Source organism: Ammospiza caudacuta, chromosome 3 (genome assembly GCF_027887145.1).
Source record: "Ammospiza caudacuta isolate bAmmCau1 chromosome 3, bAmmCau1.pri, whole genome shotgun sequence".
NCBI classification, from domain to species: Eukaryota; Metazoa; Chordata; class Aves; order Passeriformes; family Passerellidae; genus Ammospiza; species Ammospiza caudacuta.
The window spans coordinates 35,744,192-35,950,553 of NC_080595.1; the positions used below are offsets into that span (position 1 = coordinate 35,744,192).

At 36.9% G+C, this 206,362-nt stretch overlaps 2 protein-coding genes across 2 annotated transcripts; one reads left to right on the forward strand and one right to left on the reverse strand.

Moving 5' to 3' along the window:
- Window positions 1-2,028: 2,028 nt before the first annotated feature.
- CEP170 (centrosomal protein 170) lies at window positions 2,029-96,619 on the reverse strand. The gene is made up of 20 exons (XM_058801261.1): window positions 96,460-96,619; window positions 72,465-72,610; window positions 67,614-67,703; window positions 63,725-63,806; window positions 63,119-63,174; window positions 62,832-62,994; window positions 60,057-60,191; window positions 51,538-52,014; window positions 48,338-48,981; window positions 35,707-35,856; window positions 29,604-29,730; window positions 24,639-26,447; window positions 20,615-20,665; window positions 18,760-18,994; window positions 14,047-14,194; window positions 12,422-12,589; window positions 12,048-12,136; window positions 8,180-8,273; window positions 5,351-5,402; window positions 2,029-4,385 (listed from the first exon to the last, which is right to left on the reverse strand). Exons 2-20 carry the CDS (start codon window positions 72,567-72,569, stop codon window positions 4,099-4,101), a joined length of 4,962 nt encoding a protein of 1,653 aa, XP_058657244.1. The 5' UTR covers window positions 72,570-72,610; window positions 96,460-96,619; the 3' UTR covers window positions 2,029-4,098.
- A 442-nt stretch (window positions 96,620-97,061) lies between these two features.
- On the forward strand, window positions 97,062-201,812 carry SDCCAG8 (SHH signaling and ciliogenesis regulator SDCCAG8). The gene is made up of 19 exons (XM_058800741.1): window positions 97,062-97,289; window positions 103,461-103,622; window positions 103,731-103,813; window positions 107,243-107,356; window positions 107,760-107,885; window positions 108,266-108,406; window positions 109,767-109,831; window positions 111,657-111,845; window positions 114,318-114,456; window positions 117,038-117,190; window positions 119,508-119,642; window positions 122,657-122,773; window positions 134,732-134,874; window positions 154,094-154,221; window positions 156,312-156,420; window positions 163,163-163,294; window positions 195,281-195,407; window positions 197,469-197,551; window positions 201,478-201,812. The coding sequence occupies exons 1-18, from the start codon at window positions 97,223-97,225 to the stop codon at window positions 197,517-197,519; spliced, it is 2,181 nt and encodes a 726-aa protein (XP_058656724.1). The 5' UTR covers window positions 97,062-97,222; the 3' UTR covers window positions 197,520-197,551; window positions 201,478-201,812.
- Window positions 201,813-206,362: the final 4,550 nt, after the last annotated feature.

Below are 206,362 nucleotides of genomic sequence, written 5' to 3' on the forward strand. Positions count from 1 at the left end.
TCTTATCCTGCTTTAAAGTATTTCCAGGGATGCATTATCCCACTTGTTTGCTAAATGCATTTTTCCTCAACAAATATGTGACTAGTGAGAAAAGAATCTGAAAAGGAAATGCCTTGTTCCCCAGCCAGTGCTCTGTTGGCTGTTACTGGCAGGAACAGCACTGGCAAAGACTTGCCAAGTTGAAAACAAAAATTGTTTTTACAAGATTACTGAGCTAGTGCAGCTGGAAATGCTCTTCAGCACTAGGCAGCTGTCCTTCGACAGTATTGCCAAGAGACATTGTCAGATGTATTTAATATTTGGCAATCATGGCTGAACTACCAGGATTGCAACCCTGTCAGCATTTACAGATCTAGCTCTATTTGAAGTCAGAGGTGACATTCTTACACTTGAAAAATTCTGATTATTCACCAAGACAAAGCTAAGGAACTTGTATGGTGAGTGGCCAAGTTTCTTCCTTGTAATTCTCTTCAGATACAAAAGACTTGGTGATATAAAATCTCCTTGGCAGGTAGCGAGTGGCCTCCTTTTACCATGTCATCGATGCTTCACACATTCCTGCATGAAGGAACACTGTTGCTTTTCATGGCTGCATGCCAAAGCAGTAATTGTAGATCTTTCCTATGCTTAAAATCTTCCCAGGTCAAATTACAAAGGGCTTCCAACAGGCATTGCCTGAAGTCCGTTTTTGGTAAGAGGCAGAGTTCTCTCCTGAGATTGCAGTACCAAGTGCTTTGGTACAATGTATATGCTGCAGTGAAACACCACCTTGCTGTTATCAGGTCAGGCACAAGAAATATGCCCTTAGGTTTATTTCTGTATGCTACAGCTGGATGTGAGTGTCATTACAAGAAGTTGTTGGGTATAGAATTAGAGCAGTACACGTAGCCAAGGGAGGAGCCACCAGTGCTGATCAGAAAAGGCTTGAGTTCTGCTTTTCCTGTGTCCTGGTGTGTCAGCACCACTTGGTGGTGTCTGAAGGGAGCACATGACTGAGGTCATCTGGCTGGATTTCCTAAATACTTCTGAATAACAGCCCTGTATAACCTTGGCTCCAAGTAGACTAGTCCTATAAAAATCTGTATGGGAAGAGTTACACTTCTGCTTAAAAATCAGAGGGTCTGCACATGAGAATACAGCCCAGAAGTGCATTCCTCTATCCTCTGCAAAGACAGAGGGATGCTGGCAACAAGTGAGGAAACTATAGCAGATAATGAAGCTGGGAGATATGAAGTAGTCCTGTGCAAGTAAAAAAGCCCTTGTAACTTTCTCATGATTTTTACTGTACCAAACTGGCATCTCTGAAGAGCAGCAGAAATCTCCTGCCCCTACAGAGCTGAGGGCTAGTCCGTATTACTGTGTGCCACTAGTGGTGTATTAATGCCAGCAGGCTGGGATATAAAGGAAAAATACATAGACAGAAGCAAGATCAGAGTGGCTGATGCTGAGTCACAGCAAAGCTCAGCAGCACCAAAATGCTTAACCTGGGAAGAAATGCTTGGAGCTTTTACTAAATTCAAGGTTTTGTTCCTGCATGAAGCCAGCTAAAAAAAGGCAATTTAGTGTCTTGCAGGAAAAGCAGGCATAGTCAAACCTGGGACAGAAGAAAAAAAGGCACCAGCATGGAGCCAAATCAGCATATTCATCAAAGTTTTCCAATATGTGAAGCAGAGGGAAAAAAACAGTCTGATAACCATCTACTGCTGCAGCTGGCAGGCGCATTAAAACTCACTTTCATTCTACAAAGGGAAACAGAGCCACTGTTTGGTGACTAGCATACTGGATTATTTTCACCTCTAGCTTTGCACACAAAATCAGTTGAAGTGTGGAAAAGAACCTGAGTACAGGAAAGCAAGCCAATACTGTCAACACAGAACAAATGATGCAGTGGTGGCAATAACAGAACTTTTTCTGGAGAGAGGATATTTATGAAAAAAATGTGATTTCCTATTTCAGTAAAGGTGAGTTAGTCTGCAGAAAGATTGTGTGAACTTCCCAGCTCTCAATTACATATTCACACATTTGTAAAGTTCCAGAAACACTTTATTTAAAAATGGAGTTGTAAATGCATATAACAAAATAACATACATAATAAATGTAACAAAAATAAATAAGGAGAACATGTCCATACAAAATAATAACATAGTAATGCAAAATGCTTATTACACAACATAAAGGTAAAAACGCCTGAAATAACACAAACAGAATCTCGTATGAAGAGCCTGCACCTTTAATCCTTCCTAGCCATTTCCTACTTTCCACTTGAATCTGCAGAAAAATTATGTTCCCAAGCATTAAACAAAAGAAGGAATTATGGTGATGTTTTGGTACACTCAATTTTCAATACTTAGCTCTAGTTTCCATCTATTTTTGCCCTTCTGCACCTTCAAAAAGTTTTCCTGTAGCCTCTGTAAACTAGTCATTCAGGCTCCCAAGGTTAGCTGGAGTAGAGCATATTGAGTCATACATGAAGACTGTTTGCTTTTAATTTTTTTTAAAGAAAATATGAAATCCATTATACAACAGATTAGTGGTTTTGTTTTTACATCTCTACAAAAAAAGTTTTTGCATCTTTATTAACTGGTCCAACTTTTACTGATTTCTGAAAGCCTGTACAATTCAAAAGCGTACAGAAAGTAGGTTTTTAAAAACAAATCTCATATAGGATTATTGCTGAAATATTAAAGACCATTTCATAAAAGCTGCAAAACTGTATCTTTAACCTTAATATATAGAGACTGATGCAAACATAAGAAAATTCCAGTCTATTAGTTACATTTAACAGAAAAAACATTCCTCCAAATTACAGTGTTCTGGAAATACAAAGTAATTTACTTTAATTTTTTTCATTATTTCCAAATGTTAAGTTACTGGGACAACTGATAAGGAAAATAGGCTTATATAGGAAACTTTAAATAGACTTGCTTTTCAGTGGTATAAGCAAAATGTCCATGTTAGCAGTCGTCATCCAGAATCCTTTTAAATATGTAAGACAGGGACAGCTTTACTAGCAAGACTACAGGAAAATATACAGAAGCAAATAAAATCATTTGCTTGGGAGTGCATCTATCGATCAAACAAATCATGACAACTCTACTTCCAAGTTCCCTAAAGAAAATTTTACATCTCATGATCATTCCAAATAAAGAGTAATTTCTTCTGTAAGCTTAATTTGCATTTGGATTGTGAGAGCCCATTTGCCTCAATATGCTTTAATATGTTCCACACTACTATATGTTCAAATTTATTTCCTAGTTAGTTTCAACAAAGATTTGGACAGAAATGAGATATGAAATACTTCTACTTTCATTAACATCAAAAAGACTTTTGAGGAAGATCAAAAAGTGCCAAATAGTTTATTCAGAAAGTGGATTAAAACACTGTAATGATAATACAAGGACAGTATTATCAGTTTGCTATTTACACCAAAACACTGCTTGCTGTTCAACGATATCGATATGTTCACCTACCACTCCCAGCAAATCTTAGTGCAAACATAATATGTGATCTTATTTGTAAACCCCAAGACAATTTACGCAGCAACAAGGTTACATAAACCACAGAACTGTTTGAGATTTTCCAGTACATGAGAATGAATGCTATCTGAAATCTGTCTTACTTTTGCAGTAATGTGTCATTGTAGTCCAAGATAATGTTTCCTATATAAATCATCTAATTCAGAATCAAACATAACTGTTCAACAGTTCTGTACAAGCTTTAGAGGAGGAAGTCTGTTCATCAGAGCAGCTTGGCAAAGAGATTGGGGTTTTCAGTAAATGTTAGACTGCTTGCATGGCTTTTAAAAAGAAATAAATCTATTAAGGGAAAACTGCTGATATAATAATTCTTTTGCAAAGCACACAACCACAAAGGGCAAACCTGCCACAATCTGCTTTCCTACACTGGTATCTATGCATATCTTTATGATTTGAAAAGTATTTGTGTGACAATCAAAGCATCACAATTAAAGAAAACTGGTTTAATAAAACAACTGCTGTTTGACCAAGCCTTTTTTTTAATTATAAAAACAAACATTATAAGTTTTCCTTGATTTCTAAACATTCCACATGAAAGGCTTTTGTATCAAACACTGAGATGTCACTCACGCAGGGTGGCATCTTCTTCTTCCCCATCTGGGTTAAACCTATTGAAATGTATGCTGAAATCTGCCTCGGATTCAGCATTTTCCAATTCGGCTGCCGCAGGGCCGGTGGCGGGACGAGCAGCCCGGGCCTCGGGCTGGCAGTTGGGCTGCGCTGCCGGCCGGGGGCCTTGGCAAACAGGGCTGGACTTGGGCTTCGGCTGAGCTGCCAGGATGGGGCTGGCGAATCCCAAGTTGCTCAGAGCATCCAGGGTACCATCAGGGTCAATCATGGCATTAATTGCTAAGCAGTCATGAAGAGATGAGAAGGATAGGGAAAAAGCCATAAAAAATACAATTTTCTGTTACTATAAAAATATGGAAATCCTTATCTCACACTTTTATTTTTATGATGACAGATGTGAGTTTTTATGTGTGCTGCCCATGATAAAGAAATGGTGTATCCAACACAGATGTCAACTGATACATGTATTCAAAATCAGTTACATGTATTAAAACTTTAGATGAAATAAAACTGCACAAACTAAACATGAACTGATCTGTGGACAAGAAACAGAGATGATAAACCATCTATGATTAGGTTATAGAGACAGAAGGATGGTTTTAATTTAAGTGGCTTTTTCCCCTGATGTTATCATTATATTATGCTTTGTTCCACCCCACTCCCAGAAAAAAAACATTGTTGCTGATTCCATGATTGAATGAAATTTGTATAAAAGAGCAGTCATTTATCCACACAGTGAGGGCAAACTGAAGTACCCAGAACCATTTCATTTTATTATACTATTAACATATGTGTAACATTTAACAGAACTTCTCTTTTTTATTTCCAGATATGTACTAACATTTATCACTGATTTGTCTCTAAAGGTGGTTAATGACTACTCTTGAAAAATTCTTTTTAAAAACATGATTTTATCTCAGATTAAATCTGAATACTAAAAATAAAAAATATAGGAAATTTACAGCTAACAAAATGATGATAAGCATGGACCACTAATCCTATATAAAAAGATATGATCACTCTTCTGCTTTAAAAAAAAAAGCCATGTTTGTTTATCAAATGTATCAGCAATTATAGTGTAACTGATAGCAGTTATAGTATAACTGTACATAACTGATATTGTATTAAATATATTTTAATAAATCACAGTAACTTTGTTTCATGTTATATATATACAGATATGGATGTCTATTAAAAATTGAAGCAAGCAACCACAGAAGAGAAAAGTGAAAAAAGATTTGTACCTTGCAGCTGCTTCTCAACTCGTTTCAGCTCCTGTAAGATTGACGATATTTCCTAGAAAAGAAACAACCATGTTTCATTATCATAGAAGAGACTGGAAGAGACCCTTAAGCTTTTAAGTCCAGCTGTTAACCCAGAACTGCCACTGTAGCACTTATTCCACTAAGCCATCACCCAGTGCCAGATCCAGGTGCCTCCTAAACACCTCCAGGGATGGTGACTCCACCACCCCCTGGGCAATCTGTTCCTGACCTGACCTCTTTAACAGTGAAAAATATTTTTCTAATATCCTATCCTATCTATCCTATCTTCTCTCTCCCAGCTTGAGGCCATGATGGAAAAATAAAGGAAATTTTCAGAATGGAAAAATAGATTTAAACTACCTCTCAGGAGTGAACAGTCCCACTCCCAAACATGTCCAATTGCATTATGCTACTTGGATTGTCCCTCCTGGCATCAGGAACATCTGTGCTGGTGGGTGGCAGTGCTGGAGGCTGGAGAGCCAGATCCCAGTGGGAAAGCCAGAGCCCTCTGCACTGACTGCCTGCTCCCATCCCCAGGGCCTCATTCTGACCCTTGCCCATCTGCCTGTGCCCTCTGCTCAAGCACAGACACCACAGCTCTGCAGCGATCAGGCAAAGTAACAGCAGACCTTGAAAGGGAAGTTCCAGGATAAACTCAGTACTAAATGGAACAGAGTCATTTATGAGGGTGTAGAGAAGTGAGTCAGACAGTGAGATGACTGCATCAGGGTTCTGTCCCCATGAGACCTTGTACAGCACCCCAGTGCTGGGGCCACAGCTCTCTGCCTTACAGATTTTTCTCCACTGTGCTGCACTGCTTGCTAACACAGTCACAGCCACAGCAATGCACTTCGAAACGCAGCAACCATTAAATGTTACCACATCTAATGCTGTAGGATCACAGAGTAACCTGAGCTGGAAAGGACCCACAAGGATCATTGAGTCCAGCTCCTGGCCCTGCACAGGACAGCCCAAGAATCACTCCAAGAATCAAGCCAAGAGCCTGAGAGCATTTTCCAAGGGTTCTTGAACTCTGGCACTCTTGGTGCTATGACCATTTCCTGAGTAATCTCCCTGGCTATAGAATTAGCATATTTATATTAGTATAAATATGTAAATCCTACAATTGAAGAATCCTACATGGAAGAATAGTTAACCAAGTTGCTGAGAAGAGCTGTCAGTGGTATTCTAAAGCTGTGAATTTTCAAAAGCACTGATTTCAGAAAACCATTAATCCATTTCAGAAAGCTGTTCTGTACTAAGTAGTGTGATTTTCACGGAAGGCAAAGAGATTGATTATCTTTACAAAGTCATTATCTTTAAGCAGATTGCACATCTGAGCTGGACATAAATGCTCCAAGGACAAAACAAACATCACTTGCAACTGTCCTTTCTTAACTTTTAATGTTCTATGGTAAAAGAAGGCACTGCATTTGAACAACAAATTGCTCTGAAAACTAAGCAGAAACTTGAAAATCAGTGCCTATACAAAAAACCCCTGAATAACCCTTAAACTTTCAAGTAGTGTGAGATGCTTTAATAGATTGAAAAAAAATCAGTAAAATGGTGAACTTAGGAATAAATGTACAACTAACCTTTTTCTTTTTTTAAGAATACCTTGACCCTCCACAGGGCATTTCGAATATAAAACACTAAATTTGGATCTTATTTGGAGTTACATTATTATTATAATATAACTCCTTATATTATAATATTTCAAAAATTAGAAAATTCCATGAGGAACCTGATTAAAGTTTTGAAAAACCTAACAAAAACTATCAGCAAATCTACTAAATTATATTACTGAGTTACTAATTGTTGCTCTTGATAAATACACCATTCTTCAGAAATTACAGGCCAAGTCCTTTCCAGGAAAAATCAGTGTGGAGGAGTTTACTAACTGATGATGAGCTAACAGAGAAGTTCTAGCCTGTTCAATGTCAGAGGAAATGTATTCACATTTGTGCAGTTTTCTCTCCCACAGAAAACCCTGCCTCTGTAAACAGGTATTTTTAACAGCAGACTCTGCAGATGGATAATGAAGCTGGGCTCTGCCTGCTGTCTCATGCAAGGATGTTTCTCAAACCCTATGCTCGTGTTTAGAAGCAGAAGAGAAGGGTACTGAGACACAACGTGTGGTCTGTCCCCTCACAGTCTGGTCTTGAAATGGCCTGAATTAGCCTATAAACCATAGCTGATTGCTGTAATTAGGCTATTACATAAAACAGCTGGAGTGCTAGTGGGCAACCTATGGTTACCACTTCCAGACAAAGCCAACAGGATTGTTTTTCACTGAAAAATCCTTTTATTGCAATGTGTCTATGGATTATTTTCATCACATGCATTAAAACACAACAATTTCTCTAAATATTAATAACCAGTATTACTACTGTTAAGTATTACATATTAAGCATTAATGATTAGTAGGTAAACTAGGTTTAAGACTGTAAACCAAGTTCATTCAAAAGCAATCTAACATTAAAACTAATGGTTGTTACCTTTTGTTAAGCAAACATACTGATGGTCTATGGATAGTTTGAATCCCTTTAACTGCATTCTTAATCTGAAAATTTCCCTTGAACAATTACTTGTTTCTTAATGAGACAGTAAGAAAGTAATTACTTACTAAGACAGTAAGTCTTAGTAATTACTGAAGATTAGGTTTATTCTTGAAACATACTTAGTGTCTAAATAAGGTTTTTTAAAGATTTTTGCCCTTATGTCACTGAAAACACCAAATTCCTCTACTGATTACTTAGCCATGAGATAAGCAACATAATCAGTCCCAGAAAAGGTAACTATTCATACCATGCTTGATGTTTTCACAATAGGAACTTCACTTTCAGCTCGTAACTTGTTTTCAATTTCTTCCCAATTTCTGTCCTTGTCCTTAAATAATATTCTAGAAGAAAGAAATCCAATAGTATGTTTAAAATAGAAAAGAAAACCCACAAAATAATCTGAAAGATTAAATAACATGATAAGGAGTACTAAATGAAAAGAAAATATCAAAACCTGAAACCTGACAGAATCTAACCATACAGTTTAAATTTTCAGGGAAGCATACTAATTTCATGATTTTCAGCAAAATCATTATTATTGAAACTAAAATGGCAGTTCTGTAGCTAAATATTTGCTTATGGTACATATACAGATACAGCTAGTTCTTTCCTCTAGCACTGACATTTTTTTTGAAAGCCAACTATTTTACTGTAGTGAGAAAATCCCCCATTAATACTGCATTTTACAATAACAGCAAAATATAAGATAAAGGAATTCAATTTTTACCTTTGTATTTTATATGAATAAAAATTAAAATGCTTTAGGAAATTTAAAAAATGCATTTTCTCAAAAATATTTTCATTAAAAAGTCTCAATATGTATGTACATTTTATATATATATGTGTGTGTGTGCGTGCGTGCGTGTGTTTGTTCTAATAGTATGAGTATCACTTGTATGAATATCACTACATGTTTAAAGTCCCTTGTTATTGTAAAAACCCAAAGCCCAGTGGGAGATGCTCATCTTTTATGTTTTGCTTCCCTGCTTGATAAAATTTTTGTTTTTATTGTCATATAATAAACAGAAATTAAACTTTCTCCATTGGTGCAATTGGAAAAGAAAAGGAAAAAAAAGCAATGTGCAGATATTTAAGGTCTGTGAAGTAACACCATGATGACACAGAATCCACTTCTTCTCTAATAGGTATTTAAAAGTTAAAAAGTTCAAAAATAGCTGCAGTAAAACTGCTAAACAAACCAAGCACACAATTCCAAATAATGGTCAAAGAGCAGTATATTTAAAAGAAGCTATTATTGTAGCTAGGTCTCTGAGGAAATAATTTTTAAGTTGGAAGTTCACGGTACAGTGCATGTCTTTATGCATGTCATAAAGACTAAGAATTTGTAAGAAAGCTGTGAGCCTTAGTACTGCATTTCTGATCACCTTCCTTCAGTTCTGCATACCCTATGGGGAATTTCATTCTCCATTATTATCCTGTCAGGATTATCTAATTTTGCAAAATATGTACCCTGCCTTATTTTATCAGTATACAGATGTTGGTGACAGACAACTCATCCAGAAGTAGCTTAAACCCTTCTATCTTTGAGGTCTTCACTCACTGCTGCTTTGGAATGTATTTATGTCAGAGGTTTCACTGTGAGGAAGTGCTACTTCGATGACAAAAAGTCATGGGATGGAGGCAAGTGTCACCTTCTGCCAGACTTGGGTTTATTCACGTACAAAGCATACAAGGAGTAAACATTAATACACACTTTTTCTTGGAGAAGGAATAAATAAATAAACTAAAAGGAATCAGAAGTGCAGTGAAGAAAGCAGGAAACATGTTAAGGGCATAACCAGGGTCATCATCTTTTGAAAAAGTTCATCATCAGAGGTCTGGCAAATTTTTCATGTTTTGGCAGGGAGTGAAAAAACTTGCAAAGCCATACAGCCTGGATACCAAAGATTTCAGATACAATGGAAAATTTAGTACATGCTTTTCATTGAGGAGTTCAAATACACATTTTAAAAAAAGAAGAAAATAAAGCAGAGACAATGAAGTCCTTTACAGGATCATAATTTTTAAAAAAGCAACTTCTGGAAATATTTATTCAGTATACAGACAATCTTATGCAGCTATACTTTCTCTAATATAATAGCATTTATATCACCTGGAAATCAGCAAGAACATAGAAAATAAGGCTTTATTTAGCAGTAAAGAGCACTAGCAAAAAAAAAACAACAACTATTGTGATATTGTGTGATATTTTTATTTACCTTCTTGCCATGTTCTGTTAAAATAATTCTATCCTGATGTATGTGATTAGTGCCTTTGCTTCTCTATGTGGTGTTTTTAGAGCTAATGTTCTTCTCTTCTAAAATTTGAAAGGTTCTCATTTCATTATTGGTCACTTTATTAAAAAAGAATGGAACAAAATGAAAGTGTTAATTAGAAATTTTGAAACTTTTATTATGTAAACTATAAAGTGGACAGCCAATTTGTTTTTAATATAAACTCAGGACGCTGATTTCCTTTTTTACTTTATCTTTTTGAACACTTCATTTAGCTATTTTAAACTTCCTGGGGGATCATCATCTCTGTCTTCTTTGCCATTCCCCTTTCTAACCATATTTTTCAAGTTAAAATAATATATTTATAAATGCCAATTGCCGCCTTCTCTTGCTTTTCCCTGCTTTCTGAGGCAAACCTTACTTGATTGTGCTCAATCCCCATTTTTCTTTCAGCACACTTTGCAAGATGCCCAGCAAAAAGGCTTATTAATGGAAGTTTACTGCATTTTTATAGAAAAAAAAAATCCCCTTTCTTTAAGTATGCATAAAATATTTGTAGGTATGCTTGTATTTATATCATACATGAGCACATTATTATTGCATTTATTAGTAGCTGACTTGCTTTTTAAGATCAGAAAATTAATCAGAAATGTGTAAGATCTCAATTTAACATTAACTGTTAATCACCAGTAAAAACAACACACAAAATTCCTTAGAATAGGATAATTAAAATGAGTTACAGGCTTTTAAATAATTGATTCTTCACTTGGTGATACTTTTCCTACTAGAAATAGCAGGACTAGAAATGGCAGTTAACCTACAGTTTTAACTAATTTATATAGATTATTATTTTTCTTTTTGATTTCTATGGCCAAATCTTTTCTGGTAATCCCATGAGAATAGAATCTTCAGATATATTAGTATTTTGCTACTTTCACTGGTTACATCACCCTATTCTGACATACATTTTTGTTGTTTCATCTGTCACTCATCTAATATTCCAATATCTGACACTTCCTAAAGAAACCAATCAATTACAGACCTAATACTTTCTCACATTCAGAAAATTATGCATTAAGCCAAAGACTTCTTATTTTTAAGTTATTAATGGCACAACGACATAAAGAAGATAAGAAATATACAACCCTGAACTTTGTATTAAGAATTTACTTTTATTCTTGTCAACCAAAGTGGTCACAACTGGTTTTACACTCACATATTCAAGTTAAATGGAACAAGTAGAGCAATATATTACTATTATTGACAAGTCTACACTTCTTCTAAACTACTATGACATCTTATGAAGGAATCTATTGAAGCAGGAATTTTCAATTGAAAATGAGAGGTGGCTACATCTGTTGTTTTACAAATCAACAGGGATCACGTTGTCTCCAGAGCAAGCTGTTTTTCAGAAGGATTTACTGAAACAGCTCTCCTCTGTCCAATTAGATTTCTCTTCCTAAAATGCAAAATCCCTACAACAACGTGGCAAATCTATAGGGCCCAATGTTAAAGTTCAGCAACATTTTAACCTTATCTTTTAAGGAAGGGAGTTTTACAAGACTTGCACAGAGGCTGGGTAGATTTTATACAGTATTGCATACGTTGGAAGAGCTCCTCTGCTGGATGCTGTTCTGTCCATGTAAACTTTCCTGATATTTCTCTTCACATAAAGTGAAATAAACAGAAGGAATAATGGAAAAAGTATTCATTCCAAATCCTTCTGAATGCTAAAAATGCCATAGGTAACAGTGCTTTTTTAAAACATAAGCTTCTACTATGTACATTTCCTCTGTGATTATTATATATATTTTTTTTACCACTGGGAATGTTGATGGGAACAGACATTTTCAGCAATAACAGCATTTTTTAACAACCCACCTGATTTTGCCAGCTGTTTTGTCTATGGATTGTCTTATCTTGCGAGAAAACTGGAAGACTGAGGACAACAGCAAACTGTCCCCCATAACCTGCAATAAGTTTTTAATAAAAAAGGATATTATTAGTTCAATAGTAACAACTCCACATATTTTGGTATCTTTAATTATAAAAAAATCTTGCTTATGTTTTAGATAGCATCATATACAATGATATTTGAACATTTTGCCGATAAAATAATACGTATTTTTTTCAAATATTAATGCCACCTGCTAGAGGTAGGAAAGGCAGGATAATGTCTAGAATATTAAGTGGGGACATAATTGCAAAAGCTTAAAATTGACACATTCTTAGAGAGAATCCTGTGGTGTGCTCACTTCATCTCTGCTCCAAGTCCTTCTGCGGGTAATTGTTGGGGGATCGAGGGCCTCTGTCAGCTGAGGTCTGGCATCACTAGGCCGACCATTCCCTTCCGGGGGTTTCGCATGCACTATTGGAGGGATTTTTCTAAAATTGAGACTTTCATCAAATACTCGGTCCACCAACTGCGGGATAAAAGAAAAACGAAGTTCATGAAATCTACTGGACACATCCAAAAATCAGATTACTGGGGTTTTTTCTCCCGAAACAGTTTCTAAGATGTCTATCAAATAATAATCATTCTGCTGTCTTCTATAGTATAAAATGATGCATCTCTTATGTAAAAACATCTTGTAGAAATGAACAAGATTTGGGGTTTTTTTTTAAATGCTAGACATACATGGCAAATTTAGGCTACCCCACTGAAATTTTGCTTATGGGCAGGTAACATAATAGCTACCTATAAACTGGTACTGAATAATTTATTTCTTTGATTAATGGAACATATCTGTGGAATTGAGAAGAGTACTCCAAGATTTAGGGTTTTTTGCCAAATAAGTCATAGTGTTACAGAAAGACTTACACTACCTAAAGGAGATACTGCCACCTGCAGTATGTACACAATGCATTGTATATTCTGAAGAAGAAAATAATTATTTCATGATAAAAAAATTTGGAGTGATCTAATTGGATCTGAGAAAAAGAGCATTTTACTTCTTTAAAGTTTAACCACAATCTATGAGACTTAAACCCAAAATCTATGTGAGTGCATTTATAATTTTTCTGAGTACCCAGCTCACAGATTTCTTATTGCTGTTTATATCTTTTTTTCCACAGAAAGAGACAGAATTAAACTAACCACAGTAAACTAGTGTATTAACCAAAATTTATGCACACAAAAATGAATAAAACACATTTTGAAAGGAATACTATGAAAAAAAAATGCATTAAACATTTACAACACATTATTATGGTGAACTGTAACATGGTAGAAAGTGATGACTTAAATTCAGATTAACACGTTTACCAGCATTAGACCTGTGATGATTACTAGAAAACGTTAGTCAATATATTCATAGAACAGCACACCAGAGGTAGGCAAAGAAAATAAGAATTATTAGAAGCATAAAGCAAACTTATTTAAAGGCAGTTTTTGACAATGTTATCAAGAAAGAAAGTCTAAAGTTAACTGATGGTACCTAAGTATTTCAATGTTCAGAAGATGAAAGTTTTATGTCACCTGTGAAAAGAGGGACTTTTTAATTTTTAATAGCTAAACAAAGAATTAAATGTATACATTTATATATAGTTGTGCATACACACTAGTGTCTTTAAATGCACTTAGATACCGTCCAACAGTATCTAAGGCTACAGACAAGCAAAAAACAAATAACTACCTTGTCCTATGTTTCGTGGAAAAAAAGAGACAGACAGATAGTATGCATCCTTTTGACAGGCTATGTTCACAAAATAACTCCTGGGTTGTTTGTTGAAATGTAAAGGAACTTCAAATGAAAAAAAAAAAGTTGAGATCATGCATACGGGTTGAGTGGAGGAACTAAAAAGGCTATGCAAAATGCTAAAAGCAAAAGAAATAAAGAAAAGGAAGAACCTTATGCATTTCTCCATGAAGATCTCCTACCTCTTCTCTAGTGTCTATGGCAGAGCCAGGGGTGGTGGCAGCAGTGCTTACTGTGGTACTGGGGGCAGTGCCTGATGAAGTCACTGAATCTATCTCTCCTGCTACATCGTTGATTTCCCGTGCGATGAGAGCCAGATCTTGACTGATCCTAGTAATAAAGAGAGTGTTACATTCACCCCTACAAACACTTTTGGGCCAGTAGAGCCCCATCTGCAGCCTTTGAGGTTGTAAGTTCAAGTTCCTGATGACAATGCTATGAAAAGCTGCATGCCTTTTAAACAGAAAGCTTACTTGTAGAGCCATAAAAGCAAATTTTGACTGAAGCTTTTAACAGCGTGCCTTTCTAGAGGAAGAAGGTGAAAGGTGATCTCAAAAGACAGAGTATCCTTGTTTTCTTCCTAGGATTCAGACAGATACATGCAATGTGCAGTATATCCAACACAGAGGATGCACAAGAAATATGCTGAAAATACTGCACAGATGAGCTGTATAACATGGCAGTAAATCTGAAATGCTCAGAAATCATTTAATTTGTACCTTAGTTTGCCTACTTGAAAAAAAAAGTTTTCAGGACTTCTGAACTTCTAGCAGTTCCTCACCTCACTCAGATCAAGCTGCTTATGGGTCTGAAATTCCAGACCAATACCCTAAATCCCCAAATGTAATCAAGAAATATTTTCAGTGGCAAAAATACAACATACCTTTAAAACCTGGGTATGATAGCATTACAAAAATACAGCTGAATTCTCAGCCAAAGAGTTCTTTTCTTTGCTTCTGATTCAGCACTTCAAAAAACCAGCTTTGCTCTGGCTTGCTCTGCTTGCGCTACACCTCCCCAGAACACCCCAAAAGGAGGGAACAAGACAAAAAACCCCACAAAGCAAAAGCTAAAAGCCATTATGGCATCCTGAATCTCCAGCTTGGATCACGGATTTGAGAAGAGCAGACTGCTAAGTGATCCCCTTTCACACTTCTGCCTGACAGCACCGAAGGCACAGAGGGTGACAGTGCCACTTCTCCGCCACCGAGGACTCGGTGACACTAACAGCGCCCGCTGCTCAAGTGGAAGGAGGTGCACAGCCACGTGACAGTGACACACCCTGGGCTCCACACAGGTTGACTGCTCAAGGTGAGCTTCCTTCTGCTCTTAATTTTCACTTTGTCTTCAAGTCAAAAACAATGGATACCACTGCCCTACAGATAGCTTAAGATAAAGTGAACAGAATTTCAACTAGAAAGGCAAACATAACTAGAGAAATTTCCAGCCAAATTCCAACACTGGATTTTGTGGCTAATCATCAGCAATCCACAATAAAGTATATTATATAATAAAATATATTATACACGTATAATTGGAAGAAGGCTGTAGACAAATACATGGCAATTTACACATGCCATTCAAAGTCAAAAATTCTTAGTAGTACACACCCTAAAAGAGCTACTTCTTTAGTGTCATACAATCATCTAACTTTTTCCTTAAATAGAAAAGTTGCTACTATTCACATTTGATTTTCTGGGACAAATTCTGGTATTTAATGTGTAGTTGTGAAGAAAATAAAACCAGGATACTTCAATTATCAGCAAATTTTTCAGAAGAGAAACGTCATTAAACACCATAATCAAAAGTAGCATCTATTACTGAAGACTTAACTCTTCAAAGAAATCAGCAATGTTTCAGCATGACACAACCACTTCATTTGAGTTCTTAGCAAGAAATCAAAATTGCATGAAGTGTCAGATCCCTATATAAAAATTAACTCAAATGAATCCCAGAAGTATCAGGACAAACAACTCTAACATTGATGGCAAAAACCAGATAATTATCACAGTCAAATATCAGTCATGTGAACAAAATCTGTAATAATTTTCCATGTGAAAGTAAGCTATAGTCCAGTACTCAATTACATTCCTGTATAGAAACAATATAGAGCAGTAAACGAGAAGCACTGTGAAAAAGAAGATTAGAAACCAGCTGTGAGCTGAGCCTGACTTATGAAGTTTTCAAGTAATTCTATGTTAACTTTCAGAAGCATACATTTTTGCTTAAGTACAAGTATATTTTGTGTAATCAGGGACAAGAGACTGAGGCTCTAGGTGCACACTATTTACTCTACTACAACTGTAGGCTGCCTTGCAGATCTCTACTGCTTCCTGCATCAGACCTAGCAGACATACAAGGCAAATCAATTCACAGAGGCAGAACTAATAAACCTCAAATTCCCTAAATCCCTCAACCCACTCCAGGAAATACTGCTTTAGATTCACTTGGTGAGCAGACTCAGGCAGCTACACAGCTACAAAGGGAACAGACTCAGCTTCCAGCACATAGGATAAGGTGAGAACACATGGCTTGGGATGGAGAGAGCATGACCACCTTTCCAAGCCTGGAACTCTAGTTCTTATTTACCTGCAGTGAAAGAATACCCAGTGTTAGAAAAAAATACGGAGAAGGAAATAGGAATACTTCTAAGATATCTGTAATAGTGATAAACTGCTGGATTACTAAAAACATTTTTATGCTTAGTCTGCTATGTTACACTTCCTATACTGAGTCAGTGGATTTTGTAACAATACTTTAACATCCTTCAATAAAATTTTTGTGAAGCTCCCATTATTCCGAGGGTGTAAATTCCCTCCATGTCAAAGTGCTTTAAATCAAGTTTAGTTATTCCAGGAAGTTTCTCTAAATACCTCTTTCAGATTTTCAGTTTTATTAACATCTGTAAATCCTGAAGTCTGTGAAAAGTGCATACTGTGGCAGTCATGGAGTCATTAAAACACAGTATGATGGTAACACAGATGCAATTAAATGTTTGCTATACGGTTTCTACACTATTTTCTGCTACACATGTATTTTATGAAAGGCTTATCCTTACAATCTAATCAGTTATTCAACAACAACAAAAATAAATCAACTAATTTTAATGAGAGCATATAGCCATCTTAATTATTTTAAAACTCTGAGTAGAGTTGAAGGGACCTTGAACATAGGGGCTGGACTGATGGCTGGGAGGGAAAAAAAAAACAGGGTAGGCAATAATAGAGCCTATGGTTAGCAAGGGAATAGGAGCAGAGACAAAAAGTTTTTTATAGAGGACAGAAGCTAAAATTAAAGCCAAGGGAGCAAAAATGTGAATCACTACAAAGATATGGAGACACAGAAAGGATGAACTAGTGACCTACAGCAAATGCACTCAGCAGAGGCTAAAACTGGTATTGGAAGCAGTGACAACAGATGAGAGTAACCTGGAATTTCTCAGATGCTAAATGCTACTTTTCTTCACCTTAAATAAGCTCATTTAATGCAGGTTGTGTAAAATCTCAACATAAACCTAAAAATTTAGAAGTACTGATTTGAGCCTCTCAGGAATTCAACTGAAAATAAAGCTGAAGACATAGGATAAGTACACAGCCTTTAAAACAAATTTTAAAGCCAATACATAAATGTAGGAAAGAGTAAGAATCCCAAGGTAAGAGAAAAACCTGCAAACCTAACCATCAAATGAATTTAGACTGAATCATCGATTATGTCCAGGTTCAATCTCTCTTAGATGGGCAAAACATATCAAAAAGTTTCACTGAAGTAGAGCTTCAGCAGTACTGGTTATCAGGAGGAACTAATATGCTATGGCTATCAATTATTTTTCCCATATACACACAGTACACAGTCCTCCCTATAGCCATCTCTAACTTTACACTTCTGAAAAGAAAGAGATTTTCTAGGAAGATTATTTTGAAAATGTTTATTTCATTATTTGTCCAGATACTATGAGACTCCCTTAGGCATATTCTGTGTGTCTCTCAGGTCACTACATCTTCCCTTTGTACAGATCACAACAGAAAAACAAATGTTGAAAAATATTACCAAAATCAGGAAACAAAAAATAATTAATCACACTAAGCAAAACACTTCCACAGTATTAAGAAAATACTCTACACTATTAAAACTAATCTTAAAAGGAAAACATATTTCTTGTTTAGGCTTCCAAATTAAGTTCTGTGAAAATCTTTGGAACCTGAACACTGACATCTAAGTGTCAAATAAAATTTACATGCTTGTGCAAGCTCTCTGAAGTTTTCACTGCTGGGTGTTGCATGATATGGCAAAAATTGGTTACCAGAATGTGCAACTAACTTTGCCTTGGTTCACCTGAAGCAGAGTAGTGCCAGCAATGACAGAGGTATTGAGATACTAATCTCATGGACTTGCAACAAAAGAAAAATTCCTTTTTGGTGAATACGCATGACTTAAATCAGAAAGTACCTAACATGAAATAATGTCCTGATAAATCAAAATGAAAATGAGAACATGGTCTCTCACATTCCAAAGCTTACTTTTTTCTCTCTCTGTCACCTGTGATTGATCTGAAATTTTATCTCAATATGTAAAGGTAGTACAAAATCACATACACTTCAGCCTTGGGAAACCAAGTACCTCTGCAAGTCCCAATACTGCAACTGAAAGTTCATCTTCTGGGATTTGGCTATCATAAATCAGAAGTTACTATCAATTTCCGCTAAAAAGAGATGCGCTGGTGATGTGAGTGTTCTGCCTGCCAGACACTTCTCTCGTAAGAAGAATTTTAAGTAACCCATTCAGTGAGTGAAGGAAAGCAGTAAGGAGTGACAGAGCGAATCCATCAGCTCCCTTTGTCCTCTATGTGCACCTGGGTACAAACTCTGCTATTCTGGGAGCACTCCTTTCAAACCAACCTTGCAATCTCTTCCCGGTGGGCAGTCCAGTCACGAATGTAGTCTTCCTGCTCCTTTATCCTGTGCTTGAAGGTGTTGCTGCTTTGAGCTGCTGTCCCAGCGCTCTGCAGGCGCGCGGTTTTCAGGGCTGGAGAGGTACGCAGACGGGCATGTTTAGGGGAATTACGGTTTGATCCGAACTCATCTTCTGAGGTGGAAGCATAATCTGTAGGAAAGCGCCTCCATCTTGCACTTACTAAATTAGTTTAATTATTAAAAAAGAATTATTATGGCGTCTTTAATAAGAGAAAACAGCATTATTTCAGTAACATCACAAAAAATACACAGCTATTTATTATCCATCCCCAGGTACCTCACAAAAGGTTTATTTACTACATCTTTAAAAGAAAGCTATTTGTGTTAAATAAAAATATTGATTAATAAAAACATAAAACTAATGCTCTTTGTATAGTGATGAGTAAAGTAAGATGTAAAAGCCAGTGACTGTGTATGAGCTCAAACTGTATTACAAAACAAGGGCCCAATTCATTAACATTTAAGTATATAGTCAGATTGCACTTTTTCTGCAGATTTTTTCCCAAATTTCATTCAAGGTTTATGAATACACAATAAAGAAAATGAAGAGATATGAAGGAGGGATGGAGCTGGCACCAAGCCTGGAATGCATGCTTACATAAGGAAAGCATAAAATTCCTAGATGATGGGTAGGTCTTTTCCAACCTTAATGATTCTATGCTTATGTGTTTAGTACAGAAAAAGAATATATAAAATTATTATATGCAAATCTGCAGAACATCCATAAGAAAAGCAGCCTCAGAGAAAGAAGTAAATATTCTGACATGCAGCACACAAAGCATTATACAGCCATGTTGGTGAGGACAGCCTGAAGTACAGGAGAACTGGAACTAAGTAGGAGACTCTTGTCCCCTTATGAATTACTGAAATCTAGAAAATGGATCTCAGGTGTGCTGTCCTCAGACCTTTCCAGCAGGAAGAGACACCACCAAGTGTAAAGAAATCCTCATCACCACAGCCTGCTAAATTGTTGCAGGGGATTTAATACCCCAAATTTATTGACATTCATGAGGCTCTGTAAGTACTGCAGAAAATGAAGTAAGTGTGTGACCACCTATTGCTGATTGAAAAATATAGAACCAAATGATGTAAATTGGTTTTTAGTATTAAAAAATTCAAGAACTAATAATGATTTCTCCTGATACATTAAAAAATGAACATTACAAATGAAGTATACACTAATATGAATTTAAGTAACAAATAATGGAAGTAATTTTTGCATAATGCAAAGATTATGGTATGTAGAATATGACATTGGTGAATAAGCTTACATCCCTTCCCTCATACAAATAATGAAGTTTCAACTGCTGAAAACAAACATGTGCTGGTGCAATTTTTTCAGGTTTAAATATGGGTTTCAAATGATTTCTAGTTCTACTTTTTTAAAATTTTCTAACTTTATTGTAGAAAGTAACAATGCCTCTCCAATCACTTTCTGATCTCTTTTTTGGAGGCTTCAAAGTTATTTGATCTTAGGGAAATAGAACATGAGCAGAAAAAGTACATTTTCCCACCAACAGCATGCAAGCAATGTGTGACCAAAGTCCAAAGAGATTTATGAGTTGGGCCCACATTTTTTTCATCCATTTTTGTTTAAATTCTTTTTCCCAGTTCAAATTATAGTCTTTAAAATAATTATAAAATTTATGTTAAAATCTCTCAAGTGAGATACTTCAGCAACTCAGCACTGTACAATGAGCATATGTAATAATATATTTAAAAACTAAAAATTGAATGAGAAGTGAAATATCAGAAACAGATTTGATTTCTAGTACTCTACCACTGTAAGTTTCAACATCGGGGTCTGGGTCTGGGAGAAGCTTGGATTTCTCTGTGTACAAAATAGTGTTTTATCACGTTAATTCAATTTAAAACATTCAGATTAGAAGCATTTGCTTAAATAAAATATATTTATGAAATTAGTCTTAGGTCCTCTTTTCCACCCACACTTTTTTAGGAAAAGATTATACTTTCGATCAAAAATACTCAATTTTGTAAAGGTTTAAACATTTCAGGGATAGCAACTGAAATGAAATAATTAACAATCATTTGTAACAATACATAGTATCATAAAACCCCTATGTTTAAGACCATTAAATTTTAAGGCCTTGAAATGTTGGGGTGTTACACATGATCAATGTGTTTCTCTTTAATATGAGGACAAAGTTACTGTAGGCCTAGTGGTAAAAATCTCAAAGCTGTGAAATTCATGACAAGCATATCCAAGCATGTTTCCCAGTGAGGTAGCTATACATTTGCATATATATGCTTTTAATACTATCTTTAAATTAAGCAGGCCCAAAATATCACTGTAGTTTATGTACATTTCTGAAAGCTGTTGTGCAGTTGCTTATCTCAGACACCAAAGACTGTGAATATCAGTACCATTAACTAGAAAACCCCCCAAAACCCTGGCTAAAATAATCAGCACTAAAACCTAATTTAATGACTACCCTGTGAGAAGTATAATGTCCTGACAATCATTAAGCTGGCAAGTTTGGTGATTTGGACAACATAGTCTCACTTCAAAGATCTGAGAATAAATTTTATTGAATATATTCCTTATACTACTTAGAAGGTATTCTACTCTTATTGAGGCATTGACTTCTCAAAGTGCATCCATTTCCAAGCTCCTACTACTAAAATCTACTTAGTAAGGGCTGTTTTTTCTCAATTATCAATTTCTTGTCCCCCACAGTTACCTCAACAGCTTTGATCAACCTATCTGGCAGCTATGTGCTATGACAGCTAGGTCAGCAAGGCAGCAGAGCTGCCAAACACAGCTGGCTGCTCAAGGTCTCTCTGTTCTGACTCAATGCCCAATTTTTCAGCAGCTTCGCATGGCTGATCCTGCCGTTTGTATTCCTGATACACAGCTCCTTCTGTAACATCATCTTCAATTTCCCTCTGTTGTTGTGAAAATAGGTCTTTGGGCTCCTCTGTTTTTATTGATCACACTACTGTTGGATGAGGCAGTGCCTTCACCAGACCTTTCACTGCTTGTGCTATAAAGTTACTAATTCTGCTTCATGTGTCTTCACAGTGTTCTCAGTTATCAAGCCTCCTACCCCAGAAAAGCTCTGGTAATGACTTCAATGCTAACAGTTCTCACCCTAGATGTTGCATTTATCTGCTTGCCTTTTCAGATAAAAGTAACCAATACTTCACTGCATTAAGGATTAGAAATGATTCTACAAATTACAGACTTTCTGCTAGCTCTGACAATTTTAACCCTGTCATGTTGCAATTCATCCACGTGAAGTACAAGACAATAAAAAAAATCCAGAAACTACACCTTATTCTTGCTTTCATTTTACAGGTATATGTGTCTGGAACACTGATTTGGGAAGTGCAGAAATAACTTGCTCTTTTTGGGCTGGATTTAAGAGTCTGCCAGTGTTTACTGATCTACAATGTGGTAGTGTTAACTGACCTCTGATGAGACAACCCATGGAACATATTTAACATTTTGAGAGAGGCTAGTCCTCTGGTAACCCAATACTGGTAATAATCATTCATTTTCCAGTCTCTCTATGTCCAGGGAGAGAAGAAAATTCCTTCCTGTTACACCTTGATTAAATGTGCCTGAAGTAAACCATATCCAAACAGCTGAGGTGCTTTAGTCAAGCACTTCATTAGTACTTTCCAAAAGTGCTAACATTAATTGTTGACTTTTCTAGAAACAAAATTAAATTGAGGAATTAAAAGTGGCCTATATGTAGTTGGAGATGCATTTTTACATATACTCCTATATACACTAGAAGGTTACACCACTTTCAAAGCAATTCAAATTTTCCTAAAGAATAACCAAAATAAATCAGTAAAAAAATTATACAATAATGTTACTGATACAGACAAAATTCAGAACTCTAAATCCAAAATAGTAGTAATAATATTTTTACTTATATATTAACAAGACTTAATCGCTTTATTTGGCAATTATTTTGTTTTGAAAGTATCTGACTGCTTCATTAATTACTTTCAGATTCTGCCCTTATATTGATGGACTTCTGCACTGATATATATTAACTGATACAGTTGTATAAGACAGAAGCTATTACTACTGTAGATTTTTCTAACAACCGTCTTTTAAAATTACCTAGATTATTATGCTGGGGTACCCTTGAGAAGATGGCATCTTTTCTCTCTTGAAAACAGTATTTTATGTAAGCTACAGTAAACTTTTACTGTGGGACACGGAAAAATGAACATTTAACAAAGACAATAAAATGATAGATTAATAGAGTGAGAAGAGAAAGATACACTCACTTCCCTTAACAGAAGCAGCAAGCCACTTCAATGCAGCAACCTGGGAAATCTAGGAAGCCTGCAATACTTCACATGGACACAAAACTCAAAGTTCATACAGAGTTTTGTGAAAAACAAAAGTAGTCAATTGAAAAAAAACATCTGGGCTTTACCTTTTCAGAAATCAGCATTATTATAATGTAAACTAGAGTTCATTATTTAAATAAATATATGGAAGCCTTAACTGACACTTCCCTACTCTAGCATTGCCACCTTTCAGGCTGCATTGACAATTTAAAATTTTGATTAAAATTGAAAACATGCTGCTTTTCCAATTATATCTGACAAGGAAAGACTGAATTTTTATTTGAAGGGTCATCTCTTTTGGGTACCTTTGTAGACACCTGTCAGAGAATCACACCGAGTCAACTCTACAATTCAGCAGTGTATCTCAGCAGAAATTTCTATTAAGCCAATAAATGACACAGCAAAACTAAATACCTGGGGAATATACAATGCTAAGAATCCTGACATGGTCCACTTATGATATGCAAGCAACAGAAGGACAGCAGGAGTGTGGGAAATTAAGTATCACAGTGGCTTATATCAAGTCTGAATGGGATGTAGCAAAATTTCAGAGCACTACATCACTGGAAGCTACACAATTTTATTCTGAGACTGTGGATTAACTGCAAGTATGGTAAAGCTGCTAGCATGACAATTCTAAAAGCAAGCAGACATTTATTTTAAATACTCATTTCACAAGAAAGTTCACTTTTTTATAATTACCACATTTTATTTTTATAGCATTAATATTGCTGTTGAAAAAACCTACCAGCTTTAACACTGCCTGCACTAAGAATGCTATGTTACTTCTAACAGAATAGTAGGTTAAAATTCTGTGAGACTGTGCAGATTTTTCCTTCCAAATGTAAGACAAGGTAGAATAGTCACCACACAAAAGAAGATCAACATGATCTGGAAATCATGATGAACTCATAAATCGCCGTGATTTGGAACACAAAATGGGAAATAATCCAAGATAAGGCAAACCCTTTAAAAGACATTCCTTTATGATATTTAGTTAGGTAGTACATAGCTTTTCAATTAATTACTTGAACGTTATTATTCTTATCAAAAAATATCTGATTGCCTATTTACAAGCCTACCTTATAAATAAATATTATATCTCCTATGTACTAAATAGTGTTGCTGACCTTCTGAACTTCTACTACCATGATTTGAGCAAAGAGATCTTTTGTCTGTTTTTGCACTAAAATGAATTATTGTTGATGCATTTGACTGTCCCAATTCAGTTCTTAGCGGTTTCAAGATGAAAACATAGCCAAAGAGTTGAAGGATTACAGTTTCTTGGCTTTATGATTTTAAATGAGAAACCTCTACAATGCCATGGAAGCCTCTTACTCCAAAGAAAAAGACTGCATCAACTAAAACTCAACAGTTTCATAAGAGCGGTTTCTTAAACAATTTCTTTAAAAAATCCACATTAAAAGCATCCAGTATTGTACAAAATTATTTCAAATAATCTCACATACCTGAGGGAGAATTATGAGCTGAAGCCAAGGATTTGGATTTTGAATCCGAAAGTCGAGAAATGCTATTGGCTCGAGTTCTAGCAGAAACTTTAGCGCTGTCTCCTCCTGAGATCAGCCTTGACCCACTCCTGATGATTGCTTCTGGGGTACGCGGGGAGCCAGTGCTCCTGGTTATTGTTGCTTCAGAGTCGCTGCGTGCTGATAAAGAGCCGAGTCGATTCCTGCGAGGCTGGGCCAGTAAGTCTATCCTGGAAATGTTTCTCCTCCCTGATGGAGGTTTTGACGTAGAACTTGTAGTGGACACTTCAGAAGCGACCGAAGCCTTATCGGCGTCGGCAAGCTCGCTATCTGAGACTTCACCAAGGCGGGCTCTGCGCAACAGAGAAGTCCTTGTGGGACGAGGTCTTGGAAGAGTGGTAGATTTACTGGACTGCCCAAGTCCAACAGGAGAGGTTTTTGATTTAACTGACTTTCCTTCCATCTTGGAATGTACAAGTTCATCTGCTGAGGTGAAAGGAACTCTTCCATGTGATTTGCCAGAGTAGTTTTCCTGGTCAGATGATAGGATATCAGAAATGGCAGAATGAGGTACACTGGATGTTTGGTCATCATCTGTTAAATCTACTGATGGTTGCCTCATTCTTCCACTGGATTGCACAGTTTTGCGAGCGTCAGCTCTAGACCCACCATCTGAAGATCGACTCTTAGTTTTCTTTTCAATCTTTTCTCTAGCACTTGTAGAAGATTTTAAAACATCCTTTGAAGGAGAACCAGTGGAACACCTATCTTTATATAAGTTTGTAAAGCTCTTCCGCTTCTGTGTGGATTTTCTTTCAGTGTCACCAGTAACTAGACTGATTGTGCTGGCTGTATCGACATCTGACTCTGGTGATATGGAGTTATCTCTGTTATAACTAGGAGTGTCAGGACCTTCATCAGTTTTATTTTCTTCACGCAATTTAGCTTCAAGGAAAGCCATTACAGCTTCTGTGTCTTTTAAGATTAGTGTTGTATCTATACTGGAATCAGTGTCCATCGAATCGCTTCTGTCACGTAACCTGTTTGCAGATACTAAAGGGGCAGCAGAACCACTCTGCTTATTAATGTGAGGAATAAGTTCTATAGGTATATTTGTGCTAGGCTTATCTATAGTAAAGCTACCTTGCCTCACTAAGGGTTTTGAAGATTCCTTTTTATCTCCTGCAAGAACTTTAGGACTTTGTCCTCTAATGATTTCTTCATTTTTTCTTCTTTTTCCCTCAATCTGTGCCAATTTAATTTCTGCTTTATCTGTAACATGTCCAGGAGCATTTTCTTGATTATCCAAAGTTTTTGGTGACATATCAATCTCCTCCCTACCTTTCTCAATCTGGTTTGCAGCAGATTTCGTAGAGGATAATTTTGAAGGTGTCCAGTGTCCTTGCTCCTTTCTTTCTTGTTGTTGAATTTTTGCTAAAGCTTGTTTCACCACAGAAGTTTCTCTGCCAGTTTCAACTCTCTCTTTACTAGAAGAGCTGGGAAAAGAAAACACTTTGTCTCCAGTAGCTTTGGGTGAAAGACCATTCATTGTTCTGCTTGACTTAGCATCTGAGGCACGAGCTGGAGTTTCTTTCTCTTGAAGTTCAGTGTCTTGCTTTTCACCTATTTCTGACCTCTGATGAGATACAGTTTTTGGTTTTAAATTTTCATTTACTTTCTCTTCTATGGGAAGCTGTGGAAGTGTCCTCCTCTTTCGCTCACCTTGGCTGGTCAGAGAAGCCGCTGAACCAGCACTTCTTACAGAAATACCAGACTCACTGATGTCTGTGTCTAAAAATGAAAGAGAAAAAAATATTTGAGAAGACATTCAACTGCAAGGCAAATAGAAAGACTAAATGTTTAAGACTGCGTAAGGCTAATACAACATAAAACAGAACTGAAAAAGTCGTCAGTCCATCCTGCTGTTCTGTGACAAGATCAATTATATTTGGACATGTAGAAAAACATTTAATGAACTCTTTTAGCCAACTGAATCATACAAAGTTTTTATGATCTCACAGTAGGGTAAAATTGGTCAGAAATCACTGTTATATCAATCAGCACACAGTTACAACAGGAAGTGGAAAGCAAGTCTTACATTCCTAAACACCTTTAGGACCAGATTTCAAAACTACCAAAACCAGTAAGATTCTCCTTCCTCCCTACCTGCCTGTTCCACAGCTTGAGGTCTGTCTCATGGACAGACTACAGCCTCTCCCTGTGAGGCCTTGCCTCATTCAGGCAAGAATCTGCAGTGCTGGGAGACACTACTAAGCAATATTGAAAAGCCCCACTCATGAACAAACAAATTACTATGGCTGAGAAGGCAAAAATAATGTTTTTATCCCAAACAAGACACTGTAGTGTAAAAATGTATGGAAATGCATCAACAATGCTTTGTATACAAAGCATCAAAAGAATGCAGTATTAGTGGTAAAGCACTCACACTGAATTCTCAGTGTACACAGAATGAATGCTCCACCATCAGAAAAGCATGGGCATCCCATGGAGACTATTGCAAGGAATAACTGTTTTAGAAACCAAGATTTATTTTTCCACAGTGATGACAACTGTGCCCTCTTTGCCCATTTAACAAACACAGCAGTTGTGCTGTCAGAAACAACCTTTAATACTCAAAGGTGATATAAATTGCTCTATAAATTGCCCTGACTTTGAATATTTGAATAGAAAAAATTCTTTTTGCAGTTCATTTGTCTGCTGTTGCAATATAATGTGACACATTTAGTAACACACATCTGTCAAATCCCTTTCTTGCCAGAAGAGATCTATAAGCAACTGCTCTGCACACCCTGTTGAGACTTTCCTATCACAGCCTGCCACCAACATTGGTTGCTCCAGGAGTAAGAACTGGAGTATAGGGTTTCTCTCTCTGCAAGAATCCTCTAAGCAATTCAACCATCATGCTGTATGTATACCTGCTTTCTATCCATGCTCTTCAATCTATCTTTCCTCTTTGCAGTGTCACACCTTTGATGAAGAATGCAAAATGACTCACAGCTGTTTTTTTTTCTATAATCTATGTTAAGATACTAATTTGAGAAACGGTAAGTACCTCTGAAATCTAAGCAAGATTTTCTAATTGCAGGACTGTTTTTTTTCTTGAAAATTATGAAACAAATTGAAAGTTTAATGAAAATCTTTATGATTGCCATTTGTGAAGACTGACTTCTGTCGCCTTCTGATGCAAGGCGAGGTGACCTGGTTCTGAGGAAACGGCACGGCGACCTAAACTTTCTAGGGTCACTCGGGCTAAGAACACACGCAGACACCAGTATGGTGGACGGTTCAAGACTTTTATTGTCCCGTCTCGTCGGGTTTTATACCGGGAAAGTTTTTTCCTTACGTCAGGGGGTCTTACTTTATTGTAATTGGTTAGTAAGGAGTAGAAAGTTACTAATGTTAGGGGGGACTACATTCTTGGGTGATTTCTTATTATTAGGAGTTAGGGGGAGAGGAACTCTACTGCTTTCTGTAACATCGCGAGATTTTCTGAGCGCCTGACCCTATCTACTACAGACTTCTCTCAGACATGACTACTAGATCAAATATTTTATACATATATAAGCATGTGACTTGCTTCCTGGTGAATTTCAAACTGCCTTTAGAAAAAAAAAAGGCATGGAGTTGTTTAGCAACTACATGTTGTAAGTATATGTTATGTGAAGTTTAAATACAAAGATTTTTAAAGAAGATACAGGCATCTAAGTCAACAAGACATCCTTTCTGAATTGCCTTTTAGATGTACATACTAAATTTTATTCTTATTACACCTTTGGTGCTTTGAATGCTTTATTTCCCCTTTAGTATTTTAGAGTTCTTGCAGAACAGGTATGTTACTTCCCTTTAACTCTTATCTTAGTTCTCATAATGGTAAAAAAAGCCTTTACCTCTCCAAAGAAGAAAGATCCTAGGTAGTGCCTCATCTGAAAGCGACCATTTAAAACTACAGAAAACAAAAGACCACCAAAGCTCCCGTTAACCACCCAAAGAATCAGTCTCAATAGCAATGATTTTAAGTGTCGCTGTATGTACACACCCAATCCTTTCAAATAGTGCAAAATTTGCTCTTGATTTCCATTATTCTGTGTGTATCAGATAATTTAATTTTACCCCTTTCCATCTCCTCTGACTTTCAGTATCCTAGGCCAAGTTCAATGCTTATGAGTGGAGGAAAAACTACAACAGAGCAGCAGTCACTGATAAGAATTTTTTCACACATTGGTACAGAAATATGCATTATGCAACATCAAAAGCAAAACTTCTTTGTAAAACTTCTCTCAAAGATCATCACAACCGCTAAAGTGAAATTTGCAGGAAGAAAAAAGCAGAAGAGAAATTTATAGTCAAGATTGTAGATATTAAAGAATAAACCATTTCAAAATCACAAATGTGAATAATTAAACTATGGAGAGACATGCCCTGAACATCTGGCACTCACAAGAAAGGGAGATAAGGTTGCTCATTGCTAAAGAGAAAGTTTCTGGGTTTTTCAAGAAATATCAAAGGTCTTCTGTATTTCCAAGATAAGGAAAGGATGCTATGCTTCAGCTGAAGTGTCTCAGGTTGGATTGTTTAATAATCATTACCATGAAGTCCAATTTAGACTAAGAGAGATGCAAGGAAAGAAACATACTATGCAGACCAACCCAAACTGTATTTAAATGAATATTTAATCTAATATTGAACAGTTTATAAACTCTCCTGTTTTAGTACCATTCAGTGTAATACTGGCACTCAGCTGCCATGCAGACACCACTACTGCTGAGCTTGTTTTTACGCTGCTTCTACTCAATGAAACAGAAGAATCTCATATGAAATTGAGACATTAGGACTAAAAAAGTGATTAAGTACAGTACTCAATCATTCTTTTCTCCCTTTCACAGGTTTTTCAGCATAAATTATGACAATAAGAACAGTTTTTAATACCATTTTCTAATGGAGCAGGCACAGAGGACTCCAATCTCAAGTCATCTTGGTCATGACGTGTGTGATTAGCAGCCAAACTGGCCCACTGTGACACCCAACGTTTACTTCCAGGGTTAGCAGAGCCTTCCTAGGAAAGAAAAAAACAGCAGAAAAAAATTATAACTGTTTGATAAAAAAGCATGTCATCTTTCCAGGCTTTTCCTGAATAGACAGGCCACACACTATTTTCCTGTAGGAAGTTGAAAAAAATAGTTTACCTCAATAAATTTTAGAATGGCAAACAAAAACAAAATCTACATAGCTGCTGAATCAGTACCATATAAACAACAGTTCCTAGTGCAGTGAACTTTTAAACACCAGAACCTATATAAAATGTATCAGAACATGTGCCAGTTCTAAGATCAGGTTATTTCAATCCTCAGCTCAGAAGTGTAGAAAAAGTACATAGGATGTGGGAGCGTGTTAAAAAATTAAAAATGTGCTTCAGGAAGACAAGAAAGTGACATTTTACCGGTTTAGAAGACCCTCTTGTCCAGATGGAATATTGTATTTACTTCATTACAGAAAGACTACCTTAAGGACTGAAAGAGTAATAACTTATGATGGAAAGGAAAGGAAGCTCAGATTATTTGTTTGGCCTAAACAAAAAAAGAAGCAAAGATTAGTTCTAAACCATCCTACTGCATAACAATGAAGTCAATGTCATCAGTATTTTACAATTTCTTTGCACCTAAACCAGAAAGGAAATTAATTTGGTTTCTTGATGTTATGCCTTTTGAAATCTTGAAAATTTTTAAAATGTACGAAAAGCAAGAATTTAATCATCTACTTGTGTTACTAAAGCATCCTTTTTTCAAAATCTGATTTTTAATTATAGTACAATGTTACTGTCCTATCAAATATCTTAGCAGTCTCTCTTGCTTACATCTCCAAAAAACATCACCAGCCCTTGAAATCTTTGCATTTCTACTCAAAACACTGATTTCTGCCTAATGCCTTGACAACTCTTGGATTCTAGTCTTTGACCAGGAAACAACACTATACATTCTATAAAATTTATTTAGCAGAACTAGAATGGTGAACAATGTCACCTACTATATGACAACTTCTTTCAAATTAAAAGTTACTCAGACATTTGAAAAGCTTGAATTTACAATCCTGAAATTCTCCTGCTAATGCAAGTGAGTGCAACATCATGAATCTCTTCCAGAATATCGTGGATGTGGTAAATCAGAGATGCAGCAGGTAGTTTTTTGAACGATTATACAAATTTCCATATTTTGAATTAATTTTATAAAATCAAAATGCTATAAAATTCAATTATAACAATAGCAAAGGAAGAAAATTCAGTGTTTTTGTTATTTATGGGCATTTCTGAAGACAATGTGAGGTGCCAGTAAGAATATTACAACAAACACACTGCATTAATGCAACTACCAAAACCTCATTTTTCTTTCCTATCACTAATCTCTCTTTTCCTATCTGTACTAGTGAACTTCTATCTAATGAAACAACTAATTATAGCCAAATCCAAAGATGATAGATGTCCCAATCATCTTTGCAACAGAAAATTTCAACTAGTTCCTTCTGTACCATCTGACCAATTTCTGAGATACAGATATGTGTCAGAAATCTGAATTCTGCTTCAAAATGGAGAAACATACTAAGATTTTGCAGATTAACTGCCGCAAAACAACATGATAAATTATTTTCTCTTGTAATTACACTGCCAAAAACTGGTTTCTACATAGCAGTGAATGTAAATGTGTGCTTTGCCAGTTCTCTGTGTATAGAAGCATAAACAATAACAAAAAGACGCCCTTTCTTTTCATAGTAGTTTATGCACATCCAGAAGGTGTAAGGTTTATAAAACATATCTAAAAAGTCATGTTCAGATATCCTAATGTTCTTCCTACAACCCATATCAACTGGCATCTTATAGGCTCTCAAGTATACAATCCTCCAAATCTTCTCTTGAATACCAAAAGCAATTTCCTAGTATTTCAGAAAAACTGGGTTTATCCACGAGATACCAGCCTTTTACCTTTGTGTTAAATCTGCTTTCTCTTATGGTTATCTCACATACAAAGTGAGTAAAAACTTTCAATAGGAGTAAGAAATCTTTCAAAAATGTAACAATGGATTTCTGTGGGCTTATTGTTCAGCCTGAAGATTTAGGGCTTCAGGCTCCACATACGAAAAAAATCCACAGCACACTCACATTACACCTAAAAGCATGTCCAGCTCTGGGCATTTCAGAGCAGATTAACTTTTTTTTAAATAAATTTCAATAATGTGAATAAAATTAATTAAAAATTAGATGTCTTTTCAGACACATAACTCGAGACAGTTCAAGTTGTAAGAATCATATTATTTATTCTTTTCATAAATTGCCGCCTTGACAGCAGTTCTTCTCACTGTACCTGCTTCAGAACCATATGCCTCTGGGGTGATGATCTTTTTTACACATTTCCATACCTGACTTATTTACAGCCAATGTCTTCAAGTTATTCCTGGAACAACACTGACACCTATCTTTAACAGTTCTTTTTCTCTTCTATTACAGTTACTGTATTTATACATGAAAACCCAGCCATTGCTGGGTTTTAACATCTCAGCTGTTACTTTGCCAGACTAATTGAACAGCACCGATCTGTTCTTGTAAGGTGAATCTCCATTCCTGTTACAATCTGAGTAACTCTGTACCTTCTCTAGACTCGTATCCACCCTTCTCAACCAAGAATGTTAACAGTTCTAGTGCTATTATTACAGGGGAAGCTTCACCATGGTGATAACACTGCCCTTTTCTGCTGGTAAAGCATTTCCTGGGTATTCAAGGGTTCTGTTTGCCTTTTCACAGCCCTGTGATATTGGTGATACATCAGCCTACATTTCAGTATAGCATTTAAGTTCAAAAAAAACTAAGTATCAAACTCCAAACTAAATGGATTGCTCTACAAGACAGAAAGTTGGAGTAATTTGAGAGGACAAACAAAAAGAAATGCAGCCTCTAAATTCTCCACTTCTAAGAAGCAATATAGCAAATATTTACATGAATGAAATTCAATATTCAGAATGTCAGTAGTATTATTTTTCTGATCTTCAGTGGGAAAGACATAAGTAGGCACTCAAAACAGCAACAGAACATTGTAGTCAATGGCACTGATGACTCTACAGATGAAGAACCAGGTTTCTAAGCTTTTGTCTTACAAAAAAAACTCAAAAAACCAAATCCCCGAACAAACCCCAAACCAACCAAAAAACTGAAGCACATCAAACACAATGCTGATAAACCATTATTCAAAAACCATGTTTAGCACAGACAACTGACCACTGAAAGTTAAATGGAAGTTGGAGGGAGAGGTCATAGCCCAAATGCCTGCAGTATTTTTATTAACCAAACTCACAGGTAAGAACGGATAATAAGAACAACAACAACAATAATAATATTCTCTTTGTTCTCCATTTACTTAATTTTTTTTCTTTAATCACACTTACCTTGGTTGGCAAGTGGCAGCTTATAATGTAGAAAATAAAAACATTTAAATATTTTAAATAGATGGATTTAATATTTTCATTGCCTATATGTAATCACTGAAAAGGCAAGAACCAGTGTATTCAGGTTCACTTCAACTGTGTCAAGACACTCACTCTGCATTTTACTTTATTTATGAAATACACTACTCCAAAATATTTAAAGACTGTTGTATCAAAGAAAAAGTTGAAAACTTCTTGAACAAGTACAGCATTTCCAAGCATTTTATTAATGATGCTTCAAAACCCTTGTAAAGCTAAGATATTTAAGTCCAGAATAAGCTTTCAACCCCTGAAGTGACTCTGGATGATGCTGTCCTGCCTTGGTAGCAGTGCTGGACTGTATGGTCTCCAGAGGTGTCCTCCAACCCTAACTATTCTGTGAGTCTGTAAACTATTTCTATAAAATCCTCACAATTTCCCAGGCCACCTTTTCCATTTTATTTGAATAGAAATATCTTAGATTTTTATTCTTTGCTTTTTCTATGTCAATCATGTTCTGAATTCACCTCATTCTTCTAATCATATACAGGAATAACTGTGATGGGCAGCTGGAGTAAGTTCCACCCACAATGTGAGTGGATGCAGAACTGGAACACTGAGCTACCCTGATGTTACCTGACTATTTAGCCAAGATCTTCAATAAGGTTTATAAACTTATGATCTGCAGCTCAGTAATGCAGTAAGTCTTCCAAAACCTACAAGCAGAAAAGTTTGTATATGAGAACATAACCCTCAAACTTTACAAATCAAACACATTTGCCTCTCCCCTTCCTACTGAGTAAACAGAGTGCAAGTTTTGCTAATAACACTTTAAATGTAACAATCTTCTCTCAGTAGTTATCCTCATTATTGTTTTCCCATTATTTCCCTATAAGACACTTCTAATTTTCTGAACTAGCTCCTCTTGTACTTCTACATATCTATCAACCAACACCTACTTTTAACTTTCCCTAGTAAGCTTTCTTCCATCTTCATCTGTCCTCAACTCTTCTTACTAATCCTTGCTCTATCCACATTTCTTTTGTCAGTTTCCTCCTTGACTTACCGAATAATTTTAATTTCTGTACCCTATCACCATGCCTTGTAATATTTAAAATTATGCTAATAACCTATTCTCTCCAACTATATAAAGACCTTTTAATCCAGCAAAGCAGTCACAGTAATAAAGCAGCATAATTCTTGTAATTTCCACCTAAATCAAAGTGAGTTTTAGTATTTCACTGCCAGAAGGTTTCTTAGATCTGCTGTATGATTGCAGAAGTAGTCTCAGTCTTCTAAAAACAAAACCTTTTATTCGGAAAGTTGACACCTGAAAAGACCAATTATGTTAATAAACAAATCATACATTCTTCTTCTGCTTATTTAATTATAAAAGTGAAAAAATATCAATACTCTTTAAAACTGACAAGGCACAAAAGATCTGAGTGCTGCAAAAGGCATGAATATAGGAGAGAGAAAGAATATGGTTATAGATTTGTGCAAAGAAGCAAGGTGAAAAACCTTCCACAGGATATGCCTCAGGATATGCCTATGCTGTGTAGCAATACTTCACTTGAAGTGCCTTAGAGAAACCAGGTAAAGGTACTAGTCTAGGCACAGTGACTGTGGCTTCACAGTAGCTAAAATACAACCATGAGAAAACACCTCTAAAAGAAACAGATACTAAAATCAATATATTTGCATGGCAGGCACACTTAAAGCTCTTAATATCTTCCAAAAAATTGCTTATCTATAAAGTGTGCTAAATTACAGGACCATACATCAGAAACAGTTTGCCAAGGAATTAGACATAAGTGTTATGTGCTTCTTTACAGTTGCCAGTTGATTCCACTTCACCGTGATCCTTTTCTGTTCCAGACACATTTCAAGCTAGTTATCTATCACAATGATAGCAGAATGCCTCCCAAGTTTTCAATACGAAATATGACCAATATATTGTGTGCATATTTTAAGTCACATATAAATACAGGCATTTTCCTCTGTTTATTCTTTCACCAACTGATTAAGTTATATTGTGTCTGAATCATGTAAATGACTTGTCATGAGTGGCACCTCATTGGAGAACTTAAATCACGAATGTAAAAACCTAAAGTCCTCTGGCTTCAGAGAAAAAAATCTGAAAACTATTATCCACCATTTTTTTCCTAGATCACTTTGTATCATGCATTAAGTGCACACATCTTATTTCTGAATTTTAATATCGTTACTTGCTTTGGGCTATAAAACATAACCAGCTTTTGCTCAGTTCTGCTGAAGAACTTACATGAAGAATATACTGTGCAAAATTATGTTGAGGCAAAGAAACTTCTGCTACATTTCCAATACACTTGTGTCAGTGCATGTAGAAAGGCAGCCAAGTTTTAAAACACCTCCACACTGAATTATGCCTGCCTCTGACAGAGAAGCTTTGATGATGCAATAAAGGCATAGGAGAAACAGATTACTTATAGATCTGAGTTCATCTTTTCCAGGCAAGATTTTGTTTCCTGTTTAACACTTACTGGTCGGTTCTTAGTGCTCTCTTTTAGTGGAAGAAAAAAGAAGACCGTCAAAAATTAAATTCTACCTCTGTGTCAAGAAATCCAGTTGTACTCAGTGGTCTTTTTTCTTCCAGCACTACTGTAGCAGAATTTATAGCCCAATCTTTTACTAAATCTTTCTGGTTCTCGTTGATAACAGGCCTATTATAATCCTGGCTGCCATCCACTCCAAATACCTGAAAATGAAACAAACCATTACATTCATTAACCCAATACCATCCTGATACAATGTTCAATGTTAATGGATGGATGGTGGCATGCTGGATAGTGAGTATAAATAGGTTTTATTGTATTATGCTTATCTGTCACCTTAGTGCAATTTACGAATTAAACAGAAGAAGAATCTACAACAATTATTAAAAAAATGCAGAAGTCTATGTCAACATTGTGAAAATTCAAAGAACTGCTAGCTAGTTGGAATGGTCAGATATGAAAAAATGACACTTTGATGAAAGGAACAAAAGATAAAAGTGAAATCATTGCAGAACCCATTTTACCAATTAAGGAAAAAATCCAATAACTAGAACCACCAAATTTTCAGATTTTTGCTATTATCTAATGAGAATAAGAAATAGAAATTCTTGCATTTGCTATTAATATGCATATTGAATTATTTCTCTAATACAAACAAAATTTCAGTTTTTCAGCTGTTGGAGATTTGGCAGATATTAAAACTCCACCAGGTCTCATGAATCATGTAGACTCATCTCATCCAAGACGTGACTTGGCATAGTTCTTTTACTGCTCTATTTCCCAATGATGCTTTTATTAATCTCTCTGCTCAAGCCAGGATATTTTTGCCATGACATTTTAAAAACAATGCTCAAAAAAAAAATACTAGAAAAACATTATTACTAAGGCAGTTAATAATAAGAACTTTAGCAGGAGAACCACCATACTGTTTGGCAAATTTTTCATGAGACACAGAAACAGGGAATGTGAATTGCTTTCAGAATTGATGTATAATCAAATACATTTTAGAAAATATCTTAATCTTGGAAACATGTAATTAATAAAATTTTCAAATTTCTGTGTAAGAAATAAAATCACTACTACTAGGGACTTAGATATTAACAAATTACAGAATAAAATGAACCTCCCACACACATTCAAGCTGGTTGCCAAAAATTAACAGTTAACATCAAAAATTGTTCTGTCATCTTCAAGCTGTTATCCTCCTGCAACAAACACTACTAGTGCAGAATAGGAAAAGGTGTAGAGAATTCTTTTTTCTCCAAAAGTGTACTGTAATTCAGTTTTGCAAAGCAAAGCCAGAGGACTGGTTTATTACAATTCTGAACAAGGTTAGTGTTTTCAAAATGGATTCACCACTAGATGGCCACAAACCATAATGTTGTCAGCTTCTGAGAAGCAGACAAAGGAAAAAATAACAGTTAGCACCCTGACATTCAACTCCTTATGCTAACTACAGGAAGACCTTGCTACAGCATTATTACATTAAGACCTGAGGAAATTTTCTTAAATGCTCTGGATATGTTTTTTGCTCTCATGAGAAAAGCCTTAAAATTCAGGCAGTGCTCCCCAAATTTTCAATTTAAATCTAGAGTCTCTGGATTAGAAGTTGCTTAACAGCATTTACAAAACAATTGCTTTATTTTTATAAAAACAGAATGGTAAAACCTAAATTTTTGCTTTCATGATATACTTTTGATTTGTACAGTTGTGGCAATTTTTGAAGATAGAAACCAGTTACCGTCCACTGACACCTTTCTTTGAATATATCACTATTTTGCAGAGACTTTTTTCTTTGAGTATCATCCTTTCATTGATTACAGAATTTTATATGTTCTTTTAAATGAAATTAAATTCTGGTATTATCACATAAGCACCAGAAGGAAAATATGAATTCCACACATCCATATCTAATTTAGACTTCAGTAGCAAACTGCTGATATAAATTGCTTCCTTTTATCTGACAGCACATTCATTTACCATGTCAAATTTCTTTACTGTATCAGAAATAACACTTTCAGTCTTACCTTTTCTAGTACTGAACTCATGTTTAAGCAAATTTTGTTATTCTTCTATTACTGAAATTACTGCAAAACCATATTTGAATATTGCCTATTTTTTTCTGTGAAAGGTGATATGAATATCACTAAGACCCAAGTATTAGCACTCCTAATGTTCTTTCTCTCTATACAGTGGGGATATCAGAAGAGATAAGCAAAATATTTGGGGACTGTATTAATAGAAAGAAAAGCAAAACATCTTCTTCAATAAAAGTATATTTTCATACTACAATGTCATTCTACATTTGCTTTGTGGATGCACCTGGCCTAAGTTCCACTGCTATACAACTGCAAAGCCCCTCTTCTCACAAGAAAGAGGAGATGCATGTAAGTGTGATGTAGCCCAAAGACTAAATTTCAGACCTGTGATATATAAAAAACCCTTAAAAAATTGCTACTAACACATAATTAAGAATTTAAATACTAAAATTATTCACAAGATAAAATAACTCAAGTATTTGACAAAATGTAGATTATTACTTACAGACCTGTCACACACCTGCAGAAAAGCAATACTGTCAGAATTTCAGGTTTGACGAATCCAAATATTCCATTTATCAAATAATGAGAATATAGCCTCAACAGAAACAGCCATGGAACAACCTGAATGCTTCTGCTGGAAATCATCTCTCCACCATCTAGAAAATGCAATTTTGTACTTTCTGGGCTGATACAATATGGTATGTGTGCAAACCATACCAAAAGTGAGCTGTTGTGACTGAAGCATGAATGGATAGAGACTTTATCTTTCTGCAAAAACTAAATTACTATTTTCAAGGCTTCCAATTCTTTAGATATTTCTTCTCTTTAAATACTTTCATGATTACAAAATCATTTAAGGAAGGTCTAGGAGATAACTTAATCAAACCAAGAAAATTCTGAGGAAATGCTGATGACACATATTGCTGCATTTCTCATCTATTTAGACAGAAAGACTGAAGTTTCTTTCTGTAAAGCTTGTATTTGTCAGAAGCAACTATGAAATATATTTTGATTAACTGTGCTATGGAGAAGAAAAAGATGAAGCCAGGTTCTGCAATCAATATACAAACAATACAGATTTGGACATATCAGGCTGCTTGAAAAATGAAAAGCAAGCCTTTATTTTTGATAAAGGAAGTAAAATAATTCTGTATATTCCATGTATGTGACTAACCATCACAAATCACACATATCCACCACACAGGTGTAAATGCAAAATAAGTTACCTCAATAATTTATCCTTTTTCAATAGTACTGTAAACAACAGGGACTTTCACAGAAATCATTCTGGAAAGCTAAAAGTTTTTTGCCCTGCTCTGTCCTATTATTTATTTTTCTGAAATTATATTTTCGCAGGAAGATTACATTGTTCCATCCTGGTTGCTTCAAGTTTCATGAAGTTACAGAACAAAACCCAGGATGAAAATTTTCACAAAAATCCTGGAAGTTGACTGACAGAGAAAAATCTCGACACCCCAGCAATCTGCACCATTTCATGGTGTTCTTGCAGGGTCTATGCCACATGGCTACAATGTAGAACAGACACAAACATGGTGTATAAACTGTGGTGATGGTGTTTGAAAATAACTACTTTATTGTTATGAAGCATGAAACAATTTCTATTGAATCAGGACATGCTAAATGTCCTGGGAACGACGATGTGCTGAAGAGTGTCCAAACCCACCTATGAAATAATTCCTGATGTAATTCTGTTTAACCTGCATTTCAGCTGGCTCCTTAAGCAAATGGATTAACAGGTGATACAGGAAAGACATTGTCTAACTAGGTAGCTCAGCAGGGGCCACCAATATGTCAAAGACTCGAGCATTTCACCTGTGGGGACAGTCTGGGGAAGCTGGATTTGATCACTTTGGAGAGGGGAAGGCTTTGGGGTTGCCTAACAGCACAGTGGGGAATGCACCAAGATGACAGCCCGGCTCTCCACAGTGCTACACTGCAGGGGGACAAGGCACAACTCATGTCAGATGAGACAGGGTATGAAGAAACATTTTTCCACTCTGAGGACAGTCAAGCAAGCTTGCCTAGTCTCTGCCCATGTAGGGCATGAAGACCCAAATGGATAAAGTCCTGGGCACCCTGGCTTAGCATCTCAGGTCTCTTAGAGGAAAGTTTTGAGAAAGCCCCAAGTATTTCAGAGCAGGAGGGATAAGGTGAACTCCTGGTACATACTTTTCCATTTCAAAGCAGTGAAGTAACTGCTTCAAAGATCCCCTATGATAATCCATTTACATTCTGCAGTTCACCCAGTAACAAAGGGTTGAAACAGCAGGCTAAAACTATAACAAGTCTCAAAGTGCTATCTTGTTACTTGTTAGAATGCAAACTTGCCCTGAAAAAATACAGAAGGAAAATATGCACTAACTAATGGCAAAAAAAATTGTAAGTTAATGAGGGTATTCACAAATTTAATCACTTTATAGGAGCAACAGTTTTTCCAATATTCTGAGACTATAACCTCATCTGTATTAACCAGTAATTGTTAAAATTCTTTATCCAACCAAATCCAATAATTAACAAAATCTATCTAACACAATAAAAGCAAGATGCAAATCTTGCACAAGGTACTGGCACATTTTTGGAGACAGCGTGAGTTACAGGACCAAGTCTGAGACCGTGCCTTGGTCTCTTTGGCAAGGGCTAATTTTGCAGAAAGCAGAGTACTCTCTTTTGGCAGGTCATATACACTTCCCTGTGACAAAAGCTCATGACTCAGAGTTCACCTGCTCATCACCATAGCTGCAACACAGCTCTAACATAAGCTAGCTTTAGTGATCAGGAATTGGTCTTGTTAACTTTCCCTGCTCCTGTCCCAAAGCAGGGAATTAATATTTTTTTACAGCACAGATACTAGAGGTGAACGCAATGACTTTAGAATTAACTATAAGATGATTCTTTAAAACCATAGAAGTCAATATTCTTCCTCAATATATGCAATACTTTCAACAAATTAAAATAAAAACTGGTCACAAATAGCAGCAGGAACCATTTTTTCTGAATAAGAAGGAAGACAATGGTTTGCTAACCCCCTCCCCCACACCCACAAAACTCACCTGATGTTCTTCCTATGTGCTGAAAGCTCTTGACTAAGAAAAAAACTTTTTCCAGTTGTATCTCATTTAGATGTTTTGCTAGGCTCATAATATCTGGACTTCTTACTTGCTTTACCTTTAAACTGTTTCATGTTGTAAGAAAATCACACTGCAGTTCTACAATACTATAATTATTCAGTATGTAATGAGCACAGAGCTTGTTGCTCATCCAAATCATTACTGAAGATACTGATATAGACAGAAAAAAGTGTAATTTGAGACTTCTAATAGATATGTTCACTCAGTTTGACAGCAAATCATGTATATTAGAACGTGAAAATCTGAAGAATCCTATCTAGTTTTAAAATTTTTAGTTTACAAAATTTCCCCAGTAGTCTTACTGCTGAGGTCTTAATGAAAAGGATATATAGTAATTATCAATACCATCAATTAACAGAAAACCAACAAAGAAATATTAAGAATTCTAGCTGCAATTCCTATTCATTAATGATGATATTAGAAAAGTAAAATAATTTCAATAACTCCTTTGCTATTCTTTTAGATCCTAACAACAGTAAGGGACATAATTTAGAAACATATTTTAAAAATATCATAATTTGAATGCTATTAATTTCAGTGTAGGCAATCTGTATTAAAGGAACAGAATGAAACCCAATGACAAGAAAGACACAAGGGAATTCAAAGATGAACAGTTAAAAAAAATAAAAACAAAGCAGAGCAATGGTAAGGAATAAGGGTCTACACTGTACAGGGCATTAAAGAAGAATCATGCCAAAATTAACAAGGAACAAATGATTTAATCTGAAATAAGGTATTTGTCATTGTAAAGTGATGGGAATGTAAGATATGATAGCAATTGTGTTTCATAGCTTTCTAGGAGAAAGGAAGATGAGCATATTTATTTGTGACAGAGGACAAAAGTAGGTTTCAGAAACTGAGCTGTAAACTGATAAAGTCAGACCAGCAAAAACCAAATATATTAAAAAAAAGGAATAAGTATGATTTTGAAAATACAAGCAGGATTTCAGATTTGAGCACAGTTTGGGTGCACTAAGAAAGAAGAAATTGTAAATAAACCACACTCAGAGTATGACTGATTGATGGCAAAAGAGGACTCCAGAGAGAAGGAAATGGAAGAGGATTCAGATCATCTCGGTAACGCTGCATTTGGTGCTCAGTCTGAGCTCCTGACAATTCTTCCACAGAAGGTGGTTCAGGCATTCATAACACACAGCAAATTGGTCCTTAAAAGTCAGGTATTGATCATAGAGAAAAGACAAAAGGCAAACATTTTTTCTCATCTTTCACAAAGTGAGATAAGAGTACAATGCCTCAGCTCTTTTTGTGTTTAGCTACTACATGAACTGTGTTTAACCAAGCTGCTTCTGAGGAGTTTCATTTTAATAGTTTTTGCTTGTTCTTGGCAGTTATCCTGGCCTTTCCAGGTAAACAGACTGTGTTCTGTGCAGGGAATGTCTCATGAGTAGCATGGATTTTCACAGAAGCTCTTTACGTCATTTTAACTCTATATGCAAGTTATAGAATCAGATGCAAGATGCTCTGGTATAAAAAAAGCCACATAAGCAAATGAAAAGGATCAACATGCCAAGTCTAAGAGCTTCCTCTTAGCAGACACCAGTTACATATTTACATGCATACATATTTTGTCCCTGTTTGCTGTTGTGAAGAATTCATTTTCTTTAGGATTCCAAATCAAAAATGAAACAAGTTTAGTGCGTTTTCTTTCCTTATAAAAAGAAAAGGTCACAAACATCCTCTGAACTCTTGACAAAATTTATAAGCTCAGATGATTGGACAGGCTTCAAGTGGTCTGCTGCTTTTTCAGCACTGTACTCATAAAATAGTCATTCTGCAAACAAGCCACTCTGTAGGGTTCAAAGCATTTCTCTCAAAGAAACCACTGAAGCAATGGTAAAAGCAATTAAACCCAGAGAGTGTGAAAAGACAGGAGACCTGAAAGTGATTTTCTGAAAATAGAGACATCTACCTCAGTTCCTTAAAGAGTCATTGAAACATACTGAGATTTTTTTTTTCTCTTAACTTCCTCTCTACCCACCGATTCTTTCCAGGTAGTTTTTCCACTTACAATACTGAAAAAATTGCTGAGAGCAGTTCTATAACATGTATGTTAATTCCTTAACCAGAGGAATTACAACATTAACAGTCTGCAAGCTGACTGAAAAATTGTTAACATTTGCAAGAGAGAAGACAAGATCTGGTATACAACATTTATGAACACTTAAAGACACAACAATAAATCATTCAAAAGTAAATACTACTTTAAATTCATGTTAGCCAATATTACAATGTAGTATGACAGATATGCCCTGGGTGTAAAAAGAATAAGGAAATTCCATTATATAACAATCATCTTTCAGAACAGATTCCCATTCATATCCATACTCAAAAAAAAAAAAAAAAAAAAGGAAAAAAAAAAGAAATCAAACCAAACAAATAACTATCACCATGAGCAGAAAGATCCAGAAAATAAAATTGGAAAATGTGCTGTCTACAGTGAACAACTATACAGTTTTCCCTCCATAATTACTATTCCAAAATTTTAAAGAGAAAACAAGAATCTCTCTCAAGATTGTGTCAATAGAGATAGATTTTATGTACACTCATTGCACAGTATTTAATCAAATAAAATTCAAGGTGATAGACTGCATATTAAAAACAAGATCATTACTGCTAGGGCCCGTCCACACACATAAATAAAGACTTTAAAACATCTAGAATATGGATCTTGCACTGAAAACAAAATCATTACATGGTCACAGTAAGTCTTTCTGAAGGTGGCAGGATGGATTGAGGTTTGATCTTGATACATTTTTTCAAGTCATCTGTTTGGAAATCAGTATGAATCAGTTGAATTTGTGATCTAAATTTATATGCTGATGAAAAAATCAATTATCTTTAGGGAAAAGTAAATTAAAATAACATAAATCAAGTAAAAAAATTGAAGACCAAAATTTTGAGGACCAAAGCCAAAAAATTTGGGGATCAAAGCCAAATGTTTCCATATGCATATGAACTGCTGTAACATCCCAGATTTCCTGGTTATCTGACAGGACTTGAAACCGTCATATAGCCTCAATTCTATTCCATCCCTTCCCACACATGTATAGAAGAGCTTACATCTGCTATAGTAAGTTTTATAAAATATTTCAATTTTTAAATACCCTTAAATGAAACTGCTGAAGAAGAAAGACAACAAAACACCCTACACAAAACAAACAGAAAAAGAGCCTTGAAGAAAACCCCCAAAGAACTCGCAAAACCCCCCATTGAGTTGCTTTTTATTTACTGCAATAGCTTCAAAGTATTTAATATTCCAAACACATGCAGAATTATTTGCACATTCATTTATTAATATTTATTACTGGCAGTACTTTGCTTTATTGAAAAAAGAAAGTCATTAGCATGATAATCTCTTTATATCTACAAAAAAGGAAGATGAACTGCAGAAGCATCATTTTAAATTCTTTCATCCACTGGCAGACTTACGTTTCCTGTGGCCTATGAAGATTTTTTAATGTGATATGACTTCTGAGAACAACTTTCGTCTAATAGATTGATTTATTTAAAAAAAAAACATAAAATGGACAGAAAATTTACAACTCAGAGATAAAAAGAAAGCAATTGCTAAGTGTTAACAGAAGAAAGCGCTGAATCCATCTAAAGAGCATAAAGGCTGGATGTAGAGGAAAAACAAATCCTACAACTGTGCCCCATTTACTCATGTATTTTATATGGAAAACTTAACACTGAAAACATGTTCTAAATTAAATCAAGATCCTGAATTTCTTTCATTTTGTACTTAGCTGTTAGCTGCAACAATAAGACCATTATTCTGCTAGAAAAAAGTCGTGTCCTTCTGATGCTATTTGAGTGGAGGATATTTTATGACACATATGTCCAAGGTGGGCTTTGTGGCATACAAGAGCAGCTTGCTTTCTTACCACATTGATGAAATTGCTCTCAGTGGCAATTCAAAAAAGAGCTCTACAAGTATAAAAAGAGATCTATCATCTATTTTCTCCTGTTATTAATATATTTTCTATACCTTAGCCTACTAACCAATTCATACTGCTCTGTGAATTTAAGTGACATTTGAACGCCTGCATGCAGAAATATCGTTGACTAATGAAAGGACTTTCAGGAAGCAAAGTTTAGTGTTATTTTTCAAGTACTCTCTATTCATAAAGAATATTAAGACACAACTAAATTTCGACTTGCATCTTCTTTTAACATTTACAATTGAAAGCTATGTGCATATGTACTGTACTTTTTAACCTTAAATATTTTTAAAAAATCTTCGAAAGTTGTATAAGACACAAGCAATAATATATTTGAAAACTTGCATTTTAGGTAAGTAGAAGACATTCAACCCTAGACAGTCATGACTGCAGATATGTGATTACCCCTCTCTGTTAGGGAAAAGAATTGAAATTAAAAAGCTTTTGTCTGTTACTTATGACATATTTTCCTCTTTCTTTCTGATAATGCATTTTTCTCACGTTCTATTCTCAAAAGTCAGGCTTTAAAATGGTTGAGAAACAAAGGTTCTGTCATTTGCTATTCTGCTCCTTTTCTGCTATAGTGACAATACTTTTTTCTTAGAGGCTGAAAAGCACCAGAGGAAGAACTGGATCCTTAGCAATCTAAATGAAATAAAGATGCTGAATAAGGCTTTTAAATATAATTTCACACAAGCATCTATTCTCCTTGAGACTATTTCCTTCAATCTTTAGCAACAGGCTACACTAAGCAAAAATAGTACTTTTGAAGGAAGTAATACAGCTCAACATTAAGATTTGTACTCCCCTTTTCTTAGAATTACACAGAGAGATGGGTGTTTTCAATTTTTTTTTTCTGAGAATTTTAACTTTGCCTTCCTGTACGTTTCTCTTGGATTCTTAATGTAAAGAAGCATTAATAATCTCACCTTGATTTTTTACATGTTAATACTATTCTTGCAATTGTGGTTTGCTCTTATGTTTCTTTCCAGAGAAAAATAAGGCTAAGGCCAAGAATGAGTCACACTTGGGAGTAATCTTTGGATAATTTGGTCATTCTCATCCTTTTCTCCAATAAAAGGGAGAAAATATCCAAATACAGAATTACTTTATTCCATTGAAAATTTTTTAGGTAAACCACACACAGATTTTAGCACCATTCTAATGTAAATTGCTACTCAGAAGAATGCATTATTTGTGCAAATGTTTTACAAAGTGATCCTATTTATAGTGCATTTTCATCCCAATCCCAGCAAAGTAAACTCCTGAATTTCAATTAAAGTTTGGACCCAAGAGACACCCTTAAATGACTCAGTTGAGCAGGCATAGTAACTACTCAGAAAAAGGACTGACTTGCCAACAATGAAAGAGTGGTTATACTGAAATAATTGATAAGATGTATACCAATAATTCTCTTAAATCCTCAATAAAGAAGCACAGGAGTCAACAGGCTTACAAAGTCCTTGTCTTATACCTCACTTATCCCCCTTTGGCCAAGTAAGATTATCCAAAGCATTAGCAATTTAAAATAGGAAGGAAGCAAAGCTGAGCTCAGCTGGAGGAGAAAATTTTTGGCTTCCATTTGGTTTAGATTTTCTTCATTGGCTGTTTTTCTGCACTTCATAAAAATAGTATCATACTACTTCATATTACCAAATCAAATAATAATTGCATAGCAGGGCTCTTTGAACTGGGTGTAAAATATAGTGTTCATAAGATTTCAACACAGATACTAAGTGAAATGATACAGAAGACCTTGAAGAGAAAATATCTCTGCTTTACTTCATAGTAAATCTTTAATACGTAGTGGTGACACCTTTAAAGTTAGCAGTAAAGGAAATTTATGATACCCAAAAGCTTTTATATAACACTAAGATTATTAAGCAATACTTTACTATCATTCTTAAGGCTTCCATTCACTTCCTCTTCCTGAATCTGTCCTGTAACAGGAGAGATTTGATTCAAACAAAAAACTGACTTCAGATAATCTGAACGGCTACTGAAGGCCACAAAAAAGTTGAAATTTTATTAACTCTCTCAGAATCACAGGGTGTGATTCTTGGAATGTCCTGTGTAGGGCTGAGAGTTTGACTCAATGATCCTAATGGGTCCCTTCCAACTCAGCATGGTCTCTGATTATAAATATTAGACAGTATTAACATTTTTATCAAGTACATAAATTGTCTCTTTTCAAATGTTATTACTTGGCATGCTTTCCAAAACAGCCCTGTTGAACTACTAGATTTAGCTAAAACTTGACTTACAGATTTTCTGATATCATTTAGTTGAAGATTTATAATTTAAGAATAAATGTAGGAATTTGTAGTTCTTTAATATTTACTTGCTTCATTTGGAATGCTTTTAGTTCCCAGTTGTCTTTTGAACATTGATTCAAAGAAGTAAAAAATTTCCTTTCCAGAATCCAAAGAGGTGAAACTATTATCTTTATTATTTTATTGAAGGTGACACCCTTTACTTTAATCTCTGTCTCCAAATGCTCCATAAACACCTTTTTTAAAAGAAAATAATCTATAATGCAATGTTTCATTTCCCCACTACTTTAGATTTTTTTTACAAAATCAAACAAGTGAAGCTAGCTTGTCTTGCAAAACACAGTTTTCAACACTAACCAAGATGAATTCTAAATGTATGAATGTAATTGTTTAGCTCTGAAAAGTTTTAGACATGCAAATGAATCCATAGATAATTCTAAACAATGAATTTACTGTAATTAGCAAAACCCTAGCCTAGAATTGGGTGCAGGCATTCTACAATGATATATATTATCTAGGAAAACACAACAAAAGCAGAAAAAGTCCATTTCAAGTCCTGTTAAGCAAAATTATTAAACATAGCCTTTTGCTACCCATATTTTCCTGTTGAATCCAAAGAATAGTTATTTAATACAGTTTTTAAACTGCAAATACAATTTGTATTGTTATTGATATTTCTATGGTTACCAACAAGCAAACTAGGAAATTTACACTGCTATCATATAAACGCTTTTGGGAAATCAAAGCATTTCCATACTTACTCTTTACAGGTGACACTGAAATTAAGTTACTGTTACTGAATATACTTTTTTAATAAGTATAGAAAACATTTGCAATCTATATCTATATGATAATTTGGATGGAACCAATTCATGTTATGAAAACTAGAAACAAGAGGTTTTCAAGAACAAATGAGTATTTCCACAAGAACACAAACCATCCTGATAAAAGTACCAGCTACATGATTTTTTGGTGCCTGGTATTTTTTATGGTTAAATGAATTTTGGTGCCTGGTACTGAAATCTTTTGGAAACACATTAAAACTACCAAGCTTGAAGACAACAGCAGTATGCAAGAAGGAATAATGTTTAGCCAAATGCCTGCTGCTGCTCTTACAACATTTTATATTTCAACATTATAAACAGGTTTAAAAACTTGTGTTATTGCAGCAGTTTTAATAAGCAGAACTGAAGGGATAGAGAGCTGCCCACACATCCAATAACACTTTTAAGATCAGAATGCTTTTCAGGTTTCTCACCTTGTCAATCATTTTGCGGGCTTCCACTTCTTCAGGATTGGGATTTTCCAACTCAATAGTGTAAGTACCTTTGTCACTCTGGTCATCCTCATTGTCCTTTTCAGTAGCAGCAGAAATATGTTGGCTCTTCAACTTTTTGTCCATCTCCTGGTTCTGAGTAGGCCTATGGCCAAGGCTTCCTGAACTCCTTAACAATGCAGCTTGTAAGGCAGGCAACGCAGCAGAGGGTTCTTCTGATTTCTGGTTTAGAAGTTTGGCATGAACACCATGTACTGCTCTGTGGTGTGATGTGCTGGCTTGCACAGGTGAAGGGACTTTCTCTCCTGATGCAGGTTTCACTCTTTCAGCTCGTGCGTGAGATGTCGGAGATGGAGATTCTGGGCACAGAGCTCCTACATTCTGAGAAAAAGAGTAAGAACGTCTCTTGCGAGGATGGTCTTCATCAAAAAACTCAATCATAAAGGCAGTCTGACTCAAACCAGCTTGCTCTTGCTGCTTTTCTGTGGAATGGACTTTCTGGTGTGACTTTTTCAGCTCTGTATGATGATGCCTTAAGTGTTCTTCAAGTGCTGCTCGTTTACTGTAGTGCCGGTGTGCACCAATATTTTCTGAATCACTTTGTGTGCCATCATCATGCTTATTCCCTACAAGCAAAGCAAAACAATATATAGCACAGTGAAACAAAGAAAGACCACAACATTACATCTACAAAAAAAGTCAAGCAGCAAACTAGGAAGGAAATTATTTCAAAGTGGATTTCTGTTTAAACTCCAATAGCTTATAGACCTGGCTCTGCAAATTTGGTACAGTTCCTGGAAATGCAATCAACTTGCTACAAGTCAAACAAGGAAACATTTTCAAAGCTGATCAGTAACAGCAGTGCATTTGAAGTATCCTTTCTCCAATATTCTCATCTGTGAATACTTACCAGTGACATACAAAAGCCAGTATTTTACCAGCTGTACTATAGCATGTTTTTGAATTGTATCAGTATTGTTAGAGAGCCAGTTGATTACAAATGACTACTGACACATTCCAGGCAGGGTTAAGAGGAAAAAGAAAACTTTAATAAAGTCCTCCCGACAGTGGAAAGAGAGCCACTGTTCATATTGCTGGATTCCTCTCACATTTACAACAGTTTATCACGAGAAATGTCTACTTAAACTTGGATTGAATTCTTTATTACTTTTTCCAAGAAGAGCAATGAGTTTTTCCATAATTCACTCCTCTCAGCATCTGATGTGTGCAAGTAAAATGGTTGTTATTACTCATTCATTCCATGAACTACTCTGAGATCTATGAATAAGGATTACATATTTCATAAATCATACATACACCTAAAGATGTACTTTGCTATGATACCTTAATATGTATGAAGGCTGGATACTTACACATAGTAAGTGTATTTAACACAAGGCAACCTCATGTACAATGAAAGTGTCAATGCTCCTAAGTTTTAGCGCAGTAGCTGGGAAGGAACGCTTTCATCCTCTCTGAACTCTTTTAGATCCAATTCTGCTTTTACATATATATATAATGTCCAATTTCTGTATTTTGATTCTCAAGAGGTCAGCTTCTTTAAGGTTTTCTCATTTAAATAGTTAGGATATGCAGCTACTATTCAGTTAAACAGTAATTACATATTGGCTGATCTTACTTATCAGACTAACACCACTGAATACACAGCTGAAATCCCAACTTACATTCCTGTTTTCTACTTGTTAGAATAATGCCTACAAAAATTCTGTGATTATTCATACGTTTCCAAATAATAATAAAGCAGTACCAACATCACAGTGAAAGTCATATAGTCTAATTTAGCAGTGGGACTTCAGTACAGAATACTATAAGAAAAAGCTGAGGAGAAAAAAAAAGCTTTGAGTTTTCTAAAAAAACATCAAACTTTCAAAGCACCTAGGTATATTTACTATCTAAAAATAAAACTGATGACTGAGAATACAAACAGGCCATAGAAGACTACAAAATTCAGATATTTATTATGGCCATATGCATCCCATAACTTACACCTCTTTCAGATGAAAATTAATCAGACTTTGTGGCGTTTCTGTCAGGAAAAGGCTTATAAACAAAGCCCCTTCTATTTATCAAAGTGTCACAGCTAGTATTTATAAGAATATTCATGAATATAATACATTTACATGAAGGCCAAAGAATGTGATTTACACTGGAAGAAATAATATACTATTATTTTTATGTCAGCACGTTAATCTAATTCTGCTTTCAGAATTTTATTTTTAGCTTAATTTGAAAGGGACAACCTTAAAAAGCAGACTTTTGATCAATAAGGCAAAGAATGCTGTACCCAGTCCCAGCTGGTTTACAAACTAGACATGATAATGTTGCAGAGCCAAGGAAAATGAGAATTGTAGTGTTATACAGCTGAAATTAAAAATGGAAAAAAAGAGAGACTTGAAAAAGTTCACCAGAAGTTTTCCTTATGCAAGTTTGAATGGTACTGGACTCTTCATCTGAACATCAAGACTATCTGCTTCTCTATTCCATTAAGTGACACTCAAGAGAAGGTGCACTTGTCATGTGTAACATTTTATTTAATTTCATTTGAAATGTCACTGTCTGCAATAAATTAACATGTATGATCACCTGGAACTCCATTCAACAGCAGCACTCATATGAATACAACAGTCCACAAGGTGAGTATAAAAACTGAAGCGCTTGCTTTATGTCTGATTCCTGACTCCAACTGGACTCTACCAAACATGATCCATATAAGCAGAATGAGTATATGATGTATTCTTTGCTATAAATGATTTTCTTAGAACATTCAAATAATCACAGAAGATATGCTATTGAAAGAGTTGCTAAAAGCATAAATTGAACTTCAGAGCTTTGATTCTAAAAAGCAATCCAGGTTTTTAAAGTACTTCATGAGAAAAAGTGAGATATATAAAGCTTAACTAAATGTTGGATTTTTTCCTTTTCTTTTTCAAGATCAGTGTTTAAGTACCTGATGTTTTCAGCCACACTAGAACACCTCCAATTAGCATAGATTGTAAAATGATTCACCATTTGGTTTCTTATGCCCTTTGCAAGACTTAATTCAGCAATACAGCTTCCCAGCCCAGATCTGAACTCCGCATAGGCTCAGGGATCCTCTGACTGCATACTGGCGAGGAATTGCTGCTTTCAGAGCTAAGCACAGCTGCAACTATTCACTTTACCTTTCAGCCTCTTCAGGTACACTGGAACATCACTCTTGATACTTTTGGAGTCCTCCTCCGTGGGCTCCCATATCATTCTCGGAGGATTGTTCTGCGCGAGCCAATCGGCCACTTTGCTCTCGGCTGCCATCATCACCGTCTGCAGCCCCGGCAGGTCCTGCCCGCTGCAGGAGGAAGGCTTCTTCGACTTGTGACGCTGCTCCGACGTGAACTTTGTCACATGATCCTTGATCTTTACTTTTCCTGGAGTGTTGTCATCAAATTCAATGGTAAAGGAAGCGTGCCCTGAAGCTGCTGCGTGGGAGCTTTGGGTATCTTTTGTGGGAATTTCGTGAATAGTGCTCTCTGCTACCTGTGAAGCTTGCTGGCATTCTTTAGTAGGGATTTCAAAATAACTGGGCTCCCTGCAGAAAGGATAAAGTTCTTCATTTGCAGATGCAGATTGCTCCTCAGATTGCTTGGCATCTGTGCTGCATCCTATTAGGAAAAATAAAAAAAAAAACAGATTTCACAATACTTGGGAACTTCAGGCTCTTCAAAAAGTTTCTGAAATCCTGTAGAGGCCACTTGAGTAATTTCTGGAATAAACAGTAAGATTGTGGAGTAGATAGAGCACCATAGTTCTGGAAAAATATTTCTAGAATTACATATAGGAAGTATTAATGAAAAGGTGGTTTGAACTTCAGCTGTGAGAAATATAAAGTGGGAAAAAGCTCACTTAAAATTTGTCAAAGTGCATGCAAAATATTTTTAGAAGATGTAAAGGTCAGATGAGTTATTTGAACATAGAAAACAGGTAAATCACAATGGCAAATTTGTTGAGATGATCATTATCACAATTCCCATCTACCAGAAAAAACATCAAATCAGGGTGCTCCCAAAACAAATTTTAATGATCTGCCATCTCCTGCAGTAGACAGAAAGCCTAATTTTGTTTGGCCAAATTCTTCAGAAAAACAATTCACACATTAATGCAAGATAAACATTAATTCTGGCTTGAAAAGTTAAACACTGCAAAGCACTGGAAAGTGTTTTGGAATTCAAAGACTTTATGTTTCTACAAAAGATAAAACCAAAGAATCAAGCTAAATCCTATTGTCATGTCCTCTTATTTTACTTGTTGCCATAGCATATAGATGAACAGAAAAAGGAACAATAGCTGGAAGCATGCAGAATGTTAGGAAGCCATGCTCTCACTGGTTAAAAAAAGCAGAAAGTATAAAAAGCACAAGATAGTAATTCCAAGTTGCACTGTATAACCTAAATGAAGGCTAAAGCTTCCTGTGGTTGCAGCAGATACCAATGTGCCTTTAAGAAAACAAACCTGATTGCATTTTATCAACCAAAACACCTGGTGCAGAATGCGCTAAAAGAAACAGAAGCTTAAGACCATAGTAGCAACGGCAACTTAGATTCTAGCAAAAGAATTCTGAGTAGTTCTGGAGCAATTTATCATAGACCACATTAAGATGTTTAAGATATCATTTTAGTTGCCAAGTAAAGAATTAAGACTGCAACTAATTGATTTGAGGTACTGAGAAAAGCAACCCTACATCAGATGAGGAAGTTAGTACTTGTGTATGAAACTATTATACGATAAAATAGCAATAGAATCATTTATACTGAAGTCAGTATTTACTTCATATACTGAAGTCAGGAATTTAAGGGGCAAAGGATGCAGGATGGAACAATGCACCTGTGCTGTGTCTCACAAGCGCATTTCTTGTGAGAATTTATGAAAGGCCAAAAATGAAAAAAAGAAAAAAAAGGTAATGTGATACACCATTGGACAATATTACTCCAATACAGGTAACAAAGCAGTTTAAAATTTTTTTTTCCACCAGTAGCTGTTACGAACACAAAACACGTTCACAATTCAGACAGGTTTTTCTATTGTGCAGTTGGATTCCAAGAATCCCCTAGCTAATGCTTTTCATTGCACTATCAGCTACCTCATGTCTGTGAGGGAGTTTTCAGGTACTATAACAGCACCTCACTACTCCTCTCCCAGGGAAAAGAATGCTTTTAATACCATTCCTGAAAACACTTATCCCAGCAGACATACAATACAGAATGAATCCCTTTTACTGATGCAAAGGTTATTAAAAATCATCTCTACTTATACAGAAAATCTACAGAAATAAACAAAAATCATATTTTGCATGTCCTAAACTTTAGGTAAACTACCATCACTCTCCATTTGTTTCATTGTAGCTAACAAGCTAGAATGGATCAAGCTCTGGCAGGATCAAATCTAGAGCTTGGATCCTTACAATATGAAACACGGTGACCAAAAAAGAGAGTAATCCACCACACAGACTATTCATAGACAACCTTTTTTCCCCCACGTGGTTCTGCTCAGAACTTCAAGTCAACAACATCATGCAATTCCTGTAGCCAATAATTTAGCCAGATATAGTGTTCAACACTCTTTCGTAGAAGATAACTGGCTAATACTCTGTTTTGAGAGCTATTTCTAATTTTGGGCAAGGCAGGAGCATTCTGCTGGTCACACAAGACGCAGTATTTTTCAGTAATTATGAAATACGTGGTTTATTACCATCTTTTGAAAATAATAAGACTGTAGGCAAATTGCATGAGATGTACAGCAATGAGAAGATCTCTCACACTGGTTTGCCAGCATTGATGAAGGACTTAATAAAAAAATTCATGTCTAACTTGTCTGCACAAAATTTAACATTTCAAATAAACTGTTTATATTATCATGATATGCACAGTATTTGATTCCAATATTTTTGATTAAACAGAATGCTAGTAAATAGTTTGAATCTAAATTAAGACAGAGCTTAATCAAAAGAAGCGAGAAACCAAACTACAACTAAATAGTAAATTTTACTAAACTAGAAAAATTTTTAACAATTATATAAATAAAAATATCTGAAGTATAAGTTAATTTTAGTTACATAAAAATACTATTTTCAGTTAGAAGTATTTTTTAGAAACAGAAGTGTTCTAAAAACAGTTTAAAACTACAGAAGTACTTTTTTAGTACACAGAAGTGCATTTTTAGGAAAGTTAAATGCATCAGAATTTATTACAATAGGAAACAGAAAATCATGAAGCAAAAAAAATTAATAGAGATCTTGATCTGAACCACCCTTCATTATTTTTCTCACAGACTTGAAATGCAAGTTCTTACACCTTTCTAAATATTACAAAGAGTGATCTATAAAACAGCCTTACCTTTAAAATCCTACTATAAAAAGTCATCTACCAAGATGAAGGACATTATATATCAGACTAAATACAGACATCTTTAAGAAAAAATCTCCTAGCAAATACTGAAGATAGTGGTTGTCACTGCTCTTTTAAAACCAGAGCAAGTAAAATATATGTATAGGAAGAAAGGCAATTGCAAGTGAGTTTTGGGAAGCTGAAGAGATGGGTAGGTTGTGAACATCAACCTCTTTAGGGACTGAAATCCTGAAGGGATTTCATAACTGGCAAGACTAAAATGAAAGGGGCAGAAAAAGTAGCAGGATTATCTGTAGAAAGGGAACTCTCACTCTTCAAAGACCCTCAGTGACAAAAGACAGCTGAGCAACTGTTTTTACAAGGCAAGCAAGGAAGCAATAATTGGTAGCTGGCACCCAGGTGTAGTGATACTATGATTGAAACAAAACTAGGAGAGGCTAGGAAGGAAACTATGGAATATTTGGGAAAACAGAGGCTTAACCAAAGAGAGATTCAGAGATCCTTTACTAGGGTACATGTCTTGTGAGGAATGACTGGGGGAGTTGGTTTGCTCAGTCTGGATGAGAAGAAGCTCAGGTGGGATCTCATCACTCTCCACAACCACCTGGAAGGAGCCTGTAGTGAGGTGGGGCTGGTTTCTTAACAGTGCCTGCAGTGAGAGGATCAGAGGAAATGGCCCAAAACTGAGACAAGGCAGATTCAGATTAGACACTAGATTTTTCTTTTTATTCACTGTCAGGGTGGTCAGGCATTGGAATAGTTTGCCCAGGGATATGGTGGAGTCACCATCCCTGGAGGCATGCAAGAGGCATCTGGATGTGGCACTGGGTGATGGCTTAGTGGTTTAGGGGTGACAGTGCTGGGTGGATGGTTCAACTGGATTATCTTGAAGGTATCTTCCAACCTCAGTGATTTCTATTCAATTCAATTCAATTCAATTCAATTCAATTCAATTCAATTCAATTCAATTCCTATTCTGATATGACCATCAGAAATGCAATATTCACTTTGAGAATTAGCAGAATCAACTACATTTTCTAGGACTTTCTGGGTTTTTTTAAGTCTTATTTCCCAAGTTACACACACAAGTACTCAGAATTTTAACATTTTGCTACCTGGACAAGAAAAATCATAGGTGTCGGTGCTATTCAGATGTGCAAAAAACTACCTCTGTATATTATCTGCAATGACAGGATTTCTCAGAAAATATTTTGCACAATCTTCAGATTTTTAGTCATTCTCTTTACTTTCTGCCTTAAAAATACAATTTTAGAATTAAATTTGCAAAAGAAAATTATCTGGAATTTACAAAGCACTTCCCATAAAAAAATTCTGTATACCCGAACCAGTATATTTATTTGCAGTAGGTATAAGAAACAGCCAAAATATGATATTTACACAATACCCCAAAATATTTTTAACGTTAGATTTATATTTGGCACTGTGCAATGGTATGTGTAATAAAAGGAGCTGATTTTAATGTTTTCAAATACTTTATAGAAATTTTTTTTCCTTCCTGTTTCTCTTCATATTCCTACTTTTTATTTCCCACTTACATTTTTGTTTTTTGGGGTTTTTGCTTTGCAGCTGAAGTAAACTTTTCTTTTTTTCATTTAGAGACAAGATTTCAATAAGTACATAAGATTCACCTAGTATTGAATATGAAGATTTTTGTCTTTTAATGCTTTCATAACCAGTCATATGAAAAAATATCAGAACTGCTCTTTCAAAATAGAAATACAAGCCAGCACTGTATATAAATCCCCATCTCTCATAATAAATTATTTTACTACCTGCTTTAAAGGAGCTTAAGTGAAAAAAAGGACAAAACTAATCCTACTTAAATATATTGCTGTGATGGGTCTTTAGAGTTCTGTAAGCTCTCCATGACATACTGTGCACATTTGCTGCTAGAGCTTTGCAAAGCAAGCCTTACATGCAGCACTAGCACATATTTAATGACAAAACTCATCAAAATTCTAGAACAAACTTCTAGGAACTTAACTGCTAATATTGCTGGTTAAGCATAACACATTACAATGTGTGTAAACCCCTACACACAGTGACTACACTGGAATTTCTCAAATAATTGTCAGTCTCCTTTACCTAAAAAAGATATTGTTTCTTAATTGCAAGGAATGTTTAATCTGACATATTCTTATGCAATGCTGGAATTAAAATTCATGCCAAGTGGAAAGAATTACTTCAGATTCCTGAAGTCTTCTTAAAAACTTATTTCTGTCTTTTCTTAGATTTCTGGTAAAGGCATTACTGACATTAATTCTACAACTACAAGTAAGATCAGCAGAGAAGGCAGTTTTCATTACCCCAGGAAGTGAGAGTGTAACATATGGCAGTAATAATAATTACACACCCAATAAACCTGCCAATAACATGGACATTTAACAGCTGCAGCATAAAGTCATGCCAGAGGTGTACACACAAGTGCTCATTTTAATACAGACCAGCAGATCTATGGATCATTGCATCAGAGCATTACATATGTCGGAAAAACGTAGAAAGGATTTTTTTTTCCAAAAGTTTTCCAGGCTATTCTGCTCTGTTTGTAAATAACTTTCATTAGTGAATTTCCATTGTGATAGAAATACATTAACATTGAAATAATCTTATTAACTTGAGACTGTAAAGAGTAATTGTCTATAGCTGGCTTAACAGAAATAAATCTCCCACTTCAATCTCCTCATTAAACCTTACCCCATCTCTTAGAATTCAAGTCCTCTATTCAATAAATAATCATGCAATAAATCATTAAAACATGACAGATTTTTAATAGGATTACTTTGTTAAAATGTTATCTGACTTATCAATTTGGTTTAAGAATTCACCTGTAAATGACTTTTAGGCAGTTTATATTAAAAAGCATATCCCAGATCAGTGTTTTAAACATTTAATACAATTTAAGCCATGAAAGAATAATTAGCTGCACCAATCATTAATATTTTTAATAGTTTGATTATATTTTAAAAATATCCAAGCATGACAATTTTCTGAAGTTTCCAATTTTCCTTCATACAAGTGTGTCTTTATATTGATTTCCTAAAATTATATTAATCTATATTATAAAACCTAAATGTTTGAAGAAAATACATAATAAGTTGTTGAAAAGAAATTCAACTTTTCATAGAACATAAATGTAGGCCAAAGCAGCCCAAAAATCTTATGATTTTATAATTGCGTGAAAACATCCAGAATGTCTTTTGCACACCTCTACACAGACACAGTGTTCTGAGACTGCAGAAGTGACCATAGAAACAAATGTCAACTCTTACATGGTTTGTCTTCTCAGACTCTCTGCCAACACTACTAAAAATCATCTACAACAGTCAAAAACCAGACCAGCAGAACAATTAATACAATTAATACAATTAACGTCTGCTCAGAGATCAGGTGATCACAATGAATAAATCATTTGTGTATACACAGGATTTTAATTCTACATCCTCACAAATGAAATGGTTCTGCAAAAATGTCAGGTTTTGGATTTTTATCTGCAGTGCCTTCCTTTCACATAGGCTTTTGTTTAGTATGTGCTTTTTCAAACTGAATTCCATTCTTGCAGACTTACGAATCTTTAATTTTGAGGAAATAAAAGGTATTCGTACACTCTTGTTAGATCAATACTATTCATAGGAGATACATTCATGGCTAAACAAAAGCAACAATACAAATTAAAGGGATTTCTAATATTTTTTGTTAAAAAAGGACAAAATGTTGTATTTGCCAAGAAGGCTTTGGGTCCAAATTTAGGTTTTGTATAGTATATATATGGAAAAAAAACAACCAAATTTAAATAGTTTAGAAAATATTAATTTATTTTCTCTACTCATAATTTACTTTATGATGACTTCACTAAGCAAATCAAGTCAAAAATATTCCCATTACTGAAGTTCAGTCTAGAACAAACTTATTTTTGTCTACTACTGAAACAGATGGCATCTCCATGATTAGTTTGAGTGAAAGTTGGAATCTCATTTTTCTTGGAGCTCGGGAACAAAGATAGAAGCACTGATCACTCGCTGAAAAATCTCTTGATAAAACGAATACAAGAGCATGTAAACCATTTGATGTAATTTGATGCTTCTGAAAAAGCAATCTAAAATTATAAAAAATAAGAACAGACACATTACACTAAATAGAAGCTGGCATCTTTTGTCACCTTGTTAATGGCATGGCATTGCATCAAAAACACAGACTTCAGCATATCGCTTTTCAGTAATCCTATATTTAATGAGGAAAAAGTAATTTAAATGTTTTTATCTGGTTTCTTTATAATAGTCCAAATCTTAACAGACTCTAGTGTCTGAATGATGACAACTTTAGAATAATATGAAAGAGGTCATTAAAAAGGCCATGGCAAAAAGTTAATTTCAAAGATCTTGTCTTCACTACACTGAAGTGTTCATTTAGTTTGATTTACACATTTTTAGACTTCACTCCAGCTCCTACAAAATACGATTCATGTTAACCAAGGGAAGTACTATGACAGGAAAAGAGAAATTCTGACCTCAATTTAAGTACTGTAAAAAACTGCCAACTTAAAACTGTTGGACCCTAAACGGGTGTCTAAAGTGCTAAATAAACATGGTTGAATTTTGTGCTAACTTGAATAAGTTTTAAGTTACTGTTTTTATTAGAATAGCAGTCACTTTATTTATATGCCTGACGATAGATATAAAAGCCTAATTATAGGTACAGAGATTGAAGTTCTGGCAATACATACTGTGTCTAGACAAGCTAACTAATAAAAAGGTCTGTATTACAGGGGAATAAACATTACCATTTAGACTACATAAATCTTTACTTCAAGAACTATAACATGTAATTCTTACTAATACAGCATTATTGAATTACAGAAGAGACTGCTTCTCTAGTACAGATAACCTTATATAGCTAAAAGCCAGACACAAATGTAAAAATCACAATTTATTTCCAGAAATTATTTCAATAAAATACTTCTTCGTATATAAAATGACAGATACAGATTAAACTGAAACAAAGGACACACTGGTTCAAGTAACATTATTTGCTATACTTACTGATAAAAAATTGTGTTATATACTAGAAAATTGACACATTATATGTGAAACTGATTTCTTTATAATAGTACCAATCTGTAAACGCACAGTTTCTCACAAAAATATGTTCTTCAACTACCTTACCTTTTAATAGGCTTTTATCTACACAAACTGTGAAACTTCCAAACATCTGTTTAGTTCCCTATTTAAGAATATATGCAGTTCAGTAAAGAGGAGAAAAGCCAAGAAATAAGACAACACACTTACCTGAAGCTCCTGTCTCAGGCATTTTTTCTTCATGCTTGCTATCTGGCTTACAACCACCTTTTTCATCAGCTTCATCTTCACCCCACCAGGCTGGCTGCCCATACAAAGGTGTCCCACGAGGCATGGCAGAAATATCTATAAAGCCAGCCCAAAACAGAGGAAATAACTTTTCTGTTTAGCTATGATATTTAGGCTAAGAATCACATGAAGAGAAAGTCATTTGCTTGGATCATTTCTCCTGGAAGCTGAAGTGAAATGGATGCATGCATTTGCCTAAATACAAAACAAACTTGGAGGCCAGACAACTGATCTGGGTTCTAAATATAAAAGCTTACTAATGACCTGATAAAACTTCTGGCACAAATGTTTATGCAAAGGCAGGCACCGTCTCTAATTGTTACCCTGATATATCCGCAAATATTATTTCTTCTTTCAGTTTGAAGTCATCAAGACAGCAGAACATTCCTAAAAGCTGTTTGCTGCTATTTCTGTGGGAAGATTCTCATTCTTACCCACACTGACCTTTCAATGAAATCTGAACTCACTGCATGAAAAACTGATCAAATTTTGCAATGCTGCCAAGGTTCCAAATTGCTGACAGCTACTACAGAGTGCTGAAAGTTACCTTGTGTGTAAAACATTACTGAGCACAATCAATTTTACAGGTTGGGGTGGTTTTTTTTAAAAGCATCAGTTAAATTATAGCACAACTAAAAGTGCTATAGCACATGGTTAAATAGATTTAATTACAAAAATTAAGTAAGAAAAAAACCACTGATATATAATTGAGATTTCTAACCTGATGATAAATTGCTGGGTTAGGTTTGATCTGATCTTTTGGACGAATACTTCACCCTACAGAGATTTAGCTATTCTAGTGTCATACAGATGTTCTGAATATATTTTAAAGAGTCTTTATATAATAAAACATCATATGTTAAAATCTACCTTAGGTGCTTGTCTGTGACTTTTCTGATTAGGAATGTCAACATTTTTCAGTATTTTATACACTTGCAATCCAAAGATGATTTCATAGCCATGCCAAAGGTTTCAACATGATTTTAAGACATTAAGTACTTCCTTTTTACACAGCATTATGCCTTAGTCGATATAAATTACAAAAAAAAAACCTTGATGGTTACATAAAGAATTTGTGGATGCCCCATCCCTGAAGTGTTCCAGAACAACATGCTGGATGAGGCTTTGAGCAACCTGGTCTGGTGAAAGGTGTCCCTGGCCATGGCAAGGGGGTGCAACCTAAGTGATGTTTAAGCTCCGTTCCAACCCAAACCATCGCACAATTCTATTCCTGTGCACTGAATTAGCAATAATGAGCAGATGTGCATTTATAAAGCAACAGTGAAAGAATCAATCCCCAAAAAGCTTAGGAGAGTTACACTCAAATATAAATCCCTATCCCTGTTATTTTTGGAAGAGTGAAAAGAAAAAGAGAAGGTGAGGATAAACCGCCCCCACTGTGCTACTTTATGTACCCTTAACAAGATGCTGGATTAGCCAACAAAACAAACAGGTTAATTAAGTATACCACAGAATTCTGTATGTGGGGAAGAGAAGTCTTTGAAGTGAGTCTTCTGGAAGAAGAGATGAAACCTAAACAAAACTGTTGAGCATTGATCAGGTTGGAAATCAGACCTAGACAGTTCCATATTAAGGAAACAACAATACTTGATCCCTTTCTCATTCTTTTGGTTATATCCACTACACTTCAGAAAGCCTCATGCTGAAGCTCATCAGAGAATGGTTTGGGTTGGAAGGGACCTGCCATGGGCAGGAACATCTTTTGCCAGACCAGTTTGCTCAAAGCCTTGAATACCTCCAGGGATGGGACATCCACAAACTCTCTGGACAACCTGTTCAAGTGGCTCACTACTCTCACAGTAAAAAATTTCTCCCTAACATCCAATCAAAACCTGTCCTCTCTCAGTTTAAAACCATCAGACCTAGTCTTTCTATCACTAGCTGCCTGTGTTAAATACACTCTCCCTCTTTTTTTCCCAACTCCCTTTAGGTACTGAAAGGCTGCTATGAGGTCTCCCTGGAGCCTTTCCTTCTCTAGGCTGAACAACTCCATCCCACAGCCTGTCTGCTCCAACTCCCTGCTCATCTTTTTGACCCTCCTCTGGCCTCACTCCAACAGATCCAAAACCTTCCCATACTGGGGGCAGCACAACCCACACAAAGTTAAGACAACCGCAGCAGAGCCACCATGACACATTAAATAAATAGGAATGATGGTGTAGAAACAAGGCTGAAACTACAGTATCTACAAATCTTTAAACCACAATAGAACACTGAGGCTATATCCTGACACATCAAACAAAGAATGCTAGGAACTGCAAAACAAACAGAACTCCCGCCCATTTAAAAAGGGAAAAAACCCCAAACCAACCAAAAGAAAATTAGTGCACTTGGTAATGGTAAAAAGTACAAACTGAACAAATACTTTCACTTAAACTGCAAAAAAATAGAAATTTTCTACCACAAATGCCACAAGTTTGTGATTTGGGCAAAGAGATATGCAAAAATATTAAAAAAGCCAATCAAATCTCTCTTTAAAAATGTTCTTAACATGTGGATGTTACCATAAAAAAAGTAGAAATTAACCGCCAAAAACATTATTTACATCTAAACTATGGTTAAATGTCCATATTTGTGAAATTCTTACTGTCCACAGAATTTCACAATCATTCTACTGAAGCAAATTAACATCCTTCCCAAGTTCTTGTGCTTCTGCAACAAAAAAATGAACCTTACCCACTGATTTTTCTTCAGATTTCAGTGCTTCTGTAGTTTTGTGGTGGACTTCAGCTGTGGAGTCTGCTGCCTTGGACTCTGAACTTTTGGAGCTGCTTTGTTTCGATCCTTCTGCCTCTGAAGATTTTTGGGATAACTGGAGTTGGCTCGAGAATTTTTCATGCTACATGATATTAAATAGAGAACAAAACACAAACCCTCAAAGAGTGGGAAAAAAAACACCTCTCTATGTCATTGTACATAACTGTACAATGACAAAAAAACATCCAGGAACTGCACATTGTTACCTTAAGTGCTTCTTCGGGGACTCTCATCTCTCCCCTGACCACAGTAAAAAGATTAGTATGTAGGAAATTATAAGGAAAATGCTGAAAAAACTCTGAATTCACAAGAGGATGTTACAGAAAAGTAACAATTGTGCAGTCTATTATGCCACTGGCATGGTGACAGCTTTCAATACATGTCACTGTATTCATCAAAGCAAATGAAGTTATTGACTATATATAAACAGAACATTGAGTGGATACCTTAGTGTTTTAATTATAAAAGCAATTTTTTTTCATTCAGCAGTTTGCTGAATATTTAATTGTAATCTTATCTGCTGGTATACAACTGCATATGATACAAATATTTATATATCTGCCTCAAAGAAAAGTAGTACTCTTTAGCAACGCAGAAGACACACATTATGTTCCAAATCATAATTGAAAGTTGAGGTTTCTTGCAGTGAGAGACAATGAAATGTACTTTATCAGTAGTTCAGACCAAGGTAGAATATCCTAAACTCTGAGATTTTCGCTAATACAGGCATTTTTGTAGCAACGACAACACTTAACACAACCATACTTCTAACAAGACAAGTCCATCCTGACACTGCATTTTTATGGCAAGGATATCATATCCAAATCTCAATTTATCTTCTAACTTCAGAGTGATGTATGTCTGTTCTGGAATCCTCACATCATTCACAAATGTCTGCAGAACAAATGAGGACAGAAAGAAATACCATTAAATTCCAAAACAACAAAATTAAATAATTCTATAAGAAAGTCTTCAGCACCACAAATTTTCTACTGGGGATTCACAAGGAAACCATAAGCTCAAATTGCCAACTGTTTAACAAAGCATGTCAAAAGGAAGGTAAAACACCAGTTGATTACCAAGATGCACACTGGTCTTGAAAAATTCCTTGCAGTTCCATCTTGTTAGCAATATTCATGGAAGAGTTGATTAATGTTCCCTTGAATTAGCACCTCCACTTACTATTTTTCTTGTAGTTTGCTTTTTTCAACCCAAATTAAATGCCAGAATTGACTTATCATCGTATTTGTACAGCATTTAGCATTGAATATGAGAGTTCTGAGGCAGCTTATTTCTAATAATTGTCAAAGGACTTAAGAAAACATGGACCAAGTTTGTGCATCTGAGTAACACCAAAAATCAGTGGGAAGAATTCAGTATATTGCAACCCTACAGGATCATCCTACGTCTAACTTAAAACTTCTACCACATGCACATGTTTCTAAAGAAACAGTTGGAATATGCCATTTTATAAGCACTCGGAAGTTGGAAAAACCTGAATCATTAAATAAGTCAAAAATCTGAATATTTGAATGGCTGTGTTTCTCATGAGTCTAGTATTAAATGAACTGTGATTAGAGAGAAACAATCTCCTTCCCCAAAATAGTAAGAGGATCTTTCATTTAATTTTCTTTTCTTGAAGGAAAAGAATGTTTATTTCATTATTTTAAAAGCTGTTTACCTACTTCATAAAAAATATCTTCCATGGGAAATAAGAACAAAAGGTACAACTAGTCACTGTTGAAAGCATGAAACTTTCAGGAAGGTTTCAGGCAAATTTATTTCACTTTAACATTTTGAGAGTCCAGGGCATAAACCTCTGTGAAGACTATCATCAAGGCACTCTGAATTTCAGTGAACCTACAGAATTTAGGCCACCTTGCAGAGATCTATGTCTATATCTATGCATTTTTCCTCCCAGGTCAGAGTTCTGAAACTCGTGTGCAGACACAGCATAGCCAATGCAGGGAACTCCAAAGGCTGTGTGTGACTGTGTGTGCAGTTTACTGACAGCCTCATGCTCAGGACTGATGTGACAGCATAGAACAACCAAGTCTTGGTTACTCTGCCACTGGAGCTTTAAAATCTCATCACATGCATTGGGATGCCAGACAAAGCTAGCTTGAAAAAGCTAGTTACTCTGTAAATAAAGAATCCTTTGCCCCTTTAAATCACTCCATTCATGTGATTTCTAAAGTTCATTCTTCAAATAGTGAGAGCCAACTGTCTTTAAGCCTTCATAAAGTTTGCTAAGTTTTTCAGAATCCAGTCCTGAAACATCAGTTTGCTATCCTGTAAATATTCCTGAGAAGAATGTTACTCAACAGGGCCATGGATTGTTAATACTTCTTCTGGTATGTTTTTGAGTTCACAAGTTCACACTTGAATTCTACTGATACCAGGGAAATAATAATTATATACTAGCAACTGCACGCATTTGCCTCAGAAAAGAGAAATTCCTTCATCTTTCTTGTATGGAAAATAAAAAGAAAAACAGGAGTGTCCAGAATGAGTCACAACAAACTATCAGAAATACAATTTAACTTAATGTAAAACTGGTTAAAATTTACTTTTGCCTTTTTTTTTTTCAAATCTTAGATGTCCAGGATAAAGACTTCTAGATTTCGAAGTCCACGAGAAAGACTACTGTAACCTTTTCACTGAACTGAGTGTGAATCAACCACACATGTAAGAATATTCAGGCATTAGGGCATCAGGTGCAATCATAGTCAGCTTGTGAAATTATAACACTCAGAACACTCAAAACCAAAACATAGGCACTAGCCACCTCCCCTTAAACTCTGAATTATCATGCGTGGTTAAAGTGCATTCTACCAGGAATGGAGAAATACTTTATACTAAGAAAGGTATGTATCTATTCTCAAAAGAGATGGGACCAGCTGGAGAGATGCAAAATAAATCTTTCCATGAAGTAGGCAAAATAAGACAGGGTAGCAGCTGCTGAAGCACTAGAAGAGGCACTTGGCTGCTAGGGAGGTGGTGCTCTCAGAGCAAACAGCAGCTAGACTAGAAGAATTATTACCTAGTTCACCATATGGTACTGAGCCATTGTTCTGCCACACAATTAAGTATGGTGTTACAAAAATAATGTTTTTTCTCCATTAACCTGAAACCAGGCAAGCAGAGATATGAAAGAAAAGCACAGTGGGAAAGTGACAGTAAGGAAAACACTGTGAAGACAAAGAAAAAGGACTGAACTCTGAGATTTAATATTCCTTGTCCCAAAACAGTGGGAAGAAAGAGTTCCTTTGATGTCTCTGAGTAAACAGCTCTGAAGCAACTGAAGCTTCACCTCAAACTTGAGAATGAATTAGATCAAGTGAAGCAAATCACTGAAAGCTCTTTATTAGAGGCAAAAAAGGAGTTGAATGAAGACCTTATAACATATATTTCTATTCAATTCCAGTTTTGTGACAAGGCAACAAAAATCTGAAGGTATGCCTACTGACTACAAGAATTACACAACTAGGGAATAAAATCAAATGTGTCAGCAAAAAAATTCTATGTGCTCAACTTATTTTTGATCACTGCCTTGAAACAGCACACCAACTTTGAAAATACAGGGGCATATTAAATATTTAAGGACCAAAGTCCTTGTATGTCTACAACTGTTAAAAGGATATAGCCCTTCAGTGGTTTCACATGGAGTTGAGACTGACTATTTGGAAGGCTGAGTTAGTTACCTAAAAATACAGAAAAACTAATAGAGACAGTGACAGAGTTTTATTTCAAAATGCACTTCAAGATCAAAAGGTAGTAACTTGAAAGTTCATCTTCTATTTATTTAAGTATTTGACAAAACTATTCACTATCAGCAGCTTTCTAAGTATTTTTCAAATAGGCAGTCACAGATGAACTCATGATTTTATTCTGTACATATTCACAACAGAGCCAAACATTTAAAGTTATAAAATAACAAACACAACTAGTGCAAATACAGAGGTCATAAAGGAGTATCTAAAGGGCTACAAAATGATAACAAAGTTACTATGTTTTTAATAATTTGCTGTAATATCAAAAACTTTTATCAAAAGTGATGCTTAGCTAGACTTCTGAATATTCACTTCCTAGAAAAGCCTTAGAACATAAAATGTCATTCAAAATTTGTATTTCCTGTAACTTTGGATTTCTCCTGTATTAGTTTGCAATGAATTGACACAAATTATTCATAGAGATTTTTAATAAAAACTATTCTGAAAAACTAAATGCAAATACAATATTAGTTAAATTGATTTTCATATATGGTTATTGCATAATTATTTTTTTCCACATATGTACAGTAGAAATACAGTTTAACATTCTTTTCTCTATTGTAACAGAAGAATAAGGAACAGCATGTGAAATAAAATCCATATCATAATAGCACATTTTTGATATTGAAATATGTCAGGGCTTTTAGACATTATAGTCAAGATTCTTTTTTTTTTTGAATTCTGAAATACATAAGTATAACACACTCCTTTCTATTGTTTTGAGCTTTTCCTATTGCCAAAGCCCTCTTATTACTGGAATTAACAGCAGCCCTTTATAAAATGTGCAGTGGAAAACCCCTGCAAAGACTAAACTTTCCTTTTGAATGTTCCCCCATTTCCACACTCGCATTAAAAAAGTATTAATGTACAATTAATAATGGCTCCCCATAACACTATGGGGAGCTATCTATTTCTGATGTTAACTTACCCCATTCAAGCTGCCCAAATCCTTCACCAAGTGTTCATCTGTAGAGGCATCATAGTTGAGTACAGCATGTTGCTTGTCCACACTCCGTGACTAAAATATATTAAAGAAAACAAGGTGTTTGAAAACCACATGAGGTGGTTATGGCTATATCTTAGAGCAGTGTGATTTTCTCTTTTTACATAGCACATTTATTCAAATTATATTAAAAAGACAGTCCCACATACTAAAATGATAATATCTAACCCAACTCCAGGTACCCATAGCAAAATCCTAAATTTAATTCAAAATAATTATTTTCCTAATGTTTCCCTAAATATGATCAGTCAGATCCAGATATACCTCATCCAAAGCTTTTATATTTTTTTTTTCAGTCTAGGATCACTGATGTTTAACCTAATATTATTATCATCTGCACTTTATTTCTAACACTCTCACCCCTTAATTACATGCATCTTTCAAGACATGACTGTGATTCCGGGGTGTTGCTGTTGTCTCTCAAACTCCATTTCCTGTCACACATCTGGGATAATTACTGCAGTATACAAGCATTCCAAGTGTTTCTCCTTGATCTCAATTTCCTGAACCAATTAGCTAAATGTCTGAGCAGTTCCTGAATTACTATTCCCATCAGTTCTGACTTTCTCAGTCCTCCCTTAAGCACTTCAGTATCCATCTATTTTTCTCATTAATTCTTTATTTCACATACAAACATCATGACACAGATGAGGAACAAGCCTGGCTGCTATTTCATCCAAGAACAGCAGCTCCCCAACAGCCAAGTCCCTCTTTCAGCACTCACTCCTTGCCAAGTGTTTGCAGCCTGAGGTGCTGATGGCAAACAAGGGATGTGGGGCTGGATGTGTCTCCTTCATGCATGCATATGGTCAGCAGCTGCACACCTTCAAGAGCTCCCAAGAGAATGGAGACCACAGCTCATCCTCTCCATCAGCCCAACTTGATCTTATGTTTGCTCTTCATTCTGCTAGTGCACTGTCACAAAATGACTGCACAGCAGCAAATTCCTTCCACCAGCACAGCTTCTAATTTCAGGTTTGCATCTTCTATCCTTGCTACTCAACTCATTTTTCAGGACTGTATTGCACAGTATGATACATTTCTGTCTGAGACTTCCATGACTTCTGTGTACCAGCATTTGTGGTCTGTCAGTTGTAGGACAGACCTGCCTTACCAAGTGCCCTGGCCAGTACAGGGCATCAGAACACACAACCATTATTCCTAAGGAAATGTTTTCTCTTATTGTAATCCCATAGTTATCACCTCACTCCTTTTCCATTTCCTGAGACTTGCTACTATTATTTTCCTTACTTTCAATTTACTTTCTCATTCTTCCTGTCCATTTAATCTTATGACCACTTTGCTTTCTCCCCAAAGAAGTGAGATCACTGTTCTCCTGCTCATACTTACAATTTTATATTTAGACTTTTTATTTTGCTCTACATTTTTGAGGGATATAATGAGAGGGGGCAGGGTATCAAAGTGCAGAATAAGGAAGAGACAGACAAATGAACAAGCTGCCTGCCAATATAAGCTGCACTAATATACTACATCAGTTAAATGCTTTTAATGGCAGATGAAGACACGGCAACATGGTTCATTTTCTACTAACTTAGTAACCTTTCAAGTGAAAACAATCTCAATACAATGAAATACACTGATGTGCATGTTCTGCACCAAGAATTACCCTATTTTTACCTAAGCTATTGAAAAAAAATTGAACTTCTCTCAGTGTTGTTATTCAAATATATACTGTATCAATAAAAATTTAATTATATTTATGTGCTACATCCTATTAAAAATAAGTTAAAACAGAAAGGACAAGAAAAAATCCTCATGCTACTGTGTCACATCATCTGAAATGCTAAGAATGATTACTCAAGTCTGTGGTTTTTACAGAAACACTTGAAATTCCGCAGAACTTCACAGTTCTCCTCAGGTTCAAATTACTTACATATAATTGGACTTTTTATTCATTTCAGCTGATCTTTGCAGGTGCAAAGACAGTGCAAGTCTTTTGAATGCCTTTTTTCCTTTGGCTTTGTTATTGCAGCCTTCCATTCAAATTTAAGGGCTTTTAAAATTCCTTTTTGTAAGACTGTGGTGCCCTGGCTGGCAGTAAATGCCACCCAGCTGCTCACTCACTCTCTGCTGCCCCAGCGGGATGTGGGACAGAACAGGAAGAGCAAAAGGAAAGAACCCATGGGTCAAGTTTCAGCAGCAAAGGGGAAGAAGGAAGAAGTAAAACAAATCAAGTGATGAGAAGGCAATCACTTCCAACCTAACACAAGCAGCACAGTGCCCAGACAGTCTTTGAGTAGTGGGTATCTTCCCCAAAGCCCCTTCCTCAGATTTCACTGCCAAACACAACACAATATTTGTCACAGAATATCCCTTTGGTCAGTTTGGGTCAGCTGTCCTCGTTTGTGCTCCTTCTCCGCATTCTGTGCACTCCCCCAGTCAAGGGTGTGTAGGAGGAGCAGAGTGAGAGAGAATGCCTTGAAACTGCACACACACAGCTCAGCAACAGCCAAAAGAGTGGTGTGCTATCAACAGTGTTCTGGTCACAAATCCAAAACAGTACCATAATGGCTTCTATAAAAAAAAACCCTACCAACCAGCCAGATCCAGTACACAGATTTATATATGTCTGCAGAAATAAGAATCACAGAATAACTGCAGTAAAAGCCATACGAATACGAAAAGTCCATCCTCAGTTAAAAGAAATTTCTGACTGGTGTTATTTTACATAGATACTCTTCAATTCAATCCAGACTACTAAGAAAATATTCAGAATACAGAATATTTTCTGTATATTGAGAAAATAAATGCACTCTTCTTTGCAAACCATTGTGATATTGAGAATAATGTATATTTTTTTCCTGGAGATGATTTCTCCAATAACATTCAAAAAGATTTCTAACCATAAGGTGAAAGAAGGGGTAATGTAGTGTTTATCCACAAGCAGGCTGATGCAATGGAACAGTTAGGAACAGTTAGCTAAACAGGAAGACTTTTTGAACATATTTACAAAAAAAAGGCAGATCTGTATTCCCAGATGTGAACTAAACCTTTTAGAACAACAGTGTTTACAGGTAGAGATCTGAGGTCTATCAAGCATGAAACAGTCAAAATTATTTTCATTAAGGCCTTTATAATATGTCAAGCAATTATGAATAAAAGCATTAAATTCTGCTTTCTTTATCATGCATTGTCCACATGCTTTGCAGTAAGAGAACAACCAAGTTGTCAAGAGTGGAGAGGAAGGTCTTGCACAAAGAGCTACACACACAGAACAAGAACACATTATTAGCTTCTCTCTTGGTGGGTTCCTCCCCCTGCAGCACTATGTGGTGTTACAGTCATGCTGGCATGTAGACCTAACATAGCAGCAGGCTAAAAAGAATATTCTTGAAATCCCCATGCCCCTTGATTTTTTTTCACTAACTCTGAAGTAAATGCACAACAAATAATGTTTGTAAATAAATCAAATCTATTCACAGTATTAATCAAAGAGGCAGCTACCTTTGAAGGTGGAGTTCTGTAACACAAAAGAATAAATGTTTCACTCCAAGGACTGATCTACTATGGATGGCATAGCAGAGAAGAAAAAATATGCTCTCTTATTTACAGAAAACAGCCCTCTCAAACAAGTCACTGGTAAAATAAAAGCATTTTTAGATTATAAGCTACTGGGCAGGAACCAGTGGAGTGGGGCTTTTTGGTTGCTTTTCTTTCATTGTTGTTTTGGATGTTGGTGGATTTATCTGTGCACTTGTTTGTTTGGGTTTTTTAAATACGTCCCACATAAATTACCAAGACATCATACTATCTGTTTTTAAAGACAAATTAAGAGTACTGCCAAGTGCTTTCTAATATCATCAATAAAATATCTCAATGCCTTCTGAGGCTGAGAGCCAAATGCAATTTACTAGAGATACTACATTCTGAGTAATAAATGTAGAATTACATCTCTAAGCACTTCATTTGCAAGTAAGACTCTAATTTGGGCAATAATGGCTGCATACACAACTTTTGGGAACAAAAACTCTAAAACAAAGTATTTTATTGAATGGTAGGAAGTGTTGAGAATATCAGTTTTAAGTTCAATCTTCCTAAGAGCTCTACACGAAACAGTAAGAAGAAATTCCCAAAATACTACCATCAGTCATTAAAAAAAAATTAGAAAAAGGCAGGTCAGAGGACTACAGCTTTGACAGGGCAAAGTGCAAGCAATATGGCTACATAACAACACAGCTACACACATCTAAGAGCTCCACAGAGTCATCCTCAAAGTTGAGGAAGTTACTGAAGGATCAAGCTATTTTGACTTGTGTATTTTCAATTCTATTTAAACTGAGTCATTCAACTTCCTCAGAGACAGAAATACTCTTCTCTAGAAATTTCATTTTCCTTTGTACAACACAATCAGGCCATGGGGATAGAATTACATCAAATCACGTGACTAAATTAGATTACAAGCTGCTGAAAAAAGAAGGCTCCTTTCAAAAGCATCCAGCTCTCTTAACATCATCACATTTTATGGAACACAGTCTACTTACTTTACTGGTCATACTGCAAAATGTATTTCATCTTCTATCCTTGCATTCTGCATTTGATTTATATGAAGAAAATGTGATTCTCTGTACTTAAGCAGTAACTGCACGATTGATGGCAAAAAATTTAAACTAATTTTTTTTCCCTAAGGACACAAAAGATTCTTCAAAACAATTGCTCCCCAACATCTGGGAAATTTCTTTTTCAAAAGGAATGCATGAAGCTGGTGCACTAAGTTCATGATTTGAGCAGCTGCACATGGAAGGCTGAAGCAATTACCTGTAACATCAGCTCACAGTCATCTCTTCCAACAAAAATCATTTCTCGTGGCAGCCTATGTCGGGTGCCGCCACTGCTCACCAAAAACCAGGATGTTAAGCTCATTTTCTGCTTAGCTGATAAATCCTTGGCAAAGCTACGTCATCCTGCAGTGAGAAAGAAAGAGAGAGAAATTCATTTTAGTTATTTTTAGCTACAGTTTCTGCTCAGCAAACACTGTGAGCAGAATACAAAAAACCTCTGAAAATACAGCGTTCTCAATAGCATGTACTGAATCCAGCAATCACAGGAAGCAAGAGGCTTCAGATTTGCATACTCTCAGGCTCTGCTCCTTGTAATTGGGCAGAATTAACTGGTAACCTTCTGCAAAAGGAGCAAGCAGCTAGCTAATGCCAAAGTTGTATGTCAAGTTGTCAGAAAGCTTTTAGCATTTGACCACTGATTATCAAGATAATTGCTACAATAATGTTTCACTATCACAACCAACAAACAGTTCTGTAGCAAACATTCACAAAATACAGCAAGTAACTTGCATGTCATTACATTTTCCTGTGAAAAAGAACCACCTCATCTGATTTTAAGCTCAAGTCCTTTGTACAGCACCAGTTCCATTAAATTAATGGAACTTTTGCTTCTTATTTAATCTCAGTTTTTCAGGATAGAACATCTATTGGAAATTTAACAGTGTGCATTTAGTATTGCAAACGAAGCAGAACAAAATGAACAAATTAGAATAGATTATCTGTAAGTATGAAATCCAAAAGAAGCATTCCTACAAAACTTTACCATTATTTATCAGTAAAAGATCCAACATATTCCATAAAACAGAAGAGAAAACCCATAGCTATTTAAAATGTCATAAAAATGGATAAAAACTTGTACAGAAAACTTCTTCACACAATATGATTTACTTGAACCTGGACAAAAATATGGTTAAATTTCTCTTTAAGGCAATTCAATGGCTAACAGTTGAAAACAGCCTTAAGAGTATTCCAAATCTCTCCTAAAGAAAATGCAAGCCAAAGCAATTATTTCATTCATTCATAACCACACTGTATTCATTGAAAGGGAAGCTAAAGAAAATCAAAAGCAAGCAGCCAGCTTTTCTCTCGGTACCAAATAGCTGGCATTTCTCTTCTATTTATATGCCAATTAGTGAATTTCTGCAAGGTTAGCAAATGTACTCTAAGTAGACATAAGTCTGTAGTGGACTTGGGCATACTGTTAAAAAATACTAAGAATTCAGTGAGGTCCTCAAAATGAGGGCTAAAATGGAAACACTGAATAAAATGACAATACAAGCAGTATGCCATCAGACAAACTACAATCAAGGAGATACCACAAATCAGTAAAATATGTAAAGATAATGAAGTTTAAGTCAAAACAGCATGTGACATGACTAAGCAGATATTTACAAAACAGTCAAAAGGTGGTAAAATGTACCAGCAGAGCTGCCAAACCAGTTTAAAAAAAAGTAATGCAATTCACATGGAAGAATTTAGAATGACTTAATGTGCTAACGAGCTACTGAATAATAAAGTAAATATGCATTGCAACAGTATTCTATAGTAATACTTAGAATAGAATTATCTTTCCACAGCTGTATCACAACACATTCAAGTGAAACCTATGTCCACTTAATGTTATCTGACTCAACAGAAGTAATACAGCATCTCTAACATATTTTATTCCTAGAAACTAAAAAGACTAAAATTAAATTTACAATAAGTACTTGCTGAAACAAAATTTAAAGTGATATAGCTACTAAATACATGTTTCAACAATTAAAGTGGATTATTCAGCACCTTTGAAGGAAATTAATATTTGTATTTTCAATTTAATCTAGTTTAAAATTACAAGACAAACTGGGTCAATCAAATTACACTTTTCAGTTCCCTTTAAGAGAGGAAAAGGAAGTATCACAAACAGCCAACCTACATTCCAGCTTTTAACAAGTAAATTAACTGGATGTTTGACAGCAAGCATGCTGTTCAGTATCAGAGCTCCTCATTCTGTTTATATTTTACTACCTTCTAAAATATCCCATCTGTTTATCCTAATTACATTTGCACCATTTGGCCTTCCTGCTCTAATTTGCAATTCATACAAAAGTCTCAAGATTATATAAAAAAAATCTGAAAACTGGAAAAATTTCTAAGGAAAAACTATGTTGTAGTTTACACAGGTAGACTGACTGTAAAAGAGGAAAACTATTTTTATTTATAAAACAGACAAGTAGGTCAGCAACTAGAGCTAGGGAAAAATAAACCAACACTCCAAACTTCCTACAAATAATAAAGCCTGACAACAAACAGATTAAATTAAGCTATGTGAAATAATTTTTAAAAATGCATTATACAAAGCAATCACTGCCACACAGCTTGGCAGCACATTTGTAGTTAAAAGTCCATCAGCAGTTCTATCGAACTTAATAATGTTGTTCTTTTGAAACAGTTGCTGTCTCAACTGCAAGAAACCATCAACCTAGATACATATTTTATTTTAAAGTATTCTTTAGAATAAACCAATGCCTTTGATCAGAGCTATGCTGCAATCTGCAAAGCACAACTGGCTGAAAAGAGGATCCAGTAGCAACAGTTGCTTAATATCAGAACAAAAAAAGTACATCAAAAATTTGATATGGAACTGCACACTTATTAGTCATGTGGACAGTTACATTGCACCCCAAAAAGTTCATGAAAGCCTGCAATGTTTTGAATAAACTGCTGTCCCAAGTACTCTGGCTACAGTGTTCTGAACAATACAACGATGAAAGACAATTCACTGCCTTTTCTATAGAAAACTAAATTACAGTATGACAGATGCAAAATCATCACAAGAAGTGTCTCTTAACAGAGTGTAAATTTAGGTCATGATAACTCCTGCAATGAAATGTTATGGTTACACAGGGTTCAAAAAGCAATTCTTTTCTTTCATGAATGCTTATCAGCAATCCTGTTACATGCACTGACACCACTTACAGCTCAGGAAGTGCATGCACTGTGCATTTTTAGGGGCTGTGAAGATGCTCTAGTCAGGTTTCACTGTCCTACTCCAAAACCTCTTTTCCTTACCTAGCCTTTCTTTCTGCATGACAGGACATTGTCCCAGATGGACCTGTCCTACTACAGTACAGACTACACTTTCCAGATGCAGTGTTTACAAAAAATACTCCTAGAAAAAAATAATTTTAAATGTTTTATTGAAGCATTTGGTTTTACTAGTATTTCCTAAAATGACAGCATTGTGTTTAACCAAACTAGCAAACATTTCCTTAAGACTTGATCATTCAAAGCCTCATTCCTCATGCCTGCAAGTCAGTGGCTGAGACATCTATGTCAGCTGCAAAATATTTCCTTGTCTGCAGAAGAAACAGTATTTTATGGTGCAGGACTACAACTTTCAAAAGGCAGTAACCAGCATGTAGGAATGAACATGTGAGTAACAAGCCATTTGAAACAGATGATGCAGCAACAGAGAAATTGGCTGCATCATCCCTGTAAATATACTTCACTCCTATGAACTAAGATACTGCAGCCAAAAGATGGGTGTAACCAATTTCAAATGTCTAAACAGACATTGCCAAGATTAGTTTTGATACACCCACATTATTGCAAATAAAACTCCTTAATAATCTCAAATTTGAGCATTTTACAGCCCATGTTTTTGTACTTGCCTGTAACCGAAAACAGCTCAAACTAAAGTTAGTGAACACTGAGACAACAATCCTACAGAGAAAAAAAAAGCTACGTTTAAAATTTAAATTAAACCTAATATATGTCTGAAATTCCAACTTTTAAGCACTGTAGTCCTCTACATAAAGACTGAAAATAGTGTAATTTTAATGGCATACAATTATCCTATTACTGTACAACAAATTCCACTTATGAATATTTTAAAACAACATTTAAAAAAGCCCTGCACCAAGCTGAGACACAGTACTGACAGAGTCATAAGCCCATTGCTGCCCATTATTTGCCCTTATAAGTTCCTGTTTCCAGCTGCTAAAGTATTTGTTAAAATTAAGTTTACCTTCTCAGCTGTCTTAATTAAGTATTTGCTAAAATTGAGTTTACCTTTACAACTGCCTAGGAAATTCAGGCAAATTTCTGAAGAAATGACTGAAATATTTCTAAAACAATGTTAGAGTAGAATATTCTATGTCAATTTAAGAAAATATTAGCTGTAATTCATCTATGTAAATTGGCATTGAAATGTGGCAGAAGGCCTGAGTATCAGTTTGTACCTTGTATTATTGCTCTTGTACAGATCCATCCAAATGGACAAAGACAAGCAAGAGGCTTTTGAAAACCTTCCTCGTGCATATTCATTCAACAAGGACAGAGATAAATTCTCTCAACACATCTGTCTATACAGAGGTAGTTAAATAAATTTGTGGAGCATGCTGTTTTAGTATTACAGTGCCAGTTACAACAAAAATAAGGCACCTTTTTCACAGTATTTTCAACTCATCCTGTGTTGAAACAAACAGGAAGGAGAGAACCACAGGTGAGAACCACACAAGGACAAGACACTTGAACCAGACCTTTTTGGTTCTAGACAGATTTTGGAATCAGGACTCAAGAAAGGTAAATGTCAGAAATAAGCCATGACAAGGGACAAATCAGAAATGAGAGCAGTGATGGAGCCAGTAATGGCTGGAGAAGACCTGAAGTTGAAGCTGGTAACCAAATCACAAAGAAATGTGGTCAGCAAACAACACTCACTGGAAAAGTACCTCCCATGTCTCCTTTATTGACTATTCAATGTAATAAAACAGACCAGTGCCAACAGTTCTAATTTTGACTGAAATGGACAAGTGTATGCCAAAGAAATAAAACACCTAACTGAAGGTAACTTCAACCCTGAGAAGATTATTTTATCCATATAATCAATATTCAAAAGTAATCTATGAAGATAATTGATTTAAACCTAGGAACTCTAAGTGGTAAACAGCACAGTAATATTGTCTACTGTGCCAAACCCTCTGAAGTGGGGTAGTGTGACACACCAAGTGCTCCATGGGCGATCATAATTAACCTACTTACATACATGCATTAGAAAACAACCTTTAACTACAGCACAGCACATTTTAATCAGGACTCTGCCCTACTCAGGTTAAAACAAAGAGCTTAACAGTCAGTTAATCAGTGTTCTTTTTCCTCTCCTCATCATTTGATTAGCCTTATTTACTGCACATCACTAAAAACCCTTCCTGAATTATTAACTTCCTCCTGACTTCATCTGCCATGCTCAACACCACCACATGAGAAATTCATTAACACTTACGGTAAAACCTGCACAAGTAGTTGTAGAGAGGGTTTCATGTAAATGGGGAACTGTAGAGAGCTTTTTTTAACACTGAAATATCTTAGTCTTGGATATTTAAGTTCCAAACCCATCAGCAATTCATTTTAAAGTACCTAGTTTCACACAATATACTGGTATTCAAATGGTTTAATTTATTTCTGTTAGATCTCTGAATGCCTAATTCTTTAGCAAAGTAAGTCTAAAGCCACACATAGAATGGCTAGAAAATTAAGACCACTTTTCCAAAGGAAAAGGAAGGGCTCATCTGCCATCAAAGAACTATAAAAACAAGAAAATAAGTCATGCTCTAGGATGGCTTCTAAGCATTTAGTCATGAAACTCATGAAACTATCCTTGGTGCTTTCGTAATTCTCTGCTGCCTTCACTGCTCACGTTGCTGGCATCCCAGAAAGGGAGAGAGGGCTGCACAAACAACAGCCTCCTGACTGAAACTATTCTCACCAGTTCCTACGGCCAGTACACCAAGGGGTTTTGTTAGCAAAGAGGGTATCTTGTGCAGGAAAAAACTCAACATAAAAGCAAACCCAAACAAAAAAATAATAAAAAAGGAAAGTTGCAGGAGTGAAGAACCTTCCGTTAAGAGCTGGAATTCAATCTACAGAAGCCTATGTCATGCCACAGTAGTGTGTAATGTTGCTCCTCAAAACCTTTAAATAAATAAATACCCATCTAAATTTAAATGGCTTAGGCTAATGAACTATAAAAATATTTTTTCAAGTATTTATGACCTTTTGTGCACTCAAGCATAATTCACAAATGCTAACCATAAAGGCTAATCAAAATATTCCTTTAAAAGGCTGTTAAAATAAAAGGCAAAGAAAGCACAAATTAGGTAATTTATGATTTAAACCACTGAAATTCTTCATCAAAATGAGAAGATGAGCTCACATACTTAGGAAAAATGACCTAAAATTCCTAGGTTTTCAGAAATTGAACAAACTAGTATTATTATTTTCAAATTTTCCACTGACTGGAAAATTCACCTGAACACATCCCTTTAGAAACATTCAAATGCTACGTACAGCTCTGAACATAAAGGTGATGCCATTCTCACTGATATAAAGAAATATTGATATTAGTTATAAAGTTCATTAAAATTCTGTTAAATTACTGGACAAGAGTGGAACTGGATTGAAAGCATACAAATAGGTAAGTAAAGTGAAAGAAAAGGGACTTATCCATTCTATTTAACTTCCCTGCTCAAATGGGGAACAGGACTGTGCTTAGGATAACTGCCCTTATCACTAAAACAAACATCTCATAAAAAGATGTTGTCTTCTCTCCTAAAATTACTAAGATGTAACTGACAGGGCTTGGAATGATACCCTTGAGTATTCTGCTTCTGGAGTGTTTGACCTGTTCCACCTTGGATCAAATATCCACAATTTGTCCACAATTTCTTGAAAACAGATGAAAAAATCATACTGAAACCTTACACTATGTCAAAAACATGTCATTTCCAGTATGGACTGAAAGATATAGCTACGACAAAATTTTACAGCACAAAAGAAATACCAAGAGCAAAGAAACCTTCTTAACCACTACTCTGCAATACATTCTTTTTTACCTTCTTTGCCCTCCATGCTTTCAGTCTTGTGGTTGATGTTCTTCTACAGAGAGATGGAGGAGGAAAGAAGGCAAAAGAAAAATATGTAAATCTCCTTGAATCTTATGTCTGAAAAATCCCGAGAACTTTTGTTTATAGACAGAGAACATCTGCTACATCCACTACTATAAAAAAAAGGTTATTCTAAAAGCTATTTTAAACTTAAGAAGGAAAAAAAATAGACATAACCAACGTATGAAAAAAAAAGGCAAGAATCAGGACATCAAGTTCAGTCATGCCCTTTACTTCTTTAACTAGTACAATCCTACATAGGTAGATATGAACATTACCTATACTGCCTACCATAAAAGACTAAAACAAGAGCAACAGGAGGAGACAAGCTGAACCTAGCACAGATAGGCCACAGACTCTTCAGCAGCATTTGAGGGAAGAAACTTCCTAATATTTTAATTCCAAAAAAAGGCCTTCCAGCTGTGAATATCACTAAGCATAAAGAGAAATTTTCCTGCTTCATTCAAGGAGTTTGAGATCTCTACAGAAAGGACTCACATACTCTTCTTGCCCTACACGTCACCCCATGCATCTGATGGAAAACGGACAAGAAAGCAGCTCAGGAGGCTGTTGCCCTTTGGCAGGCAGCAAATCTGTGCTGTAACATTGCTGCAGCTCTGGAACTGCACAAGCATCCTCTCCTCTGGTCCGGGTCAGAATTAGATACATGTCTATTTTACCACTGTGACACACAGGAATGGTTGTCAGAAGAGCAACTGAAATAGATTTCTTTTTCTGCCAACAGTGCAGCTGCAGCCAAAGTTGCTTTAGGGTTTTGATTTTGAGGGACAATGACTTAAAGATCTTATCCTACTCTCTTTCTTCATATAATAATGACAAAAAAAAAAGAATCCTAAGATCATACCCTTTGCTATTACACAAGATGGCTATCAGCCATTTGAGTTTCACAGAATGCAAAAAGACCTGTCCAGTAACAATTACCTGCTGCTAATATTTCATGTGGGTACCAGTGATACAGCCAGGAGCAACCAGAGGAGTACCAAGGATTACAGAGCAATGATAAAGCACTCTGGAACACAGGCAGTTTTCACATCAACCTTCCCAGTTAAAGGGAACAGCTGGAAAGGACCAACTGAATCTGGAGAATCAATAAATGGTTACAGGACTGTGCCACATACAGAGGTTTGGCTTCTTAGACCTTGGGGCTGACTTTGAAAAACCTGGTCTGCTGGAGCACTGCTGGGGTTTATCTATCAGAGAAAGGGAAGAGTAGCTTTGGACACAGGTTTGCCAAGCTTGTGAAGAGGCCCTTGAACTACAGTGGCCAGGAAGGCATCAGAGAAATGTGGTAGGATGGCTTCTGTGACTGGAGTGCTGGAATGGAAAGACAGAGAGTCTCTAGGAATGATAGGCAAGGCAAAAAGGAAGGGATATCACCCTCCATATCAGTAACCAGCATGGAGCTCCACCACCTGGGAATGCATGAGGAGCTGACTGAGAGCTTATGGATCAGGTGTCCATTATAGTGGGTGTAACCTGTAAGACTGAGCAGATAAGGTGCCCTTGATGGACAGACAGGAGTGTCCTCACATTCACAAATCCAGGTCCTCATGGAGGACTTCAACCATCCCAGTATCTGTTGGAGGCATAACACGGCAGTTACCTTTACTTACCTGGAACGCACTGATCACAACTTCATTCTGGCAAGTGCTAGAGGAGCCAACAAAGAGGGGCTGGTGCACCTTGCTCTCACCAACAAGGAGAGGCTGGTGGGGAATATGAAGCTCAAGGACAGCCTTGGCTCCATAGAAGAGTTTAAGATTCTTAGGGCAGCAAGGAGGGTGGACAGAAAGCTCGCTGCCCTAAGGACTTCAGGAAAGCAGACTTTGGCCTCTTCAGGGATCTTCAGTCTCTTTCCTTGAGTAGGATATAGCCCTGAAAAGAAGAGGGGTTCAAGAAAGCTCTTCAATATCCAAGGATCACATCTTGCAAATTCAGAAGAGATGCATCCCAACAGAGAGGAAGTTGGGCAGATTTTCCAGGAGACCCACACAGATGAAAAGTAGCTTCCAGACAAAACCAAACTCACTCAAAAAAGCAGGCTACAGAGGACTGAAGCAAGGATAAGGAGCTTGGCAGAAAAACCATATGAACAGCCATGGATCAGGCAAGGAAAGCTAGTGCCCTAATAGAATAATCTGGCCAGTTATGCCGAGCACAACAAGAAAAGTTTCTTGGATATGTCAAAAAAAAAAAAGAAATATCGGAGAGAATGTGGGCCCTCTCCAGAAGGAAAAGAGTGACCTAGTTACCTGGGATATGGAGAAGGCTGAGGCACTCAACCACTTTTTTGCCCTGCTCTTCACCAGTAAAAGCTCCAGTCACATCACCCATGTCACAAAAGACAAAGGCAGGGACTGGGAGAATGAGAAACCATCCACTGTAAGAGATGAGGGTCAAGACCACCTAAAGAACCTGAAAGTGCACAAGTCAATTGAATCTGATGAGAGACATGCAAGTCCAGAGGGAACTGGCAGGTGAAGTGGCTAAGTCACTACCCCCAAAAGAAAAATAAATTATGAAGCTGTTAAGGGGGAAAAGAAGCAATATATCACAATCCCTAGTAGAAGCTAAGAGATCAAATGGCATTAGGAACAGCAGACTGAAATGAAGTCCTACACCAATTCGACAAAAAAATAAAATAGTGGGTTATCTTTATAGAGAATACTGATAAACAAGCAAATCCTTAGCCTGATTAGAAAACTTTACTTAGGACTGGTATTGTACATGAATACAGTCTTACACAACAATCACAAGCCTTTATATACATATATTGTTCTTATAGTAATGAGAAGTACCTGAAAATTGAATTTTTCCTTTTAATTATCCTATCTAAACACTAAAACTTACTCTCTTATTGGCCACTATGATTAAGATGTTAAAAATTATCCTGTTTTATTCTTTGATACCAGACAATAATGACATTTTGCATTTATTACAGAAACAGCTAATTTTGCATTCCTAATCTTTACAATCATTAACAAAAAATCATTTCTTGTGAATGTACTTCTCTGCAGCCTCCCCACATTGAACAGCAATACTTTCCAAATGCTGCTCTCAATAAACAGCTAAAATAAATGCTAATAACTGCTTATAAGAGTAGTTTAATTTATGTTCAAACAATCGAGTGTTCATTTTTGTCCATCACTCTCCTTCAGATTAAGGAATTTCATGAAAGAAATTATTTTTTAAATTCCCTATTTCACATGGTCAAAACAGGTTATCTCTGGAGAGATTAGCATACCAATTATGCTAATTAAACAGTACATTTCATAAGTAGCCTTTAGAAACTATTGTGCCAAGCCAGCCAAAGAAATCATAACCAAATCATCTTTAAAAAAAAGCTCCCTGTGATGAAAGCTACAGAAATCCTTCCTTTCCCTCTATTCCATATCACACTACGCTATTGCTAAGATTACCAAATAGGAAAATAAATAAATAAACACAAATCAGGCATGGCACTCAGGCAGAATGCAATCTCAAAAGAAGCAGTCAAGTCCTCCTCTTCCTATTCAGAGTGCCTTCATCGTGGCAGATTTCAAGTGATTTTGTAGGCTGTGTGTGATGAGGTGGTTTTATTTGCATTGGCCAAGTACTGACCACAGCCCTGAGCACTACTGATAAAAACAAACAGCATCTTGCAAATAAAACTGGACCTCTTAACCTCCCAAGGGTGGTGATTTCACTTTCCCCAAAATTGTGAAATATATGGGGTTTAGCTTGTGACTCAAGATACTTATAAGATTAAATTGCATTCAAGGCAATGCAACATTTTTTTCTTCCTTCATACTAGGAATTATTTATTTTGAGCATAAAGATAAGTTTAATTTCCAAAGAAAAGCATGTATTGAAGTAGTTTTAATATCTACCTTTCCCCTTTCAATTCCCATTTACATCTTGACACAACGCATGAGTACAAAGAACTTGAAAGTGGAAGTGATGGAGGACAGTTCTTGATATCAAAGTTACCAATCTCCACATCCATTCATAGAGATACATCCATCCATACAGACACATAACTTCAAAAAGGCATTCAATTATTATTCTTTGCTACACCTCCACTGTAACATGAAAAACATTCATCATGTTCCACACAAATTAGTTGATACATTCTATCCTCTCCCTTTTGGAATGCTTTGGAGCCTTTTACAATTACCCTCGACAGCCAAGTCCACAGATGGATTTTTCTTGGAAATACACTGTGTTGTTTGTTCCAAGATCAGAAACACAAGCCCTACATTAAAAAAAAAAAGAAAAAAATAGTTGGATGAACTTATTTTACAAAGCAAGTAAAAGCTCAGACTTTAGCCTTAAAGTTGCAAGAGATGTTTGCTCTAGGCAATCTTCACTGTCTGAAGAGAGGCACTGTGTGTGCATGCACAAAGCATAAAAATAATTCTGTGCCATAATTATGTTGAGCTACATGGGTACTCTGTAAAGTAATTAACATCAGGACAAGATTAAAATCAAAATTATTTAAAACTTAGCATGGTAACTGATGCAAAGAGATCGGATTATTTTTCAGCATTTTACAGTATCAGACAAAAACATTAGACTTCATTTTTTGAATTAATCTTTTTCTGATGGGAAGTCCTCTTCCTGGAGATTCATATAAAAACTGAGTACAACAAGGCTTAAAATGCCTTATATTTAATTTATTTGTTTGGTTCTTCAACCAGAAGCCAAATAGTCCAACAGAAATCTAATCTTGCAGTCCGGAATATGGCATTTCTTTTATGTATGTCCTGCCATCTCTCTTGTTCCCATTAAATGAAACTGAAAGGTACCAAATGTAACAAACACTTTCTCAATGTACGATCACATACAAACAGCTGTCAAAATGACAGTATTAGAACTTCAGCAAGACAGAAAGCAGGGTAAGACATTTGCACAAATGCTAAGAATACCTGTGGTTTTAATGATCCATTCTACCTATTGCAAAGATTTTAAAATGTAAATGGCTTCCCCACAGAGAAGCTATTCTACATCTGCTTGTGGTGCCTACTCACTCCTTTCCTGTGTGCAGCCAACAAACAAGAATGTAGCTACTAGCACGGTAAGTCTTAATTCTATTTCTTCCACTATTTCTTATTTACTAAATATCATTAAACAGTTAAAAGTGAATTATCAAAATAAACTTTCAGAATTAACAGATAAAATGCATATAGAGCTCAACATTTTCATGCAAGAACTTGTTTGAGCAGGTAGATTACAACCCACCAACTAAATCACAATCAGGAGTCCTCACTGCTAGGTAAGCAGACTACTTTCATGTGGACTTTATAAGCCTGTCTAACAACTGGGCATTTAAACTTGATTCAGTACACTAGCATATATTTTGGAAAATGCTACAATTAAAATCTGATTAATTTCAGAATACTTGGAGACCACTGGAAAATGCTTTTATTAGTATCATACTACAAATATTTTTAAAAGCTATTAAATGAATGTGTGTCTTTCAATGGAGAGAAATCTGGAGGAATCTATGGGAGAAAATCTATATAGATTTATTTTCCATTGTAAGTAAGTTCAGTAACTTTCCACCTTAAGAAAAAAAAAAAAAAAAAAAAGAGAGAGATGTGAAAGGGAAGGCTAAATGGGAAGAACTCCAAACTGCACATACTTCTCCAAGCATCAAACCAAACAAGAGGAAGTGGTTCTGCAACCCCATCCACAAAAAGAGATCAAGTCATGCTTCTTGTCTTTTTATTTGCACTTTAGTGAACAAGTTTGAAGGCTTGGACTTTTCTTAGTTTAAGAACTACCCACACTTATATGGAAGTTACTAATTTTAAGTCTCCAACAAAAAGATTATACTTCAAACTCTGTTAAGCTCAGCTGCTTTGTTAAGCAAGACTGACCATGCTGCTGCAGTAGAGAAATAATCTTCCGGTTAACCAAACATATTTTACAACATTTTAAGATGGAACTAAATATAGACAAGAGCATAAGAAGTTGATTAAGACAGACCATTATGAGTTCCATTGTTAAAGGCTGGAACAATTCACATCCTGTATTCTTTAAATTATTCTATGTTTCACAGCATCTTGGAAGGCGTAAGGTTGGAAGGACTTAGAGTGGGTCACCTGGTCAAACCTCCCTGCTCAAGCAGATTCATCCCAGAGCACAGGACTGTGTCAGACAGTTCTTGAGCACCTCCAGTGATGGAGACTCAATAACCTCTCCACAGTGACGAAGTTCTTCTTCATGTTCAGATTGAAGTTCCTGTGCATCAGGGTTTTTTAAAAATGTATTCTTTTTCTACGACACAGTTAGCAATTAGAACTCTTACTGAAACCATTTTTAGTTAGCTGAGGAAGTAAGGCTTAAACAAACATTTTGTTTCCACCAATTGCTCCTCCCAAAAGCAAGCTTTAGAGAGCTGGAGATTTCAGAGTTACAAAGCTCCAGTCTCAGGAAAATGGAGAGCTGAGCAGAACAAGTTCAAAAGAACAAGTCTGTTGTCCCACTAGAAACACTGTGCTACAAGTTCAACAATTCCCAGCTCCTTACAGCCTGCTGGCTGACCTGTGCTCACATGGCTCCTTTGTGCTCTCACTGCCTTTGAAGGGCATTTGCCACTCAAGTTATTTTCCCCACAGAACACTGTGGGGAATAGAACAAGTTGTTTTCCCCAAGAGTGAGCAAGAGTGAGCCCATGTGCATGTTGAGATTCAGTACAGTTTGGGATGCAGGACACATCCCTAAGAAACCAGACATTACTCGTTCTCCTGCATATATTTTTCTATGTTATCATAATAGGATTGCTTTGCTTCAAATCAAAGGCAAAGAGCTTTCCAATGATGCCAGAATTTCAGAAGTGGGGTTTCTTTTCCCTTTAGCCTTGACTGCACAAGCCATGTACTATTGCATGCTAGAGGGAGGGAGAGAAAAAATTCAAACATTCCCTGTACTTGGCTCCTAAGATGAGCAAGTTAAGGGCCATCCCATCCAGGCACACAAGCATTTTTAACAAAATGAGTGCATTCTCATGGCATTGCAAGATAAACACACAGACAACCATAATGGATTAAAGAGAGGCTTCATTAATAATGGTCCAACTGTGTCCATCAATACATCCACAGAAGTTGAACTATACAGTTAGAAAACAGCTGGTCTAGAATACACCAGTAACTAACAACTTGCAATCTTTTGCAGACAGAAAGGCAGCTGAAAAAATAAAAGAATACTGAATAATCATGACAAAACAATTAGTCTTTATTATCTCATTTTCATTCTAAGTAGTTAAAAAACCCTCTATGAACAACAGAGCTCCAAAGACTGATTTTTATTCAAAATTTATCCTCAACTTCAAAGTGCTTTTCAGTTATTTTTGCAGATTTGGTTAGAGAGAAAGAAAACACATTTTCAGATTCTGCACAACTTTTAATATTTGGTAAAATTCCAGTGTATGCAGAATTTATAAGAGGGAAGCAGCCTGTGCCTAAGTTTTACTAGCTGAAACAGGGAAGGTAGCTTAATTAAATTTAAAGATATAAATACAGGAACAGTATGGGATGTGAAATTTATAGTGTGGCACTTCTTCCTTATTAGCAGCTCCTCTATACACACTTGTATTGCAGCAAATCTCAAGGAGCCTACTTTGTGTGAAGTACCTTGTGTTCCCTTCATCTGCCATGGAATAGCAGTTACTATGCAAAATTAATATATACTATCTAATTAATATATACTGAGAACACTAATACTCAGATTAAGATACCCTGTCATGAGTTGCTTGCATGTCCAGAACTTCACAGTATTGACTTATTTTCAAATCCTAGTATTGAAGATTCAGTGGACAGACAAAGGGGCACTTTTAAGCCTCACCAAACTAATGCTGAAGTGAAGAAGCTGTAGTTCCACATTAGCTCATGCCATTTCTCTGCTGCCAGGATCCCAGCCCTCTCACCCCACCCCAACCACAAAGTCAGGACTTCTCCCTTCACCACAGCTGCAGGCCACACGTGCCTGTGCAGCTGAGCCGGGCTGTTTCAATGTTCAGCTCGCCACACACTAACTCTTGTGCTCTTCTCCCCTCCCATAAACAAATGAATGGTGCCCAGAAGCTACACACCAGGGCAGGACCAAAGCAAAAGGGATGAGGCTGTGCAGGTGAGAGTGGCAGAAAAGGGGAGAACAGGGCAGGACCAGGACAGCCAGTAGCAAGCTCTGCTTAGGCTGCTATGAGAACACAAGGCAATTCCACCAAATCCCCCTAAGCCTCACAGGACTTATTCTATTTAGACAAATCTATAGGAATTGTAAGGACTATTAATACAGAATCACAGAATGGCTTGGGTGGGAAGGGATCTCAAAGATCATCAAGCTCCAAACCCCCTGCCATGGGCAGGGCACATTCCACAAGACTCGGCTGCTCAGGGCCCCACCTCGCCTTGAACACCTCCAGGGATGGGACATCCACCACTTCCCTGGGCAACCTGGTCCAGTGCTTTCTATTCAAATATAAAGTAGCTTTTAATATTTATCCATTAGATATTAAAACTATATACTTTGTTAAATGTTTCAGTGTGTAATTTTATTCTTTTTTCACTTGCTCAACCATATTTTATACGACACCCAATGATCAAATCCTTAGTCTCTCATCTCATGTTGGTCTTCTAAATCTGTTTTAGATCAGTCATCCCTAATGTGAATAAGTATCATGAATAGAAAGGAAGAATTCCTATGGAAATAACTATATATGTAAAACAATACATGGACATTATTGAATAATTTTTTTTAAGATCAATGGCATTGTCCCTCAAAAACCACAAAGGATAAAAATAGCAAGGCTTAATGCTTTTCTTGGTTTTGCAATAAAACTGTACAAAGGGAAAGAATCCAAGAATGCAAGGATCTTAATCTCTTTAAACTAGTATTGTCCCACAATGCTGTTTGAATTAATTTCATTAACCATGCAAAAAATAGCAGTATGTTTGATAATATTCATACTTTTAAATTAAATTAAAGGTTTCCATTTGCCTAAACTGGACAACAAATAACTCATGACTTCCTGATTCAGTTGTCTTGATGGTTCAGCCTTTATTTTTACTGCCACATTTCAAAGGACTTTATTATATGCTATAGTCTGTCCAGACTTCTAAAGGAATTCATCTTGTTGGATATTCAAGTAAATACACAGCTATATTAGCCAAACCAATTGAAAATGGTTATTGTGTGGGTATATAAACGAGGTAAGTAAAATTTAAGACCAAAAGCAACATCAAAAACTCTGGCAGAAAGAAATTTCTCACTTCAGAATACACTAGAACTCAAGCCCTGATGAATAAAAAAAGCCCCTTTAAAACACTTCAACTACATGCAGGTACTGAAAGGTGATTGAAAGGCTGCATAACTTAGTTCCTTGTTCTGTCACAAACAGTGACCTCCTCAAAGCCAGTAACCAGGCAGCATTTTGAAACAAGCCCCGTGCAACGACAATCCTCCAAGAGTTCAATACAAACCAGACTCTGGAGTATCAATCTGCCCTAAGGGAGAAGGTGACTGTTGCTATTTGCAGCTTCAACAACACAACACTTAACACATTTAACTTTGACAGCTGAAGTTGCCAATAAAGTGTGCTAAAGAAAATGCACTCAGGCCACAAAAATGGAGAAAAGCAAAATGTGTTTGCATCCAGTATGCAAGACAATTATGTGTTATTTATATGTTTCAAATACTAGAGAAAGTAGTATTTAGTTCAGGAAAATGGAAAAAGAAAACATTGGTTAATGACAAGCAATAAAGTTCTTACAGCAAGCTAAAGAATATAATGCAACAGAATTGTATGGGGCTCTGTGTTGCTGTGTAAAAACAGATCCTGCCATCCACAGATGTAACCTGCAGCACCTGAAGAGCCACTGACTGCACTAAGACCGGGGCAGACAGAAACTTACCCATGCTCTAGGAAGCCAAAAATAAAATTCAGAATGAGAAAAAGAGCCAAAAAAACCCACAGGGTATAAAGATTTGGCATCAAGTGGCAAACTATGATTACAGAAACAATGATACATTTTCTGCAATGGCTACCTTATTTCAAGTATTGTTATTGTCAAACTTTAAAAAGAATTTTAAAGAAGTTTGTGACCATATCTGGGCCTTCAAGTGATTGACTCAATTTATATCCAAGCTTAAGTTCAACCTGACTTTTTTGTGCAAACGTATTCTTCCATTGCTTATTATTAGTGTTCTTTTCTGCTAGTTTTGTTTTGGTTTTGGGTAATGTTCTTCTTTGAAATACTTATTCTTTTCCATAATACTCCTACTGACTATATCCTACTGACTAATTTCAGTTCTATGCCAGCAACATTATCTTTCTTACTGTTCTCCAACTATGACAAAAACTGAAGAGAACAAAGCCACACGGTACTATCTACAGAAGAAAAAAACAACAACAACAACAAAAAACCCCAAAAAAATAAAGCATGTTCATCAGAAGCCTCATTGCAGCTCTCCACAGAACAACTGGAGACATTTTTCTCCATCAGGAATCTGTTTTCACATGAAAAACACTCATATGCTTCCAATCTTCATTTCAGACCTTGAGCAATTCATGCCTCTCGGATATGCCACGTAATGTGGCATCTGTGGGACTGACAGTGGGCATGCAATTGCACCTCTCAGAGCACTCAGCAACAGTTAGGCACGGGATTCCTTGTAATATATTAGGACTGGAGCTTGTCTAAAAAGAGATCACAAGGTGAATTTAAAAGCTGATTAATTAAGACTTGATTCATTAAAAACATGCCACAGAATTTGTGATCAAAATGCCAGAAGTTGAAACTAAAAACACTTACCTAAACAAAGAGGCAGGAATTATGGCATACTTAGAACTAATTAATTTCACTAAGGCTGTTCAAGATTCAAGTCTACAATGACTTCATCAAAATAAAGGCTCTACTCAATTATCACCAATCTGGCCCAATAAAATAATCAGCATGATGTTTAAATGACTATGAGAGCATGATGACTGCACAACACTTAGAATAAAAACAGTTTTTGAAAAAGACCTTTTATTATGTTTATCAATAAGAACTGCAAAAGTAAAACAAACACACAATGATCACCAAAGCCAGTATATCTGTAACGTGAAAAAAATATACAGGTTCCATAATTCTTACGTCAATAAGTTAATATTGTTCTTCAAAACTCTTTGCTAATGCAAAAGCTAACAAGTTCTGGGTTCCCAGTGGCTCCTTAAAGGCTTCCTGATTAATTTCTGCTTAAAATTAAAAAAAATATTTGTAATAGCCAGTGTCACAGTCAACTTAAAATTAAAATTCAAGCTGAGCTTTTGACTTGTGAATCACCTCAAAGAGTCATTCCTACAAGAAGGGTTTCACCCTTATTTCACCTGACTATACCCCCTGAAAACCAAGTACAACAAAAAGAAAACATGACCACTTAAAGAAAGAGGACATGAATGACCAGAAGAGTAATCATCATTATTCTCAAAAAACTGGGACAGCTTTTTTGCAGTAAAACAAATTGTAGAAAACCAAGACTTTAATTATTTAATTAAGCTGATATATTGCTGAACATGAATAAAAAATTAGGTCATTTTTACTGAATTGCCTATTCAAGACTCAATTGAAGAAATGAAGGCCAAGTGGAAGGAACAATCCTTAACAGAAACTACACCTTATCCAAAAGTTTGAAGGAGAAAATAGATGGGAGGCGAGCAATGCCTCAGCAGAAAGCAAGAAATATTGCTTGCATTCTTTTCAACTCTCCCTTGGCACCAGGTTATACCTATTCTTGGAGAAAAGATAATGGGTACAAATCAGAACAAAGGTCTGTCTATGTGGCCATTTTAAGGAAGATTCCAAAGGGGAAAAAAAGAGAAGTAAAGCTACAATATTACCCTTTAAGTGTTTTTGGGTTATTAAATGACATTGTGAAGTTAAGTAGAATTATTCCTGACATCAAGACTCCTGTGATGATCTGGTTCCACAGGGCTAAATAATCAGCTAGGTTACAGGGTAGGGAGGAGAGAAGGTAGGACTAATGAAAGCAGGAAGTATGTTCATGAGAAAACTGAAAAGGTATCGTGACACTCTTAACTTCCTTAACTTTCTTCCTAATTCTGAAGAGCAATCCACTTTGAGAAGACAAATAAGACAATATTGAAAAGGCTTTGGTTTTGAACACAGAATAGAATGCATATTTAGATGGGCAAATATTTGCAAATGAATAGAAAGATCATCAACAAAATTATTTGGGCATGTAATTTTGAGGGAAAAGTTGCAAGTACATCTGATTAAATGCACTGGGTGTATTACTACTTTCAGACCATAATGACTTGCTAATGGATTGATTACAAGTTTTTCGTATGCCACAGCTGAAGACTAACTAAATACCCTGTGCACAAAGAAACATCTTGGAAATGCCAGAGAGTGGCACCACTTCTGTTATTATGTCTCTGAAAAGCTCAATAATTGCAGTTCTTCCTGGAAAGAAACAAAATGAGCAGAACCAGAATTTTGTTTGGAATGAAGTACAAAATGAGATCTGGAAGATGCACCACACAGACTTCAGAAGACTCAGGTCAAGGACAATACCCTCTTAAGTTTCCCTGACTAGATCAGAATATAAAACATTTCAGTTCAAGAGAATGGAAACAAGTAAACACAGGAGTCTATTACAAGAACACCAAACCTTGCAATAAAAGAAGCAAAACCAACCAAAGGAGCAAGACAGGAAGGGAGCTGCAGTTGTTGGATCTGAGTCAGCCCACTAGACCCACCAGTGGGTGATGCCGAAGCTCTGAAAAGCACCTAGCTAAGGAAAAGTCTATTTTTTCACTAACAGTTTATCAGAGAAGAAAAAGAGAAGGAGAAACAAAGCTGGGCTTTGCAGGGCTCACATGTGAAAAATTTATCACATTCTATTCAAGGAATAAAAATAAAAACTATGTTTTCATCTCTGTTTTGAATTTAAAAACTTACTCTTTCTCAAAACCACTTCCTACTAGAACCATCCTACAATTCACAAAACCCACATACTTCAAAACTAGTAAATAGAAGAGACAAAACTATGAAAATACTTGAAAATTTACATCCCTAAATTCCATAAAGAAGAAGATACCAACATTAGCCTGGACCAAAAATCCTGCTTATCCTAGTACAAAGGCCACAGAACTACTCATCCTTCCTTTTTTTACATTTACTTTCCAGAGAATTTTTTTTTTCTTCCAGAGATAGGTTCTGAATGTTTAGTCTGTGGCTGTGGACATTTTACATATCAAGGACCCCAAATAAAGACTATCAGAACAAACCCAGTATCTTAATTTTTTGTTTTCTTGGGTTAATACATAACCCACCTCCTGTCTGACCACAGCAGCCTTTAATGGTGCAGGGGACAGCCATACAGGACAGTAAAGCAGACTAAATCTATCTTTGCTACTGGAAAAATGAGTATTCCCCTCTCCCTGGCTTGACACTGCTGACCCCGTTCTGTGTACTTGCTCTGGCACTCAGCTGACCACACAATAAGATAATTCAATTTGCTAATCCAAGGGAGGAAGGAGAAAAAAAAAGAGCAAAACAAAAAGAAAAGAAATAGTGTTCTCCTGCATTAGTGGAGTGAATTAACTTCTCATGTACTTTGTAAACTACCAGAGTCACTGCAACAAAGCAGTGCAGCCATGCTGTACCAAACCCAAAGAGAAGGGAGTGACTAGGAATACTCCACACAGAGCCATTAAGATAGGAGAACAACTAGTCAGTCTCTTTAATATCCACCCCACTCCCTCACTTCTCCCCCACAATCTAAGAGCCAGCAGAACACACCTTAATTTCAGCGATGCAGCACTGAATACATTCCCAAACACAGGTCTCCCCACCTGAAATCTAATTACATCAGCAATCTACTAAAATATGATTGTGGCTTTTATTTGAAACCTCCAGGACAAGCTGGTTTTGACATATGAAAAAAAAATTATATACATACCAATTTAAAATATAAGGGTTTTTTGAAGGTCAAACACAATTTTAACTAAAAAGATCACTCTACCCACAAATGCACCTGTAGAACAAAAACAGCCTCCCAGCTTTTTGGTGGTAGGGTCAGAGAAACTGAACCACAGAACAGAACTAGGCATTTGCAATTTATTTTTGTATTTTTTTGAATGTATAACTGTACAACAGACATACATTAAGTTGTTTAAGCAATTCTCTTCCCACCCTTATTTGCATGCATTCTGTTACAGTTTAAGTCACCTCATCACACACTACTTTTCCCCATGACACCTGCCCCATTCAGTGCCCTAGCTGGACTGTGATCCAGGGAAACATCAGCACTGAGCACTGAAGGAAGCTGCTCTCACTAGAGCAGTCCCTCGAAAACACATGGATACACACACGGATCAATACTAGAACGGAAGACACGCAGGCCTTTGGTGAGAGCATTACAAACCTACAGACAATGGAAGGCTCCCACAGGCTCAATCAGCACAGGGAAAATGTGCATTTTAGAAGAGATACACACATCCAACCCCAGCTCCCAGGCAGCAGACTTGAAGCTCCATCCCTCAGTCACAAACAACTTCCTTTTCTCAAATTGCAGTCTCTTGGTCACAACAGAATCCATTTTTACTACATTATGCATATTCTTCAAACAGGGGGAAGTGCCATTGTGTTCCTTTACAACCTCACAAGTGCTAGAAGTAGAGAGAATTTACTTCTGTATGCCATATCTCCTATATTCCATATCTGATGCCTTGGTTCAGAATTTTCTAAAGGAAAACCAGAATTTCACAGCTTTTCTTTGCTTTCTAGCTAAAGTAAAAACAATCTGTTGTGTCTCAGTTCCATTCTGCCTGCAAAGCTAAGAAAAGCAGTGCTAACATGGAAACTGTCCTGAATCAAGGAAATACTATGGTATCAATATACATTAAATACCTTCTCCCTGCAATGCCAAGAACTGGAAATGGTACTGCAAAATCCATTTCTGCAACTTCTCATGCCTTGGGTTTCATTCCAGGTATTTAACGAAGTTTCCAAGCTCTCACTTACAATCAACATAAGACTTTTCCAGTCCATTTTCATAAGCTGGAGCTTTTCTGGCTTGTATGTTATCATCAGACTTTTTAAGAAATTTTGCTTGTCAAGTCCATCACAGCAGATGAAACTCAATACAGAAATAAACCATTGTTTTTTTCAAAATTCAGATTAGATATGGGAAATAGTCATATGTCAAAACCACTCCCCAAACAATGCACTGTCATGCCAAAGTTTGGTAACAACTTAGAAGGTTTCTCTTCAAAAGAATTAAAGAAAGCATTTTAATCTGATCCATTCCAAATAACTTCAAGATTCTTGAGATTTTGACAAAATTCCTTGTATCCCCAGCTGCACTACTCTCTCTATTCAGCCAGCCTTCCTAACCTCCATCAGACAAAGGGAAAGAAAAAAAAAGCCAATGAGAACAGAACATTTACATGAAGGTAAAAAAGTGTTTGAAAAAGTGTTTTAAATAGTGTTAATCAAAGAATGAAGTGAGATTCTTTGCAGTGTTTATGTTTAACTTTTTCCTCGTTAAATAAAGTTGAAAGTTGAGGAGCTTCCATATCAGCAGAGTTTAGCAAGACAGACTTCTCAGCATCTGGACATAAAGTAATTCCTAGAGGAAATTAATCATAGGAAATCACAGCATATGTAATCATGTCTCCTCCGTTCAGTTTACAAAAACTGTCCCATCCCACATATCATTTTGCAGACGCAAGCCTAGGGCCAAGAGCGCTGTCACAAAGCATTGAATGGCATTCCAAAGGAGAAAAGATGATCATCGCAGTGCTAGAACAGGCTTTATTCTTTCAAAGTACTTAAATATTTTATGAGTACCTTTGCTTTCACAGGGAAGAAAATAATTTCCTCCAAGTGCAGATCAGTGGATGCTATCTAATCTCCTGTCACAATAACGCAATCCTTATGTACACACAACTCATCAGCATACCATCTACATCTCTTTTTTTTTTTTTTTTTTTTTTTTCCCATCAAGCCGCGAGCACTGATGGGCTAATTGCTGGCTTGTGCTGGAAAGGCGCTCAGCACAGGGCGGCCGGCGGGGCTGGAAGGCAGCGCTGGCCGTGCCCGCCCGGCTCCCGGCTCCCTTCCCCGCTGCCCCGGGGCGCGCCCGCGCCCCGCTCCGCCCCTCCCGCCCGCTTCCTCCGCCCGACACCGCTTTCTGCTCGAAAATCGCCATCGGGTTTTTGTTAGCGCAGTAACCCGTTCGTCCCCACGGCGGGCGCACAAAGTGGGCCCGGCTGCTCCTCGCCGCCGGGGACAAAAACCCTGATTTCATGTTTTTCCCGGGAAGCGCCTGGAAAAAGGAAAAGCTCACGCCTTCGGTAGGATATTTTGGGAAGAAGCGGACCTGACTCGTCGGCTGGAAATACGCAATACGAGAAAAGGCGAAACCCGCAGATTTTCTCCATCACCCTTTCACAGAAGACATTATTTTAAGAAGATGGGGGGAAACGCCGCATCCCAGTCGAAGGGCGTCACTGATTTTTAAATCCGGAGAAACATGCTGCCTCCAGCCCCGGGGCAGGCAGTGAAAGAAGGTCACCCAAAAAAAAAATTAAACCTCTGGAAACGTCTCCGGAGGAACCGCGGAAATCCGCCCGCGGGAGGGGAGGCTGCGCAGCCCCGGGGGTGGGTGTGCCGGGGGCGCCCCGCGGGTGCGAAGGGGCAGGGAGACGCGGGCAGCGGGATCCGGCAGGGCAGCACCGAATGCCAGATGCGGGATGCCCCCCGGCACCGGCGATCGCCCGGCGCTGGCGAGGGGAAAGGGAGGCGGGGGCGCGGAGTCAGCTCCGGGCCCGGCGGGGACGGGGGAGGGGGAGCGGGCTGTGCCCACACCGTGCTGCCTCCCCCTCCGCCGGCCGCAGCCCGCCCGGGTCCCGGCGGGCGGGCACCTCCGGACACAATAGGCACCGGGCGGACCGCGGCCCCTCTCCCCGCCACGGCTCCCGCCCGACCCGCAGCCCAGCGCGGCGGCGACAGCAGCATCATCCTCACTCACCCCTCCGAGGAGGCTCGCGCGCCGGGGAGGGGCCGTCGCTAGCGGGTGCTCAGCGGGCCGGCATCCCGCGGGATGCGGGAGCGAGGGCGGAGCGCTCGGTGTCCCTCTGGCAACGGCCCCGGCGTTATTCCCTGCACATAGCGGCGGCTAACGGCACCGCGGCACCGCGCCGCACTGCGCACGCGCTGGGGCCCGGCGGCGGCGGCAGGGCCGCGTGCGCCTGCGCCGCCCGCAGACAATAGCGCTCCCCGGGCTGCGGGCGCTCCCCGCGCGGGCGATGGCGGGAGGTAAACGGTGCTTCCCGCTCCGATCCGCCCCGGCCGTGGCGGGACCGGCGCTGAGCCCGCCGCAGGCCCGAGGGCGTAGGCGGACAGGCTGTGCTGTGCGCAGGCGCGACTGCGGCCGCGATCCACAACAAAGGGGAGACGGGTTGTGGCGACCACCCTTTCCCGGTTGCCGGGGGTGGGCGGCGGGCGGGGACTCTGTCTCCGGCGGCGCGGTGCATGCCGGGACTTGTAGTCCCGGAGGCGGCATTCCCGCCATCGGGAAGCACGACGGATTCCTGGCGTGGCTAGTCTCAGCTGCGGCGGCCGACGGCAACGGTCGGCCACCAGGAGCCGGAGAGATCTCCGCAGGTGGCTCCTGCGAGAGCCCAACGCGGGAAGGTAGAACGAGCGGAACTACCATCCCCCAGCCTCGCCGCGGGGAGCCCCCGGTGCCGGGGCGCAGCGCCGGCTGCTCCCCGGTGGCCAGCGGCGTCCCGATGCGGGAGCCCCGCGGGGAGCGCGCCCTGGAGGAGTCCCTGGAGCGGTACCAGAGGCGCCTCCGAGGTGAGCTGCACGGGCGCGGGGTGAGGGCGCCCGGGTGTGTGGCTGCCCCCGCCCCGCGGAGCGCCCCGGCCGGGCTGGGACGGGCGCGCAGCAGGGAAGTTGTGCCGGGCTGTCCCCACAGCCGATGGCGGGCGCCGTTCTCGCCGTGACACGCTCCCGTCTGACCGTAACGCGGCTCGGGCAGGACCGCTCCGGGGGCGGTTCTGGTTCGTGTGAGGATTTTGGCCATCCTTGAAGCGTCGGATTCTAGTTGTGGTAAAGATGAGGGTACAAATGGATTCTGATGCGCGTGGTTGTTTCCCGTGTCAGCGAGTGGTTTCATACGTGCCGCTTTGTCCAAGAAGCGCGGTGTATAGCCCGACAGGGAGCTCCTGAACCTGTCACCGTGACACCTGGGCTTGCCTGCCTTCAGACTGTCACTGGCTGGGCAAGGTAAATGTCCGAATTCGGAAGAAAGCCAGCGGATAGTTTGTGGGTATGCGATTCTGAAGAAAGCCGGCGGATAGTCTGTGGGTATGCGAACCTGCCGGTGCGAAAAGTTGTGTTCCCAGCACAGCACCCCCACATGGCCTGTTGGGATGTTTTCTGTGCCATGGGAAACAACGTTGCCAAAAAAAGAAAGAAACAAGGATAAAACTATGGAAACATTTTCAAATAGCTACTTGATACTCGATTCTCAGCAAATATTTTTTTACTTCCTTTTCGAAGCAGCGTCAGTTCGTTACATTAGCGATAGATTTCTTTTGTTCCAAGACAGAACTTTGAGGAATGATTTCTGTTTACTTTTCCTGTAGATGAAATGGGCATGGTAATGCTACCTGACACTTGCAGGTAACAGTCATTGCAGAACAGTTAGGCTCTCAAATATCAGGGCTGTTTAACTGTGTGTGAGACTGTTAGAGCTGACCATATCTAATGGATACATTGGATGCATGTATTCCCTTCATACAACTTATTTTCATTTTATCTTTTTCTGACTGGATCCTCTTACACTGCATCTGTTATATTTGTTAAATAATTTCACAACCTGAATTTCTGGTGAGCCTTTCCTCTTTACAATTTTGGAAACAAGAATTTTCTTTTCATACAATGCCAAGGTAGTTTTGATTTCATATATCTGGGGGCGCCTCTCATGAAGAAATAAATATGATGATGCACAAACAACCCCAATACAGGGGCAATATAACCTAAATTTCATTGTGTTTCTCAAAGAACCTCTTTTTTTTTTTTTTTTTTTTCTCAGTGATGTACAATTTTTAACTCCTTTGAGCTGTAAAGCATTTCCCACATCATTACTACCAGTGTTAGGAATTTACTGTAGGACAAATAGGTCATCAAAGTTGTCAAACCTAATGCTTTACCTATTTCTCTTATATTGTTATACAGCTTGAGATTTTTCTCCCTGTTGGGATGACCCTGTCATCCAGGTTCTGCAATTTTATGTGGCATGCTTTGGGCATTATTTAATGTTTTTGAAATACAGCATTCTTAACCTGCCTGTAATGCTTAACATTATCTGGAGGCAGGCTGAGCTCATGGCAACAGGTTTTCTCCACCCATGCTGGACACCAGAAGAATCACTTTACAGCCTTACTCAGTTTGATGGAAAGGTGCTTAAGTTCTCAAAGACCAACTGATTACTTCAGTGCAGTGTCCTTTGTTGCAAAATGAAATGCTTCAGCAGACAGGGAGCCTTAGTGTTCAGTCAACTGAGTCTAGTGGCCAGAGGGCAGAAATCTGGACCAAAAAAACCTGATTAAGACCTAACTGGTCTTAGAGCTCAACAGAGAGGCTTTGATAAATAACAGAGGTTCTATAATGCAGCTTTTCCTGACCTTGTATAATGAAAGTCTTTAATGCTATGTGTAGTACTAAGTTAAGAGTATGGTATTTGTACAGTTGGGATTATTAGGTTACTGTGTAAACATTCATATAATTGAGACGATTTCAAATGTACCTTAAAAACTTCGGGAGATAATATTTCTAATAAGAAGTTCTCAACGGAGTAGAAGTATTTTGTAAATGAGAATAAGTGGTGAGCTGCTGTATTCATATTAATAACTGAAAATTGACAGGCATAATGTGGATGTCCAATGGGCTTTCTGCTGCACCACTGCCAAGAGCAGAGCATGATGCCTTCCTGTGACTTTCCCTTGTTATCCTAACAGCAGTAAGTTGAGAAGACTATTTAGAGTCCAGTTCTTTGTTTTGAGCATATTTCTGGTTTCTTGAACAGAGAACTATCAGCTCATATTTTTATGCTGAGTTTTCTGCCTCTTCAGTAAAGAGCACTGGCTCACTGTTGGACCTGAGACAGTGAAAAAGCAGGAGCAAAGGAGGGGCAAACAATCCTTTTTAGGATTGTTACTGAGCCTGATACACTTGTCTACCTCAAGTCTGTCTTAGGATATTGTGGAAAATACATTCTGTATTCCACTGCATTGCTGAGTGGAGTGTCTTACATAATTTCGGAGAATGGAGATGAAACCCTAAGAGAAACAGATGACAAGATAAGATTTTTCTGAATAAAATTTTATGGCTGTTTTATGTGGTTCCAAAAATAAAACAGGAGAGATGGGAAGTCAAAGCCATCTTAGGAAAAGTGAGTATGTGGCCCAGTTTCCATCACTACAAGTTAGCTGTCACACTGAAGCAGCTTAGAATTACATTCTTAATTTTTTTTTTTTGCTTAGGCCTTTTATTTTTATTTGGCAGGTGTTTCTAGGTATTCTTCTGAATACAAAATGTTTTTTTAAAGGTGGGGAATCTGCCACAAGGAACTTGGCAATGAGGTTTTCACATGTGGGGTTTCTAGAACTTAGGCAAATACTTAATGCTCTGCAGAAAGGGCTGGTATAGGAACTTGTGAAAATGACTGCTGCAGCTGTGCTTTTAAAGATGATAACCTGGTAAAAGTTATGCTGAAAATTACCTATTTCTCATAAAAAAAGAGACCAAGAAACCAAATCAGAAGGATTTATTATTTTGGAACAGCTGAGCATTTCACACATCTTGGGATCTTTTGAGGCCTGACTAATGAACAGCCTGGTATTGCTCATTACTGCATGTAAAATCCTAGCAGCACAGGTAGGGATAGACAGGACACTTTTAGTCTCAAAACTGCCATATACTATGTTACTTTCCACAGGAGCATGCCTGTGTTTGGCAGCCAAGAAAGAAGAGCTGGATGTCAGAATGGGAAGTAAAGTTCCAAGATGTGCTAAATACAAAAAACCCTATAACCAAATTCTCAGTTTCCATATTTTTCAGCACTTACTTGACTGAAAAGATATATGGTATAATATTTTAGGTTTTTAGCTGTCAATTGAAGCAAATGTTGATCTTATTTTGGACAGGAAAGTTTTCTTTAAATGTCTATAATCTTTCTGCTTTCACTAGGGTGTCTAAATTGTCTGTTTTGTCAGTTTCTGTTTCACAAAAATTCTACAGGGTTTTTTTAAGACCTAAAGAATTGGTGTAATTCCTTCTCTATTTTTCTAAGGCTGTTTGCTGATTGGGAACCATGAGATATCCGCAAGTCATGCTGTTTGTTGAATTTATAGCCAGTAACTTCATGTTCTTGTAGGCATTATTAGAACCAGACTGTTAGGTTTGGGTGACAACTTCTTCATACTGTTGCTATTTGTTTTCTTCAATTTATGCTGCTTAATGGTTCTACCAGCTGGAGTTATTTTCCATGTCTTTCAGGCAATTCTGTTGTTTTGGATGATTGATTCTTTTGCTCCTAGAGTATTTTCTATGGCATTTCCGAGTCCATGAATGAGGTAACTTTGGTGCTTTCATTTAAAGGAGTACTCTTTAAAAAAAGAGCTCTGTACAGTTAGTGCTTGAGAAAACATCTCTTGTGTAGGCAATGCTAAACTGACTCAATGCCTTCTGGATTTTTTTCCTGTTTTGACTTCAGCGTCAAATTATTGTTACACTGATTTTTTTTTTTATGTGTTGAGTTTGATCCATCAGATTTGGGTGCTAGCTTGTCATTTTTCATAATCATCTCAGATCCTTTGAACACTGAAAACCAAAGGGCTTAATAGTAAGTTTTTGGTTTTTTTTGAAGTTTCAATCCACATGAGTCCAAATTCAATTATATCATCAGCTGTTCCAATAGGAAATAGCACTTCAATGATGTTTTAGCATAGAACAGGAATACATGTTTGGATTTTATTTGTAGAGTCTTGTTCAGACATTGAAAAGACAGGTGCTGATTGATTTTGATATGCAAATCATAGTGCTGCATGTGAGCAGGTTTTGAAGTATGTTTTCACTTGAGGCTATGTTTCTATAAAATATACTATTACAGGAGTAGCTTAACTGAAACAGATGGAATTGGGAAGACTTAAAAATTAATTGCTTCTTGATTCATTAAAAAATTAATCTTGTTCTTTGTTGTCCTGTAGTTTGCATCCACAGTGGTTTTTTTAAAATTCTTTCATATTTAAAAATAATATTTTTACATTGTAAGAAACAACAAACATAGTCTTTCCACTTCTTGGTATACTGTCTTATATCCTAATGCCCAAAATTATGTTCCTTACTTTGGAAATAAAAAATATTGTCATGTATTTATTCTCTTTTAGGCATCCAGTTCAACTCTTACTGAACTAAGTGTTGGATTTCTTGTATCTGTAAAGCCACACCACTGGGACCTCCTAATTCCCAGTTTCCCAGTGGAGAGTGTTTTGCCTATGACAGCAACATCAGTAGTTTGGAAATAGGCAAGATTTTAAGAAATTTAAGGAAATACTTGATGATGATGCTTTCTAGAATATGGTGACATTATTTCAGAGGCGGGAAAGTGTTGTCAAAAAAAAAATTGGCATCAGTGTGCCATTGATAATGGTTTTATTGTGTTCACTACAACTGGCCTGTATGTTTATGGGGAAAGAGGACAGAGTGTAAGAAGATCTCTGTTATCTTTGTGGATGAAGTAATAGCTTGGAGTTCAGAAGCTGTAATACTACAAAGAGAGAGAAGTTCTGGGAAAACCAGTATATATGGGCTTGGTTGGTTCTGGTTTGGTTTGTTCTGTTGTTTGTTCCTTGGCTAGAGAGCAAATACTGGTACTTTGGGGTTCTCTGGCAGACATCTGCAGGGAATGGGGAAATGAAGGAACTTTAATGCTCTCAGATGACACACCACATGACAACTTAAATGACATTGAACACTTCTTGACAAAAAATAATTGCAACATAGCTTGCTAAATATCTAAGCCATTGCATCAGTGAGCTACTTCTGCCATTTCTCAATTAGCTCTTCTGCCCTCATAGCATCATGGAATGCTCAAGAAAGGAAGAAGAGCTTAAGTATGCCAAAAGTGAAATATTTGACCTAAACCCTTCTTTTCTGAGTCATTGCCTTGTAAATGGTATTTGGGTTTGTTTTACTACATTTTGACTGTTTAAAATATGCTTATGATTTTTGTGAAGTCAGCTGAATCCAAGAAAAAATTTAGAAAAGAATACAAAGAAAAAATATATTGAACATTAGATAAGACCTTTACTGTATCATCTGTCAGTGAGTCAGTTCTTGAAAATATTTATATTTATGTGGATAGAGGTTTTCTGTTGTGTGTGTTGGGTGTTTTTTCTAGAATAGTGTGTGTTGTTATTTATTTTTCATGCTGTTCAGAAGTGATTGGTCTTTATTTAATAACTATTTTATGATGGCTTGGTTTTCTGAGTTATTACTTTATTTACTCAGGTATTTGTTTCATTGTGTGACATGCTGCTTTGTAATAATGTGTAGTGGTATCACTAAAATGCAAAAATATTTTTCTTGGTTTCCAATCTTGCATATTGTAGAAAATGTAGCATGAGCTTTAGGTTCATTGAAAAGTATGGAAGGTGCATATGCTAGGAAATATTTTAGGGTCAAGTATATTATTACTTGTGCTCCTGCAGAGTCCTAATGTATTGAGGCGCTAAGATGCTATGTTTAGCTCTTCTCTGGAAAATTAGTATTTACATAGGTTTTTTGGCTATTTGTATTAGATAATTGCTTCCAGCGGCTGAGTTTAGGTCAAGTAGTCAAACCAGACACATGCTAAATGCTTGTAGTTCTCTTATGTTTTTTCCCTTTAAAATAATAGCCAGTAAATCCTTTCTTTTTTGTTGTTTCTTGTGGCTAATGATGTGGTTGGTTTTTTTTTAGAGCGTGCCAGTGAAAGCATCTCTCAACTGAAACATGCCTTGGCAAAAGGTGATGGCACTGGATTTGACCAGTCCTCAGTGGATGAGGACAGTGACAATGCAGACAGGGCCAGTGACGACTGTGGGACTGCAGCCAGTCAGGAACTCCAGCACAGTCATGCTGGTAAGACTGCTCTGAAAGCAAATGGCTAAAACATTGTTAGAAGTTATACTAATTTCAATGAAAAAAATTAATTATTTATTGGTTATAATGGTTTTTATCTCTTCCTAGTTAACCAACTTAAAATTTTGTTGCAACACCAAGAAAGAATGGAAAGCGAAGAGTCTCCCTCAAGAAGGAAAAATTCATTCCATGTATGTTTTTCTGGTTTCATTTGTGTTTGAATAAATGGCATGCATGTTGACTTTATAGCATAAAGAGAAAAAAGGAATCATTGAATAATTTTAACAGTCTTAAATATGGGAGCTTCCTGAGACTATGACCGTAATGGAAGAAAAAGGAATCTATAATAGAGGGTTTATACTTTTCTCCTCTTTTTGTAGTATGGTCATCCATCCTTTTTGTTTTGAAAACACTTGGGATAGACAACAAAGAAAATTTTCTGAAAAAGCAGGCTCTTTTTTCCTTTGACTGAACCTTAAGGATTGTCAGTATCCTCCTTATGCTTTAACTATGCTTTTTCTTTAAAGAGTTAGAGATGTTCATGCGAAAACAGGTTTTGTAGTTCTCTGCCAAAATGAAGTTGTCTCTGTCAAAGTTTGTTTACTCCCTTACAAGGAGTAAACCTTACAAGGAGCCCCTTACAAGGGCTTCTCAGATGCTGCTTCATTGAAGCAGAATTGCACCACAGTACGTGTGATGCACTGTTCAGTTACAGAGCAGCTGAGAGTTGCTAGAATCTTCACAGAAAAAGAATTCAAAGGCACTGCTGCAGTTTTATCTTTTGATGGCCTACACTAAATATTTTTGGCTTATACTAAGCAAGACAAGCAGCTCTTTGCTGTCAGAGTTAACAGCAGAATAATCTAAAAGCTGTATTCCTGCTGTGCTGCTTTCAGCCTGTGTAATGAGCGTAGCTCTGCTGTGCTGATGTTAAGGAATTTTATTTAAAGTTAACTTTGAGTGTTCTAACATCCATGAGTTTAGTATGGTTGTCCTTCCAAGTATTTTGCCTCATAATGGCATAGGAAAGAGTTAGTGTTTTGTAGCTCAAGGGATTGATGGATCATTGGATGGCTTTGGCATGACCTGAATTGGTATCGGTTTGTATTTAGCCTCGGAAGGGAGGGAAAGAATTTGTTATTCCACCTTTGGTGAAGTTTTCTATTCATATTGGGAAGTTTTACTAGAGAGGAGAATTTTAAAAATGGAGTACTTTTATCTAAGAAACTTTGGATAGTGCTTTCAGGGAGAGGATCAAAGAATGAAGGAATAAACAGAGAAAAAAATAGGAATTTACTGTATTGGTACAGTACTGCCCCATTTTTTCCTCTTGAAGTTTCCAGTGAGATACATTCTGTGAAGTGGTGCCTTTACTCTCCTTTGCAGCTGTCCTCCATCTGCTTGAGGACATGGAAGTGTTCTGAAGGCAGACCATGTGTAAAGCTCAAAAAAATGTTAAACTGCAAAAGTGCACACACACCAAAAATAAGGCCAAGCCCTCATGAAATATGAGCTTGTCCGGTGATTTCCTGGACACTGCAGAAATGCTTCTTGTATAAGAAGAATCCAATTTTCTAAAGGTCGAGAAAAGCCAACTTAGATTATGAGTAACCTTAACCTTTTGCTTTGAGTGATGCTGAAATACCCAATGACTGCTGAATAAGAAATGACAGCAGGATCTATACCAAATACAACATTTCACAAAAACTATACACTTTACTAACTTTTACCACACTTCATATATATAAATAATATTGTTGCAACTAAATTCCCTTTTCTTTCCTATAGATTAAAGCTGCAATAGACATCAAATGATTAAATCCTTTCTTTGATTACACCCAGATGGTTGTGCAGAAATTTTCCTTTTGCCCTACACTTTATCACCTGAGGTCAAGGCCCAGCAAGATTGCTTCATGTAACAACTGCAGCTCTGCAAGCTGGGTTTTGGCTAACCTAGCTGCACCCAACCTCTGTTCCTGACTCTGTTCTTATAGCTGGAGATGTGATGGATTCCTCTTGTCTCCTGCCAGTTTATAGGATGGCAGAGTTTCTGTAATTCTGTGGTTTAGATGCTTGAGATTTGAGACATTCTGGAAAAGTACAAGGTGGGCTAAATTATTTGTGATGTTGGCAAAACTCTTTGTCACCATGCTGAATGCTGGCTTCTAGAGCTGCTAAGCATTTATATTTTAAAAATCCTTTTTGGTATTAAGTATTTGAGTGTGAGCAGCATTTCCAAGACTCAGGCATAATTGTTTGGTAATTCATACTGATCAGATGTGTCTTTCAGTTCTGATTTTAATATTTGGCCAGATTTAAAATCATGCCTCTTCTGACCTCTGTTCTTTCACCATCTTACATGTTATTGTGAGAACATTAATTAAAAAATCGCAAATCTATTTACAATCAGTTTATAACAATTATGTTGTTAAAAAGGTAAAAAAAAAAAGTCACAGAGGTCTTTTTGTGTTGAGAAAATATACTACCTGTTATTTTCTTTTTAGTGAAAAATTCCTTAGCACTATTGTTTACATTACAGTGATGTTTGTCAGTTTAAACATTAGAACTGTTTTTCAGTGAAAAATACTTTCAATAGAAATGGAGTTTTTCCACATTTTTCTAACATTGCTGTGGTGTAATTTTGTCAGGGAGGCAGCTGGAGGTCTCAGCTGCAAGGTGTTCATTTCAGAGGAGAGGGATGGATGAATAGGAGCCAGAGAAACAGATGACTTACAAATATTATCAAGGCTATATTATATATACTTTAACAAGCATGGCTCCTTTTTTGTGTTAATTTTAAAGTAGCTAGGATTAAGAATTTAAATCAGGATGAATTCTAAATCAATAGAACATGGAACTGATGTCTGCTGAGCTAGGCAGAATATGTGGCAAATTTAGAATTCCTTCTCTAAAAGGATGTTTTTTCAGATAGTTCTAGGTATCCTCCATTTGTCTCTGCAATCCTGGTTCCAGATATCTCAAGAGTGTCCCCCTCTTTATAAGCCAGTACTTATATTTGTATAATTGGATTGCAAGGTTTTTGTTGTTAGAAACTTTCATCTCTTCCTAATTTAAGGATTATACCTTTATAAGGATTGGACAAGGAATTTTAATGCATTGCTGGCAGAACCTGTTGATAAGATAACTAGTACATGTAATAGCCATTAGTAACTTGGTTTGCTTTTTTTTTTCATTTTGCTTTGTGGAGGTTTTGTTCAGGTTTGGTTTGGGTTTTTTGGTTTGTTTTTTTTTCAATGGTGAATACTTCAAAAGTAATATTTAAAAACAAGGATGTAAGTGTCTAAATCTTTGATCTCTTTTAGATTTCAATTATATTTAGGAAATATATCATGGAATATTTTTGCACGAAAAGGCATGTTAGTGACCCAAAATCATAGGTGTTAGAATTGTGTGTGTTTCAAAAATAGGGATATGCATAAAGATACTTGTTTTCCTTCAGAAGTGTGAACTAGTGTCAATGGAGAAGACTCCATTAACAATTCTGGGTGCATTTTGAAGCCTTACCAGAAAACTGTAGGTTGTATTCTGTGTGCAAGCAAGATCTTACTGCAATAATGGAAAATCAGAACATAACACGTGTTGTTCTTTACCTCCTTCAGAAGCCCCCAGAAGCTGTGCCTGCAGACCTACCAGCCCTTTTCGATCTTGTTCCTATAATCTCTGATCAGTCACAGTACATTAAACATTTGGAAGCAGAAGTGAAGTTTTACAAGGTATCAGATAACTTATTTGGCCTACTAAAACCCTGGTCCCCCAAATGTGAAGAACTGCATTAAAAGCAACTTACATTTAAATTTGAGATTGATTGCTGTAATGACCAAAACTGAGCCAAATGCAGTTCAGTAGATTCCTTACCCTGTGTCTTGGTATCTGGTATTTAAGGGTCTTTAAGGACATTTTAACATCCTGTCACAAATACACATAAGCATTTTTTTAAAGAAGATTTACAACAGTATAAGCTGCAAAAATACAAAATCTCTCTTTTGCAAATTCTTAGTCTCTCTAAAAGGGTTGAAACTTTTGAAAATGTTAATCTAGACCCTTGGTCTCAAGATGCATTTCAATATTGATTGGCATCTTAAGGAACCTTTTAAATGCAATTCCTTCATCCTATAGGAGGAGTTGTGTGGTGTAAAAGATCAAGAACAGGCAGTTTTACTTGAAAATGAGGAACTCCATCAGAAGCTGAAATTCTTAACTGCAGAATACATGTTGAGAGAACAAACTCATCTTGATGCCTCAGTAAGTTTTTATTTTTTGTTGCTTTAATCAGTGCTCAAGGATTTGGCCAGATTATTTTTATGGAAGGGTATACAAATGGTTATCTGCAAATGGAATTTTAGTCAAAATTTAATAAGAGTTTGTAAATATGGATTTCCTTGGGTAACATAATTTTCATAGGTTGCTAATCTAATTAAATTGTATATTGCTTCTTATATTCTACTGAGGATTGTTCAGTAGAATATAATGAATATTGTTTATTGGTTCTTATATTCTATGAATATTGTTTATTGTTTCTTATATTCTACTGAAGATTATAAGGTTCAATACTTAAGTAAGTAAATTTGTTTAAAAAACCAGCCTGCATAATCATAACTGAAGCATTAAAACTTTCATTTTAGGCAAATACTCAGAAATCCTGGCCTGTAGGTGGTAAAGGCTGTAGCACCCACCAGCCTGTCACCTCCTCACTGGCACAAAACAAAGATCAGGCTTTTGTGGCACCAGCTTCTGGAGACAAAGCCAGATGGCCTGTAGAACTGGTTGGTATCACCTTCCTTCACAGACTCCTACCTTTGCAAAACTCTTCAGGGTTGTTGTTGTTGTTGTTGTTCCAGTTCTGATGATCGGCTTTTAACAGACACAGAGGTTTTAGTTGACTGAAACATAATCTAAGCCCAAATTTTATTCTCTTAAACCTCATCTTCTCATTATACCCTAATTATTATTATTGTGCAGTTAGACACAGATGGCAGGTTCTGTCTGCAGATGATGACTTCCCAGAGATAATTCTTGTTTAAAGATGATGACTTCACTGTACTTGGGAGAATCTTAGGTGTAACACAGCACCCAAGCAGGTGGGAATTAGCTGGTGTAATTTATGTAGCCCTCCACACAAGCTCTTTTCATAATGAGTTGTTCTGCTCCTGGAGCAGTACAGGCTGAGTAAGGTACAAAAGTAGTTTTGTGCAATCTGCTTTCCCTAAGATGAATTACACACTTTGTGATTTTAGAGATATAGAGGAGTCCTAGTAATTTAGAGATGATGTTGTTTCTTCGTGTATTTTTAGTTTCAGAGGATATTAATTTTCATTTTGCTCTGAAGTAGTGGGGTAGTTTTGCTATCTTTTGGGAAAAAACTTGGCTAATTGAAAAATTTTTATATATTTTATTCATGTGCATTTGTGTACTGTGGAATTTATACGGTACTTCAATTATATGGGATTTGAGGGTTTTTTCATATAAATATATTGTTTTGGGGTTTTTTATACTATTATAGCTGAAGATCTCAGTGATCACTGATGCCTGCAGTTGTTTGGAAGCAGTGTTTTACAGTAATTGCTTTTTTCTTCATCTGCCACATTTAAATCAGGAGAATCATTTTGATTGTAACTTTGTACTAAGTGTCATAGTGAGCTAAATTTGTAGTGTTTATCTGGTTTTGTTATCATCATTGTATTTAACATGGGTGTGGTTGATTCATATACCTAGTTCTTCACCAGGTATATGAAGAGTAACTCACTGCATTATAAATAAATAGCCTGTGTAATTGAAGTTCTTAATAATTATGTATTAATATCTGCTGACTTGTGGGAAAGCAAGAGCAAACTCGAGACATGATTATCAGTTTCTGGGAATCATTGTAGAGAACTGAGGAATGCAGTTGGAATTGAAACAATTTACCATATGAGGATCTGGCAAAAAACCTTATTTAGAAACAAAAAAATGGGAGGGTTGTTCACTTTTTAGACTTCCAGAAAAGTGAAATATTTAGGTTTCTCTGCCACTAGTATTTCAACAGGTTTATGTCCTCGGGGGAAAAGAATGTGGGTAAAGTCTAGGTTTATTTGTAAAGACTGTTATGAAGAAAGCAAGACATATCTTCTCCCATCTTTTCTAAAGGAGAATCTAAAACTTCTTTATCAAGAAAAAGTCAATATCCTCGATGATCAAATACAGTCTCTAAGGTAAAGTTAATTTTTTTTTTCTTAAAATAATCCTTAAAAAATTGTCACTGCATAACAGCATGAATCACTCTTAATCTGAATTTAAGTAAGAGAATGCCTGAATGTCTGAATGTTGTGTCTTCTGATAGTATCCCTAAAAACTGGTTTTCTTTTAAGTTCTCTCAAATATCGATGTAGCAAAATTGAATGTACTGCTTCTTTATAGAAACAGTAGCATATATATATACATATACATACACATATATAGACATATATATGAAACATCTTATCTTTTTTATATACATATATATATTTTTACGTACATATATATACATATTTATATATAAAAAATCTTATCTTTTTTATCCTCTTTCCCCTAAGAAAGGTCATGTAAGATAGACCACTCAAAGAAAAAAGAGAGGTTACAATTTTAACTTGTGTGACAACTTCCATAATTAGCTACTTTCCACTACTGTTTAATCATGTTTTTCCCTCAATAAATTGTGGTTTCATATTTTTGAAAATGCTAGACTGTTCTCTGTGTAAAAAGAGTTATTGGTAGGGAGACAAGTTAAAAGAATGCTTTGGTGAAACCAGCAACGTACAAAGCCAGTTGTCTTAGTGACGGTAAAGGAGGATCTTTAATTTCAGCTGTCATGATCCAATTTTTTCCCCCTTGGTCTCAAGTGTTACATTTACTCAAAATTAATTGTTGGGGATTGTCTCAGAAGTTCCTTAAGTACATTATTCAGCCTCTGATTTCTCCTAAGAGGCATGATCTGGCAAACAGGAAGTTCTGCAAAACTAAATTTTATTGAAGTGAGAAATTATATCATTTTCAGTGATATATTTCTTTCTTCCCTTTTAACTTCAAGGATGAATGTACACAGGACTTGCTGATTTCTGTCCAAAACTTTGCAACAATAGGTTTGTTGCACCATGACTGTCTAAGGATATTTGCAGAGCAAATTCTGTTCAGGTTATAGTGGGTTATATGCAATAGACCAAGTACTAAAATTGGAAAAAGTGCACAGAAGATTTTCCAGATGGAAATAAGAATGCACGCAGTGTATATATCATGTGCACAGTAAATCCAATGCAAGCAGAATGTGTCAGACTTCCTGAGTGTGTGCTGCCCAGATGGCCTGCATAACAAACCCAAAGCTTTGGATTCATTGCACAATTTGTCAAATTGATCTATATGTGCACAGTGTGCGTTTGTCTGGAACTTCCTGATGTTAACATTCCTATTGCTTGCGATCTCCCCAGCCTGACACATGCTTGGAAATTCTGGAGAAAATTCTTCTGAGCACCTGGTAAAAATTTTGGAGACAAGTAAAAAAGTTAGCCTGTTTTTCTGCACATGTGTTTGACCTCAGGTTGTGTTTATTGCTGGATCTGAGTGAATGTGCTGATTTCTTGTCTAGGGAGTAGAGAATAAATATGAAGTTAGTGGTACTATTAATAAAAGCAACAGGAAATTGTTAGAGTATTGAAATATTTATACAGCTGATTTTTTTTCCTAATAATTAATATTATATTCTGTTCAGACAAAACGTAAGCCTACAGGTTTTTTCCTCTAATAAATTTCTGTTTAAGTTCAATATTTTCTGATAATATGGGGGAAGAAACAAATTAACACAGTATTGTTTTGTCTATTAATAATTTTGATTGGGCAGTTTAACTGTTACTTCTCTGTTAAAGTCTTCCTTAGCCTCTTGAAAATGTGTAAAATACTGTTCATTACAGGAATTCTTACAGTTATTTTTAGGTTGCATTTGTAGTTATATATTGTATATGAATATGACTTGTAGAAATATCTAATTTCACAATTTCTTCTTTCTAGAAAAGACCTTTCAGAATCTCAGAAGACATGCAAAGATTTGGAAGGAAGGCTGAAACACCAGAAGTCCCTGTTTGCAGCCAGGAATTCTGGCCAGGTTGGTGGTCTGTGCCTGAACTGTGCCCAGCACGAGGCCATTCTCGCACAGACTCACTGCAATGTCCACGTGCAGACCATCGAGAGGCTGACGAGGTGGGTACTGGGGGTGTGGATTTGTGTTGGAAGCTGTTGCAGGGCTTGCAAGGGTTGCAGGGTGAAGAGAGAGATGAGAATGTTGACTTCATGTTCAGAAGGCTTGATTTATTATTTTATTATATATATTACATTATAACTATGCTAAAAAGAAATAGAGAGAAAGTTTTCAGAATGCTAGCTAACCTAAGAATAGAAAAGGAATGAATAATAAAGGAACTCTCTCTGATTCTGTCCCAGAGAGATCTTGTCTTTGATTGGCCCTTAATTGTAAACATGCAACATTGGCCAATCACAGGTGCACCTGTTACATTCCACAGCAGCAGATAACCATTGTTTACATTCTTTTTCTGGGGCCTCAGCTTTCCAGAAGGAAAAATCCTAAAGAAAGGATTTTTATGAAAAGATGTCAGTGACAGGAAGCATGGCCATGGCTGCTTGCATTAAACCTTTGAAGTCTCAATGTGTTGGGTTACATTTGTAGAGAAAGATGCATTTCTGGAACAGTACACTCCAAGCTGGAGTCATAATGCTGAAATCAGTAAATGTAGGTCCCAACTACTTCAAAATCCACAATAGCTTTGCTGTTTATTTCAAGTGAGAAAGAATTTTAGTTGTTATAATGTAATTATGTACCTTGGGCTGACCAGATAATGAGACAATTTACAGTCTGTTTCCTGTACTTTTTGTACAAACAAATCCTTCACTCTGTCAGCACAAATATTGTGCAAGTCCGTGCATTTTGACTGATTATTTTTTGCAACAGTTCATTATTATTATGTAGTTGGAAGATCTTCTGGCTCCACTTTATTCTCTTTCCCTCTGAGGAAATTTTTAGATATATCAACAATAGGTTGTGTGCTTAGGGTAGGATGCATTTCCTACCCCAACACCTGTAGCAGTTCCTCCCTGACTACAATAAGACAGGGAAAAGAAGTTCCATTGGACAAAAATAAATGAAATTATTTGTTGCACCATTTTTTTTAAAGAGTATACATTTATTTAAATTTTTTTTTAAAATCACAGCTAGGGAAGGGAGAAACAAAGAAAAAACTATATAGGCTGGATATATGTAATTCAGGGATCCCAACATTAAATTCTTTTCCTTAAGGAATTCTGCCAGTCAATTTATCTTCAAAAAAAACTCTACCTTTCTACTTGCTAGTAATAATGATATGATACTGCAACTTTCTCCAAGTTTGTTAAACAGCCATCTATTTATTGTCAGATATCTGAAGCTTCTTGGAATTTCTGAAGTATTAAATGAGCCTGAGATGGAATAGTGGGTCAGTTAGAAGCAGGGAGACTGAAGGGGCATAGAACATAAATGTACTCAGTCAAGTGGGCATTATCCCTCTGCACTAGATGGTTATTGCCAGGATTTATGTATTTTTTTCTATTAGCAAGTCCAGAAATTTTCTGGGAAAGCTCTATTGCTGAGAAGTCATGTTTCAAAATCTACTTTTGTAACAAAAGTAATTATTTGTCACAGATGTTGGAAAATAGGAACAAACTGTAAATCAGTACATTCTTGTTCTCTTATATTATGGTGAGCTTGAAATAAAAGATTTGAATTGACCTCTTTATTTATCTTAAACCATTATTTCATTTAGAGGTTTAAAAACATCTAAAAGCTACCTCTATGTGTTGTGCAGTTTATTAAAAACAAGGGTATTTCAGTAGGAATTTTCAAAGGAACTTTATCCAATTCAAAAATGAAATGAAATTTCAAAGTATGACTGCTAGGTCTCTGACAAATACAAAAAAATGTGTTGCCATTTTACACAACATTAAGAGCACAACAGTTTTCAGACAGAATCTTGAGCCACACCTAAACCACAGACAACAGATAAAACTTAATTTAAAAGCTTTTAACATATCAAAATAGTGAAAAGATGAGGTTAACTATTACAGTTCTACCAACTCTGCTTTACCATTTAGTACAGATTTCAGTGTTTTAGTGAAGAGTTGTAGAATCCAGGTGTCCTATTGTTTGGCTTAGTTCCAGATTGCAGCAAATGGATTTAGATTGTCATTTGATATACTTCGAGATTACTTGTTGAACCTAACCCTTCCTTTTTATTATTTTTTCCCTCTTTCACATTTAATGAAAGTGTAATTCCATATTGCTTTTTTTTATTATTTGCATGGATCCCCATTTTGTTACATAAACAGAATGTGCTCAGCTTCCATACATTAATGATTTGAGATCTGCTGTCTTTACTGGCAGTTTCTCTAATGATCTATGCTTTTAAAATGAAGGACTGGTTGTCAAGCAAATGATATTTTCAGTATCTGCCAAGCTTGCAATACGCTGTCTTTCACTCATGAGTTTTATTCTTGCTTTGCTTACCACTTTGCTGAAGTCTATTATTTGTATGTATTTTATATTTGGTATACCTGTTGTTTGGGGTTTTTTCTCATACAAAAAGAAATAGAAACATCTGGCTTGGTTTTTGTTTTAATATGCAGAGAAAGAGATGACTTGATGGATGCACTTGTTTCAGTGAGACAAAGCATAAAAGAGATGCAGCAAAGAGAATCTAATGCTTGTAAGCAAGTTGAACACGCTGTGCAAATGGCAGAAGAGGCCAATTTTGAAAAAACAAAGGTAAATCCATCACGAAATTAGAGCTTTTTAGTGTTCCAATCTAATGCAAATGTTAATTAGTTTTCATGCTAATGAGAGAATGCCTGCATAAGACCTTAATCATATTTTAATATAATGCAGATTTAAAACAACTGCACCACGTGACTGTTTCTGAGCAGTAATGTGAATTCTGTATTCAAGTTCCTAAATTCTCATCAATACTATGAGGAGTGCTGCATTTTTTAATTGATGTACTTTCACAGCTAGGTGATATAAATTCATTGTAGAATTTTCAAAGATATTCATGATATGTAAGAGGATAATTTTGACATCACCCTTCTGACCTACTCTGGAAAAAATAGTTAAAATGCTTGCAAACAGTTATTTTTTGCCTCAGATGAGAGCAGTGCAAGAACTGATTGACTATCAGAGCTCTTTGAAGATGAGAAGCCTTGTCTAATGCTAAGCTTGTCTAAGCTACTGGTGTTATGTAAATAATAGTGATAAAACCAGTTTTGATCTAATGCTTGTGTTAGCCCTGTACTCAATCAACCTATATTCACCTAAATTATTTCCTTGATAGTTACTGACATCTACTGTACTATTAGTGAATTACTGTGGAATAGAGAGAGTTGCTTTGGTTTGGTTTTTGTAATTGAATGCAAACAAGGTTGATGTAATTGTTCTATTGATAAAATTGGTGTTATTTATCCAGCGCTGTAAGAGAAGACTGGGTGCTTGTAGGATTGTGTGAAGTCCTGCTAGTTTGTCTTCAAGGCTGAATAGTAGTCTGGTATTTTTTTCATGTCCCAAAACTGTTTTAATATGAAAGAACAGGAAAAAAAAATTACTTATACTGCATTAATTTTGCCTTTTTACAAGTACTGGTGTATACCTCTTGGTAAGTACAAATCATCTTTTTTTTTTGCCCTGTCCTATTCTACTCTCAAGTGCTGTTTTTCTTGATAACTAGCATGGAATCCCATAGAAGACTCCACATAACAGAAGTGAGAATTAACACATCAAGCTTTTAAATCCTATAATTGCAATTTCATCAGCCTGCTGTCCCAAAGTCTAACCTTGGGTGCTTATCATTTAAAACCACCATTTCTTCTTGACTTTTGGTTGTCTCTATAGTTTTTGGCCTCTTGCTTATTGCATAGAGCAGGAAGGAAATATGTTATGTTTAAGTTGAAGCAAAATCAGGAATATATTTTTGACACAAATAGAATAAAAGAATAATTGTTTGAACTGCTCATTGTGCAGTCAGAACAGTGGAGCTAACAAAATACACGTTTCTTCTTGAAATGCAACTAATGCAACTGCTTTCTTCTAGAGTGCATTGGTTTAGATGTCTACCAAGCTGCAGCAGTTTTATGCAGGCAATTGTTTGCTGATGATTCTTTCTTACAGAAAAGGATTTAATGCTATAACAGAGGAATTCTCTCACCTGAAGAGGGTCCCACAGAATTGCCATAAAACTGAAGGATGCTGTTAGAGCATTCTCTAAAAAACATAGTTTAACTTGCTCCCCCCATGAATAGTCCAAAGCCAAAAAAACTAAACACAGGGAATTGGCTTTGAGTGAAAGAAAAATAAGCAGTTTAAAAACATAATTTGAAAATAAAGTGTAATAAGTTAGAAGTCCTAAAGGGAGAATACACTAGCTTCTTTGAAACAGAATAGGCTGGATATCAATGGAATGTTGAAATTAAATCTAGTTCATCCGTAGGCTAGCAAAGCTCCCTTCAGGGTGCTTTGAATACTTCGATTTACTTGCAATGGACTAGTGTATTTCTGATTTAAGCTGACATAACACTCAAATTCTACACTTTGGCAGAGATACAGCAGCATAAATAGATAAACATCTTCTTTTTTCTCCCAGCATTTTTAGAAGATAGTGAAGACAGTGTTTTGAGAGTTCTTCAACTTACATTTCTTCTTTTTTCATAGAAAACCCATCTATAATCCTGTGGTTTAGCATCTGAAATTAAGCAGTACTTTATGAGGTATTTAGTAGACTAAATTTTTGACAAACCTGAAACTTATTTGTCTTTTTTTGTATCTTTACTGAGTGCTTTCAGGTTTCTCAGCATTCTGCACTCAGTAATTCACTTCAGGAGAAGACTTAAGTGGAAGAGCATACATTCATACATTTTATTAATTTTTCCTTCAGTTCTTTAGTTAGACAGTAAGCACTGTATTTGCAAAGAGTCAAATACTGGAGGCTGATTTTAATGATGTGCATTCAGGAATTTCAAATTTTAATGTAAGATGAGTAATCATAATTTTAGAAGAACAGCTACTTATTTGGAAAATACACCCAGAAAAATGCTTCCATTATTGCTAAAAGCAATTAAATTTCTCAGTTACAGTAAGGCATCTTAAACATACATACAAACCTACAAACATATACATCTGTTTTCATTTTGTTAGTCCTATTCTAGATGTTAACACAGTAGGATATGTATAAACATCATTAAAAATGCATTAAAAAAAGACATTTCTAATAGCAAATTGGTTTCTTTGAGGTTATTAAATGAATACCATGTTTGTTTAACAATTTTAGGTTTCTTTCATTTAAGTAAATTGGGTTTTTTAGGCTCTCATCCACTGTGAACAACTGAAAAGTGAGATGGAACGCCAGAAGAATTATCTTGAAAAGGAGTTGGCTGCCCAGCTAAATAAGAGGACTGATGAAAAAGAAGCACTGCAGCGGGAAATGAAGAAGGAAAGGGAGGACTTGGCAGCAATGGTATGGGTTGGTTCTTTCCCTGTTTGTGGATTACAATGAGTGTACCATCTTCTTTAAACTTCATTTACTTGTCTTTTCTTTTTGGTTTTGGGTGTGAGAGCTCAGTCACTTCTACCATTTTTTTTAAAGCAATGGTAGATAAGTGATGTTTTGAGTTTGAATAACTGGGTTTTGTGCTATGTCACTAGATACATACTAGGTTGTTGGTGTTATGCACTTTGTTTTAGTTTGCATAATAATTTTAATGCACTGTGTCAGAGTAAGGAAGAGTTAGGTAATATGTGATGAAAGGTTTGTACCTAGTTTTTTTATAAAAATTATTATTTAGTTTGCCATGGCAAGCATTCAGAAGTTAGCAAATATCAAATTTAGGATTCTTTGCTACTTTGATCTTATATATACATTAATGTTACAATACCATTATTTCAAAGTGATCTTATCATATGTTTAGTTTTCCCACCTGCAGAAATGTGTTGGAATCTCTTTTCTCACTCTTACTAATGTTTATAAACTCTCTGAGACAGAATCTGTCTCATCATTTATGCCATGACCATAGTCTTGATAACCTTGTTTTAGGCTTCTAGATGCTGCTCTAATTTGAGTATAAAACATGAGGGTTTTCTGCCCAATGGAGTGTACAGAGGAAAGCTCAAGCTAACACCAGTAAGCTTGTGGTAGAGGAGACTTCTAAGATGATTAAAATGGGAAGTAATGTAGAGAGTCATATACTTCATGAATTAGTGGTATTCATGCTTGTTTGATCTGCAACATCTTCAGCTATTTATGGGGGAGGTTTGAAAACAAGAGAGTCAATTTCTCTCCTGCTTGAACACTTTTTCTTATATTTTGGAACTCTTTTATAAGTTGTATGTATTATTTCTAAAAATTTGGAGAGCACAAACTGAGCAAAATAAACCATTTAAGTGTGTATAAAAAAACCTTCTTTGCCTCCAATTCCAGATACCAAAACAGATATTAAGCACAGTGATAGAGACTAACTGATCTTTAAGTATGTGAACTGATCATCAGTCATCTGTTGCCAGGGAAACTGAAATTAAAAAAATAATCTTCCACTGGAGACATTATTAAGCAACTCCTTGTTTGACTTCTTGCTATCTATTAGAAGTTAATTGCTTTATTACAGAGTTGATTTAAAGCAGTGTATTCACTCCAAAGTACAGCCTATTAGACAAGCATTTCATACTTTTTTTGGTAGAATATTTCACCCCATGTCATCACATTAGTTTGTATTTCATCACCCACTGAAATTGTTTTACTGGAACCAATTCCCACCTTAAGTAGTTGTGCACTTTTTTTTTTTTAAATAAATCCTGCACATACATTAAACAACATATAGTGACCCTATGATGGTGTCATGCTTGGTAATTAAAGAGATGGGATGACTGTAGAAAATTATGATCTATGTTAAGGATTTACACATACATATGATTAACTACTTTTATGTTTTAAGATTATGAGGTGGTAGAAATGGTATACTGTGGATCAAGTCAAAATTCATCTCAATATTTTCTTGCTTACTTTATGAAATGGTTTGTTTGAAGAGGACAATTGCCATGATAGTTAAATCAGGTGGATGTATAAGGAGTGAAAAATAGTTATGAATATATAATCCATTAGGTTTGACTTTGAATTTCTGAAAGTTAACCTAGAACTGTCAGACACCATTATTTCCACTTATTAGTAAGCTTCAGGGCTAAACAGCTGAAGGTTCACTGTCTCTGTTTTATTGTTACAGTTTTTAATCATCCAGCAAAATTTCATCTGAATTACATTAGAATTTTTAATATACTAATTCTATATGAGTTTTTCACAACAGTATGCTTTGACCTATAGTGTTGAAATATTTTCTGGATTTGAAAATTAATTTACGATCAGTTCTCGCAGCAACAGTTTTCTTTAGCTAGGGGAGTATGATTTGGTTTGAATCAATCTACATATGGATGGATAAGAAGGTGTTAAATAGTACTCTTACATTGCAAAACTAATGTAGCCAGCTGCTTCTGACACCTCGTCCATATTAACAAGTTCTGGAGACTAGTGCAGTTGATGAAAAGTTTCAAATAAACTACTGCATGATAAATAAATTAAAAATAGTGAACCCATTAAAAATGTAGTCATATTCTTTTATATTATTAATAATAATTGATTTTTTTATTGTACATGCTTCATTTTTTATTACATTTTTTAATGTCATGTATTTTGTCTATGTACAGTTGCTTTTGAGGAGAAAGTTCCACAAGAGTTTGCTCTGTGGTTGGTCAAATTGCATCATTACAGGGTTCTTGGACTTTTTCAGGTGACAGCTTTGTCTAAGGATGTGGCTGTTCTGGAGGCCCAAATAGAGAGAATTACAAGGGAAAAGAATTCTCTAGCTAGCCAGTTAGAAGAATCACAGTGCCAGCTTGCATCTCATGAGATGGAGATGAATAAGGTAAGCACATTTATAAAGGAGCATTGAACTTGTTTTTCCTTATCATTGTGACCTCAGAGAAGAGAATTTTTACCTTGTCCATTTTCCTGTTTTGGTAAGGAATGTGTGGTAACTGAAGACTTCATCTCAATATACCAGAGGCAACTACAGCTATTCTAATTGCAGGAGTACAAAAATAACTTTTTTCATTTCCAAGCCACCTTGTCATGCAGAAGCTAACTTTTCTATTTTGCAGCTTATGAGGGTCACTATTTAAAACACTATCCTAGTGTTTCAGTAAAGAACTGAGTTTGGTCTGAGAGAGACAGCATAGACTTCAACAGTGTCCTTAACTGCCACCTGTGGGACTTGCAGTGCTACAATAAAAGGAGCTACATCAAAACACTGATTTTTAAGTTCTTTCCTTTGGATTTTTATGTAGTATGTTGCTTAATTTAGTGTTATTGATAGTAAGGCTCTTACAAAGACATCTAGTTAAGAATTACAGCTTAACATGCGTCTTGTGTAGATCATCACACCTGGGTCCTTTTTTTGCATGTTTCTCAATCAGTTAGAGCCTTAATGGGGGTCATAACATGAGAAAAAAAAAAACCCAACTTATTACATCCTCTTGAAATGTCTGTATTCCTTACCAATCATCCCAGGACTCATCCTACCTCCCCAGTTGTTAACTGCAAGGATTTGAGGAGCAATTTATTTTTCAGGCCTTTAGAGATTTCAGGAAAGGTTTTCAACAGTTCCTATCTTCCCCTCCTGCCCTGGCTGATAGAAGGAGGTAAAAGTATTGCAGAAAATTCACAGCAAAAAGTCATCCCAACTTACTAGAAAATTTATTTAATTTTAACTGTAAGACAAATGAGTATATTAAAAATGTCAGAATGGTTTGATCTACCAATTCTGGAACACACTTCTGGTCTCTCAAGCTGGGTCCACAAATCACTAGCACCACTTACAGGGGTGGTGAAATAGGCAGTAGGTTCAAATATTCATTGGTCTGAAAAGAACAATTTTGTGCCCTACCAATTTGAAGTTACCTCTCTGGAGATGATACTGTGGTTCCAGTCCCTGCTTCAGTTCATGTTAATAGAAAGTTGAACAGGTGGTCACCTTTCAATAGTCTATTAATTTCACTGTCCTGAGAGATTGGAAAACTTTATTTCTGTCCCTGTACTAAACTGAGAAGTCTTGAAAATCCTGGAGAAACCTCCCAACCACTGAGCTGACAGGACTGTGTGCATCACCCTGACACTTTCATTGGCCATGTGACATCTTTGCTTGTGAATCTGACTCCTTGTTTCCTGACTCAATTTGCCATTATTAAAACCAGCAAATAACAACACTTTTGTTTTGAGTTTTATCCAAAATATTGGTTTTCTTCATGCACCAGAAGTCAGGGAAAGAAAATATGGAGTGAGGTTCTATTTCTTTCATTCTTGAGGAGACTGAAAAATCCATTATTAGGACAGCACCATCTGCTGATTCTTCTATGTTATTCCCTTTGTGCAGTGTGTGGAGGAGCTGAAAGCGAGGCTTGCTGTATTTTTTTAATTTCATTTGGAGGAAGTGACATGTTACATTTTGTTACATCCTTCAGATAAATGAAGGGGGAGGTAGAAATCCAGCAAGCTCTGCAGCTGCATCTCAAGATATTTTTTTTTACTTGCACATAATATTTTAGTGTTTAAAAAATGCTTTAGAACTTTGCCGTTCTTCAGAGCGTTTGCTGCTTTGGGTTATTTGAAATGGCTAAATTCACAAGTTGTCCTTTGAATTTATAAGTGATGCTACTTCTTGAAAGTTATGACAGTTGGTTTAGTTTTTTCCTAGAGTGATTTCATTGCAGTATCCATATTTACATTTTCCCTACCTTTTTTTTAAGGAGAAAAAAAAAAAGTGAAAATGAGAAGAGGTATAAGACTGAAAAACATAAATTAATTTGGATTGTAGAATATGTGAGAATGTTGTTGAGAAGCACAGAGGATTGTAGCAGCAAATTAAAAGGGTGTACATTTTAGGAGCAGGTGCTGAGAGAATATAAGCAAGGCAGGAAAGTAGAGTGAGTTGGAAAGAAAGTTGACTAAGAGGAGCTGTGAGTAAACACATTTGCATTCTCACTAAGGAATGTGCATGGTTGGTTAATTAAGGTGAAATGAACAGGCACAAATTGGAGGTGATGGCACAGGGTAAGAACAAAAAGGGGACAGCTTAGATTGAAAATTGGAAGAATAACCCTGCACAGCAGTAAAGTTATGTGAAAGGGATTAGTGATCTTCTGGTTTTGTTTTTTTATTTTTTTTTTGCTTTCTCTTAACCCCTTCACATTTCCTCTGAAGTTGATCCCAGATGGAAAGGGTTTAGGAGGTAATATAACAAATATTCCAACAGCAGAGAATAATTGTCCTGTGTAGAAGTGATTTCGTGAAATGTTGCTTTGATCCATTTCTTCTGGACATGTATCCATTTCAATTAGACTGTTTTTTTTAAAGAATTGATCTTCGGTTTGCAGTAAATTTGTAATGCTCTGATCAAACTTTGAAAGTTATTGTGTTAACATTTAAACAATTTCTTTCTCAACAGTGTAAAATTGGCAAGTTAAAATATACACCTTTAATTAGGAGTGTGAAAGATGCTTTACTTCTAGGTTTTGAAAGTGTTGACATAGACTTTCTTGGGATTTTACAGAGAATGAGAGAAGAGTATAAAACCAGCAACTGTCATTTAACTGTAGAGATAGATGGATATTTATAACATAAGCATTTATACTTAGCAAAATCTTGATCCAAATATATTTGAATCTAGAAGGTAGTGCACATGTCAAAGTTAATGACTATATATAGAATTCAGATCCACCTTTCTATGTAAAAAACATTTACCATTTGTAGACCTAAAATATCTGTAAATTAAAAATATGTTGCATTTCAATGACCTGTAGAGGGCACCAAAAGATCTAATTGCAAACCCTGGGCTATGGATTCTTCAAGCTAACAGATCATGTTGTCTGTGTAATCTAACAGGTGTGTGGAGAAATGCGCTATCAGTTGAATCAAACCAAAATGAAGAAGGATGAGGCAGAAAAGGAGCTCAGAGAGTACAGAACAAAAACTATAAGGGAGCTTGAAATTAAGGACCAGGTAAGAGATAATACTGCTATAACTTTGCAGTTATTAGTTGCCTAAGTAGGGTTTTTTCAGAAGCTGGAATGATTCATTTTTCTAATAGTGGTCATTTATTACTGTTAAATGGTTTAAATTGATGGCAAAAAGCCAGCTTTTACTGCTAAATAAATACCTCTTGGTTATCTTAATCTTGTTTTCAGCCCTGGTATGTTCAGTTTTGCGCATCACTCATTCCATGATTTCATATAGAATTACTCTATCATATTATTCATACCAGCTACTTAAATTCTATGTAATGTATACATGTGTTTATACACTTTTTCTCAAAAATAAATCCACACATAATTACCTATACATGCAGCCTAACAGAACATTAAAGGCTCTAAGTATAACCTAATGATGCCAAAAATGAAAATCATTTATCTTCCAATTTCTTTAAAGAGTCAATGTTACTGAATGCTTGGATTCATAGGAAAGTTTAAAAAAACAAATCCAAAACAAAAGTAGCCTTCTAGAAAAAATAACAATAGAAAAAAATCCACTTGGCATTAACTGTTGCTTATCTAAAACTGGGATTTATATTAATACAAAAACCAGTATATGCCTTACAGGTTGTCTGTAAGAAAACATCCCATGCAGTAGGAAAGATTATTAGAGTAACCTGCAACATACTTGGCAAACAGCTTGAACAGGTGTAATCTGCATTTTTTGAAGTGCCCTTTTTCTTGAGGTTCTATCCATTTTTCTCTAGGACTTCAAAATTTGAGTATTCCTTCTTAAGTTCTGATTTACACATAAGAGTCTTCTGAATACACAAATATATAAGACGCACATGAGGATGATTTTTTTAATATGCCTTTTTTTATTTGAGCAGCCTATCCAACACATTTTGAACCTTTCTTTTTCTTTTAAATAACTGAACAGATCATTCCCTGTATAAGAATATATGTAGGGGTAAAATGAAGTATTTAAAAAATTAAATTTTTCATTACCAATTCCTCAAAAGCTGCATGTAGGACAGTAAGTTTATTAACTTAATAGTACAAGCTTAGTCTGGAAGAAATATTAATTCAAGTTATAATGAAAATATATGTAAAATCCAAAGGAGGAGCTTATTAGGTGAAATAACCCTTCAACCATGTATAGAAAATGACACAGCGCAGAAGAAGAGAGGTCTTGAAGTGTTCTTTTTTTCAAGGTTTGCTTTTTTTTTCACTCCTGCATCCTTTAGGCCTAGGGACACTGAAAAACAAAAAACAGGCTTGTCGTCTGTGTCTTGACAGATATCACAGATAAAAGAGTTGGCATAATCTTGGCATACAAATAAAACAGGATGTGTTTAATAAGATACTTGAAGAAGTATCTTGGATTTTAAATCCTGTTCTCCAATTTGCTTGAGGATTGCCTTTTGAACAAATTACAAAATTTAACAAAATAGTTTAACCTCATGTGATGACATGCTGGTATTTTAATCAGTGTGGAGCTGAATACACTGAAATGTGGTGATTTATAATTTGATACAAACTGAAATTATGTGAGAGAGAGTTCCTATCAGCAAGAATTATTAGACAATTAGATAAAGATTAGATATTCAGTAATTATGTTATTGTGTTGTTCAAATATGATTGTTGGTTCCTCAAAAAAAGAAAAACAAGCAATTTTGTAATTCTCAGACTCAGTATTTAGCAGCTGTTTTATAGCTGTGGCTCCAGTAACCCAAAAAGTTCTGTATAGGTCCTAGGATTATTTAATGTGTTAAAGGCAGCCCAAGAACAGTGGTTAGAGTGCCTTGTTCTGTTGTTGCCTGTTGGCTGGGGATTTTTAAATCAAATTTTAACAAATGTTAATAAGTTATTGCAAATTATTTTGTTTAAAAAAAATGAAAACAGTTCAATTGCATATATCTTTGTATTTAAAGAAAACCTGAAATGCTTTATCTTATGTGGCACTGAATAGCAAATATTAATTGTTCTTTGGTCTCTCAGCCATGACCTGACCTTCTGGCTAAGAGACAGAGCTGATACCTTCCTTGGCCACCATCTGTTCATAATAAATACATATTTATTTTTTTAAAGTAGAGGGACAATAATGTGGGAATATTTTTATACTATTCTGTATTAAATGATGGAATTTTTTTCTCTTTTAAAAACAAGAGATCATGTTGTAGATTGCCTTTTAATATATTCAGAGCAAGTTTACTGTTTCTTGAGATATAATTGTATTATTAATTGTGCTGTGGAAAAATTTCAGTTTTGAAGATATTTTTTAGTTTACGTGGAGTGATTTTTAAAAAATGATTATAATTATTCAGGTGTGTCAGAATAGACAGAAAGCCCCACATGTACAATTTAGGATCACCAGATACGTATATCTGCATGTCAAGTAAATACAGATTGGTATTTATCATATGATGGTATTTATAAATCTTATTCAAAATTGAGCTTATATCATTTAGGAAACCTAAAGAGAGTATATATCTTTGGTCTTCCTCCCTTTTACCCTAATATCTTTTTCCCTGTGTTTATTGTTTGGTTAGGACTAACACCCATGTGTCAATATCTGTAATAACTCTCTTATTAGCATTTTACATGAATATTTCTTAATAATTAAGAAGCAAAGAGCAATGTTACTATTTAAATTGAATAACTGTTTTGTAATATCATCCATCATGATCCTGATTAACATCAGGATTATGGAGGGAGGTGGGGGAAAGACTTGTACCACACAGTTTCTCTACACAAAACCCACATCTGTTCATCTGGCCCGAAATGTTGTAAAGTAGCATAACCTACTGCCCTCTCTTTTTCTCTCTCAGCCAGCCCTCCCATTGTGGATGTAGCTGTGCTGAAATAACAGTGCATTACTTAATACTTTTACTGCTTAGGAACAAGCTTTATAGATTATATGAATATAATGCCTTCATGGCAGTAAACTGTGTCCACACTAGGGGTTGTACTAGCACAGCTATATCAGAGAAGAGTCACGCCCTAACCTAAATTGCTGTTATTAGAACAAAAATTGTGTGGCATATTTGACACAGCAGGGCTCCACTTTTATACTACTTTTTTGTTAATTTGTAAGCACTGCATGGCATAATTTATGCATTTCTAACAGAAATCATACTTCTGACACACTATGAAATTGTTCCTCAGATTAACATCACTTGCTCTTTTCTGCTCTGCCTTATGAAAATAAAAATGAAGTTCATTTTTAATAATTTGCTTTCTGTTTGTCTCAAACAATTTATATTTGGCTTAAAATCTTGCAAGCTTCAGCATGTAGAAGTGAAAACAGTTTTTAATATTGGATTTTGCAGTCCAAGCCAATTTGGGCATCCTCCTTATTAGATAGTTCCTACCATTAGCATGGCACCATTGGGAGTTGTGGTGTCCTTGCAGTAAAGTAATAGGACATATTAAATTCAACTCCAGAAAATAACTGCAGCTCTTCAATTTTGTTTTATCAAATTTTGTGAAATCAGATAAATACTTTGTGTAGAAACAAATCCAAGCTAGTAATCTAAGCCTGTAAATAGTCTTTATATTTGGGCAGATATGGTTTGAAGGAGGGTTACAGAATTCTGTTGTCTATCTTCTAGGCGACAAAATTAAAATCTCCAGAAACACAGTACTAAAGCCCACAGATTTTTAAGAGTTGCCTGCATTGCAGTTCATAAGTCCAGATAAAAAGAAGTCAAGATTCACTGACATGCATAACCTATACAAATAGGAAGAGCTACACACCAAAGTATTTTTGTGCAGTATGACAGAACCTAAATGATGTCTCTGTACATTATAGACTGACAATTTTGCAGACAAATAAAAATCTGGCAAAATTGCAGTCCAAAAGCACTTTGCCAAAGGGTATTTTGGGAATGTTTATCTCATTTGTCATAAATCCGTGATTTATAGTAACCTAATTTAGATGCTATAAGAGGAGAGATTACTGACTCTGTCTTCATCAAAAATAGTTCAGGCCAAGAATTTGGGTATATATCCTAGAAATGCTTCAGAGTATCCAAAGCAAGACCAGTAACACCTTCTAAAGACCCTGGTTCACTGAAATGTCTTTTTACAAACAGATATTAAGCTTTCATGACTCAGGATTTAAAATACTAGAGTTTTCAACAGCTGTGACATTCAGCATATCACCAGATGTTTGAAACTTGCAAGTTTTAATAACTGATGAAGATGGGTTAGGATTATGTGTTATGTGTATTCTTGTAACAGTCTGTATCTATATCTGATATTCTGTTTTTGTATTAGTTATAAAGGTGCTCTGGAAATTCTGTTTTGAAAAGAAATTCTATTAAATCATCTTTGTATACTTGAGTAATATTTGGCAGGGGAGAAAACCCTCAAAATTCAGAAGATGGCTTGAAACTCTTAGCATGAAATTTTCTCACCTGGTCTGACCTTGAGTATAATGGTCTTAAAAGTAGCAAACCCAAATTGCTTTTGGAAAAGAAAGCATTAAGGAAATTTGATAACCTTTACTGTGACTGAGCTCTTCCTAATTAATCATTTTGTGTTTTGGGCATTGAATGAAATAATTTGAAAATTAGTAAATAAGGAGTAAAATGGCAGTACTTTAAGCCTTGCAAATTTTCTGGCCTGCTCAGGAGGAACTTAATTCTTTTCTTTATAGCTGAACTTACTAGCTCATTTCAAGATTTCTGAGGAAGACATTGACCTACAATCTTGCAATATATATAAAATTATTATATAGCTGCTGCTGCTCTGCTATGGCATAACTTTCCTCTGTCAGCCATCCATTACTCAAGAATCAGTGGTATGAGCAGCCTTCATTGAATCCTACCTATTTCCTTAAGAAAAATGTTTGGGACTAGGATTCCCAGTGGTAGACTTTTCTTTACTCACTTGTCCTCATTTTCTGTATAGGTCTACTTCCCCTAAGCATCTAGCCTGCTAAGAGGAATAACACAGGATCAGGATTTTATTGTACATAACACAGGGTCAGGATTTTATTGTTCATAGTTGTAGTTTGGCCCATGTAATCTTGATCTGTGTTCTGTCATCCATGGTGATGTCACTCCACCGTATATGGAAAGAGAAAATTGTTTATGCACATTAAAAATTATTCAAAGTAGGAAAAGAATTGCACATCTCTTGATATATTTGGTTTATATACTTAAATAAATACTTGGTTTCTTTTGTTTTTTTTTCTTCTTCTCTGACAAGAAAATATGGTTGCTTTATCATTAGTCATTGTGTCAACAATCAGAAGGAAAAAGTCCCTATCACTTGTCAGTTGTTATTGCATAGGTTTTCTTTTCAGCTATTCCTTTAATGCTGTCCAGGAAAGAAGAACCAATCTCATATCAGTAGTCTTAAATAGTGTCTGAAAGGATAAAAGGAACAGGTTTTGTCCTTTCCTGTTTTTCAATAATGAAGCAGGTGTAATCTTCCCCTTCCTTCTTTCTACACGCATCCTTCCTTTTCTGAATTTTTTATCAGCAAGTGAACCATATATTTTGCACTACCTCATTGTCCCCCATCTCCCACCTGTGCAATCCATTAACAAAAAAATCATCCACTGCGAACAAAAACACTTTCTTATCTCTGCTGGTGCCTGCTGAGCTAATCTGTAGTACAGCAATGTTCTCTGTTAAAATGTGACTGTAGTAATCTCTATGGGATTGGAAGTTTTGTTCCTGAAATAGTATTGCAGGTCAGATATTTTGGGAAATTAAAAGCAAATATTTTCATGGAAATGATGTGGTAAAATCCTTGTATAATATGTTTCAGCCGTTCACTCTTGTCATTTCCCAGGGTATTTATCCACAGGGACCATGTTCCTCTTCAAGAGTTTGCACAAGAACAGACCTCAAAGATTATTTCTTAATTTAAAAATTGTGTGTGTGTACTCATTAATCTATACTTTGCAACACATTTTTCTTCTTTCCCCAGCTAACAACGACAGGTAACAAGTTTGCTTCAGTGAGATTTAAAGTGTGTTCCTCTAAACACATCCACCCTCCATGCTATTCCCATAAAGTTCCTCCAGCACCCCTACTCTTCCTAGGAAACTGCAGGCTCATTCTCTGGTAATTCTCCTTTAGTTTGGAAGCAGAGAGTTTGTGGCTGATGGCCTTTGCTTAGGTGATGGCTCTTGTCCTGAGGCTCTGCCGTTTGGTGGAGCACACAAGGTGTGTGGTACTGCCAGGTGCCATCACACTTTGCAGTACAAGGGGCAAAGGGGTCACAGAACTACTTGTCTTTGAGGAATACAACAGTCCTTGATCAGGTCAGGATAATAGCCATCTAAGAAATCACAGCCTGCTTTGCTTATCTAGGTAGGCTATATATTTCTTATCCCTCTGGTCTTTACAGATCAATTGATGTGAGCCAGCCATACAGAAAAAAACTTTCCATGTGTGTTTCTTGGGGCTACTTCTCATGTTTCTGCTGAGGTTTCTTGCCCTTCCTGTCAGGAAAGTTTTTCAGATTCCTATTTTAGGCTAAATGATTTGTAGAATTTGCAGTAGTTCTGTGTGTTTTTGTAAATTAGCCTCTTAGAAAGAGGTGGTCTTTGTGAACTCCTTTAAGCCCTGTGTACCTATTTGTATATCCTCACAGTTTATAATAAATCTATTTCCAGAATGGGGGTTTCCCCTTTGAAACCATATGTATCTTTCACGAGTGCTTTGTATCCTCATTCAGATTTGAATGGGAAGCAGCAGTAATTCAAACAGAGTGCAAAAGGGAGAAAGCCATTGCTGGGATGTGGAGGGGGTTAACCTTGTGGTGGCCCTAACTCTCTTTCCAAAGTTGGATACTTCTTCAGGTGCAATATGCTATGTCAGATGGCCATGCCTGGGAGGTCTGAGGTTTAGAGACCACTCTGAACCTGGAGTTGCTTGATTGATATAAGGATTAGGATAGAAATGACTGCAAATGACCCCTGCTGCATATGGCCTGATAGTAATCCAAGTAAAACACTTGAAATCTTTCTACAAAACCAGTCTTTTCTGTTGAGCTTTTTTAAATTAAAAAAAAAAATCCAGTTAGGTCTGTCCCTGATTAATTAGTATATTATTAGGTATGGAAGGCAATATGGATGGAGATCAGTGTGAAAATGTGCAAAAATTTCCTGTCAATGGTGCAGATAGTACTTAAATGTACATGCAAGGCCATACTGGAGGCACTTCTTTCAAAGACTTGGTCTTGAGTACTGTCACTGGTATCTCTGCTTTTGAAGGCCACTTTAGTAAATGAGGCTAAGCTCATGAGCATCATGGCCTGTTAAAGTGTATTAATTTCAAGTGTGCATATTTTTATAGATTGCCTTTTATATTTTTATTTTATATTTTTATTGATTGCCTTTTGAGGATGTACATTCAAATACCAGCCACCACCATTATTATATTTTTATTATTCTATATTTTTTCTTCTGTTTTTGGTTCTATTTTATGGCCCTTCAATCTTTTAGTACTTGTGGCAAATGAAGTATGAAACAAAAAAATTGTAGTGTAAATTCACAATAATACTTTACTCGCCAGAATTATTTTACTGCAGAATTTGGGCAATAATATAGTCAGTGCAGAATTTCCTTTTCAGGTTATACTGTGTATTTTTTGACCTGATAAATGAACATACTGGGACAACAGTGAATGTCATAAATCACTTAATTCATTTGGTTTTCGTTAATTTTTCATTTTGTTAAAAGTCCTAAGTTGTTTTTTGCATTTTCTTTAGAGCACAAGTTTTTTATCACCACTTAATCATTCTTATTTGTTAAAAAAAAGTATGTCTTTTCTGTCAGTTTGCTGTTATGTAAAATTCTGTGAAAAACATCTGCCAGTTTGAAGCTTAAAGTTGCATTTTTGCATACAATGGAATCAGCATTTGTATGAAAAGAAATAATTATTTCAATCTTTAATTTGACTTGTTTTGAATGAAATAATTTCATTTACTCAGATTTTAGAGAGATAGAGATGTCTAGTTTATTAAAAAGTGCATTTTTGCAACATGACTAAGTATTGTTAGTTGAAGATAATGTCAGATAGGTTATGAAAAGGATATTTGAGGATTAATTCAGTGTTTGAGAAATCATCGTTTATGTCTTCCTGAAAGTTGCACTTATGTCACTGAATGAGCATCTCTAGTGTGGTCTCCTAAAAATGCATTTTAAAAATCTGAAGATAATTTTTAAATGCATCACAAATTAATGAATGAAACTGGAACACTTAAATACTTCAAGAAAAGATGCAAAAGGGTCCTATGTGATCCAAAGTAGAAAATTAAAAATATAGATGGTGGTTGGTGGCAATACTGAAAAAAGAATAATTGATTTAGAATAAAATTTTACTGCAGTGGTACTTCACTAATGCTTCATTTTTGTTTAAGTAAAACTTATTTTGTGTAACTGAGCTGAATATGGCTGCAGGATGGTGTTAGTGTGTTTCAGCTTATGGTGAGTATTGGTGTTTATCTTACTGAGGTTTAGCCTGCCATCTTTCCATGGCAAAGTGCCTGTTGATATTCCTGGGAGTTTGGGCAACTGCAGAACAAGACATTAAATAGTACTTTTGAAATTATGTGCAGAAGTAATAAGAACATTAAAGTTGCAGAGTTAAGCACCAGAAGTTGCCTGTTCTAACCTTAATGTAGTCTTGTTGTACATATACATTATGATAATTCTGTTCCTTGTTATACTGAAAATCTGTTTCAGATTTTCTTAAATGCAAGATTGTCATCTGTCTTTTTGCAGTTCTGTGCTCCATCTCTTGTCTCTCACATACATTGAAAAGTTAAGTACCTTGAAGAAAAACTTTCTGATCATGTGGTAAAAAGCTGTATCACAGGTGATAGGCACTGAGGGATAAAATTAACACTGCATGAGAAACAGAGCTGTCAGCAAAATGCTTTAGTTGGTGGCTTCTGTTTCTGTCCCCACAATTTCACTGTGGCCTGGATAGCAGCTACAGAACTACTTACAGCTTTCTGATAGAAGAAATGGTAACTGAAGTAACACAAAAATTACTTTGAGTAAAAATTGGGGGAAAAAAGCTGCTGATAAGGTTCCCTGCAAAAAAAAGTGAAGAAGATTCATTGATGCTGTAATTTCTCTGTAGATTAAATCCCAGTTACATTTTTGATGACCTAATGATGGACTAGACTTGACATGTTTCAGAATTCAGGACAAAGTGTATTTGTGAGACAATTATTGTTAACAGGAGAGAGAAGAGGGTTGTTTTCTGTTATATTAACATGTCTCAGATTCTGAGGGTTCATGTTTCAAACAATTACCTGAGTTTTTAAACAGAATTATCCCATAGAGTTGAGAGTATGGTCTGCTTCCAGCCTTATGTATTTTCACCACATAAATGTGGTGTGATGTGGTGTGTGACTCCCACCGAAAGATTTTGAATGAACAGTTTTTGGTGTTTCAAAAAGAATAATTTAGTTGATAAGCCTAAAATATACCTGGATTGGCTGTTTCTGAGTTGCTATTAACATGCTTTATCGGTTAGCATTTTTCTGCCATCCCTTTCTCATGAGATTGCTGTTTCTGCCACAGTCATTACCAGAATTCTAGAATATAGGTCATGCTGCAAGCACCTCCAAACATTGGTATTTTAAGATGTTTATGTATGTCCGTATATACCTAAACACATACACAAACACATGTGTGCAAGAGTGTAAAGGAGCTGATACTGAATTTTAGAATTACTGATTAAAGTAGCACAAGTAAAATTGTTCTTCAAGCCACATTTTTATTTTCTTGATACTTCTAATAGAAAGTATAAGACACCTGTGAATATTTAAAGATCCTGTCATGAAGTGACACTTCCCTATCTGAGAATTTCCCCCTGCACTTTCATGACAACTAAAATCTATAGATGTGTTCTTGAGTTCAGCCCTGAAGGTTCAACATCTGGCTGATGGAAATGAAACATTTTCACCAGAGGTTCTTGCACTTGGAATTTGCTTCCTTCTGTGGGTCTGTGTCAAAACCTGACTGAGCCTGTTTAACTCGAGGCAATGGTGTAAAGCCCATCTGTTCCTTGAAACTTTTCCCTGAAGGAGTGATCTAGAGTGTATTTATATTCCCAGCTGTGGTTGTGCTTTTTTTAAGTACTTAGCTGATGCTTTTGGACTAATTTGTAGTTTGGGTTTGTTTAAAGGTGTGCTGAATGGATGCACTTTTAAAGCAGATTTTAGGAACGTTGCAGAATTTCCCTATCTTTAACTTGTGAAGACAGTGAAGAGTTCGTCCCTGTTTACTATGAATGGAGAAATAACACCTATGAACTGCTACTGTTAAGAGGAATAGAGAATCCACTGAGACTTCTATTTAAAGTACACAAAAGTCTGAAAAGTGGAAATGCAAAGCATTTGTAACTGAATATCTTAGAGTACCTGATTTTAAAATATTCTGTCAGTGTAACAGGTTGTTATATTTTTTAGAAGGGAAGAGTATTAACAATTTTGTAGATAGTTTTGCTATCTTTACATTTGGACTTGGAATTGCCAACATAATTTGGTAGGAGGTACATGTAATACAGTAAGGTGACATTTAAATTCTAATCAAAATTTCCTTCATGAACCTTTGTTGAGTCTTCTTCAGGGGAAAAAAGTGTACAGTTAAGTAAATGGCAAAATTTTAAAAACCCCAACACTATTGAAATGGTGTTGTTTTTCTGGATGAAGAGATTGATTGCATTTGTTTGATATCACAACTGTAAGTAGTTTAGATTAACACTTTTATGGGAGGAGAAGAGACAACGTTCTTATGAAGGTGCTTCAAATGTTTGTATTGGGGTGCGGTTATGTTCATTTGTTCTTTTAGGATGTTTGAATTAATAATTTCAATAATTAAAAAGGATATTGCATCTTTTCCACATGAGGAAGCTATCACAAATAAGCTATGGTATGAGTTTAAAGCATAATAGCTATTCAGCATGAACTTCTTATGTGAACAATTTTATCTTGTACTACAAATGACCTTTCACAGTTTAGTTGACTGAAAAACATACAAGTTCCCTCCAACCCCAATGACAAATAAATATTTATGTAGGGAATTAGTGCAGAACAGTTACTACATGATAAAGCTACACTGTCAGCTTATTCTGTACTCTGCTGGCCTTCTTAAAAGCATCCTTAGAACAAAGTATAGTATTGTGTTACAGATATATTCCTACAGGTACTTGTATGTTGTATATGGACTTGAAGGAAATTATTTTTCTCAGAATTTCTATGAAAAATGTTTAAACTGCTGGCAATATGATTGGAATAACGTAAATCTAGTACGTATCACTGGACTTGAAGATGCTGGTCATGCAAACTCAACTATGGTTATTTGTAAATAAGTTAATGGACTCATCAACTTTAGTTACTATGTTGATTTATAAGGACTAATGATATTAATAAAATAATAGGATTAACAGCAGCTGGTATGTTGAGGGTTCAGATAGAACTTCTTTTCAATAATGGTAAAATCACAAAATTGCCTTTATTCTCTTGTGTAATATTAGGTGACAAAGCTAAATGCCCCCTTTTCACTGGTTATGTAATAGGCATTAAAAAAATAAAAATAAATTAACTATCAAAGAGCTATCCTATGTCAAGCAGCTTCTGAAGATGGCCACTGTTCTGCTGCCTTTCTAGATCTCTAGCACAGGGAATTCAAACTACAAATATGGAGCCTGCTCATTTTCCACAGAAAAATGGAAAATATTTGAATGCCTGTAACTCTTAAGCTGCATGAACACAATAACATTGATTTTATATTAGAGAATTTAAATATGAAACACATTTTGACTTTTCATAAGAATGTAATTTCAAATACTTTATTTGCTTGTTTTGCAGTTTTTTTTCAAGTTACTACTTTTGTTCAAAAACAGAAGTGTGCATTATTTTCAGGTGCTTTGATAACTTTTTTTTTGTCTTAAAATGTATCTCTATGCATTTCTTAAATACACTTTCTTTGGTTCTATAATTTTCTAAGAAAATAGAAAAACTGGGATTAGAGCTCAATGGGAACAAACAGCATTTGGAACAAGCCCAGCAGGATGTGACAGAAGCCAGAGAGGAGTGCCTAAAACTGACAGAACTGCTGAGTAAATCTGAGCACCAACTGCACCTCACCAGGTACCCCTTATCCTATTACATGCTGTAGTACCAATTTCATTCTGCTAATTTTTTGCCACAGGCTTCCCCACAGTTGTTGTAGATACTTGCAGTCATTGCCTACACGGGCAGCCCTCAGTTGTGTTAGAAGTGGAGATTTAAATTAGTGACTTATTAACTACAAAGTGAGTTATGAACTAGAATTTATAAAAGTGAATTAGTAGTGTGTATAAGAGGCAATGTTCAGCTCTGGTGGTGAGGTGGCATGGTTTTAGACAGGAAGAAGAGCAAGGGAGGCTCATCCACTCTTGTTTTCTGCTATGTTTAGCAGGACAAATATATTTGAAATGTTGTTTAAGACTGTAGTGTAGAGCAGCACCTTTAAGCATAGGAGTTCTCAGATGAATAACCTGAAATTTCTTCAGCAGAATGACCAGGAATATATATATAAATATATAAATGCACATAATTTTTCTGTATGAGGTAAGCTCAAGTACGTGAGGAGGGTGTTTCAGTCTCATGCTCAGTGAAGATACAGTACAATGCATTGTGTAATGAAAGACTTCCCCTGAACCTATTCTATCCTTGAGTATAGTTCCCAATGTCTTTTGCTGCACTATTCATTACATCTTTCTAGAAAACTCCAGAAGGCTGACATGCCAATTATTCATTGCAACTTGAGTTTGGGTAACTGCAGAACTTTTTTCCTTTTGCCTTGGAAAATGCTATTGTCCAACTGTTTGCAGGCTTTTTGTTGTGTGTGTGAGTTTTTTGTTCCCTTGCCCTGCTCCCCCCAGGAATGAACATCCATAAACAAATCTGACAGCTTTCACTCAGTACTTAGGGGAAAAAGTTAAGTTAGTTTAAATTTTTCATAGGGGGGAAAAAAAGCTTAGATTTTTATCACTTAACAGAAGTCTGTGTGTTTATCCAAGTCTTGTACTTTTTGGGCTTTGTGAGAATTCTGCCATTGAGTAAATGGAAATAAAATAGAGCCTTGTCTAAACTATTAAATTCAATGAATCATTTTTTTATTCAGCTAAATTTCTGTGTAATTCAGAGCACGGTGGTTTAACAGATGGAAGAAAGTACCACTCTAACAGCCTGTATTTAGAGAAAAAAATATGCTAGAGGTTAATGAACTTGAAAAAAGTTTTGGGTGAGTTGTTAAGATATCTAAAGTTTGGATTTAGCAGAACTTTATTAATAATGATTTGTTGTGATAGCTAACCAAATGGCTTTACCACGCTCCTTTTAGCAAAGGCTGATTATATGCAATAAAGCTCTGGATATCTTGGAGGAAATCTGACTAGCGAATCTATAATTTTAATTTTTTTTTTTGTGAAAATACTCAAAATGTAAAAATGAGCACTATTGCCTGCTTTTACATAGCAAAGTAATTAAAGCTGGATACCTAACATAGAGATGATTTAGGTAGCTTTTTGATGTACAGTCTCTGACTCGGAAAGTTTCTGGGATGCAAATCATTAGAGGCTGGGAACAGTGTTTTGGGCAAGTAATGCTCTGTGCTAGCCCTGTTCTCTTACAATTCCACAGATGCACGCTTTTTGAGACAGATGCTGAACTGCCATGGCTCCTCTGACCTAGTGCAGACACTCTTCTGCAAGGTCCTGATCTCCTTGGAGTTTTATTGGTTGTTTGGGGGTTTTTTTGTGGTTTTGGGAGATTTGGTTGGTTGGTTGGATTTTATTTTTTTGGGGTTGAGTTGGGTTTTTTTTTTTGTATTACTGTGTGTTTGTGTTTGGCATCTCCTTACAAGAATTGAAATGTTTTCTATGCTGATGTGTATTTATTGGAAAAATTAAAATGATGAGGCATGGAAAATAGGTTCAGGTTTTTTTTCTTGACATTCCCCAAATTCTACAACACTGTGCACATTTTTTTTTTCTCTGTACACTTGGAGCGTCTGTCTGCTTTCAAAAAATGCATTAGGTGATGCTGCTTGAAGAACGGGGAAAAAGAGATGAGCAATTAGTTGCTCCTGATCTGTTACCTGTTTACCCCTTGAACTTAAATCCATAGGGCAGGGTTTGAAGTGTTCTCATAGTGTCACCTGTTTTCCCTGCCTTGCAGAGGGAAACATCCCCTACTGAAATGACACTTGTCCTTAGCCTGTACTTCCTCTCAGCTCACCTCCTGGCAGAACAGGTTTTCCGTGCTAGTGAAGGTATAAAAGTTACATGTCTCTAGGGGCATTAGTTTTGCATTTTGAACTCAGTATGTTTTTCATGGATTGGTACATCCATAATTGTTGCATGTAGATTATATTCACTTACTGTTTGCCTTCTTTCATTTATTCCCTTCACCTCAAATGGCAACTGTGTCAGTGAAAATACTTGAAGGGTAGGGGTAATAGCAATCCTATGGGGGTTGGAGACTCATTTACTGTGGCACTTGCCAAGGAAAACAGATTTTAAGCTCTAGAGTCCTGCCTGTGGGAGGTTGCTGCAGAAATTGCACTGATTTAGTGCATCTCTAGGGTATTCTGGCCTTGGCCTCGTCTTGCTGATTCTCTTCTTTTCAGGAGAGGACCAGCTGGTTCACTCCAAGTCTTCTCACAACGCTGGAGTTGAGGGAGGCCTGCACTGCTGTTACACCATTGTGGATAGTCTTTCTGTTGCCTTGCATGACCTGTCTGTGCTGTTCTGGCAGAAATAAGAGGTAGCTGAGAAGATACAGAAAGAATTCTTTGTTTTGTATGAATTATTGCATTACTAAGGAGAAAAGTGGATCACTAATCCACTGATTCTAAGTTTCGATATTGTAAATAAATATGATTATAAATTAATACAGAAACTTTGGATTTTAATGTATAAAAATGAGATAAATGTATATGAAAGGAATTAATGAGAAAAAAAAAACATGCAGTCTGTGTCATAATGAGAAAAGAAAGTACTCTGCAGAACAGCACTCTTCTCCAGGAGTCCTACTTCTTTGCTGTATCCTAGTTTTCAGACACTGTTGATTGATTACCAACTAAACAGCTTCTAAGTTAACAAAATGTACTTGTTAAAAAGGAAGAAAAAAAGGTTACAATTAGCTATTCTAAACCATTGCCACGGAGTTTAAAATTGCCTTTTCCTGTCACCTTTCTTCCTGGAGCAATATGTTGCTTAGAAATACTTGCTATTAACATGCACTTTCTGCTATTGAATCTAGTTAGTAATTCTAATTTGTATGTCTTCAAAAGACAGGGGAAATGCAGAACTTCTACTGTGTAGTTTTGCTTGTCAGTCATGTAACTTTGCAGATGTCACCATGCTATGAGACTGACCATGATTGTTTAAAGTTTTCTTGAGGGTTTCTTTTGCCCTAGTTTCAGCCTTGAGGTTACTGTAGTAGGAGATTCTCACAAAATTAGTTCTTAAGTCAAATTGCTCTTACTTTGGCAAGGTTAGGTCTTGCTAATTAAACTTACCTGAAGCCCTTCTTCAAAGGGTAGAAAACATAAAGATCTATTGTTCTTAGTTAATGAGAAAATAGTAATGAAAAATCATGTCAATATGCTCATTGAAAAGATCATATAAAAGATGCAACATGTTAACAATTTGTCCAGATCTTGGTGTGCCATCTAATGAAAAAAGTATTTTTCACTATTCTTGTGTAACAGAATCATCATTAAAAAACATTCCTCTTTTTCATTCAAACCAGATCTGGAGGTATTATTTGTTTCAGTTGCAGTCAGTAGTAGTTCCTGTTCACATACACCAAACAAGTTAAAGAAATTCTAAGAAGTGAGGGAATCACCAAATTTCAAAATTGCAATTTTATTATGTCATCATGCATCTTCTCAGGGATGAAGAGATATACATGTAGATAGATAGATAGATAGATAGATAGATAGATAGATAGATAGATAGATAGATGGCTCAAGATATTTTTGACTGAAATGTCATTTGAAATTTGATAGGAAATAGAATTGACTAGAATAGAAGCAGATTTAATTTAGTTTAAAATGTATTATTCTTGTTTGCTTATAGGAAACACTAAGAACTTCTTAAGGTCAGCTTGTTGGTAGGGCAAAATTACTAAATGAACATGTGCTTTCACGTTCAGGTGAGCCACCAAGCTGCCCTAAATCCCCTCTTGAGAGACTGAAGTTTATATTACAGTGAGACAGTGGGTATTGTTTTGCTTGATTATTGTTTTTCACCCATTATGTGATATTTCTTCCCTGTTTATGACAGTGATATGATTTCCAGAAAGCAGCATACCTAATATCAACTGGGTTTTAGCCGTGCTATAGTCATCCTACTGTGCATGGGTGATTCTTGCTAGTTTCAGTGATTCCATTAAGACTAATTTCTATTACATGTACAATAAGTAAAGCATATACTCTCCCAGATTAATGTGGCATTATTTAATCTCTGAAGCTCTGGTGTTGAGCTGTATGTCATCACCAGTTTTTCTTGTTAGAATTTGCAGCCTGCCCTCATTCATTGTTCTCCCTATTTAAGCTAACTATTAACTGATAAAACATAAACTTCCTGGTGGTTATACACAGCCTTCTAGGGAGTTGCACAATACTTAGTATTTATTGTGGGGTTTTTTTTCTAGTAGTATCTATTAGTTAGCAACATGCTTAATACCATGCCTTTTCCAACAATTCTAGCACCTCAGAGTCCATCATTTATGCTGGGAAGTTTTGGAGAAACGCTGTTACTAATATTAAATGACTGAGATATGCTCAATCTACTCAGACTGACTAACTGATGAAAGTAGCAACAGCACTAGAATTGCAGGTGTGGGGGGAGGAAGCAGAAATAAGGTGTAACCAGTGATTGATTTCTAATTTAAAAAAAAAAAAATATGCAAAAGCATTATTTTAAAATGCAGGGATGAGTGATAACATGAAACAACTCTAACTAATAAACTTTTTAGATTCTGCTTTGTATGTTTATTTTTCATTAAATGTAGGGATGGTTGCGACTATGTTGTTGTGATTCAGTCAACATTTATTTCTATCTGGTTTTCATATACAAAGGCATCAGGATGCCAGAAAATAAACTGTTAACGGAGAATTAACTTCTTTGGCACGCTTTCATACTTATCTTCCAAATTAAAGAAAATGAAATAGGCAGAAGCAGAGTGTAGATTACCTCCTTTTTGTCAAAAATGGTGGGAATTTGAAAATTAATAATAAAAAAGGGAACAGATGCAGTAACATGCCAGAGGGAGATTAATGTGGAGAGTAAAATCTGTGAGCAACAAAACTGAAGCAAACTGAATCAGTGGGAGGTGGTTGTACAATCAAAATCAGGATAAAAGAGAAATTACAAACAACCCTGCACTTGTCAAAGTAGTAGTAATGAAATCCTGACTCTGCCAGCAGCGAGAACCTGTGTTAGCACTTTGGGGTAAGGCCGGGAGCCGGGTGCCAGGTAGGAGGGCAGCGCGAGGCTGCTGGGCGGCAGCCATCGCGTGTGGAACAGATGGCGGGGAAAGCTGGCCGGGGAGGGGCTCCTTCGCACAGCTAATCAGACAGTAACGGATAGGGCAGCTGGGAGGACTGACCACCGCCAGGCGAGCGGCGGGGTAGCCGCAGCCGTGCGCGATGTGTGCAGTGGTGTGCCCGCCGGCCGCACGCCAGACCTTCCAAGGTCTTTTCGGTGCCCAAGTTGGGAGGCGGGCGGGGACGGGCCCTCGGCGACCTCCGCGGCGTCGAGCGCGTCCCGCCGGCGGCATCGCGCCCCCTCCTTGCTCAGAAACGCGGGCCTTTGCTCTCGGCCCTGCCCTGTGCCGAGGTTGCGTGGTTTCGTGCCTTGCCGTACCGGTACGGCGAACGGGAATGTGGCGAGGGACAGAACTGCGAAAGCACGTGGGTCCGGGGCCTGATCCGGGAAAGCGATAACGAAACTTTGCTCCCGTGGAAAGGCGGGAGAGCCGTAGGTCGGCACCTTCCCACAGGGCTGGGCCCCTCCAATGAATGGAACGCGTTTTCTGATGTTTTATTTTCGCTCGGAGGAGGCACTTCCCTGCTCCCAAGTGAGAGCTTGAGAGGAATGAATGGAGGTCCGAGCCTTCTGATCCTGAGACATGAATAATTTGACTCACGTAAAAAGTAAAGATCAATAGGATTTCTTGTGCAAGTAAGAGGTAGTCATGTGTGAGAGGATTGCGAGGTCATGCCCGGTGTTGATGACTGTCAGCTTGAAAGAGAAATGAACAAAATTTTATCGAGGAAAAGAGGGAAATAAAATCATTACCTATTACTACCTGTGTTTGTTTGATCGGGATATGTGATACTCTTTTAGACAATTTGAACCAAAAAAACCAAAGTGTCCTGCACCTGCTTTTTGAACTTATGTGTATCCTGTCTGCAGAAGGTTTATAGTTTGGCTCAATTATCCATTTTGAGCAGGGAGGGGAGGAAACATTACAGGGATTTGAAATAGGTAGTATAACATAGCCATATGCTATTTATGCAGCAGTTTCTGAAATAAATCTAATTTGGTGCTGTCAAAAAAAATTAGACTTATTTGCTATAGCAGCAGATTAGTAAATGATTGTGGTAGCTTTGAAAGTTGTCATTCACTCTGCTTTACTTGCAACTGAATCTTGTAGAGCCTTTTTTTTGTTCCCCCTTCCTTTTCCCCTGAGCAATTCCGTAAAATCTGAGTTCTTTGTCCAGCAGCTGTAGAAACTGCAAATATTTTCACTACTGAAAAGAAGGGCTTGCTTTAAGGGAATTGAAGAAGGAGGTGGAAGAAAGAATAGCCTCTATTGTTAACAATCATATGAATGCATATGTGGAAAAATCAATAAAGTGGTGGGGGATAAATTTTTCCCTTGCCTACAGGTTTTCATAGTGCAGCTGAAATTGTTTATCTGATTATACAGCATGTAGATAAATTAGCTGTTCTGCGTTATTATAGAAGGTAAAATATTTTACCTGCCACGATAAGACCATATGCTGCTTTATGAAGACTGATACTGAGTGATTTGAAATAAATCGGTTCTGTCGTCTTCTGGCAGGGCGTTGTAAAATTTTCTAAGCTGATACACTTTGTGTCAAGATAACACACAATTATTTTAATATCATTTTATTTAATATTTAAACATATTTAAGTGATTGTACAAACATGTAAAGGCCATTGATAAATTTTATAAGGGAAGGGAAGGAAAGGAAATGTAAGTGAAGGAGTAAAGAACAAATACAAAATCGTGTTAATTTTGAACATTAAGTGTTTATAAATTACTATTAATTTTAAATTAGTTTTAACATGGTTTACAATTGTATTTATTGTCCTACAATAAATATTTCTTAAGCAAAAGACAATAATACATGTTCAGATTTTAGTATTAGATTCATCTAAATTTTTTTTCACGGCATTTAAACTGCAACTGGTCACATCAATGATCACATCAGGTTGTTGAGGCAGCTAAATTGCTACTGCATGTAGAGTATGGTTCAGGAGCAGTGACAATACTTAAAGTGCTTTGGAGCGAGCGTGAATTCAGATGAAACACTGAAGAGTCTAACTGCTGCAGAAAACAAACATCTTTATAAGGTCTTTGTTTTGAGCAGTTATTATTCAGCACTAACAGTAATAAGTTCATGAGTGTGTATCAAATATTTACTTTGGTCTCATTCAAATTAGGTATTTTATTTGTGTGACTAATGACAACAGGATAATGATTTATTTTTTTTGAACCAAAGAAGTCTTTCAGATACATGTATTCAAGGCTGCTGGATTTTTTGCTGAATTTGCTACTGGAAAAAATGGTTCTGATTTTTATAATTATTTCTGACTTGTTCTAAAGCTTTTCTCTCAAGTACATCGAAAGTCTGTTTTCACAATAAGCTAAAATGTACTTTTTCTGTCAGCATTTGGTATTTGTGAACTTCAACAATTTTAAAAGCTGTCTTGTGCTTTCAGAAGTATATTCAGAGTTGTTTATTTTGTTCAGTCACAGCAGTTGATTTGTGGGTATTTTTCCTTTACTGTGCAAAATTCTTCTCCTTAAGTTCTTGCCTAGAAAAAAAAATCAACAGAGAACCCAAAAGGTTGTCAGCTGGAGACTTGGACTTCGCATTGAAGAGCATCAGCCTGTAGGTTGTCATTGCTGGAGAAAGTAGCTGGTGGATGGAACGAGGAAGAAAAAGAAATGACCTGAGCACGGCAGCCTTGGCCGCCCGGCTGCTCTCCTTGCTGAGCCCTCGTGCAGCGCCCTTGTGCTGGGGCAGGAGAGCCTGAGCTGGACGTGCCCGTCCTGAGCGAGCGGATGAGCTGCTGCCGGCTGCCTGACAGGGCTCAACTCCTCGCCCTGGCTGAGCTGGCAGCATGGCAAGGTCAATAGTGTGCTGCTCTTGGTTGCCCCTGTGGATTTGGTGGTTTGCATGTCAAAGTATAGTTTTGTAGCAACAGGAGCAACTTTTCACGATTAGCTTCTCCCTGTTGGTCAGTTGGCTTCTACAGGACTTAAATCACTGTGGAGTTAAAGTGTCTCTGTAGTCAGGTGGGACACTGCTGCATCCTCTTTTTGTACCAGGGTTCCTCTTCTATTTCCAGTGCATCTGTTCACCTGTATCTGGTTTCCTATGGAAGAAGACCATGGCGTAAGAAATTACTTCCTTGCAAATGCAGGGACTAATCCCCATAGAAGTGATAGATCAGTATTAAGATTTTATTCAGCTAAACTTGGGCAGTATTTGTCAATGCAATTTTCATTGAAGTGAAATTCAGACCTAATGTAAGTACAAATGCAATTCTGCTAATGAGATTGGATTACCTCCTGGATTTGATCCAGAAAACTTCACTATAAATTAATTTTTGGTAAAGAGGTAGTAAAATGGGTGGTTTATTGTAATTGTGTACAAAACTTCAAATATTTATCTTTTAATATTGTATTTATCTTGTGAAGGGTTATCTTTTTTTTGAAGGATACCAAGGTGTGCTGTGAAATTGAAGTTATTTCTTGTTTTAGAAGAATGAGACTGTCAAGGAGGTTAGTTAATAATTCAGGAATTTTTGCTTATTAGATTCTATTCCTGAAAAGAAATATGGACACAGGAATTGCTAAAAATAATGTATCCTGTTAACAATAAGAATTTAATTTCAGCCTGTCTTTACAATTTACCTCAATGTGGAAGACAGTATTCTAACAAAGAGTTGCATATGTGTGTTCTACAAGGCTTGAAAACAAGAAAAGAATATTAAGGATTTTTTTTCTTTAAATAGTGTTGCATTTGAAACATCAGTAGGTAAAGAAAAAAAAAAGCTGCAGATTAAATAATTTTAAATGAGTGCTCTTGACCACTTTAAGATTTTACTGTAAACTTACTCATTCAACTGTTCCCATTTTCTCTTTGTATTTTTAGTCAATATCTCTGTTACATAGAGTTAGAGTCAAGCCTTCATTTATTATTTTATTTGTAATATTTTTATTAGCCTTTTCCACTTCTTCATATAGCTCTGCAAAATCTTTCTCAGATTGTGCTAGCCCTAGCAAGAAGGAGCAGATAAATGTATTTGAAGAAAAACACATTAGCTGTTGGAGTTAACAAATAATGATTAAAAGCTATTCTTTTGCTTCTTACTATTTCTCCTATACCCCAAACTGATCTTCACAAATACAGGACTGTAAAGAACTTCATCTGCTGCTGGTTAGCAGAAGTGGATTTAAATCTACACCGACAGTTCATTTGACAATGACCTTGAGGGGCTTTGCTTCTTGAAGAAGAAAGCAGAAGCTTGCGGTAAACAAAGTTCACTTCTGACAGATGGATTGAATGACAGAAAGGTTGCGAGTGCCAGAATAGCCCTGGCAGAGGAGGAAATGTTCAGTGGAATCCAACAGGAGAGGAGGTGTGAACAGGTGCAGGGTTGCTGACGGAAGGGGAACCAGATGGAAGGAGCCAGAGCCAGTTTATTTAAAGGAAAAGGCAGAAAACACTGAAAGGCTGTGCGATCAGTGGCTAAAAGTGTGCATGGAAGAAGGTAAAAATTCACAAAGCAAAACTGCACAGTGGGATATCTAGCACTTAGCATAATGGTAGTAATTTGTAAGTTTCGTTTTAAAGTTGCTATTGAAATATGTTTCTTCCTTACTCTTGACAGCATAAAGAAGAGATTTATAACCTGTCCAAAAGGGAAAAAAACCCCAAAAAACCTAACAAAACCACCACCAAAAACTTCAACTGTTATGCTCCCTGTCCATTATTTCTAATATTGCAGGCATCTAATAGTGCAGGCAGTTACAATCAAAATAATATTAAAATTATGCCACAGCTGAACAAATGAATAAAAAGCATATAAGGCTGGATTTTTTATTTTTTTAATTCACTTGTTTGTATCTAGCTCTTGTGACATGTGGGCAGATGAGCATGGTTTTCATTAGGATGTTTTTGTAAGATCTAGAGCAAATCAACAATAGTCAAGTACAGTGTAATGTTAGCACAGTATTTCTCATCTTTTTTGCTTTTGGTCATAAGTCTGTCAGTTTGCTGGAATGTGTGGTAGCTTGCTGTAGGATGGGGTAGAAATCTAGCTTACCCTAGATCAAATTCCCTGAAAATCAAATATTGTCTTTCAAATTGTCATCCTGAGGAAATGCTTTGTTCTGTCAAACGATTCTGCTTCTTCCCAAGCTGTTCTTGTGAGGTTTGGTCCTTTGGAGGCAGGAAAAAAAACATTCCTTAACTTCTTCTCAATTTCAGCAATAGTAGGGGATAATTATCACCTTGCACATATCAGGCCTGTGGCACCTTAAGTGCAGGTTGTGTGTCCATACCTGCCGTGTGAGAAATGCAGGTAAGTGTGAAGCAGTCACTCCCAGTGCATCTGTGATCGACTGGATCGTTCAGCTGTGCTGGGCTGATCCGGATCAGGTGTGAGCACACAGGCACTTTCCTTTTTAATTAGCTAGAGCATGCAACGCCGTGTTTGTGCTGACTTTATGCCAGCTGCAGGAAGGACAGATGATACCTGATTCAGCATAAAGCTTGCTGGTACAAAGTTAACGTACCAAAAACATTGGGTTTTTGAACAAATTTAAATTGGCAGAGTGAGTTCATAGCAGATCAGGTCTCTGCATCATTTAGCTGCATCATTTTTTGATTCAATGGTAGGAGCCTGATGGTTGGATTTACTGTATTAACAAGCTGGCCTTGAAGTACAGTCACAGTTATCTGAACCTGGTCTGAGCCTATGCTGTTGCTGAAAAGCAAGTCCCTAGAGTGGCAATATAGAGATATGTTTGGCCACATTTGCCAGGTCCTTGCTTCTGCTGCCACTGAAGACAGGCACCTGTGTGATCAGGTTATTCAGGGAATTATTCAGATGGAAAAAGAATAATTTCTTGAAGAATAGGTTTTGTAAGTGCTCATTTTAAGAGGATGAAAAGAAGGACCACACCTCTTATATTGACATTGTCTGCCTTAAATGTGTCCTGAAGCTTCATTGTAAGAGGCTGCTGGTGCCAAATTCAAGAATCACCATAAATCAAGAAAATTACTCCTTTTTTAAATACAGGGAAAATAATTGGCATAAATTTGTTTATACAAAACACATACCTGTAAAAATCTTCTGTGTTAAGCAATCATTTCAACATACAGTTATTTGTAAAAGTAGCTTGTGGAACAAAGAATATTCTAGAGAAACGTGCAATATTGGAAGTGCTCAGGCTATGTTCTAAGACTTCACAGAGATCACTTCTCTCTATGCTGTATTTAATTGTGTGTTTCTATAGGGACTTAGGAGCCAAATACTTCACAATCTGATGGTAATAGTCATGAGAGAATGGATATTTACTCACAAGCCTCATATCTTGATGGCAAATCTTATAAATGTGCCAGAAAATTCAGATTTTGATTCCAAGTCAGTATGTTTGACCTAATATGAAATGTTAATTACTGTTAGAGGCACTTTTTTCTTCTCTAACATTGAAATAGAGAGAAGCTATTGATAATAATTGGTTGTGACTTGAAATACAGAGGACTATTGAGATTGAAGAGAACTTATTGAGGAACTGGTGGTTTTCTGGGTATATCTTGATGGCTATAATGCCAAAAGAGTAAAATCATGTTATAGGCTAGGTGTTTGCAAATTCTTACTGTTATGTTGAATGTAAAGTAAGAAATCCAGTCCTTTCATTTTGTTAACTGATCTCACAGATAGAAGTAGAGATGTAGAAGTTAACTGTGTTCAAGGTTCTTTACCGTATGTCTGTTCCTGTGGCCCTAGATTTTCATCTTTCTCATGCCTACCTATACCTCCAGTTAGTTGTAATAACTTCTAAGTACATTTCAAGTATGGTGAGCAAGAATAGGAATTTTTTTCACTTGCAGTCATTACTGTATAGTTTCTTCTGATGCCTCAGTAAGGCTTAAAGGGCAAAGTGGAAATTTTGGACTGAAGTGTTTAATTGTTTCTGTAGACTTCTTGTTATTATATAAAGTGGAAATACATATAGAAGTTATAAAGCAGTTCCCGTGGTGTGGCTGCATCCTAAATAGAGAGTTATGGGGGAAAAAAAATCAGTGGGTACAAGAAAATCATATGCACTGTCTTCTGTTTCAGCAAAATTTAAATTCTTATTACTTGAACTCTGGGAATGGGGATACAGGTGACAAGTTGTCTCTTGATGAGGTTGGGAATCTATATAGAGCTTAACCTTTTCTTTTATTGCCCCCCCCCAAAAGTGTTTCTTATTATTTGAAGTGTTTTTATGAAACAGTAGTAGCAGCCTGGAAGAGTTGTTTTTTCCAGTCTTTCATCTCAAGTAGGGTAGTGAAATTTCATTTAGTTTCATTAACATACTTTAAATGTATTTCTACTTTCAAGTTATTTCTGTAGCACCTTCGAACTTCTTAGATCTATATTTGAAGAGCTGGATCAATTTAAATGCTGAATTTTTCACACCTTGACCTTTACATTACTTTTCTAATTGCATTTAATGCTTCTCATGGTTCTCATTGCTTCTCATGGTTATGAGAAGAAAGCCCTGACATGTCATTATTTTAGGAAACTGTATTTCTCAAGTAATACATGAAACAAGATTTAAGTTTTGTTTGTTTTGTTGGGTTTTTTGAGCCTCAGTTCTCATGAATAGGCCCACATGTATCCTGAGAAATGATGCAGTCCTTCGAATTCACCAGTTAATTTCATAGTTGGGTTTCTTCAAAATTTGACCATGCAAATATAGATTTTACTGAAGCTCACCAAACACAGTGTGCTGGCTGGGGCAGTTTCCAGAAACTTGAGCTTTCTGCTGAGAAGACCTGGCAGCAACTCCAGAATCAGCATCCAGTCAGCTCCCAGAAACTGACAAAAAGAGCAACTCAGTGGGTAATTCCCTCAATGGGATACAGGAAGGGCAATTTTTCAGCTCCTTGGAAAGGTTTAAAGAAATGACCTGATCATGATGCTTGTAAAAGATACTTCTACATAATTCTTGAGGAAGCCTGCACTCATATGTATGTTTTAAGTTATTTTTTGCAATAAGAAGAATAATTCATTTCATGTCTTTCTTTTGCCTTATAAAAACACTAAGAGCCATAAAATCCAATCCACACAAGCACTGAAAAAATCAAAACCTTTATTACAAAAATTCAGATGGCAAAAAAACCCCTACAGTGTTTAATAAGAGGAAACCACTAAACACTGTCCAGCTAAGTCCTCATTCAGAGCAACTGTAGCTATTAACAACGTCCTGTTAGATGAAAATTCATAGGCCTTACAAAAGAGGATAACCAAAACAGTCACTGTTGAACAAAGGTTGCTGGAAGGCTGATTTAAAGGAAAGGGAGAAATCTTGTGACCCTGAGCCTTCTTGCTGAGTTGATGTTCTAGAACTCTGTCAATTTAGAAGGTGTGGAAAGCAATAATTTTTAATCAGCTGCATTTAAAACCAGCATGTACCTGTTTACCTGCAGAATTACAGGTCTTACTGTGTTGCATTTTCTTACTTAAATGTTTGAAAATACTAAGATTGGATGGCATGTGACAAAACTCAGTAAACACATTCTCTTTTGTAAATAGCTGAATGGGGTACTGCAGTGCTGTTAAATTGAAAGGCTGGTCTGAAAGGAGTTGTAGAAGTTTTACATTAATAGAGAGAATTATTTAATACTATTCCTGGGGAGAATGACTTCTTGGCAAATTGGAGGTTTTTTCCATGTTTGCAGCCCAACCTTTAGACTTGTCTGCTAACCTGAAAAAATAAAAAAAATGAGCCCTTATTCTTCTATGTATGACATACATACAAAGATACATTAAAAATACAGGGGAAAGAAGTTTTTGAAGTGTGATCTTATTTTGTATACCGTCTCTTATGACCTTTATCATTGTGAGTTTTGAATAGTGTCTGGTAATAAAGTTAGAGATAGCAAAAATTTTCTCATGTGTCCCCTTAGAGAATGTCAGGTATTGTGACATCTTGTTTCAGCTTTTATACTTTTTTTTCCTTTTTATCATGAATGTGTGGTTTGTTTGGTTGGGATTTTCTCCTCCTATAGCCTGAGAGAAGAGCAAGGATATGCTCTAATTTTCCATTCTTCCTTTGACACTTGCAGCTGAAATAATAAGATAAAAGAGCCTATGAGAAGGTGATTCAGAAAGCTACTTGTAATGGACAGTCCACTAGACCTGTATTGTGCAAAGTTTGCAAGGCAGACTGCATAAAACACTGCTGAACCTTTGAACCCAAAGTTATTTGGTCTTCAGGACTTCTAATACATGTAGTCTTTCAAGTCCTACTTTCAAGAGTTTTAATTGATTTGAGTGACTTCATGCAAGATTTTGCTAAAGGTACTGGGAATAAAATGCTTGGGTAACTCTTTAAAACTTTTCCAGTTTGGTAGAGAATCTTCTGCTATACATTTATTTTCAAAAATACTGGGAGAGAAAGCTCATTTCCTCTGAAAGAGCTACAGGAGCCTTCAGCGGAGTCCTTTCTCTCTTCTGAGGTAATTTGTTGTGCAGTGGCTCACAGTGCTGGCCCACTTGGCTACATGTTACCTAGGAACGAGGTCTGTTCTGGACCACTGAGGCATGTGGTAAAAGCATCAGCGTTAAACTTGACTGACCCTCCTGCTGCCCAAGTCTGTGGGTGCAGAGTTCCAGGACTGGTCATCATTTAAACAAGTCTTGTTAGTTTGGATAGCTCAAGCATTTGGAGCACTAAATGCTGGCTACTCCTTAATGGTTTATGAAGTTCAGGTTAAAACAAGCATATATGAAAGCTAAAATGCTTTATTGTTGTATTTTGAACTGTCATTAATATGAAATGAAGATGTCAAAGTAATGCCATGATAACCTCTTGTGTATCACTGAACTGAGATAATTGCTAGAGTATTTTAATTTGTCCAGTTAAGTTCACAGTCCTTACTAATGGATCCATTAGCTTTTTTAAAAATGCCACATGTTGATCTCATGGAAAAATCAAATAGTCAATATAGGAAGCATGGTTGCTTCAAATTGTAGTTGCTTTGCCAGAAGAAATACTGGCAGCCTCCAGTCAGAGGCCTAATCCTACATTAAGAATCGTCCTGCTTTTTTATTTTTATATTTTTACTGTTACCAAACTGAAAAGACTCCTTCAGAAATACGTACTGTTAAACTGTGTAGTGCAATTCAAACTTTTGTCAATCCAAGTTCTGTTTTTTCCTAGTCAAAAATAGATGAACTTTTAGTTATGTCAAATATGACTTTTATGTCACTAGTCTTTACATACTTCCTTTTTCTTTACTGCAAAACCCTTTGGCAGAGAGTGGACTTCTCTTGTAAATGGATCTGTGATCCAATTTTTGTTTGTTAGTGGTGAGAAAGATGTTTTGATTTGGGGGCTTATTTTGGTTTGGAGTTTTATTTGGTTTTTTATAATTAAGTTTGATGGCTCAAATTCAGTCAGCATACCTTCATGTTAGTTTTGAGATCAAAGTGAATTTTCACTTTGAATTTTTCACTTTCAGTTGCAGCAAGGATTTTTTTTAAAGTTTGCCAGAGATGGCAATTTTCTTCCTCCTGTGCTATAAGCTACAGCTCACAGCACCTTTTGTTTTGTCAAGAACATTTGAAAAGCGCTGCAAACCAATATTGAGTTCATTGAGTTGTGCAAACCAGTTAAATGACTGGCTCTTGACAGCCCCAATGCAGGCTTAAAACAGGAGTTTAGAGCTAAAATCACTGTGGAAAACCTGTGCTTCAGAACAAGGCTCAAGGAGAGCTTGAGCTTTCTCCACAATTGAGTCTTTGGTCGCTTCTGACTTTGTTGCACAGAAGTGGAAGTTTCTGTGAGTTCCATGTGTCTGCTTTGGTAAAATTGATCAGTGTTGTGACCAATCACATGTGCATTTTAGTGTGTTTGGTGTTTTGCACTCAGTAGACTAGTGTTTGAATTTGAGTAGAGAATAGGCTGGTGCACTTAAACCACTCATCTCCTATATTTGACCTCTATAGATATGGTTCTTTAAATTTCTGGAACAATTAATCTTTAGCTGTCATTTTTGATTCAGATATTACCTGTGTCATCAAAATTAGTCAGTTGTATCTTTGCTTTTCATTGCCTCTGTGCTTTCCATTAGTGAATATAAGAAATTCTGGAGTTTTTGTAGGAGGAGACCTCTGACGTCTTTGCACTAATGCTGGAGGGACTAAGGACTGCTTCCTTCTGTATACAGTCCATAGATTTTCTTTTACTCTGAATTGTGAAATAATTGATTTAAGAAATTGCAATTGGACAGACAGTGTCAAAGCTTCTAGAACTCCTCCAGTATTTGTTGGTTGTAGCAGGAAAGTTACCAATAGATCCTAAAATCTCTTGGGCTGCCTTCTGCATGTGTTATAGTTTCTTTTTTTTTCTCTCCATATGTGTATTGAGGAAATTTTTCATTGGAGGGCAGAGAGATTGAACTTAGAGAGCAGGTTCAAGTCAAGGTGTAGATGAAGGATATGCCACTCCATTTAGATAGATTTGGCTGCAGGGTATTATTTTTTTTGCTCCTGAGCAGTTCTAAGCACCTCAGATATTGCTCTGTGTGGCCTTGGATGTGCTTTAATTCCAAAATCTTTTAAGTCCCAAGAAGCTGCTCTTCAGTGTAAGAATGACCTGTTTTCCTAATTTTACAACTGAGCTTTTATCTGCTGTACAAATTCATCTTCAACCACCCCATCCACACTTCAGCCGCAGGGCACTCACTACACATCCATGGTTTCTGAGCTCCTGCTAGCTTGCTCTGTGCAGTAAGTGGCACAGGTGAGTGTCTCTTTTGGATGGCTCCCCTACACAGGAGAGTGTTTCTGGGGGCAGTAGATTCTCCATTTATTTTGAACTTGCTGGTTAACATGAGATCATCAGGAGGGGCCCTAGCAGTGAGGAATGGACCTTCACAGGTTTGCCTTGGTAGCTTGGTAGCTTGCTGCATGCTGAAGGTTACCCCCAGCAGAAGGCCAGCCAGCCAGCTGTGTGCCAGATGACTGCACAGCACACAGCCATCTCACATGAGAACTATTAAATAAAATACTGTGCTACTGACACTTTCTTCAGCTGAAAGCATCAGAGGAATGTTAGAGATGCTGGTGGCTTGTTTTTCCTTTAGTTTTTTTAGCAATCCAGTGCTATAACAACTCTCTGAAGGTAAAATCATTTGTAAAATAAAGGGGTTTGCACAGACTGGTTTCCAGCAAATGTGGGAAAAATATTCTTAGTAATGCTTTCCATATTTGGAGCTCACACTTAAAAATGATGGGAGCATCACTCCTTATGATAGCCCCAATATGATTACAAAGCAATTCTGAGAGTGATGTGGTAAAGTGCTATTCACTATATGAAAAAAAAGTGCTATTCAATATATGAAATTTCCTATTAAAATGTGCTTTGTTTCCTTAACGCTCTAATATTTTTGCTATCTAAACGTATTTGCTGTCTTCCCTCAGAAGAAACTGCCTGTGATTTCCAAGGGAGTTTTGCCTAAGGTAGGGCTTGAAACATCAGGACCAGGAATTAGTGTAATGTGACCCACCATTTGTATTGCTTTGGGGTAAATTTGAGAGAGAAGATTTAACATTGTGTGTGTCATGCTGAGATATTGCAATATCTCGGATGGGTTATTAGGCACCAATCCAAAGGTTAAGTGCAGCAACCACATGAGATGTGGCTTTATCCTTACATGATCTGTGCCCGTGTTCTGTCGTCCTCTGAAATAGGTAATATCCCTAGAATAAAACATGTTTATAAGACTTTTTTGAAGCCTATCCCAAGCTATTAAATGTCATTTCAGTAGAAAGGTGTTTGCTCACATAATTTGAAATCTAGAAATCAATCCTTGTATGTGTGGACTTACGGACGTTTTAAATGTAGATCCCAATGTGCACCAGATAAATATTCACGACCATTGGGAAAGTCTAGATCTGAATTTTCAGTTCAGGATCTTTTCTAATTTACATGCATATATCTTTTTGGGGTTTTATTTTCCATGCTCTTTTTGCTTGGCTTACATTAAATAAAATGCTTCAATGGAGTGTGGTAGTCTAGCATTTGTTTTGCCTCAGGAGTGGATTGCCCCATCTTGCATATCTGGTCAAGTAAATTGCTCTCTTGCCTGCATACTTCAATAATAGTACTGGGCTTTAGACCTTCCTGTACAACCCCCCAGTGAGCAGAACCACAAGGGGCTGGGCCTGTGTGGTGCTAGCAGTCTACTCTATTGTCATGGATGCATTCATCTCCTATTTACATAAATTAATAGTTAAAACTTGTTGGGTTGCTCAAGAAAACTCATTAAGCTTTCAGAGTAGCTGTATCACGAGCACTGTGGCAATCGCTCCCATTGACTTATCTCCTGCTGATTCACTGGGAACCAGTCCATCTCGGGGTCAGGTCCCTAAGCTTCACTGCAGAATTAAACAAATAGCATTTAAAAGAAAATGCAAATAATATGTGCCGTGCAAAGTGAATGTTGGTAAGCTTCCTTATAAAAAAGAGGTCGTGATTAAAATTTTTAAAAATAAAATCCTATTTTTGTCTGCAGGGCTAATTTTCTCTCAAGAAATAGATCATACTTTTTATCCATTTTCTGCTAGTCACTGGAGAATGTTTGACATTGTAAGAGAAAGGTCAGTTTGTATAACCTGAAGGAGGAGGAGAATGTTTAATGTGAAAAGCTTGGTCAGATTTTTATTATTCTTATTTGAATGTTCTGCTTTACTCTTTTAATTTATCCTCTTCACTATACGATTTTTATTTTTCTTTATTTTCTATTTGGTTTTTTTTTTGGTAGATTGGAGAAAGAGAACATTCAGCACAGCGTTAGCAATGAAGCAAAGGCCCGAGCCCTTCAGGCCCAGCAAAGAGAGCAGGAGCTGACACAGAAGATGCAGCAAATGGAGGCCCAGCATGAGAAAACTGGTAGGTGGTAGGGAAAGATTAGAGCCTGGGCACTCACTCACAAGCCAGGCCCACGCCTTACTGTGAAATGACATCAGGAACACCTGTAACCTTTGGCTGGCCGAAGGGAGCAGATGCTAACTACACCGGAGATTCCGAATTACATATTAGTTAGCGTTTAAAAGAGAAAATGGAAAGTATTGCCCACTGTCTGTTGATTTCAGAGTGCTGCTCTCACATCTGCTGCACCATCTGGATTATGAGTTTATTTACCTGTGTTCAAGAAACGTAAAGCTGAGAGAGACCACAACAAAGTAGAAAAACAAAGGGCTTGTTTTTGGCTGGATTTTCAGGCACACATGTTATATAAAGAAAATAGCATCAGAAGCTCTGCGGGAAATGCTCTGAGCTTACAGTTAAAGTCTCCTGAATAGCATTGAACAGTTCCCACAGTACACACATTATAGCTACTCTAAAAGCTTAATGAGTTTGCTTCGGCATCCAAACTGGAGAAAAGCTTTAGCCATTAATCGGTTCTTAATTCACTGTCGCAGCTGGATGTAATTCACTGGCTCCAAATTGATATGTTCCTTTATTTAATCTTTGCAGCCTCAAACATTTTTAGCATTACCATGTGCCTCCCCCACATCCTCAGTCTAGAAGAAAGATGTTTAATCCCTTGCATACTTCAGGTTCTCATAATAGGAGACTTCATTGCATTGACTTAGCCCATCAATAACATCTAACTTTAATCTGGAAGTAAAATGGGTTTTCCAAACAAACAAAAAAGAGCTTTTTGTATTATGAAGTACTATGCCAACAACATTGATAGAGGTGCATATTATAAATAAACAAAAAAAAAGGAATTTTTAAGAGATGAAATCTGTAGCCCATGAGCATGGAAAGGAGGAGGAGTTTCAACTGTTAAAGAACATGATATATTTATGTGTTTACAAAATACCATATTTACTAACCAGTCATGCAATATTTCCAGGAAAACTAAACAACATACATTATTTATAAGGGGTGTTGGATAATACGTAAGGTAGCAGGCATGCTATTCAATTTTCTGCCTTTTTTTAGTATTATCACAGTATTAGAGGACCTTCTCATGTGTTCAGGGAATACAAACAGCTACATTATGGCTTCTGCCTACACTGTAGGAGAAGAAAAGAAGCTCTCAGAATAATTTTTTTCTCCTTTAGCCAGCACATCTGCATATGACCGTGTGTAATTTTTCACAAGAGAAATGTAATTTACCTTTCTGGTGCATAAATTGTCCCACTATACAAAAATGAAACAATATTATGTCTGGATCTGTTTTTATACATCTCTAGTAGAATTAGAGGGAGTTGAAAATTATAGTAATTTATAATGTATATAAAGAAAACCTTGTTTATTATGACCCTACACACATACAAGGAATTTGGGCAAGAGTGATTATGCTTTCACCAATTTTAAAAGCAGAAATCAAAACGATCATTTTGCAGTATCTCCCTTTTGAAAGAATAAAGATACCTGGATTCTAGGTCATGAGTTTAGGTGCAGTCCAAACTGATAGTAACTGAAAATTACTTTGTGAAATGGTTTCATTTCAACTGTCACTGGGCAGTAAGTGTAAATCTTTTCATTTAAGAATAAAAATTACATTATTCATGTTAAGCTCAGGACACAGTAAATAAAAGAACTGCTGTTTTAAGCAGATACTGAAATGAGTCTACAGTGTGAGCATTTGGGTTGCTGGTGTATCCTCTGCACCAGTTGAGCAAGGAAAAGTCTGCTAAAGCATGGCTTGCCAATTTTATTCCTCCTAGAAATGTCAGTGAACTTCTAGCTAAAAAGCAAGCCCACCAGATTAGATATCTAGTCTGCACAGTGATTCTTCTCTTACAAGACCAGATTCAGTGGCAACATTGCTTTAACACTTCAGCTAATTCTGACATGGAGCCTTAATTTGGTAAGTGATGATGTCCAAGTAGCTGAAGTTTAAAAAACATTTCAAAATAGAAGGAACTGGAAGAAAGAAATTAAGAATATATAAAATTGTTTCTATGTTATCTACAAATTTATATAATTGTAATTTCATAGTATCACAATTTTGTGTTTTCTAGTAGAAGAACTGGATTCATTGCTGACCTCCCAGAATACATTCATAGCAAAATTAAAGGAAGAATGTTTTGTATTGGCAAAGAAGTTGGAACAAATGTCAGAAAAATACAGGTTAGTATATTTTTGTTAACCTGACCCTTTTATTACAAGGACATGCTTCTTTATCTTTTTATTTGTATTTTAATATTTATTATTTTTCATTTTGTCCCAGGTATTACATATCATGTCAATGTAATATATGCCCCTTAAAAATTCAGTATAATATGCCCCTTAAGATTTTGTTTCTAACTAATAATTCAAATTTCTTGGACAATTCCAATGTAAAAACCTCATAGTATTTTCTTCCTTGTGTTCATAATCTTAATATGAACGGTAGAAAATTGTTTCTACAATTCAAGTTTATCTGAAGTTATATGAAAAATGCTAAAGATTCAGTAATCTCAAACTGTTGTAATTTTATTTACTCTAGTACTCTTTTCACAGTACTACACTGCACACTGGATATTGTCTATAAAATAATTGTCATCAAAATTGCTTGTCATTGAAGCTCTGATTCTGCTGCTGCTTTTTATCAATCAGTAGTAGATCTAAGTTCAAAGCCATTAAAACCTGAGGAAGAGAGCAACACCTGGAAGTAATAATAATTTAAAGAAATACAAAGCTGTGGAGGTGTCTTGTCAAAAGTTCTGTAAAACAGAAATATCTTCTAAAGATAACATGAATTTTGTCATTCTTTAGCAGAAATAATTTGATTTTACATTTTTAAGTGTAAAAATAGTATCTGTTGAAATTTTATTGGGGGTTCATATTTAGAATAGTAAACTGGACTTCAGTGGAGAGTTGGCATTCTGTAGCTTCTGTAAATTGAATGCAAAGTGAATTTGGTAATTAAGGCTAGTATTTATCGCATGGCAGATGGGAAGTAAGGAAAACACCCAGCAAAGGTAAAATTGGTTTTCAAGACAGAATTCTTCTGCTGGGTGGATTTAATCATCCTTTTGAGGTAATGTAGAGATTTAATCATCCTTTTGAGGTAATGTAGAAGAGGCAGAACTCACTCAGGGAGAGAGCTCATTTACCCCAGTACCCTCTTCCCAGGAATGGTCAAAGGAGAATTTAGGTAGATGACAGACACACACACATATATATATGTCTGTAATAAATAAAATTTATGTTTCCCATGTGTACTGCCTCCACTGCCCATCCTACTTCCCACTGAATATAAAGTGTTGACTAGCTGTTAAGTGTCTGAAGTTTGGAGATGAATCCCATCCTGAGTGTTTGGGGAAGAAATGAGAAACTTGAGAGACTGTAAGCAGTATTCCCATGCAAGTGTTGTGAGGGATACTTGAGAGAGAAGCAAAGAGAATTTTTCCTCTGAAAAAGAAGAGCTCTTCTGCTAAAGTAATGCAAAATGTAAATGGATTCAAATCATATTATTATTCCAGCAATAAAAAAGCACACAGACTTTGTTGCTAGAGCTCACAGTCACAGACTAGTAGCTGTAAAGGATGAAGGAAAGACAGAAAACATACTGTGAAAACACATTATTCTCTGAAAATAAATACTAGAGATTGCCAAGTGTTTCTCCACCTAGCAGCATTAGCTGACTATGTCGAGGACCTGAAAATGGGAAAAGGAGCCCTCTTGCATCTCCAGGAAGTGGTATTTTTTATACAAGAAACTGTAAGGAAGAATGCAGGAAAGTGGTTATGAGAAGTGGTCCTAAAATAGCTTGAGCTTGCCTTCATTGGAGTGGGAGCTGCTGCAATCAGTTACAGGGATAGAGAAATAGGTAGAGACAAAAAAATAGAAGGTAAAAATGAGAACAGCAAGGTGGAACTGGAGGTGGTGGAAAATGACAGACTAATATAGATGGCTTCACAAAGTGATGTGATCAGGAGATCAGATGCAGAAAATTATTTTAGCCAAGTTCTAAATGCATGATGGGCACATATCCCTCAATAGCACCTCTCCAAAAGGCAGTCTTCAGCTCATTGTCACTGAATGTTGTGTAAAACCACATTATGGTACAGAATGCTGTAGTTTTGTCTTCTGCAAAAAAGCAATAATTTGGGGAAGATTTTATAACTTAGTTCTTATGTACATTAATAAAGGCAGATCACAAAGCAACGGTGTACCCTATTTTCAGAGAAAATACTTTTCCATTTTTTTCCATATTTTTGACATTACCATAAATTGAATTTTGGATCTGAATGTGTATTTTCTTGCTGTACTTCTGGAATCTTTGTGCCTTATTTTCCATGGGTTTAAGATATACCTGTGTGCTACCAATACCATTATTTAATTGGTAGAACACTCAAGCTCTTTTAATAACAGATGCAATAGTAAGTTTTTTAAAATTTTATTTCGTTTGATAGGAAGTGCCCATTTGTAACAAAAGACATTTCAAACTTATCTGTGACAACTATGTATTTCTGCAATATCAGCTGAATTATCTGAATGGCACATATATTTTTATATTTAATGCAGGTTTTCTGAGAAATCTAAACTGAAGTTTTTGTGTTTATATGTAAGCTGGAACCATTTTTTGAGCTAGTCCCTACACAGAGAGGTGTCAGAAAGACAATGTCAGACGAATTATAAACCCCTCAAGCTGTGCAGAAACAAGATAGTGTCTGTGAAGGTTTTCGTATGCATAGGCATGTTTAAAAATATAGTCCTTTGTTGATTTCTTCTCTGTTTCTCTCTTGTTTTGTTCTTTTTTTCCCTCTGATTGTCACTGTCTCAGTTTCTAGGTTGTAGATTAATGCTTAACACTACCCACTGTGTATTTGTGATTTGCGTTTTGTAATTAAGGGGAACAATGGGAGTCCATTGGGTCTCGTTATATATAATGGTTGGTTTAATTTGTTTCACTTCTATCTTGTTAATTGTAAATTGATCATTAAGATTTGAATTCTAATCTGTCACCAGGGTTGTGAGTATTGAAGCTAGAGCAATGATCCTGGTTTTAATCACTGATGATGAGAAACAAATTTTATAATTTTGGTACATATTGCAGTTCATATATTTTAACACTGTATTTTATGGTGTTATAAATATTGTTAAATGACTTTTAGTGTAGTTTTACTGTTTGGACTATAATGTATAAATTATATTACTGGTTTGGCAACAGTAGGCATCCAACTGTGTGAGTTTAATTGAAGTAAAGAACACATACCCGGCTGAACTATTTTCCTGCCTGTTTGGCTGACTGCAGTCGTTGCACTCAATACCAGGAGTGAAATGTTTGTTGAAGGTAACTGTATGAAGATGGGGAACAGTCTGTCTGAAGATTTAGTCATTAAAATTAGATGCAATAATACTGCATCGGCAGAAAGTATTTTAGAGGATGTGTTTAATTTCTGTGCAAGTAAACAATTGGTTTTAAGAGCAGGAAAAAGCAGTGTTTAAAAAGCACTGAAATGAAAAAGCTAGTTCAGAGGAATAAATGCAGCATTGCCACCTTATTTTCAAAAATCAGCTCATCCTAAAGATATCCTAAGATTGACTTTGAATTTTGACTATTTAACATTTTCACCTTTTTTTTTTCCTTTAGTATTTAAGTGGTTTGGAGGCTAACCTGTTTGGGTTTTTTTCCAAGATTCTTCCAGCAAAGATGGTAGATAAAACCTTAAAATGGTTTTTAAATAGAAGTTGAGGTATTTAAATAGATCCAGAAGTATTGAGGGGGTTTGTTTCTGTTGTTGCTTCTGCCCCCATCAATTATATTTGATATAGTAACAAGTAAATGAGACTTGGCAAAATCTATTATGCATCCAATTACAAGCATGCATTTTACATTGTCATGCAATGTTGTAGCTTTGCTCTGTGCAGTTTCAAAATAACAATGATTTCATACAGGTCATTTGAGTGTATGAGATCTCAGAAGCACACACAGCTCCGTGACTGCCTGGCTTGTGGGGCCAGCCTGAGTCTGCAGAGGTGCCCCTTCCTGCTGCGTTCAGCTCCAGTGGCAGCACTCCAAATGCCTGCATGCTTCAGTTTCTACTGAGTCCACCACAGCTTATTGCTCAGACTGTTGGACCCAGAGTAGCTCAGATGGAACAACATCAGCACATCCATGCTGTGCCCTTTAGTTGTGCAGGATGCATCAGACACAGTGATTATTGCACAGATTTCTCTAATTTGCCTCTGTCCCCAGCATTGTGAGTGAACTATCTCTGAAGTTCAGCACTGCATACTTTGACATTTCCCCCCTCTCTTTTCCTGCTGTGATACCTTGGGAGCAGAGTTGTTCAAAAGCATTTACACAGGAGTGGTCCTGCCTCTGGCTGAGTGGAATTTCTACTCCTGTATAAATGTGCTATAGCATTCAGTACAGTTATCAGGCTTAGTACAATTGTGGTGGGTTTGGGGTTTTTATTTAACCCAGCAATGTGTGAAGTTACTTAAATATCACATAGAATTATCTGTCTTATCTTAATCTTTGGAAACTGAGGTGAATGAAAGGTATGTTTAAAGATGCAGAGGGAATCATTGACAAGTGACAATGGAAGATTCTTGGTATGCAGTATTGTATTGGACTGGTGTTCTCTCTAATGCTAACACTCTGAACCTTTTAACATGGACCTAACCATTCTGTCCTTCATATGTGCTGTCCTTCAAAACTTCAGTGTCATTAAATACTTGAGTCTTGGGGGTCAGACTCTTAGTTACATGGAAAGGACATTGTGTTAGTAATGTCATAATTAGAATTTTTTTTTCTATTTAACTGTAATTACAAAAGATATTTTAGGAGGAAACAACACTCATAATGTGCTTCAAAGCATCAGGCATTTAGAGCTCTATTTTAGAGACTGGAGATTATGATAATAATAGTTTTAATTAATTCATTACTTACTTTGGTTTCATTAATTATAATTTCAGTAGTGTTTTGGTTTTGGTTGATTTGAATTACTTGATCTTTCCAGAAAGACTTTGGGCACCTTCAAGTGTAATGGAGATTAATAAGTCCTTGTGAAACTTGGAGAATTTTATCACCTTGAAAGTTGCTTCTGCTGTTTCCATGAATGAGACAGTCACATATAAATACAGAAAAAGAAACAGGATCTCCCAGCTGGGAAACCCAACAAATGTGATAATTTACAGTATTCCTACATGGCAAATGCTGTTGCTGAATTTTGCTGGCAAAAAAGGAATGCAGAATTGAATTTAGTCCCGTGTCAGGTCTCTTTGAGCTTCTCTGCAGTGAAACTGTGCTTTTATCCACTGGTTGTCTGTCTTACAGTATCAGTATCAAGTGCAGACTGCATTCACATTGTGTGATAACAGTTGGTCCAGCTGGCAGTGCTTTGTTAATGCTGACATTTAAGTTACTAGTATTTCTGTAAAATGGTCGGTGGAAAAATTCAGTTTCTGCTACTTTCCTATAACATCCTGCCCACTATTATGTATCCATCCAGGAAACTCCTGTGCACTGAAGTTTGATGTACAAATCTATCAGCACAATTCTGATGTATTTGTGTGTGATCTTCCTTAATAGAGCTGTAACTCTCAATCTAAATTCAATTACATACAGTCTCGGTCCAAAGTTTCCTTTCCTAAGTTCTTTTAGATTCACAGATGATACCATGCATTGTTCTCTATTTAAACATGAAAAGATCATGTTGTCATTTCTAGATTTGACTTGTCAATGTAACAACATGTTTTTGAAGGAGGAGTATTCCTTCCTCCCTGCATTTTGTTGTATTTTTCAGAATGTCAGTTGTTGTTGCATTCTGTAACAGCCAGGAAGGTAAAGTATTTCTGCTGTAATTGCAGCATATTTAAGTTTATGATTTAAAGATATATCTGAAGCTTTTTAACCTTGAGATATGGAGTGGCAGATGCCATAAATCAAATTTGCTTGCTTTTGATTCGTACTTTCTGATGGTATAGCAGATTCTGACATGTTCTCATTAACCTTTTCCAAAGAGTTAAAATTGTACAAGTGCATAATGTATATTTTATCACTATTTAATCTGAGGTCTTTTCCTGATATTAAGAAACAGCTCATGCCTGTTTTCCATGGGCTGATGGTTAGAGATGTAGCAAGTAGCAGTCCCAGGTCATTCATGGATCTGGTGTCTCTGCTCACCCGTGAAGAATAGGAATTGCTTAGAAGTGACTAATATTCTTAAAGGCTGTGCTGAGTTTTATGTAGATTAGTGTATGCCTGTATGATCTGCCCCTTGTTTCTGAAAGTTTAGTTAATTTTCCTCTTAGTGAGGCTTTGGGTTTTTATTGGGAGTGAGTGTTTTTTTGGGGGGACGGGTTTATGGGGGTTTTGTTGTTGATGTCTTTTTAATCTGTGCAATGTTATTTTAGACACAGGAGGTTACTATAGTTTCTAAAACAGTACCACTATTGAGAGTTCAACCTGTGAACTGTTGAGAGTTCAACCTATAAAACGGAGTAAAGGTTGAACAAGGTTTTAGTAACTGTTTTTTAAAATGAAATGTTAGCTTTTGCTAATAAAGAAGTTAAAATGTGTTTTCAAGATGTTAGCCAAATTCTTGTTTAACAAGTATGAATTTACATTTATTGATCTTATTTAACATAGATGCATAATGCCAAATGGCATGCCTGTTTAAATTAGGCTGAAATTAGCACAGCCAACCTATAATTGAGTGATTGCCAGTGGCATATTTAGAAGATACCCACCCAGTATCATATTCTTTTGTCTTGAGATTATCTGAAACAGCATTTTGTTTCTGTAAGTTCTAGTAATAGCTTATGCTTTACATATAAATGTATGGAATTTTATAAATGGTGAAGCCACATATTGATGGCACACTGCAGGATAAAATCTGACAACATCCATCATCGCTTTGTTTTACTTCTGTAGATCTGAAGTCAACCAGCTTAGTCAGGAAAAAGAGTATCTTCGTGGCAGATTGGAGAAGATGCAGAAACGGAATGATGAATTGGAACAACAATGTATCCAGCATGGGAGAATGCATGAGAGAATGAAGTCAAGGTAGGAGGTCCTGTTAATCTGTCAGTATGTGATATGCTCAACTGTACCAGTCGTGTTGTGTAAACATAAAAATGACACGAGGTTGTGTGAAAGTAATATTCTTTCCTTATGAAATGACCACTCCTTCCCCCTCCCCAACCATTCTGTCAAGTTGTTTTTTTTAACATCTTTTGCTTGTGCCATTTTGGATAAATAAAAGGAAAGCTTGAACAACATAGTCTTCCAAAGAATTTAAACCTAGTACATATGTGTGTGGGCTGCTTCGGCTGTTCTCTGCTCTAACTTGTATGAATAGTCTTACCATTTAAAAAAAAAAGGGGGGGGGAGCTGGGAAGGAAGGAGGGAAGAGGTTATTCAGTGATGTGAATGTAGAGTACAGATGTGTGTTCCATTATGCCATGTAATAGTTGTATTTTTGGGGTTTACCATCATTTGTACAAACAGACAAATTTTACTGAAAATCACAGTAACCAGAGAAATACCATTTCCAGGCACCACTAGCCTTTCAGAGAAGCAGTGACTTCCTCAGGATGAGCTGGGAGCAGCTGCAGCAAGGCTAGTGTGAAATATTTTCACCAATATCAATTGACTGTTCTGGCCAGAGTCTCCAGACTGATAATGGCTTGTGCTGTGATATGGATTAGATTTCCTCAAAGATCACTGTGGAGTCTTTTCCTGTTGGTTCCAGAAAGTTCATCTACGCTTTCTTGTTCTGCTTTCCACTCCACATTAAGTGTAACGGGCACTGGAGGTCGTTTTGACATGCTTGTGGTGGTAGAGGATGAAGTAAAGGCTGAGACGTAACTCTGCAAATCCACTCATCCAAGCTACATCTTGTCTGTAGTCAAGGGCAAAATGCAGTTCAACTTTATTTGGACTAGACAGCCCTTACTGGGAAAAATTCTTTTTGCTTTTTTTCATCACTGACCACCTGAGAGGAGCAGAGCTTGCAAGTATTATAGCAGCCAGTCCTCTATGCTCATTTCTTTAAAGTATTGATTTTTAATTTTTTTTACTGCCATCTCTTTGTTCTCTGTCTATAATCTTGTTTCTTGCAAGCACTTCATGTGTTCATCTAGGCTGTCCAGAACTGCTTCTTTCCTCTTCCCTTTCAGATTTCTGTCTGTACCTCATCCTGTTCTCCTGTAACCTTGGATTGTCATCATCATTTATAGCTCAGAGAACAGAGAAATTCAAAACGCTGCAACTGTGTCCCTAATCTGTGTAACCACACAATCTTTCCATTTATCTCACCTCCCTTTTGATTTCTTTAGTTATGGTGGATTCTCATCATATGCAGGACTGAGGATTTGAGGTTATTTTCAGGAGAAAAAATTTTTCTCCCTCTTTTTTCTCCTAGCTGCTTTTCTGTAGATTATGAGTATCTAGTGGAATTTAAAAGTGCTTTGCAAGTTTTTAGGATAACCTTTCCTCTATCTATTTTTATAAATAAGATAGATCTACTGGAAAATGTTGCTCATTCTCTGCTGCAGCAGCAATGATTCTACAGTAGAAAAGACTGAAAGCATTAATCCAGAACACAAAAGTGGTTTGAAAGCAGAGTGGTCATGCTGCAGGCAATGCCTTACCTTCTGCTGCTGTTTTGCAGACAACAGAGAAAACAGGGCAGTAATAGCATTTGTCTTATTTAATATTTTAGAATATGTAAATATGGCAGAGATTATTAGGTGTTCTAAACATGAACAATATACTTTACCAGCATTTTAAGAGATGGCTCTTTTAGCATATTTTTAATTGTCATCTTGCACTCTATTAATTTTAATTCCAACTAATAAGTGACAAGGCTGATACTCTACACTGCTTTAAAAAAATCAGTGTAATCTAATTTTATTTTTCCATGTGAAAACTGTAGTTGATTTTCAGGATTAATTCCCAAATGCTGTAAATTGGTCATGAAGTTTACAAATCTAGGTGAAAAAAGCAGAAGGAATAACTACTCCAACAAATAAATCTCCCAGTTGGATATATTTATGTTGAAGGATTTCTACTAAATAAAAATAGTGATTTTTCTCTTCTGATTTTGAAAATAGATATCTGACTTTACTATTTAGTGAAAGCAGAACAACAAATAATAATAATGTATTTTGCCTCAGATTTTCATCCATCACTTAGATCCTAATAATCTCAGCAAAATACTGTTGATGATGGTTACTTCTTAATACATTTGTTTTGCCTTTGTATTCTCCTTTATATACACATAGCAGCTACAAATAGCAGTGGCTGTTTTGCAACATAGTCCCACAAAGTGCATTCTGACCTAATTTTCTAGCTGCTGTTATTCTAGAGCTTCAGAAAATCTCTCTTATTAAAATTATTTTTGCTAAACTTGGAACCTAACATTTGCATTTTAAAAATGGGGTTTTGTGATATTTGCTTGAGAAGATATCACTGTCCATACTTGTTTTATCCAGGGACAGCATGACAGGCCCTGAACTGTTTTGTGGCAGAAACAATACCTAAATGATCAGAATTTCTTTTGGAGCAAAAATGCTTTGGCAATCATAATAGTTGCACTCCTGAAACTGAACAAGAAAAGTGTTTTAGTGCCATTCCTACCTCTGTGTGATGCAAATGAATATAGTCCAAAATTAAATAAGCAAATTTCTAAGAAAGAGATTACTTTAAGTGCCACTCATTAAACGGGGTATGGAATCAGCCTTTTCAGTGTAATGGAAATACCCAGCCTTTTTGGTGTGCTTTTACTCAGTGAAATATGGCATTAAAAGAAGTAGATGTCCATCCTAAATTATACAATTGTCACATATTAATGAGGCAGACTTGAATTGAAGGATGTATGGTTTGCAGGACTAACTAAGGTGGTATGTTATGAGTCCAAGTGGAGCTGGTCATCATGTGTATCTTCCTGGATATGAATCTTGCTGAAATTCTTGTCTGTTATGTAGCAGAGTCCATTTTTATAAATTTTTAACCTCAAAGCAAACTGTCTTATTAAATTCTTCAAATTCCCATTCTGTAGATTTGTGTTCATAGTAGAAATTAGCAGATAACAGAAAGTATAGAATTTCTTATAAGGCAGATGTAAAGGTAGAAACTAGCCAAGAATAAAAATACTATGAAGCAAAACTAAAAGTTTTCTATCTTTTGGGGGTTTTTTTTGGTGCTCCACCTTACATAATTTGAATAGATACCAGATGAAGGAAAATTCAAAGCCAGATGAATTGGCTAACTGTATGTATAAAGTTGGTTCATTCTTTCCTTAATCTGTTTTCAAACTGAATTCCCAGGTGTGCATTTTCACCTCTGTAGTTAGACCTGTTATGTAAATGCAGATCCACTTTCTCACAAGCTCTTTTCCAATTTGAAGAGTAAGAAGAAAAAGACAAGAACCTGTCTAGATCTATTATTGTTTGAACATATATATGAATAAGTATCATTTGCCCAAGCTGCCATGGGTCAGGATTTCATCAGGATGTTTGAACTTTCACTGAACTTAATTGACAACTCTTACAGTTACAAGGTTCAATCATGGCTTTACTTTTCTTCATCTGTTCGTCTCGTAAAACAAGTATTTGATTGTAACTCAGCTATTTAGAGGATTGCTTCTGTGGACAGCCAGTATCTAAAATGAGAGGCATTTAATGAAATATAGCTTAGCTCTTTTCCATGTATGTTTCCTGTTGAAGACCTTCAAGCAGGAAAAGAAAATCCTAGGAAATTTATTTCTTTTTTTCAAGATGAGCCAGACATGCCTTTACTTTTTATGAAGCAGTTAAAGAAAAGAAAATAATTTGGACAGTAGTTTATATGAAATATAGGACTATTTTTAAATCTTTTTAATAAAACATAAATTTAGAAGCTTGTAATGAGTTTCTTTCCAAACATTTTTCTAAAGTTCAGCATATGGAATTTGGGGCTATGAATTTTCTCTCAGATCTTGTGGTTATGGTTCATATTACTGTAATTTTTGCTGTAATGTGTGTGATCAATGTCCAATCTGTATAACATTAACAACGATAATACATCTAATGCAAATCTGCGTGGGGCTTTTTGTTGTGGGAGCTTTTTGGAGGTGACACTGTTAGACGTATTTCGACTGTATTTTTGCTAGCTAAAGTTAAAAAGAAGAGCCTACAGGACTGGCAGTTTGGGGCAGATGTGTGTCTATTCCTTAGGCATCAGTGGTTGTAAGTTAACTATAAAAATGTTACAACCATCTGTGTAACAAGACGGCAGAGATCTGCTCTCGCCTGTTACTATAAATAAGAAGGAGATTTGTTTGACTTCATAGACATTGGATTTATAAAGACTCTATGTGTCAAATTGGAACTACGTGCCATGTTGCTGAGATGTGTCTGCAGCCAACTACCTGGGGTGTCTTCCCCTTCAGACATTCTAGTGTGGTGCAGCAACTGTGCAGAAATGTCTGTATGGCACAACATGTGACAAATTATATTTGTTTTCTACCTATGGCAAATGTAGGATTCTTATGGATAAGCTTATCTGGAAGGGTAGCTAAAATGGATCTTTAAACAGACCACTCGAGTGAAAATGTGATAGTCAGTTTGACAAAGATTGTAAAGGCTATTTTCCACCATTAATTTTTTTTGTTTTGTTTTGTTACTAAGTGGTAGGGTATGCAAGATCATGTATGCTTAAGAGAGCACATATCTATGGGAATTAAGACATATCTAGAGAGAATTCACCAACATTTTCAAATATCTGCTATGTAAAATCACAATAGCTAGTTTGCTGTCACTATTACACTGCTGAATAGAAATTTCAGATTTCTTGTCAAATCTTCAGTAGAACTACTCATTAAAATTATTAATTGATAACTGGAGCAAACAAGTTGCATTTGAAATTTTACATTTTCTCCTTAAAACTGAAGTACTTTTTGTATGTATATGTGTTTGCAAGAAACAATGACGGATGGATGAATTTAGGTTATGTCATTACCTGAAAGACCTTTATTTTCTTCCAGTCCACTTCATTCTCAGTTAAATACATTGTCTTCTTTATTTTACCAATAGATTAGTATAATTTTTAAAGTCACAATGAGGTAATTGTTCCTATATTTTATTAGACCAATCATCTGTTTAGCAATGCAATCATAGATTAAAAATGCACTATTTGCTGGCTTTTTAGTTTAAAGCACATTCGTTTTTGAATTGAAAATAAAGATTAACATAGCTAGTGTCCATAGAACCTTTGGTATTAAAGATATAGAGATACTCACATTGTCTCAATGTCTAAAGAGCAGTGTGCTGCACTTTTTCCTGAGCATCATTACTCCCACCATGTATCTTTGGCGTGGTTGTGCTGTAGCAGGATGGCTGTAGCAATTGGAGATACATATTTGTTTGTGCAGCCCTTCATGCAAGGAGTTTGTAAAAAGCTTTGTGGTCACCGTGTGTCAGCACTGCGGTGCAAACAGATAAAACTCCCAGCTCTATCCAGCCAGTGGGGTTGTCACTGTTACTTAATTATTTTATTACTATTTAATAGACTCATATTTTAGATTGAGAAATGTGTACTCCAGAGACCTGCTATTAGGAAATAATTAATGGCTAGTGTGTATACACTTAAGACACATATATAAATTGCAAATCCTGCCAGAGTCTTGTTTAATACTAGGGTGTTTGCTCACAGTTCAAAATCTCTGGAATAGAAGTTGCATGTTCAGGATGTCTCCCTCCCTATTCTTCTGTTGTTCACCATTTGTCTATTTACTATATATCTTTTTAACTATTTTTTCCCTTTCTCAGTTAAAGTAGGTGTATGTATATAGTGTGGTATAAATACATCTATTATTTATGCTTTTATATGTGTAATATTCCCATCCAAAATAGTTAATGTTATGTAAGACCTCAAACACTGTTTTTAAGGATTTATTCCCCAACTACATAAACAGTAGACATTCAAAGCAAAAATTTTCTTAGTTGTTAGAAAAATTGAAGGATACAAAGAGTGAAATACAAGATTTTCATGAAATGCTGCAAAATTGTGTGCAAATAAGTTCTCAGCTTTAAGAAGCAAATAAGAAGCAGAGGGGAATATCCTACCCAATTTCCAGAGAGAAATTTAGGGAACTTAATAATGTTCTGTACGATGTATTCTAGGTCACAGAGTACTGTGTTCATCTGTTTCCAAGTGTGTGTATCTAAAATATATGTACCTATATATAGTTTATACACACATATATTTCTTTGAGAACGTATTGAGCTCCTCTGTAGGCCTCACCATTCCAATTTGGACAACTTATTCTACTGATCTTTTCATTGGGATCCTTCTTATTTTTGGTCTGAATTAAGCTCTGTTTCGTTTGTACCTACTTGTCTTTGAGCCAATATTGGGACAAGCAGTTCTGCAAAAGAATCTGCACTGGTAATGCAATTACCACTGGTAATTGTGGACATGGATGTGTCTATTCAGTCCTACCTCTGCTTACAAGTAAAGTGTTCCTCCTTTTTCTTCTTTTTGCAATAAGCTCTTCATCACCTTGGTGTTCTGATTGTTGATCTTTTTTAAATATGGGCAATCAAAACTCTCTTGGGTCTTGGATGGGGACATTTGAATATATTTGTATATATAGAATTTATATATTTACTAGAAATTTGTTGACTGATGAATCCTACAGTCACATTTGCCTTTCTGACAGCTACACTAAGAAGTGCATCCAGGACGTCTTTCTCCCAAGTAAATTCAAGTTTTCAGCAGAGACTTTTACTATGAACTGAGAACACATTGAATATATAGTGTAAGACTTTCATCCTGTGTCTGCTGTTTCAATCTTCTGAGTCATCTCTTTCTTTCTGTGCAGTATCCCAGACTTTCTCAAAGCTGATAACATCTCTTAAATTTATCAGCCTACTCCTCCTTTTTTGTGCTGAGTCATAATTCAAAATATTCAAAAATCTGTTTAAATGTGAAGAAATTCTCTGAGAATTCTTCTTCCCTTTCAATTGTTCCTGTTGGCTGTGCTCTTTGTTTTAGTCAGGTACTTGTCAACGACTTAGTTAACAATTGCTGATGGGCATGATATTTAATTTGCATGATATTTATTTGCTAAAGTTAATGTTGGTAAGATTTATTGCATTTCCTTAATCAAAAAATGAGCTGTCAAAGAGTTTAGGGTTCATGTGACCAAAACTGCTTGATCTAGCTTATGTTTCAGTTTCTCATGTTCCAATTACCTCTCCATGTCCTTATATATTCCTTTTGTTTCTGAATTTGTTGCAGCCTTTTTTTGCATTTGAGATCATGTTAATGGGCTGATAATTATCTGAAGTGCATTCTTTAAGGATTAGTTAATGTTGCACTTGATTTAATTGCATAGCAATACAGTCAATATGAGGAAGAAGCTGTAGAGGGGAAGTCACAGTGTCTGTGTTCACTTTGCACATCAAGACTGCTGGCCACCACAGTTTTATTGCTTGAGGAACTGGAAGATGATGTCTGGGAAGGTTGTATCAGTCCATGTCTCAAAGAAAAGCTAAGTGGGAAAATAGCCGGGTTTGTTTGTTCCTGTGCTCAACAGCTACCAACTCTCTGGCTTACACCCCCTCTGCAAGAGTCTGGTAATGGTCCACTTCTGAGAGTATCTGCTACCCTACTACTTTAATGTATTCTGCCTTCTCCAAAACAGAAGAGGAATAGTTCATATTCATGCCATCATGAACTGAGTCAAAGCCTACAGCTCACTAATAGTAAGCTTGTGTTCTTGTCTACTAGGAATGTAAAAAGCCCTGAAATATGTGTGATATAAAACAGCACAACATAAGGTTCCAGGCTGTTCTTGTTACTTTCTGTTGTCAGCACAGTTGTTGGTTTTCAAATTTAAATGTTAATTTAGCATTAACGAAGCATTCTTGATTCCTCTAAAATGGAGGTGGATAAAGGTGATGTCTTTGACAGCTCAACCCAGACTCTCCTTGATTCGGCAAGATCTAGAAATTCTTGTTGCTGTGCAGATCAGAACTGACACTGAAAAAGATGTGCATAACTGGATAGAAATGCACCCATTGTTTTCCAGGGAGCCCCATTTTATTCTCCTACCTTTGCTACACGCCTCAAGGGTTTTAATTTTGAATAAGGTTTGCTTCTGGTGGTCATACATGATTATGTTAATCCACCAATTTGTCCTTTCACCACTGTCATATCTTCTTTAAAATACTTTGCCTTCAGTGCCTGGTAGTAGCACCTCTGGTCCAAGGTGGTAGTTATGGACCAGCTCCCTCACCACTTTCCTCAGAGATGAGAAATAAGTGAGCAGGCTGGGTCAATGTGCTCCTTTGCTGTCTTGAACATAAAAACATAGTTGTGTAATGGCAAGAGAAAGCAACAAAAAGCACATCTGTCTTGGTCATTCAAATTAGCTTGAGTTTGTTTAAGTTACCGGCTCAAATGTACCCAGAATTACAGAATAAAGTTTTCTACCTTGCCAAAAGGGTAATAGTCTTTCCAATGTAGTATAAACTCTGGAGGACAACCCTAACTATCCATGTTCCAATTAAAACATTTAACAATTTTTAACAAATTTTGATGTTTTTGACCATCTAAAAAAATTAACCTGAAGTCTCTGACTGTTATAATCACTTTCTTTTCTTTCTTCCTTATTGCTTTCCATCTGCGTTTTTAAAGTTCATTTTCTGTACTGTATTTTTGTGATATCCTTGTGATGTGTCAGAAAAATAATAAAAAAACAACCACACAAAAAAACCCACCCAAACCCTTTTCAAATAACCACAGTGAGACTACCACTATGCAGTAGTTCAGCAGCAAATACCTAGCTGGGATATTTGACTGTAATTGGTATTTTCCTATTAAGCCTTCAGTGAATTCACAATTACAGTAAAATTTAACTATTAACCCATGTGGCAAATTACTTTAAGCGGTAGCAGATTTCTTTCTAGTTTTGATGGCTGTGTATGATTCTGAGATTTTCAGACAAAGGCTATTTAAAACCCTCCGTTCCCATATAGTGGAGAACTGAAAATGAAGACAGATGAGTAACATTTAAAGAGCTTTGCAAGTGTGTCGTGTGTCATGAAAATTTACCAGCTCTGTAACAAAATCTATTCACCTGCCTCCTTTCAAGGTTATTGTAAGAGAAGGAGACACAAATCTAATGACAATTTATGTTTTAATATCATAAGTGATGGAGTTTTGCAAGGTTATTGGAAGACTGCTTTTTCCCAATAACTTCAGTGTTTTGATTGCTTCTGCAGGATCCAATACTGTTCCTCTGGAAGTTGATCTAACTGTGGATACTCTCATTTTCCATATATAAATCTAACCTATTCTTAAATTTCTTTAGCCTTTAGTTCTTAAATCTGTTTAGCCTTGATGTGTCTTATGTCACTAGCTCCATGCCAATGTTGCACTTGAAGGTGGGATATTTTCTTATCATGCTGTTTGTTTCCATCTTTCACTAAGTTCTTAGTTGATGCATTATGAGACCAGGGACCAGGTTTTTTCAGTGTTTTTGTCAGATGAAACACAGATAAAACTTTATTTTGCCTATTTCTTTTCTGACTTGAACTTCCAGAGCTCCAGTCATATTCATTATCAGTTTCTGAGTGCGCTCTAAAAAAATTGCCATCCTATAAGAAATTAAATGCTAAAAAATAACTGTCATTATTAAGCCTTGTGATAGTGCTAATTGGTAGCAGTTAAATAGTAACAGGCACTGGGCTAGTTTCTAGAAATGTGGTCTTAAATGTGTTACCCCTCAATTGCTACTAGAAAAAGTTTTAGTGAAATAGAGACTATGGAAGTGTCTAAAAGGAAGGACAGTATGATAAGACCTACTTAGCATCTGTATTTCTAGGGTACTCCAGACGGTGTTCTGTGTGCTTCTCAGCAGGGCTTCTCAGATTGGTTCTGGAATAAAATAGTGATGATGGAAAATATGAAAGAAATGGAAAAAGGATAATAAGATTATTCTTTGTTTGTTTAACTTGTTCTCTTGTGAACTGTAAAGTCATGTATGGAGGGGAAGAAAGGGGAAAGGACATTTTTAACTTTTTAAAATTTTTTTAACCTCAGAGACCCAGATTCCACCTTCAGTTACAGATGGAAGTGGATTCTTGACCCAAACATATCTCATTACTTGGGGCCTGATTCTGAGTGGTCTTTAGAATTCTGATTTGATTCAAGTCAAGGTTGCTAAATAGTTTCAGGTCTCCAGTTGTCTCAGTGACATGGCTGAAATGACAGTAAACTTTCTCGGCTTATGTAAAGCGGTGTAATTTTTTTGAGTGCTGCGCTAGCACTTCCCACACTACCAGAGATATTGCCTTAGTTTTAGCTATGTGACTTGCATGTAGTCAAAAAAGGTTTTGGGGGGGTTTTGAGTTGTTTTGTTTGGCTTTTTTCCTTAATGCTTTGATCATTTGAGTGGCTGACCTTTTGTATATATATTAAAAAATGCATATGTGCATATAGAGATACACACAATTTTAGAACTAAAAAAAAAAAAATTGTCTTTAAATTGATACCAAACATAGGCAATTGCAGAGAATGAATGTTTGGGAGTGCATGACTTAAGAACACTTTTAACTTTTACCATTGTGAAGGCTGTTACAATCTTTTGTGCCTTGTCACACATGTGTGAGATGATGCAAATACTTGTGCTTCTCAAATGAGTATTGTGAATAAAACGCACAAACAAGCTGAGCAGAGACATATGTGTCCTTGGGAAAGGACTTTCATAGGCTAGGCAGAAATGGAGTTTCTGCATTGACTTCCTGTAATGTTAACCCATGTCAATAAAATCCACAGGAAATGTGTCTAGCATTTTGTCCTTTTTAAATTTCCATTTTTAATAGCAAGAAGACACTCCAGGCAGTGCATTTCTGAGGGATTATTACATTTCTCGGGTGGCTGAAGTCACTCACCCTTCAGCCCTGTGCCTCGCAACACACCCGAGGCGAGCAATAATCCCCAGCAAGGCACTGCCTGTCTTATCTTATTGCTTAATTATTATACCTATTTAATGGTGCTTAGAACATTGTCAGCTGTTGAGAAAAGGTAATTATCACTAGTCAAATGAAAAACACTTTTTTGGCTGCCTTACGGATACACATTTTACTGGTACCTTGATACATAATGAAGCCTGATAGCAAAACTTTTGCTTGTCTCTTCTTCAAGCCACAGCTGTTTCCCTGCTAAATTCATCCCATCTGTCTCCCCTTCCGTAAGGCTGTAGGCAGTATAGCATAAGTACAGAAGCAGTTCAGTGCTATTTTGGATAAACATAGCTGAAATTTGAATCTTTGCCATTTGCAATGCACACATTTTGTTTTACTGCTGTAAAGAGAGCTGTCAAAATAAAAACTACATGGATAATTTACTGAAATGCAGTCAAATAAAGGGATGATCAAAGGGAAAAAATGAAGATATAATATAGGGTCACTCTTACGTTCATGATGTATTCTGAATTAATTTAATTGTTGACCTCTTGGCATTGCTGGGTGCAGAGGAATTGGTAGTGAATAACAAAAGTAGAAGCCACTGAATTAGAATAGGACTTGAAATCCAAGCTTCATGTCAGAAAGGGTAATCGCAGCAGACAACTATTTGTGATAGTGCCCTGCTGAACTCTCTGACCAAGGCATAGTTCTTTGCTCATTTTGTAAGGAGTAGATAATTATAATACAACTTGGAAATTAAATCCATCATTTCTATATGTGGCACTGTCTCTGAACATAAAAGGACACTGTAATGATCACGATGAGGCAGCAGTCAGTACACCTCTTACTTACTCTTTGCAGTTGTGATTGACATGGAAAAATATATTAAAGCTGAGTACAGGTATCTTCACTGAGTTGGTTATTCTAAAATGGATTGATGGTCAGTTGTCCAAGGATTGTGTTTGAAATTCCAGGTTTCCCGGAAGAGAAGATCCAAGTGACAATAAGGTCTGCTTGACTCAGATAAAATGAGTCCGGTCCAATGTACAGTCCAGCCTAAAATATTTGAGATTCTTTCAGGCAAAACCCTTTTGAAAACAATCCTGTATTATTCTGAGGTATTAGAAGTCCTATGGCACCTCTAGGAGGAGAAGGGCTTTGACCACTACTTCTTGGACATATTTTCCTTTCTCTGTGTTACTGTGTTTTGTACGGTCCATCTTAGAGAAAGACTATGACTGGTAAATGCTTATAAGTCTGTTGTAGGAGAATCTTGGAAGCAGTTTCTAGGTTAGCCCTGATGTGTATTTGGGATAGTTACATGTTCTGTGGAAGTTAGTTATTGAAGGCTTGTGCTTCCAAATCTGTATTGCCTTAGGCAAAGGTGAACAAAGCCATGTTTGTCCTAACCTACAAGATGCTCTTGTTGACAGAGAAAGAAGCAGAAGATGAACTTAATGGTAGTGGACAATGAAATTATCTAAATATTATCTCAATATTGATCTAAACATTATGAGCATAAAGTTCCTTTGAGGAAAAGCACTTTTTTGGAATTCACTACTACTGAAATACTCATTTCAGTGTTCTGTACTGAGGTAGAGAATGGGCAAAAAAGGATGTTAAATCACTAGCTGCTTCTGTGTTTACAGAACTGTTTTTAAACTGTATCAAAAGAAACAAAGTCTTTTTTATCATTACTAAGAAAGGTAGTGCAAAACAAAAAGTTCACACAGTAGTTTTCATGTAAATATATGTAAAATCGATAGTCTGTGGCAAGGATCAAAACAGCATTACTCCTCCATATTAAAAAATGTAAGAATTTCTCTACAGACACTAAATTGAAATATTCAAAGATTTCAAAGTACGATTTTTGGTCTTACTCTATAATATCAGCATAAATAATGATGTTATAATCTGTGAGACTGAATGTTGATAGATCCTGTAAGAGCTTATAACACACTTACTGTGCCAGAAATGGTACTTCGTGTATGGACTTAAATGAAGAAGGGCTCCATTACTTTTTAATGAAAGCCCAGTTCTTCAAGGTCTCCATCAAATGTAAAGGCACCTCTGACTGAAAAAGTAGTTGTATTGACTTCTCTGAGGTCACCTAAGTATTGTTGTAAACAGCCAGCTACTAGGTCTTAGAACAATTGCTTTCATGGTAAATATATTGTGTGATTCCTTAAAGTCCTATTAATATCTGACTTGATATTTTAAAGATAGTGTCTATGGCTTGGTCATCCAGTTTTTATAACATAGATCTGATGGAACATGTACATTTACCAAATGTACCAAATTACCAATTTTTCAAGAAACTTCAGCTGTTTTTTTCCCCACTCTTCAAAAGGAGAGATTTACCTGTTGCATATTGGAAATGGTCAGTTCATGTTAAAATCATTTAGGTAACTGCTGTAAGCTGAAATGGGAGGCCTGTACCCTCATGAATAACAATTTTTACAGATTCACTGCATTTTTCTGAACATGATTTAAAAACTGCAAGTAGGTAAGGAGAATCTGGTTGTTACAAAGAGTTTTACCTTCTTGCTGCAGAGTTGAGATTTGGGGATGGAGAAGTGAGCAACAAGAGCAAAATAAGTTACAGTGATTGTCTTTGCAATGTGTGAAGTATTAAGACAGTTGTCAATATTATGCTTTTCTCATATTTGTTAAATTAAATTTTTGCATTCCAGAGTACCTTGCCATAAGTACGTGCATTTGTTAAAGATGTGATCAAAACCCCAAGATTATGTGAATTCCTCTTGATCCTTCATCTGCAGTGTTGAGTGTTTCCCCACTGCTGGGACTGTTTATGGTGATCTGGATCTAATAAGGGGTCTTTTTTCAAACCTAGCACTTAAATACTTACTTGTTTTTTGTCTGCCCATCATCTTTTTACTTACAATCAGGATTTTTTTTCTCTGTTTGAGTTTTTAGATCAGACAGAAGGCCTTATATTTCCACTCATTCCTTCTGCAGGTTAGTGTAAGGACAAAAGGAAAAGAAAGAATGGGTTAGAGGGCTTACATACTACCAGACAAAAAAAACCATCAAGTAACATGGAAAACAATAAAGACTTCAAAGACAAAATACTAAAAGTATTCTTGCAGTGCTTTTCTTTTACCATTTTATGTTTTTCTTATGTTTAATGTAATTTTTGGTATTCCAACCGTACATGTGGAGGGAATATTTTCTGGAAAAGTTCTGAAGATTTCTAGATCTTTTGAAAAAATATTTATTGTGGATGTACACAGCGAACAAAAACCTCTGCTTGTTCAAAATTTTTCATGCAACTTATTTGTTTGCTCAGTTGTCTTGTGAGTTATATGTTCAGAACTGAAAGTCAGTACAATCTCTACAGAATATTGCTACTTTTTCTCTAGTCTTTATGGCATGTAGATGTTTTTCATGTTTTAGCCTAGGTTCTCTCAAACAAACAATTATAACATCTGTTAGAAGTGCTTGCAGGTCATTTATACAAAACTAAAATCTTTTTTATACAGCAATAGTGAGCTCTGATTTTTTGGGTAGGATGTTTTGGTTTTGGGTTTTTTCTATTAATGGTGCATGGGAAATATATTACTGTGTTCAAATGCTTCCCGCTGAGCTGTTCTTCACTGAATTCTTCTCTGGACCCAGCACACCCTGTTTCATTTGAGCCCTCCCTGATGTACAGAAGCAGCCCCAAAGTTTTAAACAACAGGGACTATTTATGCAAAAACAGAGGTTAAATTAATTTTGATAAAAAACAGAACTGATAGCATCCTGACAGTTAAATTCATTAGCAGAGTCCCCCAGTTGTACTTTGGTTAAAGCAGTGTTGCAAGATAAGTGAGTGATCCTTCCCATGCTACTTTCTTTCCTTTTAATAACCAGTGGAACTTTGGTTGCTGGAAACATCTGAATTCATTTGGTCCCATAAACACAATAGATAATTGTGGAGCAGAATTAAAAATTAGAATTACTTGAGTTGTTAGTGTTGTTTGTGTGAAAATATCATCCTAAAATTTCTGTTCCACTAAAATTTATTCTGTTCTATTTAGCTAATTTCTATTCATATTTTTAAATAGCACAGTTGGGGATTCTTTCCTTTGTAATCTTTTTGGGAAGGAATTTTTTGCTAATACTTCAGTGACTTTCTGCATCAGATTGCAGGGTAATGTTACAGTCAGTAATGTTTACATCAACAAATGTAAATTCAAATTAAATCTATTATTTAAATAGCATAATGGAAACACATGGTGCTTTGTAGTCATGTAATTAAAGAAGATCTGTGCCTCCAGGAGTTTATGATCTGAAGATCAAAACCATTTCCACATGCAACAGACCTCTTCTAAATTATCGGTCTACAATTTGGGGATTTTGTCTTGCATCTATTTCAGCATAAATTTTACTCCTGAGCAGAGATTTCAACCAGGCCAGTGCAGAACTGTCAGAGATGCAATGCTTAAGTTTTGTACTTGACACTTTGTGTAGGGGCAATTTCCTCTCTAGCACAGAAAAGCTTGGTGTTTTGATGTCAGGATTTATACCTCCCTCATTTAACAGCAGCACTGTGAACTAAACTTTGTGAATGATACTAGTTTAGCAGGGGGGAGAGGAAGGAAACTCATTTTCTTATGTTTAACAAGAACAAGGAGTCTGACTAGCCATGCTCTTTTTTTTTCTTTTTGGTCTTTTCTTTTTCCAGTTGTGAAAGTAGTTTTGTGCAAAATTGCATTTGAGTTAAATTATTCACTCATCCTGGGGCAATAGCCTGCATTCACTTTCCAGCTGAGCCAACTAAAAATATGGGAAACAGACCAGCCTAGTATTCCATTGTTACCTTATATAATATGGTGTTTTGGAAATGATGATGAAGGCAACCTGGATATTTCATGGATGAATTAGTAGATTCATAAACTGAAAACTTTGCTTGCTATTTGTAATGGTGTTTTCTCCTTTCCTTTCAAAACTGTGCTCACAAATCGGAGCTGTTGCTTTTATTTAAAAAGAAAAGAGGAGGACAAAAAAAAAGGGGGGAAAAATCAAGCCTCTTTTTTCCTTTGAAGCAATCTTTGCCTGAATTGCTGGCTGAGTTCCCTCAAAAGGCTTGGACTCCTTCAAAACATGGAATCAAGTTCAGACCCCAGCTAGGGGAGGTAGAGCTAGTAGGTACATTGTTCAGTTTAGTTAGTTTTCTCCTGACAATATGCTACAAAAGAGTCTGGGTGTAAACACATAGGTTCTTATTGTCAAGTGTGATAGTTTGGGATTTTTTTACAATTATCATCCTAATTAGGACACTGAATTAAAAAGAATTTTTCTTTATTTTTTTGGTGATGGGGAACTAAATGAGGAATGGTCTGTGAACCATGTGACTTTCAGGTACCTGCAAACCTTCAAGCCCCTTTGTTGCTGTAATGACTTAACTGCAAAATTATTTCACAGCCTTAAGGACCAACTTCTGCCTTTAACCTCCTTGTCTGAGGACTTCCCTTAAACTGAGGTAAGCTTAGACAGTACCTCACACATTCATATGTTCTATTCTGTGTTCCAATGCTTTTTTTCTCAAAGTTGTTGCTTGGGATTGCACAGCTTGGAGGTGCTGCTGTGTTTGGTTTTACTCAGTTATTTAAATCCATTAAACATGAGTTCTGGTAATTTCCCAATTCTATGAATGCTTTGAGCTATGGCATCTAACAGAGACTTCTCAGCACTTTGTTGGGAACTATGGCTGTTTTCCTCCAAGCATTTTATTTCAATTTTAACCATGCTGTGCTACAGAGCATGACATTGCTGGATTCAGGGCATCTGTGTGCTATGTGGATTTGGTACTATACTAATCTTGTCTAACATCTTCTGAGATAGAGCTGTGAAATTGTTTGTTATGAGCTACAGGCATCAATGAATGTTGGCATTTTTCTTCCAAACCTATTTGAGCAAAGTTTTGTACCTCAGGTACCTCCAGTACAGCTGTACGTTGATCAAAAGAAAAGATTTCCCCATAATGAGCAATGGTCCACATCCTACCTTCTGCATATTTGCTCTGGATTTCCTTTGTCCTGTTTTTTGTTTTTTTAACCTAGCTGTAGCTTTCTGACACTCTGGGTCAGATGGTGTGTGGCTTCACACAAATGTTTGCTACATGACAGGCTAGCTTAGCAACCAAGATCTGTTTTCTTCTTCTTCCTCAGTGCTTTTGCCTTGTGCTGCCATACTGGATTCTGTGCTGCCATACTGCTTCTGTACAAAAGGAAGCCCTAGATGACAACTAGTGTAGCATTATGCTTGGGACCTGTATTTTTGGATCTAGACTCAGATGAAGGACTTGTGCTTAAAAACATCCCATACTTGGCAATACCAAATACCAGGTTTCCTAAATCAGGGGTAATCTCGTAGTTCTAATATAACAGTGAAAAAACCCCCAAAAAATTAAAAATCCTGTATCTGTCAGGGTACCTGAATTTCAGGGTGCTTTGGGTAGAAAAAAAACCAAGAAGAATAAGATTTCTAAGAGGGTGTAGCATTGGTCATCTTAAACAACCCACCTCCCAAAATACAGCAAAACAACCACCCTAAACTACAGAGGTTCTGTGAAAACACAAGAATTCTGACATCAGACAGTTAAATAACAGACTCTGATGCGGAAAACTGCCCCAGATTCCAGCATTCCTTTCAGCTGAGATTAGAAAACAAGGTAGACTTAGCATGAGAAATAGTGTCTTTATATGAAGAGATTGCTCTTGTTAGGCCCATATGTGAACCATATATCCAGATTCTCTCTACATCCGCTCACTTGTCTCCCTGTCAGCATCTGAATAGAGATCCCCAAATGATCAAATGTACCTTTCAGACCAGAATTTAATTTTAGAAGACTGTCTTGGCCTATTAATTTTGATTATAACAATGCCGTGGTGGCAGAGACATCCGATTGCTAGTAAAATTTCAGAAATCAAAACACTGCAAAGCTCTAGAAATAAATGCAAGTGCAACTTGCAGTAATAGGCCACAATAGTTGTATATGGTAAAATACATGTCATTATTGAGTAAGAAATAATTCATCAGGGCATGTATTGTTCATGTGCACTTGGTGTGTTACAAACTGCCGTGTGAAGGCTGAATACTTCCAGAAGCTGCGTGTGTCAGATGAGGAAGGCAAAGTTTAAGAGCCAAAAAAATGGTTCCAGAGCTCACACTTGTATAAATTTGGAACTTAAGGACTGCAGAGCACCTTGGACATTTTTGTAATTTATTTGCTTTCTCATATTCAAGGAGTTAAATTCACAAAAATTGGTTACATTAGAGTTTACATACCATGAAACTTGTCAAAATGTTAATTGAAGTCTTTCAGATACCTGGTTGATTACCTATTTTCCCTTAAAGGTATATTTTCTTATTTTATTCTTGAAATTAAGTGCATGGAGTCACCATCAAGAACTAGAAATTATACTAAAACAGGAGCCACAAAATTAAAAATGCCAGTATGAAGTCATGTAATGAGTGTAGTGATTCTATGTTTTCTGTTTTGATAATGGATGTCTAAGGGCATTCATGTGGTTGTTTCATGAAGAAATCAATTCCCTTGCTAATATCATCACTTCCCCATGTAGTCCTTTTCAAATTGAAGTGGTTTTACATTCAATTCCCTGTTTCTCTTTGTTTCAAAAGAGGAAAAGGGTTCTGTCATTTCTACAAATCACTGTAGAAATTCTGTTGCTTCTACAACTTACAAATGAAGTGCCCAGTAAAACTGGGTGAATTATTTACAATTATTATATCAATATATATTTTCAAGATATTTTTATTATTATATAATAATATATAATACTATTATAATATTATATCAATATTTATTTCAGGTATACCTAGAAGATGAATACAGGAAGCTTTAAACCTATACATATAATCATTATCATTCCATATAATAAGAACTGTAATTTCTTTAAAACTTTAAAAAACCTCACTCTACACCCCACATTCCAAAAAGCCCCTCCCAAACAAACCCAAAAAGATCTGATAAGATATGGTAGCAGAGTCTTCATCAGACCCAGCCTGTTTCTTAAGCGTTCCAGGCTGCAATCCAGTGAACCTATTGGCACTTTCTATTGGAAATCATTAATAGTGGCCATGGTAAGCAACAGTTGTTACACTCTGCAGTCAAGGGAGAAGCTTTTGACATGCGCTGCACCTTTATTTCCCTTGCTTATCAGGAGAATAAATTATTTTTTTTTTCTTAGCATGCAAGCAATAAGAACATGTGCAGCATTTTCATAATTTCTACAGCAGTCCATTTGCAGCAGGTCTTGGTGAAGACTTTGCTCATGGTTCCTTTATTCACCAGTTCTTGGACAAGAAGTCATAGCACAAATACAAAGTTAGTTTTCTCTCTCATATCTAAATCTAAAACCATACTTCTTGCCTAAAAAGTAAATTGCAATTCTGAAGTGCCTAATCAAATGCATGTTTCACATGTGCGAAGGACTTCTGCTGGCGGTGCTTCCTATTTCTGAAATTCTGTTTCTGATGTTTGTATGGACTCCTATTGAAAGGGGCCAGCACTGGATGTTGCTGCTGAGGGATTGGGATGGGGTGAGGGAGTCTGTGAGCCAGCTTTCCAAGCACACCTTCCTCTGGAACCTCAGTCACAGCTGGTGTGCACAGACATACCAGATGTGGTCACAGACAATTGGTTTTGACCTGATATGTTCAGGAGACATCCTGCTGGGTTGATTATTGCTTTGCTATCCAAAGCAACACAGTGGATAGGATAGGCATTTTTCAACTCTAAGTGATACTGAGTTGTTAAGAATCTTTCAGAAAAAAGCGAAGACCCACACAGACACTCCTCATCTAGGAAAATAAAAGAAGTGAATGTGTGCAATCAGATAATTGAAAATAATTGTCTCTCTCATCTCCCACAGTCCTCTAGGATTGGGGCAAGTGGGCCAAGCCTGGGCATTAATACCTGAAATGAAAATTGGTCAATGATCAGAAATATGTGTGAAACACAGGCGATCTGAAGATATTAACCCAAGAAGCTGGAGAGGGGTTTTGTTGACTTTATTATCTATATTTTGGCTTCATTTCATAGTTTTTAAGTTTTGAATATTGTGCATAGAACTAACTGAAATCCTGATTTCTAGTTATAAATATTTCTTGTTACTGTAAATACCCTTTATATACTTCTTTATTATAACTGGAAAATCAAGCCCTATCAAATTTAAACTAAGCTAAATTGCCACGTCATTGAATACATTGCCACATTTTAAATTTTGAAATACCAGTGTGTTTTGAACTTCTGTCATCTTTTTCTTAAGAAAAAGAGAGAAAAAATGTAATTATTGGAGGAGAAAATGTCTTTTTAACTTTGGTTTTGTATAAAACTGTTCAAAGCAATGTTGATGAAATTTTAAATAGCCTTGAGACAGAGAGTACTAGGGGAAAGGAAAGCACTAGCCTTAACAAACAGCTTGGAAACCTTGTATTGTCCTCAAAAATGCTGGTTTCAACCAAACCTTCAACATTGGTCGACTCTTTCCGTGAGGATAGGACGCCATCATTTGTGTAGGAACTCTAACTCCTAAATAGCTGAGGGGAAAAACAATTTGTTCACTGTGTAGTTGAACACAAGCAATCCCATATTGTAAGGAAAACTGTTTTTGTGAAGGCAAAGGAATGTTCTGTGCACATTGCAATGGAGACTTGGTGCAGGGAGACTGTTTGGAGCAAATGCATGTTTAGTTTCTGTTCTTCTGGAAAAGAAGATGTTCTTGCTAGAACAGGCACATGTGCTGCATGTTCCTATGCTCCATAGTGCTTCACAGATAACTGCATGAACAATACATGTGAGCAGCATTCGAGGTAGAAATGTTATCTTTTATCTCTTTAATGTCTTATTTTAGTGATGCAGGAAAAGTTGAGGAAATAGTGTTTCTGAACAAAAGGTGCTGCAAATTGCCAGCAGACAGAACTACAAAATTGTGCAGTCTGTCCTTATATATTTCTATCTCTGCCTGCCCTTCATTAACTAAGATGGTTATTCATCACAGAGTGGTCAGTGGGAGTTTTATAGGAACATTTATTTTGAATTTCTACGTTCTTTTTTTTTTTTTTAATTTCAGGCTCCAAAGTGTATATTTTCTCTTCTGTTATAGTCCATTATGTCATAAATGGACAAATGATAACTCATCACAAACAAAATTATTTTTGCAGCCTGTCTTCCTTGGCGTCTGGATTCTAAAGAGATAACCTGGATGCCTGCATGCCAGTGCAACCAGGATTTTTATGGTGTGAATAATCTTTGCTCATCACACCAAAAAAATCAGTGTGTCAGTGTATTCCTGCAGAGTCATTAGCATACAGACTCTGCTTGCTTAACAAAGCATGGTTTGGTGTATTATAGTTTCCTAGTCTGCTTGTCGGATTCACCTCTGACAAAAGCAGAGAGCAAATTCAATCCCTTCTTCAGTGGCACACTAATGTGGGAAATAAATCTTCGGGCATAAGGTCTGAATGGCAGTCATTTAAATAATTCAAATGCAGGGATCATTTTGCCCATGTGCCTTTCATTTCTTTGTTTTGTTTCACTGTATTTCCCAAATCACTGAGAGACAAATGATCTTCTGCGACAATCTATATTTTTAAAATATCTAGAGCCAAATAATCCCTGTCTTCTTTAAATGCAGTTTAATTGGTTACATGTAAAATAATTATTTGCTCTCTCTTTTGTGGTGTGGAGGGGGGAGTTGGAGGGGAGAAGTAACATACAAGCAGATGTGCTGCTAGATCTACAGGCTTCTGCCAACCATATGGCATCTTAAAGAAAGATGGTTGGAGCGTCTGGATTAGCAAAGAGTCGGGATGGAAAGCCATGTGTCGTGTTGGTACAGGCAGTTGTTTTAGCTCTCTGTAAAAGGCTTCAGGAGATTGTGTAATGGAACAAATGGTACTGCAAGCCTAGTAACAGCCTTACCGCTGCTGGAGAGGCAATTGGCCCCCAGGCGAGTACTGCTTCATCCTTGCTTGTTGGTTTTTTGTGAAGGATTTTTAGATCATTATTATGTGTTCTTCTTTTAACGTACAGGAAACTTGGGAGATGTAATTCTGAACTTTATACTTGAAAGAGAGCTATTGTGTGCTTAGGATTTTTTCACACTCTCGTTTTTTACAATGAAAACATACAGTTCCTTTCTCTTTGAAATTAAAAGCTCATGCCCCTCTGCAAATTTCCCGCATCTTTCGTGAACACTTTGAGACATCAGTTCACTAAATTTGTCACTGATGCCAAGATTTTGGGGGAAAACTGCCCTCTCTATGATTTGCTTAGTTAAAAAGAGTGGAGCTATTGTGCTTGTGGCTATAATGTACCAGCTTGGCATTTGTATTCTGTTTGACAAGGTGCTCTTTATGCAAACAAGGGGCCTGCTTCTGTTAAAGGCAGAACTCCTTTAGTTTTTAGCAACACAAGATTGAGCATTTCATGGGGTTTTGTGTGCTTTACAGGAGTCTGTAGTTCACATTACAGCTCATAGGAGTTATGTCTGGATCAAGATGAAAGCTATTGTATCCAGATCCATAACAGAAATAGATTTTAGTAATTTCTCTACTGTCAGAGAATAGAACTCTAAATTCCTCTGTATGTTTCAATGAAATCAGGCCTTTTAGTAGACCTGTAAATGCAGTTTTTTCTCCTTGATAACATTTGTTTCTAAGGAAATTAAACCCTGATGCTGCAGTACAGAAGCTCAATAATTAGGATTATTTTATTTGAAGTGATTTTAAGTACATTATGATCCCAATATCATGATTTTTAAGTAAGGAGATAACATGAGGGACACCCAAACATTCATTTGTTGGTAAATACTTGCTGAGCAGGTAATGTTATGGTTTCAGAGACATTAGAAACAAACCATTAACTAGAGAAGCATCTTCCCTATGAGTATCTTTGCTGAAAAATACACTGCCTTAAACTGGGACAAACGCTGCTCTAGTGCAGCCTAGATTCACAATAATTTAAAAGTAAAATTACAATGATCGTTCTTTTTTCGCTTTAATTTTTTTCATGCTCTCCAGAAGGTTCCTTATCTGGAGCTTAGGAAACAGCAGTGCTGAGCTTAATCTGCAGTTTAGTTACAGCAGCGCACGCTTTTCCCTGAGCTGCCTGCGTGCCCCCCTGCTCAAGCCTGCATATGTTGCTCCACACTGATCAAAAGTAGCCTCCCCCGGGAGGGAGGCTTGGGTTCATTTTGTCGGCCTGTTCATTAGCTCGCCTCAGCCAAGGCTGAGCCAGGTGTGAGGTGGACAGTTGTCCACCAGGAGTGGTGCCAAGACCACCAGCATCTCCCTGGAAGGCTCTTGTGGTGGCTGCTGAGGAGGAGCAGTCGGACCAGTGAGCCCCAGCGGGGACCTCGGGCTCTCTTGAGGCACCTGCTGAGCTTTCACTGCCTTCCAGAGACCCCGACTGCTTTCTGCCCATGTTCATGTGTGAGTTCACCAACGAGAAATGTGCTTTTTCTCTGGGCTTCCCATATAAGAAATTTCAAGTAATGATGTGTTTGTGCTGCAGCCACAGTATTGGAGGTTGCCATGTCTACAGAGACAGTAATTGACTGATAGCAAGTAGATCTCTTGTTCTCAAATTGCATGTGTTTGTCTTCTCTATCCCTACTGAAAAGAACAAACCCCATGGTTTATTTTTGAACAAAGAGCCACAGCTTTGTTTTCTTAATTTACTACTAGTAAGTTAAGGCATTTAGTTTTCATTTATGTAAGTGAGAATGTTCAGTTTCCAAAAGCACATTGAGACTTCTAAGCTTGCTTGTTTAAATGTTTGCTTCATAAAAGTTACCACTGCTTACCACTGAAAGATGAGAACGTGGGGAAGTAGTATGAGAAGAGTATAATTTGCCTAAAAAAACTAAGCAAGACCCTTTGCTGTAATCCAAAGGGAAAAATATTCTTCTCATATAGTTACATTGAATATGTGTCAAGAAAGCTATTAACATTTATTTCAATTTGTAGCAAAGAAAAAGCTGATAGTTTGGCTAGAATTTTTCACTATAGTTAAAATGTGGTGCCAACAAAAGAGTCTGTGCATGCACATGTGGATAGGAGGAATCTTTCTGCTGGAAGGTGCTGGTGTTCTTACCAAGCTGGGATGTCTGTGCAGGGTCCAGTAACCACTGACCGATGTGCTGAACTGTGACATGGGAGAGCCAGGCTGGAGCCACCTTAGTGCTTGTTTTGTGTGGTATTGCTGACAGCCCTGTGCTGCTATTGCAGGGGCTCTAGAGCTGCTATTCTCATCCACAAGCTAAGCTGCTTTCACCAGAAAGGCATTATTGACCCTTTGCACTGGCTATGGTCTGGGTGTGTTGATACTCATCTCCAAACTGCCTGGTTGCAGTTGTATTCTTTATTGTGGAGGGGTTAATGGTTTTCCTGAAGATAACTGTACTGATATTTGCCTCTAAAACAACAATAAAATTCCCTTATTTCATAGCAATGAATAAGTTCACCTTGCAGTAAATTAAAGCACTGTTGGACTAATGCACATATAAATTACAAAATAGCCAGTCTCTTACAGAGAGTGTAATACTGTCTATAATGTACTAATGCATTTTAAGATGTATTTTCTGTGAAATGCTTCCCTTCAGTGTTGCTAAGCAATTGCAGGTTTCACTAACTTCTTGTGCAGTTTTAAAATATAGTCCAAAACAAAACACCAAGTGGACTCTCTGCTCACAAGAGCTGAGCTTCATGAAGGTGGGCTGATAATACTGCTCAGATTCTCCAGCTCTTCTAATTTTTCTAAATAAACCTGTGGTTTCTCAGGATGAAACTGCTTTCCTCTCAGCCCCTTGCAATGCAAAATAACCTTACCATTTTCCCTATCTTTAGTCTCCTGTGTTACACCCGCCATGGTGTTTCTTTGATGCTGTGACTCCCTTCAGTCTCAGCAGAGCTGGTTTCTGGCTGCACTGAGGAACGTGGGGAAATGGGGCTGGCCCCAGGTGTACAGCCCTGCTCCAAAGTGCTGTGTTGCGTGCCAGCAGCAGCTCCCTGTCAGGTGGGAGCTTGCTTGGCCAGCCAGCGCAAACAGAGGCCAAACCCTCCTCAGATCCCTTGGGTGTATCCATGCAGATCTTGAGCACTGATCTTTCTTACCTCTCACGCACACCCTAGGCTCCTCTGCCTGCCTTGACCTCCTTCCCAGCCATTCCTTAGATCTTTATGCCCCTTTTTTACCTTTTGTTTCCTAGAGTAAGTTTGAAAATTAGAGTGTAATAGAAGGGGAGTAGGCCGAGCTTGGGCTAAGTTGTCAAATGGAAGCAATCTGGTCTGTGTGGATGGAGAGCAACGAGCTCTTGTGGTTAAGACATCTATCTGAATGTGCTGCACAGAAAAAAATTATCTGTCACCAATATAAGTCATATTCCTCCTTTTCTGTGTCACAAGCATAAAACTAACTCTGTACAAATCCTACAACTATCATTAGTTTGACTGTGATTTATGTAAACCACAATAACCCTCTGTGAAGCTGGAAAAACAAGTAAATGTGTGTTGCCTGCCAGAGCTTAAAGGCAAAATCATTTGTTTGAAATGAACTGGAAGGAGGAGCAGCTCTAGAGTGGAAAATAAGGATAATGGGGGTAAAGCAACAAAACTAACAAGCAAAACCTCCATAGATATTTAACAATTTGTGTTTGATATTTTTAGAGTTTATTTTTGTAGTAGTCAAAATATGCACTACAGCAGCCTTGGAGTTGTGCTGTAGAACAGTTTTGAAGGACTGTGATATGTAATCCTTAAACTTGGAAAGACTCCCTTACAGATAACCAAATGAGAAGGACTGTAGCCAGCAAGCCAGCACTATTGGCCTCTCATCTGCAAGGTCACTAGCGAGAAACGTTTTACCTTTCCAACGCAGGCACTGATAGCTAGAGAGATAAGCTTTCTGCTGGTACCTCAGTGCCTGCAGCCCTTGCTTGTTGCAGCCAGGATCTGGGCTGGGTGAGGACAGCAGGGCCGAACCCAGAGCTGTTCTGTGCGCCTGCAATTGCGACTGCCAGAACAACTGAAGCAGTTGGAGCTCAGCTGCACTGCCCTTTGTAGCGATAGGTTGTTTTTTTTTTTTAATTAAGACAATATCTGACAAAGTGAATTAACAGAAGCTGATGCTTTTAGCAGGTTTTTTGCTTCAAATGCCTGATGTCAGCTTGGGCCACATGTACATTCTGCACATGCCATGGGATAGAAAAAGTGAAGACTTGTTTTTCAATTCTCTGCTGCCTGCCCAGACACCACATGTACTGTCTGTTACATGTCGCTTCTGATGAGGTTCATGCTGGGAATTTCTTTTTAAAGGCAAAGTATTTGTGAAGGAAAGAGTTCAGATTGGGCATTAAAAATTCTCAGTGTCTACAGCTTGAATACAGTGATTGCTTTATGTGGACACTAGCTAGCAGTTTGTACAGGTTCAGTTTGTCTGGTAATAAACAAAATAGGAGGAATTGGAATAAGGAGTAGGGGAAATCAAGCACATGTTTATAAAAAGTACAGAAATTGTTGTAACTAGTGACACAAGCACAGGAAAATTATTTCAGTAGTACAAATACATATCTTATAAACATGAGGAGACCAGTTTCGAAACTTTAGTGGGGTATGTGTCTCCTACCATTATGACTGAGAAATTGTGCAAAATCTGTTCTGTCTGGCACATAACAAAATCAGAGAGGTGAACATCTTTAAAAAAACAAAAAAAGGAGAGTCTGACAATACAATTCAATATATTTCTGTAACATTATCTGCTTTGAGCCCTGCTTCTCTCTTTTTTTTTTCTACAGTATTTTTCAGCATTCTAAATTACTAGCCTAGATGATCTAGAGAATTGTTTTACTTCATACTTGTCAACTAAAAGCATAAAATAGTAACCCAAACTATTTCTTCTCTAGAGCAAACCTGATCCAGAGTTCATATTCTTATCAAAGGTCTTACTATTTGTATTCCTTTAAAGGAGGAAAAGCCTCATCTTCAGCCAGGGGATTCGGACACAAATAGACATTAGTGAAGCTTTCACCCATATCTTTTCCAGCCTGCTGTACACTCTCTTTCATTTCTTCCTTCCTGTCAAAACCCAGTAGGGCCAAAAGTGGTCATCACGGTGGCCAAGCCCAGCTGCTACACCCCCCTACTGAAGAGCAGGCTGATAATGTTCTCTTCAGCATGTTAGACATGAGCTATTAGAAGCCCAGGAATAGATCCATGCTCAGGTTTCCTACATGATCTATTTGTTTAACCTGGTGGGCCAGCTGTGGAAGTGAGGACATATTCTAATACTCAGTGGTGACATCTGAAACAAAGGGGAAGCTCCTATGTAAACTTTTAATTAAACCCTATTTGCAGGTGTTGTTGTGGCATGCAAATATTATCTTATTAGAAATTATATACTATAGATACTTTAAAAGTATGTGGAAAAATTGAGAGTGTCTTTAGTAAAAGAGAATTTAAATGTTACCCAACAGATATAAAATTAAGAAAAAAATGAGTGATACAAAGCCACCTGGGTCAAGGGGTTCATGGTAAAATGTGGACATTTGCTCCTTAGGTGTCCAGTTCCAAACTGTGCAAAGGATATTAACTTCTAGTTACCATCTGTTAACATCAGTTGGATGAGTTTGTTCTGCCTGTAGCATGGGCAAGTGCTTATCTTACTAACCTAGAAGCGGTGTAGATCTGCTCTGCCTGAGCAAATGACAGTCTTGTCCTTTTTGTGGCAACAGAAGTATGATAGGGGTTCCAGAGGGTGGGAAATTCCATGGAAACTTTTTTAATATGCCCTGAACTGTCTGTCTGTGTCATGTTAGAAGTCAGGACTTCCACTGTGACAGAAAGGAGGAGGCTTATTCACCACCTTTAGTTCCTACTCACTGTTACAGGGTGGCTTCTTGGTCTGTGTGTTTTTCCCCTTATGCTTTTTTTTATCTTTTACTAACATGAAAAAGGTGCATCAAGTGTTTTGATTTTGAAGCCAGGTGGGAGAATGCAGTTCAATTAAAGGATAGGTTGTCTCTGTAGATATTCCTATTTAAATTTTGGGAGCATGTGGAGGCTTCTCTGAGATGCTCATCACTTAAGGTTGTTTCAAGGCACTGATCTATGGGTCAAGATCTTAAGTAAACAGTAATTTAGGACACTAGTGAAACATCAGGGTTTAATTTACTATTTGTCTGCCTTTCTAAATACATAGACTAATTTTTTTACCTCAAAATATACTGTGTGATTTTATCAGTGCTATAAACCACAGTGAAGTTTCTCATGTGAGTAATAATTTCATTGTTGGTCTCAACATCCTAGCTGTTCATAGAGCTGATTCAAGATACAAAGAGGTAGTGAACATAAATTTTTCTGCCTTAATGAAAATAACAACATCACTTCTGCTACGAAAAGGGAAGGCAGAAAGGTAGCAGAGTTGAGGTGGAAAGAAAGCAGAGGAGATCTGTCCTACCATGCCCATGAAGGGGGTGGGGAGTGACAGCAGTTGGGGCAGTTGTGACTGCAGAAACAAGCTCAGTGTGAGCACCAGCCATACACCTTAACTCTTTGATGGCAGCAAGTCTGGCACCAAGATCATCATATAGGCAAAGCAGGCCTGATCACTGACTTGCATTCAGCAGGAGATGACCTCAGGTAATGCCTGATCTATCTGTGTCAGGAACTAAGTGTGATCATAGTGATCACCCTTCAGCTGCATCTCTGCAGCATGGCAGAGGTCTCCAGCATGGTCTTTGGTTTTCCCACTCAGAACCAGGAACCACCCCTGATCCTCAGGCAAATGAGCAATGCAGGAGCAACCTTAGAAACTCATCGTTTGACACTCTTGGCCTGACAGGACAAATGCATTTTAAGGGCAGTTTGCTGCACAATGACGTGTGCTGGTTGTGCTGGGCTTTGGTCACTCTGGGGGACAGCAGGAGCCAGGCCTAGCACCCCTCACCCACAGAGATGTGGCCCCCCTGTGTGGCTGATGCCCCAGCCCTTGCCCTGGGGTGCCTGAGGGTCGCAGCACCCACTGCTGGGGTGATGGGCTGGCCTGGGTTCCCATGGCAACTGGCAGACGGGGGGCTTCAGCAGGGGCAGCGGGGAGGCAGCCGCGGCAGCGCGCTGGCCGAGCTGCTCAACAACAGCCCTTTCAGCACTGACAGCTCCGCTCTGGCTGGCCAGAAGTAGTTATCAGATTACTTGTATTAAAACCTAATTAAGATGTGTGCCAGTAAGTGCAGCATGATTATTGGATTTGGTGATTTAGCTGCTGCAGGTTGCTGCAATCCAATCACGCCATTTCAGCAAATCCAGCTCTGTGGAGTAAAGTGAAAACGTTTTACATCAGTAACCTGACTATGCTGAAAGAGTAAATAACCTTTTAATGCCTCTACTATGTCAAGGACTGACTGATACCCACTGCAGGATGAATGGGTACTGCCCACAGATCATTGCATATTAATTTCCTTCAAATCAACATTAAAACCCAGAGGAGGGCTGACAGGTTATGTCAGCTTTTACCTTCATTGTGGTTTGCCTGTGGATTAATGGGTCTGAGTCTCCCAGGGCACGGAGCTTGCAGCCTGAGTCCTGCGGGTGCTCCTGCTTTAGCTATGTGTTGTTATAGAAAAGAAAACAGCTTTTGTTTTTATCTGTAGGCCACACATAAGGGGAAGTGTAACATGGTGGGTGCTAGTACAACTTTGGAGTGTTGGATGCAACAGAAGATTATTCTGCAGGTGGAATTCACCTTGATGCCAAAGCTGTCCTTTGTGTTTGATGTTTCACCTCATTTCTGCAGGGTCTTGCAGTGATTGTCTAGCCATACCTGTCAAAGCGTAACAAAACCCTATCTATCACTTCTCCCTTCTTTTCTGGACAGTCTGGGGTATAGCCTAGTCTCAGATGCAAATTTCACTGCCACATGAAGTCTTCTGCATGTTGTAATTGCACAAAAAAAGCAGGGTAGTTTGGAGCCATTCTAACATAAAGCTGCCTATGAGTTCCAGGTACTGAGAATCAGAGCAAAACATTTACCTTGAAGCTTTCACTGCAGCTTATGATGCCTCGGTTGTGTTCTCTTTCTGTGGAGCCACTCATCTCATGGAACTGTCTCCTGCCTCCATATAGAAATTGGGATTGGTTTGAAGTGGTTAATGGGAAATTATGTGAAGGATATTGTTATTACTACTGACTGGGAGCTTTCTCCTTAGTGCCAGGCTGTCCTGTGGATAGTTCAAACATGGTACCATGGTTCATGAGCTACATTTTCACCTTGTGCCTTGAAGTAATGTGACAGAGCATGGTGTCAGTCCCTGTCCTCCAACACGGCCAGGCCAAGGGGGAGCAGCTGCATGCCATCCCAGCTGGACAGATCTTGACACTTTGGTGGAAAAATGATCTCATTTAGGCAGGAGGGGCACAGTGGTCACTCAGATGCTCAGGACACAGTACATTTGCCTGGTAGGTGCTGTTGCCAAAGTGAACGTGGCGACCGTGCAACCTCCCTCACTCGTATTAGCAAAATGTGCAGAAGGTTCTGTCACCCAGTTGTAAAAATGATGGCAGGCATCGATGTGCAGTTGTAACATATGGGAAGTACAGTGAATGTGGGTGGAGCTGTTCATTTCTCATCTTGAATCATTTACGAGATCAGCAGGCAGGCCAGATACAATGCATATGGGAATGTGTGGCTGTGCTGCACATGTCACACGTAATAGCAGATACTGTGAGAGGGCCCAGAGCCTGTCCTCAGGAGCTGAACGCAGCAGAGCAGGCTGGGAGTCCCAGTGCGTGGACCAAGGGCCAGCTTGGCAGCAGTTTTGGGAGAGCAGACTGGCAGACAGAATTTGGGAATTCACAGATCCAGATCTGCATTGACTAGAACTGCACCCTTTTCATCCATTGTGGCCCAGAGTTGTAGATTAGTATGTTATTAAACCTGTAGTCAAGCACTGGAGATACAGATGATAAGGTTGTGGCCTGCTGGTCAAACCCAGCTCACTGCCTGTGTCATCTTTCTCCCTCTGCTCAAGGAGACAATCTAAATGTAACAATGGGTGGTGAAGTTACAAGCAGAAATGTGTAATTGATTATTTCCATAATTAAAGACTTTTCCATTCACAGCAGTTTATTTGAAAGGACATAGAGCTTCACAATAGAGCACACTAGGCCTTGCATCCAATAATATTTTTGAAATTTGCATGGGCTACCTGTGATTATCTACTAAAAAATATTGTTCTAATGTAAAATTCACATTAGTTGGAAATTGCTTCTGACTGGATGCCAGGAGTAATAAAGAGGCACTGGAGAAATAACAAGTGATACCTGCTTTTGTGATTAAAGAAATAAATGTGCAGTTGACCTGTCTTACAGCACTGTTGTCCCAACTCAGGCACATGTTCTTCCAGTGTAAGCAGAAAGCCTCTGCATGTTTCTTCTGATACCTGCCAGCTTTTCCCCTCTGTTTTGCAGCCCCTGATGAGGAGGGACTTTGGAATGATGGGCTCTTTACATCTTTCCCCAGGAATCCCTGTTAGACTGTTAAAGGATCTATGCTGACATGCTTAATTAACACTAAGCTTACTTGAAATAAGTGCTATGTTCTGTAATGAGTTTTGGACATTGACCAGCTTGCAAAGAGCAGTGGACAGAAAACAGAAGTTTTTGTCACTTCGGGTCCAGTTTGTCAGGGAATTTGGGTATTTGGTTTTATCATCTGGGCTACTGTGTATGTTTCAAGAAGACATTTACTGAAGCAGATACAGAGTGTGCAGCTTGCTTAGCTACAGGTGTTGGGATACACTCCTGCAATCTTTACTGATATCACAGCAAAGCAAATTTGCTGTCATGTCCTCATAAAGCTTCTAAATTAAAAGTGCAGACCTTTAAAGTGCTAATTTAAGGTGTGAAAATACATTTAAAGCCCATCCTAGGAGCAATACTTTAGTCTCAGCCCAACCACCAGCCTGAACGCTGGGTGCTGCCACCACCAGTGCAAAGATCAAAGCTTTTTCTGTGAACTCCAACTTCAGATGCTGTGCAACCCTTTTATCTATTTCTTTTCCAGGTTACAGCAGCTTGACAAGCACTGCCAGGCCACTGCCCAGCAGTTAGTGGAGTTGCTCAACAAACAGAATCAGCTCTTCAAAGAGAAGCACCTGCTTACAGAAGAGGTGCAGTTTCTGAGAACACAGGTACTGTGCCAAAATAAAAGAAAGTCTAAGGGGAACATTCTGCAGCTTTAGCAGAGAAATCTGCCAGCAGTCTGATTTCAACTGCTGGATTTTGTTGCTGTTGTTCTTTTAAATACAGCATTACCTTATAAAAAATAAAATAAAAATTCACACAATTGGAAAGGTAGCTGAACCTGACTCTCACTTAAATCAAAACTAAATGAAAAAAAGTGTTTTGAAGTGACAATAAAAAAGCAGAAGTTATTCTCAATGACAGTTCTTAACTTCTTAACTGAAGATTTTTGTGTTGCTTTTTCAGAGAAAAGGGAAATCTGTTCTTTAACATCATTAATGTTTAAATAGTTACTTGACATTGATAATTGCTTAGAGGTTTTACTACCATTTGTCAGACTAAAGTCCTTCTATCACTTAATGATTTTTTCTCTTTATTTTTAAAAGTTTTTTTTGTTTTTTTTTTTGCTGCTCAATGACCTCTCATGGTAAGACTCTTGGGTTTGTCCTGTGCAGAGCCACTAGTTGAGCTTTGATGATCCCAGTGGGTCTCTTTCAACTCAAGATATTCTGTGATTCATGCACCCAGATGTGAGATGGTAAAGGTACAATCAGTCTTGCCTGAGCACTCATCACATCTCTGCTTCTCCAGCAGTTCTGATTGTTGCTTCCTGTGGTCCCTAGGAAGCTGTGGCTTCTTATGGGCTGTTCTGGCTTTTTTGTTTTGGCCACTGTTCTTTGGCCAGTAAGTGCTTTGGAAATAAGGGAGAAGACTGCAGGGCTGGGTTTTTTCTTTTTTCTTCTTTCACTTTTTTTTCAGAAAAAGGAAGAGAACTGACAAGCACAGAATGAGGTTTTCAGTAAAACTATCAGATAATCAAACTCAAGGTTGATTTAGTGTATTTACTTAGTCACAAAGCAAATTACAATGCTTTCTAACTTTGAAACTCATGAGTTTGCCCAGGATAGTTGGAGTTTGCTTAACATGGTAACAAAGGACATTCAGTGTAGGAAATTTAGTCTAGCAGCACACCTAACAGTAAACAGAACATGAATGGGCTTAGAACTTTAAAGTACTTAAATCATACTATTTTTGTAGGCTTTTTATCTGTAGAAATCAGTAAATGTTTAACCTAGGAGAATAAAATCCATACTTTGTTAAGCCCCTAATCATGTCCATGTGTTCGGTTTTACAGGACTTCCTGTTCTAGTAGACAAACTCGGTGGCTTATGGCAGTGTAAGGTTATCAGCATGTAGTAACTACTGGCAAATTTTAGGGCAACCATAGTGTTCTCTCTATAAGAGAGGTTCAGGAGGTGGTTGTTCCCAAAATAAATTAAAATTCCTGCTTTCAGAAAAGCACTCTTGGTAATGTGAACAGCCTTTACATGGTCCACAGGGATTTTGTTATTGATAATCTATTTTATCTGGAAGTGATTGTGTTTTTATGGAGTTGGGCAGAAGTACAAAAATCATACAAAATAGGAAAAATCATTCAAATACTAAAATTTCTATCAATACTTGACTGGCAAAAGCTGCCTTCTTTATGTTCATTACAAGTTAATTGTGCTCCAGAGGACACTTTTTAAGTTGAGAACACTCAGAAAAGAAGAATGATAGAAAAAACTATTACAGAATGAGCCTTAAAAATCTATGTGCAGATATTTAAAGCAATGGTGGTTCTCTGGGAACTGGAATTCAGCCCAAAAGAGCTGCTTGGAATATCAGACAATTGGTTTAAGGAAACTGAAGAACAGTTCACCATAAATGGAAGCTTTTTGCAGAAAGATTGCCTTTAGTTAGTATAGAAGTACTGAAACCAAACAACTGCATAGTTAATGTTGATCAAAGGTTAAAGTGACCTCATATTCCACATTTTACAGTATTGACCAACAATACAGTAAAATACAGTTTATAATTAACGAAGTTTTTGGAGGTTCTTTTGTGGGGAGGTGAGGTGGAAGCCTCAGCCATTACCTAATCTTTTAAAGATGATGTAAAACACACTAAGCTAAATGTGCTGTTGTATCTTGAAACATGAGCCTGTAGTAACTGCAGTTGCATTTCAGGGAAAAAAATGGCATGCAGATCTCAAACAGGACACAGATGGAATGAAGTAAAAACCTGGATGAATAAAGAGAAATGAGCAGAAGTAGGTATTTTTTTCTATATCCTATATATAGAGTGGGGGGGAGAGGAAAGGAGAGCACAACTAAAACTATCTGCAGATGTGAGTTGAATCTGGCAAACACTTAAAGACAAAAGGAAGAAGGAAGTGTTTGAAACATTTTTGGGTTTGAAACTGTTGAAGTTTTTGTGCTTTGATTTTTTTCTCTTTAAGCACTTAAAAATTTAAGGACAAGCACTCAATAGCAAGGACAAGTTTACCTAATAGAATTTAATAAAAAAAATCCTAAATGTGTAAGTTGAAGGGAAAGGGGGATGTACAACTCTTAGCTAGGTGGGAACTTCTGGAAGATCTCAGATTTAACCCAGATACTTTTTGTCTGGATAGTCACTAGGTGTTTGTCTTTTGATTGGAATGCTTAGTTTTGTTGCTTCCAATATTTTCTGTCTGAGGAAGCTTGAATCATCCCTATCTCTTCAGAAAGGCTGCAAATGGTTTTGTAATAAATCATAACAGATAATGTCACATTGAAAGAAACATTATCTAGATATTTGTATTTGGAGCAGTGCTGTCATGTTACAGTAGTGCAACATAGCTATAGGTGTTCCTACTGCCTTGTAAGAGTTACTAAACTTCTAAAGTTTAAAGAATTTAAAATTGCATCATTTACTTGAATCTAGCTGACCTACTCAACAAACCTAACAAGCCCTGAGCCTTGATAGGATTTGTTTTCAAAAGTCAGATTACTTCCACTGTAGTTTTTATTTCTAGTGTTACATGTTTTTTGTATGGGGGGAAAGACAGCAGAAAGGAAAAAAAAGGTCTTTCAATTTAGCTACATTCTGGTGTGTTGAGAGCATGTTTTTCTTGGAAAACTCATTTGATACTGTAAGGAAAATTCAGGGTTTTAAAGGAAAAAAGATAATAAAAGAAGTACCTGATCCTGCTGTAATGCTGCATTCCTTTACAGGCTACATGAGCATATTCAGGACCTTGTAAAGGTAATCAAATTTTAATTATGGGATTTACACCTCTCATTTTGAAAGTTTTTGTAACACTCAGGTTTGGAATTTCTACCTTTGAAAGTCTCTTGTATATTGGAATTCACCCTAAGGCAGGAGGATACAGATATTTAATTACCTTCGTACATAGAATACTAAATAAATGTGCACAGAAAGCAAACAAACATCTAAACAGAGATTGCTAGAAACCTCAGCTTCCCCCACCAGGCATGAGTGTATCTGTGAGAGCTGGGATGCCTCTCTCTTGCAGGATCTGCCTTGGTGTCCATCAGTTTGACAGGAATCAGTATTTGTCCCGGTGGATAATCCCCTCACAGCCCCCGGCTGCCAGAAGGGGTTGCTGGCCAGCTGAGCCAGTGAGAGCACAGACGGGTAGGATTTGGACCTTGAGGATTACTTCCAGCGAGGGCTGTCATCCTGTGCTGCTGCTCTGACTTCCCATGAAGATCTCCTCCTGCAAGCCAGCCTCTCCCTGGCCATGAACCTGCACCCTCCCTGTGCTCTCCGTATGGCTGAGCCACTAAAGCTCTCTCCTCCCTCCTTGCAGATGTCTGTGTCACAGTGAGCGTGTCTGTGAGTTGATCACCCTCCTTCTAAAAGGAAGTTAAAGTACACTCACCCGTGCCTGTGTTTCCATCCTCACCCCAGTCACTCAGCAGGAGGCACTGTCAGAATTACAGCTGGTCTGGAGCAGGGGTTTTCTTTCCTTTCTTGTGTCAGCAGGAATTTTCAGTGAGACCCCAGGGGTTAATGCAGCAGTGTTCCCAAGTGCTCTGTTTGCTTTTTATTTTTTATTATGTATTACAGAAGGGGGAACCTTATTTCCAGCAAACAGGTAGGTCATCCATCTCTGCTGTCAAAAGTGATTCAAGCTGATCCTTACATGGCTTTCAACCTCAGGAGACCTGAAGATTGCTTTGGTTATTAGGAGAGAGCTTTTGTTTTAGTGTAATCTTACTGCACAAAGATGGTGTCTCTGCCAGGTGTTTTTAACAACCAGTGACAGTCCACAGATGGAGTTGGTGGATGTTGTGGTTTTTTTTAAGCAGATGAAAATCTTCACTTCTGCTTGGATGGAGTTTAATGTGAAGTGATGTAAGTTAAACCATGACAGGAAGGGATAAAGATAGACCTCTGTTTGATGTCTGACTGCCCTGACATGAGGCTTCAAGTATTCAGCTCCTCAGTGTTTGTGCATCTGCAGCTGTGGGAGTCCTGTACATCCCGTCCCGTTCCTGGCTACTGGACAAAGCTGGGCACCAGCTGAGGAGTTGAGCCTGGCCCTGCTGGGAGTTCCACCTTGGGTTTTACAGCCATGCAATGGAGGATTGAGGCACTGAAGCCACCTGAGTGCTTTCTAATCAAACAGGAAGTCAGTTGTTCTTCCCTCCTCCCATATTGCTGGCAGGAATAAAATAAACCAGTCAGGCATCTGTAGTTCCCCTCCTACAAACCCTTCCAACGTGTACATCTAATACCCAACCAGCCCCTTAAAACAGATGCCACTGAGCTAAGGAGGGAGTGTCCACAGGAACCTGGGCACTGTGTGCTGCAATGTTCTGTGCACTGAAAAACCAAAATATTCTAGGGAGGAGGAGAAACTAAGACTGGAAAGGCCCTTACCGTGACTGTCCAGTAACTGACTCGTTTACCAATTACCTGAATGTGACAGTTGTGCCCATTTTGTTAGAGAACAGCATGCCGTAAATGACAGCTTTAGTACTTGGGCCCTGGGTCAGTGGGGTACAGAGACTCTGACAGGATTGGTGCTTGCTTTGTGAAGAGGTTCAGGCCAGGCTGGAGTCAGATTTGCCCACTTTATCAATCAGGCTGAGGTTCTGCATCTCACAAAGCATTAGCACTGGGAAATTGTGGTATGGAAGGACAGTCACAGCAGAAATGTCCAGGAATTCAACTTCTTCAGGAGTTGAGGTTTTGGGGTCCTTTTAAGCTTCTGCCCATACTCTAATGCTGAGGGTCACTGCAGCACAGAGTATGTTTCCTCTGGTTGTCACTACCCAGGCACTTGGATAGTGGAATGGAATTTAAGCTCTAAGGCTTTGCATTGCCACAGTTCCTTGCACTGGTCGCAAACACAACTGTAGCAGTTGATGTTGGTTCATGCATTTTGGGGGAAAAAACCACCATGTTACTGTTTTTCATTCTTTAATGAACTGCAGCTTTATGAATTTTCTTTAATTCAGCCTAACCAACCAAGGGGAGAAGGAAAAAAAAACAAAACCCTTCAGTCTTCTAATGCAAAACCAGCCAAAGTAGAAAGTTTATTTTTATTTCTGAGGTCATGTACATCTCTTAAATTCAATTTTTAGTACTGCAGTGGCTTAATTCGAGGTAGCTCCCCCAGCTCCAAGAGTTTGATGTCTTGCTCAATTCAGTCCTTAAGTGCTACCGAGGAAGCACAAACAACAGCTATGCAAGAGCTTCAAAACTGCAAATTAGCCTTCCCACCAGAGGTTTCCTACTGGCACCAAGGCAACAGTTTCCTGTTTTGCTACAACTGCCCACCCCAGACACACGATGAACACTGCACAGTAAACACCCTCTGGTAAAACCCTGCCATCTTCTTGGAAGGGAGAAGAGACAGGATCTTAGACGTGCCCCAAAACAAGAGCTCACTTATTTACTGCTAAACAGGAGCCATGTCAAAAGCTCATGGAGATCCTGTTTTTCAGAAATCAGATATCTCTTGTTCTTGCTACCTGTAAGACTTTTGAGCTTAGAAAGAGGTGAGGACAGCAGGCCCACAGGAAGTGCAGGCTTTGAAACTGTACTTGTTTACTCTGCCTTACTGCAGTCTTAACCAGTTTTTATTTCTCTTCTAAGAACTTGCCTGCAGGCTGACGTGACACAAATGAGAAACACAGGCACTGCCATACAGACTACCCATCTCTTCCTTTTATCTTTCAGGTCTGCTCTGCACCTGGCTGAAACTTGTCTGAGGCTCACCCAAAGACACCTCTGCAGAAAACAGGCACACTTGCTAGCTAATTTCAGCTGGTTTCTATTTGGTTTTAACTACAGAATCACAAATATTTTGAAGCCTTACCAGCCTACCAAACTTTCTAGGACGACAGCTGAGACTTTTCTGAAAAGACTAGGCTTGCAAGCCAGTTTTAACAGCTATTACGTAGTGTGGATGTCAATAATTTGTACAATGTTTATAAAACGTTTTTATCTATTTTCATAATTGAACGTACATATCTATATTATTTACAGACTGAAATACCAATAAACCTAATAGGTCTCTAGGTTCCTTGTTCTGTCCTTCTGAATTCAAGGGAAAGCATGTGCAGGGGGAGGAGGGAGAAGGGGGCTGTTTGCAAGTGCTGCACATGTAGACTGCCCTCCTTTTTTACAAACTCAGTACCAGAATATACCTGGGAATTTTATTCAACAGGATATTTGTCACTTTCATATAAAAAGTGAGAGCCCCAACAAGTATTTACTAATCAGAAAAGCGTGAGAAGATTGAGAAATATTCCATCTAATGTGGAGGAATTTCCATGGGTCAGGTTCCCCTTTAAAACATTCACTGAGCAAGGCCTTTAAGAGAAAAGAGCCCTTGATTATTACAGAGGGGCCATTACAAGAGGTGATGGGCTCCACACTGAAGTGGTGAAACTGGACTTTTGGACCAGCACATAGTCAGGGCACCAGGTGAACTTGTCTTCAAATTATTGAACTGAGAACACTTGGAGGGTACAGGTGGAGGGCATTTTTTTCTGGTTAACTGTGCACTCATGTTTTTCAAGGTTACTTTTCAAATACCCAACTGTTTTAGAAAGAATTTGAGTATTTTGCTATCTAGTGTAGGATAAGCTACACACGCAAGAGAAAAGTTTCTACATCTATTGTTTTCAATGTAGTTGGTAAAGGGGGTGAAAAAAGCGCAAAGAACAGTTCCCCAGCAATGAAGCTACTTCAGCCAGCATGAACACGGAAAACAACAAAAATAAGAGTAACAACACATGCAATAAATTACCATTGGGTGTGGAACACAATCCTTCCTTCCCTTATATTTTAAGAATTATTAGTGGTACAGCCCTAACATCAAAGTGATTTTTCCTCCCTATTTCAATTTCCTGCCATATAAAACTGCCAAACACATCTGATCGCCTCCCTGAACAGCTTCACAGATACGACACTGAGCGTGCTGAGAAAGGCCCCAGGTCTATAGGGAGAAGAAAGGCTGCTGAAGGAAAGCCCTCTCTAGTCAAACTCAAGATTTTTCACAGTAGTCAGGCTGACAGCTTTTTAAGTGTCACTACTTTATAGATGGTTACACAGTTAAGAATATACATTTATAAATGTAGGAAATGCAAACTTTATTTTTTATTATTCCACAGCATAAACCTGTGTTTAAATAGGAGACAGCGCCTATAGGCTACGTGTGCAAAGGAACTCGGGCACCTATTCCTGACACTTAGGCTTCACTGAGACCCTGGAGCACATCGGGACCCTCAACCTTTCTGGACTTGCCTCACCTACCAGGTGGCGTCTGGTGGCCACATGCAGGGCCCCACTGCCAGCCACCCACGTGCATGTACGAGTCTGGTTTCAACAAAGGGTCCTGGGCTGCCAGTATATATAGCTCAAAGTGGGTTTTTCATACTCATCCCAGGCATAGGTGCAACTATTGTGTTGCTGGGAATCCACAAGGGATAACTTCCCCTGCAGCAGTTACTCTACTTTGTAGCAATTAAGTCATTACAGCACCAGGCCTACCTGTCTCATATCCCTCCCCACCTTCCCCTGCGTCTACTTAAGCACTAAATGCTTGGTTTTACAAATTTTACAAGTATCAGACCCAATGATCAAATCCAGGTCAGCACAGAGAGTGTGATTCCACAACACGGGATGCAGCCTGACCAGATAGTCCTGTCACTGCTGCAGTTTTGTCCTGGTCACTGACATCCTGATGCCACTGAACTAATGGATGGCTGTCTCCCTGAAGCTCTTTCCTGTTATAAGGTGGGAGAGGAGAAAAAAAGGAGGGAAAAAAGAAAGGAAAAAACCTGAGACCTGGATGAAGCACCTCTATTCCTGAGAAGCATTCACGTCAGAGAACAGAAAACCCGGATGACCCACTGCTTTAGAGACACTCAGCCCTCCAGACTGGCTGCTTCAAACAGCCCGGGACCAGCCCGAGGGCTTCAAAGAGTCCCATTCTGCAGTGCCCTGCAAATCCCACCTTCCCTTTCTTCCATCTCCTTGCCCAAACATTGTCTAGCTGTGGGATGTGAGGCCAAGAATTTCATCAGCTGAAAATCACTAAATGGTGGATGTTCTGATAGGAGCATATCTTCAAAAGTATAACCCAAAATTATGTGGCATACATCTCACAGAGTTAACAGGAACCACCTGTATGGAAACAGCCTCGGTCCAAAGCACAGATACATTTTGCTTAGTCATAAAAACTTTTTTTTGACAATACTGTAACTTAATCATTTACAAGCTGAAACTGTTCACCCAGTATCTGAAATATTTCACAGCGAGTTACAGTTATCACTAGGACTTCACAGCAAATAAAACTTGTAACTAAACATGCACAGATCATTATATATACAGTGATAAAAAAATAATGATGTACATTTTCTTGTAAGAAGAAATTAAGTAAATTCTTTGTGCATTTCAGGATTGAAACATCTAACCTATATAAAATTACTTTAAAATATGAAGTAAATATTTAACCCAAAACTTGAGAAATCTTTTGTAATCTGCAATATAGCCTTCTCATTTCCATTTTTCTTTCTCTGACACAGGACAACTTAAGAATTTAATCCTCTAAGATATTTAATAGTAATGTGCAGGTATAAAAAAATACGTCCTCTGTGGCAAGCTTGAACATATATATATATATATATTTACAATCCTCCAGAACAAATTAGCATTAAAAAACACAGAAGTAGCAGATTGACATAGTGCTTTATTTAAGCTGTCTGTACGAAGGAAAATAATGTGCATCCCTATCATATACGTGTAAAAATACTAAGGATGTACAGTGTACAAAAACAGTTTCTTGTAGTTATTTCACATCCTTGTGGGTCATATACTTAAGGAAATAAACAGTTTAAGTATGACCAACAGTAATACGGTTTCTTGGGTTCGTAGTCGTGTCTGCTTGATATCCTTAACCATATGACTAGATCTTGCATGGATCTAATGAAAGAACTAGCAAGGTCAAGAAATGTCACAAACTCTAAAGCTACAGGGAGGTAATTCAATTACCAATTTAGAGGTTTTTATTTAAATAAATACTTTACATTTCATGCTTGCCTGTAATGCACTACCAGGAGCAAGATAAGGAAATTCTACTGTAGACAGTACAAACAGTAGCAGCAAAGTGTGTACATTGAGGTGTAATATATAGACCCTGCAGTTAGTAAGGAAAGACCTTACTTTTGTACTCTAGGAGAAGCACATGGCCCCTGCAAGAACAGTCAGCTTTAAGAAGCCGGAAGTAAAGATGGAAAAAAAAGGTGAAACAATACTGGAATAAATGTTCTTTAAGCAACAGGAATGTACTGGAAGATGGATTAGTGTGGAAAGCGAAGCTGTGTGCAAAACTGCCAAAATCCAAACAGAATTGACCTATTTCCTCCAAGATGGCTGCAGTACGAGAGGGCATACTGTATGTCATGGAAGTCAGTACAAGCTGGAGTCAAGGTCTGAAATGTACTGTGCTCAAAAGGCTCACCAAGACAACCAGCCACCATCTCCTGTCCAAATTCAAACACAACCGCAGACAGCAAAAGAAGAGCTTCTAAAGTTTCCCTCAGCACTGCTTGACCATTTCTCTGTCATCTGTTTCTAACACTGGTAAGACAGAATCCCCTGGGCCTGGGCAGCACAAGGTGGCTGCCGGCTCTGCATCATAAACTGGATCACTGACGTTTCAGAAGGCAGACACTGCAATGCAAAGTGATGTCTGAAAAGGTTTACAAATAGTTCACTGCCAGGCCCCTCCTGCAAACCACACACTACCTGGCTACGCAATGGAGAGCAAAGCACTGGGCATCACTGCATGAGGAGCTGCTGGCCAGTGCCACAGCCAGTTGGCCACTGGCTGGAGGAGCCCTGTGCCAAGAAACTTATTGCTATGACAAGCTGAAAACATAGGGGAGAAAACACAGGCATGTAACACAGATTTTGAATCACCATAGTTTCAGTCTGAGTACAAGACCTTTGCAGAGAACTAATTAATGCCCTTCTGTTAAGTACTTGGTTATTTCAGTCACTCGCTCACTGTGGCAGTGTAGACACCTCTACACCACCAGACCTGCAATGCATTTGCTGCTCTCCTCTCCCTCCGCACAGGGACAACATCTACACGTCTTTAGTGTTACAGGGTGACATAATGAAATCCTATGCAGTTAGAGTATACATCATGATATATTTCTATCTGATTATCCATCCATTACTAAAGATAAAACACTAAACATGAAAAATTGTCTAAATTACTCTGCGTCTTTAGCTGCCTTGCTAAAATGCCCGTCTACCCCTTGACCATCCCAGCACATGCACTGCCAGCAGTGGGCTTCATGCTTGGGCACTCAACTTTCCACATCAAGAGGCTAAGGCATCTGTGTAGGAACATCTCTCAGACTCATCTACTCACTCACACAACGCAACCAGGAATACTCTGCAATATCACAGTCTTTGTGGGAGCTAACAAGAGCTGAACGCAGAGACACTTCCAATGATAATCCCACGGAGTCGGGGGTTCCCAATGTCGCCTGCAAGGCTGCGCGCGCTCTGCTGTTGCGCCGCGTCACGCCCCAGCTCCTAGCAC

What these genes read in the sequence shown, in the direction of transcription:
- CEP170 (XM_058801261.1), bottom strand. Translation starts at nt 72,569, where the DNA reads ATGAGCTTAACATCCTGGTTTTTGGTGAGCAGTGGCGGCACCCGACAT. An exon ending in ACTGTGAGCTGATGTTACAG is followed by an intron (nt 67,704 to 72,464) that starts GTAATTGCTTCA and finishes AATATATTTTAG; the next exon opens with TCACGGAGTGTGGACAAGCA. An exon ending in GTACCTGAAGAGGCTGAAAG is followed by an intron (nt 48,982 to 51,537) that starts GTAAAGTGAATA and finishes CTTTGCTTGTAG; the next exon opens with GGAATAAGCATGATGATGGC.
- SDCCAG8 (XM_058800741.1), top strand. Translation starts at nt 97,223, where the DNA reads ATGCGGGAGCCCCGCGGGGAGCGCGCCCTGGAGGAGTCCCTGGAGCGG. An exon ending in GTACCAGAGGCGCCTCCGAG is followed by an intron (nt 97,290 to 103,460) that starts GTGAGCTGCACG and finishes GTTTTTTTTTAG; the next exon opens with AGCGTGCCAGTGAAAGCATC. An exon ending in GGGAGGACTTGGCAGCAATG is followed by an intron (nt 117,191 to 119,507) that starts GTATGGGTTGGT and finishes GGACTTTTTCAG; the next exon opens with GTGACAGCTTTGTCTAAGGA.